The following is a 243,793-nucleotide window of genomic DNA, read 5'->3' on the forward strand; positions in this document are numbered from 1 at the left end:
AGCGTCCATAGGAATAATACTTGTTTCTGAGGTTGGCTGTAATGGCTGTAAAACAGATTCAGAAATGTTGTGTCTTTATAGGGTTCATGAGTGATAAACGGTAGTGTTCAATCTGCTTATATTTTTGCTTGATTTATAGATTTTTTGTACCACAAGGTAGGATGAAGATTGACTTAAGATTTGGCAAAAAATGTTTCAAAACCAATTTAGACTAGGGGCAGTATTCAGGGTGGGTTAGGGCAGTACTAAACAATGTAATTATTTAAAGAACACAGCCAGCATGCCTAGAAATTTTTATCTTGGCCTCTCCACAGGACTAGCTCAAGGTATCTTTCTGAGGCAGAGAGGCAAATGGTCTACATATATAGCACTCCTGGTACATAGTATATAAAGTCATCCAGGGTATTTTGGCACATGAGGTAGAAAATCCCACATGTTCCTCTTCTCTTTCCTGTGAGTTGCCGCACCCTGCGTAATGATAAGGCTGGCCCAGGGTCTCTGTATTTAATGTGTGTCAAGTATTTAGAATTTAACTAGCGTAGTTGTGCTTGTGTCATAGGTTCTACACATGTTGCTACCCCTTGTTTTGTGGTTGTAGTGCCTTGTATTACTTTGGATATGATAGAGTGATAGGTCTCATATGATTCTTGAGGTCAAGTTCTCTTTTTCAGTTGGAATTCTATCCCACCCGCCCCGAGGACAGAATTTTATTGGGAGTCTAAAGTAAGGCCATTGTCCCTCAATAAGAATTCTGCCACCGCAAAGAAAATTTTCCATCAGTTAGGTAATTTATATCATAGCAATAACTTAATTTAGGTAATTTCTATCACAGAGATAACTTCAACTGAGCAGAAACACAATTTAGGCATCCAAAGAAAAGAGGTCAGGCAAAGATATCAAAAGATGGAAAACAACAAAAATAAGAATGCAAATCGGCTTCAGGGTGGGATGTGGAGTTGAGGCTGCCTTGGTGACCTTAGTCGAGGATCTCTGTCTAGGCACCGACAGGGGAAGTATGACTCTGTTGGTGCTCTTGGACATCTCAGCAGCCTTCAATACCATTGACCATGGTATCCTTCTGGGATGCCTGAGGGAGTTAGGAATTGGAGGCACTGCTCTCCAGTGGCTCCTTATTCCTACCTCTCAGGCAGATTCCACATGGTGATGCTGGAGGACAGTTGCTCTTCTAAAAGAGAGTTGACATCTGGCATCCCTCAGGGCGCCATTCTGTCCCCCATGCTGTTCAACATTTACATGAAGCCGCTGGGAGAGATCATCCGGAGACACAGAGTGCAGTGTTATCAGTATGGTGATGACACCCAAATCTATTTCTCCATGTCTCTGAATGTTGCAGTGACTAAGGATGGCATCTCTCCTATGGATGCCTGCCTTGGGTCGGTAATGGGGGAAAACAAACTCAAACTGAATCCAGAGAAAACAGAGGTACTTGCGATAGGTACCCCAAGTCACACTTCCCTTAAAGGACGAAGTTCACAGTTTGAGAGTACTCCTGGATTCATCGCTACAATTGACATTATTATTATTATAGCTTATTTATATAGCGCTGTAAATTTGCTCAAGTAGATGCAGCGGCCAGGAGTGCTTGGTACCAACTTTGGTTGATATACCAACTGCGTCCCTACCTAGACCAAAAGGACCTGCAAGCAGTGGTACATGCACTGGTAATCTCTCATCTTGATTTCTGTAATGTTATGTACATGGGGCTACCCTTGTACCAAGTTCGGAAGCTTCAATTGGTTCAAAATGCAGCAGCAGATTGGTCAGCTGTTCGTCCAGGTTTGACCATATAACACCTGTTTTAAAGACTCTTCACTGGCTGCCAATTAACTTCCAGGTGCAAAATAAGGTGTTGGTTATCACCTTTAAAGCCTTACATGGCTTGGGCCCAAGTTACTTGAGGGAAGACCTCTCTCTACATAATGCGCCCCGCACTCTCAGAATAACTGGGAAGAGCATGTTAGAACACCAATCAACTAGGCATATATTGACTTCCCAAAGAGCCTTTACTGCAGCTGCTCCGAAACTATGGAATAGTCTCCCAGAAGAGATCCATTTTATTGCCTCCTTGGACGAATTTAAGAGGGCACTTAAGATGGATCTCTTTTGGTGACCTTACACACCTGACCTTGTATAAGAGATATTCCCCATCCTTTGATTGATGTATAACTCTGTTTTATTTCCACTTGATGATGAGCTAGTTTTAATATTAATTGTTATTCTATTTTATCACTGTGTTTTATGTGTATCTTAGTGAACTGTAAACCCACCTCAATCCATCTGGGAGAGGTGGGAAAATATAAATAAACTATATTATTATTATTATTATTATTATTATTATTATTATTAGGTGTGAATGATTTCTCAGTTTCTCACTATGTGCAATGCTAGAAATTTGGAGAGTGAAGGAAAATTTCATTTGAGAGAAGAATTCTATTTGGGGGGGAAAAATTATCCCTCATTTTGCCTTCTCCCGATAATTATACCACTGGGCAGGTCTAATATACAGTTTGTTGGGTCCTATTCTCATTTTTAGTTACAATTCTAAGCCTGAGTAGAATCCTATCTTTCTGAGTATAATTCCACCTCTTGGATGGAGTTCTTTCTTAACCCTCCTATCCAATAGCATTTTCACTGGAAATACCCAGAAGTGAAGTTCTCCACTTTGCCCAAAAAAACACCCACCCCACAAAATTCTAGAACCAGTGTTGCTTTTCCATCAAGGTTTGTTTTTTTTTAAGATGCAAGACTGTATCTGCATTTTGATTTGTGTGTTTAGACTATTTAAAAAAGAGCAGGCGTTGTTTTCTGCAAGAAAATTAATTGAGGATTGAGAACTCCATCCAAACACCATCTTAGACTAAATATGCTGTGTACTAAATTTGTTTCCACCCAGCTCTGGTTATTCCTATATAAATGAACAATGGTTTTGTTTCCTCTCAGATATACAAGGCATTAATTGTTTGGAATTCCATATGCTTTGCAGGTGTGAAAAGTCCCCGAGGCTTCACTTGTGCATGCAATATACATTTCACGATTAAAGCCATACTAATTACAAAGACATAAATTACATTTTTTCTTGATTCTTTTTTTAACTGCTTTGGTTTTATGTAACATTGTTACTGCTGACATTTTAGACACTTGGGTTTTGAGTTGTTGGAGTGAGGTTAATGAAAAATTTTACAAGACTTGCTGCCTTCTTCTATGATTGCTTCTTTAAGACACTCTTATTGTTCTGCTTCAGTTCCTCAAAAAGTAACAGAGTAAAGGGATATACTACAATAGCACTGTAAAAAAGACACTAGAAATCATAAAGAGATACCTTTAAATATTTTTTTCCAAAGCAGCACTTTAGTGAGAGTGCATTTGTTTGAGCCAAAAATAAAAGTGACAATTTCTCTTCTACTTTCTCTGTGTAAGGACATGAAATACAGGTTGAGCATCCCTTATCCAAAATACTTGGGACCAGAAATGTTTCAGATGTTGTTTGTTTATTTATTTATTTATTTATTTATTTATTATTGGATTTTTGAATGTCTGTGTTTGCACTTACATACATAATGAAATAGCTTGGAGATGAGACTCATGTTTAAACACAACGTTCATTTATGTTTCATATACAATTTATGCATATAGCCACAAGGTAATTTTATACTAAAGCTGTAATATTTTTGTGCATGAAACAAAGTTTGTGTGCATTGGATCATCAGAAATCAATGGTGTCATTGTCTTAGCCACTCATGAAAAAAGTTCTGTTTTTTGAAGTATTTCAGATCTTGGAATTCCGGATAAGGGAGACTCAGTTTGTACTTTGTCAGTTTTGTTGCACTGATCTTACTGCCACCTGTTTTCTTATCCCAATAGTTTATGAAATTATTTCATTAATTCCTGCATGCAAATTGATATGCATTTTCCTAATAATGCATTTTCCTATACATTTTCATTTGTATGCATTTTAGCCATGCATCTCTTCAAAAATGTACACCTGTTTTATGTGCATTTCTATTTCTCCAAAGTGTATTAGAAAACTAAGAAATGTGTGGATTTCCAAGGTAAAGTGCTCTGAATCTTTGAGCAAGGCTCTGTGGTATTAGTTTACCACTAAACTATTTCAGTATTCACAAATTCAGAATATTCTGTATTCATAGATTCGTTTAACCTGAATCACAATCTGGTTTAAACGGTAGTTCTCAGGCAGTAGCTCACAGCATCAACTTAACAGCCCAGTAAAAAGCAAATGACAGTTGATTGTGTTACACAGATTTTAGGCTCCAAGCTAAGTTTAGTTATTGAGTCAAGTTCAATAATATCATTTGGGCATGCTTGCCCAACTTTCCTACCTTCCTTATCCATGTTTTAGCCATACTAAAGAAATCATTTTCTGAGAGAGAAGTGAGCTGGCAATGCTCTACTCGAAATTAGGAATAGAAAGAATATCCACTGTTATTTGTTTCCTGAATGAAATATGGGTCGCCCATCATGGGGGGAAATCAGTCAGGAAAAATGACATAGTGCTGGAGATATTCTGCAGTTTTCATTCAGTATTCACAGGTCCTGAAGTATTTCAGGAAATTAGTTCATGCAGGAATATTTATATGTCTTGTGTCCAACTCCCACCACCACTACTACCGCTACGAAACATGTTTCTATGCATCATGTCAGACCAGGAAACGTCCCCATGAATTATTTGACTGTAAATGAGGTAGAATTTAGGAGGTGCCCTTCTCTATTAAAATGGGATGGGGGGGGGGCTGTACCTGAAAAATGCACCAAATAGTCAAAAATAGAGAATAGAGAAGTGTCTGGAACAATATTTCCAGTTTGATTTTAAAAATGACTTGGGATAGCCCAAGCAGGTCCAGATGATACTGAATTGCACCAGGGGTGGTCTTTGGGCATTTGTGGATGCCTGACCCCATGCCTTTCCTTTTCAAATAATCCCTACACATTCTTCAGGTCAACTCTTGAGAGCCCATCTCCACAAGAATGCCAAGGAAATACTTGGAGGAGATACCCCTGTGGCTGAGGATATTGTAATCCATGTTTGCTCCTTGTAAGGGCAGGGTAGGACAATATGCAGTTTGAAAGAAAGGCACAGGCACTGAACACTACATTTGGAAGCTGTGAGCACCTTGAAGTGATCTAATATGGGAGCAATGGATTTAGTCTGGTGGAGTGTTTCAGCTGTGTGCCTCCCCCTAGTGCTCAATCTGGATATAAATGAAAATAAACCTGAAAATAAATGCAAACATTCCAAAATAACAAGAAGTCCCCGATACCTCCTTACAGTGAAATCAGGATCTAAGAAAACCCGGTTCCCTTGCAATTTCTGACTGCTCACCAAAGTGAAGTGCACATGAATAATGCCTATGTGCAGTGCTGAGGCACTTTCCTTATCACATTTGCTACATTATGTGATAACTTGGCTGGGTGTGATAGCTAATGCAGATCAAGTATGGTTAAGTGTTGACTCAGACATGAACATTTTCATTTGAATCAGTGTACACATCAATTGCTTATTTACTGAGAGGTGAGCACTGAAGCCAGTCATGGAGGCATGTTAACAAATACAGTTAAAATGCAGTTCTGTACAAAAAGCACTGTGACAGTCCAGGAAACATAGAAACTCTCTCTCTTGCCTCCTTGGTGCTGAGAATGTTTGCCTATAGTTCCCAGGGTGACTTGCATCCTCTTTTTCCAGGACACACCCTCCATTTCCAGATTCTGGTCCAGGAGCGATGCTTAAAATGTTTTGAACATCCCTCAGAAGCCTTCTCCTTCTAATTCCTCCTCCTCTCCTCCTTTCCCCACCCCCCTCAGTCAGTGTGAATAACAAAAAGGAGTAAAAGGACATGGAAAGATTCATTCACCAAAATAACCCAGTTTCCACACTGGGCTATTTTGTTGTGTGAATGAGGCCACAGAGTATGAAGTTAAGCAATAGTAGTAAGGTCCCATATCTCAGGGACCTACATATGTATATGTGTATGTAATGGCATTCTGGGGTGGCAATCGGAGGGAAAGCAAAGAAAGAGGATGCAGAGATGACATTCTGAGGTGAGGTATTATTATTATTATTATTATTATTATTGTGACGGGAAAAGGCTGGCATCGAGGGGAGAGGCAAGGGTTTTGAAGGTGGCATTGGGCTTGAAGGGAAGGGAAGGGAAGAGGTTCCAAAGAGGAGGAAATGCTGGGCTGGAAGCAAAGGGGATGCTAGAGGCTGGCATTCAGAGGGAAGGCTGTGGAAACCCATGACTTTGGGGAAGTCATGCTCTCTCAGCCTCAGGGGAAAGGCAATGGCAAATCTCCTCAGAACCAATCTTGCCAAGAAAACCCCAGGATAGGGTCGTTTTGGGGTTGCCATAATCTGTAATGACCCAAATACCCACACCACACACCCACACCTGGAGGTTTTTAAATTTGACAAGTTGACAGAATATGCGCACACTGCCGCCAGTTTGTTTTTTTTAAAAGGAGGGGGGAAAGCACCCATTCGGTTGGCAAATCGCTGTAGAATATGTCACCTTTGATGAAAGCAGAAGTGAATTTGATTGACAACAAGGGAGGCTCCATTTTAAAGTGGTACTGCAGATGTGAACTTCAGAGGGGCAAATTGCATCAATCGAGGTAAAGGGTAGTACGAACTTCTTTCCGAGCAGATTTGGTATGGGGGCAACCGGATCTGCCCATTTCTATCCAGGGCAAATGAGCGAGTGGGAATGGGGCCTCAGAAACAGCAGTTCTCACAAAACTGGATTAATCTCAAATACAGCAAGGGAAAGCAGAGCACATCTACCACCCCTCTTGTAATTTCTCAGCAAGGTTTATCTTTCAATACAGAGCACTGCTAGGAGAGAAACGGGTGTCAGCTGCCCCCATTTCTTGAGACATCCAATCTGGTGATTGTGACACATGCCTTGATTACATTCCGTTTGGACTACTGTAACACACTCTACATGAGGCTGCCTTGGGAAACTGACAAATCACCAGTGTACATCAATACTATGGAATTCTGGGATTTGTAGTTTTATGAAATATGTAGCCTGCTCTGTCAAAGAGCTCTGAAGCAACAACAAACTACAAACCCCAGGATTTCATTGGATGGAACCATGACAGTTACAGCAAGCAGCAAACTGCATTAATTCTTCAGTGTAGTTGCAGTTTGGATATCCCTATCCCACCCCCAGAAGGTTTATTATTATTTCTTCAGCAGACATTTGCATGAAAATCTGAAGTTAGTGGATAAGGGCAGCCACTCCTTCACGTTCTAATTTCCTTTTATGCTTTTTGAGGTAGATGTGGGCTGGAATCCTATTGATGACAGACATGTGTGTAATGGGTTATGTATGCATATGTTTTCTAATGGATACTGTGCAAAGGGCTGTTCATTAACACCCTACACAGCATCTGACACCTCCAAAAAAGCCTCTGTTAACAGCAGGGTTTTAGTGGTGAGGAGGAGCAAATAAGAATTTAAAGGATGGATGGCTGGGATTCTCTGTACTATTGCCCTCCCCATGTGTAGACAATGCACAGTCGAACTAGGCTTTGGCCCTGCATCATCTAGACAGGGCAAGTGAGGGCAGGGAGAAACTGGGTTATTTGGTCGATGTAGACATGCCCTCAGGCCCAGTAAGTACATTGCAATAGCAATTACGTTTCTATACCACTTATCAGTGCATTTAAGCACTGCCTAAGTGGTTTACAATGTGTAAGGCAATTGCCTCCAACAAGTCAGGTACTCATTTTAGTGACCTTGGAATGATGCTAGGCTGAGTCAGTCCTGAGCCCCTGGCTGAAATTGAACTCACAACCTTGTGGTTTGTGAGTGAGTGGCTGCAGTACTGGCATTTAACCACTGCGCCACAAGGGCTCTTTTTGTCAGTAAGAACAAATAATATTGCCATTTTCCTCCCTGCAGTGAGACGCTGGCAAAAAACCTGGTTCCCCCAGGGTTATCAACATTCAGGTAACCCATTTTCCTTATATCCTTCAAATATTTCAAATATATTCCAATCCTAATGTATTACTTCCAGTATCAGAGTTAACATGGGAGATTATGTATTTAAATACACCAAAGCAACAAATAAGAGTGCTACTTTTAATATGTCACTTCCATCTACTGAAGGACCTAAATACCCTAAAAGTATCAGGTCCTGTCTGATCTTGGAAGCTAAGTAGGGTCAGCCCTTGTTAGTACTTGAATGGGAGATTGCCAACAAATAGCAAGTGCTGTACGCTTAGGGTTGCCATAATTGTCCACTATTACCAGGGACAAAATGTGGAACAAATTCTAGACCAAACTGTAAGAAAACTGCAGGACAAAACTCAGCCCAAAATGTAGGACATTTAAGAAAAATGGAGGACCTATACACACACACACACACACACACACACACACACACACACACACTATATTTCAGAGGAAAGAACTGGTAAAATCACCTAAGAAAGCCCTATGAATGAATGAATGTATGTATGTATGTATTTATTTATTTATTTATTTATTTATACCCTGCCCTTCAGTCCTAAAGGCTATCAGAGCGGCTTACAATTATCATTTTTAATTAGATGGTTCCCTGCCCTCAGGCTTACAATCTAAAAGACACGACACAAAAGGAGAAGGGAATAGCGGTGGGGAAGGGGATGAGGTCCAGTGGTTCTTCTCTCCCTCTGAGGCCTGGACCAAGGCAGATGGACTGGAGGGAGGGCTCTCTATCTTCAGGCTAGCCCTGGTGGAGCTGGGCCTGCCTGTTCACTCCCTCACAGGCTGAAGGATGACAGTTATCATGGAGGGAGGGCTCTCTATCTTCAGGCTAGCCCTGGTGGAGCTGGGCCTGCCTGTTCACTCCCTCACAGGCCGAAGGATGACAATTATCATGGAGGGAGGGCTCTCTATCTTCAGGCTAGCCCTAGTGGAGCTGGGCCTGCCTGTTCACTCCCTCACAGGTCGAAGCATGAGTTATCATGGAGGTAGGGCTCTCCTTCTTCAGGCTAGCCCTGGTGGAGCTGGGCCTGCCTGTTCACTCCCTCACAGGCCAAATGATGACAGTTATCATGGAAGGAGGGCTCTCTTTCTTCAGGCTAGCCCTGGTGGAGCTGTGCCTACCTGTTCACTTCCTCACAGGCCAAAGGATGACAGAATGAGATGGCCATAAGTTGACAGACAATTTGAAGGCACATACACACAAGCATCCATCTTCATATCTGCAGCAGAAACACAAAGGTTCTTGTGGTGCTTATAAGATTGGTCCATCTATTGGATTAGATAAAACTTTAGCTGATCCAGTGTGGCACTTCTTATGGATTTATGACCTGTATAACCAATTCACTGCTAGCACATGAACCTAGTATGATTCACTATTACAAATAAGTCATTAGAAAACCAGTTTTAATGCATACCTATCCTCAGGAATATTATTTTCGCCTTATCTAAAAATGAAACTTGAAGCAGACAGCATAAAGCACATGAGATGGGGCCACAATCTCAGCTAGTGGATAAATCAGGGATTTTTGTGGGTATTAAAGTATATGCTTACAAATTTAGATGAAATCTCAAGTAAAGTCCCTAACGGCACAGTCTAATGCATATTTAATTAGAATTAAATCCACCTGAATTCAGTAATACTTGTTCTCTAGTAAGTGTGTTTAGGATTAGGGTTCCACTCTTAGGAACACACGCAATCCCTTGATTCCTACATAAACTCTTTGAACGTGAATTTCCAACTAATTCTGTATCCAGGCTGCAATATCATGTACATTCGACTGGTTTCTGAGGTAGGAGCTTTCTACTCAGAAGCTACTATATTTTCTTTATGTTTTAAATGACACATTGTGATTTAAATTTGTGTTTGAATATTTGGACTTGCTTTACTTTTTGGTTTTATTTTAAATTCCAGCTTCTTATGAAATGCCAGGTGTCCCATGGGATGGGTGGGTAAAATGGGCTATAAATTCAGTAATACTTGTATTACAAACATTATTTTGGCTCATGTAGTTTAGAATAGATTCTGTATCTAGGACGGAACCTGAGAATGTATACCACTCTTTTGCTACCTTATGTGTTAGCTTCTAAAGTGTCCCTTATTTTGCCAGTCTTATAGTGGTTTTGTTCCTGGGCAACACGCATCACTACTCATGGGTAAAACTGATCAGGATGTGGGTGAGGGGTAAATACCAAGCTGCAAGCCATCAGCAACTGTCAACCATCTCAACAAATCAAGCAGACATCTGTGGCTTATCAAACAAGAAGCATTTTTCCTCCAAACAGTAATCTCTACTAGGCCTGCCCCAGCTTTCATTTCAAAAGGCTTGGCATTATATCTTCTGCAGAAAACGTTGCCTGATTTTTTGAGCTGCAGCTGGTTCTGAGGACAGTCTTTGAAATCTGAGTATGTCACAAAGATATTGCCATGCTTGCTGCAAGCAGTTTGCAAAGTGAGGGACAGCGCTAATTACTGGAGGAGGTGGGGGAAGGAAAAGGCTCTTTTTGGTTTCTCAGATTAGTTAATCGGGGAGGGGCACACCCCTCCCCCCATCATCTTCCTTTCCTTTTGTAAACCAAACTGAAGGAGGTTGCTTTAAGTGGCCATTAAAGGTTTTTGATCTGGAAGCAATGCACACGTGCCAAACACCCTTCACCCATCTACTTACTGTCAAGGTTGTCAAATGATGACATGATTGGGCACTAAGGAATCCTTCACTTTATCTCCAGGGGATGTTGTTTCTGTTGGAGAAACCATGTGCAGCAGAGAGAATGCTGACAGCCTGAGCCTTGGCATGTTTTACTCAGGAGTAATTTCCACTGAGTTTCATAGGTTTTCCTCCTCGGTAAACATGCTCAGAGCTTGGCCTTCATTTTGAAAGTCTAGAAGAGGTCAATGTTCTTTCCAGCATTAAAGGGCAAGAGTTATTAGCCATGTGGGAGGTCTTGTCCTGCTGTTACTATCCCTATGTTAGAGCTAGGACTAGGGTTAGGGTCAGGTTAATCAAGGGCTTCCTTCCTCATTGCTGGAAGAGGAAACGGTTGACATAATGGGAATGATAATCCTTATGTGGTCTCTAAGGGTTTCAGGCCTTTTATCCCACATGGATTTCTGATGAGCAAATAGGTTGTACACTCTACTACATCAGTTTTAAGTGGTGAATGTGGTTTAAGGTAATATGTACCCCTCTCCCTTCTTCAAATTCCCCAAAGTGATCAACATCATATTTAAGCAATCTAAAATGTTAATGATGCAGCTAACCATTCAAGAGATAACACTGCTATTTAAACCATTACCATTTAGTACTAAAACTTAACAAAGCTTTTTTTAAAAAAAGAAAAAAGAAAGAAAAGGGTTTTTTTTAGAATGCTAAAGGCTTTAGAAGGCTGGTTGCTTTCCCAAACTTGTCTTCTCATTTGCTTTATATGAACAGGTAAAGAAATTTCTTTTTCATATGTAAGAAAAACTCATTAGGCAAAATTTACTCTGATATGGCCAGTTCCATATTTCGCAATGTGAGGGTTCATTAGCAAGAAAGAAAAGTTTACATTGCTGCATTGGCTTGTGCAGACGGACTGCCTCAGAGGGTAGCAGACTCACCATTTTTGGAGGTCTTTAAACAGGGTGGATGGCTATCTTTCAGAAGTGCTTCAGTTGTATAGTTCAGCATGGCCCTTGCGGTTCCTTCCAACTCTATGATTCTATGGCGCGTGTCCATGGCAGATGGCTTCTATAAGTAGAACAAGGAGGGTGACAGTTCCCTGATCCCTCTTTCCACATACCCTTATCCCATATCCTTTATATCTGCTTCATAGACTTAGGTTACATGCATCACACAAATATTTCACCATCTTCACTGCCTTGTAGTCCATTTCTGGACCTAATGCAAAGTGCTGTTTTTGAGTCTTAGAGATCCATAATTTCAAATCTTGGTAACCCGCTTCCCAGATGGACCCACTTGAACCCTGAAATCATAATCTGAATTATGTGTCTTTTCATGTCAGGTGTCAATTTAAGGAGGGTACTTTTTAGTAGTGATCTCTCAATTGTAGAATGCCCTCCACAGAAGTTTTTTAATTTTTTTCTCAGACATTTACATTTAAATTACATTTTCATATAGTTTCAGTTGTGTAAATGAAACTGATCTGTTACTGCAAGGTTTTTTGTCCTCTTTTATGGATTTTAAGTGATTTGAGATTTTAATTGATATTTATTTTATTGTAATTATGTTTGTTTTAAGCCCTGTAACCCACTTAAAGAATTCTCAGGCCAACATACTGACGTATGTGGTATATATATATAATGCATCCAACACTCTTTTTCATTTTCTGGTACTACTTGAGTTATATTCCCCAAGCCAAGGCAAAGCATTACTTGATTGTCTCAACAAAAAGTGGAATAGAAATAAAAGTTTTACTATTTAGCTTTATTATTACTTTACTGAAAAATATACACAGTAGACAACTGCTAGCCTATTTCTTAAAGGATTCCTGCAATCCTCATTTGTTTTATTTGATTTGTTTATTTACTTGATTGGTTTTTTTTTCTAGCAGATTGTGATTTAACACCCCAGGCTTCAGATTTTAATGGTAAAGTGTTTTCCTACAAATCACCCAAACTATCAAAAGATTATGGCAGGAACAGATCAACCATTTAATCCTATGTTTAACAATTTCACATTTTAAAGATAATGAAATCATGACTCCCTTGAATTATGAGTAACTTTAATTTTAAAGATAGTACGTATAACTAACTGCTTGCAATTAATTACAGCTAATTAATTGAGGATGATACAGAAAGACCACTACAAATACTGCCATTGCTAGTTATAGCCTTTGTAAAGAAGAGGGTATTGTCCACTAAGAGTGAAAAAAGTGAATAGAGACAAGGAGGGAAATACTAATGGTGTTTATAGTTCTAACCCCTTCTTCTAACCCCATTCCAGCTGTCTCAAGGCAAAATGATATAAAACACATACGTCCGCTGGGTTTTGTAAGAGAGTCTCCATATGCTTTCATATCACATTTTAAATGTCACAATATATTTATGTCTACTGCACACATGCCATGAATGGGTTAGAAGGTATCTTCAAGCTCAGAATATATATGCAGTCCGTCACAGAACTAATTCCTTTTTGTCACACTCACAAATTATATCAGATGTTCAGCTACCAATGTCAGAGATAGTCATTTTCCTTACTTAGTTCGGTGATACACTGTGAGACCAGAGCAGACTGATTTTTACACAGAAACTAGTGCTTTTAATAAAGGACAATCTTAACTGCTAGTCAATAGTAATTTGGGAAAGACCTGCTGTGAGCAACAAGGATATCCATAAACAAATATGTATTTCTCGTATGTTCTGAATTCAGTACAAGACACTGCTTCATAAAAAGTTGGATTATATTGCATGTAACTCAGAATTGTCTGCTCTGACTGGTAGCTCTCCAGAGTTTCAGCAGTGAGCTCTTTCAGTCTATTACCTGATTCTTTTTAACTGGAAAAGCAAGAGAAACTGGGGTCTCTATGTGAAAAGATGTGCTGTGCTACTGAGCTTGTACGAGAGGCTAGGAGAGGAAAAACAACACACACTACAGTTAAAGTCCCTGCATTATCTCCACATTTGTTTTTATGCACCCACAGAATGATAGAACTATGATTCTATTTTAACTGCCATGGCTTCACCATTTAGAATCCTGGGTCTTGTAGTTTGGTGAGGCATTAAAAGAGCTCTCTGGCTGAGATTTCTAAATGCCTCTCCTTCAACAGCATTCCATAGGATGGAACCACAGCAGCTAAAGTAGAACCATTTTGCTATAGTTGTGTAATGTAGACGGGTCCTGGGTGGTTTAGAACTTTCTTCATGAGAAAGTGGGAGGTGTAGAAGCAGAGAAGCTAGGTATAAATTATTTTAGTAACTGGACCTGAATTCTAGAAGATGAGGAGTACACAATTAAGAGCTCAGAATTCACACCAGCAAAAGATAGTTTTGGCGGGGGGGGGGGGGGGGGCACTGGCATGGTTAGTGGTTTCAGTGTTGAACTAGGATTCTGAGAGACCAGGTCTAATTTCCTGCTCAGCCATGTAAATCTACTGGATGACCTCGGGCATGTCATACTCTCTTTGTCTAAGAGGAAGTCAACGGCAAACCACCTCTGCCAAGAAAATCCTGTGATAGGGTCACCATCAGTTTGAATTGACTCAAAGGAACATAAACTGGGGTCTCTCTGTGAAAAGATGTGCTCTACCATTAACCTACTCAGCTTGTACAGGAGGCTAGGAGAAACACAACACATACTACTGTTAAAGTTCTTGCACCTTACTTATGTCCACCATATGTATAGCCAGATTCTTTGAACTGTCTATCTGTCTATTTAGATTGTTTATTTACATATCTAGGTTATTTTTGTTGTGTACCTTCAAGTCATTTCCAACTTACAGTTACACTAAGGGTTTTCTTGGCAAAATTTGTTCAGTTTGCCTTTACCTGCCTCTGAGAGTATGTGACTTGCTAAAGGTCACCCAGTGGGTTTCCATGTCTTAGTGAGAATTCAAACGCCAGTCATAGTCCAGTGCTCAAACTACTATGCCACACATATTCTCCCTCCATCTCTCCATATTTATTTATACATGTACAACATACTTTTTATAGATTAGAATTTTGGGCTACACATATTGCCCTGAAGAATATAAAACAGCTGACATTATTTAGCCTATAGATTCAGCCACTGTTGCTATAGAAGTAAGTACCACTGATTTCAATGCATTTAACTTTATATAACTGTTCTGATTGTTCTGGGTGCACAGATTCCAATGGTTGCGCATTGTTTCATTGTGCATCATGGACTTTTTATTCATTTCAATAAAGGCACACAAATTTAGTCACACATTCTTTTGTATGTGTAAAGTGGATCTCTGCAGTGCAATGAATGGAAATGCAGGGCATAGAGCTTTGTGCACATCTGAGCACACAGCAATCTGTGTTGGGATGGTTATGTTTTAAAATCAGAATGTTCATTAGTTCCATTCCATCCAATGACACTTATTCTCCCTTACAACTGAAAACTTCCATTGAAATCCTATCCTCCATTTATCAGGGAGAGAAAACAGAATTTACCTCTCGGTAGCTATACATGGGATTGTTTTGTTAATCTCATAAATAAATATGATTTCTAAACTATTCAAAAAGTCAGTGCAATTATTCTCTTTTATTGTACTTGTTCCAACACTTAAAAAAATAACACATCACTGCTTCAACCAGACTTCATACCCTCTCCAATTGCTAGTAATTATGTGAGTTTAAAACATTTGACATAGACCAAAATTGAAGTTTCTTTAAAATTATATTTTGAACTTCTGAATCTTTCCACTATGGTACAGTTCCAGCAGAATAGGTATTTATATACTTAACAGTTTGAAGGGAGGAAGTGACACACATTGTGCTAAACACTCTTAATCCTAAACTTTAAATGGCAGGGTCTATTGCAGATTTAGCCTTAGATTTATGCACTTGGAAGTTCCAGTGTGTTACCAGGTTCCCACATTTGTGAGGCATTCCTGGTTCAGTGCAATGTCGGGAAACACAATCTCAGAAAGCATTGATGTCTGACTTGTATTTGCATGCTCTTAATATAACAATGGTAATTCTCTTTACAGCATCATCTTTTTTTTTAATGACCATCATTGTGATGCTTTAATACAGTCTGATTAGTACTCTGTTATACAAAATAGTGGGGAGCAAGACAAATCTATACAGTAGTTCCTCTTCAAAGTGTTATTCCCCAAGTTACTAGGGCCCAGTCCTGTAATCCAAAAGACTTGCATTGCTAAACACTGTACAGAACAGCCTGGGTGGACTTCAAAGAGGCTGACTATTGACATATGAATTCCATATCACCTCAGAGATTCTATGTGCCAATTTCTTCCATAATTAGGCTCGGCAAGGAGAGATGTGAAATTATTATTTTAATATTAGGCTCCCTTTTATCTTTGAGCAAGAGCATTTGTTTTGGCACCGGCAAGACAAACCTTAATAAACTGATTGGCAAACAGTATGTTTTAGCAATGAAAATGATACTCAAACAGGGATTAGAATATAAGGAATTGAGAGATTTAAGGAAGGATGTGATTTACAATGCCTTAAAGGAAGATAAGCTTCTACATCTGTGATTGCCTGATTGTCTAATATTTTTAATTGATTATCAGAGCTAATAGGTTTATTGTTTCATGTGAAGAAAAGCTGTTTTATTTTGGTTTGTCATTTCTGTTAATTGACAGACTACATAGACATGGATACTTTTTGTGGATTTTGGCTTTATTATAGTATATTCATTTTGTTAGGCTCAGACTCCTAAATTAGGTCCAGAGCAGAATATATCAGTTCATACACCTGTCATTTTGTGCAGTAAAATACAGTTCATGTAGTACAGTTCTTTTTATTTACACATTATTTTATTTTCTTTTGGATTTCAAGCTCCAGAGGCCACTGAGCACCAAAAGTGAATAGTTCACTGGAACAGCTTGGAAAATAGGTCTTATGAGTGGTGGCAGGTCAATCTGATGAAGGCGTAATATGCAGCTGCCTTAGCTCCTTAAAGAAGCCCAATGGATGAAGATGAAGCAAGGAGAAGCAAAAGGTAGTAAGGGGAGAAAAGCAAGGTCAGATTGTTGGAATTTGTCTTTCTTGATATTCATTAAAAACTCAGGAAAGCAGGAGAGATTGTGTAATCTCACCAACAGAGCAAGCACAGCAGAATATAGGTGAGCAGGAAAACTTTATCCACTTTATCTCCTAGCCCATGTGTCCCCAAAATAAGACAAAGGCCCATTACAAATGGGCCTATAGAAAGGGGCGTCCCTTCTGGACGCCCCTAACCCTAATACGGACCGAGTCCGTAGAAAATGGCGGCACCCATTCCACACGGGGCCGCCATCTTTATGTAGCGGATGCGCTGTGTCCGCATGTTGCGCAGCACATATGACGCTGCGAGTGCACCATTGGCGCCTCACGGCATCATATCTGCGCCGCAATGAGAAGTGCCATTTTGGCACTTCTTATTTGCAGTGTGGAGGAGCTTCGCGGTTTGGATGCTGGGGCTCCTCCTCGCTGCAAATGAAGGCAGCGGCAGACCGCCCCTTCTAGGTGATCTGTAACGCACCAAAGTGTCTTAGTTAGAGTGAAAATAATAAGTTTATTTACAAAATCATGAGTATGAAGAAATACATGTTACAAAGGAGGTAGAAAAGTATACTACATGCTTCTGGAGAAAGTTTCCTTTAGCATGCTAGGGAGCCATACTACTCAGGAGAAAAACAAAGGAGAGGGGGAAATGGCAGTTCTCTCAGGGACAAAAGGTGAGGGCCTGTTTAGTAATCAATAAAACTACCATAGATGTGCATTCACATTCCTAGAAGGTCCCAGCATGCGAAGTTGCTATATCCCAAGACAGATTGTGTTCTATGAAGACCTGCTCAAGCTAATGAGGTGATCAAATATGGCTTGGGACTTTTTACCAACGTTCGGGGCTAGCCAGAGACATCTTTGACTGATTGAGATGGAACAGCAACATTGAAGGATGACACAGGCTGAGATCTTACACTGACCAATATAACATAACATTCTGCAGGCAGAAATCTGCTATGGTTCCTTGCTCACCACTCCAGACTCCCAGTTTTGCTATGATAATCCCCCAAAATGGCCATTCCCCATAGCTAGACTCAGAAATGAAACAGATGGGCAAAATAAAGTAGCTTCCAGCTGCTTTGAAGGCAGGGTATTTATATGACACACACCTCAAAAGTTAATGGAAAGCAACCAACAAACAAGCTTCATTTATATACCGCTTCATACCACCTAAGCAATGTCTAAGCAGTTTACAACTGAAAGCTAATTTGCCCCAACAATCTGGGTACTCATTTTAGTGACCTCAGAAGGATGCAAGCCTGAGTCAAGCTTGAGCCCTTTTGCTGTTCTTGAACTCGCAACCTTGTGGTTTTGAAGGAGTGGCTGAAGTATAGGCATTTAACCACTGCGCAGAGCAAAATGATGCTCCAGGGCTAAAAAATGGAGCAAAAAGAAGCTGGGATCTTAGCCCCCCAAAATGTGTATCTTTGTGCCTGCACATAAATGCCCAATGCATGTGCAGGGCTTCAGCAAAGCAGAAAACTGAAAGTGTGACAACTCAAATGGATTTAATGCAACATACACAAACCAGACAGTCCAACAGGGGGAGCATGGGGTGAAGGAAGTTAAAGGAGGAATGTATGGGGGCCTTCATGATTGAGCTTTGCAATTGTATCATTTGCACACTGAAGCACTGATGCCCTGTAGTGTGGAGCATCACACAGGCAACTGTGTGGCCAATCAAAGGGGTGGCCATGCAATAGAATGGCATCTGGGTGGACATGGGAGGTACTTGGATGTTGCAGGTGGTGTGTTAAGTGATGGTGCACATACATGGTGGAGAGGCAACAAAAAAAATTATCCAGCGGCATAGCCTGATGCCATAGCTTGATGCCTTCTCGGTGGCTGTCCCTAGACTCTGGAACTCCCTGCCCAGGGAGATCAGAATGGCTCTCTTCTTGATTGCCTTCTGTTGGCAGGTGAAGACCTACCTGTTCACACAGGTGTTTAAGGAATTGCTATAAGGACAGGCTGGGATGTTGAACCATTTTATAAATTTGATACAGTTTTTTTCTTTATATATAGTTTTATCTTTTTAAAATATGATTTATTCTTTTAATATCTATCTGTTTTAATACTGTAATAATTTAATTCCTTTTTAATGTACATTTTTTAAAAAATGTTTTTAATTGCACTGTTTTTAATGCTGTGAAGCTGTTCTGAGTCCCAGTCCTGGGAAAAGAGCAGGATACAAATAAATATAATAATTATAATAATGATGCTGTGTGGTCTGCTTGTGGGTGTTCAGCCTGCTTTGGGAGTGGGCTGTGCAGACAGAGAGGTTTTAGCTTGCTTTTGAAAAAAGCAGGATTGAGCCACTTTTTCCTGGCCCTCAGACTCATGACATCTTCTAAAATCTGTTTCAATCTCAATAGATCATGTCATTGGGCTGCATCTAACTATGGAGCACAGCTAGCAGCTTCTCCAGGTCCTGTGCTCTCAACAGTTGCCACCAGATGTCCAGCATGCCCTGAATGGGGTGCCTTGGATGAAGGGGCTATCACATCAAAACCATGAATCCTCAGGTGGGCACAGTGTTGGTTATGGCAGAGACTGGAAGAAAATGCCATCTTTTTGAGCCAAGATGGCTTATTGGCCATTTTTTGAGCCAATGAGGAATTGATTTGCAGGCCCAAGGAAGACTTCTGTAAACTGGTACTCTACACAGGAGATTATCACATGGAGGATAAGGAAGTGAGCAAAGCGGATTGCTCCTGTCCTTATCCTGTCCTGTTCATGCTATCATGCCAAAGATTACCACAAACTGCACGCTTATTATTATTATTATTATTAACCTTTATTTATAAAGCGCTGTAAATTTACACAGCGCTGTACATACAATCTTTTTAATTGGACGGTTCCCTGCCCTCAGGCTTACAATCTAAAAAGACACAACACAAAAGGAGAAGGGAAAGGTGGTGGGGAAGGGGATGAGGGCCAGCAGTTCTTCTCTACCTCCGAGGCCTGGATCAGGGGAGATGGACTGGAGGGAGGGCTTGGCTTCTTAATGGATGGTTAATCTTCTTCCAGGGAGGCCTGTTATCCCGTTCTCCCATCAGTGAAGTGTAATGGCCCCGTCATTTGGTATTAATGGAAGTTAATTAATGGGATAAGTGTGCCATGTGTGGTAATCTTTGGTGCAATCACATGAACAGGCAAGATAAGGAAAGGAGCAATCCACTTTGCTCCCATCCTTATCCTCCATGTGATAATCTCCCATTTCTGTTTCAGTCCATTTTACTGGTAAAGGAGGGGGACATGGTTTCTTTGAAATGACAGGTTTGGAGGTGTTTTTGTAAACACATTGGAAGTATGAAGCATGCTGCACATCACTTTCCTGTGACAAAGCCAGTAGTAGTTCCAGGAGGGAGATTTGCATCAGTAATCAGACCCTGAATTGCCCCCTCTACAAATGTTTTTTCATAAATTGTAATGAGAGCCAGCATAATGAGAGTGGTTTGGGCATTGGACTGCAATTCTGGAAAGGCAAAAGCAAACCCACTCTGAACAAATCTTGCCAAGAAAAACCCATGATAGGGTTGCCATAAGTCAGAAATAACTTGGAGGCACACAAAAACAGTAGCAGCAAAAAGCCACAGCGTGAGGTGGAACTCCACAGTCTCAGTTGTCCCAGCCTGCTGCTTCAAAAAGCTAACCGGATCTTTCTGGGCATTATAGGGAACCTGAGAAGACTATGGAAATGCTACCTTTAAAAATTTATTTTTACTACAGGTCCAAGATTCCATCTGTCAGCATGGAACTGACTACTGGGGAATTGTGGGAGTTGTAGTCTACAAAAGGATGCTTCCCAAGATCTTGACCAAATAATATTTTCTCAGTAAAAACTTTCACAGTAAAAAGGAGGGGGAGTAGAAGCACAGGCTTGTGGAGGTTTGAAACTGACTACTGTTTCCAGGGCATATCAAAACTTGCAGCAGTCAGAACAACAGCTTTAGAAGGGATAATGCCTTCTCACCACTCCACAAAATCCCTTGTCACATTTAGCATTTTGATAAATTAAAGCAATGGTGGGCAACTATGCTGGGGACAGGGACCACTTCCTCTGCTGACCACCCAGCCAACAATAACCTCCTCATACACAGTAAGATGAACTATCTGTTTTCCTCTGCAGACCTTCTCAAAATGGTGACAGGAAGTGAATGCATGTCTCTTCTTTCTGCCATTTTGAAAGCAACTGCAGAAAAAATAAAGCATTTAGAGGCATCAGAACCTGTCTGAACTTGGAATCTAAACAGTGTTAGCCATGGTTAGCGCTTGGATGAGAGACTGCCAATGAATACCAGGTGCTGTAGGCTATATTTCAGAGAAACGAAATGGTAAAATCATTTCAAAACCATTTCAAAAATTGAGTATTCCTTGTTTAAGTAAACCCTATGAAATTCATGGGGTCATCATAAGTCACAGGGAACTTGAAGGCCCATACAGAGAGGGAGGGTTCTGGGGGTGTTTGCTGGGCTGGGCTTGAATATTTGTGCATGTTTCCATATGTTTTGGGAGCTTTTTGGATTATTTTAAGATCTAAAATCATGCCAAATGTATTTTAAAAAAACAAAAAAGAGGAGTTAGAGGGCTGAAATCTTGGTTGAGGGTGCCCATGGGCTACATACAGTCTGTGGGTTAAATCTTGCTAAATTAAAATATTCTATATGTAGATGATATGACTTTTGGATGTTCTCTGGTTTCATATTGCTTAATATATTCCCATCACTTCAGCAAATGCTTAATATAGTCACATCAGGACAACTCATCATTTCATCAGCACTGCTGGATTGTGATCTTACCTAGTTTGACTCTCAGGAGATTATTAGACAGGGGGGAAAGCTGGGAGTAAAAGGCATACTCCTGACAAAGAAGTTTATCACACACCTTTTTTCCCGTTATGGGCACTGGAAGGGGACACTCGGGGCCGCACACAACCTGGAAAAAACAGATTTTATTGCACAGCAAATCGTCCTCAAAAGGGCCCCGTTCTGTCCCCTGGCGCCAAGCCATCCCCATTCAGTGCTGAGGGATGCCATTTTCCTTGGTCAAAAGACTTCCAAAAAGAACATTTAACACTCCTCAGCACTGAATGGGGATGGCTTGGTGCCAGGAGACGGAATGGGGCCCTTTTGAGGACGATTTGCTGTGCAATAAAATCCGTTTTTTCCAGGTCACACGCGGCCCTGAGCATCCCCTTCCAGTGTTCATAACAGGGGGGGAAAGGTGTGCAATAAATTTGAAAGTTGAGCAAAGATCCAAGAATGCTCCAGCAACAAACCATTCACAAGGAAGTCCCAGGAATGGTTTGTTGCTGAAGCAGTCCTGGATCTTCATAGGTTAAGTCCTGGATAAGTGTGACGTCCTCTGAAAATCTTCAGCATGGTAGCATGACTTTGCTGTTAGTATGCCTTTTTCTTCCACGATTTCCCCCCATCTGATAATCTCCCAGTCTCTGGGACTGAAGTAAATAGATCTCTTTGGTAAACCTCAGAAGAAAATTACCTTGCTATGAATTGCTATGAATCACCTTTAAACTTATTCTAAAACAACATACAATCCAATGTCTCAGCCACCCCTTTTTTCACACAATTCCGATTCTATCACTCTACAGAACAGCCATCAAGATGACCCTCTTTTTCCATTTAAACCATCCTCAGCTCCGTGCTCACAAAACTAAATCCAAATTGAATTGCACTTCAGTTCTCTTCAAATAACAATTAACCTAAAGTCACTTTGATTCCTAAGAGAACTGAGTGTGGCTTGCTTAATCTGGATCCATCCCATCATAATTCATATACTCTGTAATTGATATTTTACATTGCTTTTATTTGGCAGACTGGTGCAAATTCACTTTGCTCTCAGATGCTCTTCAGTGCTAGGATATGCAATACATAGATTACTCAGCAAATGAAATCCAAAGCCTTGTTTTGATACTCCCTTTGCTTTTTTGCAACTGTCTTCCTGCATTTGAATACCCCAAATTGCTGTGGCTGATTATTCTACATGGAGTTGCACATGGTTTTTCTGTGCAAAAAAATAAATAAAAATATGTTTCTTTGCAGGAAACATATTTTTAGCACAGAAAACATTATTTTCACACAGAAAAAACACATGTAGTGCTGCCCAGAATAATCCCCTTGGAATACTTCAAATTGTTCAAGTCTGCCTAAAAATCTCACTGAATTTGCAGTTGGTTTTCTTAACTGTTGATAACCTTTGTCATCTGGACAATACATGAAATATTTTTCTCTTTCCCTATATGGCACCTGTGACAGCACCTTTAAACTTCAGACTAAAACCTAGAGTGCCCTCCTTACCAAATAACCACTATCTGCAATTAGTACAAAAAAGCAGGAAATGGAATTTTGAGGCACATCTTATTACCGTGATGAACTATTTTTTGTAGTTTGCAAATGAGGACCTTGTGACTGTGCATATGCCAGTCATTGTTCATTCTTTCCTGACTGGGCAACCCTTGTACTGGTGCATCTCACGGTCTCATCACAGGAAGAAATTGGGCCTCGACTGACCTTTGTTCTTCATCCCTCATGACTGTTTATGAGCATGAGCCTTTCTATTCTCCTCTGGCACAATACTTGCATTTCCTGGGTTGGAGATCACTTTGCATTTCCCTATCAAACCACCTTATCAAAGAAACTTGATAAATAATCAGAGAGAACACTTTATGAAACCTTTCACACTACACAATGCATATCCAGGGGTAGCCATGTTGGCCAAACAGCAAAGTACAATAATATTGTGATACCTTTATTGGTCAACCAGAATACACAAGACACATGATGCAAGCTGTTCAAAGCTGGATTGTTCATCAGACAAAGGTTAACATTGAAACAGGAGAAAGCAAAAAAAGATGATGCTGGAGTCATATGCATACATTCATCAAGATGTTGTTATAGTTGTTCTCAATTAAGATAGTACAGAGAGATATCCAAGTTGGCAGAGGCCATTACTCCTCCTTGGCCATGCAGGCTCTGGAAGACAAAGGAGCGAAACAGACAAGCAGGAAAGAGTGACCTGATCAGGCCAGGGCTGTGGTGAACACATGCCGTGTCACCAAGGTGCCTCCTGCCATGGTCCCAAATGGACTACGGAAAGGAGCAGAAAAGATCTGCTCCTTTTCAGCTGGTTTTAGGGTGGTTTCTGGATGCTCTGGTGGTGTGCATCGTCTAAATGCCACATCCCCAGAGTGGCTGGAAGCCCCCCCCCCATCTGCCAGTCTCTTTCAGGCCAAAGAATAACCTCTAGGAAGTAAAATTTAAAACTTGATTCAGCTTTACCTATTATGCCATGCCACCTTGGGTCCCTGTACTGGGAGGAAGGTGGAATATAAATAAACAGGAGGAGGAGGAGGAGGAGGAGGAGGAGGATGCCTGGATCCTATGAAATCCTGGTTTAGGGAATGCTGTATAGCTTTAATTGAACTGTTTTTAAGAGCATCTGTCTTTTTACCATATTATTTTAACATATTATATGAAAAGCAGGATTGAACACAGAAGAAGGAGGACTGAAAATAGGAGGAAGGAATATCAACAATCTAAGATATGCAGACAACACCATACTATTAGCTGAAAACATCACAGACTTGGAACAACTACTAAGGAAGATCAAGGAGGAAAGTGCAAAGGCAAGCTTATTGTTGAACCTAAAGAAAACAAAAATAATGACCACAAAAAATTTGCACAGATTCAGCCTAGACAATGAGGAAATAGAAGTAGTAAAAGAATTCCCATACCTGGGATCAAACATTGATAGAAAAGGGGACTGCAGTCAATAAATCATAAGAATACTACGAATGGGGAGAGCAACTATGAAAGAACTAAAAAATATCCTAAAATGTAAAGACATACGTCTGAGCACGAAAGTTAGAATCATACAAGCCATTCCCTATTACCAGGTATGGCTGTGAGAACTGGGCAGTTAAGAAAGCAGATAGGAGATGTGGTGCTGGAGAAGAGTGCTGAGGTTACCATGCACAGCCAAGAAGTCAAACAAATGGGTCCTAGAACAGATCAAACCAGAAATTTCTCTGGAAGCCAAGATGAATAGACTGAGGCAGTTGTACTTTAGCCACATCATGAGGAGGCATGACTCACTGGAAAAAAAACAATAATGTTAGGAAAGGTAGATGGAAGCATAAAGAGAAGAAGGCCACATGCTAGATGGATGGACTCTATTAAGGAGGTCATCGGGTATGAATTTGCAAGACCTGAGCAGAGCAGTGGAGCATAGGGAGTCTTGGAGATGTCTTATCTACAGGGTCGCCATGGGTCGAGATTGATTTGAGAGTGGATAAGAACAACAAAACAACAACAATCTTTTTAAATTGCACTTTATTATTTTATTGTGTGATTTTCTTTACTATTATAATAGTTTAATCTTACTTTAATGTGCATTTTGGGGGGAAAACAGGACATTATTATTAGTAGTAGTAGTAGTAGTAATTTGGTGAAATAATAAAGCTCTCTGGCTGATATTGTTAACATGGAGAGGCATAAGTTGTTCCCTCTTCCTAGAATGGGTGTGCAAACACAGCTACAATAGGCTCAGGAGCACCTTCATAGCTGATTGGTAGCTGAGAGGATGGCACTGTGCCTGCTAACCCTTTGGTTGTTGTTGCTCACCAGAGAAGAAAGTGCAAAAGAGGAAGCAGCCTGTTACAGTAGTGTAAATATGCTGTCAGAGACTTGTGCTCCACCAATGTGCTTAGTGGGTCTTTACCTTTGTTAAAAAGCATAGTGATTAAAACAACACCATTTTCCCTAATGAAATTGTTTAGGAAACAAAGGCCCCATACAGACAGGCCAAAAATAAAGCTGCTTCAAGTCACTTTGGAGGTATGCTATTTAAATGATGCTGGTGTCCTAAGAGTCCGGAAGCCATGCCAAAGCTACACTCCAGTCCTTAGGACTGGAGTGTGGCCTTGGCGCAGCTTCTGGACTCTTACGACGCATGAAGCATTTAAACAACATACCTCCAAAGTGACCCGAAGCAGCTTTATTTTGGCCTGTCTGTATGGAGCCTATAGTGGTCTTTTGCAAACCATGGCTGCAAACCATCATTGATTAATCTTAACTAGAGTAGACCCATTGAATCAATTGTTGAATGGTGATTCAGCAAATAGGTAAATCACACTATTTGAATGGCTCTACTTAAGTTGGAACTAACAATAGGATTTAGGCCATCATGTGTAATTTGGGGGCACATTGTCAGATTAAACTGAAATGTTTACAGATGTGTTTAAAAACAGTGTAACTGAAAATGAGAATTTAATAGTGAATTGACTGAGTTCAACATCAAGAATTGAGAACTGTTCTCTTCCTCTGACGGATGACACAATTTTATTTTTCAGAAACCAAGCTGCACATTACGGCGAGACGAAAGCAAATAATGACCCATTAAGCTCTTCAAGGAAGTGTTGTGCAGAACAACTCTCCTAGGAACCTGGCTCTGTGGAAAAGAATTTGTACTTGGTAACTTGATAATGTCAGCAATCCCAGCGGCAAACATTACTTGAAGAATTTATGGAAGCACATTCTGTGTTTAAACTGCTCAGCTACTCAGTAAAGAGTAGCTTGGCATTTGGCTCAACTATAATCAAGCACACTGTCTTTGAGAGAGAAAATGGCTAATCTGATCAGGATGTTCAAGTGCAGCATTTACCTTCCAGGAAAATTAAGGTGTAAATTGATTGTGTCCAGAAGGAACAATCACTTAATTAAATCTCCTTCTCATCCAGTTCAGCCATTACTATTTTGTTAATGTTCTCTGAACCACTAGAATAACATACTGGTACTAATTGTTGCACTTAAACTGCTATCAATTTAAGGACTAATCACTTTCAGTAAAGTGTTACTCATTCAAGAGTTATGAGCTAATTATAACAAGATCCTGTTTACAGGCACAAAGTGTAGAGGTATATGAGGGAAACAACATCATCTACTCCTAGTGGAAATTGCTAATGTTAACTCTTTATGGTGTAGTGGTTTGAGGGTTGGACTAAGACTTTGAAGACCAAAGTTTGAATCCCTGCTCCACCATGCAGACCTGCTGGATGACACTGGGCAAATCACATTTTCTCAGCCTCAGAGGAAGGCAATAACAAACTCCCTCTGAACAAACCATGCCAGGAAAATTGCCTTAGAGTCACCATAAGTCGGAATTGACTTGAAGGCACCCAACAACAAAAATCCTAAATAGGAGTTTGTTTTTCCAGGTCGCCAGATGCAAAAAGAAAGTAAAGGGTTTTCCCCCTTAAAAAAACATGTGAGACTGTAACAAATTTAAGCATTTTTAAGTGCCTGTCTCAGCCTTAGTCATCTGCTTATTCTCCAAACCTCCAGCAAAGGCCTATTTAACCATTTCTTGAAAAGCATTAAAAAAAGGTCACTCCACTACTTTTCCGGGCATCTTAACTCCAGTCCACAGCTGGGCTTTCTCAAACATTCAAACAGGGAGATCTCAACCTTTGATCCTCCAGCTGTTTTGTACTTTAGGTCCCAGAAGCTTCCATCAGGATGGCAAATAATGATGGATTCTGGTTGCTAAAGTCCAAAATATCTGGGGGACCAAAAATTGAGAACCACTGATTTAAATTAGCCCAATGCCAGTCAGGTGTTGTTGCCCTCTTAACCATTAGGAAATGCAAGCAATGCAGCAGCAACCTTGGTATAAGAACAGATTGTGAAGGATTTGTTAGATTAGAGATAGAAAAAATAGTAGCCAGTATAAATTTCTCAACCAAACTCTTGGGAAATCCAGTCATGGAGAATAATGCAGTGGTGAGAATTTTTCAAAAATTTCAGTCAGTATTTGTTAATGTTAGCCACAGATGCCTGTCTGATACTTTACTATGTGGTTGCCAGTCTCTTGAGTTAAGCCCCTGCACACCCACATACTCTGGATGTTTGTGTACCTGGGGTGGGGAGGGGAGGAAAGCCATTTTAGACCATGTAGCTCCTTTTTTTAAAAAAAATTGGTACTACTGGAGCAATCTTAGCTGTTCAGCTCATGAAAGAACTGTTGGTGTGTCTCTAGTGGAGTACTGGATCTATGTCACTCAGCACCATGCCCAGCACTCTGCCTTAGTCTTCACCATGCTGACATGACTTCCTATTGCTCTGCTCCTGCTCTACAAAATGTACAAAAAACTAGCTATATTCAGCAGGAGATGAAACTATTTAAGAAACAAATGGATGACACTAGGCTGGTAACAAGAGGTACATAGCCTCACTTGCTTCAGAAACCTACAAACTAGACGCTGAACTTTTATATTACTTAGAATCATAGAATCATAGAATCGTAGAGTTGGAAGAGACCACTAGGGCCATCCAGTCCAACCCCCTGCCATGCAGGAAATCCAAATCAAAGCATCCCTGACAGATGGCCATCCAGCCTCTGTTTAAAGACCTCCAAGGAAGGAGACTCTATCACCTTCCGAGGAAGTGCATTCCACTGTCGAACAGCCCTTACTGTCAGGAAGTTCCTCCTAATGTTCAGGTGGAATCTCTTTTCCGGTAGCTTGCATCCATTGTTCCGGGTCCTGTTCTCTGGAGCAGCAGAAAACAAGCTTGCTCCCTCCTCAATATGACATCCTTTCAAATATTTAAACAGGGCTATCATATCACCTCTTAACCTTCTTTTCTCCAGGTTAAACATCCCCAGCTCCCTAAGTCGTTCCTCATAGGGCATGGTCTCCAGACCCTTCACCATTTTTGTCGCCCTCCTTTGGACACGCTCCAGTTTCTCAATGTCCTTTTTGAATTGTGGCGCCCAGAACTGGAAATTTTATGAATTGCTTGAAATTTTATGAATACAGTAGAGTCTCGATTATCTGACTCTCAGTAATCCGACATTCCAGATTATCCAACGTCGGATAGGTCAGTGGGTGTGGCTTGGAGCCCTTGCCATGCCCCCAGCCAGAAAGGGCTCCAAGCAAAAAAAAATTGCAATGTGTATTTTTATAATGATTAGAAAGCTTTTCATAGTGATTGCTAGGCTTTTCCTATGACTCTCCGGATTATCCGACATTTTCGGCTATCCAACCTATGAGACCGCCAGTTTACGTCGGATAATCGAGACTCTACTGTATATATCAACAAGAGAAAGGGAGAAAACCAGTGACATTTTTTTCTTATCGTCTGATATAAAGGACTCAGATTTTAGCTGTGTTTTGTAAATTCACAAGTGCAAGCACTACTGTGTGGTATTTATTTATTTATATTCCCAGGAGGGGACCTGAGGCAGCATACAAAAACCCTAAAACAAAGCTAAATAATGATAATAAAAAAGTTAAAATCCAACTAAATAAGTTATCACAGTAAAACACCATTACATTTTAAAAAGCGTAAAATCATTTTAAAATAAAACAGCAACATTTTTTAAAAATGCAATACACACACCCCATAAAAACATTCCATCATCAGTTGATCATTAAATGCCTGTTTCAATTAAAAAAAAATTACCTGCCAGTAAAAGGAAAATGGAGAGGGTCTTCCCAACTCACAAAGCAAATACAGTAGCTTGAGCTTCCGTAAACAGATCGAGTAACTAAATAGTCTTGATATGAACCATCTAGAATGCAAATATAGCTTCTTGGAATGTGAAAACTAAGGCTTAAAGCTTCAGCCATCTACACCTAGCCTACTTCATTTCTAGAAGTTGTATCCAGTGGCTGTAGAAGTGGAAAGTACCTTGTGTAGCTAAACTTTTTCTTTCACTACCTTCCAGTTGTCTTCTCTGTCTCATCTGCAACTCAGTGGAAAAGAATGTCCCAAACCATTAAATCACTGAAATGTGTAGCTATACAGGAAAAAAGCTGTACACCCGGCAGAGCTCATTCCCTAGTCATACCACAAACAGCTTCAGCGACAGATTGTAAAACCATGGCATAAATCCTGTTGTTAGCCCTGATTAGAGTAGAGAATTAGAATCAAGTGGCTTTACCCACGTGTTTGCACAGCATTGAACAACTGCTTCAGTTTATTCTAATTGGGGGAAACAGCAAGATTTCGGCCAATGTGTGATAAAACCTCAGGATCCATTAGCAATCCCTGCCACACACACAATGGCCAGATCTGTCTCTGCTAGGCAACCCCAGGCCTGTCAACTGGAGTTTATCACACTGAGGTTTATGCAGCTCCGATCCAGGGTGACTCTTGGTTCAGCAATGTGAATTCATGTCGTAACGTGAATGTTTTATCACACCTGGTTGCCCTTCCAAATCAAGAGGGAATCAAATCCAAGGCAAGTCACGTGGTGCGGATTCACGCAAAGCGGAGTGAGTGCACATTGTATTACCACACCAGTACATACCATGTGGATTCAACTTGATTCGAATTGGGACACTTGCGCATGCTCAGTGGGGGGTCTGAACGCATCCTGAACCTTTGCACTTCCAGGGTGAAGAAGGGAGCCTGGTTCCACTTTCACGTGAATGACAGCCTCACGTGAATGACTCCCTTCTATTTTCCCATCCCTGGCAGCCAAATTCAAATGGGTCCTTCAGCCCCCATCCATTTCAGCCACATCTAGATCTATCCTCCTGTCATTCTCCTCATCTATTTCAGCTATATCTACATCTATTTTCCTGTCATTCTCCTCATCCATTTCAGACAAATCTACATCTATCATCCGTATCAGAGCCCCCATCCATTTATTATTATTATTAAGGAATTATCATCATCATCATCATCATCATCATCATCATCATTCAGTGCAAAATAATCAGTGTAGAAGCTGCAGGTTTACTTGGAAGTAAATCCTTTGGATCTGAAGGAGACCCATTTTGGAGGATTGCAGAAATGATCCAGTTTACCTTATTCTCCATGCTCCCTAAAGTACCACCTCCCTGAATCCAATCCACTCTCCTTCCCTTTGTAACAGTTGTCTTCTCTTTGGTTGCATCCACACTTGGGAAATAATCCAGTTTAACTCCACTTTCACTGTCCTGGCTCAGTGATATGGAATTCTGGGAACTGTAGTGGGGTCCTTGGCTTGAGACTATGCAATTCTAGGAATTGGAGCCTCCACCCCAGCCTCTGGTGCCCCCCCCTTTGCTCCCATCTCTCCCTCCAGCCTCCTGTTTCATTCCCTTCACACCTGTCATCTAGATGTAATTCTACCCTTCATTTCATTCCCTCCATCCCTTTCCAGTTTCACGTGAATGCTAGCCTCATGTGAATAATAGGGAGTGTCACCTATCCCTACATGCCTTCTGCTTCATCTGAATGTGTCACCTATCTCTAAATGCCCTCTGCTTCATCCAAATATGTCACCTATATCTAAATGCCCTCTGCTTCATCCAAATGTGTCACCAGCAAAATTATTATTATTATTATTATTATTATTATTATTATTATTTTGCAGTGAAATAAATTTATTATTATTATTATTAATAAATTTCTTTCACTGCAAAATAATCAGTGTAGAAGCTGCAGATCTACTTGGAAGTAAATCCTTTCAATCTGAAGGAGGCTGCATCTGCACTGGGAAATAATCCGGTTTGACTCCACTTTAACTGTTCTGGCTCAGTGCTATGGAATTCTGGGAATTGTAGTGTCCTGAGGCATTGAGCCTTCTCTGCCAGAGAGCTCTGGTGCCTCAGCAAACTTATTATTATTATTATTATTATTATTATTATTATTTATTATTATTATTATCATTATTATTTTAAAAACTTTTTAAAATTATAATTATTATAATTATTCTCCATGCTCCCTAAAATACCACCTCCCTGAATCCAATCCACTCTCCTTCCCTTTGTAACAGTTGCCTCTGGTTTAACTCCATTTTCACTGTCCTGGCTCAGTGCTATGGAATTCTGAGAGTTGGTTGTGGGGTCCTTGGCTTGAGGCTATGGAATTCTGGGAACTAGAGTTTGTTGTTCCCCCCAGCCTCCGATGGCCCATCTCTCCCCCCAGCCTCCTGTTTCATTCCCTCCATCCCTGTCATCTACCCTTCAGAGCAACGGAAGCAATTGGGGCAAAATTGCAGGGCAGCATCATGGGAAATTTGCCTCTTTGGAGGTTTGGGGTGTGTGTACTGGGATGGAAGCAAAATTGCATTCCACACCAGACCGATTCAGAGTGAAATCGAAGTGAGCTTGATTGTGAATTCTGTGAATTCACTTTTGTACCGAATTCACCAAAATAAGGAGTCACTTTGGATTCACTGTGGAAGCGCCACAGAAGGAGCTCCCATAGAAAAGAATCACATCTGATAACCCATTCACGTTATGATGTGAATCCGCATCGTTGGACCCTCAGCCACCCCGGATTTGAGCTGCAAAATCTCCAAAAGTGTCTCCTGGGTCCAGCAGACTCAGTCCTTCTCCCTCCCCCCCCCCCCGCAGGTGTAAAGGCGCTTCGGGCTCTCTGGGCGCCGGGGTGGCTTGAAGGCTAAGTCCTTCTAGCGCTTTGTGTTGGAGGGGAGGAGTCCGGTGAGCGGGCTTTTGAATGTGCCACTCTCACTGGCACACCCTTCCCTCCTCGCAGGTGTTCTAGTGTTCAGGGCTCCTCTGTTGTTCCCGCGCAGTAACTGCACAGCTGCGCAGCTCCCCTGCCGCTCCGCAGTGTCTCCTGGGTCCAGCAGACTGAGTCCTCTGCAGCGCTTGTGCTGAAGGGAAGGGGGCTGGCGAGCCGGCTTAAGAGTGCGTTGCTCTCACCAGTGCACCTTCTCCTCCCTGTGCAGATGTAAAGGCGCTTTGGGCTCTCTGGGCGCTGGGGTGGCTTGCAGGCTAAGTCCTTCTATCTCTTTGTGTTGGAGGGGAGGAGTCCGGTGAGCCGGCTTTTGAATGCGCCGCTCTCACCGGCACATAGTGATTTGAGAAACCCATGTTTTTCTTCTCGTTCATTGAGAACTTGATGAGGATTTTTTAAATAAATATTCATTCCACAAGTCCCCCTTTCAAAAAGTGATTTCTTCTCTCCCTTTCAGCAGCTAGAGAAATATTTTTCACAGATTTCTCAAATGACAATAAAAGTCAAGTCGAATAACTACGCTAATTACTTTGCATTTCAAACTCAATTACCATGTCAAAAGGAAGTTTGGCAGATGTTTAAAGAACATTCCCATGCTTAAAAAAACCTGAAGGCACACACACAAAAGGGGGGGGGGAAGCCCAGTCTCAACAAATAAACTGTGATTGAAGCCCCAACAAGAAATGGTAGAGTTGAGGGGACCCTCCAGGACCATCCAGTCCAACCCCCTTCTGCTATGAAGTAATATATAGGAAAACATGGTATCCTAGAGGATATGTAGTCTGACCCCTGTCAGACTACATCTCTGACAGGGGTCAGGGTGGGGTGCCTGGCAGGAATTCTGCCATGATGGATAAAACCTAGCATTTGAAAGGATTCCATGGGGTCATCCAACCACCCCCCTCTTCTACCATGAAGGAATACCTAGGAGTTGGAGTTGAAGCCGAGAGCATGTCAATTGCCCAAGGTCAGCCATTGAATTTCTATGGTGAACTAGGAGGCTAGAGTCCTGATCCCAGCTCAGCCATGTAAATCCACAGGGTGACATTGGGTAAGTCACACTCTCTCATTCATGGATATTCTGCACTCTCCTTGCCAATTACTATTATTATTATTAATTGAAGTATTCCCTGCTAAAGTCTTCTGCTAAATCTAAATTGGCTGGAATATTTACAGATTAAATTGAAATTTAAGGAAGACATCAAGACTAGGGGAATAGATACGATAATAAATGAGCTGGATGAAGTCTGGTGGAAACTGCAAAAAAAGAAAATAGCAAGATTTTATAAAATTTTGTTAAAAAGGGATTTGGAAAAAGAAATAATAAAAGAAAACATGATAAGGTGGGCACAAGACATAGGACATAATATAGCATATGAGGAATGGTTAAAAACGTGGGAGAGAACAAATAGCTTCACTGCCTCCCAAGGTATCTCACGCCAGCAAAAATCAAGAAAATTTATACACTACCAGAAATAAAATGTTGGAGATGTGGGAAATGTGGAGGAACATTACTACATATGTGGTGGACATGTGGAAAGGTTAAGAAATTTTGGCTTAAGGTGCATGAGATAATTCAGGAAACATTTTCACTGCAATTCAATTGCTCACCTGAGTTTTATTTGTTAATATGTTACCAGCGTTAGACAGAAAGATAGAGAAAAAATACTGGAGAGTATTTTTGTATTTGATCACAGCGGCAAGGCTCGTGGTCGCAAAAAATTGGAAAAACAACAACTTTATATTAATAGAAGACTGGATGATAAAAGTACAAGAACTAAAAGAAATGGACAGACTTACAAAAATTTTAGAAAGTAAATCGGATATGGACTTAAAAGAAGAATGGCTCCCTGTTACTCTTTTTTGGGGAAAGACATTTGACATAAAACAAGACTTATTTTTATAAAATGAAAATAGAAAGAGTTAAGAAAAAAATGTATAGGATTGGAGGATGCTGATTTAGGGTTCTTTTGGGGGGGTATCTTTTTTCTTTTTTCTTTTTTTTTTGTAGATTAGGAATCAATCTTTATTTATGTATGATATGTAAAATTTGTTTATTGTTGAAGATGTAATAAGTGTAAGAATAATAATAATAAAAAAAAAGGGATCTGGGAGCCCAAGTAGACCACAAGTTGAACATGAGTCAACAGTGCGATGCGGCAGCTAACAAGGTCAATGTGATTTTAGACTGCATCAATAGAAGTATAGTGTTTAGATCACGGGACGTAATAGTTCCACTCTATTCAGCTCTGGTAAGGCCCCACCTGGAATATTATGTCCAGTTCTGGGCACCACAATTTTAAAAGGATGTTGAAAAACTGGACCATGTCCAAAGGAGGGCAACTAAAATGGTGAAGGGTCTGGGGATGTTCAGCCTGGAGAAGTGAATGTTAAGAGGTGATATGATAGCCCTGTTTAAATACTTGAAGGGATATCATATTGAGGAGGGAGCAAGCTTGTTTTCTGCTGCTACAGAGACTAGGCCCCAGAGCAATGGATGCAAGCTCCAGGAAAAGAGATTCCATCTGAACATTAGGAGGAACTTCCTGACAGTAAGAGCTGTTCGACAGTGGAACAAACTCCCTCAGAGTGTGGTGGAGTCTCCTTCCTTGGGGGGGGGGGGTCTTTAAACAGAGGCTGGATGGACATCTGTTGGGAATGCTTTGATTTAAATTTCCTGCATGGCAGGGGATTGGACTGGATGGCCCTTGCAGTCTCTGCCAACTCTATGATTCTATGATTCTATGAGCCACCCCATCACTGAATCAGTTGCTTCACAACTGTATTGACCCAGGAGCAGTTTTATTGATGGTTTAAAATATTCATATGACCCATTATTACAAATGTCATAGAGGGAAAGATTCCCCAAGAGTTATGTCTGAGCTCCCTATATAATTTCCAGCTGGCACTATGTTTTATTTTTATTTTTTCTCTTTGCAGAGCTGGGAAAATTGACTGTGCTCTTTGCAAAGGCAGAGACAGAAGAGTGAATTATGAGATGAGATTAAAAAGTGATCTGAATAGGATTCTGTCATCTTTACAAAGAGTTAGGTTTCTTCATACCATCCTTTTACCCAAAGGTGTGAGTTGCAGAGTGAAATAGAGACAAATTTGTTTCCAAATTTAACCCATGACACAAAGCTTTAGTTATACTTTGAACATATTTCCATCTAACCTCGTCCTTAAGAGAGCCAGCATGGTGTGAAGATTTGAGCACTGGACTGGAGACATTGGATAACAGGGTTCAAATCACCACTCAACCATGGAACCCAGTTATATGACATTGGGCAAGTCACACATTCTCAGCCCCAAAAGAAGGCAAAGGCAAAGCTCCTCTGAACAAATCCTGCCCATAAATTCTCATACAATGTTCAGCCATAAGTCAGAAATGACTTGAAGACACACAACAGCAGCAACACTTAGGCCTTGCAAGCACATAGTCATCATCATGCAAAGTAGCTTTACAACAAAGACATAAAGGAATCCAATGGCATCTTTCAGATTCAAGGTTAGTCTCAAAAGTGCTGCTGGATTCATATATGCCTCTTTGTGCTAACATGGCTAATTTTTTAAAATAGCTTTACAACATTATTTAGATTGTAGTCTTATAACTATGGCCCAAGACATATGGGTGGGAAGTGGCTGTTGCGGGCTCCCTCGGGAGCAAAGCGAGGTGGCTTTTGGGACCTTTTGGGGTGATCTGTCGAGCCCCTTAGTCTCACTGAATCCATAATGCCTTACTTCTCAGCAGGCATGCATAGGATTCTGCTGTTATTTTGAAATGAATTGGTAGCATTGAATTATATCAGCCAAAGCACTGCTTTTTCATCACCCTTGAGCATCATGATGGTCCAGCTCTATACTTGCTTGGATGTGGACCCCAGTTACTTCAAAGTGAGTGTGCATAGGACCACAGGCAAAGTGTAACCATGCACAGCTGCTCCACTGGAGTGTGCAAAGGCTTTACAGAAGAAAACAGTAACTACATTAACATCTCACAATAGCCCAGGCAACCCCACATTGCTGTCGTAAATCTGTGGGAAATAAGAGAATGACCCCGGTATATCAAGGCATCATCACAACACTGTGTTTTATGCTATATAGTGCAGTTGGTCTAACATAATATCAGTGACACAGTGTTCCCAATGAAGGTACCTTTATGCATTCTTTTTTTTCCCCTGAGATAACGAGATTTGTCTGCCCTTTGAAGATAATCCAAAGGATATTGACTATCAAGTATTAAGTAAATATTAAGGAGGGATATTATATATTAGCAAAGAAAAGGATCTGAAGTATTAATTTTCTGACAATAAAATCTGTATTAGGCCTTAATTGAATTTACTAGAAGCAATAAAGACTGATGTACTTTGTTTTGGCAGCATGGCATATTATGGAATAATTCAATTAATTGAGTTTTAGAGAAAAAAATCAGAATCAAAGTACAGCTGTTAGATGATAATGATTCTTTACTCCTTTACATTGTATTGAATACCCTCTCTTCTATTTCTAGAAGAATGGCAGCATATATGGAAGCAAATTTTAAAGCTAGCAACATCAGAAAATCAAAATAATAAAATCCCACTAATGATTTCATTACCTTTATATAGTCTGATTGTGTTTCTGTTTACACTGAAGGAAGTCACACTGGTTTAATCCCAACTATATTTAATCCCAGCTAAATGCTCATAGGATTACATTTCAGATCTGATACTTCTTTAAACACTTATTCCAAGCCTTAGGTTATTCCTTTTATTTTCTCATTGTGATACTATAGGTATCTCTGTAGTTCTGATCATGGAATTTAAGAAATTAAATAGTTTAATCCTGTGCTCACTGGATGGAGTCTTGTACAATATGGGAGAAGAGCCTCTGTGCCAGCAGACTAACCATTTATACCATTGCTGGAAACCCATAACCAGCATGATGTGAGAGATGGGCAAGCACAACATGCTATGTCCAGAGAAGTGCTACTCAGATGGGCGGTCTACAAACAAGTCATTGGCTGCTGGTCTATGGTGACTTTTCAGTAAAGAAATAAAAAGATTTTCCAGGAAAGAAAGAATGGGCACAAATATGGTGCTGGTTCCTGCAACACTGAGAACATCAATTTCCCAGTCTGTCACATCAGATAGTTTAAGAAGCATTAGAGTATTGAGGACCTCTGTGTTACAGGCCAGGTATATTCAGGTATCAGCTTCTTGGCCTGCTCATATAACTTTAAAGGTTGGAATTTACCCTAGTCTAGTCTATATAGTATAAGATAAATAGCAGAAGAACTACTGTAATACAGGCAATTAGATTAGTGAAAATGTATATCAGCCAGGAACATTAAAGAATTGGCTACAGTCTGGGATAACTGACATAAGATAAGAAATGCCTCAACAACTGTAGGCAACAGAGGAAGAGAGTCACTAGCCTGACCTGGGAATGAAATTCTTCATAGGTGCTTTGATTGAGGCTTAGTAGGATAGCACAGAACAATCCACATGCAAATCACTCCTGCATTCCCAGGCTCACACAGTATATATACACCCAACTTTTTTCAGGCAAAGCATTCTCTGAAGATGCCAGCCACAGATGCTGGTGAAACATCAGGAAGAAACTGTTCTGGAACATGGCCACATAGCCCGAAAAACCCACAAAAAACTATGGATGCCGGCCATGAAAGCCTTCAACTTTGCATAGTAGGATAGTTACAACAACTTCCATCTGGGAATCAGTAGAAGTTGTAACTATTCTACTTTACCTCGGTCAAAGCACCTGTGAAGAGTTTCATTCCCAGGTCAGGCTAGTGAAGAGATGTGAAGCATGGGTAGTGAACCCTACTGGTATGGTTTATTTTCATGGGTCAGCTCTTATGAGAATGCTTTCAGCATGCCTCTGATGCAGATGACACTGCTGATAAACAGTAATAGTTTTTCCTGCTAGTTCTGACATGATGCCCAAAACAAATGTATACCTGAATGGATTACAGACATGGGCTCAAAACAGACAGGCTGAAAGTGCCATGCTGGCACCAAAATTAGGGTTCCAGAGCGCGCACCAACCACACACTCTGGAACCCTAATACGTATGGATGGCGCCATCTTTAACGTGGCACTGTCCATACATGGCATGCATGTGTGATGCAAGCACGGCTCCACATCCGCACCACTGGATGCCATGCTTGCGTATTGGACTGGTCACAGTGTGCCAATGGTGCACTGGTGACGTCCCAGCGGACCAAAAAGAACCTGGTTTTTACAGGTTCTTTTTGGTCCAGAGGGACGCTGCGCAGTTTGGTTGCTGCAACATCCCTCCGAAGGGAAACTGGGCACCTCCAGCCCATCCCTTTGGGGTGGTCTAGATTGCCCCTAAGTTATATTATTAAAATAGCTAAGGATGATACAAGGGACAGAAATCTGTTCTTGTAGAAAATGTCTGTATAATGCCTTATACACTATGAAATTATGAGAGAATCTGATGTTTATGATAGATAAAAGGCTATTTTAAATGGTTTAATGGTTAATAGTTACCAAGCTTGTTAAAGAGCTAAATGGAAAGATTATAGTCCCTATGAAATGTCTTGATGAAAGGTTAACATTTTGATGGCCATATGATATGACGTAGTGTAAAGTAATGATATCTTACATATAATGGAATAGAATTATGCTTAAGTGCCCAGACATTGCTATGTCTGTGTTTCTCCCTAAGCAGAATGTTATGTTAAATATCTATGGATGCTTACGATACATAGCCAAAAAAGTACCAAAAGAGCCTGCTCATTTGCCTCAGAGGGACGCCGCCACGGACACAATAAACCACAGCATGTTGGAGGTAAAGGCCACAACTTTATCAGCATAACAAAAGATCAAGCAATGCAAATGTAGGGTTGGCTCCAATGCATGAGGTCTGGATCTATCATCCATCAGCCCAGTACTGATTGGATGAACCGAAGTGCTTGGTCACGGCCAAGCTTCGGGATGGCAAGAGATTATGGGTTGCTGCACACGCCCCATCAACCGCCTATCTACCGCTGCCCTATCTCTTGCCAACGGAGGACGCTGTGCTGGTGATGCCCCCGCAATGGCAATACCGCATCGCTCGCAGCGCCCCCGTGTCCCAAGGGACTCCCGATCCAGCGCTACGCAGCCCTGGAAACCACGCCCACCAGATCCTAGACCTATGCAACCGCCAAAGTTGTGACAGCAACCCAATTCCACAGAGGGAGGGTGGGTGGGTGAGCCAGTCAACAATGGCGCCGTCCTCTGGCGCCTCGTGGCCTTTTGTAGGCCTGAGGACCAATGGGAGGCCGACACAGGGCACCAAGGCCCGCCTCCTGGCCCTCCTCCAATCCCAGGCGGTGCCCGGGAATGACGCCGCCCAATCGGCGTTTACCTCCTCCCACGGAGGCCCCTGGGACATGTAGTCCCAGCAGCGCGGGAGGAAGTACCGCCTTTTCCCCCTGGCTGAGCCAATCACGGCTCGAGCGTCCCCACGCCAGGGTTTGGAGGGCCGCTTGAGCTGGAGTCGGCCTCCAGCCATCTGCGGGGCTTATCCCCCCAGCGGCAACCGGGCCGTCCCGCCGAGGCGGGCAGCCCCATTTCCTATATAAATATGCAAGAATTCCCATACCCATATGCAAAAATGGTTGAGTGGAATGTTGGTATTAACTTGATTTATCTGGTTTAACCACTGTCATGAATTGCATACTCAGGTGATGGAGGTGACCCCAAACTGAATCCAGAATTAGCTGACAAGTGGCAAAGACCCTTAATCCCTCAGTCTAAGTGATGGGGTGGGGAAACCAAGCCTGTTTCTCTTCTTCAGGAAGTCATATCTTGGTTTATTTCCAACACATGAAAAACCTCTTTACCAGGGGGGCTTCAGCATTTCTGGAGAAGTTACATTGCTGTGTAACCCCTCACATCTCACCCTGCTTTTAATCTGTTAGAAAAGTTAGAAAGATATGTAGGATTTAAACAATCCTAAAGGTTTTGGCTAAGCAGTCCATCCTCTAGTTAGCATCTGTTAGCACTGTCTCCTACTTGGGAAAGATGGAGTGAGCATGTTTCTACTCTTCAAGAAGATAAACACCTCAATTTCAGTAACTCCAGATCAATCATTGTTGCTGCTGATGACCAGAAATTGCTTTTCCTGCTCAGGATCATAGCTTAGCTGCATGAGTAGAACCTACACCTAGAATCTCTTTTAATCCCCCCCAGTGCAAAAGTATTTTGTCTCGGTCACTATGTTTTATCTCATCAGAGGAGGCTGGCTAAGTGATGTCACTATGAGACCAGCTAAGTGGCTGCATTCTCTTTCATTCACTCACTGAGCAATATTTATGTATGTCCAGATCCAAATACTGTTTTGAAATTGCCAACCAATACTCTTACTTTCAGTCTCTCTTTGTCTCTCAGTTCTATATAGTAGGGGGAAGCAGACTTCAGGCTTTCAGAATCTGCTTTCATTTTTTAGTGATAGCATGTGACCCACCAAGCAAAGTCTGATGAAAAAGGAATTTACCATACTGCACCTAAGGATCTGTTTTGTGTACCAGTAGTGAATGGAAACCAAAGTTATTTCACATGAAAATCATATGCTGGTATCCCAAGCTTTCTTCATGTCAGTAGTGTAATTTAGGACAGGAGTCACTTGCGGGGAGTTATTGTTGGTGCTGTTGTTGTTATGGAAATAGTTGAGACTCAAAAATTCTTGCCTGTCAACTGGTAGCCATTACAATGTGCTGTAACAGATGGAACACAGCACAATTCCACAAGCCCTACTGAAAGATTCCTTGCTACCCATCCACCCCCATGCCACAACTTTTTCTTCTTTGTTTTGTATTGTTTTTCATTTTATTTGGTTTTTTACATTTTCCATTTAAGTCTGCAGGCAAGAACTATGTGCACTGCTCTGTTTGGCTGAGAAGTGAGATAGTTTTGTGAACAGTAACACTAATCATTCTTAAGATCTACCAGCAGATGCAACTCCAGCATCTGCTCCACATCTCTCTCAAAACATGCAAAGGTAACACAGCTCCCACTTCTCAGTTAGAGCTTGATAGGCTTGCTGTTAAGCCTGTGTTACTCATCAGTTTTTCACTCCTTTAAAAACAAAATATCAAAAAGTGAGAAAATGCCTTAAATTACCCATCTGGCAAGGACAAAAAGCACAAGACATACCAGGCATTGGTCAGGCATACAAAAGGAGAGCTTGAGTTTACTTCTGCTATTATCCTATTGCCTCACCTTTGTTCTAGTGCTTCCTAGCTGAAATCTATTACTGTAAGAGTGGAGTTGCAGTTTCCTTCATGCTTAGTCCTAGTGCCTCTTCCCTGCTCAGCAAAATGCTGCCTCAGGTGGGTTTTTGTTTCCTTGTGGGCATTAAGCCATTCCTTCTGCAAACCCTGCACATCTTTCATTTGCCACTTTCCCAAAAGTTTACCTTGGTGTTCTCCTATGTTGCCTATCCTTCCTTCCCTTTTTTGCTGTAGAGTCAAAAGGGTGGTTGTTATCCATCTGGATATGTAAGTGGTATTGAGGGATCAAAACCCACTTTTTGACAGGAATTTTGGGTGGTTTCAGCTACTGGGCACTTGTATTCTGCCCAACAATAGCTCCTGCTGTGCACTTTTGTTCATGGTGTGATAGGATGGCATCATAGTGGCATTTCCCATTGCCATGTGTTGTTTGACTCAGTCTATAGATGGCTAATGCACATTACCATGTTGCTCCATGATTAATTGATGTATGTCAGTGATGGGACCATGCTACTGAATGCCATGGATACTTCAAAAATGGCTGGTGAGTTCACTATGTCTTCAAGCACTTGCAATTAAGCTACAAGCTTACTGCCAACAAAGCCAGATCCTAGGACTGCTTTACCATCTGACTTATTTTTCCTTAAGATTTTTACAAATTTAACCTAACTGGACTTTTTCACATGGGGAAAATTGGAAGGTTAAACTGGTCCCAATGCAGGGTCATCCAGGGCATTAGGGACAATTTTGCAGTTGCTTTTCAGATGACACTGCACACAAACTGGTCAAAATCCAGACAGAAAGTGAGGTGAATCAGGGAATATGCATTTTTGCAAAAATACCATATTTTCATTTCCAGTTCATTTACAAATTTGGTTTCTTCATGTAATTGCAGCAGTCTGAAAATCATGTCCCTGATTCTCCCTGTTCCCAGATTTCCCATGGTTCCTTGCTGTGCCAAGGAGAGGGAGGCAGCCTTGTTCTTACAGGGAGATACACACACACACACACACACACACCTTTTTCTCTTGCACAGCTGGTCTCCTCCTCTAGTGGAGCCTCTAAGCAGCCTCCAATGGAATAGCTGGTGGGAGAAGGCAGAGAGAGAAGATGTTTTGGAATTCCTCCTGTACAGGAGGGAGACACGGTGGGTATGTCCTGGAAAAGGAGGGCATCTGGGAGTGTGGTGCACAGAACACCCTGCTGACCAATCAGAAGGCAGCTGAGGCCCAACCAATAGAAGGTGGGCTGGGACTTGTGAAAATTCCATGTTGATAGAGGAGAGTCAGTTGGGATTGGACCATTGAGGGAATGGTTAAATCCAAGAGAGGAATGAGTTCCAGAGGTTCCTGAGAGGAAAGACAGTTAGGGCTTGGAATCTTGAGAATGAGGTTTCCAGGGATAGAGAAGGACAGTTAAGGGTAGAGTCTGAGTGGAAAAGGGCTCCCTACCGTTATACTTCCAGGCCTCTAGAAAAGGGAGTGGCTGGAGTGTGATATCTTGCAAAATATTGTTATTATTATTATTATTAAACTTTATTTCTAAAGCGCTGTAATTATACACAGCGCTGTACATTGTTAGCTTTGATGGCTGCTAGGACTAAGTTTAAAAGAGGAACTTAATAGAAAGACTGAGTGAATCTTAGTTATAAGAAACTAGTGATTTAGTTAGAGAGTTATAAAATCAATGGTAAGTATAACAAAGTGAAAGTAATAATTACATAAGATATCATATAAAAAACAATACTGTTAAACTTTCTTGTAAATAAAGTTTGATTTGTTTGATTCAAGAAGGACACGCCTGGACTTGAGTTAATACCACACTACTCACATTACAAAACACGGGTGGCAGAGGTGGGAATAGAAAACCCCATGAGCTTGCCATCAAAGGAATAGAGTGTGGTGTGGAGTACATCACATAAATCAGGTAGAATAAAAAGGCCTAGGGTGCTGTCATCAATGAAACTGAGTTGTGTGCATCACAAGGAGTTTCAGCCCTTGCTGAAACCAGCCAGGTTTGTGGACCAGTCCTGTCCTCTTTCTCTAGTATTTGTGTTTGTGTGTGGTTTTATGGGAGTTTGCAAAGGGAAACTTCAGCCTTCCGTCCTCTGAAACAGCTTCTGGGACAAAGAGGATTTTCCTCCCCATTTCCCTTCCCTCTCAGGAGTATGTGTGTGTATGCACTTGTGCAAATGACAGTTTGGAGCATGCAGTTATTTCCAAGCTAGCAGCAGGATTTGTCCTCATCTGTTTGAAACCTAAATTTGCTTTCAACTCACTTTCTTCCCTAAATAATGTGCTTTTAACCCCTGGTTGTGCTCTGTGTGTGATAAGCATTAGCTAATTTGCTTGCTTTTCCGGGATGCCAACACTTCAACAATTTTTGGGATGGAAGCACATAGGTCCCCATTGGAAAAAGTCCCTAACTCCAAATAAGAAGTATTAATTGTGGGAGGGGGGAAATCCTAGAAATGTTCCCAGTATTCCCTACAATTAAACACATGCACTCTGTATACTTTTATTTCTTTTTTCACAGTCCCACATTACAACTGCATTGAGAAATGCATTTTCTTTATAGCAGCTTTGAAATAGTCTTCACAGTTTATCTTTATGCCTAATTCTTTGCAGCTGTTCTCAACTGCAGACTATACTCTCTGTGCCCAACTATAGAGGGGAACTTGACTGCAGCAGCAGAATGCTATAGAATCATTTTGCCATTTCTCTTTTTCTCAACTTAATCCCTCTTTGCTGGCCACGATCCGAGGAGCGCCTCCTAAAAACAGATGGCAGTAACTGATATGTTTCATAATTTTGGCCAGTTAATAGCTCAGGATAACAGTGAGATAAGAACTAGGCAAGCCAGACTCCTTGAGACCAGCTGCTGCTGCTGTTTTAACTCTTTTAAAGATGTAATAGGGACTTGTTAGATTTTTGCAGTTCTGGGATGCTTCCTTCAAATAGCAAAGTTATTTTTCGTTATAATAAATTATGCATTTACTATGTGGATCTGTGTAGCTTAAAGGTACAGAGTGCTTTCTTGTCATGAGTTTCAAATCATTCTGCTTTCATCCCTTCAGTCTTTCAAACTAGTCTACTTTCAAACACTCCCCCTCCCCAAACAATTCTGGTTGGTGAAAGGGTATCTGTTGCAATTGAAATGAAATTTAAAACAATTTATTTAGAAAATTAAAGTAAAATCCACCTTTCCTTTTCTTTGAGGAAACACATTCTCCTCCTAATAGACTTGTGGTTGTGGAAAAAAACCTAGTGTCATAATTGATATACAACTGAATCCCACAGATTTTTGAAAACCTCACTTCCAGGTATATGGAGTCAAGTTCTTAGCCCAAATATGAAAGGACAAAAGGAAAATGATAAATGAGACTGCATGGGTGGGGGTGGGGGTGGGGGTACAAAAACATATGATTCCAGATGCAAGTTGCTCCTTCTCCACCTCCTCACAGTTGACATTTTAGCAGATGATTTCAGGCACTACTTGAAGATTATTGTGATTGTCAGAAGACGCACACACCCGCAACTGTTTCTGCAACTGTTTTATTTAGGTCTGGTCTGGTCTTATATGTTCAGGTTCTGAGCAGGACCTAATCAGGCATTTTTCATGCAGATCTAGTTTTCTTTTTTCTGTAGATGCTGGATGCCTATAAAGCCATCTTTGTGTAATTCTTTCTTAATACATAGTAACTTTTACCACTATGATGTTATGTCATTGTGTCTTTGCATTTTGACCTATTCCATTCCCAGTGACGGTCATCACCGCCTTGGTCGATGATCTCTGTCTGGGCATGGACAGGAGAAGTGTGACCCTGCTCGTGCTTTTGGACATCTCAGCGGCCTTCGATACCATTGACCACAGTATCCTTCTGGAATGCCCGAGGGAGTTGGGTATCGGGGGCACTGCACTTCAGTGGCTCCGTTCCGACCTCTCGGGCAGATTCCAGATGGTGATGCTGGGAGACAGCTGCTCTCGTAAAAGAGAGCTGACATCTGGTGTCCCTCAGGGCGCCATTCTGTCTCCCATGCTGTTTAACATTTACATGAAGCTGCTGGGTGAGATCATCTGGAGACATGGGGCAAGGTGTTATCAGTAGGCTGATGACACACAAATTTATTTCTCTATATCTCAGTAGAGTTTGCCAGAGGTCAAGGGACCTGACCTCCAATAAATTTGTATTATATAAAGAGAGATAGAATCAAGGCAAATTCGAGAACAGTCCGACGGTGCTAGGGCATTCCTATCTAGGAATTTGTCACTACTCTAGTTTGGTGAAGTTTCTCTTTTCAAACTGTGTTAAGTTTCTTTCTCAGTGTCACAGTAAAAGTTCATGAGTTGTTAATTACCAGAGAGAGTATGCCTAGGAAAAAAAATAATCCCAAATCACAAAGAATGGATAGCCCGCTAAGCGATGAATCAGAGTCAACAGAGGCTCAAAACCAGATTAGTGCTACAATCCTACAAGAACTAAGAGAATTTAAACAATCTTTTAGTAAGGAAATAAAGGGAGAATTGAATGGTATAAGGGAGGAGCTACGGGAAACTAGAAAGGAAATCCAAAAGGATCTACATAAGGAAATTGAAGTGCTCAGTGGGAAAATTGAGAAAATTAATAGAGAGGTAGAAGGGGTTAAATCAGAGACGAGAGAAATATCTACAAAGGCTAAGGACCTGGAACCGTTGATTGTAACTCTAGAGACGAGGCTAAAACAAAGTGAACAAACAATTTTCGTGCAGGAAAACAGGTACAGAGAAAAATGTCTGAAATTGAGAAATGTGTCAGAAGACCCAGAAGAGAGACTTTTGGAAAAGGTGGTAGCGAGTCTAGCGAAATACATAGATGTGGCGGAAGAATATCTTGACTCACAGATAGAAAGAATCTTTAGAATAAACTCTAGGATAGCTAAAGAAAGGAACATGCCAAGAGATATCTTAATTTGATTCACGAACTCAAGGATTAGAGAAGAAATAATTCAACAGAACTTTAAAGAAAATTTTTTTATAAATGAAAGTATAATAGAGATTTACAAAGATTTGCAGACTCAGACTTTAAAGAAAAGACAAGGCTATAAATTTCTGACAAATCTACTTCAGGAAAAATATATCAACTATAAATGGGATAAACTAGAAGGTATAGTAGTTACATATAAACAGAAGAGATACATTATCAATACTGTAGACAAAGCAAAGGAATTTTTTAAGGAAATCTCAACAACAGAAGGAAAAGGCGAGCAGGCAACGTGATAAAAACAAGGAGATTTTAGTTTAAAGTTCTAGTTGAAGTCCGGTTTTTTCTACTTTTGTGGTATCTTTTTCCTCCGATCTCGATTTTTCATCAGTCAATATGGCTATAAAATTAGGTTCATGGAATGTGAAGGGGTTAAATCAAAGCAAAAAAGAAGGCAATTATTATATGTTTTGAGCAAAAATCACTTTGATATTGTGTGCATTCAGGAAACAAAAATTAGAGAGGAAGAAGACGGAATATTAAAGGATACAAGATTAGGGAACCTATACTGTTCATGTCATAAGAAATCTAAAAGAGGGGTAGCAACATTTGTAGATAAGACATATGAGTCAAAATTAATATGTAAGGATCTAGAGGGAAGACTGGTAATAACAGAAGTGTCAATTAAAGGGAAGAAACTGTTTATAGTGAACATCTATGTTCCCACGGATAGGAAATCAAATTTTTTTCAAATACTGAATAAGGAATTGTTCAAACTCAATAAAAGAAATGTTATCATTGCTGGTGATTTTAATGGTATCATCAAGCCAAGTAGAGACAGGAAGTCTGGGAAAACTATTGGGCTTAATCAAGGAAAGCTTCCTAAAAGTGCCAAAGAACTAATAGAGGACCAAGAATTGATTGATGTTTGGCCAAAGTTATACGGAGACAAAAAAGGTTTTACTTTCTTTTCTGACTGTCACTTATCATACTCTAGGATAGATATGTTTATGGTCTCTAGAGATCTGTTTACTAGGGTAGATAAGATGGAGATTGAACCTAGATCTCTATCAGATCACAATCTCATTGAACTTTATATACACAAAACACAATCACGGAGGCCCGAATGGAGATTAAATGAGAACATCTTAAACGATGAAACTTTTGTTCAAATATGAGACAGGAAATTACTTTTTTTTTTTTCTTTTTTTTTTTTGAGGAAAATGATAAGAATGACATGCCAATACAAATGATCTGGGACACCAGCAAGGCAGTATTCAGGGGCTTATTAATACAAAGAGCTAGTGAGATAAGGAAAGCTAAGCAGTCAAAAGCTAATAAGCTACAAGCTGAATTGAAAAACCCGAAGAGGAGCTAAGGGTGCATCCACAAAATAAAAAATTAAATAACAAAATGAAAATGTTACAGAAAGAGATGCAAACAGATATAGCAGAGGAAATAGCATTAGAGATGAGGAAATCAAAACAAATACAATTTGAATATGCAAATAAGATAAGTAAAATGTTAGCAAAGAAATTAAAGAGTGGCAAAAAAACAAGTACAATAGAAGAAATTAACTACAGAGGGACGGTAACAAACAAACAAGATGTTATAACTAAAGCTTTTGTGGAATATTACCGAGATCTTTATAAGGAGAAGGAACTGCCTGGGGAATTAGCAAAAGGTCTGGAATCTTTCTTAGATAAATGTGACATAGGGGAAATTTCCAAAGATCAAAGAGAACTATTATGCAACCTTATAAGTAAGAAAGAAATCATGCAGGCAATCAAGAAATTAAAAGAGGCAAAGGCTCCAGGACCCGATGGGTTCACAGCCAAATTTTATAAGTCTTTTAGGGAAGAATTAGCAAAACCACTGCAGAAATTGTTCAACATAATAGCAGTTCAAAAAACACCAACATCGTGGGAAGAAGCCACTATTATCATGATCCCAAAATAAGGTAAAGATAATCTTTCAGTCCAAAATTATAGACCAATATCTCTCTTAAACGTGGATTACAAAATCTTTTCATCTATAATAGCGGAGAGACTTAAACCTAACTTGAATCAAATAATAAAAAAAGAACAAAGCGGCTTTCTTCCAAAGCATCAGGCCAAAGATAACATAAGAACAATATTGAACACTTTAGAGTTTTATAACAAGAAGAGAAATAAGAAACTAGCGTTGATATTTATCAACGCCGAGAAGGCGTTCGATAAGATAAGATGGAAGTTCATGATTGGTGTCTTAAAAAGAATGAATATAGGAGCTAGATTTCTGGGATATATCGAACGAATTTATAGTTATCAAAGCGCCAGAGTAAGAATAAATGGCTTTAAATCGGAGAAATTTAGAATAAGCAAAGGGACTAGGCAGGGGTGCCCTCTCTCTCCATTGCTCTTTATCAACACAGTAGAGATTTTAATGAACAACATCAGGAATAATGATAAAATCAAAGGGGTTAGAACAAAAGGTAAAGAGAGGAAAATCCTAGCCTTCGCGGACGATATGGTGGCGATAGTGGAAAATCCTACAAAAGGAGTTGAACATCTAATGCATGATTTAAAGGAATTTGGTAAATTTGCAGGTTTAAAGATTAATAAAGATAAAACAAACATCCTATTTAAGAACCTAAGCAAGGAAGAGGAAGAAAAAATATCAAAAAAGATAGGATGTAAGATAGTAAGAAAAGTGAAATATTTGGGCATATGGTTAACAAATAACAATTTAAGATTATTTGAGAATAACTACAAAGCAAAATGGAAGGAAATACGGAACGATTTACTAAAGGGGAATAAGCTAAATTTATCCATCTTAGGCAGAATTGTGTTTATTAAAATGGCCATCCTTCCCAAGTTTTTGTTTCTTTTTAACAACCTTCCAATTATAACTAGGGCATGTGTAATAGAACAATGGGAAAAGGATTTGAGAAAGTTTGTTTGGAAGGGAGGGAAATCAAGGATAAAGTGGGAGGTGCTAAAGGATAGTAAGGAAAGAGGGGGATGTGCAATGCCCGATTTAAAATTATATATGTGGGCCAGCAAATTAATTTGGATAAAAGAATGGGTAAAACTAGAAAATACTGATCTACTGAGCCTAGAGGGGGCAGACTTGGAAAAGGGGTGGCATGCTCATCTCTCCTATAAAGACCAAGTAAAATCGGAAGCAAAAGTTTTTTTAAATCATCCTATAAGAAAAACACTCGTATCAACATGGGACAAGATGAATAAATGGTTCTATAATAATAAATTACCTCTGTGGACATCAGTCCAAGAAGCTTTTGGTATGAATTGGAATAAAGAACAGAAATGGCTGACATATAGAGATCTAATAAAAATAGAAAGGAAAGGGAAATTGTGTCTGAAAGAGTGGAAGGAAATAAATGAAGAGAACTACAAATTAAACTGGTTTGAATATACCCAGATTAAACTAAAATTTAAGGAGGCCATAAAAAAAAAAAGGTATCAAGACGGTAGTAAATGAACTAGATATAATTTGGTGGAATCAAGATAAAAAGGAAATGTCTAAGTTTTACAAGGTGCTGCTGAAAAGAGCTTTAGAAAAGGACATAATAAAAGAATATATGGTTCGCTGGGCCCAGGACATAGGACATTCAATTGACTATGAGGAATGGCAAAGTTCATGGAGAAGAACTAGCAAATTTACAGCTTCTCAAGCATTGAAAGAAAATCAGGTAAAAATACAGAATAGGTGGTATCTCACCCCTGTTAAAATCAAAAAGATCTATAAAACACAGAAAGTAAAATGTTGGAATTGCAAGAAGAGCGAGGGTTCACTATTCCACATGTGGCGGACATGTAAAAAGGTCAATAAATTTTGGTGCAAAATACATGTAGAAATACAAAAGATGTTTGAGTGTAAGTTTAAAATGCTACCAGAATTTTACCTATTAAACATGCTACCCAAATTAGATACAGGAATTGTAAAGAAACACTGGAAAGTCCTGTTATATTTAGTGACGGCGGCAAGATTAATCATTGCACAAAATTGGAAAAGCAAAAAACCTCTACTGTTGGAAGAATGGATTAGCAAATTGCAAGAAATGAAAGAAATGGACAGATTAACAAAGTTGCTAAACAATAGATCTGTAAATGAATGGAAAAATGAATGGTTTCCTGTATTATCTCTCTGGGAAAGAACGTTAGACATTGAGAAAGATATGTGGCTATGAAATATGAGGTATTATATATATACATTTTTTTGCCAGTTAGATTCAACTATGTTACATTGACTTGTGTAAATTCAAGCTATGGAAAACTAGAATAAAGTTTTGAAATGATAAAAAAAAGGGGGGGGGATTTAGGAGTCCTGGTAGACCACAAGTTGAACATGAGTCAACAGTGTGATGCAGCAGCTAAAAAGACTAATGCTATTTTAGGCTGGTTCAATAGAAGTATAGTGTCTAGATCAAAGAAAGTAATAGTGCCACTCTATTCTGCCTTGGTCAGGCCTCACCTGGAATGCCGTGTCCAGTTCTGGGCACCACAATTCAAAAAGGAAGTTGACAAGCTGGAGTGTGTCTAAAAGAGGGCAACTAAAATGGTGAAGGGTCTGGAAACCACACCCTTTGAGGAGAGACTTAGGGAGCTGGGTATGTTTAGTCTGGAGAAGAAACAGTTAAGAGGTGATATGATAGCCCTGTGTAATTATTTGAAGGGATGTCATATTAAGGATGGAGTAAGCTTGTTTTTTGCTGCTCCAGAGACTAGGATCTGGAGCAATGGATGCAAGCTCCAGGAAAAGAGATTCCACCTAAACATTAAGAGGAACTTCCTGACAGCAAGAGCTGTTCGACAGTGGAACATACTCCCTTGGAGTGTGGTGGAGTCTCCTCATTTGGAGGTCTTTAAACAAAGGTTGGATGGCCATTTGTCAGCGGTTCTTTGGCAGAATAGGGTTTGGACTGGATGGCCCTTGTGTGTTTTTCCTCATTCATAATCTTTTCCATCTTGACCACACTCTGAGGTTGCTTGGCCACATGTGTCCCAGGTTTCATCTGTGAAATGTTGGAAGGTGTGAGATAACAAAATTGGCAAGAAGTATAGAGCTTTCCGCAGGGAAACTCTACTATGTAAGGTGCTACACAAGACCTCTTGATCACAATCTCTGAATGTAGTGGAAGAGGTGCATGTGGTGATTAAGTGAAACAACAGCATCTTTTTCTGCACCAAAGTGTTAGCAGTTTGGCCCAACACTAGAGAAAGGCAAAAAGAATCCCAGTCATTGCGAGATTTTGGAGGCTGTGTCTTGCATTTTACACAATTTTTGCACAAATCGTGTTTTGAAAAATGTGACTTCAACAAGTGTACATAAGGCCTATATGAAGTTTCCTGAATTCTGAGATCCTCTGAGAAGGGCTTTCTTTTCACTCTCACATGCATGTTTGGTGAGGACATGAGAGAAGACCTTCTCAGAGGCTGCTCCAGGCAATGAGATTCTTTCAGACATCTGGCAAAGACCTTTTTGTTTAGACAGGTCTTCAGCTGGCCATTGTGGAATTATCTTACAATGCTTTGTGGGGCACTTTTATCTTCATAATTATGTTTAAAATACCCTTTAAACTGTTTTAAAATAGCATTTTTAATTTGATTGTCTATTTCATACACACACACACACACACACACAATACATGGTTTCATCATACTGTAATCACCTTGGTCTCATATTGGGAGAAAAGTGAGATAGAAATTAAATAAATAAACTAATGCTTTAATTTCATTAACAATGTTGTAGCTCTTTCTAGCAATAAAAACTCCAGTCAGCTAAATCTGACAGTGCTCTGTTGCTAACAGTGGCAATGCGACTTTTATATCTGAATCATCACAGTTCTCATGGGAGCTGTTCATTTGTTTTAAGGCATTTTCATTATGGTATATTACTGTAAGAAATAATATTTTACATCTGACAAGGCACTCCTTGAGTCTCGTTTGAAGGCTTACGGAGTGGCAATAAGTGCAGCAAAGCATTCGTTTTATGCTGAACGTATTGCGTCCACGGAGTCGCGCCCGGCAGAGCTGTTCAGGGTAGTGAGGGAGCTAACACAACTGCCCCCCTCCCTGAACCCCATTTTAGAACCATCAAAAGCCTGTTGTGACAAATTTAACAACTTCTTCGCGGATAAAATTTCTCGGACAAGGGCTGATCTTGACGCCAGTATTTCTTCAGACCCTATAAGAGAGGCATCCAGAGCTTCCGTGGACTCTATTAAACTGGATCACTTTGAGTTTGTGAATACCGAGGAAGTGGACAAGATTCTTGGAAGTGTTAGGAAGACGACATGCTCTCTCGATCCCTGCCCTTCATGATTGACGGCCCAGGGGGGAACTGCGGTAACATCTATGCTGTGCCGCATAATTAATTCATCCTTTAGCGAGGGGCGATTTGCATCTAGTTTGAAATTAGCAGTAGTTAGACCTCTGCTTAAAAAAGCCCTCCTTAGACCCCCTGATACGAAATAACTATCGACCTGTGTCGCTGCTGCCTTTTTTGGGGAAGGTGATCAAGAGAGCGGTTGCCTTCCAACTCCAAGCGATCTTGGATGAAACGGATTTTCTGGACCCATTTCAAACTGGCTTCAGGGCGGGCTATGGAGTTGAGACTGCCATGGTTGCCTTAGTCGATGATCTCCATCTGGGCATGGACAGGGGAAGCGTGTCCCTGTTAGTGCTTTTGGACATCTCAGCGGCTTTCGATACCATTGACCATGGTATCCTTCTGGAACGCCTGAGGGAGTTGGGTATCGGGGGCACTGCGCTCCAGTGGTTCCGTTCCTACCTCTCGGGTAGATTCCAGATGGTGCAGCTGGGGGATTTTGCTCCGATATGAGGGAACTTACATCTGGTGTCCCTCAAGGAGCTATTTTGTCCCCCATGCTATTTAACATATACATGAAACCGCTGGGCGAAATCATCCGGAGACACAGGGCGTGGTGTTATCAATACGCTGATGACACCCAGATATGCTTCTCTGTGTCTCCGACTGATGCAGTGACTAGGGATGGCATCTCTCCTCTAAATGCCTGCTTGGAGTCGGTAATGGGCTGGATGAGGGAAAACAAACTCAGTTTGAATCCAGAGAAAACGGAAGTACTAGTGATAGGCTCCCCGGGGCCCAGGTAGCAAAAATTTTCCACCTGTCCTAAATGGGGCCACACTCCCCCTGAAGGACTCTATTGGCAGCTTGGGGGTGCTTCTGGACTCGCCGCTCCAATTGACATCTCAAGTGGATGCGACGGTCAGAGGTGCCTGTTATCAGCTTCGGCTGATACAGCAGCTGCAACCCTACCTGGGCCGGGGGGACCTTGAAACTGTGGTACATGCTCTGGTAACCTCTCGCTTGGATTTCTGTAACGCGCTCTACATGGGGCAACCCTTGTACCAAACCCGGAAGCTTCAATTAGCGCAGAATATAGCTGTGAGATTGGTTGCTGGTTGCTCCAGGGCTGACCACATAACACCCATTTTACAAGATCTCCATTGGCTGCCTATTTGCTTCCGGGCGCAATACAAGGTGTTGGTAATTACCTATAAAGCCCTAAATGGCTTGGGCCCAGGTTACTTGGAGGACCGCCTCTCCCCATATAATCCGCCCTGCACACTCAGGTCAGCCGGGAAGAATCTGTTGAGGGTTCCGACTGCGAAATATGCGTCGACCTCGCAAAGGGCCTTTTCTATTTCGGCCCCAAAAATTTAGAACACCCTTCCTGATGAGCTCCGCTCCATCACCTCCCTGGATCTCTTTAAAAAGAAACTTAAGACCTTTTTCTTCCATCAAGCTTTCCCCCATGTGCTTTGATATCATGTGGCTCCCCCCCCCCCCCAATATGTATTTTGTATCATGGATCATCAGTTCAGCTGGCCTTGATTTGGTTTAATAGTCTTTTTAAATTGTATTTGTAATTTTTACACAGTTTTTATCGTTATGTATATATTGTAATTTTATTTTGTACTGTTGTATTGTTGTATTCTTTTGTTTTGTACACCGCTTTGATCAATGTGGAAAAGCGGTATAGAAATAAATTTTATTATTATTTATTATTATATTTCAAATTCCTAAATGGATAAAAACAGTATTTAATGACCTTTCATTCTAACAGTGAATGAAACTTTTGTTTATTTACAGTGTAAATTACTGTGTGCGTAAGAGAAACCATACTCTTCCTTTAGTTCTTCCACTGTCCAGTCCAGTGGCACCCCTGGGTTCTGTGTCACCCAGTGCAGGGAGGTGGCAGGGGCAAGTTGAGCAAGTGAGGGGAGGGAGATTTGCCTCCCCCCTTGCCTCCACATGGGTTCCTTATGAGCAGGGAGCTGCACAAAGGTGGGCCCAGGAGAGCCAGGCTCACCCCCTTCACCTCAGTGTGGCTTTCTCTTCAATAATAATAATAATAATAATAATAATAATAATAATAATAATAATAATAATAATTTATATCCCACCTCTCCCTATGGATCAAGGCAGGTTACAGTACATGAAGGAGCTACATAGAGGCAAGCTCGGTAGGGACAGGCTCACCCCCTCCCCCCCGCTTTCAACTCCACATGGCATTCTCATGAGGAGGCAGCCTTAAAGAGGCGAACCTAGGAGGGACCCACTCACTCCTCCTTCTTTTCAGTTGCCTTGGCTTCCTCCTCAGGGAGAAAGCCATGGCAATGAAGAAGAAGGGGTGGACAACAGCAGCAGCACTTTGCTGCCTCTTATTATTAAGAGTGTCACTCCTCTTCTGGGGTGTCACCTGATGTGGTCCATATCTCCTGACCCTCCTAGTGATGCCACTTCCTACAAATTAAAATAATTAAATTCTGAATCTATGCCTGAAATGTAGGAGTATTAAGAGTGTTTCCAAGTATAATGTTTCCAAAATAATATGGGAAGGAAATCATAAATTTGTACCCAGATCAAGGGAATTCCAAAATTTACTCCTTCATACATTACTTGAAAAGCATTAAAAAAATACACAACCCCAGATAATTGGTTCATCCTTTAGCACTTGCGGATAATATATAAAGGTTCTCATAGTAGCATATTAGTCTGTCTCTAAGAGCAGATTTATGAAAATTCCATTGAGTTCATATAAAGTGAAATCTGCTACTATTTACTAGTGAGTCAGTTGACTCAGTCTCTTCAGTTACCCAACTTGGAAGGTTATCGCTCAGCATTTTAAACCTGCTCCACCTCCCAGTCTGGAGCCCAGACACGAGATGGAGGCGGGGATTATTGCACACTAAATCATTGCCTAATCACTGGCTGCCATCAGCCCAGGTCCCAGCCACACTCCACCAGCACTTTTTAGAAGTCAGAAAGATTTCCGGCTTGTAAAAAGTGCTGGCGGAGCTCAGCTGGGACCCAGGATGATGGCGGCCAGCAGTTTAGTGGTGATTTAATGTGCAATAATCCCCGCCTTCATCCCACATTCTAGTTCCAGCCCAGGAGGCTGGATCTAGTTTAAAATGTTGAGAGATTAGCTCCTTGGACTTGGCTTGGCATTAAAAGACATACTGTCTTGATCTGATTCATGACTTGCATATTTTTAGCAACTGACTTGCTGTTGTCATTCACTTTGAGCAGCAGGCAAGACCTGCCCCCAGAATGAGGGGCATGTTTATCAAAGGGGAGCAGTAAGTGCATTAGGCTATGGGCTTGAGGTGGAAGGATCCTTCTAAAACTTTTGGAAAAGCTTTAAAGGACTCATCTGATGTACAGTGATGACAGGATAATGAGCAACCCTCAAGCCCATTGCCTAACACGTTTGATGTTCCCCAATGAGAAACACACCCCGCCTCCTTTTTTTTCTGCTAAAGTTGGCTCCCAGACTTGGGATTCAACTTGGGATTTGAAGGTAGAGAACTCAGATATGACTTGGAGTAAAAGACTTGAATACATCACTGCTCTTTACTTACATTAATGGCTGAAAATGTCGAGCTACCAGATATCTTTCACCATATGGATTCTTTCCCTGTACCTTCAAACTTCCAGATGGATAACTCCTCTGTGGAGAATGAAATAATTTCACCATAATCTCATGGAACTGAAGAAGATTCTGTTTCCCTGCTACAAAAAATAGTAATGCATGGCTACACAACTTCCCAGTGCCTGTTCTCTCTTCCTACCACCCCAGCACTGCCTGTTTTCTCTTCACACCACCCTTACTGCCTGATCTTTCTCGCTGCCTGATCTCTTCCCCCTGCTGGCTGATCTCCTTTCTCACTATCCCACTGCCTGATATCTCTTGGCATTGCCTCCACTGCCTGCTCTCTCTTCCCACCACTGCCTGCTCTCTCTTCCCCAAGACTGAGCTACATGTCCTATGTAGGGCAAGAATGAGGAGGAAACACAAGCAGAGCAGTGTGGGTACCAGTGCAGCACTATACTGGCATTGAAGTTGATGTGTGATAAAGATTGCTTCAATATGGATATATTTCTGTGTGCTTCAAAATACAGTTCCTGTGCTGTAGAAGTTTTCAACCTTTATTCCTCCAGGTGTTTCAGATTTCAACTCCCAGAAGCCCAAAACAACATATGGATAGGGATTCTGGAAAACAAAGTCCAAAACACCTGGAGGACCAAAGGTTGAGAACCACTGCCCTAGTGACCAGGGATGATGCCTGGTAGGTTTCATACCCATCAATGGTTTAGTGATGTGTTTGTGATCCTTGAATGTGCTGCTCACCAAAATATCACTTGTCCAATAAATGGTATGAGAGTTCACAGCTCAAAAGTTTATTCTAAACAGGTATGTATAGGCAATATACCAATTTAACTATTGTATATCACTCTGTCTTTTCAATATTTTATGGCCTCCTCAAAAATACCTTAGGAATATACACACCAAAATGCATCAAGTTAATACAACAACCATCTTTTCAGCATCTTAAGATGTGTTTCTGGTTTCTCCTGTGGATACCATGCATTCATGACAGTGAACTAAATCAGGATGGTTAGGCATTCAGTTTTCAGGTCTTGTTTTTACTGGATAAATGTGTTCTGAAGCTAAAGTATGTTGAAGACAATTTGGCTGTTGTTGTGTGGAACTTCTTTAATAATTATGATTCTGGAAAAGGGGGTTGGTGTTGGAAGGTGTACCATGAGCACTCAGAAAAAATATTCATTTGAACCAGGTATAGTCCATGTGAGCTTTGCCATAATATGGGTTGAAAGATTTGGATTGCAAAGAACACACACAGCATTGAAGTCAGCGACTGCCACTCTGGTGCTTTACAGTGCAGGAGCCATAATGATTAATCCCATTTCCTTCTAGTGGAACAATAGATAGACTGTGACTTTATAACATCTACATGTCAATCAGTTGGGTTTCCATCACCAGCATTCTTTTTTTTTTTTTACCACTGACCTGTTGCTTCTACTTGGGTCTAAGCTGTTACAGTAAGCTTTTTTGTGCTCTATAGTCTGATTCAGACAATGCCAACACTACCACTCCACACACTCATGTGCCCTTCCTGCTTGAGCTGAAGCCTGTGGTTGAACATCTTGTTTTTTCATTTGCTGTAGACATTTGTTCTTGCAGCTGACTGCAGGCAGAAAATTTTGCTTGTGTTCCAGAAAAGGACAGCTGCATCACAAATTACCCTAAAACTCCTTGCTTCAAGGATTAGTTGGTTACAGTGCAATGTGTGTATCTAAGAACGTGGGGCTTTTCTTACCATAAACACAGTTATTAACCTTTTATTTACCAGAAACATGGTTAAACTAAGAAGTTTAGCGCACGGCTTTAAAAAAGTGACTTACCGCTGTTGGATTCAATTCTAATTTGGGATGTATCCTGATATTATCACACTTCTCTCCTCCTGCTAATCTAGGAAGGCTTGCCCTGGAATCGCTCGGATCCTAGCAGGAACTTACTTGGGATTCACCCGGCCAGCAGCATCGGCAGCAAAACACGTGTGATAATATCAAGACACATCCTGAATTAGAATTGAATTTGGCAGAAGTAAGTCACTTTTTTTAGCTGTGCACTAAACTCCTCTAAGTCACACATGCATACACACATCAGGGATGTCATGAGCTACTTCTGGAGGATAATTTATTCTTCAAAGGAGGCTTTGCATGCATACTCTAGTGGCTTTCTGTCCTCCTCCTGTGTGTCTCATCTCCTTATGAATAAACCTTTTTCTGTTTCTCATTTAAGCCACCATGTTGTAGTATCTGCTGAAGGTTGCAAATAGGTTTGTTCCACTGTGTGAGACACTACACAGACAAGTAAATAATAACTATTCATTTACTCTCCTTTTCTTAAAAAAAGAGAGTCAATATGGTGTAGCGGTTTGAGTGCTGGATTATGACTCTGAAGACCAGGGTTTGATGCCTGCTCAACCACAAAACCCACTGGGTGGCCTTAGAAAAATTATAGACTCTCTCAGCCTCAGGGGAAGGCAATGACAAATCTCCTCTGAACAAGTCCTTCCAAGAAAGCCCCATAGTGGGTTCACCTTAAGGTTGCCATAGGTTAAAAACAACTTGAAGGCACAAAACAACAAAAATAGCAATTCTCCTTTATGAAAGTGAGAATGGCATATTTGCAGTCAATCACAACCTGAATAAAGCAAGTTTTCCACCAGTGTACCATTGTTCACTTATGCCAAATGAAAAACTGTACAAAAAAGAAGGTATGCACCAGCTTACCACAAGATAATTTGCTCCCTGAGGTGACTCTGTATTCTAAATGTTGATGTCTGTATAATCTCATATACAGGGAACCTAAATTTATTAATTTATTAAAATATTTCTAACTTGCCTTACCTCAAAAATATATCAGGATGGATTGAAAATAAAATTAAGACAAACAGGCTAAAAGAGATTTAAAACAATAAAAGTAATTTAAATAAAATTTTAACAATTTTTAATTGTTAATTTTAACAAATTAAAATTAAATAAAGATTTAAAAGTTTAAAACTATGTACATTAGTATTTGGAAGAAATCAGTGAAGACCAAAGACTTTGATAAACAGTCAAGTTCTTACTTGGCACCTAAATAAGGAGGGTCTTTTCAGATGTGGTGCCCTACTATGGAATGTCCTTCCCTTGGAGCTTCAACTGGCACCAATATTGGGGCCCATTCCCATTGGCTAATAAAGTGGATCAAGACTCGGATGTGTGTATTCGATCTTCATTACGCCGATTTCATTCCCATTGGAATCTGATCTCCATGTAATCGATTGTTCCAGGGAAAACCTGAATCGGGGGGGGGGGGGGGGGAGTGTTGCACCCGAGTTAATTTGACTGCACTTTTCTGGAGGTTTTTCTTGCACCTCCTGTGTCCGATCCAGGGCATATGATTTGGTTATCCGATTCGGGAACTTGGGGATGGGAGGAGCAGTGCTCAAGGGGCTGTCCTGTGGGTATCACCCACTTTGTTCTCTTTCCTGCATTCCCGGTGCCATTTTCCCCTTTTGTGTAGCCTTTCCCCAGTGGTGGGTGCGAGAAGCAGGGTAAGGTGATCGCGTGTGTAGACAATTTTTTTTTAATATCAAGCTTTCGATTGCCTAGGAGCTCTGCCAGATGTCGGAACATAGCAAATACCTACGTTGATCTCCAAACTGGGTAAGCACATTACTGCCCTCATGAAAAACCACGCTCCACATGGGCCAACGTGTGTGGAGGATCATTGAGCACCATTTTTAAACTATTTTATTTATTTGAAGGCTTTCATGGCTGGCATCCATGGTTTTTTTGTTGTTGGTTTTTTGGGCTATGTGGCCATGTTCTAGAAGAGTTTCCTCCTGACATTTCTTCCTGACGTTGGCTACCAGTCCTGAAAAATAGCAAGATAAAGACTCAAGAAAGGCAAATGAGAAATCTCCCAGCAGACAATGAACACTATCAAGCAGACACTAATCCCCTTTTGCAGACCCTCCCACCCTGAGGCCTTCCATTAGCAACAGAAGATAGCTGACAAAATGATACAGAATTCCTCCACCCAGCTGGACCGGCTGCTGGACCACATGAGGTCCAAGGATGCACGTAAGCAAGAGATCAATGATAGGGATCATCAGTTCAAGGAGAAGGTACAACAGTTTCAGGAATGGGAAAAGCATTTCAAGGAAAGATACCTTGAACGAACTAGGAGGGAATTTATGGAGCTTCTAAATATATTCAGAGAGCAGACCACCATAATGAGGGATCTTGCACAGTGAAATGCTGGAACTATAGTTAGAAAAAAGTTGTTGAAGCGGGCCAGAGCAGCATGCACTCCTAGCAGCAGCCCTGTCTCGCTTCAACTCCCAGGTATGGCTACTGGCCACTCTTCTAATGGCCTCATTGATGCCTCACAGTCCCAGTCCTGGGAAAAGAGTGGGATACAAATAAATAAATAAATAAATATTCTTGTTTGGGATTGATGGGGAGCGCTCCAAGTTATAATTCACATCCCACTGAACAAGCGTTGGGCACAGCTCCCATAGTGGCAAGCAAGAGTCGTCCACACAGAACAGTTAAAAAACCTATACCTCTGTCCCTGTGTGAACTGGCATTGCCTTTCAGCAAACCTAAAACACTCTGGTTGTGTAGTTCAATTTCTTCCTATCTAACAATGTACTAAAACTGAGCTGCTTGATTTGTTAAATAAAATGTTGTTCTCACAATACATGTTTCTTTTTCATATCCATCTTGTAGAACTCTCTTCTTTCATGAAATGTGTCTATGAAGAAGGGGTCCATTTTTTGCAGTGGAAATTCTAGGTTAAATATAATGCCATGTCTACATGCTATTATATTTTCTGCTGCTCCAAAATGCCTGCACTGTAGGTAAAACACCTTAAAATCTTCCCAAAAAACCATAGATGCAGGTGTTTGTGATCGAAATGTATAATTTTTATTTTGTACAAGTAGATATATATAAAAGTAATACATACATATATAAGTAATAAATATTAAATTCAGTATTAACAAATACCCATTTTATCTTGAACATGCAAAAGGAAATACGAAGGTAGGAAACACTGTCCCCCATAGTTGCAAGCAAGTGTCACCCACAGATTTTTGACAGTTATCCTAATCAAAGTCTGTGCAGTCTTAAAATGGAGAAATATATTACTAAAACCACTTTTTTTCTCATAGTGGTAGATTGGGCATTATTAATTTGTATAGAAAAGGAAAACACACAAAAAACAGGAAATCGAACCACTACTCTGATCGTAGTGGAAGATAGTGCAAAAGCAATACGCCAACTACTGTTTACATAGCAGATATATTTCAATAGTAAACATTAGAACATAGCAGATTAACCTTAGCAGTTATTTCAACAGATGTAGAATGACAACGTTTAGGGTATGCTTTGAAAGGGACTTCCTGCATGGCAGGACAGAGGACTGCATGACCCTAGGGATCTCTTTAAACTCTGTGATTCCACAATTCACAGAAACCCTGCATTTGTTACAGCTGGAGACAGTGCAATATAGAACCTTAACAATAAACAATATAACAAGAAAAATTATCATATCGTACTGTAAGACAGTCCAATTTTACATATGTATACAACTGTAGGAAAATATCATTTTTACTTACAAATCTGGCAGTATTGCAACATTTTTTTGTTAGTTAGCCCCAGTACACACAATATATTGTTATATTGTCAATGTAACAAAAATCGCATTCAGATAGAAATTTTAAAAAGGCCAATTCTTTGCATATTGGTGATGACAATGTGATGTCAGGAGCCCATGCGCTTGATTGATAGCTATTTTAAAAAAACAATGGATGGGTAATGGAAACAGGGAGCAAATTTCTCCAGTTTAAAATACAGCGGTGAAAAATCCAATGGGAACAAAAACATGCATCAAAACAAATTGAGTCATTTTGTGGCCATTCGTAATGGGAATGAAGGACCAGATTTGAATAGGACTCAGAAAAAAATTTGAGTCAGAATCGCGACAATATAAGTCACTTTTTGTGCCCAGTGGGAATGGCCCCTTGGTTTCTATTCAGCACCAGGTCAAAACAAAACAAAACAGCACCAAACTTTTGCAATTGTTTTGCAACATTTTGCAAAAACAAAAACAAAAAACCAAACAAACATGTTTTGTAACACTCATAAAACCGAGATGCAGACACATCAATCCAGGCTTCCTAGTAAATACCCTAGAACCAAACATTGCAGTTCATCAAGGAGAGACGTAACCAGTGGAGTGCCACAGGGTTCTGTCCTGGGCCCAGTGCTATTCAACATCTTAATTAATGACTTGGATGGCAGTATTGGGGGCATAGTTATCAAATTGGCAGATGACAGCAAATTAGGAGTAGCAGCTAATATCCCAGAGGACAGGATCAAAATTCAAAATGACCTGAATAGATTAGAAAACTGGGTCAAAACTAACAAAATGAAATTCAACATGGAGAAATGTAAGGTATTGTACTTATGGTGCAAAAATGAAATGCACAGATATAGGTTGGGAGACACTTGGCTGAATGAAACTACGTGAGTCAACAGTGCAATGTGGCAGCTAAAAAAGCAATTTTAGGCTGCATCAATAAAAGTATAGTGTCTAGATCAAGGGATGTACTATTCTGCTTTGGTCAGGCCCCACCTGGAATACTGTGTCCAGTCCTGGGAAGCACAATTCCAAAGGAGGGCAACTAAAATGTTCAAGGGTCTGGAAACCATGCCCTATGAGGAACAACTTAGGGAGCTGGGGATGTTTAGCCTGGAGAAGAGAAGTTTAAGAGGTGATATGATAACCCTATTTAAATATTTGAAGAGATGTCATATTGAGGAGGGAGCAAGCTTGTTTTCTGCTGCTTCAGAGAGAGACTAGGACCAGGAACAATGGATGCAAGGTCCAGGAAAAGAGATTCCACCTCAACATTAGGAGAAACTCCCTGACAGTAAGGGCTATTTGACAGTGGAACACTCTTCCTTGGAGTGTAGTGGAGTCTCCTTCCTTGGAGGTCTGGATGGCCACCTGTCAGGTATGCTTTGTTTAAGAGTTCCTGCATGGCAGGGGACCCTTGCGGTCTTTTCCAGCTCTATGATTCTATGATTGCCTGATTTGCTTGAAACATCTGGTAGAGTTTTGTAATTGTTTTGCAACCTGTTGTAGCAGCAGTAGCAACAACAACAACAAAGTTTTACAATGCCCTCAAATCTGAATAATGGGTGTCTCAAACTAGGGTTCCAACATTATGACATGATGGAGTTTGGGGTTTTATTAGGAAGCCCAAGTAGACATGTCTGTATCTCAGTCTACGGTGATTTCAAAATGCTGAGATTTTGTTGCACAACAATTACAAAACTGTGCAAAGGTTTGAAGGGGTTCCAAATTTCAGAGTCTAGAGTTTAAAAAGCTTAATTGTACCACAGTTAACAAAAATGTAGTATAAAAAGTTACCCTCAAGGGAATTCTTCAGTATAAAATTCATTCACACAGCAGAACCTGAACAGAACAAGAAATCCTACACTATAAATCTGTTGCTGTGTCACTGGACATTATATAGCAGGCCATGCCTGGTAAACCAGGAGAGATGGAACCTCAACATCTCTAGTGCCATTTGGAGACAATGGAATTTGGAGATAATAGAATCACCAGACTTTCAGGCACTTTTTGACAATATAAAATAAATGTAAAAGGAATAATAATGGTATGTGGCTCATGTTGGTATGATATGTTACAGAATGGTTCAGGATTCATGCCTTATCAAAATTATGTAGGAATTTTCTTTGTATTTGAACCATCTCACCTCACAAGCCTTCAGCAAGTTATCTGAAGTCTACATGTCTTAGAGATTTTCACAAAATATTTCTAGCACTGAACTGTTTGCTTTTAGAGTTGACCATTCATGTGTATGTTTGACCTAACATTTACAAATAAAACATTTTAGACTTTTGGAGTAGACATCTTCAAGGATATTTGAGCAATGCTGAAAGAGTTAAATCTTTATTGTGCTTTTACACACTTTAGGGGATCATCTTTCAACAATGGTAGTAAAATCAGCATGTCGCTTGAATTTTCTATGGTTGAACCTTGAACGTGAATCATTATATTACAATGTAGTTATTGATTTCAACAGGAAGAGGATTAAGCCTAGAAAATCAGGTTAGGAACTTGAAACTTGACTGAGGAAAATGGAATCTTTCTGGTGCTAAAAACCTCCTATGTTATGTAAAATGCATTAAGATTTTAGACAAGAGTTTCTGCCATTTGGAAAATATCATTGCTTGTCATCTGACGAAAAAACAGGGCTGTGGTAAGGTGATGAATAAAGTTTTCTGGGCAAATATTGCTTTTGTCTTTATTTAACACACACAGAGAGAATTGAATAATAAACTATATGGCCATCAAAAACACACATGTATCAAAAGTTGCATGGCAAAAGGTGATCATGTCTTTTGGTAAGATTTTATCTTTCCCTCCTTAATTTCTAGCATATAATGTGAATAAGGTTAGTTGAAAAACAGTAATTTCCAAACAATTTCTGTAAACCAACTATGCACTCAAGACACATTTCTTTGCTGATTTTTAACTCATATCAGGCCCAGTGTTATAAAATTTTAATGACAGAATTATGGACTCTTCTTTACACTGCTTTCTGAATAAGTTTTTTTAAATTATGTTTGTAATGTTTGTAAGTTTAATTGCATCAGCTACCAAAATAGCACCCTGTGCTCAGTGATTGGGGTTTGTGCATGGCCTTTATTACTCTGCTCTGCAAAATTTGTGGGCTAGCCCTGACCAAGCTGATTTTGTGACAGTCAGTTCACCAGGGATATCGCTTATAGCCTTCAGATGCCAGGGCAAGAAGTACAAATAAGAATAATAATAATAATTTTTATTTTTCTATTTCCCGCCTCTCCCTGCGGATCGAGGTGGGATCACATCAATGTCAGCAATACAATTTACAAAATACACAACAGATTAAAAACATCATTATATAACAACAATATACAGTAAAATACAATACAATACAAGTCAATACTAGTCAGCCAGCGGTGTTACAGTAGGGGAAACAAAGCATCTGATTCATCTGTTTTTCCGTATAATCAAATTGGGGTGGGAATCTTCACTATAGCAGATCGGGTGGATATGCCCGCTGGAAGAGCTCCATCTTTAAGGCTTCTAATGATGTAATAAGACGGATCTCTTCTGGCAAGTTGTTCCATAATTTTGGGACCGCGGCTGTAAATGCTTTTTGGGAAGTAGTGACCAATCTGGTTTTTTGTTTTTGTTTTTTTTTTATATTCCAGCAATTTCTTCCCTGAAGTTCTGAGTGTGCGGGGCAGATTGTGTAGGGAGAGGCATTCCCTTAAATAACTCAGGCCCGAGCCATGTAGGGCTTTAAAGGTGATGACCAACACTTTGTATTGCGCCCAGAAGCTAATTGGTAGCCAGTGTAATGATTTTAGTATTGGTGTAATATGATCCGATCTTGATGTTCCCATGACCCATCTGGCTGCAGCATTTTGGATTAACTGAAGCTTCCGAACTTGGTACAAAGGTAGCCCCATGTAGAGCGCATTGCAGAAATCTAAATGAGAGGTTACCAGTGCATGCACCACTGCTTCAAGATCTCTCCGAGCCAGGTAGGGGCGCAGCTGGTGTATCAACCGAAGTTGGTACCAAGCACTCCTGGCCACCGCCTCCACATGCGATGTTAACTGTAGAGATGAGTCCAGGAGCACTCCCAAACTGCGGACTTCGTCCATTAGGGGAAGTGTGACCCCGTCCAGGACAGGTTGACAAATCTCCCCACCCGGCCCAGGGGTTCCTATCGCAAGTACCTCCGTTTTCTCTGGATTCAACCTGAGCTTGTTTTCCCTCATCCAGCCCATTACCGACTCAAGACAGGCATTTAGAGGAGAGATGCCATCCTTGGTCACTACAGCAGTCGGGGACACGGAGAGATGGAGTTGGGTGTCATCAGCGTACTGATAACACCGCGCCCCGTGTCTCCGGATGATCTCTCCCAGCGGTTTCATGTAAATATTAAACAGCATGGGAGACAGAATGGCGCCATGAGGGATGCCCGATGTCAACTCCCACTTACGAGAGCAACTGTCTCCCAGCATCACCATCTGGAATCTGCCCGAGAGATAGGATCTGAAACACTGCAACACAGTGCCCCTGATACCTAAATCCCTCAGGCATTCCAGAAGGATACCATGGTCTATGGTATTGAAGGCCGCTGAGATGTCCAAGAGCACCAACAGGGTCACACTTCCTCTGTTGATGCCCAGACGGAGATCATCAACCAAGGCGACCATGGCAGTTTCAATTCCGTAACCTGCCCTGAAGCCAGTTTGAAATGCCCTCCTTTCTTGAGCATGGATTGTTCATCTTGTCTTTCAGGGCAGGGCTGGTAGAATCAGGAGGCTCTCATTGGCTAGAAGCCCAGGGCCAATGCTCTTCAAATCCAATAACAGTTACCCTCCTGGCTCCTCCATAGCAGATATTAGGCAAGTGTTGTGTTTCAAGGGAACACCAAAAGATTTTGGCTAAATACAACTTTCTGAGACTGATGAGAGCTACTTCAGATGTTTGGATCTGTGAAGCTTCCCTGTAGAACAAATTTTTGCATGGGTCTCAACAAAGTGTCTGATGATCGTGATAAAAGAAACTAGTACTCCAAGAGGCAAAGCCCAACATCTCCATTATCTTAGTGGTTTCGTAACCAACCCTCAGATGGCCTAAATACCCTAAAGGCACCAGATCTCATCTGATCTTAGAAGCTAAACAGGCTCAGCTCTGGTTATTACTTGGATGAGAGACCACCAATAAATACCAGGTGTGGTAGGCTATACTTCAGAGGAAGGAACTGGCAAAACCACCTCTGAGGATTCCTTGCTTTAGAAAACCTTATCAAATTAATGTGGTCACCATAAGTCAACAGACAGCTTGAAGATACATATACACACACAACCATTCCTGACATGTTGTGTCCATGTATTCATAAGAAGGGTGTTGGCTTTATACACCAACAATCAGTAAAGAGGGATATTAGAGAGCCTACAGTAATGGGAGACATGGCGTATTGGGAAGAAATCTGCTAGTGATGGCAGAATACAACTGTTCCCCTGATCTCTGCTGAGTTTTTCAGAAATGCTTGGCATTTCTTGACCTAAATGGAGAAAAGGTATGGGAAAGAAATAGTATTATATCTTTTAATTCACACTGTAGAATGCAAGTATCCACCAGATAGCAGATTTCTTGTGTTTTAAAAATGTGTGTGTAAAAATAACAGCAGGCTTGTTTACTTAACTCTCTACTTTGTTCTTTATAGATTGATTTGGCACATGATGATAAAAGACATGGTCTGTCAACTGATGTTTTAAAGCAAATACACTCTGAACTGGCTTTGGCAGTTGACATGCACCTGGCAACACTTCCAGTCTGTTCCCAGCCACCTCTTGCTGAAAAAATAATCTGGGCAGGATTTATGCTAACTCCTCATATTAAAAACACATCTTAAATGTTTTGGAGGAGGATTTGCTTAAACTGCATCTTGCACCAACCATTATCTTGTGAGACTTTAATTTGAACTTCAAATGACACATTAACCAAAATAGACTGGATGAGCAGTGAGCAAGCCTCAGACTTAACTTGGTAAACACGTAACTCAGCTAGGTTTTCAGTTTGCTGCAGCTATCTAGATCATAATTTAATAGTTTCATAGAACAGGAGAAGGAATTTGCAAAAGTGTAACAGTAGATGAGTCCTGAATGACACATTGATTAAAATAGCTCCTGCGAAAATGTTTTGGATTTTATCTAGATATTGGTAGGAAGATGACTTTGGCTTGGTGCATGAAGGTTAGTACAAATGGACAAACCTTACAATGGTAATTTCTCAACTCAATTAGGCTAATACACATTTCTACAAAGAGCAATTTTATAACAATCTATTTTCTTTAAAATATCTGCGTGAATATCCCATGCTGTTTTCAAGTCACAGATAGGGCACAGCCAGGATTTAAAAAGCTACGGATTGAATGATTAATAAACATTAATCTACAATTGGATGAAATGAACTGGGGTTTATATAGGGTTATGCTGTCATGAGATTACATTGAAGATATGTATTGGGTTGGAGCAAGGATTAGTTAAAGAGAGTTCTGGCTCCGGAAGAAAAAGCTGTGGAACCCCCCCCCCCCCGCCCAATTCTCCAGTTCCCCCTGAAAAAGCTGCTTCAGAACCTTCCAAAATATATACATAGTCTTGACTTCTAGAAACATAATATGCATGGATAGTCCATAAAATCCACCACCAGCACACACAAATGTTTTTAGCATGGACTCAAGCATGGACCCTAACCCCAACCTCCAATGAAGACATATTTTGATGGGTAGCCAAGATGACAGCTATTTACATGTATTTAATTTATTTTTGGTCTATGTTTGTGAATCATTCTGCATAACAGGATAGTATATAACTGATGGTGGGAGCCAGTGTGATGTAATTGGTGTTGGACTAGGGTTTGGGAAGACTGGGATTCAAAATCTGTTCTGCCATGGAAATCTACTGGGTAACCTTGGTCAAGTCACACACTCTCAGCTTGAGAAGGAGGCCCATCTGAACAAATCTCGCCAAGAAAACACAGTGATAGGCTTGTGTCAGGATAGACAAAAATTGGAAAAGACTTGAAGGCACAACAAATATATTGATTCAAGATCAGTCTTATTGAGAATATAATTTTCCAACTGCCTCAGGTGGTGTGTGTGTGTGTGTGTGTGTGTGTTCCATCACATCCTCCATATGTTCCTTTTTGTGCATTTTTTCTGAAAGTGCATTTTCATGTACCTTTATCAGTTGTTTGCATTTTTCACAGTGTGCACTGTTGACTGCAGTGTCTTATGTGCATGTTAGAAATGTTTGCATTTTGCATTATGCATATTTTAAACATATTGTTTGTTCTGCAGAACACACTACACTTCTGGAAATGTGCTCATCTGCATCCAGGTCCAAAATTATTTGTAGGATTCATGAACTGGAAAAATCTGTTTAAAAGCTCCAGTTAAGCAAAATGTTAATCTATTTTTCATTCATAATAATTCTCTAGCCCTGTTCCTCTCCTGACATTTTACATGCTTCTTATCTAGGGGCATTTATATTGCATAGAAAATTGAGTGGGAATGACCTACTGGAGAAGGGTGAGGGAAAATTACTCCTCACCCCAAATTAAACTGGTCCTTTCACAGAAACACGGCACCTTCCATTCCAATTTTTTTGAGGTCTTGTAGCTTGAACACTCTAATTAGCTTGTAAAATGTAATTAGCTAGTTACATTTCCAACACTTTCCAAAATTAGTTACTGTAACAGCTACAAATTTGAAAACCATTTCCCTATTTCTCAAAGGTAGCCAAAGTAATTTCTTTTTTGTTATTTTTGGGAAAATATCTGAGTGTTTTTCATTTAGTAGCATAAGAAACAGCATGAATCAGTACTTGAAACCCGTGATACTCTTTCTCCATGATTTTATTGTTGTTAACCACTGTCAGGTCAACTTTAGCTTATGGTGACACTATGAATGAGAGACCTCAAAGTCATATTATCATGCCCTGATAAGGTCTTCCAAACTCAGGGCCATGGCTTCCTTATTGAGTCCATCCATCTGTAATGCAGTTGTCCTCTTTTTGTACTTCATTTTGCCTTGACAAACATCATTGTCCTTTCTAAACAGTTATGTCTTTAAATGAAATAGTCAAAGTAGAACAGTATCAGTTTAGACATCTTGGTTTCTAAGGAGACTTCAGGCCTGATTTGCAAAAGGACCTATTTATTGGTCTTTTTGGCAGTCCGCAGTATCTGTTTAACTTTTCTCCCACATTGCATCTCAAATGTGTTGATTTTCTTCCTATCAGATTTCTTCAATGTCCAGATTTCACAACCATACACAGAAATTGGAAATCCTAACTTTAGTATTCAGTTATGTATATTGGCACATGAAGATCTTGTCTAGTTCCTTCATACCTGCCCTTCCAAGTCAAAGTCTTTTGATTCCTTGACTGCAGTCTCCATTCTCAGTAATGACTGAGCCAAGGTATGGAAAATCTTCAATTTCAATGTCTTGATTGTCTACTTTAAAGTTTTGTAAATGGCCTGTGCTCATTATTTCTCTTTTCTTAATGTTCAACTTTAAACCTGCCTTTGCACTTTCTTCCTTTACTTTTTTTCAGTAATTGTTCCAAGTCTTTGCTATTTTCTGCTACTAGTATGGTGTAACCTGCATATCTTCAATTGTTGATGTTTCTTCCTCCAGTTTTCACACCTCCTTCCTTTGAATCTAATCCTGCTTTACCTTTGTGTGGAGACAACAGGCAGATTAAAACAAACAAAAACAAAAACAAACAAAACTTGATTGTTTGTTGGCTCTAGTCTGTTGCACAACCAGGTCAAGAAAAGTACACCCCAATTGCCATGAAACTACCTAGGTTAAGAAAAACCTACCTAAATGATTGTTGTAGTGATGTGGCTGTTCAGCTTCCATTAAGCTGTTTGACACAAGCCATCATTAAGGGATCAGAAAGTATGTCAACTCATCAGAACTGTATGCCCTTACAGAACACGCCTGTTCTAGTATAATACTGCTTGATCATCTCTAATAAATTCAAATGATTGAATTGAAAGACATAAGCAAACGACACCATTTTGGATAAAAGACACTGCACTGTACAAAAATAAATGCACTTATTTGATATCACTATATAAGCTTCAAAATATGTTGTCTTAAAAGCCATGGCAAATTTATGAATGAAACTGTGCAAAGAGGATTTAAAAAGAGCTCGGCTGCAAGTGTTCAGGAGTCTGGATGTAGCCTGCCACCAGGGTAGCATGAAATTATTTGATAATTACACCATAGCCAAGGTGGATTAGCGTACCATAAAAATATAGGGCTGCATTATTTTTATTTATATAACAGATGGATCCTAGAAAGAGATTTTTTTAAAAGAAAAAACATGAGTGCAACACCATGCCACTGTTGACAGAGGATTTAGAAGTGTTAGAATACAGCCGGGCCAAAATTTGGAAATGTCACCATTCCTCCCCCCCAACACACACAGACACTTGTCAAGGAGAAGAAAGCTGAGAAACAAATGTTTTAATGAATGCCATGCTGAGATCACTTGTTGTCAAAAAGGACAGGTTAGTGTATCTAGGTGGTTTTCCCCCCAGCTCTTTAGAAAAAGAAATTTTATTGTAAAAAATACTGTAGTGTATCCTTGCATGCTGATGTCAGGAGCTCTGAAATATCTTGCTGTTTTTGATAGCTATATATGTATGTCACAAGAGAAGATATTTCAGAGTTCCTGATATCAAGGATATCAGAGCTCCTGATATCAAGCAAGGAGATATGTTTCAAGTGTGTGTGATATATTTGTAGAGAATGGCAACTTGTTTAGGGTCCTGAAAATAAGACCAATTGGTTAAGAATGCAAAGCAGGAAAACAATATTCCAATAATATTTTCTTAATCTTTTTCTACAGAGAGGGGTACCTATTATGCTGAGTAACAGAGAAACAAAGGTAATTATTTGTTAGCATTTTTTAAAAGCCTGTGTAAAAAAAAGGTGCTAATACAATATATCTCCTTGTGGAACTCTGTGTGGCATACATGTAGCTACTTTCATTCTGAAGGAGGGAGGAAAGGAAAGGAAACCGTGATACTTCAAGAAACAGACTTGATGCAAGCCTGTGAATTGATTCTTCATTAGGAAGAAAATTGCTGAAAATATTTGTTTCCTTTGAGAAGAAAATTAGTGAAGAATTACATCCCTACTTCAAGCATGTGTAAATATACTAATTAAACTGTGGTTTACACAGTACTCCATGTAGGGTCTGATCACAGCAAAACTATATTTTCCCCAATCCCACTGCTATTGTTGTGTGCCTTCAAATTGTTTTCAATTTATGGTGGCTCTAAGGCAAAGCCATCACAGGGTTGTCTTGGAAAGACTTGTTCAGAGGGAGTTTGTCCATGCCTTCCCCTGAGGCTGAGAGAGTATGACTTGCTGAAGGTCACCCAGTGAGTGTCCATACCCTAGCAGGGATTTGAATTCCATTCTCCAGAGTTGTAGTCCAATGCTCAAACCACTACACCACTCATCACTAGGACGCAAATCGTCTCCCTCCAGTTCTAAAGTTTCCTTCCTTTTCATCTAGTCTCATATTCTATAAATCTGATAAAATTGATTCTAATACAGGTGCTATATTATTGTTGCTATTTGGTTTTTCCCCCAATGGAATAAAATTACCGATTGCATCATTAGACAGTATTTCTTTTTAAACAAGTGATATGGATAATTAAATAGCAAGAACAATACAAGAGAGACTAGTTTCTTAAATAAACAAGTTACCATTTTTCTTTTAAAGAAAACCAGGAATTTAACCAGAACTCTGTAGATATGGGAGAAGATGCCATATGAACAAGTGGCACAAGCAACAAAACCTTTTGAGTTCTGACTCATGTGGAAGCATATGTTTCCAAGGAGATCCACCCGAACAATAGCAGGCTGGAGAGCAGACCTATTAGGGCCTGATTTTTTTTTTAAATGTCCTTTTCAAAATAGAACTTGTCTGTCTTCTGTCCTCTTTAGGAACTTAGGAAGCAAGAAGTCAACAGTACAGCTGCCAAGAGGGAATAGGGCTTAGATAACACAGCTGTGGGATTAGGAAGGAGAGATCAAGAGCAAGAGTGTTCTTTAAGCTTCTTTTGTAATTAAAACATGAAATGTGGAACAAATTGCATTTTGGAAGATCAAATTTGTAAAATATTAAATTTATTTGTATTTCGTCTCTCCTAACAGAAAGATAATGATGAAAACACAAAGGGACATTGGCCCTACATGTACACTTAACCATTCATCGCTTTCAACACAGAGCATGTTTATATCAGATCAAACAAACTTAAACATCTGCCATTGCCAGTGCTGACTAAAATCTACACTACCAACATTCAACATTACATTAGCCAAAAACAGGCCAAACCAGGGTGTTTTCTGGTTTATAGGAGTTTTCCAAATCATTAATGCTTAACTTGGTTACCATGCATTTATTTTTAACATTTCTGTGCTACTTTTCCAAGGTGATTAACAAAAAATACTTCAATATTGGTAGCTGCTGAATATTTTAAGAAAAACAAAACAAAGCCGTAATATTTCCCTGATATGTGTATGTGTTTAGGGAAGCATTCTGGAAATAGTCATAGGCATACATTGTCATAATGTCAGAATGGCCAGATGTGAGCAATTGACACATGAACGGCAATGAAGATTGTAAGTGTTTCATCGAAAATATGTCTTGTATTTATATCTTGGTAATTTGTGAAGACTTAGATTGCTATAAACACTATTGTCTAAAAGTAAAAGAATATATATAATTTTAAGATGTTTCATTCAGAGCTGAAAGAACTGTAGCAGCTACTAGAGAAAAAGTCTGAGAACTAGTGACTAGACACCAAACACTTCTTATGGTATGGATGCTGCCACGAACACCCATCTCCTTTACAAGTCACTGGGGAGACCCTTATTCTCTTCATTTTCTTTGTAAATTCTATATATTTTTAAAGTTATGCTTTTGATAAAGACCTAAACATGAATGCTGTCTTAAATAACCACTGTTTGAACTTTGGGGCAGGGGAAGACACAGTATCTTTGAAAGGGATATTTTAATTTTTTTATTATTCAGTACTGTGTTGCAAATTTTGGCAGGAATAATTCATAAAGATGACTTCAAACTGTTTTTAAAAAAGAAAACAAGAACATCATTTTACTTGATTTTTTAAAAATTCAGCAGTGAATAGCTGTATTGAAAGAGTACAGTCAAGAGTTGTGCAATGTAATATAAAAATTATGTTATATATTATAAATGAAGTTAACAGATATACAGAGGTATTGTTACAACTAACATAATTGTAAAGCACTAACAGAATGCTAATTGTATAAAAATAGGCTCCTCCCTGATTAGTATATGTGACTGACATGTGATGCATGTGAAAATTAGTAGCAAACGTTTTTTTTGTGACCACTGCCTTAGTTTTTGTTGTTTAAAAAATTAAGTACATAAAAGAAATCTTTTATTTAACATCAGGGATTCTCCAAAGAATACTCAAAATCCATCAGTCACTTATGGAACCTGGGTTCCATATCACTAGATTATAAACACTTAGAATTAGGGACTGGGAAGGCTCAATCTGGCATGTGAATATATAGGGGAGTTTTCCAACAGACAGAGGAAGCAGTCTAGAAAAAAGCAGCTATGTCTCAATAAGCTGAGGAAACAATTATGCTGCTATCCATCAAAGGTGAACCAGAAATATTAACTCTTGTTTATTTTGTAGAGTGGTTAAATTATGTTTTGCTTGGAAAAAAAATATTTCTTTCCTTCCAAAAACTGACAGGTCCCATTCACACTACAAATTAACCTGGTTTGGAAATTGGGTTATTTTCCTGTTGTTCAGGCTTGCACTAATTGTGCTCAGTATAGTTTGCGGGGGGAAGAGGGGATCAAAAAGCCCATTTAAACTGGTGCATTTGGCACTGGATCCCTTTGTGATTCTTTTTTAAGGACCACGACGGTCTGCATCTACGACAGTATGAGTAAGCTATCAGATTTTGATCTGGAACAGTGGCGAATGGGAATGTCAGACTGGATTAAAATGCCACTGTGAGATTTGCTGCCTTAAAACATAGTGGGAATGGTGAATCAATTTTTAATCAATTCACAGATGCAAATCTCTTCATGCAAAAAATGTAAATGTGACTGGTGTTACAGTCTATTCCAAAACCATGAAGTTTGCAGGGAGGCTGTTTTATAGAAAAGGTATAGGCCTTAGATATAGGAAGCTCTTGTATAAAATTTTATTTACTTATATTTCCTAAAACATGTTTGATCAAATAGTACCTTGGTGCCAAGAATATATTTGATCAAATAGAATCTTGTCTCTCTTGTTATTACACAAATCACACATCACATCTCTTTGATTTTTAAATGCTCAGTAGTCCCAAACCAGAGCTAATATAATGCATTCAGGAGTTTGGTCATGCCAGCAGCAATTTTAAATTTAGACTGCCTACTTTGAAAAGCAGAGTTCTATAAAATATCATGAAATATTACTGAAATTCTCTTTAGTTTCAGAAATAGCTTGAAATGTAGCAATGGGACGTTACTGTTTGTGGGAAAATGATCAAGTTCTGTCCTTCACCTCACTCAATAATGCATACTGTGAGCTAGTCTCATAAAAAATATGTGCAGGGGTCCAACTTTCAATATGATGTGCTTTAAAAGGTAAAATGTTTATTTCCCAATAAAGTGCAGGAAAGGGAAATGATTTGTTTTCATTTAATAAACCAGTGTTTTCATTTAGTGTGTCATAACTCTTTTAAAGTAAAATGCATCTATTGCTAATACTTCATAGAAAATACATTTTCATGTAACACCATAATTTTTTTTAAAAAAAATGTATTTCATACCAGGGAACATGTTTATATATACAATTATCAGTATTGAAAATGTTTCCATGATAAACATGCCCATAAATGTATTATTTGTTTCCAGTTGCATTATCAGTGTAATTTATACTGAACAGTCTTGGATACCTTTCCTAGTATTTACTTTCAGAAGCATCCAAAGTAGATACATAAACACTATAGTATAGTCAAGCTAGTACACCACTTAAAAATGTGTTTCTTTAAAAAGTGGTTGACACAGAAGTCAGTAGATTTCTGCATAAATCAATATTATTCTGTCTGAAAGTCTCTTTGAAAGGCAATCCCCTTTCTTTTGGAAGTTGGCACATACCATATGAATTTAACTTTACAAAATTAACAACAAGGCTCCACCCATGCAAAACTCCATAGGTGGGCATACAATTAATTATGAAGGACTAGTAATAATGTCTAGTTTTTAAAACATTAAGGATTCAAAATGTGTCTAGCTTGTTCCAATCTATTAGTAGGCCCTTCTTATACATGGATTTTTCACACACAGATTCAAGCATACACGGTTTGAAAATGTTCAAAGAAAGTATAAATTTCAAATATCAAACCTTGATTTTCCATTTTTATAAGGGACACCATTTTGTTATGTCATTATATTTAATGGGACTTGAGCATACACGGATTTTGTTATCCACGGGGGATCTTGGAACCAAACCCCAGTGTATAACAAGGGTCCACTGTAATAGGACAGCAGTATCAATCACCATTTGATATGCACAGATGACAGAGGTGTATTTGGATGTACAGGCCAGTCTGTCTAAACTGGCTGGATAAATATTTTGATTGATGGAGGGATTCACATCCCTGTCCAGGATCATTAATAGTTAACTACTTGCTTGCAAATACTTCTGGACCAGAGCCATTGTAGACAATAATTCTAAAGGAAAGGTGTGCAAAATCCAGTAGTTCAAGGTTGCAAACTTTCAACAGACTTTGAAACAACCTCCCCCATGTCATCCCAACCTATCCCAATTTTTTAAACTCAAAAGCATATCAAGTTCCATTCAAACTACAAGAAAAGAGACTCCACCTAATCAATAGGAAGAACATCTGGATAGTAAGAGCTGTTAGACAGTGGAACACATTCCCTTAGAGTGTGGTGGAGTCTCTTCCTTTGGAGGTTTTTAAACAGAGGCTGGATGGCGATCTGTCGGGAGTGCTTTGATGGTGTATTCCTGTATGACAAGGGGTTGCTCTGGATGTCCCTTGTGGTCTCTTCCAACTCTATGATTCAGGGAAGCAATAGGGAAAATTTTGCAACCCCCCTCCCCCTAAGTGTTTTAGGTCTAAATGCCAGTTTTGAAGAGGGGGGAGTCTTCCTCAGGGTAATACAGATAATAATACAGATTCAGGCTTCATGGGCATGGCATTCTGATTCACCCCCCACCCCCTGTGGGGTATATTTTGCCCTTCTCTGTTCAAAGAGATGGGTCATATTTGTACATTAAACAGCTCACAGGCTATTCATATAAACACTTCAGATGAATCAGGAATTCACACAATATTATGGCAACAACCTTAGTAAACAAGTGGAATGTATTTAGTTACCTGTCCACAGCCACTGCTGCCATGGTACTGTGGGTCCTTATGTATTACATTCTTCATGTGGACAGATTACTGACAGATGATCTGTTAAATCAGTGGCCAACTGTATCATACTAACCACTCCCTAGAATATTCCAAGTATTCCATTGGAAAGCTGACTTTGTTTGTTTGTTTAAAAAAAGACATAGCTTCACTCATGAAAATACCTAGCAGTCCAAAACACATTGGCATTCAGTCTAATTTAAATGGTCATTTAGACAACTTCATTGTCAAAAGGTGAGAGATCAGTTCTCTGTTATAATTCTGAGAATCATATTCGGTTCCTTCAATGATGTTGAACACACTGACTTCTTTTAGGATTGTTTCATGACCACTGGCAGGAACAGTCTGTGGGTTCTTGAACTGTATAGCTGACCCAGGTTGAGTTGCCACTGCAATACAGTTGCACATTTCGCCTATGCAGCCCAAGTTCCCTGCAGCACTTACAGAATCTTGCATATGTATTGATATTATAGTTATAGATGCTTGCAGAAGGACATTTTCCATCACAGGAAACAATGTTTACCTGGAAATAAACATCAAAATAATTATGAGTAAATAAATATTGCTAAACATAATGCATGACTCACAACAAACAATAATGCTAAACCTTGATGGCAATAAGGTGAGAACAGCAATGAGGCACTGCTGGTCATGTACTTACTGGTGTATTACTTCGACAGTCATTCTTGCGTATTGTCATCCTAACAGTCACCTTTTTACAAAATTTCCCATCTTCTTTGCCTAAAAACAATGAATTGATTGGAAAACATCAACTCAAATTTTAGGCAGTTCAGTAAACAAATTTGCCCCTGTAAACATACCTCAAAAAAATCTAAAAACTAAGTATTAACTCTTGAGGTTTTTCAGACTTTTAAAATGTTCTGTTACTTAGACTATAAATAGGCAAAAGACAGAAGCTAATGTTCCAGTATAACTGTCACGTAAATGAATGTAGCTTGTATCAGTGACATGGTTAGAGGACAACAGCCTGAAATCCACCTTCCAAAATGACAGAAATTTAATCCCCAATATATTTATCCCAGTAATGTTCCAATAATTTCAACTATTATTTTAAAGGTATTATTTTTATGTCCAAGACTACAACTGTCATCCCTCCACATTTGTGGGGATTAAGGACACCAGACCCTAGTGAAGGTACAAAAACCGTAAATATATGTAGCCCTCCCCCCCCCAAACATGCATGCTACAGAATACAGTCGCTGTCATCATCCTTCTCAAGAAGAAGGAAGAGGAAGAGGATGGAATTGAAGGATATTGTTGAAACAGCTGCAGCAAGGTTAGGCCAGCAGCAGCAACCTCTCATCTTCCTCACCCCCATTCTCCTCTCCATCTCCTTTCTTGCCTACAGCCATGATCCATTACTCCCTTGACCACTAGCAGCTTAATGCCTCTACCTCATTCCAAGGCCATCTCCATCAGATCTCTGTCAATTCTGTTTGTATCCTCCACCTCCTAGGATAGTGACATTGAAGGAAATTTTTTTGCAACAGAGGCAGCCAAGGCATCTGCCTCTCTGCAGTCTGGGAGGTGGAGAGGAAGCAAAGGGAAGGAAGACTTTGGAGACCAGTAGAAGTGATGTAGGTCTGGTGAAGGCACCCTCAGGGGGAGGACGAGGAGGAGGCATTGTGGTGCCAAAGTAGCAAAGGGAGCAATAGGCCATGGCTGCTGACAGGAAATGAGACAGAGCATAAGAGGAGGATAAGGATGAGCCACTTACACCAGCCTGGCCATGTGAGGTCACTTAGACCTAGGGCAAGCTCTAGCTCCTCCTCCCCTTCATCTTGTGGATGGGCCAGACCTGGACTGCCTCACTGCTTTCTTTGCTCACCACTTGCAGAACTCTGGAGATCTCAGCCAAAGAGAGTCTCGTAAAGTGAGTGGGGGAACAGCAGTAGCAGCAGATGGAGAAGGAGGGAGAGAGGCAGAACCAGCAACCCTCAAGAGAAACCCCTGCTGCCACTCCCAATTATTGCTACCACCACCACCACCAGTATCACCCAGGACATAGGAAACAGGAGAATATGGTCAGCATGTATGGCATAAACTACTTGTCATGGAAGGGACAGGGCTAAGTGCAATATAGCTGCTGCTTGGAGTAATTATGCAGCAGTTACATTGCAGCAGTTACACTGCTAGTTAAGCAGCAGCTACAAACTTGTGAACAAACAAATCTGCAGAAGTTAAATCCAAAAAAGTTGATGTCTGACTCCAATTTTATCATGCTGCTTTAGTATCCACATAGATGTGAATGCGTCTGCCCCAAAGATCCAAGGCAAGTTCTCTTAGTGAAAATCAGTAGCATTTATATATCCTATCTTTACATCCTATCTTACCCGACTCCAACACTGAAACAGCAGAATGAAAGTAGCTTAAATGTAGCTGAACTCACTGTAACTAAGCTATTGTTGAACATCAAAGTCAATATGATGTATACAGCAACACTCACAGTGCCAAATCTGCGTGAATTATACAAGAATAATCTCCATTGCAAACGATTTGATGTTTGAGCTCTAATCATTCCATACTAAGAGCATAACATATTATGACTTGGTGTCCCAAGTCAACACAATACAACAGATGCTATACTATTTTCCAACCATGTACACAGAACTAGACAGGAAATGTAGCAACAGTAGAACTGAATCCTAAATAAAATGTCTACATCTGACTCTCTTTCCATGCCTCTGAACAATAAAAGCAGCTTGCTTAGCTGTTAACTGTGGTTCTTTTAGAGGCATCTGTGAATTCACACAAATGGGTTCTGCACCTGTGTAGAACCTCTCCTAGAACATTCAGCTAGGAGCTCAGCAATTTCAGTAGGAACCCCACCTCTATTATTTCATTCCACATGCTCAAATGTGCCACAGCTCTCTCTTCTCAGTTCCATGTCCATCACATTCTAAGTCAATATGGAAAAGGGGGATGAGGGAAGGTTGTGTGAATTCATAGACAACTGTGCAAAGAACCTCAATTTTAGATAAGCAACCTGATCTTCATTTTCATAGTCTTTGTTACTCAAATGACTAGCACACTGACTCAGTCTAGGAGGATCCCATGACAGGACTGTAAGGATGATAGGATTACATGATCAAAGACATTTGCTCGCACGTTCAAACAAGAAGGTTGTAATTTGCAACACTTCAAAATTCTGGCAGCAGAATCCTCTTTTGAAAGGCTGTCAAAGACATGGACCTTAAGACCTTCTGGAGCTGGAAGGTGGAAAAGTTCATAGTGTATATAAACGTTTTCATTACTCACTTTAACATTCTTTGGGGGAAGATTAATAGACCCTTATTTGGCTCAGAATATTTTCCAAAGAGTCACAAGGTTTTACAAAAGGCCAGACATAGAAGGCCAGATGTGAAAAGGTCCTTCTCACTTCTAAGGAATGTAATGCTTTGCGTAATGGTGGTGAAAGGTTCAGTGCTGGCTGTAACAAGTTCTATTGCCTTTGGGCAAAAAGGAAATATCAGCGAACAACACAACTTTATTTTGGGGGGGAGGGGACAGGTAAGGATCATCAGAACAGACAGCCATCAAGTTTGCCTGTTGTGACTTTAACCTATCTGACTAAAGTCACAATTAAGAAGGCCTATTCAATGTGAATAAATATAAATCAGCCATGGCAAAAGGCTTGGAGAGGGATTTTGTCAGTTGAGCCAAGGAAACCAACAGTCATTATGGAAGAGTTTTCATTGGAATTAGTAAAGAATCTGAGGAGAGGGATACCTTAGCAGGAGCAAGTCTAGTATTTAGATCTGCTAGATTTCCTCCCTTTTTCTAGGAGGAAAAGGATAGTACAGAGAGATAGAGACCTCCAGAATGGTCAGAGCAGTCTCAAACAAAATACAGGAACTGATTCCACTTTGAGAGTATGAGAACAATTGAAAGCTCCCTTGATGTCTGTAAAATGATCAGTAGTCATCGAGGGAAGGAGCAACCCTCCATGCTGTCAGGTGCATAGTTGCCAAGTCTGGATGGAGAATGGACTCTGATGCCTGGAAGGTGTGCTCCACTTCCAATGGCAGATGAAAGGTACCACCAATGTGGCTACAAGTACTCAGTTTGATCTGTCATCCTGTATATTCACTATAAACCTAGTCAACAAGGGGAAAGGAGAAAAGATATAAAACAGGAGCATTCCACTCATCAAAGAACACAGGAAACTTTGTCAGGATCAGCCCAATGCAAACCATTGGAGACACAGACAAAAAAGATGACAGACTGTGGCTGAAGGAGAGCAGGACAAGTGATGACAGTTTCAAAATGGTGGACAGGGACCTCACATCATGAATTAGAGTAATCCCTTATGCCCCATCTTGAGTATCAATGTAGAGGGTAACCTGTATAATAAAGGGATCTGTCATTGATCTTAATGACAGGAAGAAGACCTAGAAAAATAGTTTCTACCAGTGTATCTTCAAATCCTAGGCACAATCTTAATTCTCAGTGGTGCTCAGAACAAACAAACTAAGGTGAACCTTTCCTCAAGTACCTACCTTGATCACTATAATGCAAAAAACAGCAATGATAATCCTAATACTGAGGAGATTATGGCCTTAGGGATGAGGCATCATTATCCCATCCCTGTCCCATCCTTTCTGCCTGATTGTGGGAATGACTTTCACAAATGACACAGCAAGGAAGTGCGTGTGAAAGTGATCATGTGAATCACTTTCACTCACAAGCATGCTGAACATCATTCAGCCACCTGGGAAGCATGAGTGAAAGTGATTGCAAAAATCACTTTCACATGAAAGCAGGCTGAAAAGTGCTTTCAGCCATTAGCTGAAAATGCTTTTTCCTGTCATTTACAGTCTTTTGTAATAACAGAAGAACCCATTATTATCATGATAGCTGAAAGCTCTTTCAGCTGATGACTGAAAGTGTTTTTCAGCCTGCTTTCGTGTGAAAGTGATTTGTGCTATCACTTTCACTCAGGTCATGGATGGGATAAGGACAGGGGGGGGGAGCAATCCTGTCCCTATCCTGTCCCCATGTGAAAATCTCCTAAATGTAGGAGGGATGTGTAGAATGTGATACCAACATCTGTCAGGTTCAGAATATGATTTGCACACTTGTGACACCTTTTGAATCTGTCCTTCTCAGCAGGAGGATCCTATACTGAGGATATTAGGTGGCATCTCATGAGTATCTATCTCATCAATTCCAACCAATGGAGTAAGATCTGCACCAACAGATCGTACAGGAATTTCTGGAACTCATGGTAGCAAAGACATTGATAGCAACATGGCAGCCTGAGACTGTTGCAATGTCTGAACAGAGGTAATTACTGAGGTAGATGATGTTCAGAAGACAGGTATCAAAGGAGTGGGTCAGTATACATGTGGAGGTGACTGCATTTTCTGAATAGAGGATCTGACTTTTGATTTCTCAGCCTTCTTTGCTTTTGTTTGCTTAGTAGCCTTTTCTGTCTTATTTTGAGAAAGATTATGTTTACATGTTGATTTATCAAAATTCCTGCCTGATTAGAGGGAGGTGATTTGCCCAAGAGGCAAGACTAATGTTGTTGCAGTAGCCAGCACTGAAATTATCACAGAGGCAGAAGATGCCATCAGACCCAAGTCTGATACTGAGATAATAACCTTATAATAATAACTTTATTACGGCCATTTGGCCAGCACATACTGAGATTTGAATCCATAGCTCTATGTGAGAAGGACATCATCAAGGGTGGTGGCATGGTATTGAGCACCAAATCATTAACCACCAAATCGGTGGACATCAAAGTGTCTTCTCAGGTGGCCAGTTGTAGTTTAATCTGCCAGTTTTTCAAGACTTGTTTGGCAAAGCTTCTATATATCAGAAAAGATTGGTTTTGGTTTTGTGACCAATCTTGGTTTTGTGACCGAGATGTATGAGTGTCTAAGTGTCCATCTGAGTATCCAGAAGAGCGTGAACAAAATGGTGAAAGTTCTGGAAGCCATACCTTATTAGGAGTGGTCTAGAGAGGTTACATGATAGCCATATTTAAATAGCTGAAAGGATGTTCAAGAAGGAGCTAGCTTGTTTTTTCTGCTCCAGAGTCTAAGGCACAGAGCAATGGATTCAAGCTACAGGAAAAGAGATTCCACCTAAACATTAGGAAGAACTTGCTGATGGTAAGAGCTGTTTGACAGTGGGACACACTACCTCAGAATGTTGTACAGTATCTTTCTTAGAAAGTTTTTAAATGGGCTGGAAGGCCATCTGTTGGGGATGCTTTGATGGTGTATTCCTGCATGGCAAGGGGTTGGTCTATGATTCTATCTGAGCACGCCAATTTATCCATATACAGAGCAGACAACTTAAACAAATCTGGAGAGTCCATTCACTAAAGAACTGGTTGTGGGAGCCTCAATAATTCACTCAAAGTAGTCTATAAATAATGAAGAAGGAAATGTGAGGGGAAACCTCAAACAGATTAAATGATGTTAAATTAAATATAAGAAAATCACTCAGCATATCTGGGTGAGAAATCACAGCAGGAGAACTCTCCATTTAATGCTGCTCATATGGTAGAGAAAAAGGAAAGAAGAGACTTAGCTGAAGTGTACTTAAGTATGTAAGGTGAGGAAGTGGGGGCAAAGTTCCTAAGTTTTAGAATATTCTGGAAGAAGTTCTGTGTAGGCATAAAGCACATTTTTGTGATTCAGGGAGACCACAACAAAGGTAAATCTATTTTACACATTACCAATGAAGAACAAGCAATCAGCAAAATAAGACAGACTTGCTTCACTAGACATGATAGGACTACAGTATTGTTACACTTGCACAAATTACTCTGTCATGTTGCAGCTATGAATATCTCTAGTAATATCATGCAAATAATTTACCAATAACCATCATTGTAGAGCACAATCTACAAACAAATTTAAATTGGAATTGAAAGGATTTTGTTGCTCGTCTTAATGCCATGTACATAGAAATTGAACTTTCATTGCTTTTATAGAGGTTGCTACTCCTCTCAGTTAACATTTTTGCCTCAGAAGCTTGCTCAAAAAACCACAGGAGACCAAATTGGAAGAAAGGCCACAACTTTATTAAGCAAACCATTGGAAGGGTTGGCATAAAGCATAAGGTCAGGATCTGAAAATATCAGACGACCCCATGTTTGTCTGATAGCAAAACCTGGTACCCACCAGGCATTGAGATGACCTAGGGGCTAATGAACACCGCTTGACCGCACCACTGTCGTGTGTTCACATATTCTCTAAGCCCCTGGTCACTGGGAGGCGTCCTTGCGTTATGGCCCCCACAATGGCCATACGCTTGCCCAATTTGCCCCCGGGTCCCTACTGACTCCCAAACCAGAGCTCCGTAGCCCTGGTACCACACCGTGCAGATCCTGGCCTATGCTGCCGCCCCACAGTTGTGACAGCAAACCCACAAAGAAAGCGGTGGGTGGGAGGGAGAAGCACACAGCCGTCTGCTCCCTTTCAGCTTGGCTCCTTCCCAGCTGGAGCCAAGCGCTGACTGAGGGCCAGAGCCAGCCGCGCGGCCTTATATAGGCCCCGGCTCCGCCCCCAGATCACCCGATCTGGGAGACTCCTCCTCCAGGGCAGCTAGCCAATGAGCTGCCCTGGAGGACCGGAACTCCCAGACCATAGAGCCCGGCCCCCAGAGCGTTGCGGGGTGGGAGCAGCATACATCCGCCCCACACACCAATCAGGGGCCGGGGCAAGCCCCAGAGGCATCTGGGGCTTGTAGTTCGCGCCGCATCTAGCGGCAAAGCGGCCTGCCTGCCGAGCCAGGCGGCCGCTTTTTCTTACTGAACAAACCAGTAAGGTCCAGTTAAAGCCACACTGACTTCTGTGAGAATTTGTGTGTTAGATATCTACCTCAGTCAGAAGTCAAAAGGCATGACTAGTTGTTAAGAATGTAAGAAGACTCTTACTGGTTGAGGCTAAAGACCCATCTAATCTGTTCCCACACTTATTGCATTCAGAAACAAGGAGAAGCCCTGAACAAAAGAGGAAATCCTTTATTGTATTTTTACTTTTTAATGAATAAAGCACATTTAAAATGTAAAAAAAATCTATATACTTTTACTTGAACTGGTTGCATACATTTCATTGTTCATACATCTGCAGTATGCCTCCTCATATACCAATATCATATTATGATTTTAGTAATGTTTTATAACAGATGACACTATTTAGATATTCATTCAGCCTATACCATTTCATTGACCATGGCTATCTTTAGATCAGCAAGCTTTAACAAGCAATTAGTTTCTATGTTCTACAGTACTACGGTAATTAGTGGAGTATGCAAAAAGAATAGTCATGCAAGAAACTAAATACAGGTTGAGTATGTCTCATCCAGAATTCCAAAATCTGAAATACTCCAAAATCCAAAACTGCCCAAAAGGGTGGCTGAGATAGTGACACCATTACTTTCTGATGCACAAAACTGTGCACAAAACTATTACAAATATACTATTATAAATGTATAAAATTACCTTCAGGCTATGTATATAAAGTATATATGAAACATAAATTAATTTTATGTTTAGACTTGGGTCCCAATCTCCAAGGTATCTCATTATATACAAATATCCAAAAATCCACAAATAAATAAATAATATAAAAATAAAAAACACTTCTGATCCTTGGTATTTCAGATAAAGGAGACTCAACCTGAAAAGTTCGCTACCAACAGTACATTGCTGGCTAACAACAATGCACTGCCCATACAGTGCAAATTATAAAGGTATGTGGCAAATCTGAATAGTGATAGTTAATACTATAATGCAGCTTCTTTCAGCCAGAGTTTTGGAATCTTAACACTTTATGCTCCTATGAGGGAGTACATTGTTGGAAATCAACAATGGTTCTGGCTTCTTTGTTCCAATGATTTCCAATAAAATGTACCTGTGTTACAGTAAGCACTAGGTGTAGGACTGACTGGGCTAACAGGGAATGGGAGCAACAATGATATTCCAAAACCTAATAAGAATATTACAAATTGAACACATTACAAAAGAAATATCTGCCCCCAAATTAGTATTCAACATTTGATGACTGATTAATGTTCAAAAAGGGACCCAGTCCCCTGAAATTCTTCTAGTCTATGGTTTCACACAAGTTCCATTTGTATGTGGCAAAAGAAATTCCAATGGCTGCCCAAAATTTTACTGTGCCATTCAGGGACACCATCATCTACAATATAAAATTGTAGGGGAATAAAGGATAATGGCAGTGGCCAAAATCTTGTCCTGCTAACACACCACTCAAGCTGCCAGCAGAGATGATGTTATTTATGTGACACAGAAGGAGAGAAACAGCACTGTTGCCATGCCAAGTCTTCCACTGTCTTTCTCTCAACCAAAATCTTGCAAATTGCTTTATGCCACATATATTTAAGCAGTCTGCATCTGAGTCTGCTAATGAGATAGCTGTTTGACATACATTGTTTCAGGTTGTATTTACCTCAGTTCAGGCAACTTGATATTAACATTTCTACATGAATTTTATGAAGTTGTGTTCAGCATGATTTCTAGATCCCTGTTTCACATTTAAAATATATATAGCAAATACATCCATATTTTTCACTTAAATCAAGTTGTAGCTATAATTTTCTTTTATATGTAGTAGCTGTTGAGTATGTTCCTTCTCCATAAGTTACACAAAATAGTAACTTATTTTTCATGCTCATATCCCAATTTTCTTCTATGGCACTCATTTTTCATTATACATACACATGTACAAAGTAATACATGAGATTATTCTATTCTTTTCCTTGTAGCAATGCTGTATGATAGGTTAGTCTGAAAGTGTGCCTCATACTTGAGCAAAGATCTGAACCGTGTGCTAAATCCAACTTCCACTTGTGGTTGCAAAAGAACTTTACTTCTCATTCCCTTTCAATTATCCATGTCTCCACATCCAGAGGATTTCCTAATTCTACAGATCTGGTTTTGGGAATTCACAGGGAAATGAAGTGAGAGAGGAACTCTGCTTTCAAATTCTGCTGGATGGCACTATTCTGCCAATAGAATATTATTGGTGGATACTGTCCCAGCTCCCTCATGAAAAGTTCCACACTCTAATCACTTCACATTGGGCACAGTCCATCAGAGACATGTTGATCTGTGCCAGATTTTAGTGCAGATATGGAGCTGCACCATCTATAGCTTAATTTCATTGGCTTGGAAGTAAATCCAGCCAAATTCAATGGGACTTCCTCTCTGGTTAAGTGTGATCATGTGATTTATGTACTTTACAGGGAAACTAATGCCTTCAGGAGAATTCTAATATATTAGAGTAATAATTTTCATTTTAACAGCTCTTCCTTTCCTGTAAACATTACCGTACCTTTATATTTTGAGGAAATGATATTGGAAATGAAAACAGAAAAGAGATGTCATTTTATTTTATGAACTTCAACTTTGTACCATCTTCAAAAAGGGGGAAAAAGAAGATCTTAGCAATTATTGCCCAGTTAGTCTGACATCGATACCAGGAAAGATTCTAGAGCAGATTATTAAACAGAGAGTCTGTGAATATTTACAAGGGAATGCCATAAACACAAAAAGTCAACATGGATTTCTCAAAAACAAGTCTTGCCGACTAATTTGATCTCTCTTTTTTGATACAATTACCAGCTTGGTAGATGAAAGGAATGCTGTAGGCATAGCACATCTTGATTTCAGTAAGGCCTTTGACAAAGTTCCCCATGACATTCTAGCAAACAAGCTTGTAAAATGTGGGCTAGACAATGCAACTGTTAAATGGATTTATAATTTGGCTGACTGGCCAAACCCAAAGGGTGCTCAGCAATGGCTCCTCTTCAGCTTGGAGAGAGGTGACCAGTGAGATGCCACAGGGTTCTGTCCTGGTCCCAGTGCTATTCAACATCTTTATCAATGACTTGGATGAAAGAAAAGAGGGCATGCTTATCAAATTTGCATATTAAATTAGGAGGATAGCTAATATCCCAGAGAAGAGGATCAAAATTTCCAATGACCTTAATAGATTAAAAAGCTGGGCCAAAACTAATAAAATGAACTTCAGCAGGGAGAAATGTAAGATACTGCACTTAAGACAAAAAATGAAATGCATAGATATAAGATGGGGGATACCTGAATTAACAACAACATGTGCGAAAGGGATGTAGACCACAAGCTGAACATGAGTCAACAGTGTGATGTGGCAGCTAAAAAGGCCAATGCAATTCTAGGCTAGAATTTCAATAGCAATTTCAGTAGCAATTTCAATAGAATATATTTCAATAGAAATATAGTGTCTAGAGCAAGGGAGTTAATAGGGCCACTCTATCCTGCTTTGGTCAGACTTAACCAGGAATACTCTGTCCAATTCTGGGCACCACAATTCAAAAAAGATGCTGACTAGCTGGAGCGTGTCTCCAGAACATGGCGACCCAAATGGTGAAATCATGCCCTATGGGGAGAGACATAGGGAGCTGGGAATGTTTAGCCAGGAGAAGAGAAGGTTAAAAAGTGATACGATAGCTCTGTTTAAGTATTTGAAGGGGTGTCAAATTGGGGATGAAGCAAGCTTGTTTTCTGCTGCTATTCAGAGAATAAAACCTGGAACAATGGATGCAAGCTACAGGAAAAGAGATTTCACCTAAACATTAGGAAGAACTTCCTGGCAGTAAGAGCTGAATAAATCAAATGGCTACAAAAAGCATTTAAAAGAAAAGAAAATGAATAGATTTGTAATTTTCCAGCTCTTGCCCCCTACTCTCAACCGAATCAGAAGCTTGTTACATTTTGCCTGATAATACCTGACTGAACTGCTACTAAAGGCAGAAATGTAGCAGTACATTCAGTCCGTCAGCAGGACAACAGGTTGGTATCATTTTGGCCTCAGTAATCATTCATCTACCATAGTTTTAATAAAAATTCAGCAGTGTCTCAACTAGACAATTCTATCACCTTTGCAATTATTGCAGTCTTTCATAAACATATAGACAGAGATTCCAAATAAACTTGAAATGAAAGTCTATTGATTTTGGAATAAATAAAATCACTTTGGTTCTAACCAACTGATACACATATTTTATTACTGTCATTATTGTTACTTTCATTATATTAATAATAATTATTAGATTTACAACCATTGTCATCATCATCATTGTGCATCACTGCTTATTACAGTATAAATTAGATATTTTTAACAACCAGTGCCCAAAAACCTATTTCACAATAATGATGCTTTACTTACAAGTTTTGCAGCACCCTTCTAGAAATGGCACAATATATCCTCCAACCTGAATTAGAACAAAATACGAATATTCAGTCCCACTAAGAAATCTTTCTTTATCAGTAAGTCAATATTCCTCATATTATAAAAAATGACATATTGGAAATGACATAACCAAGCCTTTGTTGATGTTGTTGTGTATCTTCAAATCATTCCCACCATATGGCAATCCTAAGGCAGGGTTTTCTTGACAAGATCTGTTAAGAGGAGGTTCGCCGTCCTCTGAGGCTGAGAGAGTGTGACTTGCCCAAGGTCACCCAGTCGGTTGCCATGGCACAGCTGGGATTCAAACCCTGGTCTCCAGAGTCACAGTCCAACACTCAAACCACTATGTCATACTAGCTGCTCTTTTAAGGATTCTAAATGGTAAGCCGACTAAAATCTAGGGCACTGGTTTTTAACCATTTGGGGAAGTCATGGGCACCTTTGAGAAGAAAAGCTATGGATCCTTTCCTCAGAAAAATGAATTTATATACAATTTTCAGTAACAAGAAGGAAACTGCCAAAAAGCATTTGCACCTGATTCATTGACCCCATGAAGCCCATCCACAGACCTTTTAGGTATCAATGGATCACAGGTTAAGAATCTCTGAACTAAAGTGTAACAATGTAAATGAATTAAATTAAATTAAAAGTAAATTTTAAAAATGGACTTGTGGTATTTCCAGAAGTGAATCCTCTTTTGTATTATGTTAATGTTTTTTTTTGGGGGGGGGGTGGGGGAGGGTGCTTGCAGAACTACAATGTAGTGCCATACAATCATTGTTGTTATGTGTTATATTGGAAAGGGACCCACATAAATCATGACAGGATGTACATGGACTTCCATATACTTTTCCTGCCCATGTCAACCTCTCTTACACATCAAGAATAAATATTCCAGAATTCTAAAGTCCTCCACGGTGGTGGGTCCTAGTCTCTTTTTTCTGAGGATGATACACCTGCTAATAACATTTCCTGCCTCTCCCAATGGATTGAAGAGGGATTACAAACATAAAACCACAATATCATCACTTAAAAATACAAAAAATACAATTCAGGACGATAAAAACATCATCTAACATTCAGTATTAGAGCCAAAAGTAGGATTTTCCTTAGGTTTGTCATAGAAACCTGGATGAATATAGAATCAAAAATCATAAATGTACTCTGGAGCTGTCTATGCATTCTGAGAAAGAAAGCATCACACTGTGTAACCACAATACATAACAGAATAATAGTAGAAAAGATAAGTTTAAAACAATTTAGCAAGAGACATTATTTTTAAATTAAAAGACTATTAAAACAATGAAAAGATGGACAAAGCACTGACCTTTACACACTCTGTTTCATTAAAGGGTGGGCAGCTGATGGCTGAAGAAACTAGAACGGGTCCAATTGGTGTGTTTGTGCACTCATATCTGATACAATTCGAAATCCAGGTGCTGCCAGGCTATTTAATTATTTAAAATCACCATCAGAAATACAAGCATATCAAAATGTCATTAATATTTTCAGGAAATAAAAAACCTGGGTCAAAATAAGCTTAAATAATATGGGCCTTGATTGTCCACATTATTTCCCATCCATTTGGGGGGATGGAATCAAAACCCCTGTGAATGGGAAGCATCCACTGTACTGTCCATCTTAAGAAAGAAAATTTCCATATATAGCCTTTAAGTGATCACTGGTGCAGCTAGGTACTTTTAGATCCCAGACATAATGATCTTGGGGGCACTTTAAATTACCATGTTGAATTATGCCAGTTATGAAATACTAGTCTAGAATTCTGTTTGCGTTTTGGCCATATTTGCCCATGAGATGTCCAAAGACAGGGGACAAGTGCAATACCAAACTTGTGTTGAAAATATGTGCTGAAAATATTATTTGTCCTCTTTCCCTCTCCCATCCCTTATGCAAAGATACCAAGCCTGTCTACAGTAAAACAGCTGTATCCCATAGCATTCATTATACTTGGATATTTGTGGCCTTCCTTTCCAATTTTACCATGTTCTATATCTATATAATATTGCCACCTCAGTATTTTTAATAGAAGCAAATCATGGAAAGAAGACTGCTCAGAGTCAACACTTTCCCCGCTAAATTTGTCTATTCAACTTCCAAATCCAAATACTCCTTTACAATCTATAAACTTTCAATGAATTAATTTTGTACTTCTTTAGCTGCCTTGTACATAGCAAATGTATACAAGAAGTGTCCTGGCAATGGATTTACTACAGCTATAGTGAGCTCCAAGTATGTCACATCCTACCCAGCAGAGGCATCACTGAAAATGAAATATCCAAATTCTTATTTCCTGATCTGTCTTAATTCATGCTGTTATTTATATTTGAACAGAAATTCACTGCCAATCAAAGAATAAACTCTTCCAATATGAGTACTTTTGTTTGGAAATACAAATCCACCACTTGTATTTAGTTAAACAGTTACACTCCCTATACCTCCACCAGGAAGAAATGCAGGCACTAATTACCTTAAAATGTGAAAGTGTTCCATTGCTGAAAGTATGGATACAAGATACATTCTTACATATTCCACAGCATGTTGTTAAATCCTTTGGAGATTCATACATCTGGTGCTGAAAATGTCAAGGGAGTAACTTCAATTAAGATGTGACAAAGAATAAAAAACACAACAGTGTATTTTTATATCATGAAACTATATAGGATTAGAAAATCTTTAAAACTCTGAATTGTACCCAACATAATTCTAGTGAGAAAAGTGCAAGCGTATCCTGCTAGCAAAGGGCTAGGCAACTTGTGGCCCTACAGATATTACAGGACTGCAACTCCCATTAAGCCTAGCTAGCAAAATCAGTCATGGGGATTACTGTTTAGAATGCCACAACTTGTCCATCCTTGCACTAGCAGAACAACTAGTGCAAGCAAATACCTAGTACTGTGATGCTGTCAACACATTTGAGCAGTGTGTTGTGCAGTGACATCACTGGATACAACCCATGGATACAACTTTCTTAAAATATACTACTGTATTACTAGAAGAAAAGTTTATTTCAGAGGCTGTTTTGCTTGAACTTAGGATAATTGATCTCAAACTGATGCTCAAACTGCTGCTCAGGCATGAAATACTTTTCCACACTATCGGTATTTAGGGCAATACCTCTGCAGTTTGACAAGAAGTGACAAGGACCAATGACTTGCTGGTAGGAGGAAGCTGGTGGGGTCATTATTCAGCATCCCACTTTCCAGTACTTCAAACTGTCTTTGCTTGGTGAGGTTGCTGGGCTTCTGTGATTGTTTTGGGATTACCTGGGATCACTGTAATGTTGCCACACTCATAAATGTGAACTGCAATATTTACAATGTTATTAAGTCTTATTTATGGTATTCTAAATAAGTAAAAAGGATGCCAGCCATATGCCCCAAATATTATTTGAAATTAATCATGTTATCCACTGATAATGCATTTTTATTTATAATCAACAGATTTATTTAATATGTTATACATATCTACTGCTTCTGACAACTCTTGAAACTATTACATATACAGGGTTCTAACCTTGAGTATATACTTCTGTAGATGTCATTACATTGCAATAGTTCTTGTAAGAAAACACTATAAGCATCACGTTAAGCAGTGTTTGCAAAGTGTCCTTACATTAGTGATATATAGGTGGTAAAAACTGTGTAAATATATATCGCCTGTAGTATTTAAAAAAATAATCTACTGCTTTTTATTCCTATCTTTTTTATTTTCATTTACCAATGAAAACTCATAGTTTAATGCTTAACTTCTTACAGATTTGCACCTTGCTGCACAATTTACAGTGGAGGTATTTATCTGATAGTACTTGGTAACAGGATCAATTATGCTTGTGCAGTAGGAAGTGTGACAAAGCCCATCAGGTGAATGTTCAACAATGGACTGTCCAGGAAGCAGAACACCTCTTTCATTGTTCAGGCACACTTTGTCTCTTGCTGGAACAAATTTCCAAAAGTAGAAAATACATTGTGTAAGTTTACTTCAGATGATCAAAAGTGATATCAGTTGCTGTTTCAAATAAAAGAAAGTGAGAAGGTACATTTTTATTGTTGCTTCACAAGAACCATGGGGCAGGTAATGCATGAAAATTAATATACTAATATCCATCAATGGCTTTATATTGATTCATTTTATTGCTGCTTGTAACAGCATAACTTTGACAGATTCATTCATTAAACATTTGAATGTTCAACTTTTCTTGAAAGCTTGAGAAAACTGCTCATACAGTGAAATATTTTCTTAGAGATGGTTCTCTTATTTATATTTTCTGCCTCTCCCAATGGATCGAGTGGGATTACAACCATAAAACAGCAGTAACATCTAGATTGCATGCAATAAAACAATACATAACTCAAATAAAACAATAAAAACATCATCTACAATGCACAATTACAGCCAGAAGTGGGATCTTTCTTAGGTTCTTTATAAAAGATCGGTTGGGTAGGCCCACTTGAAGAGATCCATCTTAAGTGCCTTCTTGAAGGCATCTAAAGTGGTAATAAGACAGATCTCTTCTGGTAGGTTGTTCCATAACTTGGGGATTATGGCTGTATACGCTCTATGGGAAGTTGATGTTAACCTGGTCTTTGAATATTCTAATAGATTCTTCCCAGATGTTCTGAGAGTGGGGGGTGGATTATGTAGGGAGAAGCTTTCCTGCAAGTAGCTCAGGCTCAAGCCATGTAGGGCTTTAAAGTAAATGACCAACACTTTGTATTGCACCCAGAAACTAATTGGCAGCCAATGAAGAGATTTTAGCACTGATGTTATATGGTCTGACCTAGATGTTCCAGTGACCATTTTGAACCAACTGAAGCTTCCGAACTTGATACAAAGAGCATGTTACAGAAATCTAAATGAGAGATTACCAGTGCATGTACCACTGTTTCAAGATCCTTTTGGTTCAGGTAGGGACACAGTTGGCATATCAGCCAAAGCTGGTACCAAGCACTTCTGGCTATCATATCCATTTTAGATGATAACTGTAGAGATGAGTCCAGGAGTACTCCCAAACTGTGAACTTTGTCCTTTAGGGGAAGTGTGATCCCGTCCAGGACTGGTTAACAAATCTCCATCCCCGGACTTGGAGTACCTATCATGAGTACCTCCGTTTTCTCTGGATTCAGCTTGAGTTTGTTTTCCCTCATCCAGCCCATTACTGACCCTAGGCAGGCATCCAGAGGAGAGATGCCATCCTTAGTCACTGTAACAGTCGGAGACATAGAGAGATAGATCTGGGTGTCATCAGCGTACTGATAACACCACACTCCATGTCCCTGAATGATCTCTCCCAGCAGCTTCATGTAAATGTTGAACAGCATGGGGGATAGAATGGTGCCCTGGGGGACGCCAGATGTCAGCTCTCTCTTAGAGGAGCAGCTATCCCCCAGCTTCACCATGTGGAATCTGCCCAAACGGTAAGAACGGAGCCACTGGAGCGCAGTGCCCCAAATAACCTAATTCCCTCAGGCATTCCAGAAGAATACCATGGTCAAGGCCGCTGAGATGTCCAAGAGCACCAACAGGGTCACACTTCCCCTGTCAATACTCAGACGGAGATCATCGACTAAGGCGACCATGGCTGTCTCAACTCTTTATCCCGCCATGAAGTCAGTTTGAAATGGGTCCAGATAATAAGTTTCATCCAAGACAGTTTGGAATTGGAAGGCAACTGCCCTCTTGATCACTTTGCTCAAGAATGGTAAAAGGGAGTCCGGTCTGTAGTTGTTTCTCATCAGGGGGTCCAGGAAGGGTGTTTTCAGAAGCGGTTTCACTATTGCTTGTTTTAATTTTGATGGAAATATTCCCTCCTGAAAGGATGCATTTATTATAAGTTGTAATAATGTTTTTATTGCATCCCCTCCCTGAGCTGTCAGCCATGATGGGCAAGGATCAAGAGGGCACATTGTCTTCCTTACACTTCCAAGGAGCTTGTCCACTTCATCAGTATTTACAAGCTCAAAATGATCTAGTTTAATATAGTCCACGGAGTCACTGGATATCTCTCTTATTGTTTCTGTTATAATGATAGCATTGAGAGATTTTATCTGTGAAAAAGTTGTTAAAAGTATCACAGCAGGCCTTAGTTGGTTCCAATAAAGGGTTCAGGGTGGGAGGCAGCTGGATTAACTCTTTAACCACCCTGAACAGCTCTGGTGGACGAGATTCTGCAGACGCAATATGTGCAGCATATAGAAAGTGTTCTTTGCTGAATCTACTGCCACTCTGTAAGAATCCAATAGTGTCTTATGACCTGTAAGATCGTTATTCCAGGTATCAACCAGGGCTTCGACAGAATCACCAACGTTCCCAACCATAAAACCCTCTAGGGCTTCCTGGAACCTTTTGGGTTCCATCAGCCTTCGAGGGTGGACCATTTTAATAGGTCCTCTACCCCCGAGGGGGATCTGGGTAGTGGCCTTCAGTCCCACCCTGTCCAGAAAATGATCCGTCCATGACAGAGCAGAGATATTATTTACCTCTGCGCACGGATGTTCCGAGTCTGTACTAAAGACCACATTGAGTGTATTACCAGCACAATGTGTAGGACCCAAGACTAAGTGGGACAGGCCCATGGTAGTCATGGAATCCATGAACTCCCGAGCTGCACCTGTCAGATCTAATGAGCCAGCCTCAAAGGGGATATTGAGGTCCCCCAGGACCAGAATAACATTTTTCCCCCACAGGTAGAACCTCTTATTTACTTACAACATTTGTACTTAGTGCAGTGACAAACATTTTCTGTGCTGTTCTGGAATTGTTCATCCAGAATCACCTTCTCTCCCTGTCACAAGAAGCAAAGTATCAATGTTATGTTATACATAGGACATTTCAATGTCAATTTCATTTTCCTCCACTGTACTTTCTTATTAGCAGCAAAGTGCACATTTTAAAAGCTCAAAGCTATCAAAATTTATTCTACTTACAGTTCTTTATTTTACTGTACAGAAAAAAGTCATTCACAGTGCAATCTTATATGGTTAATGAAAAGTAGATTTAATTGCACTTGGTGGGGTTTACTACCAGACAAATGAGTACAGGGTTGTGGTACATGCTTCCATGGGACTTAGTCAATCTCAGTAAGATTTACTTCTTAGTAAACTTCAATAAGATTGCCTTGCTCAAACATTCACACTAAGCAGCATTTGATGGCATCTCAGATGTAATAGTATTAGATGATTCAGTATTAGACATTTGTAAATAAGGAGATCTGGTGGCACAGTGGTTAAATGCCAGTACTGCAGCCACTCATTCACTCACAAACCATAAGGTTGAAAGTTCAAAACCAGCGAAAGAGCTCAAGCTCGTCTCAGGCTTGTATCCTTCCGAGGTCGCTAAAATGAGTACCCAGATTGTTGGGGGCAATTAGTTTACACTTTTAAACCGCTTAGGTAGTGCTTAAGTGCACTGATAAGCAGTATAGAAATGTACTTGCTATTGCTACTGCTATAATGGAAGGGGCAATTTATTTCCAGATCAGGTCACTGCAAGGGATCTAAATCTTGGCTTATTTTCTTCTTATACACACAAACCAAATAATCTGATAAGTCTTAACAATCCTGGTTGAGATTAAAAGAACTTGTATAAATTTTTTATGATTTTTAAAAATATATTTTGAGTCTTGTCTATGAAATATTCATTTGTGGAAAGTACAAAAAAAAAAAAAAACTTCTGACATTTACATATTATTTTCCATGCAAAACCTTGCATTTTATATTTCACACAAAAGAATCCTAAAATGCTAAAACTCTGTTAGTTGACTATTTTTCTAAATGTCAGCTTTAAAGTTGAACACCTAGCTTTAAATCCAGACTGTTCCTCATCTATAATTTAGTTTTCCTCCATTCAGGTACCATGTTTACCACTTTTTAGGTAGCATTCATAAACTTTCCTAATAAATGAGAGAAGACTAACAGTACAATAATAGCTCATTTGGGCCCGAAACAGACAGGCCAAAAGGGCCGTCATCAAACCGCTTTGGGGGCATGGCATTTAGATGATGCATGCCCGAAATGCAACCGGAAGCCACCTCAATGCTGCTCCAAGGCAAAAGAACCAGTCCAAAAAGGAGCAAGCAAAAACAAAAGAGCTCCTTTTTGGTGGCCTAGTTCAGGACCATGGCAGCAGCCACATACAGACACCATGGTCCTGCAACAATTGGGGTAGAAGCAGCCTCTGGCCACTCCTTTTGCTGTTCCGGCTGCTTGAGGTCTTGGTCACCTTACTTGAAAACAGGCATTAAAATTGCTTTATTTCGAGCATCAGGAACTTTATCAACATTTTTAATAAAAGAAAAGAGAGCTGGAAGTGGTTTGCACCTTAAATTTTAATAAATTAGGTGGTATGGAATCTGGCCCAGGGACTTTACTAGGTGTGTGTATGGATATTCAGTCAAGAATTTATCCAGGAGTTACAGTCTCCCACTCTGGAACATCAGGAGGGATTTAAATAATAAATAAATAAAACTTTTATTTATATCCTGCTTTTCTGTGACAAGACAATCAAAGCGGCTATAATGTGAATTGAAGACTTATTAAGATCATGAAGAACATCAGAAAGCTATCTTCTTACTCATACATAGCGATACAATAAAAAAGGAAATGTATAACCATTAGGCCGTTACAATAGACCCTAATATTTTACTATTCCTTCCTTTGAGTGTCAAAATTCAATAAATTTCATTTTTCACCCCAGTGCAGCTCTTTCCTTTTGATTGATAAGTGTTTAACATTTCTGCTTAAAATCATAAGCTTCAGGTAAGCACTTGTCTCAGTCTCTATCACAGTTAAGGTATATCTGCTTTATTTGTATTGTGATCAAACCATTTTTTGTTCCTAAGATTACTATAACTTTCTGGTGAACTGGTACTTATTTAAGTACCTTTAGGCTTCAGAAATGAATACAATGTAATAATATAATTAATATAATCATTTAGTACAATTATAATTTTCTCAATGCAGTATCTCAGGGGTGAAACAGAAAGGCAAAATAAAGCAGCTTCCAGCTGATTTGAAGACAAGGTGCTTATATGACCCATGCCTCCAAAACACGTGAAAGCACAATGAAGACATGCTCTGGGGCTAAAAACTGGAGCAAAAAGAAGCTAATATACTCCAGCTTAGCAGGGAAAATGGATATTTTTGCATCTGCATATAAACAGCTTGACTTTTCTTCACAAAGGCAAGAAAATTTACCATATTTTTAAAGTAATGGTTACAGAGTGAAATGTACCCCAAATCTATGAAGGAAAGAAAATACACAGCTTGTAGATAGTTCATTTATGATATATTTTAGAAAGATATATCCTTACCAGTTTACACTGAGGCTTAGGAATTGTGTCACATGCACACTCTAAAATAATAATATAAAAATGGACATGATCAGTCTTCAAAAATCTATCCATGCAATGAATGCAATGAAACACCAGGAAAATTTATTTCCTCAAATGATATATTCCAACAATCATCAGGCATTCCAAAAAACAAAAATAAAGTATTTTGGCATTGTAAAACAAACAGATTAATTGTGATTAGGAGCCCTGGTGGCACAGTGGTTAAATGCCTGTACTGCAGCCACTCACTCAAAACCACAAAGTTGCGAGCTGAAGACCAGCAAAAGGGCTCAAGCTTGACTCAGGCTTGCATCCTTCCGAGGTCGCTAAAATGAGTACCCAGATTGTTGGGCAACTAGCTTACAGTTGTTAACCACTTAGACACTGCTATGTCAGTATGAAGCAGTATATAAATGAAGCTGGGTTTTTTTATATATAAAGTTTCAAGCAGCCCATGTGATTAAATGGCAGAGGTATCTTCCATTGGATGATCATAGACAAGATATTGTCCAGCATTCTATACCTACTTTCAATCAAATCCGACTTCTTTCTTAGGATTTTTAGCACATTAGATCACTTTCTCCCTACAACATTGAAAATAATTACCTTCACTGGACTCTGTACTATATACACACTCTGTACCAGAGGGCATGTGTACATATACAAAATATGTTTTTGGCCTACAGCTCCCATCAACCCTAGTAAGTATAACCAGTGGTGAAGGGTTATGGCAGTCAAAAAATGTAGAGGCCAAACTGCCTGCCCATTTTTTATATCTAGTAGAACTGGAAGTAGGGTTCCATTCAATCAATAAAACTTTTCAGTTCTCCCTTCTTACTTCTGTCCCTTGTACCTGCCAAGAAGACACTCCTCAGGTTCTGACATCCTCTAAAACTCCATCAAAAGGGAAATAATGTTAACTTTAGACCTAAACCATTCAGATTTTACCAGAAATAAAACCATTTAAATTTTATTAATTTTAAGTACTAATAAAATTAAATGATCAAAATAGAGATGGAGACAAACTTTTTGTCAGTTGAGAAAATACTTTGAAAATATTCATTGTTATCTTATGATACATATCTCTGCAGAAGACAACTCTACTCTGCTCTCCACACTATAGCTAGATTACTGATAATTTTGCATATTACTAGAAATGTCCATATTTTCCAGTAATCCAGGAATGCTGTTTACAATCCAGGTTTGCTGTTTGCATTATCACACACACACTGGTCTAAGTTAATTAAATAGCAATGAAAAGAAATGCAATTACCACATGTACGATATGGACAGCACTTTTCTGGACTCCACACTTCTACCAAAGACATCCCTAAGACACACTTAAATTCAGGACAACGAAAGGTTTCACAAACTGCAAATTAAAATGCAAGAAGAGATAGAAATTGGGTTAAATATCTCAGAAGGAAATGAATTACTGAAACTGATAACCAAAAGTTGAAAATAATGTTGGAGTAATTGTGCATGAAACAATAGAAAATATTTTGATTGACAGGTGATATATATTCCATGGGACAACCACAGACTGCTGAGTCAGGAGCACATGGCATGAGGCAAAGCTGCTGCAAGTTTACACCATGCTATGTGGCACAGAACAATGACTCAAAGTCAACCTTCTATGTAAGTGGACCAAGAGACTAGTCACATGTGGGTTAGTTGGATTGTTTGGAGAGTTGGAAAGTTGTTTGGAGCAGACATTGGAGTAGTTTGTTTGAAAGTGACAATGAGGAGTGTGTGTGTGTGTGTGTGTGTGTATATATATATACATATATACATACACACATACAGTTGTCCCTCCATATTTGCTAGGGTTAGGGGAACAAGACCCCCGTGAATATGGAAAAACCGCAAATAACAAAAACACTGTTTTTACCTGAGAGGACACCTCTCTAGGAACCTCTAGGTCCTCCAGTGCAACTGTGTGGTCAATGTCCAACATACACTGACCATAGAATGGCACTGGAGTAGCTATAAATGGTCTTTCAGTGCAACTTTTAGTTAAAGTTGACCACAGAGTTGCACTGGAGGACCTAGACAGTCCTAGAGAGAACGTATTAATGAAATCCGTGAATAATCAAATCTGCAAATATCAAATCTGCAAATATGGAGGGATGACTGTATATTGTATTATATTGTACACACTGTGACTGACGATAAAGTCTCCAGAACTTTGGATGAATCAACTACGTCTATAAATTTGTAGATTGTAAAAGATTAGATTGTAATCTTTTATTGTAGTTTCTTAACTGTAATGTTGTAACTTGTGCTGTATTACCTTCATTATTTCATTGTTTATTGGCATCTGCTTTGTTATTTTTTTGGAATGAGGGGTTGGAAATGGGGGTTTCTTTTTTATTATTACTGATTTGATCATATTGATAATCTTCTGTGTTAGGCTTTTGTCATTATTGAATTGTTACAATATTATTATTATGTTTTTTGCCATGTATTGCTATGTTACATTTGTTTATTATTTTATCTTTATTGTTATTGTATATTGCTACTGTTTTGTATTATCCCTACTGTTGTAAGCTGCCCAGATTCCCAGTGATTGGGCGGGATATAAATAAATCCTATTATTATTATTATTATTATTATTATCATTATTATTATTTTGAGTGTCAAAAGTGATCAGTGCATTGGCAAAACCAATAGCTGGGTGTTTTTGTTTTTGAACTCTGTTTTGATATTGTTTTGGCAGCATCTGGGTAGACTTGTCCCCAAACTGTGCTGGTAGTTGGCTTTCCCCTCACCAACAAAAAATTATCATGTTTAACAGCTGAACGATTAATTATATGCTTAACAGCTATAGAACTCAACTAGTAAATATTACATCAAGATATGGAATCTCTTGCCATATAGTAGTCACACATACGATTTTACTACTGTTATCCATGATTAAACACAACAGATATATGATTATTTAAAGCCTGGGTAGTTGCAGCATGAAACTATGCCCTGGTTTGCAACCCAGAAATCCTTTGCATAAAATTAAGCTGTGATCTGCAGCCTTGGAAGCTATGCTATTAGGCTTTACATTTGAACCGACATGTTCAGTTGTGTTTTGCATGTGAAAAGGCTTTTTATACTTAGGCATACCCCTGAATAAACATACAGAGAACTGAACTACTCATTGTATACTTGGGAAAATGTCTACAATAATAAGAATTTCATCAAGGTGCTTTGCTTTGGGCATGCTCTGTGGCCTAAAATCCATCCACTGGTGGAATTTGGCTGCAAGAGTTCAACAGTTATATTGGGGAGGGGGGGGGGATCCTGGCAGAATAACAATACAACCACAGAGAAATGGTAACTCACTACACTGGTAAGCAGGACAACATCTGTCTGTAGTATTGCCATCCACAGTAAGGACTTCTCCTTCTTGACACACTGGAATTTGATCAGAGCAAATGCCACATGCTGATAAAAAAGAGAGAAATGTATAGTTTATTAGAAAGTGCACATGCATTCCATTTTTGTCTTTCTATGCAGTGAAACAGACTGACAAGAAGGGGCAACTTGAAGCTTCCCTTTCTGAAGATGGATTGCGGCCACAGCAACAACACACCATGACCCCAATGTACCTTGAAGCCAGCCCAAAAAGGAGCAGTAAAGATTTGCTCCTTTTTGGGCCATGGAAAAGCCACCTTTAGCAGCTGTGCTGTGGTCCCATGGTAGCTTCAAGATGCTCCAGTGACATGTGGCATCTAAACGCCGCACCACCAGAGTGTCTTGAAGCCACTCACATCAGCTTCAAAGCATCATCAGAGCATACAATATGTAAATGTTGCATTCTGATGACACCCTGAAGGCATATTTTAAGGGCTGTTTGTTCTGGCCCTATGTTTCCTATACTCATACCAATTATTTGTACAAAGTATAATGAAACTATACTTCAGAAGGGAAGATGCTAACCAATGTCATTCCAGAAAGGAGATGGTTCAGTGTTATGTTAGAGCTTTTACTGTGCTCTTTGTTCCCACCTTTTAACAATACAGTGTAAAAGTACTTGCTATGGATTTTCTGTCAAAAGAGCTTTTCCGATTAACTCTCAGCTATATTTCTCTATATTTCTTGCATATTGCCTCCTGATATTAGTGGAACGCTTTCTAGTGTTTCATTCATAACCTTTAATCAGCAATGCAGCAGAACCAGGGTTTGATTGTAAAAGATACAATAAACAAATCACCCCCAAGCTTTAGAATGGTAAGTAAACAGCTCCCCTCTCTATTGTTGTTTTGCTCTTCCATTAAATGATCCCCATCAAGATACAAGATAATGGCCTGTTACAGACAGCCAAAATAAAGCTGCTTCGAGTCACAGTGGAGGTATGGTGTTTCAATGATGCATGCATCCTAAGAGTCCAGAAGCCACACCAAAGCCACACTCCAGTCCTGAAGGGCTGGAGCATGGCTTTGGCGCGACTTCTGGACTCTTAGGACGCATGCATCATTGAAACACCATACCTCCACTGTGACTCGAAGCAGCTTTATTTTGGCTGTCTGTAACAGGCCAATGAGTATAATTAAGATACAAGATAATGATAATGATCAATATAGTATAGCAGCTCTTAAAACAGTATCCTGTATCCTCTAGCCAGTCTTCTTTTCTTACATATTAATTTGCAAGCTGTCAATAAGAAATAATTGGGCATACCACAGATATAGGATACACAGCAAGTGCCTTCCACATGAGCAGCAATCAGAGTTTGATCTGCTCGGCAGTTTGGAATCTCTTCCACAGTCTCGCATTTTGCTGGATCACATTCTGAAACAAATATCATGAGTTCAAGAAATAAATCAGACCTTAGTCAAAGAGTATATAATAATAAGAATAAGAATAAGAAGGATCTAGAAGGATCTCCAAGGCAATTTCCACAAAGAAACAAAACATATTTATTTGGGGCTAGGATGTTATTTTTTTCTTGCAAAGAGACTAGAAATACTACCACAGGCTGGAGATATATGAATCTAACAGTAGAGTAGGCCCCTAATGCACCTCAAGGTAGCTTTGCTGGTGCCAATAAGGTATCCTTCTTCCTCTCCCAACTTTATTTTAAAAAATACATTTGCTTCAAAGGAAAATTATGATCTCCAGCTGCTGCCATTATCATTTCCATGAATGCATCTGAAATGCAAGTGATACACAGTCTGCCACTTTTTCTCTGCAACATCTCCAGCCACCAAGAAAAAAGATGGCATGTGGGGAAGGGAAGAAAGCTCTATGGCTCCTTCCTGGTAAGATGAGAGGGGAAATAAAGAGAGTAATACACTGGTGCCTCGGGATACGAAATACCCAGGTTACGAAATTTTCGGGATACGAAAAACGTGGATTGGAAAAAACTGTTTCGGGTTACGAAATGTTTTTCGGGTTACGAAATTCATTTCGGCGCGAAATTCAAATGATGCAAAGTGCAGCTACAGGCTTTCCAGGGATTTCCAGGGCTAACGGAAACCTAAGGGGGCTGGGTTAGGGGTTAGCTTTGGCGCGAATTTTGAATTTCGTTAGCAGCAGTGATTGGCTTGCGAAATCAAGCTGATCAACTGTATTGGCTAACGAAATTGGGGGGGTGGCTTGCCTTGAGATACAAAAGCCGGCTTCCATTGATCTGCTCCTTTGTCTGGCCCTGTGGACTGTGTGAGGAAGAGTTGATATTCTGAGCTCTGACTCTTTGGTTCCACTTGAGGTTCGGACTTTTCCTGGCCTTTGGACTTTTTCTGCCTTTGCCAGGTGTATCTTCGGATCAAGACCGGCCATCAGGAATTTCTCTACAGGTAGGTTGATGGATTTTTACCTTCTTCTTGTGGGGTGGGGTGGGGTGAGACAGTGTGACCATGCTTTTGCTGTGGGGTGCTGGGTTTTTTTTTTTTTCAAAGTGTGGATTGTGGGTTTTGCTACTGGCATGTTCAGATTTGTGGATTATGGGCTTGAGGTGCTGGGTTGCTTTTTTGGGGTTTTTTTGCTGTTTGGGTGGCATGTTCAGATTTGTGGATTATGGGCTTGAGGTGCTGGGTTGCTTTTTTTGGGTTTTTTTCCTTTTAGGGTGGCATGTTCAGATGTGTGGATTATGGGCTTGACATGCTGGCTTGCCTTTTTTGGCTTTTTTTCCTTTTAGGGTGGCATGTTCAGATGTGTGGATTATGGGCTTGGGGTGCTAGCTTGCCTTTTTTGGCTTTTTTTCCTTTTAGGGTGGCATGTTCAGATGTGTGGATTATGGGCTTGACATGCTGGCTTGCCTTTTTTGGCTTTTTTTCCTTTTAGGGTGGCATGTTCAGATGTGTGGATTATGGGCTTGACATGCTGGCTTGCCTTTTTTGGCTTTTTTTCCTTTTAGGGTGGCATGTTCAGATGTGTGGATTATGGGCTTGACGTGCTGGCTTGCCTTTTTTGGCTTTTTTTCCTTTTAGGGTGGCATGTTCAGATGTGTGGATTATGGGCTTGGGGTGCTAGCTTGCCTTTTTTGGCTTTTTTTCCTTTTAGGGTGGCATGTTCAGATGTGTGGATTATGGGCTTGACATGCTGGCTTGCCTTTTTTGGCTTTTTTTCCTTTTAGGGTGGCATGTTCAGATGTGTGGATTATGGGCTTGACATGCTGGCTTGCCTTTTTTGGCTTTTTTTCCTTTTAGGGTGGCATGTTCAGATGTGTGGATTATGGGCTTGACATGCTGGCTTGCCTTTTTTGGCTTTTTTTCCTTTTAGGGTGGCATGTTCAGATGTGTGGATTATGGGCTTGGGGTGCTAGCTTGCCTTTTTTGGCTTTTTTTCCTTTTAGGGTGGCATGTTCAGATGTGTGGATTATGGGCTTGACATGCTGGCTTGCCTTTTTTGGCTTTTTTTCCTTTTAGGGTGGCATGTTCAGATGTGTGGATTATGGGCTTGACATGCTGGCTTGCCTTTTTTGGCTTTTTTTCCTTTTAGGGTGGCATGTTCAGATGTGTGGATTATGGGCTTGACATGCTGGCTTGCCTTTTTTGGCTTTTTTTCCTTTTAGGGTGGCATGTTCAGATGTGTGGATTATGGGCTTGGGGTGCTAGCTTGCCTTTTTTGGCTTTTTTTCCTTTTAGGGTGGCATGTTCAGATGTGTGGATTATGGGCTTGGGGTGCTAGCTTGCCTTTTTTGGCTTTTTTTCCTTTTAGGGTGGCATGTTCAGATGTGTGGATTATGGGCTTGACATGCTGGCTTGCCTTTTTTGGCTTTTTTTCCTTTTAGGGTGGCATGTTCAGATGTGTGGATTATGGGCTTGACATGCTGGCTTGCCTTTTTTGGCTTTTTTTCCTTTTAGGGTGGCATGTTCAGATGTGTGGATTATGGGCTTGACATGCTGGCTTGCCTTTTTTGGCTTTTTTTCCTTTTAGGGTGGCATGTTCAGATGTGTGGATTATGGGCTTGGGGTGCTAGCTTGCCTTTTTTGGCTTTTTTTCCTTTTAGGGTGGCATGTTCAGATGTGTGGATTATGGGCTTGACATGCTGGCTTGCCTTTTTTGGCTTTTTTTCCTTTTAGGGTGGCATGTTCAGATGTGTGGATTATGGGCTTGACATGCTGGCTTGCCTTTTTTGGCTTTTTTTCCTTTTAGGGTGGCATGTTCAGATGTGTGGATTATGGGCTTGACATGCTGGCTTGCCTTTTTTGGCTTTTTTTCCTTTTAGGGTGGCATGTTCAGATGTGTGGATTATGGGCTTGACATGCTGGCTTGCCTTTTTTGGCTTTTTTTCCTTTTAGGGTGGCATGTTCAGATGTGTGGATTATGGGCTTGGGGTGCTAGCTTGCCTTTTTTGGCTTTTTTTCCTTTTAGGGTGGCATGTTCAGATGTGTGGATTATGGGCTTGGGGTGCTGGCTTGCCTTTTTTGGCTTTTTTTCCTTTTAGGGTGGCATGTTCAGATGTGTGGATTATGGGCTTGACATGCTGGGTTTTTTTTTCTGTTTTCAAAGTGTGGAGTGTGGGTTTTGAAACTTTGGCCATGGTCCCATGTGGGCCAGAGAGTCCCACCATAGGGTGGCATTTTCAGATTTTGGGTTTCTGGCCTATGGGCTTGTGTTCTTGTGTGCTTTGGCCATGGCTGTGATGATTTGAGAGTGTGGGGTGGGACTTTTGCAAGTTTGGGCCAGAGAGTGTGACCATGGGGGTGGGGGTGGTTTCCAATTGTGGCTTTTGCTCAGTGCCTGTGCCTTTTGTCCTTTTTAGGCTTGATCTATGGCTCCCAAGCCAAGCGGTGAGAAAAAGAAGAGGGCTCCCTTGTCCTTGGAGGACAAGAAGGACATCATCGCCAAGCACGAGAGGGGCGTGCGCTTGGTGGACATTGCCAAGGAGTATGGACGAAACCCTTCGACAATTGGCACTGTCCTCAAGCAGAAGGAGGCCATCAGAGCTGTTGTGGCTCCAGCGAAAGGCGTGACGACGATTGCCAAGCAGAGGACACCGAAGCACGAGGAGATGGAGCGCCTGCTTCTCCTCTGGATCAAGGAAAAGGAGCGAGTCGGGGACACTGTGACCACCTCGGTCATCTGCGAGAAGGCCATCACCATTTTCGAAGACCTGGCCAGCAGGGAGGCAGATGAAGGAACTTCTTCGCAGGAGGAGCCAGCCACCCCGGACTTCAAAGCATCACGTGGCTGGTTCGAGAAGTTCAAGAGGAGGACCGGGATCCACTCTGTCGTCCGTCACGGCGAGGCGTCCAGCGCAGACCACCAGGCCGCCGAAGCATTCGTCGTCGAGTTCAAGGCCATGGTGGAGGAGGAAGGCTACGTCCCGCAGCAAGTCTTCAACTGCGACGAGACGGGCCTCTTCTGGAAGAAGATGCCTCGCCGCACCTACATCACCCAGGAGGAGAGGAGACAGCCAGGCCACAAGCCTATGAAGGACCGCTTCACACTTGCGTTGTGTGCCAATGCCAGCGGGGACTGTAAGGTCAAGCCCCTGTTGGTGTACCACTCCGAAAATCCAAGGGCCTTCAAGGCACACAACATCCAGAAGGACAGGTTGCCAGTGATGTGGCGCTCCAATGGCCGCGCATGGGTCACACGCCTCCTTTTCGTCGAGTGGATCAACAGTGTCTTCGCCCCGACAGTGAAGCGGTACCTGGAGGAAGAAGATTTGCCCTTGAAGTGCCTCCTCCTCTTGGACAATGCTCCTGCGCACCCGCATGGCCTGGAGAAGGACATCCTTGATGAGTTCTCCTTCATCAAGGTCCAGTTTCTGCCACCCAACACGACCTCCCTCTTGCAACCCATGGACCAGCAGGTGATCGCCAACTTCAAGAAGATCTACACCAAGCACATGTTCAAGCGTTGCTTCGATGTGACGGAGAGCACACAGCTGACCCTTCGAGAGTTCTGGAAGCAGCATTTTGATATCGTGGTGTGCTTGAAGATGGTGGACTTGGCCTGGCAGGAGATCACCAGGCGCAACCTGATTGCTGCGTGGAGGAAGCTGTGGCCTGATGCTTCTTCCTTGGAAGGGTCACAGTCCGAGGGTGCTGAGCCAGGTGAAGAGGAAGAGGTGCACGAGATCGTCTCCATCGCAAGGTCCCTGGGACTCGACGTGGACAACGAGGACGTGGAGGAACTCATCGAGGAGCACAACGAGGACCTGACAACAGAGGACCTGAAGGCCTTGGCGGCGATGCAACACTCGGCCGTGGATGAGGACGTGCTCCATTTCGACAGGGGCCAGGAGGAGGAGGCTGCGGGGGCATCTTTGCCAACGGCAGAAATTAAAGACATTTTGCGGCAATTCCACAATGTGTCTTCATATGTGGAGAAGCACCACCCTGAGAAGGTGCTCACCAGCCATGCCATTGCCCATTTTGATAATGTCTGCCTTAGCCATTTTAAGAACCTGCTTAAGGGCCAGCAAAAGCAGACATCCTTGGACCAGTTCTTCACTAGAGAGGGAGAACCGTCATCCAAGAAGGCAAAAGGTGACCCTTAAAAAAAAGGTGACCCTTAAAAAAAACACCAAATTCTTTTTAAAAAAATGGTTAACTTTGTTAAATTGGTGGCATTGGCTAAATTGGCTGAATTGGTTAAATTGCTTGAATTGGATAAATTGGCTGAATTGGTTAAATTGCTTGAATTGGATAAATTGGCTGAATTGGTTAAATTGCTTGAATTGGATAAATTGGCTGAAGTGGTTAAATTGCTTGAATTGGCTGAAGTGGTTAAATTGCTTGAATTGGTTTAAATTTGGCTTTTTGGGCTGCCCCTCTCCTCCTCCTCCTCCTCCTGCCTCACTCCGAGATGCCAGGACCAGATGCCAAGACCAGCAAAGATAAGAAAAACACTTTTGTATGGTCATGGGTGTGATGATTTGAGAGTGTGGGGTGTGGGCTGTGAGTTTTGCAAGTCTGGCCTTGATTTGATGCGGGCCAGAGAGTGTGACCATGGGGTTGCTTTTTTAGATTTGGGGTTTCTGGCCTTTGGGTTTGGGTTCTGGGGTGGTTTGGCCATGGCTGTGATGATTTGAGAGTGTGGGGTGTGAGTTTTGCATGTTTGGCCTTGATTTGATGTGGGCCAGAGAGTGTGACCATGGGGTTGCTTTTTTAGATTTGGGGTTTCTGGCCTTTGGGTTTGGGTTCTGGGGTGGTTTGGCCATGGCTGTGATGATTTGAGAGTGTGGGATGTGAGTTTTGCATGTTTGGCCTTGATTTGATGTGGGCCAGAGAGTGTGACCATGGGGTTGCTTTTTTAGATTTGGGGTTGCTTTGGTCATGGCTATGATGATTTGAGAGCTCCTCCTCCTCCTTCTCCTGCCTCACTCTGATGCCAAGACCAGCAAAGATAAGAAAAACACTGTTTTTCTTTATCCTTTAGAATGGGCCTGACCATGGGGTTGCATGTTCAGAGTTGGGGTTTCTGGCCTTTGGGTTTGAGTTCTGGGGTGGTATGGCCATGGCTGTGATGATTTGAGAGTGTGGGATGTGAGTTTTGCATGTTTGGCCTTGATTTGATGTGGGCCAGAGAGTGTGACCATGGGGTTGCTTTTTTAGATTTGGGGTTTCTGGCCTTTGGGTTTGGGTTCTGGGGTGGTTTGGCCATGGCTGTGATGATTTGAGAGTGTGGGATGTGAGTTTTGCATGTTTGGCCTTGATTTGATGTGGGCCATAGAGTGTGACCATGGGGTTGCTTTTTTAGATTTGGGGTTTCTGGCCTTTGGGTTTGGGTTCTGGGGTGGTTTGGCCATGGCTGTGATGATTTGAGAGTGTGGGATGTGAGTTTTGCATGTTTGGCCTTGATTTGATGTGGGCCAGAGAGTGTGACCATGGGGTTGCTTTTTTAGATTTGGGGTTTCTGGACTTTGAGTTTGGGTTCTGGGGTGGTTTGGCCATGGCTGTGATGATTTGAGAGTGTGGGATGTGAGTTTTGCATGTTTGGCCTTGATTTGATGTGGGCCAGAGAGTGTGACCATGGGGTTGCTTTGGTCATGGGTGTGATGATTTGAGAGCTCCTCCTCCTCCTCCTGCCTCACTCTGAGATGCCAGAACCATCAAAGATAAGAAAAAAACTTTTTTTCTTTATCCTTTAGAAAGTTTAGAATGGACCTGCCAGTCATTGTTAAGATCATTAGAAAGTTTAGAATGGACCTGCCAGTCATTGTTAAGATCATTAGAAAGTTTAGAATGGACCTGCCAGTCATTGTTAAGCTCTTTAGTGCCTCAGGCAACTTGTATTGTAGGGTACTTAGCTTAATAGGCCTCTATTGTGCCTTTGTTTTGACTTGCAGGTTCAGTCTGAGGTCATAGAACACATTAGTTATTTTCAATGGAAAATGTGTTTCGGGTTACGAAATTTTCGGCTTACGAAAGGAATTGCGGAACGAATTAATTTCGTAACCCGAGGTAGCAGTGTATTTAGGAGTGATCCTGAGTGATGTGATCATAGAGAGATCTTGAAAAAGTCTGTGGGAGCTCAGGGGCTTGCCATGAGGAGGAAAGGAGTAGGATGTGCATATATGCGTGTATGGGGTAATTGGTAGTGCATGTAGACAAGCTTGCATATGACTATGCATGCATGTAAGAAAGAGTAGGAGTATGACAGAAAGACTGAAAGAACACGCATGGACAAGTTATAATCATGCACCTATTTGTATGGACAGAGACAGAGTAAAAGAGTGCACAAGTGATGATATGAAGTGAGAAAGAGAGAGAGATGCAGGGAATAACTGAAGGGGAGATCATCTTCTGGGAGAAAACTTTCTCTTTGTGTTGAAAATTGTGTGACCAAATGAGCTCAATCCCTCATTACCTTCATATGAGTTATTTGTCTTTGTTAGTGAACAAGAGTTTTTCAAATTCCCAAACTGCTCAAAGATACCAAAAGGTTGGAGATCCCTAGTTGAGCACTTGCTCTCTTATATGCTAGGTCAAAGACCTATCACATCTGTACAGTTTATTGAATCTTGTCTTTTAAAACTTGGTGGATAATATGATCAATCTAATATTGGTCCATGTAAAAATGCCTACAGTGCAAGGGAACATTGTCAACATCTTCTATGAGAAAAGACTCAGAGATTTCCTGGACTTTTCCTCTACAACCACATGTTGTACAGAATAAATATACCTCTCATTCTGACGAATGTTGTGAAAAATGAGCATAAAGATGGCCATAAATGGGCCGTGCCAAATATTGTTTGCTCAGCAGCTGCCACAAAGTATAATCCTAGTCCTTTCTCTGTACAGTTAATGGATGTTCCAAGTGTCTATACAGAGGATGGATGCTTCAAGTGTCCATGCTATTACACTGTCCAGTTTTCCAGTATAAGATCCATAAGCGACTGGATAGACAAGAGAAGGGGGCTGCAATGGCAGCAAGTGCTTTGAGCACCAATTATTTGTATGTGTTTGAACAATGAACAAAACTTTGATCCTCTATGTGCATGTGCTTGGAGTGTTCACAATGCATTGGGTCCCTTGTAGAGAAACTAAGGGCATCCTCATGAATGTTTACGCAGTTTTAAAATTTTAACTGTCATGAAATTTTTATCTGCAAATGGCAAACCAATTTGAACTTTCCTGAGAATTTTGGTCTAGTGGGATCTACAAGCTTAATCTCAACCCACATGAAAACAATGGTAAGGATCAAACATTCAGCTGGTAGAAGCTGTTTCATCAGATAACTGCATTTCTTTACTCAGTACTTACCACAATTGTAAACAGGACAGCAAGAATCATCCTGGTAATAGGTTGCCAGTTTCTCCAGACCTTTGCATTCAGGAATAAATGTTTCACATAGGCTCCGATTACAAGCTTTTTAGGCAGTGAGAGGAAAACATAACCAAAAAATAAAAAATAAAATGTTGAATATAATAATAAATTGATTACATTTGTTGTATATCACTGAAGATTCCAAGAACACATCTTCATGTTCATGTTTTAATATTCAACAAGGCTTCCATCTTTGAGCTACTAGTGCTAAGTTAAACTTGTCACCACTACCTGTGAAAGTCTGGCTCACCAGTCCTATCTCGTAAGATATATAATATATTTATCTTCTCTACCTAGTCATGATCTCACAAATGAATACCACACCAAAAAATAAATAAAAATATCATTAATATAATAGGAACAATTACAAGTAGCTACAGTGTCAATAGTTAAATACATACTAAAATTTCAGTATGTACAACAATGTATCTTATTTATTTATTCCTTAAATTTTCACTGCCGCTATCACACTTCTAATTAAAAATTGTTCCTTTAACTTAACTATAAATCAAGCAGAAGAGGAGAGGTTTGTGGACAAAATGTCTTGTTAGTTTACCATAACCTCCTGCACAATTTGTTTTCATTTTCCTTACTACTGCTGATATTTATCCATTCTGCATTTTTCTATTCTTCTTAGCCTTTTATGTCATTAATTTATTTACTGAATTTATACCCCGCCCTTCAGCCCTAAAGGCTCTCAGAGCGGCTTCTTGCCAAAATCTTCTAACTTGTAAAAACCAGCATATTGTATTCAAATGCAGTCAGCCCTCCACATTTGCTAATTTAACACCTGCAGATTTGGTTATTTGTGTGTTTGGCTTCATCTTACCCTGACTGCTTTCCTCTTGTTTCCAGGACAGAAATGATGCTTAACTCAGGTTCCTGAGCCCATAGAGATAGGAGTGTAGACTGAGTTAAGCCCCCTCCCCCAAACCTTGGCTCTTTCTGTGTTACTATCTCTATGGGCTATGAAACACAAGGAGTTTGCACCTGGCCGCCAGATGCCAGCATTGCCATTCCCCCCTAAGACTTGAGGCTGTTGTGTGCACATTTACATGATGGCCTCAGGCTTTAAGAGAAGGGAGTTTGGCAGCAGCTCCCTCCCCCCTGAAGCGTAAGACTGATCTGTGAATGTGTGTGTGGCAGCTTTGCGCTTAGGGGTGATGGCAGCAGCACCTGGCCATAACGTGCACATTCTGCATGTTCCTTCCCTAGGGAGCCTATCAGCCACCTGCTTCACAAGCCCAAGGATTATGTACCAGGCAGCAGGCCCCTTGCAGCCACCACTGTTGCCTGCTGTATTTGTGTTTTTTTCCTCTTTTCCAGAGGCATTGCATCTCCTTACCCACCAAAATGTGGAGGACCACCTGTATATGAAAACTGGATCATTTTGTATTAATTAACACATTTTTAAAAACTAAAGAAATCCTTGCATGGCTATAGCTTCCAAAATAATGAAACAAGCATAGTAGTAAGGAGAGATATATATTAAGTATACTTACTACAAATTTTCTGATGACAACAAGACTGACTATCTGGAACAATTAAGGCCATTTCCCCAAACCGCTGGCATTCTAAGTCATATCTAGCTGAACAGTTGTGCTCCACAGGGGCGATAGTCTCATTTTCCACACAGGTGTGCATGCAACATCCACTATGAGAAGTTTTCCAAGTCTCGCCCAGTGCACGGGGCACTCCAAAACTGTCAGTACAGGCTGAAATTGTTGCCAAAGTGCATTTAAAAGTAATTTTAAAATATTTGTCTGAATATTATAAGAATGTTATATTTTAATTAAAAAATAGAAAAAATGGGGGGGGGGGAGGAGATGGAAAAGACGTGTAACTCAAACCAAACTTTTGAGGCATACTGCCTTTCACTCTGTATTTTTCAACACCCACAAATACCATCTAGATAGATCTCTGAACTGCAGCACTCTGGAAGGTGAACATTTCTCAGGTCTGTCAAGGGCCAGTTATAGTCATATAATACATCTGCATACCTAAAGAAATATTTATATGTGGGATTTATTCCAAGTTGTAAGAAGTAATTGAACAATCAGAATGCTAACTCACTATCCATTTACAATTTTCTATTTACAATTCACTATTTACAATTCACAAGAATATTAATTGGAGAACTAATATAGAACTAGGATCAGCTAACATGCAAAATTTTCACAATGCCCAATCATTCATAAAAAAAACAAACCACTGGACACCAAGTTACAGACACATACAAGAGGAGCATCAAGTTGTAGGTAGAATACTATGGTTGAAAATCTTCCTTATTATTTATACGTACAGCCTTGTCATGCTTGACACTGCTTATCACTTACTGGTGATTTGTTTTGCCTTCCTGCAACAGGAGGTAGCTCTGACTTTTGTTTGCCTCCCTGCAACAGGAGGTAGCTCTGACTATTTGTTCAATTATGTATATGGACTGCAGACATACTGCATGTTTTCTCAGCTTCTGGGCACACAAACCTAAATCCTGTTGTTACTACTAACTAGAATGGTCCCACTGGATCATGGAATTTGCCTATGTGTTGACATACAGTTTAACAATTGATTGAATGCATCTACTCTATTATGGTCTAACCAATAGGATACCAGGCAGGATTTTCTCCCTAATATAGCATGGGAAGAAAGCGTCCTTCTCCTGTGCTTAATTCGCTTAATTATTAGCTTGATCAGGAACTCATACCCAATGATGGGTCCATTACTGTTTGCAAATGGCAGAAGAATGGGATAAGCGCACAGGATGTGTGATAATTTCCCCCCTCCCCGATTGCGCTAATAACACAAGCACAGGAGGAGGACGCTTTCCTCTCAGGTGTGATAATCTCCAATGTCCCCTTAAGTGTATATTAGATCACACAGTAAGGATGAGCTGCACACTAAAGTTTGCCTGTACTGGACAGGATGAGAATAACTGATCAATAACAGTCAAGCCAGGGGCTCGATGGCAGATAATTACAAATGAGTGCACAGGCCTGCAGAAAAAAATGTAGCAGCAAATCCATACCTACCACACTTCTCCTCTGGGATGCAGAGAGCAGAGTGAACACGATGAAGGATAGTTCCTTCTGTGCAGACACAGCCCTCTGTCAGTATTAAGTAAGAGTCTGTATCCTGAGGCTCTGGCTCCATATTCTGACAAGTGTTTGGTGTATCACAAGCAGATATGCATGGCTTATAGGAGAAACCATCTGGACAGGGAAAGGCTACAAAAACAATGAAGTATTTAATATAGGGATGCTTATTCAAGTGCTGATCACTAGTTCATGTTACATGTGAACTCATGTAAAAACACATTCTGACAACAACTTTCTTTACTAGAAAACAGAAATTGGTATTTGGAAAAGAAGAACAACAGGAGATGGTCTTTTCTCCTCCACCACTCTTTCCATAAATCTTGTCTCTAAAGCCATGCCTTCTACATGACAGTCCTTCCTGTATCTGATGAGAGCTGTCATGTCTTCCCTTAGTCTTCTCTCCTCCAGCCTATCCATGCTCATTCATTCATCCTTTCCTCATAGGAATTATTTCCCTTCCTCCTTGCCCTATCTTGAATATGTCTCTATTTGTCTACTGCTTTCTTAAAGTGCAGGGCACAGAATGGGTCACAATATCCCAGATAGTCAGACACAGGAGATTACCGCATTACCTTTGTTCCCAGCATAGATGTGGGATGTAATTTTGAGAAAACAGATCTTACCATATTCACCCTTTGCCAGGCAGCTGGTAGCCCATATGCAAGCCTGGCTTCTGTGGGCTTATCCCACATTGTTTCACAAACAGGATTTTCCCATTCTTGAAAAGTTGTGGCAGAAGCCTGGCTTGCAAATGGGCTGCCTGTTACCTGGCGATGAGTGAATGCGATAAGATCCATCTTCTTAAAGAGACATCCCACATCTATGCAGGGAGCAAAGGTAATGCGATAATCTCCGTAGACCAGTATAGAATAGAGTGGAACTATTTCTTTTTTGGCTTTGGACACAAGTGACTTCATACTATTATAATATTGTCACTGGAAAAAAACTAGTTGAATATATAAAACACACTGTACATAAATATCAAACAACATTTACTTTTCATAGCTACACAACATGTCTATGAATGATCTTAGATTTGAACCCTGCTATTGGGCATAAGTTCAATCCTCCTCATATACAGAGCTGCCTTTGCTACTTGCAGTAACATATTTATTGGGTCCAATAAAATTGGTTCAGTATATTTGCACAAAATACTTACAGCAATAACTGGAACTCCTCCATTCTATGCAGACATTAAATTTGTTACACATGGCAACATAAGCAGCTAGTGCTATACATGGATTCTGAATATATTCTGTGTCCTGGACCCACAAATCACAGAAGGAATCTGGAGAAATCTTAATATGCAAATACACAAGAGTATTATTTGGACTATTGGTTAAATAATATAGAAGAACATTACAAAAAGATCATAATAACAAATCTGTTGCAAAATGTAATTTATTTAGTAACAATGAACTGAAAGAAACCCCTTTGTCCAATATATACTGACTAGTCTCATTTTTAAGCAACCACTTTTCTTTTAGCCTCTCTTTTCATCTGCATCTGGAATGATGGCCTCAATGGTATATTATCACATAACAGATGTGTGGGACAAGCAAAATTGTTTTGGGGTAAAATACAGCCTATATGCCAAAAATGGTTCAATCCTAAAATATTAGTAAGAACAAAAGCAACAATTCATATATTCAGGTAGAGCATCAAGTTGGTAACATACATGAGGATGGCAGCTGCTGAAGGTCTCATTCAACAACATATTTAAACAAGGTGAACAATCTCTGACTGAACAGTTAGTTTCATGAGTTCTCTGGCTTCCAATATACTTTAATGTATTTGGCACCTGCCAGCTATCCATAAAGATAACTGATGCATCCAAAGTACTTGGAACAGTACCATTGGGTAGCATGAGGTCATTTGTTGAGCTTCCATCACAGAAACCTGCAAAAAAAAAAAAAAAAGTACATAACTTAACATATCTATGCAAAACCTTGTTGCTATAGTTTATCAAGACTGGTATTATTGTGCTTATCACAAAAAAATAATGCTTGAAAGAGCCTCTTTATGATGTTATCAATCCACTCTTGCTATACTGTTGAGACTGCACTTCCAATTAGTGTGAATGAACTCCACTCCAGTTGTACCAGCCACTAACAGAAATCTCAATTTAGCATATGTTGCTGTGAGGGTTGTCCATCTACTGTCAGAGTACATGGCACATGCATGAAATTATGAACATATATATAAATGTACACGAAATATCTTATTCCGAATCATGTTACTTACACAAGTGAATTCAATTAATTTAAATGAAATAATTTGTTACATATTTATTACATATATTTATTATATGGTCCCAAAAAATGTGTGTATGGCTGCAGCCTAAGTACAGTTAGAACTACATCATAAATATAATTCAGAATCTACTGTAAAACCACACTGACTTCCCTTATATTTTAAAAGCTACAACCAACATTAAAATAATTTCAACATCTGTCAAAAACAACAATTCAGAACATTTATTTCAAACACCTCTTCTTAGTGTGAACATCACTCTTTGCAAGGTTTGAAACTTGAATAAGTATCACTGATATGTCATACTGTGGCTACACATATTTGCCCTTTCTGGAACTTAGCAAGCTGCTAATCACTGTAATGATGGACTTTGCATCCAAGCCTTATAGCAACAATAATTCTAATGTTAAAGTAAAGATTTATATCAATAGACATTATGAACCCAACAGCCATGTACCTAACTTCTCATTCAGGAATGCAAAGTACAAAAAGAATGAAGTTATGCGTACATATCACACAAACATAAAAGGAAACCATCTTAACCTTATTTTTTTTAATAACTGATGCTAAATTCATAATGATCGGTCTAATGAAAAGTATGAATAAATATAATGAAAACTGAAGTTATGAGCATTGTGTGAATTTTAATGCTCTGGCTTGTTCCAAAAATGGTAGCAAGGAAAGGCAAATTGCTGTATCTCTGGTGGAGGAGTATTGTTTCATTCATGAAATGCTTGTTTCATTTTAATAAGAATCCAGGATGGATCACATGCATCTGTTGTAAAGGGTTTTAGGTGACAGGGTTGAAGAAAATGTCTGCAAATCTTCTGTTTAATAGGTTGACACTCAATATCAGCCCACACTGACCACAGGTTCTATCATGTCTGGAATTGTCTGCACACTGCCCCACATCATCTAGTTTAGATAATGGAGGCCAAAAACCACATGGCAGGATTGGGCCCGATCCTGATTGTGCACAAACTGATCCAAAAGATCCAGTCTGACCTTGGAGTAAAGAGCCTTTAAAAGCAAATTACCCTGATTTTTTGCAGAGTTTCTAAGAACCTCTGTGGCAAAACTGGGCTTTTCAGACAGTATCCTCCCCTGCACTGCTTACATTTCTGGCAGTCAATCCATCTGAGAAGCCACCCCCCGCCCCAGTTGCCCTGTCTGATGTGGAAATGGGGTGCCTGGCTGCTTGTGGATACCCATTCATCCCTGTGCAGACCCAGGGACTAACCCAAGTGAGCACTGGGACCAGGATACCATGGACTCAGCCTGTGGTATCCTTGCAAGTCTGCTCTGGCCAATAACATAATAACCTGTCCCTTCAACTGAGATGGAAAATGGGTAGCTTTTTTTCTGAGCTTTTCCCCCCTGTTCATTTGTTTTAAAAATACAAATAACTGGCTTGATTCAGTCACTTTTTATTAGCAAGCAAATAAGGTAATGGCAGGTAAGAAGGTGTTATGAACCATTTCCTATTTCTCATCTTTTAGATTTCACAGCTATGAGTTCTGCCTTCCATGTCTGGAAAGGCCAAATAGGAACTGAGAAGGCTGGTTGACACCAGATGATCCACCTAAGGATAACTTGACATTCAGCCCAGTTTTAACACCACAATGGGAAACAACTTTCTGTTGAGGGGAAGGCTGGTATTAATTGAACAATATTGCCGAGTGAATTTCATATGGGTGGCTGTGAGGTATAGCAGTCCAAACTAACATTAATGCTACATCTGTGCACAGATCATCATACAACAAACCATTTAAGAGCTGCATATAGAACAGCCTTTGAAACCATAAAATATCACAGCAATTCATGGATGGCACCTAAGAGCAACACTTTAGACCTGTTGCCTATCACCCTTTGTCACTGGTTGCTTGTTTGGTTGGCAAGTGACGGAGGTAATTTTTCTTGATTATAAAAGATCTCACTTGTAAAACAGAAGTTGAATTGCCAGCAGATGTCATTTAAAACACCTTCAAGTAGCTTATAAGTATTAATAAATTATGTATAATATATCTTGTGATATTAAAAATCTTAGGAATTTTGAGAATAATATAATATATATAAGGCTACCAACACTTCTCCAGGAAAAAGCTCTAGCAATGAGCAAAATGGAACATTCTGGGCTTCCACAACTGATTAGTTCTGCTCTAGTAATTCTAGTTCAAAATCTAGATTTTTAAATGAAAATGGAAGAATTCTATGCTACTGCGCAGAAAGTTTTCTCACAGTTGTACTGTTATGAGGATAGCACAATTAAAACTATCAGGAAGATCAAACAAGGCTGTAGCCTGAATATGATGGGAGAAAAAGGAGCAGGGGGCAACAATTTGCCACTTGTTGAAACCCTTGGAGCAATGGTATGTTTTTTTCCCCCACTCACAAAACAATTTGAAGACTTCAGCCTCTTTGATCACCACAAAAATAACTGCTGGGGTGGGATGTCAGTATGAAGTTCAGCTATTCAAAGATATAGGGTCAAAACAGATGGTCATACAGGGGTGGCTTGACACCTCTCCTTTGAGCACCAGATCGGGGCCGCAGCAACCACACACCACAACCTTAATTCAGCGTGTTGTTGGTTTTTTTGCACTGGGAAAAAGGTGCCTTTGCTGCTGCAGCTTTTTGGCATTTCTTGTAAACGCCGTACCGCAGAAATGCTGTGATGCTGCCCACTGTGTGGTCAATGGGGTGGCATGATGCTGGCTTGAGGAAGGCATCGGGGCATGTGCTGTGCATATGCCATGCCCCCACGCCATCCCAAAGCTGGCATTTTTTGCCAGTCTGTTTTGGTTCATAGTCGTGTTCCTCTTGTAAATCAATATACAATGAGATCTTGTAGCACCTTTGAGATTAACTGAAAGACGTTGGTAGCATGAGCTTTCATAGACTTGAGCCTACTTCTAAACTTCTTTATTCCTCAGCACACACAAAGCAGGGCACGGAGAAACTGCACATTTCTGCCACAGACAAATGTGCACATTCAAAATATGCATCTAGCACATAAGTCTCACAGTCCCTAAGTCACTACTTCAAAAATGCAGGTGGAAAATAACATAAATTTGAAAGCACAGAGAATTACCATTTGAGTTTTCTGGTGTAGGAGTTTTGGCACGTCACAGTTTATCAATGACTAATAGAGACAACTGAAAATCAAAATCAGAAATGTCCCCAGATTTAAATCAAATAACCTGTAGCTACATTTTTTTTCCTGTTCTCAGTATCAGACAACAGTGCTGCTGATTCCCATTATGTTTTTTCCACCCAGTGCATTGGGGAATGGAGAGATGGGAGGAAGTGTGAAATCTAATCGAAAGTCCTCCCATAATTCAAAATTAGATTTTTATACTATATTCTTTTTACTGGACCCCATATTAGCATAGAGCAAACCACCATTTTTAAATGATGACCTTGCTTGACTTCATGGAAAGCTAAATGTAAAGTATATTTTCTGCTTATTCCTGTCCTATTTATTTTTACATTACTTCAGCATTCATGCCTCTCTTTCAGATGCTCTAAATCTGGAAGCAAATCTTCACTCATCCATGGCTATCTGCAATATGATCTCAGAGAGATTAAATCTAGACTGTAGATCAATTGGCTGACAAATGTAGCATTTTTCTTCTGTACCTCAATCAGCTGCATCATATAAATGAACTGCAGACACAGATTTTATAAATGGGAAATTGTGATTAAGAAAGTGGAAGGTAAAATGTGGTATGAAAAAGTAAAAATATAATTAATGATATTTTCCACTTCTCCAATAATGATTGTTAAAATAGACCTAAGCCTTCAAGTGAAGTTATGGTCATATTGAGACATATGACACTATGAGTTACTGCAGTGGCTGACACCAACCCTAGTGGCTTCTAAACAGAATCAACTGTAAATCTATGCACTGGTTTGGAAAATTACCAAGTGACTGAAGTTGGTACTGCAAGCTTCATAGACAGTGACTTATTTAAATTAACTAAGATTAATTAATGCGTTTAACAGACTAAATATTCAAAAGTGCACTATTCTAGGCTCCCTGTAGAATGCATGTTAAATTTCAGGCTGCTAGGTTTCATGGTCTTGGAACCACATCTGTAGTAGAAAGAAACACAGACACCTTTTTTTTTTACTATGTCCTATTATTATAGAATTTCATAACAACCAGTTAGCATATTGTGCATGCTCTATGATTATTTATCAGTGAACAAATGGGGAAGATTTTCTTCCTCTGATCTCTATGAAACATTTTTTCCTTCTGCTAAATACAACATTCACAATCTTAATAAATTTTTCTTACCACAAAGTCCCAATGCTCTTGGAACACTTGTTGCATTAAATTCTATTACCATCACCCCAGTGGTGTGAAACCATTGAATTCTGATATTTGTTGGGGTTTCAATAAAGTACATGAAACCAGTATCTTCAATTTTAAATCCATATTTTCTAACAGTAGGCCATGCATATCTTGAATTGACAACTATCTGAAAAATATACAGACATGTACTGAAGCAAATGCACAACACTCTGTGAAAAAGTAAAGCAAACAAATATTTAATCTAAGACAATCTAATACAATCGTCCCTTCATAACCACATTGTGCATCCATGAATTCAACCATCCACAGATTGAATTTTTTTTAATTCCAAAAAGCAAACCTTGATTTTGCCCTTTTCTATAGAGAACACCATTTTACTATGTCACTGTGTATAGTTTGTTGTGGCACAAGAGCTCCCTGGCAGAAATTCCCAAAATTTCATAGCATTAAACCATGACAGTTAAAATGGTGTCAAACTGGATTATTTCTGCAGTGTGGATGCAGCCTAAGAATATTATTTATTTCCAATACAGTCCTTTATCTATTCTTAATGTACTTTAAAGTCTAATTCTAATTGCCAATCGAACTCAGAGTAGACCCACTGAATAGTATGTCAACTGGTGTAAATCCCACTGATTTAAAAAATTTATTCTAGCTGGGACTAGCAACTGGTTTTAGGTCTAAAAACATGTGGACATTAAAAAAACTATGGGGATGTCACTTCACTAAACCTTTGTTTGCTTAACTGAACATATTAGTTCAATTTTCACAGTGTGCACGGAATGTAAATAATAAAAGGTTGTAAGGATGCATAATATTGCTTAAATTTACCAATCTTAACCATTGGAAACTTTAGTGACTGGGGTCACAATCCCAGCTAGTAACTTTAGTTACTAGAATAACAATCAGCAACACTGTTACATGCATATAAATCCTAAGGATCTAGTATATGAATCAGGAATTACCGTTATAATAGAAGAAACAAAATATTACCTTTCTGTTTAAGCGGTCAATGATAATCTGATTAGATAAATATGTCAAATTCAGCATTGTCATACACAGATTAGTAGAGGATAAAATGCCCTGAATAACAAACAAGACAAAACAATAGTTTATTCTAAACAAACACTGTGCTAAAAATAGCACAGAATTATTACATAAATGTTGTGTTCTGACTGCAAAATATTATGTTCAACAGAAAATGAGCAAAAATGTCTGAAGTTGAAGGCTTTCATGGCCGGCATCCATAGTTTTTTGTGGGTTTTTCGGGCTATGTGGTCATGTTCTAGAAGAGTTTATTCCTGATATTTCGCCAGCATCTGTGGCGGGCATCTTCAGAGAATGCTTGCCTGGAAAGGATTGGGGTAAATATATACTGTGTGAACCTTGGAAGGCAGGAGTGATTTGCATGTGTATTGTTCTGATGCCAATGGCAGGCCTCAGGGTGGGAGGGTATGCAAAAGAGGATTAATGTCTGCTAGTGCTCATTGTCCTTGTAAACCTTCAAATGGTTTACAAACCAACGAAGAAAATCCAGCAAATGCTTTGCTCAGCCAAGGACCAGAGAGACCCTCTCACAGCCGCAGGAGTTCACCGCATACCATGCAGCTGCGGAAAAGTCTACATAGGGACCACCAAACGCAGTGTGCAAACAAGAATCAAGGAACATGAGAGATACCGCAGACTGGGCCAGCCAGAAAAATCATCATCAGCAGAACATGGCACAAACCATCCTGGGAATAAAATACTGTTTGAAAACACTGAAATTCTGAACCATGCCAACCACTACCATGTCAGGATGCACAGGGAAGCCATTGAAATCCAGAAACATCTGGATAATTTCAACCAGAAAGAAGAAACCCTTAAAGTGAACAAAATTTGGCTACCAGTCCTGAATAGTAGGAAAATGAGGACTCAGCAAATGCAAATGGGAAACCACTCAGAGTCAGGGGCTTTCCCAGCAGATAATGATCACCAATTAACAGACACTAATCCTCTTTTGCATACTCAAAAAACCATAGCAAAAATGTCTGTTGTTTGAGAATATCAAAACAATTATTTAAATGTCATCAAACTAGGAAATTCCCAGCTTCTATATTCTGTGGCCTTGGGTAGGATTACAGGTCTCTATAGTGAACTCCATTAACAATTTATTAATGTATAACAGAAGAGTAAAAGACAACAGTGCTTTCAGCCCTTCAAAGTGTAAAATGTAGTAAGATACAGCAGGTGATGCATAAGAAAATTGGATAGCATGAAGACATATTCTATGAACTACAACAAAATTTCAAATGATTTACCATATGAGTGTTTCTGCAGTCAGCAATATGGATGCTTATAGTCTCATCCTGAGTTTGGCTGACAATATAGGATGCTTCCTTAAATAAAGCCAGATAGTCCCCATCAAAGGTGATAAAACTCAAATCAGAGAAGAGTGTGCATCGACCTGATCAAACAGAATTATCAGTGTGCATTGACTTTTGCTGAGTTAATTCATTTATAAAATGAGGGGGGAAATCCAGTAAGAATAATTTACATTCCATGCTAAAATATCTTGCCTAGCTGACATAAGTTAGAAGGAAAATACTTAACATCTAACTCTAATACAAATAAATGCTTTTAAAACAGATTCCATATCAACATGTCAACACAAAGCTTCACAGTTCATGTAATTTATAAGTTTCTGTAATTTATTTACTTAGGGGAGAGACAGATAAATGCTTGTTCTTCAATACTGTGGTGTTATATTGTTTTTAATCACTTGTTGAATCTTTAAGAGGTATTTTCTTGGTAGCAATACCTGTGCCACAAACTCTATAAAAATGATGCTACTAGCAGAGTGCTATACAAATGTCTTATTTTAAATGTCTTCATTCTGCTGTTTTCTTTTTATTATAAATTTGATGGTTTCCAAATATATTTGGTTCTTCACCATTATGAGTTGGTTCCAGAATTACCTCTCCAAGAACAGAATAGGGATGGGAAGAATAGATAGATGAATAGTCTGACCCAGTATTAGTAAAAGTCATTTTCCTCTCTTTCCATGAGAAACAATTTGGATTTATCCTTCTGCTTCCTACAGTACTATGGCCCACTCTGGTCTAGTACTTCACAGAGTATTATAACCCATTTCTGGCCCTCCAGCAATCAAGCTCTCCAGAGCAGATTTTCAGGGTATACAAGGAACCACAGGGGAAATATTAAATCAGCAAGAATTTCATTGGCCTTCCTCTACTGCGAGTATCCCACACTCTAGGAACTCTGGATCCAACCCATTATGTTTATTGAATGAAGCCTCTACCTAACAGATACATAGGCACTCATTCTACTGAAAAAGGATGCTTCTAGCATTTTAGGGGAGAGAGAGAAAGAAAGAGAGGCACTCCCTCAAGTATTAAGATCCCAGACCATTTAGGGATTTAAATAACATTGCCAGCACTTTGGATTCAGGATGGAAACATCCTGGCAGCCAGTATGATTCCTTCGGAACAGATATTATGATATCTCCATGGAATTTCAGTGAGTAGTCTAGCTTCTACATTTTGTACTAGCTGCACTTTCTGAGTCATCTTCAAGGATAGCCCCACATAGAGTGTTGTTTTTTCTGATTTCATCATCCCACATCGCTGGATTGTTCCATTTGTTTAGTTCACTTCATTATTACATGTACAATCCCATTAGATGATGTTGATGTTAATTTCATTTTCTGAAACTGTTACTTAAAATACCTTAGGTCTATGGCAAGTAAGCTACTAACAACCCATAAATAAATCCCACCATCTGTTTCTATTACACAGATTCTTAGCCTGCTCACATATCCACATTTTTATTGGCTTAATGCTTTTTTAAAATAAATACTACAAGACTTACATGCACATTCCCATTTTGGACAGCATTTATCTCCATTAATCTGAACAGCAAATCCAAGAAATCCACAACTGGGTTGTGTTGCATTGTATGGACAGTTCTGTGATTTGTTAACTTGGATCAGTTGCCCATCTAAGCAAATGTGTTTTATGCATTCATTCTCCGTGATTGGCTAAGACATATTTAGAAAACACAGGTTACTATTCTTATCAAAATAACACTCAATAAAAGAATAAAAAGAATATTGAGAACCAGAGTTCGAATTCCTGCTCAGTCATAAAAACCCACTGGGTGACCTTGGGCAAATCACAGTCTCTCATCCTGAGACAATGGCGGGATACAGACGGGCAGGGGAAGACGTCTTGGAGGTGTATTCTGCTGAATACGGAGCCTCCAGACCACCCGCCCCGGGGGCGTGGCTCGGGTGATGGGGCTTCCACATGGGGGGTAGTGAAGACGCCTCACCTGGGGCCGTTTCTGACCCGCAGTTTCCAAACCGCCACCTCGGAGGACGCTGCAAAGAGAGAGGCAGCTTCTGCACGGGCGGCCAAAAACGGGGCTTTTTTTTTCTTTTGCCGGCTGGCGGATGCGCAGCTGCGCAGCTGCGGCGCTCAGCAGCGGCGGCAGAAAGCTTATGTGCACATTTAAAGCGCCCAAGCCCCTTTAAAACTTTTCCCTCGCCCTGCCCAAGAACAATAGTGGTCTCCTGCCAGCTGGTGATCAGCTGGTGTTGGCATCCTTGTCTGCTTGCACATTGCCAATGTCACCAGCATCATGGATGCCTCCTCTCCTTTGGTCCCCGCGCTCTTGCTGAATCTGCAATGCACAGCCACAGCTGTCGCCGCTGCCACCGCTGTCCCCCTGCCATCCCCCATCACCTCCCTTGTACATATGTAAATATTTAAAGTTTTAGGGGGGTTTATTGTTAGGTGAAAATGGCACAGGAATGTGTGTAGGGGTTCACTTTAAATTCCAAACTTTCCCCGATTCTAGCAGCGCATGCGTACATGTTGCTCTAGGGTTAGGGTTAGGGTTAGGGTTAGGGTTACGAGTCTTAAAATGCGCTGCAGCTGTGCTGCAGCTTCCACACCTGCATGGCAGCTGACGCTGCAATTAAAGCCTGACTGCAAACTGCACATGTTCCAGGACCCCGACTCATTATGTGACGCAGCAGACACGGAGCTTTTAAATGGGCAACTTAAATTAGCAGCGTAACAATTCTGGCGTACCGGTGCAGCAGCTTACAGACGGAGCTGTGCAGCTGCGCATCATACAGAAAAGAAGCGTGGAAAAGCAGCACCTTTTTAATGCCGCTTCTTCCCGCTTGGGGCGTGCGGGCGACGTGTTCATGGCGGCATTCAGGTAAGGGTCGTCTGAAGGCTCTACCTTCATGACGTCATGAACACACCCCTTTTTGCCCGTCTGTATCCCGCCATAGGCAAAGGCAAACCTCCTTTGAACAAATCTTGCCAAGAAAATTCTATGATAGAGTCACCTTAGGGTAGCCATAAATCAGAAACTATTTGAAGGCACACATCAACAACAAGAACAACAACAACAGGAACAGACCAGAAAAAAAACCAAAATAAAAAACCCTGGAATTTGTTCAGTGTCCCAAGCCAAAAAATGAAAAAGAAAAGAAAAGAGGACAAGAATGGGTGTAGTACTCATGAAAAGCACCCAGCATCCTACATTTTCAGCACACTATGTCAACAGAATTTAAAAGTAAAAGCTGGGAATTGCAGGTTTTCTTTCATACCATCCTGAACACATCTGATCTCATCCAAGTTCAGAAGCTAAAAAGGGACAGGACAGCTTAGTATTTGGATAGAAAACTATCCAATACCAGGGATCTAAGGTAGGACTAGCAATGAGTTCTGCTTGGAAGCCAGGCTAGCCATTTATGCCTGTCAGAATTAACAATACTGACCTAGATGATCTGACTAAATACTGGTCTAAATGGAACGATGGTCTGATTCAGATCTTGTTCCTATCATAGTCATTAAAATACCTATCCTGTTTCCATGGAGTGGGGATGGGGGTGGTGATGCCCCAGAGCAAGAGACAACCATATAACTCTGCTGTTTGGACTACTCCCCTATAGATTCAAACAGAATTAACTGTAAATCTATACACTGTTTTGGGAAGTCACTTAGTGACTGAAGTTGGTACTGCAAGTTTCACACAAATTGACATATTTAAATTAATTAAGAACAATTTTACAGAGTAAATATCATACTAACCATCACAATGTGTGTGGGGGACGGAGCAAGTTGGGCAAAAAAACAAAAAAACAAAACCCAGTTCCACTGTTCCTTCCACTTCTTTTGTTGTTGGTCAAATGAGGAGGAAGAAGTAGACTGGGAAAGAGCAGAATTTCAGAATGTGTGCTCCCAAGGCAGCCATGTTCTAATTAGGACTTGGTGTTCAAAGGCAGAGAAACTTAGGAAATGGACAGATATTGATAAGTGTCCATGCACAGAGGCTGAACTCTGTAAAGATTTTGAGAGTTTATGCTGCTTTCACAGGATTGTGAATAGGAAGTACAATGGACCCTTGTTATACGCTGGGGTTTGGTTCCAAGATCCCCCGTGTTTAACAAAATCCGTGTATGCTCGTCCCATTACATATAATGACATAGCAAAATTGTGTCCCTTATAAAAAATGGAAAATCAAGGTAAATTTATACTTTTTTGTAACATTTTCAAACCGTGTATGCTTAAATCCGTGTATAAGAAGGGCCGACTGTACCCTGTATCAGATCAAATAATTATAATGCAAGACACTGTCCACACAGTAACCAAACACTGGCAAAACCTTTCTTTATCTGTTATGTGTTAAATGGTTTAAAACTGTTTATTTGGGTCTTTAAAACTTTTAAAAATGTTTTCATTATCATGAATCAGTTTACTACATTATATATTAATCTGTTTTATAAACTGCTTTAGGCCAGTGAAATGTAGTGGTCTGAACATTGGACTACTACTCGGAAGATCAAGGTTCAATTCCCCACTCAGCCATAGAAACCCACTGGGTGACCTTAGGCAAGTCATGCACATTCAGCCCCAGAAAATCCTCTGACAGGTTCCCCTTAGAGTCACCATAAATTAGAAACAACTTGAAAAACAACAGCAACATCTTAGGTCCTAGGGGAAAGGGCAGGATATAAAACAAATAAATGTCAAGAAGCAAAACATGAAATTAATAGCATCTTCCCATTCACTCAACAACTAAATTAACTAAACAGTACAGTTACCCAATAAAATTGAAGGTATCTTTCCATTAAGTTGCATTCATAACTAATGTACTTTTATCTTTGTTCCTAGGGAAATGAATTAATTATGAGTAACTGGTCATTAACTACTTTCATATTCTGGTCTAATCTCTTTTAAAGTTTTCCATGTTGGTGTCCATTGCTACATCCTGTAGTATCAAATTCCACCGACTCTGTCTCACACTGACTCACACTGTCATATGAAGAACTCCCTTTAATCTGTTCTGAATGTCCCACATCCACATATAAAATATCTGAAGTAAGAAAGACATTAGCTATGTTACTCACTACACAAGTTGGCAGTGTTGCTGTTTCTCTAGATGGCATAAAAACTGATGCTTTAACTGCTGAGACAGTTTCTCCTGTGGTTAATCCTGAGGAATATTCTGTAGCACTATCAGAGATTTGTTTGGTAGATAAATACGAAAGAACAGGTGCAGTCACTGTAGCATTTTGATGTACTGGTGATATCAGTAAAGAGCTTGCCAAAGTAGTAGGCATTTTAATCACTGATGGCATCTTGGGTATTGTAGCTGGGACAGCAGAGGCAGGTGAAAGGTGTTTGGTGGTCAAAGGTGATACAGGAAGCTTTGTAACCAGTATTTGTCTGTCAGTTTCTGGTATTTCTGATGTGATACTCTTTGCTTCCAAAGCAACAGAAGACACTGAAAATAGGGATGCTGCAATGGATTCTCTTATTCCTGCTGTTTTCTCTGCTAATGATTTTGTAACACTTTGTGTTGTCAGACCACTTATTCCTAGGGGTGCTGATTCAGTTGTAGTTGTAAAATATGGGGTAGCTGGTGACACTCTAAGTGCAGGCAACATTGAACTATAAGAAATAGTAGACAGTGGCACTTGCTTAGATAAAATTGAAGTTTTATCTGTAACATTTTTGCTTCTTGATGTGACAGCTGTTGATACTACTGGGGTTAAAAGTACCCCCTCTTGTGATTCTGTTTGATTCACAACTGATGTTGCTGGTACTTCTAATATAAACAATGAAGGAGATGTTGCTTCTGATACATGGAAGAAAGTGCTAGATGGTGTGATTGCTGGAGAAGAAGTCATTACTTGCTTTGTGGTAGTTATGTCAGTTTTTAATTTTTCAACAACAGAGAACTCCTCTACTTTTTCCTTCATGGTAGATAATGGCAACAGACGTGTAATACCTTCAGAGGGAAAAAACACAGGTTTTTGGCTGAAAGTAAAGTCAGTAGCTTTTTCAGTTGATGTTAAAAATGTTGTCTGAAGAAACCCTGTATCATTTTTGGATGTTTGGCTTGCCTCTTTTTCACTTGTTAAAGGAGCTTCTGTTGGAAATAGAGAAGTCAGTGAAACAGATGAAGAAGCAACTGCTGGTGGCAAAGTACTTTTGAAGAGGGAAGACACAGTAAGCTTGACTGCTGATTCTGTTGTACTGAAAGCACTTTTGGGATGAATAATAGTCCTTGCCACTTCAGCTGGAAACTGATAAGCTCCTGTAGATCCCTTTGTTGTTAAGTACATTTTCAAAGTTGTTGAGGAATCATGCTTCTCTGTTGTTTGGGGTGCAAAATATGGAACAGTGGATTCCTCCTTCAAATCAGAAGAAGCCCCTGGAAATGTATGAGCAGAAAAAGTAGCCTTGGGACTAATATAGGATTTTGTTTTCTCAGCTGGCTGTTCTGCAGTGGCTGCTATTTCTTCTGTTAAAGTGTGTGGGAGAACTGTTGTCTCTGTCTTGTAGAAAGTGGTATGAAGTGTTGTTGGAGGAACAGGGATAGAAGAAGAAAAAGTTGACATTTCTGTGGTTGGTACTAATTCTTTGACAGTTGATGGCTGGCTGCTAAATTTAGTGTATGGGGATAAAGCAACACTGGTATCTCCTAAACCCTGCTTTACTGTCAGTTCTGAAGTTGGCCTTGAGGTTACTGTGGTCAGAAACTCCATTGTAAGGGGCACAGAAAACATAGCTGTACTCTTTGTTGTTACTGAATGAAGTGCAGCAGGTGTGGTAACTTTATCTTCAGGTGATGAAGACACAAGACTAGTGACTTTCTTTGACATTCCTGCTGTAGAAATGGGCATTAACAGAAAAGTAGTAGAAGGCTTTCTTGCATATGCACTAGTGGTTTTTTCTGACTCAGTTGTGCCAAGATATATCAGTTTTTTGGTATCAGCCATAGCATGCAGAGTAAATGGATAGCCAGTTGGTTCAGCTGGTTCAGTTATTTTAGTTACTAGTGGAACTGAAACAGTCATAGCCATGGCTTCTTTTGTAAAATCAGATGTCATTGTCACAGCATCAGAATCATGAGCAACACTCATCTCTGTTGTTTTCAGAGACAAAGGTGCTTTGTATTCTGTAGATGCCTTGTGGAAGACTGGAGTGTGTGTTGGTAATGCTGAAGGAGTGGTCATTTCAGAGCTTTCTTTTGTAGACAAAGGAGCATCTCTTATGGTATGAGATGAAACAGGGTAGTAAGTGTATAAAGCAGACACAGCCTCAGTCACATTTAGTTGTTTAAATTGTGAATATTCACTTGTCAATCCAGTTTGTAAAATTTCTTTCAACTTTGTTGGGAAAAGAGTATCAGATAACTGAGGAAGTTTGGAAGAATAGATAGCAGATTTTGAGGTAGTAGGTGAATACAGAGAAAAATATGAACTTGGTGGATATGTAATACTTGATGTTGTTTGTGCCATTTCTTTTTTAATGGTAGGAAACTGCAAACTACTTGGATGTGTAGGGATTGCAGTGGTAGTTAGTGGAAGTACTTGAAGTACTGGAATAAATATAGTCTTAATTCCTTCTTTGACTAAAGAAACAGTTGTTTTTGAGGTTTCTGAAGGAACTGGTTTAACAACTGTCTTTAGTGATGAAGTAGTAAATAAAGGAGAAAATGATGTTACAGTGACATTGGCAAGCATTACAAATGGCTGACTTGCATCCAGTTTTGTTCTACCTGAAGCTGTTGTTCTAGTGATTGTGGGAAAATAGGAAGAAGTTTCCAAAGATGGCAGTGTGGCTTTGGTTAAAAAATGACTTGTTCTTGATGTGACTGGGGAAGATAGTTTGCCTTCTGTAATACTTTCAAGTTTTCTTTCTGTTTCTTCTGTAGGGAAACTCTTAGCAACTACATCTTTTGTTTCTGATACTATATCAACTGTGGCTGGCAATTTACCATGTGTAACAATGGATGGAATTACAGTAACAGTTGGAATCTTACTTACTGCTTTGCTGATCATGGGAGTTGATGGGATCGACAAGATTGTTGTAATACCTGCCTGTTTACTAGGCAAAACACCTGTAACTAAATCAGCTGTTGGTGGTGAAGGAGTATCAACTAAAGAAGGGAGGCCAATATCTGATACTGAGTGTGAAAACACTGGCATTACACTTTTACCAAAGGTTGCCTCTGTTGAAACATTTGATGTTGGAGATGTGGCAAAACCTGTAATATTTGTCAACTGAAGAGTAGATAATTTAGTTTTCTCTGTTGTTGAAGTGAGTTGCCACTTGAATGCATGTGTTGTTTCTCTGTCTTTTAAGGATGGCCTTGGAGAAGAAGTTATTCCTTCACTTGGGATCACTGCAGAAGTTTCAAGAGCCCCAGGAGCTGCATGTGTCTTTAAAGTAGATAGCAGCATTTGAACTTCAGCCATAGGTTCAATGCCTGAAATAAGAGAGAGAGAGAGAAAATCTTATGTTTTGAACTAGTAATAATTTAGATTCAGAAATACAGTGGACCTTGGTATCCACTGGGGTCTGGTTCCAGGAACCCCTGTGGATAACAAAATCTGTGGATGCTCATTCCATTAAATACAATGACATAGTAAAACAATATCCCTTATACCATGGTATCCCATGGCAAAATGAAGGTTTGTTTTTTGGAACTTATATATTTTAAAAATATTTTCAAACTGTGGCTGCTTGAATCCATGGATACAGAGGGTTGGCTGCATTCACTGTGACAAGCAGATATGAACAAGTTATCTGCAGTGTGATTCTAAAATTTCTATTAGGAAGAAATGTCCACTACATTAAATGGAACTGTTAGCTTTGCAGAATTAGTGAACATTTTTTTAGTCTTAAAGTATGTCTTTCTTTTTTTAAAAAAATGCTTTGAAAAACAAAACAAGCTTAAATGTAAGTATGTCAAAGCACAGTTGAACATCAAGCTACAGGAAAAGAGATTTCACCTAAACTTTAGGAGGAATTTCCTAAAAATGAGAGCTGTTCGACAGTGAAACACACTTCCTCAGAGTGTGGTGGAGTCTCCTTCTTTGAAGGTTTTTAAACAGAGGCTGGATGGCCATCTGTTGGGGATGCTTTGATTGTGAGTTCATGGATGACCCTTGTGGTCTCTTCCAACTCTATGGTTTTATGGTTCTATCACAAAAACATATGTTTCAAAATGATTGTAATGACTGATTACATCTATAAAGTTTAAGTCTCCCATACCAAAAATGCTTGATACCAGAAGTGTTTTGGATTTCAGAATTTCGTTGTTTTATTTTGGAATATTTGCATATATTTAATAATAATAATAATAATAATAATAATCTCTACACAACACACCTCCAGGCTGCACCATTCAACACAGTACAACACACAAACTAACTCCACTATTAACATGTTTTTTTTTTAAAAAAACCACTTCCTCCCAAACAAAGGTCCCACAAGTATATATACTGTACTCCACACACTTCTGTGCCACCACCCTCTGAAGATGTCAGCCAGTTACCAGTGAAATGTTAGGAATAAATGCTTCCAGAACACAGCCGCACAGCCTGAAAAACTCACAGAAAACTATGGATGCCAGCCGTGAAAGCCTTCGACTTCACATTATGCTGGATATGTTTGGAAAAACCTAAGTCAAGCCCTGGTCAGCCATTAAGTTTACCAGGTGGTTTTTCTTAGCCTAACCTAATTTACAGTTTAGTTGTTGTGATGTGAAAATGGTATAACCTTATATAAATAGTTATAGTTACTTATAGTTATATATAACTTTCTTTGCTAGAAGGTAGGATGTAACTACAAATGAATTATTATTGTTATTATTATTATTATTATTATTATTACTATTATTTCATCACAGGGATCATCATACAGTTTTTTTTTTATCCCAGACCCTTTAGAAAGCCACTGTTTGACCCAAACTAGAATGGAGCAAAATTAGATGAGTTGAGATGGCCAGGAAGATGTAAGAACAGGGCCTAATTAGGCTCATGTGCAAATGTACAAAATATTAGGAAGGATTACAATCCTGGGGAACATGCTATTAGACTTCATTCCCATGTATAAATTTGAAATGACACCTTGAGACACAAGGTAATAAACAAAATGTGCTTAACATACAGTCTAGGAAGTAGACACATCTTTGCGTGACTTCATCCAGAACCATATTCAAAGGACACATGGGAACACAGCCTTCCACTCTAAAAGGAAAAAAAATTACTGATTATTCACACAACAACATACATTGAAACAAAATAGGACCAATATGAGCAACATTAAACACCTGGGTAACCATACTTGCATTGTACATAACCTGGCTTGAACTCCTTTGAGGTTAAGCTACTTTAAAATGGGTTTTGAACCACAGCCCTAATTTCTAAATCATTTAAGGTACAGGAACCTCTGGTTACTGTTCCCATTTTCCTAATTAGCTCACATATTGTGACTGATCTAATTTGCCATCCTGCTGAACTGAGCTAATTCATGAACGATGTGACATAACCTTTGGAACAAATGCATATGCTTGTCCAATGATGAATACTTCCATTTAGAACTGGCAGGAAGCCTTTACATACCTGTATAAAACTGTGTCACTTGTTTGTTTATACCAACACTAATGGCCCATCAGACTGCTAAAATTTTGCCTTGCATGGGAAAGCAAAAAGCAAGAACAGAAGTGATTAGTGAGCATGGAAAGGATAGGATCAAGGGCTGGATATTAGGGGTAAGATTCAATATCTCAGAAATTGATACTAGTTGTTAAAAATATTTTATAGCAGATCAGTCCTATATGCTGTTTATGTGTACCATCAAGTTGTTTCCAAATTATGGAAACCCTAAAGTGAACTTATCAGAGGGTTTTCTTGACAAGTTTCTTTAGAGAGAGTTTGCCATTTTCATCCCCTGAGGCTGAGAGCATGTGACTTGCCCAAGGTCAGGGTTTACATGGCCAAGCTGGAACCTGAACCCTGGTCTTCAAAGTCATAGTGCAGTGCTCAAACCACTACACCTTCTAATCTCTATAGCTCCTTCTTTCTGCCCTCGCTTCTCCATATCTTCAATCTCTCTCTCTCTCTACAGGCTCCTTCCCTTCGGACTTCAAACATGCTCTCATTTCCCCTATTCTGAAAAAAACTTCTCTTGACCCCTCCTCTTTGTCTAGCTATCGTCCGATTTCTCTTCTTCCCTTTCTTTCTAAGGTTTTGGAACAGGTTGTTTATTCTCGCTGTCTTGAATTTCTTGAAGCCAACTCCATTCTCGATCCCTTTCAGTCTGGCTTCTGCCCACGGCATTCTACAGAGCCAGCCCTCACCAAGATCTCAAACGATCTTTTACTGGCCAAGGCAAATGGCCTTTACTCTGTTGTCATCCTTCTTGATCTGTCTGCAGCCTTTGACACTGTTGATCACTCTCTTCCAGTTGATATACTTTCTGACCTTGGGTTCTCAGACTCTGTTCTCGACTGGTTTCGATCTTATTTGTCTGGCAGATCTTTTGCAGTGGTTGCTGGCAGTCAGACTTCTTCTCCTGTTCTCTTATCTGTTGGAGTTCCCCAGGGCTCTGTTCCATGTCCCCTTCTGTTTTCTCTCTCCACACTGTCCTTAGGTAAACTCATTAGCTCTTTTGGTTTTTCCTACCATCTGTATGCCGATGACACCCAGTTGTATTTTTCCACCCCCGACCTTTCTCCAAGGCTTGAACAGCAAGTTTCATCATGTCTCACAGCTGTCTCACAGTGGATGCGCCATCGGTGTTTGAAGCTCAACATGTCCAAGACGGAGCTTCTTTTCTTTCCTCCTAAGCCCACCCTTCAACACTCCTTTTCTGTCTCTGTGGACAACATTTCTATTCAACCAGTCCAGCAAGCCCGCAGTCTTGGTTTCATCTTTGATTCTTCTCTGTCGTGTATCCCTCAGATCCAGACCACAGCCAAGGCTTGTAGATTCTTTTTGTACAATATTGCTAAAATACAACCTTCTCTCTCCACCTCTACTGCCAAGATCCTGGTCCATGCCCTAGTGGTCTCACGACTTGATTACTGTAACGTCCTCCTGGCTGGCCTTCCTCTTTCTCACCTCCGTCCTTTAATCTCTGTTCAGCATTCAACTGCACACATTATCACATCCACCCACCGCTCTGACCACATCTCTCCTGCGTTGGCATCCCTTCACTGGCTCCCTCTCCCTTTCTGCATTCAGTATAAGCTCTTGCTGTCGACATTTAAAGCCCTCCATGGGCTGGCCCCTCCTTATTTATCAGACCTTCTTTCTCCTCACCTTCCCACTAGGGCCCTCCGTTCTGGTAGTCAAGGTCTGCTGTCCCAGCCCAGGATTTCCTCTCGGATTCGCCCCTTTTCACTCGCTGCCCCTCACTCCTGGAACCTTCTTCCCCCACGAGCAAGGGCCATCACTTCTTTAACCAGCTTCAAAACAGAGTTGAAGACCATCCTGTTCAGAGAAGCGTTCCCAGGCATTGCATAATTGTCGCTTGCTATTTGATGTTCTTTTGGTGCCTGTTTTATCGAACCATTTCCTGTATTGCTATGTACTTTATATGTATTAGCCTACTAGCCCCACCACTTTTCCCTTCTCCTTTTATGCCATGTCTTTTTAGATTGTAAGCCTGAGGGCAGGGAACCGTCTAATTAAAAAGATTGTATGTACAGCGCTGTGTACATTTACAGCGCTTTATAAATAAAGGTTAATAATAATAATAATAATAATAATAATAATAATAATACACCATGCTGGCTAACCAGTCCTATATATGTTTATCCATTGACTAAGTGAAGCTTTCTCCAGGTAAGCATATATAGGATTGAAGCCTTACTTAGGGACCATACATCATTCTTCAAAAACCCGAAAAATTACTGCAATTACTTCTAGGGAACTCTGGGGCACTAAAATCCAAAGAAACCACTTACATTTTTGTTATGGTGTACCTTCACGAGTTTTCTGATATATGGTGATGCTAAGGCAAACCTATCTTAACATTTTCTTGGCAAGATTTGTACAGAGAGGGTTTGCCATTGTGGCTGAAAGAGTGTGACTGGTCCAAGGTCACCTAGTGGGTTTCCATGGCCATGCAAGGATTTCAACCTGGTTCCCCACAGTCCTAGCCCAACACTCTAACTGCTACACCACACTGGCTCCTACTTGCATACTGCTACTTGTATACTGCTATAATTATGATAAATCTGTCTTCTTCCTGTATGAAAATATAATTGTTTTCAATATGATTGCGGAAATCTGTTTGCTTTCTTTCCTCTTTACACAACAGGGGGAAAAAATAACACAATAAAACGTTCTTGTTTGACTAGCCTCAGTATGGGCAAGGGAGAAAGGTCATGAGAACTAACCTAAACTAAGGCCTTTTTCCTAGATTATATGAACCACTGGAATGGAAAGATGTATTAAAATGAGATGAGGGAGCCTTTGGAGAAATAATTTAAGTAACAGACATTATTATTACTATTACTATTATTATTATTATTATCATCATCATCATTATTAAATGGAATCCACTAATCTGTTACAAATGAGTGACCTAGAGATATGCATTCTTGACTGCTTCATATTGATAATCTCTACACTGAAAGTCCACCACTCCCCACTTAACTGGGGGCAGCCTCTGTGATCCATGATGGTCTACTCCCCTGTTGATAAGCTGACATTTTCCCACTTTCCCCTGTGAGCTATCTCCAGCAGGTACCCTGCTTCTCCCCGTCGCATTGGAGATCACTCACAGGTAGGTGTGGGAATGTCCAAATTGATAGGAGAACAGAACTCCAATGATCACAGTGGCTGCTGGCTGGTAAATGGAGATTGGGGAAATCAGGTTAGGATTCACTTTGTAGCTACATAACTATAGAAAACACACATTCTTAATTTCCCAAGAGGATTCTGGCTATACATTTTCTCCTCATTTCTTGAATGTATTTTTCTAAGCATCCTGAACTATTGAAATATGAAAGTTATGTTCTCTTGCCATCAAGGACATAGCCAGGATTTTGGGAAGGAGGGAGTCCAGACTAAGTGCCACCATTATAATGGGGCTTGGGTGTGGCGGTGCAGCAGCACACACCATTCATTTTATCTAACGGAAGGGGGGGTCCGGACCCCAAGAAACCCCCCCCCCCTTGGCTACGTCCCTGTTGCCATTAAGCTCTCTTTTTCCTTCACATACAGATGAGGAAAGTTCGCCATATATACAGGCAATGCATACTTGTAGTGTTATTGCAATAAGGAGAAATACTTCCCCCTGCAATAACATTAGACAAGGTGATTTTAAAAAATGGTGCAAAAGTAAAGCTGTTCCTATTCAGTTTTGCATCATTCTTTTTGAATCACCTGTTATATGTCTGGGCAATTAATCTGGTCCCATAGGAATATGGTGATATATTAACATACTAATAAACAAACATAGTTTAACAACAAAAAACTAAACAGGCATAACTGCAAATATGAATTCATAGACATAGCAAAAGTCTGGAAAATCAGTATGCAAAAGAATCCTGAAACCAACTGAACGGCAGAAGTTACTTCCTCAGATACAAATATGAAAACGCACATTGGATCACTAATTAAAAGTTGCAGTATATCCCTTCACATAGTGAGTGGAGTGCTGCTGTTCAGAGTGCCTAGCAGCCTGGAACAGGAAGGGTATAAAGCTGCTCAGGTCTCTTGGGGCTGGAGTTCAGGACTGGAGATATTTTATAGATTCAAAGACTGAATGTGTGGGCTCAGGACTTTCCAGAAGCGGAAATGCTGGTGAATAAAACAAAACATATTCCCAGAACTTGGGAGTAGTGGGTCCCACACCTGTCTTCCCTTTGTTCCTCTTCTGAAACATTCATATTTAGTGTATGTGCAAGAGAGAAGGGGATTAATTGCATGGAATACGATATTTAAGATATAAAAATGGTCAGTACTTACTTTGGGACACTCTGACAGCGTTCTGCCAAGGGATCTCTGCATGTTTTGAAACAAGGGCTTGTGCAAACATCATAGCGCCACTCACAGGTAGAGTGAGTTAAAAATTTAAACTTGGTATCTAAAATAGAATTGTGAGAGTTTTATTTTTTGAATAAACATACATATACCAACAAATTCTAGCTTCTCAGATTCTTTAATTCCCAGAATGAGTAGGCATACTTATATCTCAAACTCCATGTAATAGCAGTATGTTTGCTATTTATCCTTCTGTCCTTTAAGTAATTTAAAAAATGACATAGTCCCCAAATAACATAAGCAATAAGGCACTCTCTTAATCTTAGGCTGGTATCATCTATTAGATGGCAGCATGTTTACCAGTAAATAATACTTCCTTGTGGTCTGAAGAAATGTAATTTATACTGTGGATATGTTTCATTGTTTAAAATAAACAAACCAATCTCCCTATCAGTTGTTCCAGGAAAGTCATCACTAGTGGCTACTTACAGTATGATCTATATTGATCACAAATATTATAGCACACAGAGCACCCTTGAAGCAATCAGCAAAGACGACACAGCTTAAGATGTTTAAATATTTGAAGGAAAGTCATACTGAGGAGGGAACGAGTTTGTTTTCTGCTGCTCCAGAGAACAAGACCCGGAACTATGGATGCAAACTACAGGAAAAGAGATTCCACCTAAACATTAGGAGGACCTTCGTGACAGTAAGGGCTGTTCGACAATGGAACACACTCCCTCGGAGTGTAGTGGAGTCCCCTTCCTTGGAGGTCTTTAAACAGAGGCTGGATGGCCATCTGTCGGGGATGCATGGCAGGGGGTTGCACTGGATGGCCCTTGCGGTCTCTTCCAACTCCACAATTCTATGATTCTATGATGAAAAGTCTGGGAGAATGTAAAGGTCTTTGCCTGGCACTAAAATGGCACCAAAATAGGTACCATGTGAACTCTCTTGAAGAAAGGATTCCACCACCATAGGACCACTACTGAGAAGACCCTTTTTGCTGGTAGCAGCACACATTCAATAGAAGTAGTAAGTTAGAGAAGGGCCCTGGGAAAAGATTCTGGTGCACAGTTATGCACACTCCATGTAGTTTACACTACTTCTGATAAATACTTCAGGTAGCTTTAAATTTCTGCAGAGCTTTTTAGCTTAGAATTGCTTTAAACTGAATCTAGAAATGAAGGTAGAGGATGATCATAAACTGTCTTAGTTTACAGTATTGTGTCATTATTTTAGCAGTGTCTTTAAAACTAGATAACAGAAGTTATTAAAATACTGTTTGCACTTATGTATAATACAGACTCAGAGCTAAACTTAATAAATCTCTTCAAAATGTAGAAAATACCAACCAACTTTAGATGCTGTTAAGTGGATGTATGAAAAATATAACAAAAAAAGGAAAATCTTTTGTTATGTCTTTGGATTTATTGTATTTTGCATATAAAGAGTCCACCCAATAAAGTTGGGTTGAGAAACAAAACTCCACATTCAACATTTCAAATGTTGTTGTCTTTTTCTCCAGATTTTATCATGAAAACACTTAAGGTTTATTTTTAGAATGTATTTTGCTAGTTTCTAAAGGAAAAGTAACATACAACTTCAATTTACTAAAACAACTAGAAGAAAGGCTAGCATGGGTAATACACACACACACATATATACTTCTCCACATCCCAGTGCTTACATTTATATTTGATGTTTTCACTACGAGTATTTGTCTCATTAACAAGATTATTACCTGAAAGTTCTGTTTATCTGATATTGTGCAGTCTACCTGCCTCCCTTGTGTATGAGGATGATCATGCCAACTGTTGAATGTAACCTAAACACTGACAATCAGACACTGTTTTCCATTGCATCTGGTGACAGCTGGCTAGCTTAAGGGGGACAGAGTTGTATGTATGGCAGAAGTGGCTCTGTCCTATAAGACCTTGTAACTTCTTCGCATCCAGCATATAGTACTGAGCAAAGCCTGGATCATTCAGGTCATATAACACTGTTGTAGATCTAAAACTGGAAGAAGCAACCACCATTTGTAATGACTGCAGAAAACATCGGAAAATGGTGGGAAATCTTGGGACTTCTCAACACCTCATAAGACAGATGCACAACTGACCATGAGTTTCCATGGATGCCCTCAAATTGCACTTTACTGAACAAGGTTATGGTTATGTCTCTGAGTGATCCAACACAGAGTTCTTTTATGTTTGTCTCAGTTGGAAGGAATGTTTTCATGTTACAAACACAGCAACTTAGGTGGCTGCTACTATTTATTTATAGTATACAGCAATCCCAGCTGAGTTTCAAGTGCCTATGAAAGAATTCACTTTCTTCACATATGAAAGTACAACAGTTTAACTTGACTCCCTGTCTGATGGTAGCCTGTTTAGAGGGTGACACAGAGAATTCTATACACAATGCAATATACATGGGACCTAGAAGGATACAGAGATCCCTAAGAATTACAGAATAAATATTTTGTGGTCTCTTATGAAAAGCCACTTTAAAAACATGCAAAAATCAAATTTATGGTATCACATTATACCATAACAAGCAAGAAAGCATAGCTTTCAAAACATACCATTTCAGAATGCTAGCACCTGTACAGGTCAGCTCCCCATGAATATTAAATACAGGAAAGAGCCTCTTTCAAACCCCATCTCACCAGCCCAAACTCACTGATCCCATCTCATAATTTAGCCGATTGCAACAACTGTTCAGTAAATGCTGTGGCAAGTTTCCAGTCTAAAGTGGCAGGCATCTCTTCCATTCTCATACACAAAAGGGTACCAACTCATGGGTACCAGGCTTACTTGTTCTTTATACATGATTCAAAGGGCTTGTTTGGGGTTTGTTTTGATTACACACTTAACCATAAATCTGGCATGATGCCATCAGACTTCCCTTTCTCAAAATTTTTCTTGAAATGGGAGGGAAAAAATGATGTTGTGGAGGCTATGTGACAGTGGAGGATTCAACATTAAAATCTCCTTTCAGTTTGGGATGCACAAGATCATTGCCATTTCTAATGTGAACTACAATTTGCAAGTGAAAGTTTGGGGAATTTGAGACAGCATAGTTGAAGTAGAACTATTCTTTGCTCATCAGTGAGGAAATGGCATTTGGCATATTCTCCATGGTACACCCTCTTTCTATTATTAGTTTGCATGTCACCTGGGGCAATGAATTGGAAGCCAGTTCCACAACTGAGTCACACCTCAAATGTATCCCAGGCAAAAAACAAGTTTTGTCACTATAAGTGGAATCCCCTAACTAGAACATTTAAAATTGATGGGCAAACAATAATGAAATTCCTATATAGATGAAAGTCATTTGGAATAAAATAAATGCAATCTTTTACAGCTGTCTCTTCCTCTTGATCATGGCATTAATTTGCATCAATTTTCTTATAATCAGTATAATTTCAACTTATGCGAAAAAAATTAAAGTATCATATTTTACTCAGAACAGCTATCTACTGATGGGATGTGGCTCAGTGGTAGCCCTATGATCTACCTGCAAAAAGTCTCAGATTGAATGCCTGGCATCTTGAAATACCTTAGGAAGCATAACTAGGTAAGTTCCTTTGTAATGGTATAACAATGCCATTATTAGCATACACATACCTCTGTTTAAAAAGCCTGATAAAGATGCTCCTTTCTGCAAACTCAGCCCCTGCCCAATTTTCCCTCTCATCCTCTGACTATCTGGAATTTTTTAGCAGCTTCAGCATTAGGATGGTGTTTGTTGGAAAATTTCAGTATTCTCTCTTCCGTCATTCTTTGCTATTTAGAATAAGTGGGATTTAATAATAATAATAATAATAACAACAACAACAACTTTATTACAGCCATTTGGCCAGCACAAATAAGTGGGATTTTAGAACCAGTGAGAATGTCCTGCATGTAAAATCCTGCTATCTCTCCTCATTTAAAACCTCCCATTTGCTCAGTACAAGGATTGAATTACATGGTAATAAATACCTTTTGTCACCTACTAAACAAATCATGTGAATCAGGTAACTTCCTTTTACATAAATAGGTTTTTCTCTCCCTGTTTGGTCGCTATTTCCCTCCTCCCAAATAGGAAAGATGGTGAAATCAAAAGCTTTTTTCTTTTCCTAATCTATTCCTTAGCTAACATATTCAAGGGTAGCCATGTTGTACAAATAGCAAAATACAATAACATCCAAAATCCACAAAACAGTGATAATTTATTTGGCCAAATAAAGCTATCACTGTTTTATTCATTAACCAGTTATGATGCTTCCTCATGCGTATGTAGATTCAGCCATCAGTAAACTTTTCATTAATTGTTTGGTTTTTGATTCAGTTTCAGTTCTCAGAGAAGCAGTGGCAGATTGAGACACTTTGCAATTTTTCATTACTCTGAAAATGGAGGCTAATCTCTAGCAAGATTAGCTATGATTTTTAAAATACATTTAATTTTTTGGGGAGAAAATGTAATTCTAATTTAGCAATCTACTGTAGTCTACCATATTCCTGAAATTGTCATGGTAGTAGCAACTGCTCTGAAAATCCATGCCTGAGCATCAAAACAGAGAGAAAATGGGGAAGAAGATAAACCTAAATGTATTTACATGTGCCTAGTTTCATGGATTAAAATAAAAATTTGGTGTGATTTGATGGTTTTAATAAAGTTTAAGAAAAATGTTAAAAGAATTTTAACATTTAAATTTTAAAATTTGTTTTGTTAAAAAAAAAAACTTTCTCCTCCCATTGAGCCTTACCCCGCTCACACCTTCTCTTCAGTGTTTTAAAGGAATGCAGGCAAACACTACAGCCCGTTTCTGCCAAAAAACAGATGTTTCGGGAGCAGTGGTGTCACCCCTCCTGAAGGTGTCACCTGGTGCGACCCACACTTCACACATCCTCCTGATAATGCACTTGCACTATAAGACATTGTGATGTAAATTATTAAAATTGGAGGTTTTCAGGTCAGAAATAATATGACTTGGTTTCTATACATGGAAACTCCACAGCAGGCCTATCTGTATATAAGGGCATTTAAGAAATGCTCAAGAAATGGTATCTAGGAATATGCAGGACACCAAGAAAGAGGTCACAGTCTCATTTCTTACAGCGTGCGTCAGTCACTCATGTGCCTTATGGCATTTACACAGTCCGTTACGAACAGTGTGAGCACAACTAACAACTTACAAGTCTAGGCTCCCTGTTTACTGGGGACCCTATTTTTGCTCCTATGTCATTGATAAAGAGGGAAGATGATGCCCAGCTCATCTAGGCCTCATGGTAGACCAGTGTAGTGGCTACTACAGCATGCTGAGAACTTCCTATTCGTGAGAATCAACTGACATTGCCAGCTTGCTCACCAGGGGGCAACAGGGTATATGTAGGCTGGGTGGACCTTGGAAGGCTGTTGCCACTTATGGTCCATCCAGCTTGCATATAAAGATGGCTTGCCACATTCTCTGGATTCTTTCTCAACATGGAGATTCCCAGCAGCATTTATGTGAAATCAGATGCTGCAAACTAGGAATGACATGTACCTAGCTATGATGGATTCTAATGTAAGTTAACAAGCCATAGTTATGAAATATTAATTAGTGTTATATAGCCTTCTAGGAGCCAGTGTGGTATAGTGGTTTGAATGCTGGGCTACGACTTTGGAGACGAGGGTTCAGTTCCCCACTCAGCCACGAAACTCACTGGGTAACCTTGAGCAAGTCACATGCTCTCGGCCTCAGGAGAAGGCAATGGTAAACCTCCTCTGAACAAATCTTGGTAGGGTCACCTTAGGGTCACCATAAATAAAAAATGACTTTAAAGCACACAGCAACAACAAAAATAGCTTTCTATCTCTAATATCAGAAGAAGCTATTCTAAAATTAAAGGCATATTATAGAAAGCAAACACTCTAGGGCACAGGTTCTGATTGAGTCAGTCTTCCCCAATGGCTCAAAATACCCTGAGCAACTTCCTGATAAACTCTATTGAGTCTCTAAATATTGGCAAATTGCTGGTGCAGTGTCCACGTGTAATCTAAGAGTATGTAAATGGCAGAGATGCAGTTTCCAGAAATTTTAAAATTATGCAAGTCTGAAATTTATCAGAGGACAATAATGCAGCGAATTGATTTACACTGAGGTTAGGGGAACATTCTGACATGATATCACCATTCACAAGGAAGTGTGACACCCACTCATATGACATTTGGATGGTTGCTATTGCTGATGACCTTTAATGGCATAGCAATGCCAAAAGGCCCTTATAACACCACCTACTGGCATCTAAGAGGACTAACTGAAAGAAAGAAGTTGGCAACAAATAGTTTATGAAAGCTCATACTGCCAACTTTTCTTTCAGTTAGTCTCCTATTCTCCTATTCTCTTATCTCTGTAATGGACACAGTCCCAGACTATATGGTCTATATGGGCTACAGTATTCAGAACTCCACATACTTCCCAAAATCCATTCCTGCCCATCCAATAATGAAAAGATTACTACATGCTGCATGGTTCCCTATGGACACCCAGTTAGAAAACTGCTGTGGTTAAAAATGGTAAACTTAATTTAGCGGCAGCTGAGCAGCAGCAAGCATATACTCCACAGGTATATAGCAGAAGACTGAGCTTCTGGTAAATAAACAGGATATATAGGAAGGTAAACAGAAACTTACTTTCTTGTTACATCTAGGTTCTACAAAAAATAACTAATCAGTATAGAAAAACCTATACCTGGTAGAAGAGTCCCTAGAGCTGACTCTCATGAGTGTAAGTAAGAAAAACCATCTTAGAAGAGACAGCCTTGTGGCTAGCCCATGCTGGCAAAAGCAGATAGAGAAGAAACCAAACAAAGAGCAATAAACTTTCTTAATCCCCTGGAAGAAGAGAGGAATGAGAAGTGACCTCTTACAGTGTCACACTGACCAAATGACCATAGATGTCATCAGTGCATCCTTTGAGAAAAACAGACATCTTCTCCAAAAAGAACATAGAGCTACAATCAAGCTTTGATGTCAATACTCCAACACACTCAAAAGAGACAAACTTCCTGGATGGCTTGCTGCTCCCATAACTGTCCTGGTTTCTAACACTTCTAGCTTTGGGTAAGTCTAGTATTGTTATTGTCAGACCTGGCAACCATTCCACCTTAATGGGTTTTAACTGCTGCAATATTCCAGTGCTCAGGTAACCAAAAATTGAAACCAGGGTCCTTTTAAAATAAATCAAGAAAATTTGAATATGTGTATGTGCCTTCAAATTGATTGTCAATTTATGGCAAACCCATGAATTTCATTGTGTTTTCTAAGACAAGGAATATTTAGAGGTGGTTTTACCAGCTCCTTTGAAATATACCACATTACCACACTACACTACACTACACTCTTATAGTGCTGCTATTCCACTTTTACTACTCTAGCTGCCTCCTGTTGCATTTTGTAGTTCAGTGAGGCCTAAAAGCTCTCTGGCTGAGAATTCCAAATGCTCCTCTTTAAACTGCAAATCCCAGAATGCAATAGGAGGCAGCCAGAGCAATTAAAGTGGAATAGCAGCACTATAAGAGTGTAGTGCAGTGATCTAGATAGTCTGTGGCACCTGATATTCACTGACAGTCTCTCATCTAAGTATTAACCAGGGCTGACTCTGTTTAGCTTCCAAGATAGGTCGGGATCTAGTGCCTTTATAGTGTTAATATGGTTGGCTCTGGTTGTTTGTATTCACATTGTGATATACTTCATAGTGGTCAATCTGGAGAGAAAGCAAAACTTCAACTGATGGAAGTTTGCCGATGGAAAGCAAGCTGGTGGCATCCAGTCAAATTGAAGGCTGGGAATGAAAAATAGTTTTGGTGGCTGTTAGAATCAGATAGGGTTGAGCTGAGTGCTGAGAGGGATAGTTATAGTGAGGGTTCCAGAGAAGGACATTTACTGTGAGGTTTCTAGATAGAAACTGAGTGTTGAAGTCCAGGAGTGGGGGACTTAACACTTGTAAAGAACTCCAAGTGAGGGAGTAATAGTGAAGAGATATCCTGAAGGATACAGATAGCCATAGTGGCAGATTTAATCATTAGGGTCAAGGAAAGTAAGCCAGAAGAAGGACTGTGGGAGGGTCCTTGGTAACAGTAACTCTTATTCTCTGAGAAGAGTGGTGTAAAGGAAACTGTCATTATAACAAAGTTGAAACTAAGAAAGTAAAACTCTCAGGTGAAACAAATAACACAAATACATGTAGAAACAAATGTCTTATTCACAGACGGGGAGAAAGGGGCGGTGAGATGCCCCCCTTTCTGCCTCTGAAGGAGGCCATAGCAACCAAACAGCGCGGCCTCCGTGAGGCATAAAAAGAACCCGCTCCTGACAGGTTCTTTTTAGGGCACGTGCAGGATGCCACTGGAGCCCTCACGTACACCAACAGATGATGTATGCATGGTGCAGCACTGTTTGGACGCTGTGCCACACATACATCGTCATGGCGGCCCCCGTGTGGATGAGGATGAGTCATGATGGTGCCTGGACAGCACAGTAGGGCTCAGGAGCATGCGGATGCTCCGTTCTCTCAAACCCTAAAAGCGGCCCCAGACTGGTGCATAGCACCAGTCTGTACTGAGGCTCTGTATCATTGTTTGAAACATCTGCTAAATAAAGTTATGTTATTATTTTAGTAAAAGCTTGTCTGCAGCTTGATTGAATATCCACGCTACTAACAGTCAGTATATTTTCCAGCATAGTTAAATTACATTTATGCAAGAGTGATGAAGTTTCACAAACAGATTTGAAGTTACAAGTAAAGTAAAGTGACTTAAGTAAGGTCAACGATAAGAAATAGTGTCACATTATAACTGCCTGTTAATATTTCTTACATCTGAAGAAGCTGTTGACAAGTATAGAAGTACAAGTATAGAAGAGTGGCCAAATTAAAGGATTCAAGAGTGGGAAATGAAACAGAGAGAAATTGTTATGATAGAAGAAAAAAGAGCGCTCTTCTCTCTCAGAACAAATAGTACTTGTTCAATTATTTGGTTCTCTTATACAGGAATAGATATTGGTCCCAATTCTTCTGAGTTTAAACAGCAATACAGGAGGCCCTTCATATCTAAGGTTTTCACCATCTGCAGATTCTACCATCCTCAGCCTGAAAATCCATAAAACAAACCTTAATTTTGCCATTTTATATAAGGGACATTGTTTTACTATACCATTATACATAATGGGATTTGAGCATCCACAGACTTTGGTATCTGTGGAGGGTCCTGGACTCAAATCCCAGAGAATACCAAGGTCCCACTATATACAGTTCCAATCACAAATTTCTGGTCAGGTGGTTGCCATGAAAAATACTACTGGCATAGAAGCTTTTAAGAAGCATGAGAAAATCAGGTATTTTAAAATTATAGAATACGTACTGGTATACATACTAACAAACTGGGCAACTTCATATGAAGTTCGGCAAACAATAATCTACTATAGAGGTCCTTGATCCTTAAAATCTGTTTAGATATGTCCACAGAACATCAGAAGATTCAACAAGACATTTTTGGCCAAGTGAGTTTAAAGGATCTATTATACTACACCCAATATTTATATTCAGGAATAGCAGTTCCCAGTTGGAAAAGTTCTGATCTAATATGCAAAGCATTCATGATAGTCAGCAGGAAACACAATCTGCCTTTCCCTCTGCACTCTAGAACTGGTGTAACTTTTCCATTAACTTAAACAAATGCTGCTATATTTTTAGACCGTGTAATTACCCTGCATCAGCAAGCCAGGCCTTGTGAAAGAACACTGGAGAAAGATTCAAGCCCTATGCTTCTTTGCTTATAAAACTCTGAAACCCAAATCCTCGGATGTGGTGATTAATGAAATGCCTCATGACCATTTGATATGATCCCACTTGCTGAGGTAAATTGTTTTAGTTTTCCACTGGCATAGATAGGATTCTTTGGCATGACTGGAAGGCGAGGACTTCACACTTTAAAAAAGATACATCATTCTCTGCTAATGTATGCCTATTACAGTTATTAACCTCTTCTTTCCCCCTTAAAGTTGAAAGAGAATGACATTTGTGTTTTAGTTCAAACCTTGGACCATATCTGCAAACTTTTATATCATGTGAACTGTACTGACAACAGCATTAACTCCATGTGTTCTGCTATTCAATAGCAGTTTGATTAAAGACACTGTTAAGCAAAAAACAAGCATTTGGCAATGACAAAGTGAGATGTTATTTACCTTGATGGTCCATTCTGGACCCCACAGAAAGATACAGTTGGCCCTTCTTATACATTGATTTTTTTATACACAAATTCAAGCATCCACAGTTTGAAAATATTCAAAAAAAAGTATAAATTTCCAATAGCAAACCTTTATTTTCCATTTTTTATAAGAGACACAATTTTGCTATGTCATTATATTTAATGGGACTTGAGCATACACGGATTTTGTTATACACGGGGGATCTTGGAACCAAACCCCAGTGTATAACAAGGGTCCACTGTACTTTCTTCTAAGAGCAGGTTAACTCTAATTAGTGCCAATGCCAGGTAAGGAGTCATATCGGATCTTCAAGGCAAGATCACATTAACACCGGTACTAAAATCTCTCCACTGGCTGCCAATTAGCTTCCGGGCCCAATACAAAGTGTTGGTCATTACCTTTAAAGCCCTACATGGCTTGGGCCCATGTTACCTGAAGGAACGCCTCTCCCTCCACAATCCGCCCCGCACTCTTAGAACTACAGGGAAGCTTTTACTAGAGCTCCCCAGACTAAGATTAAAATCAACCCACCAAAGATCCTTTTCAGTTATAGCCCCTTCATATTGGAATAATCTCCCAGAGGAGATACGGTGTATCCCTACATTAGAAATTTTTAAGAAGATGCTAAAAACCTACCTTTTTCAATTGGCATACCCTTCCAATTCATTATAAAGTATATACTATAGAAATTAAATCAAGCCCAAATTATGTTATGACTGATATTGTATGTTGCTAGATCGATAATATTTTTATAGATTGTTTTAACAAATTATTTTATATTATGGTGATTATATCTTAAATTGTAAATTGTAAATGTTTATACTGTTCTCTGTTTTATATTTTGTTGAAATCCCACTTCGATCTTGGGAGAAGCGGGAAATAAAAATAAAACGTATTATTTATTATTATTATTATATCACCTTAAAGTCTACTTTAACCTACTGAACGCTAGACCTTCCGTTCTTTCTGTAGCCAAGGACATAGAAGAATACAGGCCATATGCAGGAAAGGAAGGGGCAGGAAAAAAGAACGAGCTATTAAATTAATGAAGGCTAAACAGATAGACACATAGCGATAGCAACAAAACTGAGAAGTAAACCAAAGCAATGTTCAGTCATCAGCCTCATGCAGTGTATCTCTGAATGTCTTCTTGTCTGAGATCTAGCATGGACCTCCACAGTAGGTCAGCAGAAATGTGACATTCATAAATGGGAAGCTCAGTACTCATTTACAGGGAATGCAAACAAGATCCTCATGGCTGAATCTATTAGGAAGCCATTTGCTGCATCACACACTTGCCAAAAAGCACATGAGCAGAAGCAGTGTTTAGTGAAGGTGGGTGTTTTAACCCAGGTGGTTTCTCTACAAATATCAACTAAAAGGAGTGTTAGTGGAAAGAGATGTAATTAATGGTGAAAGATAAAGTTTCCCAAATATGCCCAAGTGTTTGATGACAGAATCATAGAATCATAGATTTGGAAGAGACCACAAGGACCACTCAGTCCAGCCCCGTCATGCAGGAAATCTCAGTTAAAGCATTCCTGACAAATGGCCATCCAACTCTGTTTAAAGGCCTCCAAAGAAGGAGACTCCATCACACTCCTTACTGTCAGAAAGTTCCTCTTAATGTTGGGGTGGAATCTCTTTTCCTCGAGCTTGCATCCATTGTTCCGGGTCCTTGTTTTTGGAGCAGCAGAAAACAAGCTTGCTCCCTCCTCAATATGACATCCCTTCAAATATTAAACAGGCCTATCATATCACCTCTTAACCTTCTCTTCTCCAGGCTAAACATCCCCAGCTCATAGGGCATGGTTTCCAGACCCTTCACCATTTTAGTCGCCCTCCTTTGGACAAGCTCCAGTTTCTTCACATCCTTTTTAAATTGTGATGCCCAGAACCGGACACAATATTCCAGGTGGGGCCTGACCAAAGTAGAATAGAGTGTCACTATTACTTCCCTTGATCTAGACACTATATTTCTATTGATGCAGCCTAAAATCGCATTGGCCTTTTTAGCTGCCACATCACACTGTTGACTCATGTTCAACTTATGGTCTACTTGGACTCCTAGATCCCTTTCACATGTAGTCTTGTTCAGCCAGGTGTCACCCATCCTATATCTGTGCATTTCATTTTTCTGGCCTAAGTGCAGTACCTTACATTTCTCCGTGTTGAAATTCATTTTGTTAGCTTTGGCCCAGCTTTCTAATCTATTAAGGTCATTTTGAATTTTGATCCTGTCCTCTGGGCTATTAGCTACTACTCCTAGTTTGGTGTCATCTGCAAATTTGATAAGTATGCCCCCAATTCTGACATCCAAGTCAATGATAAAGATGTTCCCAGGTTGATGCAACAGCTAGGAGTGCCTGTTATCAGCTTCAGCTGATATGCCAGCTGTTAATGTTGAATAGCACTGGGCCCAGGACAGAACCTTGTGGGACCCCACTGGTCACTATTCTCCAGGATGAAAAGGAGCCATTGTTAAGCACCCTTTGGCTTCGGTCAGTCAACCAATTACAGTTACCTTGTCTAACCCACATTTTACAAGCTTGTTTACAAAAATGTCATGGGGAACCTTGTCAAAAGCCTTACTGAAATCAAAATACACTATATCCACAGCATTCCCTTCATCTACCAAGCTGGTAATTTTATAAAAAAAAAGAGAGAGATTAGATTTGTCTGGCATGACTTGTTTCTCTTCTTTTGTGATTATAGAATTGCCTTCTAGATGTTCACAGACTCTCTGTTTAATGATCTGCTCTAGAATCTTTCCTGGTATGGAAGTAAGACTAACTGGACAATAATTGTTGGGATCCTCTTTCCCTCCCTTTTTGAAGATGGGAACGTTTGCCCTTCTCCAGTGTGCTGGCACTTCTCCTGTTCTCCAGGAATTTTCAAAGATTATTGCCAATGGCTCTGATATTACATTTGCCAGTTCTTTTAATACCCTTGAATGTAGTTCATCTGGTCCTGGAGACTTATATTCATTTAGGTTAACCAGATATTCCTGTACTATCTCTTTACTTATTGTGTGTTGAAATTTCCCTGTTCTGTCCTCTGCTATATTATCTTCAGGTTGAGCACCCTTTGCCTTTTCTGAGAAAACTGAGGCAAAGAAGGAATTGAGTAATTCTGCCTTTTCTCTATCCCGTTAGCATTTTGCCATCTTCTCCATGCTGCGGACATATCCAAAAAAGCCCTTTTTATTGTTCTTAATCTCTCTAGCAAGCCTGAGTTCATTCTGAGCTTTAGCATATCTGACTTTACTCCTACATATGCTCGCTATTTGTTTGAATTCCTCTTTGGTGATTTCCCCATTTTTCCATTTCTTATACATGTTCTGTTTAAAACTTAGCTCAGTTGAAAGTTCCTTAGTCATCCATCCTGGTTTCTTGTGACACCTCCCATTTTTCTTCCTCATTGGAACTATTTCAAATTGTGCCTTCAGTATCTCCCTTTTGAGCAGCTCCCTTTTGTCTTGAACTCCCTTCTCTTACAGTAATTTTGACCACGGTATCACCCCCAGTATTTCCCTACGTTTACTGAAATCAGCTTTCCTAAAGTCTAGAATGAGTGTCTGACTATGTCTGGCTTCTCCTTTCCACTGTATAACAAACTCCAGGAGAACATTATCACTCCCACCTAAGGATCCCACCACTTGCACCCCATTAACCAAGTCATCCCGGTTGATCAGATCTAAAATAGCTGATACCCTTGTTGCCTCTTCCACATTTTGTACAATTTCACTGGGAAGAATCTATTGGAAATACAAATGACTAGATTGGCTACGACTTCCAAAATAATTTTTACTGCCGCTGCCCCTAAAATGTGGAATGGCCTGCCAGAAGAGATCTGTCTTATCACCACCTTAGATTCCTTTAAGAAGTCAGTCAAGATGGAGCTCTTCTGGTGGTCTTGTCCACCCGATCTTGTTTAGGATATCTATCCATTAATCTCTGACGATGATTCTGTGTAATTCTACTGCTATAGAACTGTGTGAAATGATAAATCAGCTTTTAACTGATATTACTATTGTTGACATAAACTATTGGGAGAAATCATCCAGAGACATGGAGCACGGTGTTATCAGTATGCTCATGACACCCAAATCCATTTTTCTATGTCTCTGACTGTTGCAGTGACCAAGGATGGCGTCTCTTCTCTAAATGCCTGTCTTGAGTTGGTAATGGGCTGGATGAGGGTAAACAAACTCAAGCTGAATCCAGAGAAAACAGAGGTGCTCACAATAGGTACTCCTGGTCCAGGTACGGAGATTTACCAACCAGTCCTGGACGGGGTCACACTTCCCCTAAAGGACAAAGTTCACAATTTGGGAGTACTCCTGGACTCATCTCTACAGCTGTCATCTCAGGTGGAGGCAATGGCCAGGAGTGCTTAGTAACAACTTCAGTTGATACGCCAACTGCATCCCTACCTGGCCCAGAGGGATCTTGAAGCAGTAGTAAACATACTGGTAATCTCTCGTCTTGATTTCTGTAATGCGCTCTACATGGGGCTACCTTTGTACCAAGTTCGACAGCCAGATTGGTCACAGGAACATCAAGATCTGACCATATTACTCCAATATGAAGATCTCTTCATTGGCTGCCAATCAGCTTCCGGGCACAATACAAAGTGTTGGTTATTACCTTTAAAGTCCTACATGGCTTGGGCCCGAGTTACTTAAGGGAACGCCTCTCCCTACACAATCCGCCCCGCACTCTTAGGGTTCAAGGAAGAAACTATTGGAACAGATGAAAACTAGACTAACTACAACTTCCCATAAAGCGTTTACAGCCATGGCTCCTAAATTAAGGAACAACTTACTGGAAGAGATCCATCTCATTACCATTTTAGAAGTCTTTAAAAAGGCACTTAAGACGGATCTCTTCCCACGGGCCTATCCACCAGACCTTTTATAGCTGATTTTATGGAACATTCCCACTCTGACTTGATAGCACAGAAAATTGACGACAATTTGGCCTTTTTAGTGATTGGTAATAATATCGCTGTTGTTTTACTGACTGTATTTTTAGATAATATTGTATTTTGCATTGTATTGTGGTTTTTAGTCATTGCTGTAATCCCACCTCGATCCGCAGGGAGAAGTGGAAAATATAAATAAAAATTATTGTTGTTGTTGTTGTTGTATTGGATATTATTTTTATTGATTGTATTTGTATGTTTTTTTCAGGTTGTACCTCCACCTCAATCCACAGGGAGAGGCAGGGAAATATAAATATTATTGTTATTATTATTGTTATTATTATCAACCCCTCACTGAGCTTCAAACAACACACTTTGATTTTGGGGGGGGGGGTCTGCAGAAAGGGGCTGAGGGCCCACATGCAGCTAACCTTTTCCCATCTCTCATTCATCTTGTTTAGAGTATAGACAATGACCATTTCTGTTTGTTTGCTTGCTTTGTTTTGTTTTCTAAACACAAATAACTTCCAAGAAGAGAGGGGAACAATCAACCCAGGCCTTAAAAAATATACTCTCTGTATTATAACTGAACTTTTAGATTGATCATATTTGCTTCTGAGATACAGGCAGATAGTATATCAAATAAATTTGTAACTGCAAAAATGGTCAGAAGGCTCCACTTGGTCAAAAACGTAGAGAACCAAGTTCTGAGATGCATATAGCAGAGTTTTTAGACTAAAGACATGCAACTCTGGTAATAGGCAGGATGATCATACCATCATAATGACTAATGCTCATCCTGAGTGTTATTACCGAGTACTCTGAGATCAGAATGTCAAGAACCTGACATCCACTAGGAAATCCTACACTCAGAGTCATGAAGCAATTATTATTTATTTGCTTCAGAACCGTAACCATCTACAGGAGCTAACAGTTTTTTCTAATGCTGCCTTTGGAAACATGAGGCCTCTGATGGCATGTAGGGACAGATCCCTAAAAATAACAAATTGTTCCTCCTGTTATAAATCTCTATATTTTACAAAACTAAACCAGTTTGTTTTAATGTTGCCACAATTCGCCTCCCTGCTTTTTATTATGTTATGAAAAAAGAGTAACACTGCTACATCTTTGATCATTCCTACTATTTAGTGGTTTCACCAAGAGCTCTGATAGTGGAGTGGTGAAATGCCAGTACTGCAGCCGAAACATTGTGAGTTTGATTCCGCAGGGCTCTGGGTTGACTCAGCCTTTCATCCTTTTGTAGGTCGGTAAAATGAGTACCTAGCTTGTTGGGGACAATTGGCTAACACACAGTAAATTGCTTAGACAGAGTGCTTAGCACTATAAATCAGTATAGAAATGCAAGTGCTATTGCTAAGTGCTATTTTAAAGAAATAAGATGGGGAAATTCTCAGCTTGCAGAAAATTTATACATGTCTCTATCCAGACAGAACACTATTCATTCTGTTTCTGAGGATAAAACTGTATAAAATTCAAGAGGTCCAGGGATGTGTATTTCATCACCTGGAGGGCGGGTTCCAACATTTTCCTCAGTCAAATAATACTGGAACTTCCTGGATTCCTTAGTGGAGTTTACTAGTTTTAGTGTTTCTTTGAGAAAGAGTTCTGGTGCAATTATTTTCTGATCTACTGAGAAATAGCCACCTCAAAATGTTAAAACATGAGGATCTCAGATTAACAAGTCTGGAAAGGATTTCCATACAACTTTCCCAAACTTTGTGGGAATGTAGTTTACCAATAGCAGGGGCATCGCTAGGGAGGTATCAGGAATACGGACTGCACCAGGTGACACTCTAAGGGAGGGCGACACCACTGATGCACAAACATCTGCTTTTTGGCAGAAATAGGCTGTGGCTTTCACCTGCGTCCCTTTAAAATGTTGAAAAGATGGTGTAAGTGGAGCAAGACTCCGTGGAAGGCAAAGGAGAGGCCCCAGGTTGCTGTTTTTTTTAAAAAAATTAAAAATTAAATTTTAAAATTTAAAATATTTTTAACCAAATGAAACTATGTACATGTAAATACATTTAGACTATGTGTATGATAGTGCAATTTAAAGGTATAATTTTAATTTTGCTAGTTGTTTATGTCACAACTATTGATACTACTTTCAGTGATATACTGGAATTATGATTTATGAGTCACATTAGTACAAAAAAAATTCTAAGGATTTTGTATGGTGTGGTATGGGAGGAGATCAATGGGGGGTGCTGATACCATGAGTTACCACACCAAGTGATGCCAACCAACAAGTTAGAAAGAGAAGAAAATAAGAGATGAAAGTAATTTCTTGCTTCTTCCCTTCCCTTCCTTCCTTACTGCAAGTGTGGGCTAGAGTGAGAGTGCTAGCCCCCGAAAAGAAAATATACTGAAAGCAGGAGATTGGGTTGGCTCCCCAGCATTGCAGATGTTTTAAAACAGTCTCCAGCAGCAAAGAAAGGGAAACCTTTCACTGCCCTGCAGTCTCTGTCACAATGTAAAATGGCCAAAGCACCACTTCTTGTTTTTTAAAATTTGTATTTTTATGTTAAACAGAGCCCTGTTGTCTATTTACCATTCCCTCAGGAGAAGGAATTATCATATCCAGAAGGGTTTTGGATCTGCCATAATAAAGGATATAAGGGAAGGGGAATAAAATGCTGTGGTGATTTATCGATATAGAGAAGTAGAGAGGAATCGTTAGGGAACTGTTGTCAGATGACAGCAAATTAGGAGGAGTAGCTAATACCCCAGAGGACAGGATCATAATTCAAAATGACCTGAATAGACCAGAAAGCTGGACCAGAGCTAACAAAATAAAATTCAACATGGAGAAATGTAAGGTATTGCACTTAGGGCAAAAAAATGAAATGCATAGATATAGGATGGGGGACACCTGGCTTAAAGAGACTACATGTGAAAGGAATCTAGGAGTCCTAGTAGACCACAAGTTGAACAAGAGTCAACAGTGTGACTCGGCGGCTAAAAACTCCAGTGCAATTCTAGGCTGCATCAATAGAAGTATAATGTCTAGTTCAAGGGAAGTAATAGTGCCACTCTATTCGGTCTTGGCCAAACCTCATTTAGAAAACTGTGTCCAGTTCTGGGCACCACAATTCAAAAAGGATGTTGAGAAATATGTGTCCAGAAGAGGGCCACCAAAACAGTGAAGGGTCAAGAAGCCATACCTTATGAAGAAAGACTTAAGGAGCTGGGTACGTTTAGCCTGGGGAAGAGCCAGTTAAGAGGTGATATGATAGCCTTGTTTAAATATTTGAAGGGATGTCATATTGAGGATGGAGCAAGCTTGTTTTCTACTGCTCCAGAGAATAGGACCCAGAACAATGGATGCAAGCTACAGGAAAAGAGATTCCACCTCAACATTAGGAGGAACTTCCTGACATTAAGGGCTGTTCAACAATAGAACACACTCCCTCAGAGAGTGATGGAGTCTCCTTCTTTGGAGGTCTTTAAACAGAGGTTGGATGGCCATTTGTCAGGGATGCTTTGACTGTGAGTTCCTGCATGGCAGGGTGTTGGACTGGATTACTCTTGTTGTGTCTCCCAACTCTATGATTCTATGATTCTATGAAACAGAAGAAGAGATGAGCTATAGAAATGTTATATACCTTGTTTACTTCCTAGGATCAAACTTTGATAGCCAGCAAGGTAACACTTTTTCTTCCTGGGGCAGATGCGGGCAATAGCAGGGTGAAGGGGGGAGTGGGCACTTGAAATAACATTTTGATGTATCCCAAGGTGCTTGCATTGCCAGTAGGGAAAAGGGGGCTAGAAGAGAAAGGGTTTTAAGGAGTGTATCATGCTGGGGAAACTCAGATTGGACACTAGCATGTCTGTAGCAACCTCTGTCTTGAAGTCCAAAATAAATTGTCAATTAACCTCACTGCAATATTTTCTTGGTTCTTCAAATCTTGGTCAGCTAAACATGACAGGAATTCATCCAGTTTTAGACAGAAAAAGGGGTGGTTAGTGGTTGTGGCCACATGACACTTTGCTCTTCCCTGCTCTAGGATTTGTATTTGGCTCTTTTGGTGCTCTGATAACTGTGTAATTTAAGTGAAACTTAATTTCTTGTAATGTTCATGTTTCTCTTTGTTTGTAAACATACTTTACTTAGAGAAATTTCTGAACCACTAATTTTATTTAATAAAATATTGTACCAGAATGGATCTGAGTTGGGCCCGAGTTACTTGAGGGACCGCATCTCCCCATATGATCCGCCCCGCACACTCAGAACAGCCGGGAAGAATCTGTTGGAAACGCCATCTTCCAAATATGTTTCCACATCCCAGATGGCCTTTTCAATAGCAGCCCCGCGGATCTGGAATAGTCTTCCTGAGGAGCTCCGTCTTATGACCCCTCCCCCCCCCGGATACATTTAAAAAGAGACTCAAAGCCGTTCTCTTTTGTCAAGCTTTTCCCCCTGAAGAATAAAGATATTCATGCTGGTTGTTATCAGTTCTCTGCCTTACCCTGGATATGTATGTTATATGATTGTGTATTGATAGAGATTGTATTCTTGAATTGTTTTATATTTTTATAACAGTTTTTGTAATGGTTTTTATAGTCTGTAACCCCACTTCGATCCAATGGGAGAGGTGGGGAAACATAAATAAAATTTATTATTATTATTATGATTATTATTATTATTATTACATGCTGATTTGAATCACAGATTACTTGTACTGGGTACTGACATATCTGTTTGATCTACCTGTGATGGAATATTTCAACTTGCACTGCCTGACAGGTACTTGTAGTTAGTTCCCTTCAGTACCACCAATCATGGTCTCTGGGCTACCTATCAAAGTTTGGCCTAGCTGAAATTGTTTGATGTTGGTTTGGTCCTACCTGAAAGATTTATCTTGATGGTGGAGCAAGAGAGGGGACTGTTATTTGACTCCTCTATTGGCCAGTGTGGATCCTCATCCACATAGTTCCCATGCTATGTAACATCTTTTTCCTATACTATGTAACATCTATGGAGTTTATCACATTGTCTTTGCTCCTGCGAGAGATGCAGGATGTAACTTTAAGAAACCAGGTCTTTTTGTATTTCCCCATTGTCAGGCAGTACACAGCCCATATGCAACCCGTATGCTGCAGCTTTTCAAGAACGGGAAAATAATCTTCTTGAAATGATGTGGGAGAAGCCCGGGCTGCATATGGACTGCTTACTACCTGGTGACAGGAAAATGCCTTCATAAAGTTACATCCTGTGTCTATCGCAGAAGCAAAGGCAATGCAATAATCTCCTGTACTCTAGTAATATCCTGGCAATCAGCCAAAACAATGCTGTTTCACGTGGCTTTTAATGTTTAAAGTCACTGTTTTAACTGTTTTATAAGTGTATTTTAGGGTTGTTTTTAGACTGCTTTTTAAAAGTTTTGAAAGAGTATTTTATTGTTTTTTTAAAATGTTTTATCTTTGTCCTGTTGTAATTGTTTTTATTGTTCATCGTCTCAGAAGCCCGCGTGGGATGGGACACACTATAGAACTAGCAGGAAGGAAGTGAAACTACCTTTTGAATACTGTCTTTTGAAGATGACATTCAGGTACCTCTCTTTTCCATCAGATTTACTGGAAGTATGAGCTATATCAGTTGTTACTGAAGGGTGTTATATTTCTATATGGGTAACAACCTGAGACTTAGGGACTAATTTAAAGATTGACAAGTTACACATGCAGCTGCCCCTTTCCTGGCCGGATCAGGGCCACAGCAACCTCATGCCATGGCCCTGATCCAGCCTCTGGAGAACAGAAAAAGGAGCCGCTCCTTTTTGTGCCCTCCTTTTTGTGCCGCTCCTTTTTGTGCCCTCCAAAGGGTGTCAGAGCTGCGGCAGCACTGCTCTATGGCACCCCTTTGGCGCTGTGTCATTTGGACACAGTGCTGGAGGTGCATCATGATGGCACACACCATGTGGACCAGAGCATCCAAAATGGCGCCATAGGGGCGGAGTTAGGACAAGCATCATCAGGATGCTGTGCCCTGACTCCACCCACAGGTCAGCACTTTCTGCTGGTCTGTATAGGGCCTCAGTCTAGAAAAGATTGATGGGTCTGATTCTGTTGTTTGAAAATGAAGACTTTAAACTGATGTTTAAGAAATAAAAGTGGAAGAAAGAAAGACTAATTTAAAGATGGACAAGTTCAGCATATATGATGGGCATATGTTGATTTTCTCTATGGAATAAATTATTCAGTCTAGACACAAAATTATCCTATGGGTCATCTAGAGGTGCGCATGCATGCACACACACTCATACATACACAGGACACAAGACAGACTGAGGAACTTCATCTAATTTTGAAAAAAAAACTTTCTGGATCTAAAACAGGCTATGGGGAATAAAAATCTGGTAAAATTATTCCTCATAGCTCTAAAGGATCTTTCTCATCAATTCAATTTTTAAACCTGGGATTGGGATAGGAATACACATGGTCTGTTGGTGGCACTTTGCCCGTTTATGTTTCAAAAGAAAAGTTTCTCAAGTTTTTCTTTTTTTTTAGTTCACACAATGATCTCCATGGCATGCAGATTCCAGGGCAATTATGTGGGAGACCTGTTAATGCATGAGGGGACACAATGAAATTCCAAAAGGAAATACACTGAACCAGTGATGACAACGTAATAATGCAACTCTGTAATTATTGAGCAGTAAGCATATGATTACCTTTTCACAGCCCCAGAGAGTAGAAGCCTACCCAAAGGAGCAATTCCCCAGAATGATCAGAATTTAAGCGCATGCTGAATAATACCATCAGAGCATAGGTAGCATTTTTTAAAAATCCAATACTAGACAGAAGGCATAGTGATCATGAATCCCTTACTGATAAGGACTGGTCAGAGAACACAGGTCTATAAGTCTATAGAATGAATCATTGCCTGCCCACAACTATGGATAAGATTAGTTCTTGAACTACTAGTTACCATATCTGTATTGTTCTGATTCTGTTAAACATCATAATCAAATCTGAACACTTTACCACTATGATAATACTTCCCTGGTACAAATGAAAATATCTGAAATTCCTGAATATGTTGTCGAAGGCTTTCATGGCTGGCATCCATAGTTGTTTTTTTTAATATAATCTTTATTGAAATTATACACCCAAATAAAATCTTAAATATTTACATCTTATTAACATGATATTTAATCTGTCTCTTCATTACTAATTTCCCCCCACCCCCCACCCCTTACATAGCTGCTTTGTGATGACTGATATCTTATTAATAGCACTACCTACTCACGAACCTCTATTAGTTATAGTAGCCTAAACGTAACTTACTCCGTTTAGTTATATAGTTTCTGCTTATAAACAAAGACCATGATTTATCTTTTCATAACTCTTAACGATATATAATAAAAGAAGAGAGAGTTATCCTTGAGACCTTACAACCCATTGTTCGTATAGGAGGCCTATTCCCTCTTAAATGAGTCCCCATCTCTTTTTACAATATTTCAGAAATGGTTCCCATGTTTGCTTCTCCAGATTAACATTGTCTCGTAAGTCCATGGTAATTTTATCCGTTTCGAGTATAACAAAGTTTTTTTGTAACCACATGTCAATTGTTGGAGTTTCCTCCGTACGCCAATACTGAGGTATTGACATTCTAGCTGTGGTGAACAGGTACAATACTTGTTTGAGTTGTTTTCTAACTTCCTGGCTGACAACCATATTGAGAAGAAAAAGTTTGGGTTCTAAGTTCATTTTTATATTAAAAAATATCTTGAATACTCTTGTGTACTGCATTCCAGAATTTTTTCACTTTAGGACATGACCACCACATGTGGAAGAAACTACCGACCCCCTCCTTACACTTCCAACATTTGGCCTTGTTATTCTTATAAAATTTTTCCCAGTCTAGACGGAGTCAAATACCAACGATGTATCATTTTCATTAAGTTTTCTTTTATATCTGTACAGGTTGAGAATTTAGCATCTTTACCCCAGGCATTTTCCCATTTTTCCAATTCTATCACGTGCCCTATGTCTCTTGCCCATCTTATCATGCATTGTTTAATTTGTTCGGATTCCAGTTCCAATTTTAAACAAATTTTGTATAATCTAGATATTCTCCCTTTCTTATCTTTTTTCTTAATTATTTGCCCAAATTCTGTTTTATCTGACCCGATTTCATATTGTTTTTTATCTGTTCTAAATCTTGCTGAAAACTGATAACATGAAAACCATTGTATTTTGATCCCATCATTCATTTTCGGCATCCATAGTTTTTTGTGGGTTTTTCGGGCTATGTGGCCATGTGACTCTGCTAGAACATGGCCACATGGCCCGAAAAACCCACAAAAAAACCCTGAATATGTTGATGCTGACTTCCTATCAAAATTCCATGGCAACCAGGTATTGACAGGATTATAGAGATGTAAGAAACACTTGTTTGAATATTAACCACCAATAATAGACAACTTCCTTTGTTTCAGAGCAGAATCAGCTGCTCTGAAAGTGTAAGATTTCTCACAAACAATTCAGATTTTTTTTCCTGAGAATCTTGTCCTAGCTCATAATCCTGGTATTTCACATTGGTTATGCCAAGTACTTGTGCCTTACATAATCTTAACTTCCAGTATCAGCTATGACAGAAAGCTGCTTGAAAAACTCAACCATCCCTTCCTAAATGAAACATACAGAAACAAGAATGTTTTTAACACTGGTGGATGAAAGTAGTCTCATGATCAGAAGAAGACAATAACGAGAAAGATTCAAATAAAGAATATATTCAGCAAACCCAAAACACTATATGATTTAGTCACACAGTTCGTAATATGTAATCAGTGCCTCATGAGAGTAACAGTTTGGCATTATTATTATTTTTACTACACATGTCTACAAAACATTTGTAGCTGCAACAGGGAAACCAGTGTACTGGGACCTTCAACCAAGGTGAATTTTTTCTTCTCAGATTTGGACTGGATTGGCATGTTTTACCTCTACACCTACCAAAATGTTCCTGATGCAAAAACATGGAGACTTCTTGAGGAATCCACTGTCCTCTGCCTACAAAGTGGCCTGTGGTCTCACAGGAATGGAGACATATTGGATTTCAAAAAAGGAGTCCTTGCTGATATGCAAACAGACTTTAAATTTCCTGGGCTTTGAAAATCTCCCTATTGCCACATGGCCAGAGAGGAGGGGCCAGCCTGCTAAAGATATCCTCCTCATACCATCTTAACTAAGGACAGAAACAACAAAATGCAGGCATCTTACTAACATCTCCATTTTTTCTCCTGTTTCGTATGTAACATGTGTTTGATGAAGAAGCCAGTAGAGCTTCGAAAGCTTGCAACAAGTATATTGGAGAAGTGAGAGCCACCACATGTGTACTGGACCCTTGCCCTTCTTGGCTCTTGAAATCAGCTAGAGGGGGACTGACCGAGTGGGTAAAGGAAGTGGTGAATGCTTCACTGCAGCAAGGCAAATTTCCATCCTGCCTAAAGGAAGCTGTGGTGAAGCCATTACTGAAAAAGACCTCCCTGGATCCCACCATTCTTGACAACTATCGGCCAGTGTCTAATATTCCATTCCTGGGCAAGGTTCCTGAATGAGTGGTGGCCTCACAGCTCCAGGAATTTCTAGATGAAACAGATTATCTAGATCCATTTCAATCTGGCTTCAGGCGTGGCTATGGCACAGAGACAGCTTTGGTCTCCTTGGTGGATGACATTTGCAGGGAATTGGACAGGGGAAGTGTGTCCCTGTTAGTTCTCTCAGAGACTTTTGATACCATCGACCATGGTATCCTTCTGAGCCGCCTCTCTGGGATGGGGCTTGGGGGCACTGTTATGCAGTGGCTTTGGTCTTTCTTGGAGGGGCGGACCCAGAAGGTGGTGTTGGGGGACTCCTGTTCAACTCCTTGGCCACTGGCCTGTGGAGTCCCTCAGGGTTCTGTTTTGTCCCCCATGTTGTTTAACGTCTACATGAAACCACTGGGAGAGGTCATCCGGAGTTTTGGGGCGCGGTGTCATCAGTATGCAGATGACACCCAGCTCTATCTCTCCTTTCCATCTGATTCCAAGGAAGCTGTCCCTGTGCTGAACCAGTGTCTAATGTCAGTAATGGACTGGATGAGGGCAAACAAATTGAAGCTTAATCCAGACAAGACAGAGGTGCTCCTGGTCAGTTGTAAGGCAGATCAGGGAATTGAGGCTATGCCTGAACTGGATGGGGTTACACTCCCCTTGAAATCTCAGGCTCACAGCTTGGGTGTGCTCCTGGACTCCAGTCTGAATTGGGATGCCCAGGTCTCAGCAGTGGCCAGAAGTGCATTTGCACAATTAAAACTTGTGTGCCAGCTGCGCCTGTTCCTTGAGACGTCAGATCTGGCTACAGTCACACATGCTTTGGTTACATCCCGTTTGGACTACTGTAATGCGCTCTACGTGGGGCTGCCTTTGGAAACTGTTCGGAAACTTCTGCGAGTCCAAAATGCTGTGGCCAGAATGCTGACAGGAGCCAGTTACAGGGAGCATATAACTCCTGTATTGAAACAGCTTCACTGGCTACCGGTTCGTTTCCAAGCACAATTCAACGTGCTGGTTATGACCTATAAAGCCCTACACAGCTTAGGTCCAGACTATTTGAAAGACCGTATCTTCCCAATATGAACCACCTAGAGCCCTAAGATCTTCAAGAGAAAGCTTTCTCTTGGTTCCACCACCATCCCAGGCTCGCCTGGTGGGAACCTGAGAGAGAGCCTTCTCAGTGGCTGCTCCTTCCCTGTGAAACTCCCTTCCACGGGAGACTAGGCTGGCCCCCTCACTGCTGGCCTTTCGTAGGCAGGCAAAGACATTTTTATTTAAACAGGTCTTTTGAGATCTGGTAGGCTTGGTTTATTGGGAAATGAGAGGGTTGGACTTGGAGTTTTTAATTTTAACTCTGTATGTTTTAAAAATTTTATATTTGTAATTTTTATATTTTTATGATTTTAACTGTACAATTTTAACTTATGTTTATATATGTTTGCCGCCGTGGGTCCCATTTTGGGAGAAAGGCGGGATAAAAATAAATAAATAAATAAATAAATAAATAAATAAATAAATATTGTGCATTTCGGTTGGCCAATAAAGTTATCACTATTTGGTGAATTTTTGTTTGAATTTACAAAACATTTGGTTTGGTACTCCTAGATTCTACATGAACAGGATGTAGAGAGGAGAAGGGGGTTGAAGGTGCTCGATGCATAGCACAGATGGCAATTACATTACAAAATGGACAGATGTGTATTCTGAATTATAATCTAAGGGAACATCACATTAATAAGCATTTCAGCACAGAGATGATAATAAGGAAATACCTGTTATGTTTCTTTCAATCACATATTTAACATTTGTAACATATGAATCTCATGTAAAGTGTGGCAAAGACTTTTTTTTTCAAATGTAACCACCACAATTCACATTCAAGCACTTACCTATAAGTTTGAAAAGGGTAGAAAGTCTGAATGCCTCAGAGTGATGATATTTAACTACATTCACAGATGACACTGAAATGTGGAGGAAGGCTCCTGGCACTGCAAATGATTCAAAGGAACTGTATCCTGAGAGCCATGTGTTTTCGTGGATGGCAAATGTTGATCTATTCTGAAACATTTCATTTTTTTCCCATTTGGAAAGAACCAGGGTATTATTAGAAGCTAAACAAAGAAAATAATTTGGTCTCTCTGCCACTTCAAATGAAACCAGATTTAGATCTGAAAAACAAATAGCAAGAACAAAGTGTCATGATTTTAGCCAAACCAGTTATATAGAAATTAGTCTCTAGTGAAATACAAAGGGTAATTTTTATATTTATTAAAACATAAACAGATCCTGCCATACTCAACAAACCCCAAAACTATCTATTATGTGAAATATTTCACTATCATTATTTTAGAAAGAATCTCTTATACAGAGCATTCACAATACACCAGGTTTTGCAAAACCAATTTTAGCTTCATAAGGACCCTGGTGGCGCAGTGGTTAAATGCCTGTACTGCAGCCATTCACTCGAAACCACAAGGTTGCGAGTTCAAGACCAGCAAAAGGGCCCAAGCTCGACTCAGGCTTGCGTCCTTCTGAGGTCGCTCAAATGAGTACCCAGACTGTTGGGGGGCAAATTAGCTTACTTGCTAATTAGCTTACTTGCTGTTCACCGCTATGATCTTTGGAATAGCGGTATATAAATAAAACAAATTATTATTATTATTAATTATAAGAAAAAAGAGGTTTTGCTTTTCATGATGGAAAGGAGGTTTAAATTGCATGTGCTCCAATACTCAGCCAAGGCCCACCCCCAACAATTATTCAAACACAGACACACAATTTTAATTTTACATTATAGGATGTTTGTTTTCTTCCTCATCAATTGGCTGACTTGTCCCAGAAAATATAATGTTAAGTCTCAAACACTGATAATACTATGTGTTGATACATGTTTTTTTTCTACAATTGTTGAAAGTTTTCTAGAAGTAGCTACACTGATTTTTTTTTTTTTAGTAGATGCAATTGCAGGATAATGTAATACTCAATCGAAGAATAACAGAACTAAAACCCAAATAAGTATCTGTTCTTCCAAATATTATTTTATTGTATATTGTGTTATTCTGCTTAAAATAACCATAAAACTACTGTAAAATTAACTGTCCCCCTCAGGGCTTGATAATGTTTCTTTAAAAATCCTGCAGAAAGAACAAATAATCTCCATTAAACAGATGTTGTATGATGCACTGTTCATTACTCAGGAATATCATCTAATTTTCCAAGATGACAACATTTATTTACTCGATGAATCACAACTGCAGGAGCTTTTGGACACATACTTGCTTGTGTACTATTTGGAAAGCTAGCATTACCAGCAACTTGCATCTCACTCCCACATGAAGGATTGGGAATGCTCCAGAGAACAGGACCCCGAACAATGGATGCAAGGTCCAGGAAAAGAGATTCCACCTCAACATTAGGAAGAACTTCTTGACAGTAAGGGTTGTTTGACAGTGAAACACTGTTCCTCAGAGTGTAGTGGAGTCTCCTTCCTTGGAGGTATTTAAACAGAGGCTAGATTGCCATCTGTCGGGGATGCTTTGATTGTGATTTCCTGCATGGCAGGTGTTTGGACTGGATGACCCTTGTGGTCTCTTCCAACTCTATGATTCTATGTTTCTAATTGCAATCATGCAAATGGGAGTAAGCATGTGCCTGCCCTTCTGAGATATTCTGGGACATCTGGCCCAGGGCCAGAGTATTTAAACATGCAAAATCTATCATGCACCGTCTAATTACACATACATTAGGGTTAAAATATAAAAATTTAAAAAAATACAATAACTGATCATTTGGTCTAGCCAATGTGTGTTGTATCTTACATCCATAGGAAGTATTTCAACACTTTGTCCAGGATGTTTGTCTTAAGCATCTGAGATATGCCTAGATGGGGGAAAGGTGCAAGTGATTCCCTTCACATATACAGGCTGGTTCAAAAAGATATATAATTAAATTCTGGTTTTCTATAAGAAAAACATGTTTTTCATCAGTCCCTCAACAAAGTAGTGCAGACTGGGATGGGGTGTGTGTGTTGTGTACAGGGTAATGTTATTTCAGCAGAATGCATTAGTTTAAGTTAAAATGGTCACCTTGCAGAATTTTTCAAACAATTTATTTTCAGCAATGCATATTACAACCCCATTGCTGTATTGGCCATTTCTTATTCTTATATTTAAAGAATGGTTTTATATTATATTAAAATTCCTTTTAAACTATCTCTTAGGGACTTCTTAAATTATTTTTTTCTTTGCTTAAAGTGCATGCAAGGGAAAATGGATGACAGCACATATTTTTTGTATTGTGCAAAAACCACACATGAATAAAGTGTATTTCTGGAGATTAACCAAGGGGTGAAGCACACTGGCCAAATAAAGTAGTTTCAAACAGCTTTGGAGGTGGGATGTTTAGATGATGCATACCTCCAAAGTGGGCGAAAACCGGTTGAAGCCAAGCTCTATGGCTAATCTGTATCTAAGACTCTCTCCCTTCATTCACACATTACAAAAAAAATGGTTTTATTGGCCCGTTACAGATGGGCAAAATGTGGCGTGGTGGCGGTGATACTAGGGTTAGGGAGTGCACACCATGCAGACGCTCCCTAACCCTAGTACGTATTCCGTACGTCAAAATGGCAGCACCCTGTACAGACGGCGCTGCCATTTTGATGCAACAGATGCTTAGCGTCTGCACATCATGGCGCAATTGTGATGCTACGAGTGCACCAGAAAAAGAACCCACTTTTTTTTGCTGGCAGGAAACATTGTCACTTAGCTGCTCAACTACACACAATGTATGAACACATATCCAAAGAAGTGATGGAGCAGGTGATCCTAAAAAGTTCTTTATACTTGTGCTTTCTCACTTAACCACAGTCTTATTACACAAGTATAACATGGACTCAGCTGACCTAGCCACTTATACTTCATTAATTCCACAGCTGATAAGCCACTGCCAGTTTCCAGATTTCTTCTAAGTTTTGTCTACCTCTGTTCTTGCCACAGTAAATGTTAAAGACATCTGAGTATACATAGTTGTTGATCTGAAAGCTAAAGTGTCAGACTATTTATAAACCAGCAATTGCCTTGTAAAAAACCACTCACTGAATAGAGACCTTGGCACAAGGCCTTCTTTCTGAGAAGCTACTGAAAGCTGCAAAGGATTCTCCCGCTTAGCCAATCTTTTTATGTTCTAATCCAGCCAGAAACCACCTCTGCATGGTTAGTACATGACAAGGTTAAAAAAAAAGTGCTGGTGAGAATGAGACTAAACTTGTCTGTGCATTCAATTGCAAATAGTAGACAGCCAAGATACATCTGAATGCTCACAAGTAGGGTACGAAAATAACATTTTTTCTGTTGTTTGTGTCCAGCATCTGGTACTGACAGGCATAATGCTTCTGATTTAAACACTTACTTTGCTAGGATTCTACAAACTTTACAGTAACATTGAGTTTACCATGTGCTTTAGGCTTATACAGTCCTGATGTCAGCATGAAGGTCACTGCATCTCCAGGAGCGAAGCCATCTCCTCTTGCTGGAAAAACAGAACCATCCAGCAGGTTGGCTGCAACTGCAACTTCTCTGTCCAAGTAGCTGACCAGCTTGTAGGGACCCTTTCCCAGAACTATCAAGAGAAGGCAAGGTTACATTTCCTGTAGAGTTCCACAAATGCTTCTGACTCACATGTTTATTAAGTCAGTCATATACCAGTAAAGAAAACAGCTCCATTATTTGACATTCTTCAGAAAACTCTGTGTGAATTATGATACACATAAAAGCAATTCAGTCAGAGATATGATATCTTTGTAAGCTTATCTACAAACAATTTGTTTGAACTATATCCTTATATATCAAAGTGAAAGGTATATGTGTTATAGTTTAGCATAGGCAGCAGTCCTAAACAGTACACAGACACAATTTTTGGGCGATTAGGATGATGGGAATAAAGCTTCTTAGACTTAAAGACAAAAGTAACCGTGGAGAATTTAATCCTTCCCAATTTTACCCTAGGATCATTTGAAAGAGGCAGTGACAACAATATGTGACCCTACAGACAATGATGAACCATCATCCTCCATGCTGTGCTGACTATGGTTGTTTTAGTCCAACAACATCTGATGAACCACCTGTTATCCATCTTCTTTTAAACTATGTTGGGGAAATCTATTCACAGCTAATAGAACTGAGGAGGTAAAAAATAATTTGTTTCAAAGAACATCCATCTTCTTGGATTGTTTCCCATTTCAATCATGAAATATTTTCACAGATCCCCAAATTTTCAACATAACAACAAGCCCAGACTCAGCATATAAAACTCACAGAATATGAATCAGCAAATTAAAATTCAGAATACTTGTATTTTCTGAAAACAGTAGATTTGCCCAAGTAACTCCCTCCTTCACATAAAATCAGAAGGAGAAACCTAAAGTAAATGAACCCATGAAAACTAAATAACGTCTAAGCTTTCTGACTTAAACGTGTCTTCCCCTTGCTATTCTTCTGTGGGAAAAGAAGAAGGTAAAAGTTTGCTATTCTTCTGTGGGCAAGCATTCTGTGAGCAACATGAAGGTTGCCACCTCTCACAACTTCCTTGTCTTTCAAAGGAAAAAGGGGAAGCTGGTATTTATCCTGTCATACCAAAATGAGATCTCAGATCTTTTCCTTAAAGCAGTTTTTACTGCAAGTATTACTATATATGTTGAGAATAAGCCCTAAATTACGAGAAGAAAATTATTTAAGTCTCAATTTTAAAGGAATGGAAAACTATGATAGTTTCAGCCTGGGTTTACATTATTTGTCCATTTTACCATGACCTTTTAAACATAGCCATGTATACCTATAAAAATAAAGGAACTAATATAGATATATAAATAAAAGTACATGCTAAACATGAGCACTTTTCAGGTAATTTCTTATTCATATAGGAAACAATCATATGGGCTTTACTATATAAGAAAAAGTGCAAACCACATGGCAATATAAAGCAATCTTTTTCATTTCATATAGTAACACCAAATCAAAATGTTAGCAAAAGCCATGAAAAGAACTGTAAGAATTATTATAGCTTGCAAATGAGCTCCCTCCTGAGGCTGTTCAGAAAAACACAAATACTAGAGCATTTCCCTACCAATCCCATGTTTTAACATTATTTTTCCTCTGCAGGATAGGAAAGGCAAATAGCAGTAACTTGTAATTTTGACATACAAGATCATGACATTATTTGTTTGTTTGTATCCCGCTCTTTTCCCAGAACTGGGACTCAGAGCTGCTTCACAATATTAAAATAAATGATGTTAAATATAGTTCCAAAAATTGTTAATAAATAAGAGGTATATTCTAGTAGGGCTAGGAGGTGGGCAATTGCTGATGTAGGTTGTTGCTGTTGCCTTATGACACAGCAAGAATGGTACATCTGTGTTAAATCATGAAGACACACTATCATGACAGTACTATAAATTCTCAGGTGTTGAAGAAGGCAGCAACAGAGGGTAAAACAACCAGGGGACAGGCCAGGATGGTAATTCAGCTATATTATTTTTCTTACTTTCACACTGTCCCTTGCCTCGACAGCCACAACTGAAATCCTGTTGATAATGTGAGTTACCAGACAGAGAGAGCAGGAATGTTATGTTGTTCTGAGAGGCACAAAATAATTCTGATCATCAGACTGCCCAGAAAGTCTTAGGGGTTTCAGTATCACACTAAGGGCCCAAAGTGACAGGTCAAAATAAAGCTGTTTCAGGTCACTTTGGAGGAATGCTGTTTAAGTGATGCATGTGTCCTAAGAGGCTGGAAAGCGTGCCAAAGCCACGCTCCAGTCCTAAGGACTGGAGCACCGCTTTGGTGCAGCTTCTGGTCTCTTAAGATGCGTGTGTGTTAGACCTCTCTGTTCAGGCCCTAACCTAAGTACCACATTAACTGAAGCTTAAGAGAACCACATCTCTATCTATGGGGGGGGGGGAGGAAAGCCAGAGGGGAAAATGTGGTTGTTTATTACCAGTTTACATCAATGCTTACCTTTATTAATATATTCACAATCATAGGCTAAAGAAGGGGAAAAAAACAGTTAGCAACAGGGATTTGGAATGCAACAAGTCAGCATCATATTTGATATGTACCTGCAGATTTACACAACCAGATTTCATTTTCATTCAAACTGAAAAGTGAAATTAAAAGTAGAAAAAAGTTCTGTTCTTTGGCATTTATGATTCACCAGAAATAGCATACTGTAGACTAATACATCAGATATCAATATAAGAATAATCTGTTTTAAGCAGATAATTATCCTTTTATGACCTCTAGTGGATAGGAATTAATTTACCTGTCCTTCACATAACACAAGAGTTACCAGAAGCTTCAAATGTGCAAATAATAATAATAATAATAATAATAATAATAATAATAATGTATTTTCTGGCATATAAGACTACTTTTTAACCCAAGAAAATCTTCTAAAAAATCAGGGGTCGTCTTATACGCCAGGTATCGTCTTATAGGGCAGGTGCTGAAACCTCCGAGCTGGACTGGAGAATCTGCAGTGGCCGTATATGGTGGGGGGAGCTAAAAAATGGCTATGGGGTATGGAAAAAAGAGCCATGTTTGCACTACTGCTCTGATAGTCTTGGAGACAGGGAGGGCTGGGCAGGCAGGGAGAGCTGACCAATCCAAACAGGCTTTGTATACAAGTTTTCCTGCTAAGTAAGTGCATGTCATAAGCATTTGAATTAAAATTACCATATTGAAATCAAATCATATGTTTTTAAAAATTTTATTTGGTGCGCGTTGAAAGAGGAGTAGTCTTATACGGCAAGTATATCCCAAACTCTGTATTTTAACTGGAAAAGTTGGGGGTTGTCTTATATGCCCAGTCGTCTTATATGTCGGAAAATACGGTAATAATAATCACATTTCTAACAGAACAATACTCCGAATTTAAAGCCACATAAATTCTTTAAATGAAGGATCGTACAAAAATCCAAAAACTAAACCATGCAATCTGTATTTAAAACCTGGTATGCTTTACCTATAAAAAGAGTTGTGGCTAAACAAATTAGTGTTTGTCATTCTCTCTTGCATGGATCTCCCTCCTCCTAACTATAGATGTTAACGGTGTATTTGCGATTTCTTGGAAATCACAGAAAAATAAGCCTCTTTTTAACATAAAAAGATATACAGGAATCCAGTAGCACCTTTGAGACTAACTAGTTTATTCTAATATAAGCTTTCATGGACTCTAGTCCATTTCATCAGATACAATGTGCATCTGTCTGATGAAATGGAGTCTGCAAAAGCTTATGCTATAATAAAGGTATTGCTGAGTTCCTAAATGATTTTTATGCTAAAACAGACTAGCATGAGTATCTCTTTGGAAACATCCTCTTTTCTATATTCCTTCACCTCACAGGAACAGAGAACAGATTACTAGAAACAAATAAACATTATCAGTAGTTCTCTTTATGTTTACATAAATGATTATATATTTTCATGTAGTGTGCATCATATAACATATGGGTCTCATCACTTATAAATGTAACATACAAAAGAAAGAAAACTTATTATTAATTTTATGTATATGTTCCAGTTCTTGTCACCCTTGTCACCCTTTGTCTTGGCTTATGCTGCCTCCTTGGACCAACTGCGAATCTTAATGAGGAGAGGAAAAGATTCTTGTCTTTATATAAAAATAATCAAACAAATGGCAGCCAACATGATACACAATACAAAGACAGTATCCAAGTGCAAGCACTAAAATAACAGCAGCTTCAAACTCCAGCTGCAGCCACAATGCAGAAATAATGCAGTTTCACCACTTTAACTGCTATGGATAAATGCTATGAAAGTCTGGGATTTGTAGTTTTGTGAGATATTTAGCCTTCTCTGTCAGAGAGCTCTGGTGCACAACAAACTACAAATCTCAGGATTCTACAGCAGTGAGTTTTGGCAATTAAGGGCCCATACAGACAGGCCAAAATAAAGCTGCTTCAGATCACGTTGGAGGAATAATAATAATAATAATAATAATAATAATAATAATTTTATTTATATCCCGCCTCTCTACAAAAAGCAATCGGGGCAGCTTACAAAGTTAAAATATACAGTCCAAACCCTATACCCACCCCCCTTAAAATACAATTAAACAGTGTGGAATTAAAAACATAAAACATACTTAAAAAAACAATACAATAACTGTGGTGAAGTCCTACCACAAATTATGAAGTCGAGTTTCCCACATTTGGGGAAATCGCAGGGGTCAGCACACCCGGAGTGCAATGAATGAGCCTTACCCTGGGAAAACCACCTTCATGATCATGGTGTCTCCCCTGGCAGGTATGTTGTTTAAATGATGCATGCGTCCTAAGAGTCTGGAAGCCACACCAAAGCCAAGTTATTTTGGCCTGTCTGTATGGGCCTACATTGGTGTCAAATTGGATTATTTCTGGAGTGTAGATGCAGTCTCCATCACATTCTTCCTTTTTATGAATCAATAACTGATCTGATTCATGAGGGGCCAATATAAAGATGAATACAGACAAGCTCAATCAGAAGTTAAATATTCAGGAGATCCAATTCCTTCACATTCCTCTAAGCTCTGTTCTCATCACTCCAAGCCCTGATCTCATAGTGATACCATTAGAAATAGCAATTATTTTGCTGATTCCTAGAAGGGCCCTACAGAAATGTTAGCTTAAAGGTATAAGTTGTCAAACTGCTGAACCTCTTATTCTGATTATCATACTTACGACACAGTCTAGGAGATCTCCAATCTACCATAATGCCCTGTTGACAACACTGATGTGCATATGCTGCAACACTTGTACAGAAACATTCACAGTCTCCTCCCTGGTTGCAACCACACGTGTCTGTCAAACAGTTTGAATAAAACCAGGTGACATCAACCTAATGAAGATAATGCAGTATTATTGTAGCATAATTATCTGCACAATGGCAGAAGTGTTTTCAATACATGCTCACAATTATTTGAAGAGCAAGCTTTAGAACATTTTAGCTAAATTTTACATTTTATTTTAACAGGATATGACAAGCATCACTTATTATTTATTTATACAAAGCATTATGAACATCATTTTAAGTTAGCTCCTGCTGGTGGAAAAGTCTCCTGAGAAGAGCTCTGGTAATATAGGAGACAGAGTCATGTGGTCTGTCCATTGCTTGCATGTGGGGTGTGGAGGGTGCTATTACATCTTATGCCCCACAGCTCACACCTGTCCCCCTAAACCACTCAAGAAAGTGTTCTAAAAGTTTTTTTCGATAAAAACACTTCCTTGGCCAAATTCAGTTTAAAAGCATTGTCTTGTCCCCCACATCCAGCAAAAAAAAAAAAAAAAGTCCAAAATGCCTTTTTGATGGAAATAAGTGACTACTTATGGTATGTCACTTCTAGTCTCACAAAATGGCAGCCATGGCAGTGTGCTGTGGCCCTACCAACTGCCAAAAGGAACTGAAAATGGCCTTCTAAGTCCCAGAGCATGCAGTTATTGACTCCAGTTATTGGCAGGGTAAAGGTTACTCTTCTTTATTTTTCCATCTTGATGCAGCATGTTACATCTCTCTCTGCAGAAAACCCTCTGCAAACAGCTGAGAGACTTTCTAGAAATGGTAAGGGGGAAAGGCAATTAGGAAAAACATGGCATTCTCCTTTTCCATCAAGAGGATATTCTGTTGAATACCAATCCTAGCCATGAATAAAAGAACTTTGTCAAGCATCACAGATTACTGTATCTTGGCATTCACCACCTGTATGCAAATGGGAATTCACACAACCAGTTTTTCCCCCAAATCAGGGTAGTTTCATATTCAACATCAGCCCTGTGCACAAGAGATCACCTGGAAGCCAATACATCACTCATCTTATATGTTTCTTTGCTATTGTAATAGATTATAAGTGCAACATCAGGAGTTCTGTATTATTCTAAAATGTGGTACATAATAAGCTTGTGATGCTGATTCTTTTAAATATTTCATTTACTAATAACTCACCACAGGATGGCAAGACTCAAATATTTCACTTAATAATATTCCACATTCTTTCTTGGCAAATGGTTCTCTCAGTGGATTTAAAATGCATGGATGCCGAATGTCAGAGCTGTCAACACACTGAGTCCAAGAAGAAGAAGAAAAAACATAAATCAGAAATGATTCTTACAATCAATATGGTTTTCTATCTGTTAAAATAATAATGAGATATAGCTTGGACTGAGAGCCATTGTGGTGCAGGGTTTTTGAGTGTTAGCCAAGGATTCCAAATTTGAGTATGGATTCCTGCTTAATCATAAAACCCAAATGGGTGACCCTGGGAAAATCACATACTTTCAGCCTCAGAGGAAGGCAGTGACAAACCACCTCTGAATAAATCTTGCCAAGAAAAGCCTATGATAGGGTTGCCATAAATCAGGATTGACTTCAAGGCACTTAACAACAATCAAACAGCTTGCACTAGATTGGTCAAGAATCCATAAGGGGCATGCATTTATCTCATAGTCTTGTTAATAACGCTGTACTTCAATACATTAATTGGGGCTAAATAGGTTTTGAAACTTAACTAGATCCTCCCCAAATAAGCAGCTAGATGCACAGAAGAACAGACCACAACTCACTTTAACATGTGAAGAATATTTCCTTACCAGCCCTGGAAAGGCCCCTATATGGAGGAAGTGTACACTTTACCAGGCCCATAGGAACATGGCATAGGCTGCAATTCACAATACACTGAGGAAAAATCAAGGATAAACTGCAGCTGACATCTGAGGACATTTACATAAACTTACATATGTATCACTGCATCTTGTGTCCAAATCATGTGCTGGTGTCAATCAGAAGCACAGAGCAATTTCAAGTAACATTCTGAATTGCTGGGCCTTCTGGCCTGCCCCCAGCCTAAGATTTTTCTCTAAGAAGAGAGAGTTCTTATTCAGTTAGACTAGGACTGTGAGACTGAAAGCCAGATTTATTCCCCTCTAATACAGTCTATCACATCACAAAGTCCAAGTCCTAGATTTCCTTGTACGTAAGTGGGAGGAAGAAACAACTGGTGGGAGAGTCAAAACAACATATCCTAAGACAAGAAACCCTCCAGCACATCACCAATAAAAACTGGGACACATGTGGCCAAGCAACCTCTGAGAGTGATTAAGAAGACAAAAGTTATAAACGCGGAAGAACACACAAACTAGGAGAAACCACAGCAGTTTCCTTTTCTATGAGTCTGCTGGGAAAGTTAAGATTTTTCCCTCCTCCTGAATTAATTGAGTGCAAACTACTTTTGCACTTTGAACCCAGTTTACACCAAGTGAAATATGTTTCAGGGGAAAGTGGCAATGGAGAGAAAGGGGGACATTTTAAAAGCAGCTGAAAAAGTGTGATCTCTGATCATTCATTGGGACTGTCCCTGCCAAATCAGGATAGTTAGAGGGTATGAGACAGTGGGAACAAGTGTTGTTGCTGCTACTGCTTCCTATAGGCTCTGCAGAGCTCCAGGGGAGTATCTAATTCACTCACAGCCACAGTTTCATTGCAACTGTGCTCAGATTCAAAGCAACTAATAACATTTCTTTTGTGTTCCATTCAGTCTCAAAATATATCACTCTACAATCTGGAGAATGGGGAAAAGCTATAGATATAAAGTAATAGGCTTTTATACATATCTCTAGACCAGCGTTGCCAATTTCCGGGGAATTCCCCAGAATCCGGGGAATTTAATTAATTTCTTTCTGTGGATTTTGACTGAATAATCCGGTACATATTGGGGAATTCCATGGATTTTGGTAAAACATCCCAGAGAATATCTTCAAGGCTTATTGGCAACACTATTCTAGACACAAGACATAGTTTATCTTCAATTTTTCCTTATGCTATTGGAAACCGTAGCCTGGGTCAGGTCCCTCTGGACCCCTCTGGACTTCAGAGCTCTGGTAAAATGCACCTCTCACAAACACATATGGGGTTCTTGCCTACTTCAGAAGCTATTCCTCCAATATGTACATAAGAATGGAAGGAGCTAGCATGCATTTCCTATTTATAGCTCTTTGTATGTTGATTATTAAAAATAATTAGAACTACAGAATGATAAATATTGTTGTTATTTATCTTTAACAATTTGTAATGAAATTGGATGAATGATTATTCAATTTTTATTTACCTCTCCAGCTGCCCAGCTACTCCCAAATTCCTGTGCATTTGTTAATTCAAAATTTTCTGGAGTCCTCATTTCATTTATTGTCTTTGAGTCAAAATTTCCACATAAGCCAGTCAGCTCACCCTAGAAAGGAAATAAAATTAACAAACAAAACTATGGCATTTCAAACCCCACTGGTTTTAGTGAGGGAATTAAGCACAACCTATTTCCCACTGAAATCAACAAGGACTTCAAAGAGATTCACTGTCAATACTTTGTGCCCACAAGAGGAGTCAATTTTTACTTACCTGCCATTGAGGCCCTGTCTCCACATGAACAGTTGTTCTTTGGTCCCACATTACTGTGATGTGTTCATTAGGAAAATTAACAAATGTGAAAAATCCAGCTTTCCATATATGTATTTGCTGTAGTTTGTCTATGTAACTCAATGGACTCTAGCAATAAATAAATAAATAAATAATCAGACTATTTATAAGCAGACCACAAAAAATCCAACAATACTGAAGGTAACTTTAAAACACCTTTTAAAATGATGTTTAAACTTAGAAACCCTTTTATGTTTCTGATTTAGGTAAATGTTATTTATTACACAGTTCTGACTTTTTTTAGACTGTATGTAAATAATGGGTACAATCTAATACAATCCAAGAAACAGTACATGTGCTTAAATGTGGTTTTCGACAGATCTTAAACATGCAGAAACAAACATTGGCCTACCTTGTGATATGTTTGTTTTCAGCGATAAAGGCGGAGGAATCCTTGAGTCTGGTTCTTGCCTATTGGAGTGAATGAAGGGAACCAACTCGCTCAAGGATCCCTCCCCTTCATCGCTGGAAAAAAGCCTACCTACACAGGAGCCTGTGGCTTCACAAAGGAAGGAGATATGCTGGATTCCAAGGCATCTTCTTTGAGTTGCAAATGGACATTAAATTTCCTTGACTTTGAAAATCTCCCAGTGACCACATGGCAAAAGGAGGAGGTGCCAGCCTGCAGATAGCCCTCCCTGCCATCTGAACTAAGACCAGAAACAGAAAATACAGGCCTATGACTAACATAAAGAATTGCAGGAAAATCTCCAAAGTTCAGAGCCAAGGGATTTAGAATTAAGAAAGGTCTGGCTTCTCTAACCTTTCCACACCAGTACCTGCTTATCCCATTTGCAGCTGCACTGTTTGTTAATAAAGTTTATCCTAACACTGTTGACCTGTGTCATCATTCCTAGAGGAAGGACAATAACCAGCCAGTTATTTCTGCAAAACCCACAAGCATGGAAGATAGGCAGAGACCTTCCTCTGATATTTGGCACCCAATTGACTGATATTCAGAAACATATCTCTAACTCAGGTGTGATCAGGTGATACAGGTAGACAACAGAACCACAAATTGTTGGCCCTACCCTGGCTCCACACTCTGTATAGTTGAGCACTATTATTCTAGATGATTTATTTGGTGACTCATCAAACTGGTGGTTTTATCTTTACCAACCACTCAGCACTCCCTTAGTGCTCTCAACCAAGTATCCAATTTTCTTTCTGATTCTACCTAATTCAAAAAATATTGCCACCTTTTTGGTTTGTGTTTTATGACTACTGATTTGTTTTACCTGTGTCTTAATTGTTTTTGTTTTTTCCTTCAGATTAAACTCCCCAGGGAATTTCTATTGAAGGACAATGTATTAATGTCTTTTAAAAAATAAATAAGAAAAAAAGATTGGCTTTGAGCCTCTCTGATGAACTGCCTGCCTCCTCTAGGCTGCCAGCACTTCCAAGCAATCAAATTCTTAGATTCTCTGCATATAATAAACGCTATGATCTGGATTTTTGTATCTGATTGTTCTGAGATTGCAAGGATAGCTACATTTCATGCATGCCTTTGTAGCTTAATTAGTATGCATTTATTTTTAGTGCTTGCCATACAAACAAATCCATAGTCATACCAATATGTTTTCTTCTACATTGTTAGAGCTTACCGGATCTCCAGTGTCATCATCAAATATTATGAATGATTTTCCAATGTTAATGAAAATATACTTTCTGCAAATTATTCCAGTGTTAAAGCAGTTAACATTTTCTATAATGATGGAGAAACTAGTAACTGAGGAGCTCTATAGAAGACAGAGAAAAAGCAGCTCATTAAACTGACAAATAAACAGTGAAAACAAATTTATTATATTCACTTGATCATCTGACCTGCTAAATCCCAACCATTTCCTCTATCCCTTTCTATCTCTGAAAATAGGAAAGATGCAGAGATAGTTGGTGAAATGATGTAGGTAGGAATTTGCAATGTCATTGATCAGCATCCAAGGCAGCACTCACATTCTTGCACGGAGAAAGATCTTGTAGCACCTTTGAGATTAACTGAACAAAGAAGTTGGTAGCATGAGCTTTCACAGACTTAAGTCTACTTTCTCAGATGCATTTGGTGGAGTGGTAAGCCAGGGCCAGACTTATATATGCCCTAAGTATGTGAGAATGTCAATTTGAAGTCAAAATTCCATACATAAAAGATTTTGAATTCATATTGACATTCTGACACACTAAGGGCATATATAAATCAGTCCCTGGCTTATCACTCCACTGAATGCATCTTAGAAAGTAGACTTAAGTCTACAAAAGCTCATGCTATCAACTTCTTTCTTCAATTAGTCGCAAAGGTGCTCCAAGATCTTTTACATACTGATTCTATAGACTAACATCAGGCATTCATCTAAATATGGGGAAACAGACTCCTTTGGCTCTTACCCAAGCTGCTATCACAACTAGACCAAAGAGAAGGACGCCAAATTGAAAATACTCCAATCCAACACAGAAGCAGAAGTGTTTGCTGGAAGGGTAGATAGTGATAAAGAAACATGCATCTTATAAATATATTTACATACTTCCTTTGTGGGAGAGGGGAGAATATTCAATAGAGTGACTATCCTGAACTTCTTTCAGGGAAGGAAGGAATTGATTTCTTTGAGATTCAAGATCAGGTGCATGCCTCCAACACATTTGGGGATGGTAAAGTATATTGAATAAAAACTGAGTGCACCAAGGATTAATCAACTCGCTATATCGCTCCCTTCTGTGATCACCTGGTGGAGAAGGTTCTGCAGAAGGCAGTTTACAGAACTCTATGAAATGCCTTTGTAGAATTATATGGAGGACCTACATATCTGTAGTTATAACATCCCATCTGTGGGGAAAGGGCACTAGTCCTTGGTGAAACAAAGGAGTGGGGTTGTAGCTGCTTGTTGAAGTAAAGAGACAAAAACATTACTTAGAGTTGTGTGAAGGTTTCTTGTTGGAGGAGCAGTGCTTTGACTGATATTAAGAATATAAGGAAGAGGAATAGCTCTGAGAAGGCATTTTGCAATGTTGAAGAAGTGAAGAAAGAGAGACATGTTTAGGCGGGAACAGAATGAACCAGTATGACTTCGACTTGAATTGTTGGGAAGATTATGATTGGAGACCACAATTTATAGCCATCAACCTCATATTCTGGTTGTGATCCAACTTCTCATCTGTGGAGGATTGGAACAATCTTGGTTCATCAAATGGGAGCTCCTCAATCATGGACCTCACATCCAGGATCAGTCCAGCAGAATGGAGCCAGGCACGTCTATGGAAAATTGTGGCTTTGCCATGGTCTTCACACAACAGTCTTCAGCATGGTAATCTGCTGAGCCACCAAATTATGTGCTTCAGACTGGAAAACCACAAGTGCTTTTTTATCATTGTCCAACAGGTGATCAATGGGGGTGGGGGGGAGCAATCTCTTCCCAGAAGAATAGCTGGTAGGCAGCCATGCATTTGCTATTCTAAGGGAGAGTGCTGTCATGGAGTACATCTTATAGGAGACAGCATTGACCTTACATCCCTCCTTACTGGCCTGTAAATCATGGATCTTTTTGGAGGGCCTGAATTGTTCTGCTTCAACAATAATTAAATTTGATTATGGGTGCTTGAAAACCACAGCACAGTCCTATTCTTGCACTCAGTAGAGGTTTTTAAATAATAAATAAATAAAACTTATTTGTACCCCGCTTTTCTGTAAGAGAACAATCAAAGCGGCTAACATAGTTAAAACATCCACATACAATACTTACTGCATATAATAGCACAAAATCCCCCCTTGAAACAGAATTAAACACATTAGATTAAAATTAATTTTTAAAATAAGCTATTAGCAGCAATATAAACAATGGGCAGAATGGTAACGTGATATAAGAGCTGATCCTACTTGAAGTGGAGGGAACTGAGGTCAGAGTCTGTCTGCCAAGAATAGTGTGCCACTTTCCACAATACCAGCAGCATAGGAAACACTGTCAACTTATGTTTTGATGTTTGATCACTTTAAAGACTGGGTCTTGGACAGGTGGCTCAGGTTCTTTCATTTGAAGGCCTGGTAACTTAACCATTCTAGAAACCTGCTCCAAAAATGTGCCCAGGTCATCTGAGAGCAAACAAGGTTTTGATCTCTCATATGTGGGTCTAGGAAGAAAATGGGAGTATCTTCCACTGTTGAACGACTTGACTCTTTCTCTGATGATGACTCTGCACCTATTGATTATTTTAGGAGGCTGAAGTGATGGAGGAGTAGAGGTGGTGTCACATCTGTGTCAAGTTGAGGAAGACTGCACAGCAGTGGGGAAAATCATGATCAGTTGGATTGGAGGCTGAGTAGCTAGTTCCCTAACTGGGTGAGCAGAAAGAACTGGAACTCATGGAGGAAGTGGCAGTAACTTAGTGGCAGGCTAGAGATCGTCGCTGTAGAACATCTGGATTTGGAGGTATGGAAATGAGCAACCAATTGAAATGGAGTGGGGGTGCTCTCTGTAGTGGTCACCACAAACTGTATAATAGTTGTAATAAGGGTCCTATTTAGAATGGGAAGTTCACACAAATAAGATGGGTAACTGTCCCAGCAATAGAAATTTAGAATGCAAACCATCTCCCCAATAACAGTGATGTCTTGAACCCATGTAATAGCAGAGTGAGGAAGGGAAATGTTAAAATAGAGACTGAGAGTCTTCTTGGGACCAAGACCTACTTTGGGATCAAGTGAGAATGTAAGGCTGTGACACCCAATCAAGTTTGATGCATTCAACCACTCCAGCACCAGTCACCCTCAGGGTCGAATCTGGGGCCTTCTGAAGGTGACTGAGAGAATGATTTATCCAAAATCTCCTTTTCTGATAGGAACCAACAATTTGGACCTTGTCAGAATAAGAATCCATCTCCTTACCAATTATCATCAGAATAGGGTTAGGGGAATAATGTAGAGACAGGGTATGAGACAAAGATGGGTCATGGCTCTTGGGTGGAAGATCTTGATGTAGCTGAGACTTGGATGGTGAGGTTCAGTGGCCAGTCCTTATCTTCTCCTCCTATTCCTTCAGCTCCACTGTAGCTGGGGTTTTTTTTTCTGCACTTGATTCTCAAGGGACTTCCCTTGAGTGGATGGAACATCTCTTGATTTCTGCACCCTGTAAGCAAGGGGCTTCCTTGTGTATGGTGTGCTGCTGCTCAGTTGAGGAAGCCTGAACAATAGCCACAAGAGACTAACGTAACAAGTGATTCATCTGGTGCTCTATAGTTGAAGACGAACAGGAACAGGTAGCCACTGATGCCATATGAAATTATTTATTATAGGCTGCAAGGGCTTTCCACTGAAGAGTTTTAAGATGGGAAGCTCTATTTGCTTTGTAAAGATCTTGCAATGCAGCCATGACACAACCACATAATCCTCACTCAGGCAGAGGAGACAACAAATATGACAATCAGAATGTGGGATCTTCACCCCACAAGCTAGATAGTTCTTGAAAAAACCCTTCAAGGACATAAGTCGCCTGAGAAAAAAGAAGTGATGATGCAGGGAAAGCCAAAACTCTGAGACTTCTTCACGGTCCTAGCATAATGGTAGACAAAAAAAGGGGGAGGAGGGAGAGAGAAAGAGAAAAGAAAAGAAACCCTTTGTTTTATGGCTTATACAGTTGCAAATGAGGGGGTGGTGCTTTTGAAGCTTCCAAAGAGCTGGATGCAAAATGATACATGCATGTGAAATCACAGAGACCACAAAGAGGAATACAAACATATTTTGATTATATTCTGATTAATTAGTAAATACCCTAAAGGCACAATATTCCATCTGATCTTGTCAGCTCTGGTTATTACTTGGGTGGGAGACCACCAATGAATACCAAATACTGTAAGCTATATTTCTGAGGAAGGAATTGTCAAAACCACCTGAGTATTCCTTGTCTAACAAAACTCTATGAAATTAAAGGAGTCGCCATAAGTCCAAAGGCAACTTGAAGACATATACATACACATTACGTGTACACTCAACTGAAGAGTGTTTGATATATCTATGAGATGAAGTTTTATCTTCCAGTAGTGCTAGTTATTAAAGTTCATACAAAAGACTTTACTTTGTAATGCTTAATAAGCTAAATGCTTTTCTCTCACATGTTTTTAACTGCAGACCTTCTATCCAAGTCAAAATTCACAATCAATAAGTTATCCACTTAAAAAGTATTACCTTAACCAGGTAAACTTTACAATTTCCGATGTAATCAAATGAAAGCCCATCAAAAGTTCTGTAATGTCGATCTCCATATGTAGTACACATTGATGGGCAAGGGTGAAAAATGCACTCAAATGATCCATGACTGCAAATGCTGAAAAACAGGGAAACCAATAGTATCAACAGTAGCCACAATCTGGCATATATTAATAATGCCGAGAAACTCCAGTGAAAACAAAATATTAAAACTATCTGTCTCCAAGATACTGACATTCCTTCTGATTTATAGACCCTGCATAAACGCAAACCTCTTATACATGCAGTCTGGCTGTACATTTCAGTCATTAGAAAAGGATCTATCAGCATAAAGCAATGCACTCACAAACAGGCAACTCCTTAGAAATGGGTATGGGAAGTTACACTAGAGAGGTGTATTCTGTTTATTTACTTCCATTTCCAAGGCAGGTTGCTGGACATAACTGGATTCTGCAATGGCAGATAGTAGTGGTATAATGGCAATTCAGTTTAGAAATAATGATTGAATTTATGCTGAATTTATGTCATCTAAGAAATAAGGCAATCATGTAGCACTGTTTGTTGCTAGAAGCTTATTTTATTGTATTGTACATGTATTTTATTTATTAGAAGATCAGGTTAGCCTTATCTAATTCATGCTGAAACTATTTTACTCAGCATTATATACTCCAATCAACAATTTTAGCTTGTTCAAATCCTCATTTTAAATCAGTGGTTAGGAAACAAGAGGTCAAACAATAAATACTGAGACATGAAACTGCAAATATTCTTCCCTCACAAAACACACATTTATATCGTTTGAGTGTGTGTACATGTATGTATTTATTACTATAACAGTGACCAAAACATTTGAGATAAATATTTTACTTCAGACAAATACTGTATAGGTTTACAGAAGAAAAGTTGGTAACTTCCAAAAATACTGCAAGCATTTCTGAAATGAATGATGCACTCTTCACTGAACATACAACCTGCTGTAGGAAAGACAGATTACACCCCCAGGGGATGGCTCCTTTTTAAAAAAAAAAAAAAGAGTTAAAGTACAGTACTTACACTGACCCATGGACAAGTCAACCCAGTTTTTGGGGTCAATTTTTAACCTGAATTTCTAGAGTTATACATGAGTATACACATAAATAAGACACCAAATTCAGATGCTATACTGAATTTCCCTTTTATAGCTGGTGTTGTTTAAAATAATGAGGCCTTATTTTGGAAAGAGGTCCATAAAGAAATAAAAAAGGTTTTACCAATTAAAGGAAAATTAAGTCCGACAATGTATCTTCTAAACATTACTGAGAATTTTAAGGATGACTTAAATAAAGAAAGACTTTTATTTTATATGATAGTGGCGGCAAGATCTTCTGTCGCAAAAAAATGGAAGACGGAAGAACTACCTGCGATTGAAGAGTGGAGATTAAAGATGATGAGCTTTCTCGAGATGGATAAATTAACAACATTATTGGGAAAAGGAACACTAGATGATTTCTATCAGGTGTGGGATCCATGGTTAAAATATGTTCAATAAGGATTAATATAATAATATAATAAGACTCCAGGTGAAATAGTGGATAGAATAGTATGATTATGAGATTATTGGGGTGAGTGAATATTAGAATAGTAATAAGGAACTAGACTAGAAAATGGAAATATAGTTATAGAAGATTTAAAGATACATTTTAAGGTTTAAAAATTATTTATTTAAAGGGGGATATAAGAGTTTGTTGAAATTTGTAGCCACCAGAGAAAGGAGTGAATCCAAGACAAAGGAAGTAATAGGACAAGATAAGAAAGAGAAGAAGGAAATTTTATTATTTTTTTTCTTTATTCTTCTATCTGTCTGTATTATCTTTTATTTTTTATTGTATGATATGACTGATTTTTTATATTTTGTAATTGTAGCAATCAATAAAGTTTATTAAAAAAAAATAATGAGGCCTTTCCTTCATACACAAAGACTATTTCAAAGGCAATATCTTAATAACCACTTTTTGCTCTGACAATGTGATTCTGGTCTAGTATCTAGTTCAGCATTAGCCTGAGTCACAAACCTTATATAACAGAGATCCATAACAACATATATTTACATTTTACCAAACTCACATTGAGTATACAGGTACTGTAAAACATACTGGACATTTAACTAGAAATAAGGCCTGGTAGACATGTTGGCGGACAATGACTGGAAATGTATACTTTCACATATAATTTCTACTTGAGAGCTAGAAGAAAGAAAATACTAACAATCTAGTTATTTTCTTCCACTGTGTGTAGTTAAGAATCATGTTTTTAGTCTTCTCAGCTAATTTTTCTTCCTTTTGAGGGGGAAGAGGGAAAAACAGTTGCCTCATATCTTCATTATTCCTCTTACACTTAATAAAAGGGAAGATAATGTGTGCAAACAATCACTGAATGCTACAAATGCACAGGCCTTGGGGATCAAGGGTAGTAACCCGGGTCACATTACCTTCCTGCCAAGGAGAGATGGCTTGTAAGTTGCTTCATCAGATGGCCAAAAGGCTACAATGTCTTCTAGAGCAGATATTGAGAACCTGACAAGAGGCAGAGGCAGTCCGTCAGCACAAGGCTGGATTGGGCAAAAACATCCAGACAAGGCATTGACTAGTGCTGACTGCAACAGCCTGGATTACTGAAGGCTCTGTAGAGCTTTGTAGACTCAGTGGAAACAAGATGGCACAACAGACTAAACTGAGTTTAGGGGACTGGATGAAAAAAGTGACATACAGTATGGTAAAGATAGTGCTATGCAACTCCCTGATGCATGACATTTCATGATGGTTGCAACACCGTACAATACTACTGCTGTCAGGTTTGAAGATGGGAAGAAGCAGCATATGGAAACAACCATTTGTCCTCTTTGGGTTTCTAAATTAAGTATAAAGTGGTTCATAAAAATGATGATATAACCAAGATCTTTCTTATGAAAGTCTGCAGAAGCAGAAACTGCTGAGAAGCAGAGACCAGTTTGGTCATTTTTTTATTTTACAACTAGTGTTATAATTTGTTCATGGTTTCAGAAAACCTTGGTTTCAGTTTAAAATATGAAACAGATAGACAGGAATATATATGAAAAAGTGCTAAATTAAGAAAAGTAGTTTGAATTACATTGGAATCTTTGAAGTAAACAACATTTTATATGTTTCTGCATATATAAAGAGTGCCCCATGATTCTTTTCTGAAAAAAGTACAGCAGCTTTGACAGAAAGGAATTTGAAGTGGAGAACACAGGAGAAAGACTGGTGACTGGCCTTTCATCTGCACTCAGTTGTTCCTCTAGCTTTTCTCCCATGAGGTTTAAAATGTATGTTTCCAGATAGGGAGGAGATGTTTGCTCCTAAATCATTACACCTACAGATATTTTTTGGTCATTGCTATTTATTATTTCCCCAGTCCACTATTAGTAACTAGTTCATTAAAAGTATTTTCAGGAATTTATTTCAGTAAAAATAAATGCTACTTAAATACCAGAATATAATTATTAATATTTAAACAGGAAAAAACAGCAATGCAGAACCATTGTTATTTCAGGTGGAACATGAAGTTTGAAAAACAGGTTGACACTCACCAGGTATGGCAGGAAGAAATCACTTTGTCCCCAGGAAAATACTCTTTCCCTTTCCAAGAACATGGACATTCATCTGGTTTGAAGCATGCATCCCCATGTTTAACAAGGCTGTAAAAATATATAATTGTGGCTCATTGTCAATTTTATTTCATTTCTTCCTGCTCTAATTATATTCCTGGCTGTCACTGAAAAAAGGTTCTACCCCAAATAATGAAAGGTGATCTTGTTACCAGAAAATATCTATCCATAATCTAGTTTTCAGGAATAATCCTACCCCTGTAGCAACTCCCATAAGAGAATGTGTTTGTGTGTGGTTTTTGTTTTTTGAGAGGGGTGGAATCCTCTAGAATAGAAAACAAAATCAGAAATCAGTCAATGAGCATTTAGGTTTTGGTGCAAGATAATCAGTGCCAGCGTAATAAATGCAGCTTTTGAGACAGTGGTTCACACGATTACTGTTTTGTTCAATGCCTAGACTTAAATGGCACCAATGGTTTCACAGCAGCATTTTTATTAAAAGATGAATTAGCCCTCTGTAAAGTGAGCTGAGCAAAAGCAGCCATGTTTTCATCATCATGTCTGCTATTTCTAAATCATTTACCAAGGTCTTTGGTTATTTCATCAAGAAAACAATTTCAGAAAATACACATTTTATCTTAAATCTTATAATTTTCTTTAAAGGATATTAAGCATTTTTGTAGAAAGTACTGTTCAAAATGTTCTGTCAGCTTCTTGGATGGATAATGTATTACAAGTCTGAAAATTCCCACTGGTTTGAGCTCCCAACTAAATAGGCCACATTCAGAGAGAAAGAGCATCACTTTGACAAGACAAGACCAAAGTGCTAGTTTCATCTCTGTAATATTATCCTGCATAAAACAAGTGCTAACAGCTTTCTCTGTTGAAAAGCCAAGCAGCCAGATTAATTTCAATGAGCTAAGAATTCATAAAAACAAAATGTCATCTAGATGGCAAATGAATTTTTTTACATGACTGCCATTATGTCTAAATGTCAAATTTTCAATATGCAGCCTACAGACAAACTGAAATGACACACCTGGTCACTGAGACTATAATTCAGCCAATATGATTCAGTTTCATTGGCATTTCAATGATGTGCCATACTGGCATCTTCAAATAACAGCCACTACTATCAGTAACTAATATCCCTATGCATGGACATCCACACAGTGATGAAACTGAGATGCATAAAATTCCACACAAAAAACCCAAAACATTTTTACTAAGGAGAGCTTTGAAGAAACAATCACTCCATGAATCGTTATGAAAGCATTAGTAGTCAATTGCAGAACAAGGCATTAATACTGCCTCTGCTGCATGTGCTTTAGAACATCTGGCATCTTTCCACCCCACCTTAGAGGTTTGTGGTAAGAAAGTGGAGGGAGGAATCCAACTACTAACAGAGCATAGATTATTTTTGAGCTATTCTCTTGTCCTTGCACAGAGTGCATTCTCAAATGAAGCATGCCCTCATCTTCCTTACCCCAGGAACTCTCAGATCAACATGGTCTGAATCACCATGTAAGAAGGAACAGCAACAGCCCCTCCTGATGGCTGCTGAGTCTGGGAGTTTTTTGGACACTGTGCAAGTCAAGAGATTAGCCCTCTGTGCTGCATCCAAAAGGTGACTTACACACCTATAAGTAGCATATATAGGTGCATAAATCACTAACAGAACATTGGCCAAAATATACATTTTTGTCTCTTTAACACTCCAAGTTTCCAAAAGATAACATTATAGTTATTGTCAAAAGTTCATATCCCACTACAGCAGTAGAGAACATGTGAGTCTCCAGGTGCCCCTAGATTGTAACTCCTATCAACTCTAGCCCACGGTCAATGATGAGGAAGTTCTAGTCTAACACAACCTGTTGGCCCATTCATCCCCCATCCCTGTCCTGTTATTTCTTAGCATTGTTCAGGCAGTGGTACTCTAAACCAATATGCTTAGCTAAAAGAAAGCTAAGTGACATTTAGCTTGAGCTAAATTTCTGTTAGGTTAACACAAAAATCAAAATATCTTTCTATCAGACTAGTAACAAATTTTTAATTTCTAGTTTGTTTTAAAGGGTTTGAGTAGATTTGTTTAGTTTTTTTTAACAAATCAGTTAAAGTAAATATTTTGGATTATAAAAGTATCTGAAATTGCCTAGAATATCAGCATGCATGGCTTGTTAATATTTAGATATATGAATTTAAATATATTATGTATATATGCAAGGAGGGGAACGAAAGGAAGAGCTACATTTACTTACAATCTACACAGTACGTATTTCTTAAAATACAGTTATTTAAATAGTGCACACATGCATATCGAGATATATTTGCACTAAAGAAAGCAAAGATTTTGAGATAATAATTTCTGAACTCTATGCTTAGGTACAGCATAGTAGAAGTTCCTTTAAAAAATGTTTTTGCTTGTTTCTAGTCTGTTTGCATTTGCTTTTTAAAATGTTCACAAACAATGATAGCATTATTTAGCCCAGTATCTGAAGCAACACAATAATTTCTTAACTATCAAGAAGCTGCTGGCAAATGAAGTACAATGGGACCTTGGTATCCACTAAGGTTTGGTTCCAGAACTCCCTGTACATAACAAATCCATGGAAGCGGAAGTCCCATTAAATACAATGGTGTAGTAAAATGGTGTCCCTTATATAAAATGGCAAAAACAAGATTTGCTTTTTGAAATTTATATATATATATATATATATATATATATTCAAGTTGTGAGTGGCTGAATCCATGGATGAAGAATCCTTGGATATGGAAGGCTGACCATATCTATTGTTTTCTCATTATCCAATGAACAACATATAAGGAGATCTCCTCATAAATGCAGTGTCTAAGCTGCACCATTAATTATAGAAGTGATGTAAATTAGCCTCTACAGTATGTACTAAATGAAATATTAATAAGACCAGTGTCTTTAGACTGAGAGATGCACTAAACTGGAAGTCATTTTACAGCAGACTATCTATGAAAGTCACACATTCATAATACTAGCGTGTCTGGATATTGTAGCTCAAAGTCCAGGTAGATGAGGCTATTTGCTAGATCAGTATTATTGCAAAATACATACTTTAATTAGCTTCTGAAAGTCAAAATTAACACTTGCCGTATTGCAACATCATTATCCCATGATCTGGCTTTTCCAAGAGCATTTTAAAAGTGACATTTATGTTCACAATGCACAAAAAACGGGGTTAAATCTTAATCCAGTAGAAACCACACAGCTTGGATGGATTTAAGACTTTTCTTAAAATAAAAAAAAATGTATTTTAAGGCTAAGAACAAAAATCTCCTAGGAAGTTCTCCTGCATCACTTCAATCAATATGAACTGGGATTGACCCAGAAGTACTCCCTAGTAGATAGTTCTGCAAACTCTTAACTATATGGATTTATTTTGCAAATTATCCTTTTAACTCTATGGCAGTATTACCATTTAACATAAAGTAAAATACTGTGAGCTATTAGGGGAAAGGTTTTTAAGTTTATGTGTTTTTAAGTTTAACATTACCCACCTGAAACATGAGACTTTTGATCAATCTTGTATTTATTTTATATTGTGTAATGAGAAAACCTTATATCAATGAAAAAAGCAAAATTGGTAAATTATAATAACCATTTGAGTTATAACAACCAATTCATGATTGTGGATTTTTGTTTAGGAAAAAGAATTAAACATCAAATAAATAATATGAAGTTGCTATTAACCAATGGATGGCTTAGTGATTGTGGGAATATATAACTGTAATACACATTATTCAAACATCTAAATTAGAAATTTTATAGGGTTGTATAATATTTCAGTGGCATCACTCCAGGAGGTATCATCCAGTGTGAGTGCCCAGAAGGACTGGGGGGCAGCAGTGGACTGCCTCATTTGTCTGCCACGCAGCCTTTTTTGTAAAAGAGAGATTACTTGAATTTATAAAATATAGAATTTCAGTGTTCATATTTGGTACAATGAGCTTTCTGAAGTTTATGTATTTGTATGTATCACTTTCAACTATACATGTTTTTTTCTTTTGTATATTTGAAATGGGAAAAAATAAAAATTGAAATACTTTGCAGATAAGCTGCTGTGCATTTCACTCAGAGATAACAGAAGGGTACTGCTGTCACAAAAGGTGGCTTCAAAATTACATTCCTTTTGAGGTATAAATTCTGTAATTCTTTTGACTATTGAAAAGAAACCTTCTTGAACTCCATTAAAATCATTATTTTTTGTGTGTAAATTAGAAAGTGATGATTTTTTTCCCCTATTCTTTTTTAAACAAACATTTCAGGAATTCATGTAAGCTTCTTATAAGTTATTTGATCCAGTACACCAGCTGTTAATACAATGAGAAGCCGTTTTAATTTTGGAGTGAGGAAAAAAGTTCACAAAATATTCATTCCTCTTCTAACTTCACTTTCAGATAAATACTAGTGATGATAGCAAGATTTACTTCTCTGTACCATATCTTATGAACTGAACTTAACATCCCTGGAAGGTTGTTCCTTAATTTCTATCACTACAGATGCCCACTCAGCTAACAAGGCTTATGCTACACCCAGCCTGGCATCTCAAAAACTGAAAGAATAATTATTCCAGAACAAGAGTTCCTAAAAAAATGTAGTTTAACACAGTTCCTGACCCCTTAATATATATTTAGTAAAGGCTTAGAGAACCAGTGTAGTGCAGTGGTTTGGGTGTCACACTAGGATTCCAAGAGACTGGAGGTTGACTTCCTTTTCGGCTATGGAAACCCGTTGGGTGATCATAGGCAAGTTACACGTGCTCTTACACATACAGTAAGGCAACTGCAAATCTCCCCTGAATAAATCTTGCTAATAAAACCTTATAATAGTGTCTCCATATGCCATAGTCAACTTGAACACACATAATAACAACAAGACATAGGCTGCATCTGCAATGCAGAAATAATGCAGTTTGACACCACTTTAGCTGGTGCCACAACAAACTATGGTTTCCAGAATTCCATAGCATTGAGCCACGGCAGTTAAGTGGTGTAAAACTGGATTATTTCTGCAGTGTGGATGCATCCTTAGCCAATCATCCCTGAAATTCCTTAAGCCTAACATTGGAAAGCACAGTTCAAGAATAATGGGAACCAAATGTCCGAATTAACTTTAGGAAAACTGGATTCTTTCTCAATAGGTGAAGAACGTATTGGGATTGGGCTCAGAGGCACCAGGTGTAGAACGTTTGTTTGCCTGCTGTGATAAATTTGCTGGGTTGTTCAAGAAGAAAACTCCTCATATTTGCTCAGCACTTGATGCCACAATTATTACATAGTTTGGAGAACTGTCCAGTGTTTTGTCTGCTTAAATTTCTAGAGATCAGTTTCATTTGCTGTAGCCTGATGATTTAGTCAAGATTCTTGAATCAGTTCAGACCACAACATGTAAATTTGATATTTGCACATCTTGGCTAATAAAATCTTGGTAAGGTGGATTGAGGGGGGCAGAGGATGATAAATGCCATATAGAGAGGTGCCTTCAGGCTTGAAGGGGGGTGTAATGCATCCTTTTCTATAGAGGACCTCTATGGATCCAGAACTATGTGACAGAAACTGCCCCATTGCTAATATGCCCTTTGTCAGTAAGGTATTTATGTGTATGGCTGCTGAGTAATGTCACATATTCCTGGACTCTTTGCTTTCAGGTGTTTGTTTACCTCACCGAAAACCTGCTCTGGATGAACAACAGGGGAATGCTGCACTGTTGATTTTCCTGGATCTTTTGGCAGATTTCAATACTATTTACTGTGGTATCTTATGGGACTTGTAGTAGTTCTGCTACTGTGTACCTGTAGTGCAATGGTTCCACTACTATCTACAGGAACAGTTCCAGACAGTGGAATTCAGAAACTCATATTCAGCCCCATGGGCATTAAGCTGTGCGGTACCAAACGGTTACACTTTTTCTCCCATGCTATTCAATACCTATATGATGCTCCTGGGTGAGCAGAGTTTTGGGGCTGGGTGCCATCAATATACTAATAACATTTCCCTCTACTAACACAAGAGTCAGATGAGACTTTGCAGATGCTGGACTAAGTACCTGGAGGCTGTATTGTGCTTGATGATGGTGAACAAACTGGAATTGAATCCCAGTAAGACACAGGCTCTGTGGATGATAGTTCTTGACTCTGGAAACTGGGTAAGTGACCTGACTTATATTTCTTCTGAGGGAGTGTGTACATAGCTGGGAGTATTTTGTTTGTCAGTAGAAGTCCAGCTGGACTCTCTGGCTTGGAGTCATGGGCCCAGCTTCAAGTATTCCTTCAGCTGCAGCCTTTCTTAGATAATTGGAAAACTGCAATACTACATGAACAGATAACTTCCTGACCAGGCTACTGCTATGTGTTCTATGCTGGACTGCCTTTAAAGATAACTCTGATATTGCAGCTAATAAAAAATAAAACAGCTGGACTACTGACGAACACTGTATGGAAACTATATAACACTCTCTTACAGCACCCCACTTGTGGTATACTCTCCAGTTCCAAACCCCACTGACACAGCACTATTGTCATTCTAGGGACAAGTAAAAACATGGCTTTTTACTAATGCCTTTGGGCCTAGTTGATTTTGTACATGTGCATACAATAGTTTGTAATTGTCTTAAACTATTTTAACTATTTTTAAACTGTCTTGCTTTACACTGTTAAATTTTTTAATGTGTTTTCAGTATGCTTACATTTTCTCATTGTTTTAAATTGTTCTGCTTAAATTGATTATATGCCACCCTGGGATCCTTAGATACAGGACAGCATATAATAGTTCAATAAATAAATAAAATGAATAAATTTTTATAGCATAACTCACATGGGCTCAGCCCATTCCAAATCACGCTGAGGGGAATCCACTCATTCCTTTTCATGAGCCTCAGGATTATATGTACCTATGCAGAAAATGCACACACTGAAATACTGATGATGTTAAGCTTTATTAAAAAGAAGTTATCGCCAAGACATATAAAATGGCTTGACCTGTACATGCTACAATCAAGCCTCCTATCATACAATATCTATGAAACTATGAAACTACTCAAGAAAAACCCTTCAGTATTATTCAACATACAGATGGGGGGGGAGTGATTTTGAAATGGTATATATCTTTCTCTTAGCTAGATATCATAATCTTTAGGCCTACAAAAGCAAAAACTCTCCATTCATTTCTATACAGGGAAATACTCTAACGTATACGGAAACCATTACATAAATCCAACCATCCCATTATAAAAAAAGAAAGCAAAAGTAGTCTTATAGCACCTTTAAGACTAATGAAATTATTTTTTTACTTACCCATATGGGCATGTGCACCCTGAAAAACAGGGAAGATGGGCAGACACGGTGAGGTTTAATAGCTGGTTTTCACATGTTCTCTCCCTGCCAAGTTCCATGGTTTGAGGTTCACTGCAATTTATATAGATTTGGCCATCTGGACAGTCATGGACTTAGAAAGAAAAAAACAAAGTCACAAATCACATTCAGTTTGCTACTTAAAATATGGAGCCTACTGCTTGGGCATATAAGCTGGCTTCAATTCTGGATCCGGGATGCCCGGGATGTTATCATAATTGCCACTGATCTAACCAGGATGCTGCTGCCCTGATACATCCCAGGTCAAAGCCTCGCTCAGCTGGCCAATTTTTGAAATTGGAAAGTCCCTGACTTCAAAAATGAATGAATGAATGAATGAATCTTTATTTATATACCGCTATTCCAATGATCACAGCGGTTTGCAATCAGTTAAAATACAACAACAACAAATCCAATAAAAGAAATCCCCCCACATTAAGCAATAAAATACAAGCGATAAAAATATCCATCATTCAATCACCTTTTAAAACCAATAATACCAATAACACCAAGGACATCCATTACAGTACAAAAAAGTGCAGGCTGAGTGAGGCTTCAACCCAGGATGCATCCGGATGGCGGCATCCCAGCTAGATCGGTGGCAGTTTAGGTATGAAAACATCCAGGGGTATCCCAGATCCAGAACTGAAGCCAGAAGAGGTAAGGAAGAGTCAATCCCTCCATTTTGAATTAATAATACTAGAACTACAGTGTATCTGACCGTATGACAGGAGACTTGGGACAAACAACAGTAAATATATTTTTCTCACAATGCATAATGAATTTAGTGCTCAAAGATATGGGTGCATCTGCACTGCAGAAATAATGAAGTCTCTCTCTCTGCTTTAATTGCCATGGCTTAATGCTATGGAATTCTGGAAATTGCAGTTTTGTGAGATATTTAACTCTGGTGCCATAAGAAACTACAAATCCAACATCTAATTTTGTGACCGTCATTACCAGGTGCATCTGCACTGCAAAATTAATGTGGTTTGACACTGCTTTAATTGCCATGGCTCAGTGCTGAGGAATCTTAGGATTTGTAGTTTCTTGTGGCACCAGAGCTAAATATCTCACAAAACTGCAAATTCCAGAATTCTACAGCATTGAGCCATGGCAGTTAAAGCAGTGTCAAACCACATTACTTTTGCAGTGCAGATGCATCTGGTAGTGACGGCCACAAAATTAGATGGCTGTAAAAGGAGATTAGAGAAATGCATTAAGGATGAGGTGATCAGCAGCTAACAGGATCTGAGACAGGATCAGAAACCATTCCCAAGGGATCAACAGTAGAAAAGGGCTCCTGCCTTTGTCCCATGGTTGTGAGATTTCTGGAGACATCTGGCTGGCCACTGTAGGAGGCAGGATCTATACTAGGTAGAACTTTTGGTGTGATTAAACAGAGTGTTTGTTAGATACAGCTGTATACGGCCCTCCATATCTTCATATCCATGGATTCCTCATCCACAGATTCAACCATCCACAGCTTGAAATCATTCTTAAAATACCAAAAGTCAAAACTTGAATTTGTCATTTTATATAAGGGACACCCTTTTACTACACCATTGTATATAATGGGACTTGAGCATCCACAAATTTTGGTATCCACAGAGGGTCCTGGAGTCAAACCCTGGGAGGTACCAAGAGCCCACTTTATGTCTATTATTCCCACTGAAGTCAATAGACTCAAGAACATGCAGCACATTAAGACTCCAGCCTTTGTTTTCCTTCTCCAGGTCATCAACTTGTTCAAGGTTACTAACAGCCTGCTGGTCACTTGAATTTAACAACTGCAGTTGCTTTAACAGTCATAAGGGATCTTCAATAATGTTAACTGCTGTCACTGGTAGCATTGAAATAACTCAAAAACATATTTAAGGTTGGTAGAGCAGAAGGTTTCTTAGAGAAAGAAGGAACTGTAGCCCTCTCAAAATCCTATAACGATGGTTAAGATGATGGAACTGTTATGTCTCTACTGGGTCTATGCCTGATCTTTTACCACACTGAAGTCACCAACATACACTGAGTTAATTTTTTAAAAAAGTGTCATTGCAGAAACCACTGTTCTGGCTCCACTATTTTCATGTTCCCACTACCTCCATTATATTGCAGGTCCCATGACTTTGCCACACTTCAAGCAAGAACAGACCTAGCAGCAACTGCAGTTGTTTAACCTGCCCCTTCTTTAGACTTTCACACATATACACACATGCTTGGGGCTTTGGGTGGGGATTTCTGGTGAAATAGAAGGTTAATTTCACATACCAACTTTGTTTTCTTCACAGTTCATTATTCCATCTCTGCAATGGCTGAAAAAAATATAAATTGGGACAGTCAGAACTTTTTGTAAAGTTCTCCAACAAAAATATCCTGAAACTCATACATGCTATTTTCTTGGAGTCACATTTTTGAGAAGTGGGCCCAGGATCTCACTGCCCCCAAAGCATAGGTTGCCTAGTCCCAACTTCTATAAATATGTGATAGGCACAGACATCAGAGCGGGATAAGTTTACAAGTACAGATTTCAACAGTAGCTCAACCCCTTAAGATTTCCCGATTAATTACTTATGGACAGACACTGAAAGTGGAAAAAACCAGAAGAATGGCCTTCATGACCCTTTTCAATATATGAACCTCCTTGATTCATCTAATGCATGAAGGATAGTTCGTTGTGTTTTTATTTGTCTGATATCTAAAGGGATAAATATTTCCCATCTTCATGTGTGACACAGGTCTTCTGAAACTATTATCCTTTCTACAGTTCCTCCATGAAACCACATTTCAAGTTTTCCCCAAATTTCAAAATAAATTTGAAGGTGTTCAATGAGAACTGCTAAAGGTGGGGAAGGGGTTACTTGGCAACATCCACTCTTGCATATGTTCAATCTTTTTTTAAAAAAAAAAATAACTTTTTATTCTATAAAATAGAAAGAGGAACATATCAACATTGCCATCAGGTTTGATTTCCATTTTTATCTCAAATAGCCTATCAGTTTTTTTAATTGTATTTCCTGTTTTAGTGTTGTTATTGTTGTTGTGTGCCTTCAAGTCATTTCTGACTTATGGAGACCAGAAGGCAAATGTATCATGATACATTTGCCTTCTGGTCTCATAAGTCAGAAATGACTTGAAGGCACACAACAACAACAATTTTTGTTCAGAACCAACAAGATTTGTTCAGAGGAGGTTGGCCATGGCCTTCTTCCCCTGAGGCTGAATGCATATGAATTGCCCTAGTTGTTTTTAAATCATCATACCTGTAGATTCCAGGTGATATAGTGCTTTCATTAATGTACACAAAATATATTAGGTTGTGATAAGTATGCATAGATATATGCCCTTATGAGGCAGCATGGTGTAGTGGTTTGAGCATTCGACTATGACTATGACTCTGGAGTTTGAATCCCTGCTCGGCCATGGAAACACACCATGTGACCTGGGGCAAGTCATACACACTCTGATCCTCAGAAGATCCTGTGAGAGGGTCAGCTCAAGGTCACCTTAAGTCAGAAACAACAATTATGCCCTTGAATGGGACATTAGATATATTAATTGATAGTGGTTAAGCAGAAACATATGTGACTGGTAGCACACAACTATGCAAAAAAACCAAACAAAAAATACCCGTCATCCAGGCAAATGAATAGCAAAGCTGGGGAGGACTTCTGGTAGAAGACAATGGGGAGCAACTGCCAGATACAGTACAAAATACAGCCCTACATAGATTGGTTAAATAATCGCACTCAGTGTAAGATCTATATTCACACATCTGACAAGCACCAAAAATATCATGCATTAGTTCAGATCCTAACAAACCTGCTGTAACAAGGACTGTCTCCTCACTGGAATTTCACTCACAGGATGTTCTCACCGACAGAAGAGGGGGCCCACCATTTTTGATTGCTCATCTCTCATGCAGTCCTTTCTACCTCCCCAAAGAACTGCTCCAGAAGGCTGAGGAACCTTCTGGACCATTGTAGTGGTATGGGGACTGCAAAGGGAAGGAGAAATTAGTGGCGAGTGACTGCCTTTTCTCCCTCCAGGGGACTGGAGGAGGTTCCCTGGACTGAAGGAATTCTTCCATTCAGGGAAGAGAATTCAGGTTCCATTCCTATGTAGACAATGAAACACTAAGAAGCAAGATGAATTCAGTGGCTACATCTATCGTGTGTGTATGTGACTTCAAGTCGTCTGTCAAATTATGGTGACCTCATGAATTTCATGAGGTTTTCTTAGGCAAGGGATGCTCAGAGGTGGTTTTGCCAATTCTCTCCTCTGAAATATAGCCTGCAGCAACTGGTATTTATTGGATGTCTCCATCCAAGCACTAACCAGTCCTGACCCTGCCTAGTTTCCAAGATCAGACAGGATCTGGTACCTTTAGGGTACTTAGGCTGCTATATCTATTACTAAACACTTATTTTGCCAGACTGCAAACTTCATAGAATCCTGAGAAGCAGATAACATTACAATAGAAATTACCAAAAGTTTGGAAATAACCTACCATTTTCCTAAAGATGTGATTATATTTTCTCCAGGTGGGTAGTCAATACCCTGAAAATAGCATGGGCATTCATATCTGTTAAGGGAGGAAAAAAGAAATTTTGTTTCTATTGAATCACACTTGTTGTATTAGTATTAGTAGTAGTAGTAGTATCCTGCTGTTTTCCCAAAACTGGGACCCACAGCGCCTCACACTATTAAAAGAACAATACAACTTAAAACATACGAACATATTTTAAAGTGACTACTAACTAAGGATGTAAATCTTTGTTTGTTTTGTCCATATTTTAAAATATTTTGAAATACTGTCAAAGGTTGTTTCCTAAGGGCATGAGAGATACTCTTCCTTGTCAAAAACAAGAAAATCTGCTAACATTTCTGACATCTCAAGAATTGACATATGTGTTATTCAAAAGCATTCATGCACAACACCATATATTAGAATGCATTCCCATCAAGATCAAGTCAAGGGAAGCAAAGTGCTTTATGCAAATATAAATGACAATACATATAGGTAATGCTTATTTTCCTTCCAACAGTAACAACAGAAAAAATCACAAAATAGTTTGCTTTAAACATCAATAGCTATACACACAGAACAAATATTATGACAAACTGTAATGGGTTGTCCTTTATCTCATTCTCAATTAATTGAAAATAATGGTCATAACAAGTAAACATATCCAGTAAACATAAATCTATTTCTCCAGCAATGGATTTTAGGGCTCTATTCAAATTAGCTGTAATTAACCAATTCAATATTACAATATTACAAGATAAATTACCTTGTAACAATACTTAATCAGAATTTACTCTTTGGAAAAGCACCCTAGGTTTTGGAACATGAGGTATCACTGGCTACTCATCATACATCTCTTTTATCAAAGGCTATATGTCACTGAATGAGAGCCAGCAAGGTATAGTTATCTGAGCACTGGACAATAACTTTGGAGACCAGGCTCAAATCCCCACTCAGCCATTGAAATCACTGGCCAAGTCACACTTTCTCAGCCTCCAAGGGAGGCACTGGCAATGGCACCTGAACAAATCTTGCTAGGAAAACCCCATGATAGGGTTTGCTTTAGGGTTGCTATAAGTCAGAAATTACTTGAAGGCACACAATAACAAACATGTGACTGTATAACAAAGGAGAGCATCAATAGGAAGTTGCTCTTGTGCTTATGCTGTATACTGCTTGTGAACTTCCCTGAACCATCTAGTAAGAACAGTACTTCTAGCTGGGTTTGTAGTCAACCCAGCAGGGCTCTTCTTGTGTTCACTGGCTTCTCAAGTGGTTGCACAAGATGATGGCTCAATTGTCTGGGTTTGACACATAATTTTGTAGAGATCCCTGTCTGCTATCTAGTATTGTTGCATATGACACATTCATTAAATGAGGAGCAAAAGCACAGGGAGACTTGGAAAGAGCATGATAGTATGCTGCAGTGACATTTTCTTACACATTGAACTTGTGACAAAACAGCAACAACAACAAAATCCTGATCCCCTCATGCGCATTAATAATCTCCATATTTTCAACACTGCTCAGATGTTTATATGTTCAGGTCACTGGGTGATTTACTTGGAAAAAATTAAATTCCTGCTATTTCCCCCAGCTTATTCCCATTTATCCTTCTTTCAATTCAGGCAGTTTGTGTGTGTGAATACACAGCCAGCTTCTGCAAGATCAGACATATACATTTACAAAGTGACAATGTCAGTACCACAAAGTATACCTACTGTTGCACACATCTGTCAGTTTTGATGTTCAGATACATTCCAGGTGGACAGGTGCAGCCTTCAACACAATCATCACTGCATGTCTCTGGCACAGAGAATGCTTGGCAAGTTCTACCGCAGGTAGATACGCAGGTACTGTACTCCTTTGTATCTTCACATGAAAGAGCTAACCAAATGAAACAGACTTCTCATATTACATGCCAAGTGCGTTTTAAAAAAAACTGTTTTCAAAAGCCTGTTAACACATTTTATCCCACACACTGTGGTAAGATTCACTGAACAGGGATAGCTAGTAAGTCCCTTTGTATTCTGAGAAATTCATCCTCTAAAAAGTGTGCACAAGACTACAGTGTAAGAAATGCTTTAATTAGCATTAAATCACACTTTTTGCATCCAACAATATAGGAATAGTTACACTTCCAGCTATAAAAAAGTTCAAAATTATTCATTGTATCTACATACAATGTAAACCTGAACTCTTTGTCTACTAACACTCCTGCCTGAGTTTATTCTCACACTACCAACATCCTACAATTGATAACTTCAGTTTACATCCCCTTTGGTAATAATTTTGACATTGTGACAATGGAGAAAAAAAATGAGCAAAAGAATTTTGAATAGGACTAGCTTGAATCCATTGCTATCCTTTTAGTAGCAGAAAGTCTTTTTCACTGTTGGAAAGGTTTTTTTCCAACCTAGTAGACAAGCAATGCATAATAACAGTGACCTCAAATTCTTCCATCTGTGTAAAACTTTCAACAAGTTCCTTCTAAGATCTTTTTCACAGTCCACTAAAAGCTGAGTAGTAAGCTACCCATACATTTTTATCCGCCATGCTTCTCATATACTGATATATTAATACCACTGTACCCCTGATATACAGTAGCACTACAAGATATCTATAGCTAGGTTCTGCAAGAATTCATAGAAGAGCATTAATACTTTTTTTCTTCTGCTCTTGGTTCTTTGGATCCAAGTGAATGAATTCAGTTCAGATAACCAACAGGATCCAACAAATTCAGATTTTAAACAAGATGCCAAAGAAAATTTGACTTACCACATTCTGGGACATTGCTCCGAAAGTCTATCAGCACTCCAAATCTGTGGCACAGGTGGGCATAATGGGATAGAGCTGAGCACATACAGAGCAGCCCACATTTACAGGTGTCTCTTCTACACTGTTCAAAATAGGGGAGAGGACTCAGATAGTAATAGCATGGAGCAAAGAGTTCTTTCGTAATGATGCTGCAAGCTTCTGTTGCAAAAATGGCTGTTAAAGTAATAGAAATAACCATGTTTTAGTTTTAAAAATTCTTTAAATTAACAGCATTGTAAAATCTTTCCTCTCAGGAATAAAAATAAAATTCTGTGTGTCTGGTTTGATAATGGAGACATGTTTTTGCACAGCAGTGTGCAGCTATTTGCTCATCGTCTTGTCTGACCACAGAGATCAATTTGTACAGTTTAGAACAATAAATTTGGTTCACATTTTTTCTAAGTAATTGTCATTTATCAATCACCATAAAAATTTATCTTCCTGTCTTCACACAGATCATTAATATTAATACATTTACAACAGGTAGTGCCTGTACCTATAATAGGTACTGTTCACATGATTTCTAATGAATTTCTCATTTTCTCTAGAAAAGGTTCCTTAGAGAACTCAAAAGAACTTTAAAGCTTTGTCAGTAATGAAATACCAAGTACATTTTGACCTCTTTTGCACCAATGAATGTGAAATTATTATTAGCTGAACAGAAGAACTTTAATACAATTAATATTTTTGAATAAATATATTACAGTAAATTCTTGCAAAAGACTCTTAGGATTTCAACAGACATACTGGAGTACTAAAAACATGGTGCCACTTTGTTGTGACAAATATAGTATGCCAAAACATGTACAGTATTTCAGGTCAGAATGGCAGTTACATTAATAGCATGTTTAATTCTATAACATTCAAGATGTTGTTCTCAAGTTTCAACTATGTGTTTTTAAACGCACACCCCACCCCAAAAAATCAGAAATATGTATCTGTTCAGTCTTCAAACTCACCTGCTTGTAGGTGGACATCACATGGATCCATAGGTGAACTATCATGCTCAGGACTGCAGGCTGATGAAGTTTTCCAGGAATTTCCAAAAAGCTGAGGTGTACTTTCTGTCACTCCAACTGGAGATCTTCCTCACCCCCATCCAAAAAACAACAACCAATAAATAACATTGTAGAATAAGTGGAAGGCAATTTTGATTGGGAAAATAGAGGAGGCAACCTGTTTTGCTATTTAAATGAGCCCATGTGAGCAAACATCCAAATCCATTCAGTTATGGGTCTCTTGCATAATAAGTAATTAATTAAACATTAATTTGAAGAGCTTTTTAACTATGGCCTACTTAAAAAGAGATAGGAATAATCATATGGTCTTTGCTGCACAGCTTAATTCAGCTAGAAATGAAAAGGGAAAGGATCCAGAGCATAAGTCATTGGTTGGCTTAGCTAGATCATTTCAAGAACTTAGTCCATATTTCAAAGCTGCCACAAATAAAATTAATCAAAACAAAAGCAATTAAACAGGGCAAAGACAACTCAAACATGTCTAAGGTTAATTTACTTCTTGTTAATTACTACATCTGGTTCTTAATTTAGCAGAAATAATGGAGGTATGCAGATTTTATATTCTCCATTTCTCCACACCATGATCTGAGTTGTTTGATTATTTGAGTGTTGGACCAGGACTCTGGAAGACCACCAGTCAGCCATGGAAACCACATAGGCCACTTTGGACTAGTCATATTCTCTCTCAGCTTAAGAGTAAGGCAGTGGCAAATATCTTCTGCATAACTATGCCATGGAAACAATATGATATGGTCACCATATGTTGGAGTCAGTTTAAGGGCCCATGACAAGAAAACAAACAACAGCATATACAGATATGCTTCTTCCTTCCACTCTCTTTTTTGTTTCCCCATGTGCAACCTTCTTAATCACATTTTGCTGTTGTGCAAGCTGGTTCACTCCAGAGTGAACACCGCAAAATCAAGATTGCAAACCATGATTGGGAAACTTAGATAATATTGGAGTGTCTCTTCAGCATGCAAATGATTAGCAACGGTTTCACAAGGATTATCACAACCTGAAGAAATTGGACTATGCACTACTCAGAATATACTGTTAGATAATCTATAACTTTTGCAGGATTGCTTTCCAAATATATGCTCTTTTTTAAACACAACTTTGAGTTCTTGTTCATCTTTCGCAATCTTTTCAGTGTCCTTTTTATTATGACAACAAAATTAAAACAAAATTTCAAACTGGAGTATTTCCAAGCCTCTGAAAATCCATTAAACTGAAAAATATCTAAACCAAAAATTAAGAGCTTTGCAAGGCGGCAAATAGCTTATGCAATACATCCATTCTGGACTGAGAATTTTGATTATTTTTTTGACATCAGATCTTTTGTCAAGCACATTAGAAATGTTATCCTTCTAATAAAGAATTACTCTTTTCTACCCAATAAAGGTATCACTGTTTTGTGGGTTTTGGATGTTATTGTACTTTGCTGTACTCTTGAATAGCTTTTCTACCATGATAGAAATGTTTTACTTATCAGTAGTTATGGGTGGGTTGCAATGATACATACAAAAAGTCATCTTGAGTGTTTCCATTGAAGGTTCCACACAATCCTATAGTATTATCTTTCCATCTAGCATCAGCTTCAAGATAGAGTCTCAAACCATCTTGGTCATAAAGTATTTTTAGTCCAATAATTGATTTTACTTGCAAAAACACAGAGGAAAGTTTCCTTATTTCAAAAGAATCTGGAAAAGAAATATTAGAGGAAATGTATTAATAGTAATATAAATATGACTATGACAGCCAGCATGGCAAAGTGGCTTGAGTATTGGATCATGACTCTGACGACTGCCCTCTTAACCACAGAAACCCATTGGATGATCTTGGGCAAGTCAGCCCCAGAAAAATCCATGACCTTACGGTCACCATAAGTCAGAAATGACTTGAAGACAAACAACCACAACAACAAACATGACTACAAGATCATGAGTTTGGTTCTACTCTTACTGTTTGTAACACTTGTGCAGATTCCACCCTGCCAGCCATCTTTAAATTGTGCCTGAATAGCACCTGATAAAAAAAATCAGTTCAATTTTAGTCAAACAATGAGCCCTTGCACAATACTTTCTAAGGATTTTTTTAAAGGCAGGTTCCACACTTATAGATTGGATGCTGCCATATTCACTCACCACCACCTCAAGTACCTCACCCAGGTGAGCCTGGGAAAAGAGGCTAGCCATACTGCGATTTGGCAGCCATTGGGCCTTGCCTGACTCAGTGATGTGGAATACTATCACAAGTTTCTAGAGAGTTTGTGAACATAATTACATATTCTTATTTACTGAAAGGTGTTTGTTCAGCACTAGAATCCTGCCCCCATGTATGATTCTTAGTCCATCTAGATCTATGATGAGATAAAAGAAAATAATTGTTATTTTGATTGAAAAATTATTATTTCTTACCATCTACATATGGTAGATTAACCTTGTATTGATCATATACCAAAACATCTCCTGAGCGAGTCAAAGTCACTTGCCTCTTGGGATCTTGATTGAGAATAAGACTAATAGACTGAATACATGCTCCATCTTGATTCTGTAAGTAAGATGAAGAGTATCGTCTTAAAATAATTTGGCAAACTTCATAACATATCAATGCACAGAGTCTGTAATATTCATTTATGGTTACTCATTTAAAACCAGATGGCAGGTATATGAAATATAAATAATTGCTGCTACTTCCACAGAACAATAAGGAATAAATGTGACAGCCAGTAAATTGGAATGTAACAGCAGAATTAAGGAAACTTTCCCCCATCAAGGAAGTAATGTGTTCCCTCAGAGAAATTCTATTAGGAAGAATGAACACACCAGTGAAAAGGCACAGTCAGAGATAACAATAAGCTACTAGACTACCTGCTGTTACACATGGGAAAGCCACATTCAATTCCACTGCATAGATTTTCAACACATATTATCCTGTTCATATGTTCTTACAACCAGCTGCCAGGTCAAGTAATATTTTACAGCCTAGATTCTATCCAGGGTTAGAGTGACCATATAATCTGCTTTACATATGAGAATCTGAAGGTGCCCTCTGCCTAAAGGCCAGGTCAAGCCAAGTCTGGTTTAAAGATGAACAACCATAAGAAAGTACAGAGCAGGAGACCTGAACTTGCTCATCAGTCATTGCACCCAGACCACAGATTGAAGAAGCCCAAGAGTCACCTGATCACAATCTCTGCCATTATGATACAATTTTATTTTAAATCATAGTATTTTTCCGATCCACTGACAACAAACACACAAGACACCTTAGTGGAAAAAATAAAGCCATAACATTACAGCTAAACAAAAGTTTGGCATTGGGCTGGATATAGGCATCAGCCCACTCAGGTCCTGGTTGATGAGCCCATTCCCAGAATCTACTGGGTCATCCCAGGGAGCAGATGTCACTTCATGGTTTCCCCTGTCACTGTGGGTGTTGTAAAGTGAACACCCTCCCAGGAGGGCATTATTCCTGCTATCTACACCCCCATAATCTTGCAAGGGAACCCTCTACATTGTTGGAGCTACCAACTTCCCAAATACCATCTTCCTGAATCTAGATCTCATGCCAAACCACCTAAAACAAAAGCACGACGAGTACAAACAACTCGGGAAGGGTGAGTCAGATGAAGCTCTTGAATAGACTGAGTGTCCGGGAAAGCAGCCAAAGGCTGATAAAGCAGCTAGTTCCCAAACAAACAACCCTCTCCCAGCACAGCAAAGTCAGTCCTAGAGAGATGCAGTAGCTTTACCAAAAGGGATTACCAAGAGAATTGTCAGACAGTCCGAGGTTCAGGGCAACAGATAGGCAGGTCGATGAAGCAGTCCAAGGTCAAGGTTTCCGGGTATTCAAGACAAGAAGCCAAGGAGCCAGAGACAGAGTCTTTCCTCTAAAAGAGTCAGATATCCACTGGCAAAGAACCACACATGCTCCATGTGTTTATAAAGGCAAGGAGCTGGCCTTCAGCTGTGCCTGATTGCGAAGACGCTTCTGATAAAGCCTCCGAGATCTTCGAAGGCCCTCTCTTTCTGCTCGACGCTCATTGAAGGTAGGCACACTGCCCAGATCCTCCTCCATGTCCACAGCCTCGGCACCAGGCAAACTTGACTGCTGAACCTCTGGAGGGGCCACAGACTCTGCTCCAGCAGAACTAGGGCCAGCCTCTGGCTCCTCCATTACAGGTTCAAGCCCCTGGGGCTCTGGCTCCTCCGTTATAGGTTCAGATCCCAGAGGCTCTAGCTCATCCTCTGAGTCCTCCAAGCCATCTTCCAGGCTGGGCATGACACTGAGGCCTGGCACTGGGAAGCTAATTTAAATGCCAGGTGCCTACCAGCCAAATAATCTGACAGGGTATGGTACTTCTTTTGCCATTTTCAAATATGAGAAGTACATGTTGGCTAAAGACCTTTGTACACAGGCATGCCTGTTGCCATGAATAGGCCTCAACTCCCACACCAAAAAAATATATCCTAACAGTAATTCTCTGTTTTAGTGAATTGCTTCTTTCATAACATTGACTATCAGCAGCTGCCTTCTCATGAAATGACTCACTCACTAGACACTTAACAGAAATTTGTATATTAAAATTTCTTCTCATCATAACCAACTAGAAAGCATACTGATATTGTCACTTGAAACTCAGATAAGGTTAAACTCTAGTAATCACTAACTGAATTGTACACCTTTTCAAGTTCTCCTGCTGTGCAATGACTGTTTTTATCACCAAGGCTAAGTCTCTAGATGACTGGACTCTTTGTGATTCTAAGATCCAAAATCTATCCAGATATATTACCTTCTTTTTTTTCCATTCCCCTGCCCCCACCAGTTAAAAAACTTGGACAATCTCACAAAGTGGCAATATGCATATTTTACCGGAGGAATAATAGTGCTTTATTATGTGACCTCTGTTCAAAGTGCACAATCAAGCTTTTAAAGCAGTATATAAATAACTGGAGACTCCACTGATGAGATTTGGTTTGAGTGTTGGACTACGATTCTTGAGACCATGGAAATGCACATGGTGACCTTGGGTGAGTCAAATTCTCAGACTCAGATGGAGGCAAAGGCAAATCTCCCTCTGAACAAATATTGCCAAAAATCCAGTGATAGGTTCACTTTAGGATTATCATAAGCCAGAGACAACTTGAAGGCATGCAGCAACTACAACAAAATACTGGGATCTGACTCACAAGGGCAGAAAAACAGGTAACCAATAGGCAGCACATGCTATATTAATATAAGGATTAATCTCAAGCAATCAGCACTTGCTTTGTTACTATCTTACCTGTCCACATGGAGCATTTTGCAGAATCACAGCAAATTTTCCAGAGGTGAGGCTTTTTGCCAGAATATATTGACAAGTAGCTTGAAAAGTATATTTGCGCCCATCAAATGTTACAAAGTGCATATCTCCAGAGACTGAACATTCAGCTAATAACAAAAAGAGATGGAGTTTTTCTTTATACTACAAAAATATGGTATGCTTATTAATAGTGAATTATAAAAGCCACAATATCTGGACGCCTAAATGAATGATTGGCAATATCAATTGCCTATCTAAAAACAGACATAGATTTTAAACATTTATGTATTGCTTTTCAGATGTAGATCTAATGAAAATGACTTACAAAGCGAAAACAATATAATTTCAAAGTTTATGAATAAAATACAACAATAATTTATTACTACAGTTGGCCCTCCATATCAGTAAGTGTTTGGTTCCAGACTCCAACACTGTTCCCCCAAAAAACATGAGACCGCTCAAGTTCCTTTAGCGTCAATTGGATGCCAAAGTGCACATGGCCACGTCAGCATGGCTGTGTGCACATGCCGCCATTGATAATAATAGGGTGGCACCATCCACAGATCTTCCAATTCGTGGCTGTCTAGTCTGCTGATACAGAGAGCCCAACTGTAGGAGAAAGCTCTGCGTAAATATGTGTCAAAAGTGCTCATGGATTGCTAAAAAGACTGCCTTAATATTTATTTTTATTTCATTTTCTTACAGTCCTATGCTAATGTATTTTTATAATTAACCTCTAGAAAGTATTTTTAATCTCAGTTAAACACATCAAAGAGTTAATGTTACAATAGTGTGATTATAGATACTTGGAAACACTTCTTAAAATATCCAGAGATTAACCGTAATATCATGACTTATGTGTATAGAGAGAAAACAAGACTTTGAATATAGCCAACATACCTGGACAAGTAAGATTTGTGCAAATCCATTTTCCTCCAACACATGTACTGCAAAATAAATAATTATTTCTGTCTTAATTATGTTAACACAAATCTGAAGGAAAAGTTAACAGATAGAAAACAGCAAAGGAAATCAGTTAGCAAAAGCTTCAACTGAGATTAAACTATGAAGAGTAAGAGGCCAAGAGAGGAGCCTAAATTTCTGTCTGACCTTTGTTGTTATGACATTGGCCCGGTACAGACGGGCCATTAGCGGTGATATTAGGGCTCAATGGTGCTCAGCCCTAGTATCGCCGTGCTTACATCACAAGGCTGAAGTCCTGTCCACACGGAGCACAGCCTCATGAAGTAAGGGCGCCCAAGTGTCCTCATGCTTCTGGATGGAAGAGTCATCATAGGGCTGCATTGCAGCCCTTATGACGCCGCAAAAAAGGAGCCGCCTAGAGTGGCTGCGGATGCTGCAGCACAGACACAGGGCTTACAGGGACGGTTTCTAGCCGCCCATCTGTACTGCCCCATTTTCTCAGAAATTATGGTAGGTACAACAAGGGAATGGAAACCAGCATGGTGTAATGGTTTGAACTTTGGAGATCAGAGTTCAATTCCCTGTTCAGCCATGGAAACACATTAGTGACTTCGGGCAAGGCCCACGCTCTCAGCCCTCAGAATTTCCTGTGATAGGTTTGTCTTAGGGTTGCGATAAGTCAGAAATGACTTGAAGGCACTCAACAACAACAAAAACAAACAGTAGAAAGATAAGAAAAATGAGTAGATCTTTCCTTGTTTATGTAGTACCATATAAGTTCTATATAAGATGTAAACAGTCAGGAAATTTTGAAGCCTAGGTTTGTGGGGGGAATCAGATTTCCCCTGCCTGAGCCAAGGTAGAAATCAGTATCTGGGCCTAAACCCATTCTAACTGCTATGAATATGCATTACCATCCCTCTCCTGGCTAAGGAAAAATGGAAATTTGGGCTGTAAGAGAGACTGGAATGAGAACTAGTGGTGGAGACTTGAGTGAATAATTCAGTTTACAAGCATCCAGTTCTTGAAAGGTTCAAGTATTATGAAAACAAAGGTTAGAGCTTACATCTTTTACATTATTCAGGGAACCCACACGGTATAAAAAGGAACACATATTCAGAATATTACTAACCAGTTGTTGCATTCTTCATAGACCACATCTCCAGTTCTGTGGACAGTTCCATGGTAATCACAGGGACAATCAGTAGGTCTGACACATGATGTGTTTTCATAAATAAGTCCTAGAACAAAATTATGCCATTTGACAATAATCTTTGAAAAATATCTTAACTGCCAAGCATATATATATAATTAAGATACTTTATGAAACAACTAATAGTTGCTCTAATTTTAAATAACATTGCTAAGTTATTAGTTGTTAAGAACTACAGTCATCCCTTCGTATCTGCAGAGAACCCATTCCCTACCCATCCCACCCCGCAATAGGGCTTGCCATCTGCGGAAGCTCAGATCCATGGATGGTAAGCCCACGGATAAGAAGAGACCACTGTACAGAGCAATACCAGTTGTATTTATTCAGAAGCAAGTCTCTTCAATTCCAGTGAAACTTACTGTTAAATATCCAAAGGAATCTTGTAGGACCTTTGAGACTAACTGAAAGAAAGGAGCTGGTAGCATAAGCTTTCATACACTACTTCAGATGAAACAGATTTAGGGCCAGAGCAGACAGGCAAGGATAAACAGGCTTGATCCTGCTTTTCCCAAGTGGGTTGAAACCCACTCCCAAGGCAGGCTGAATACCCACAAGTAGACCATATTGCATGGCGTCAAGCTACACTGCTGGGTAATTTTTTTGGTTGCCTCCCCACCATGCATGTGCACCATTGCACAAACACAACATTTGTGACCTCCAAGTACCTCCCACATCTGCCCAGATGCCATCCCATTGCATGGCCACCCCTTTGATTGGCCACACAGTCACATGTGTGATGCTCTTACATCAGGGTATCAGGGTATCGGTACATTGGTGTGCGAGTGATACACTGTCAAACCACAAACATGGAGGGGCCCCCCATACATGCCCCTTTCACACACACCCTTCACTCTATGCTCCCTGCTGGACTGTCTGGTTTGTGTATGTTGTAATTGCATCCATTGGAATTGTTGCCTTTCATATTTTTGTTTTTCTGCAGCCCCGCACTGATGCCAGGCTGTTTATATGCAGGTGCAAAGATGCACATTTTGTGAGCTAGACTGGAATATCCCAGCTTCTTTTTGTTTCAGTTTTTCACCTCAGAGTGTGGCTTCATTTTGTTTTCCACCCACTTTGGAGATGTAAACGCTCTGCCTTCAAAGCAGCTGGAAGTCACTTTATTTTGCCTGTCTGTTTCTCCCTGCTAGTCTTCAAAATCTTATGCTACCAACATCTTTCAGTTAGTCTTAAAGGTGCCACAATATCCCTCTGCATACTGATCCAGACTAACATGACTATGTTTTTGAATTCTGATTGTTAAACATGTATACTTAGGACTGTAATGTACCTCTTCCCTGCCATGTGAGTTATAATTCCACCCAATGGTTTTAGTGATCATGCCTGGAAGGTAACTCTGTAAACAGCAATTATAATGTCATCATAACATTTTAACTGTCACCCAAACTTGCATTACCATCAGGACAATGACATCCATCAACACAGGGAAGTTCACTACCAATACAATGTGTTTTTTGTTGACATGAAACTGGACAACAGTGAATGCATTCATTGTAAACAAGATGTTCCTCACATTGAACAGCTGAAAAACAAGGGAGAGAAACGAGTGTTAAAATTATTACCAAAATAATTGTATGTACATTCATTTTAATTTAAGGAACTGATGTAGTGAGCTTCGTGAAGAAGATTATAGTTAGCCTGTTTAAGCTGACAAATCATTTCTTGATGTTTAACAGCACAATCTCCTATATGTCTACACACAAGTAAATCACACTGAGTTCAGCTTGTCTTATTCTCAGCTAAGTGGGGACAGGGCTACATCTTAGCCTTAGCCTAATTTAAAGATGAATTACTTCTCTATTGTGCTTTCTCTCTCTCTCTCTCTCTCTCTCTCTTTTCTTCCCAGGAACAAATAACAGAAATATAATTAATGTTAACTTTACCAATATGTTTCTCAAAGCTACAAAACAGAAGGTCAATTGAGAAAATATCCTGTAATGTAGGCAAGAGATTGTAGATTCCTTCCTACAGTACCTTTATATACTATAGGCACAATCCTTACTATATTACCTGTAACTTATTTTAAAGCGATTGATGCTGGTTTAATTTGCACTGCAGAAATAATGCAGTTTCTTTCTGATTTAACTGCTATGGTTAAATGCTACAGAATTCTAGGATTTGTAAATCTGTGAGATATTTAGCCTTCTTTGTCAGAGCACTCTGGTGCCAGAACAAACTCCAAATCCCAGAATTCCATAGCACTGATCCATGGCAGCTAAAACGATGTCAAACTGCATTATTTCTGCAGTGCAGATTTGATGGCTGAAAGTGGTCCTGTTTCAGTAACAAGTTACAATTTAGCTCTTCCCCAGTGACCATGGCTTAACTCTGGCCTACAAGGATGTGAACTTACATTCATTGTTTCTTTTTCATGGTGTATAGTTTCAAATTTCACATTATTACTGTTAATGTGGTGTTACTGTTTGTAAACTGCCCTGAGATTACTGGATAAAAGGTGGAATATAAAAACTTTAATATAAAATAAGTAAATAAGTACTGTAGGACAAAAGCTTGTATGGCTCAAAGAACTGTTTTCCTCTTACTCCCACATCCAACATGGTACACAGTCCACATAGAAGTGATGTGCCAAAATGTACATCACCCTGTACATATTCCCACTGATTGAAGTCTGGAACTTGAACAAAGAGATGGACTGAGACAGGCAAAGCATATACAAATTTCCCACAAGTGTTGGAATAGTAACAAGCTCTACACTTGAGCCATTATAGGGTTAATAACCATTACAGGGTTAATGGAGAGCTACTGAGAACACAGATGACCTACAGCTGTATATGCATAGCTCTAATCAACTTCTGAGCCTTAATAAGACTAGCTTTGAAGTGAGCATTTCTCTCTCTCTCCCTCTTTTGCTCACTCTATTCTCAGCCTTCTTTTGTGTTGCATTATACTTGTGTTATTTGCTTATATTATGTAGTTTGTATTATTATTTGCTATTTGTTATTATTATGTTTGCCATTACTATTATGCTTTATTTTGTATCCTTTGTATATATGGATTTTGTATGATTCTGTTGCATATATTGTTTGTTACCCTTTTAAGTATTTATAGATAAAGCCTTATTTATACTATCAAGTCTCAATTAGTTTCTTTTCAAATCCTTTGTTCCAACAGCAAGGTCCAACTGTGCTTCTTCCATCAAGGTCCTTGTAGCAGTAGCAATAGCATTTACATTTCTATACTGCTTCAAGGTGAACTCAGCACTCTAAGCAGTTTACAATCTGTAAGCCAATTGTTCCCATCAAGCTGGGTACTCATTTTACCAACTGATGAAAGGATGGAAGGCTGAATCAACCTTCAAGCTCTGGGATCGCACTCACAACTCACAATGCTGTGGCTGCAGCGCCAGTATTTAACCACTGCACCACCAGGGCTCCTATGTAAGTACCTAAGGAAATGGTGGTGAGTCTCCAGAAACCCTACCCTACATAGTCAATGGTGAGGAAGACTTGAAGCTGCAGTTCAACAATATCTGGAGGGCCACATGACGTCCATCACTACCTTAGGGTGATGGGAAGAAAGAAACAGTGCTTATGTGATTCACATCCACATATTTGTACTGCACCTTTCCATGGAGAAGGAATATTCTTCTCCAATCTTCCATAGTAACACTAAGATGGACTTTACAGTTCTTTGAACTTACTTTTATACACTGCATACTTCAGCAGAAAGACATTAAATAAAATATGTGCCTATTGTGTATTACACTCTCTTAATCTGCTGTACATTCTTCCTTTGATTTAAACAAAAATTGCTCCAGGAAGAAATGTGGTTCTCTCTATTCTTTAACAATAATTTATTATTTCATCACTGCTCCCCCCCCCCCCCCCCCCAATTTCAGGGCTAGTAACAGTCATTTTAAAGCTTGAACTTTCGTACAATTGGTGAATCTGAGAAAGCAAAGGCATGTACAGAAGAAAGACAAACATATGCACAATATTTGACAGTAATTAGTATTTCTTAATTGCATACCACACTGCTCAAACTGTGCCCGCCAATTATGGAGAGGTTTTCCTGCTTGTGCACAAGATCTTGCATATTCAGTTAATGCTCGACACCAAGTTGCATTATCAGCTCCTGACCTTAAACATATTAAAATTGACATAAGCTTATTCCCCCTCTTACTATAAAAATATGCAAGTAAAGCATCATATACATTTCAGCAAGGTGTTCCCCATTCAGTGTCCCAGCAAATTCTTGGACCTGAAGTATTTATATTGGCCTTTTTGTACCAGAATTCCATTCTTTTACCAGCAACTGCTCCCTGATGAACCAAATGAAGAGCAACACAGCTATACTCTATGTAATCCCTCTAAATCATTCATGGTCTGCATACTGTATCAAGAATTTCCAGAGGCATTATATGGGATATGGAGTTGTTGACAGAAATATTTACAAACAGAAAATAATACATTATATTTTTAAAGGGTGTATGTCTGTGTAGAATCCAGACAATCCAATTGCTTTTACAGCTTTGCCCATGGTTAGACAGACTAATGCTGAACCTTTTCTTCCACCTGAAATCACAATCTTTTCCCCTCTCCTTTCTCCTTCTCCTTCTCTTTCTCTCTTCCAGAACTGCTAGAAGTCCAACTCTGCCTAGCCCTGACCCCAGTTGCATCATGTAGCTGTATTTCAGCCTGGGCAGCCCTCTGCCTATTCCATGCACCCACAGTCTAAGTCAAACCAAAGACCACACTTCAAACAGCAAATTCATGATCAATGGATTTGCTAGGTGCCTACAATGTTTAATGTACCTGGGAATATCTGTTAGATAGAAACTAATTAACTCCCTACCATAATTCATCTAATAATATTTGCTTATTCCCAAAAAAGAATTACTGTGTTTATTTTTATTCCTGTATTTCAGTTTTTAAAAACCTTGAGAAATATGTATGACTATGTGTTCTTGGGATAAATCTGCTAAGACAGACTAAAGCCAACACTAAAAGATCCCTTATATTTCTGTATTTCAGAACACATGTGTGCTGATACATGTGTCTGGAAAGTACTCTCATTAACTGTCTACTAACACTACAGTGGAAATCCATCATCTTCCTCAACAAGTGCAAGAGTTAGTCTCAAATATTCTACAAGATCCTTTAGCATACTAATATTCCAGACTAATACATCTTTGTCTCTGAATAATAACTCTAGAGTTCTCAAAACTGCATACTTACATGCATAGATCATTTGTACAACTGGCCATGAAAGGAAAGGGGCTCACAAACTCATTACATTCTTTGAAAGGAGGCCAGAGTAGCATGCTGCACAGTGTGTATGCCCTCTGAAAATATAGACAGAATTAAGGTTAAGAAAGGATTCTTTTTTTAAAAAAAAAAAAAGCCCAAAGAGCACGTGTAGTTTAGAAGCTAGATCATCTCATATGGTTAAATACTTCTTAGTTTGTCAACAGTGACCTTGAAAGCATTCACTTAGATCCTAATTGTTGCTGATTGAGATAAAGGCATTTTTACCCATTTATGGGGACGAGAATTTTTACCAGTTTCCACGTTCAGCTGCAGTCTATACCAATGAAAAATGAATTGAGGGGTACAGAGTGGTACAGAGGGAAAGGGGAGGCAAAAACGTCATATTCCCTCGATGAGTTTTATCTGTAGAGTAGACATTAGGGTCCAAGCCATGCATTTTCATGATTCATGTGTTTATTTGAAGAGTCTGCATTCTGAATTGGAGCATCATTAGAGGGTGCAGGTGGAACCAGGTGACACTCTAAGGGAGGGATACCACTGCTCCCCAAACATCTGCCCTGCCATTTGCCTATGTCCCTTTAAAACATAGAAGGGATGGTGTGAGTGGGACAAGGCTCAACAGGGGGATGAAAGAAGAGACCCCAGATTTTTGTTTGATTTTTTTAAAAAAATTAAAAATTCAGTTTAAATCTTTTGTCCTAAAAATCACATCTTACCAAATTTTCACTTAAACCACATAAAACACTATACATGCAAAGATATTTAGGCCCTGTGTATGATGGTGTAATTTAAAGGTACAGTGGTCCCCCGGGTTACGAAATTAATTCGTTCCGCTGCCCTTTTCGTAACCCGGAAGGCTTTCGCAAGCCGAATTGCCATAGGCGCTAATGGGGAAAAGCCGCGATTTGGTGCGAAATAGCGCCGAAAAGCACCAAAAGTTTTTTCGTAACCCGAAAAAACTTTCGTAACGCGGAACAGTTTTTTTAAATAATTTTTTTTCGTAACCCGGGAATTTCGTAAGGCGGCGCATTCGTATCCCGGGGTACCACTGTATAATTTTAATTTTGCTAGTTGTTTATATCACAACTATTGCTACTACATTTCAGTGATATATGGAAATTATGATTGATGAGTAAGATTAGTAAAAAAAATATTACTAAGGATTCCATATGGTATAGGATGAATGGGGTGAGGTGACATCACACCATGAGTTGCTGCACCAGGTGATGCCAACTGTAGTGAAGCTACTGTTCTGAATTCACATGTTATCTTATGTCTGCATTATTTACATTCCAGATTTTAAACATATTAACTATAAGAGAAATATGTTACTTTTATCAAATTCATATGCAAGTTCACATTTTAAATTTCATTTCTATTAGCAGAGGTATATTGTCCGTCCGCCTCCCCCCCCCCCCCCTTTAGATAATATACTTCTTTTTCTTGCCCTTCTTTATATGTCTAGTCCTATGCAGAAATATAAACAGAACTTTGTAAGGGCACAATTTCAGGAAATGTTGTTTTCTGATAGAAAACTGAAACATAGAAGTCAAAATTATTATGAGATTTTTCTTTGATATTGCAGACAGTTTCCAATGAAGACAAAAGCTCTTTCACAGATTTTAATACAAGTGAGAAAAAATTATCTGATCTAATTCTGGCACCAGCTATCACAAAAATCCACTGGCTGCAAACTCCAGACAACATTAAAGCATGAAACATGAGTAGGTATTAGAAATATTAAAAAGAAAGTATTAAAAATAACCCAAGCATGGTAAGAAATATACTTCATCAGCTAACATTAAGCCCCCTTCTTTGAAAAGAACAGCTCACTTATTTTGTGGCAAAGAATGACATCTTGAAATTGGGAGGCAGGACAGAACCTGAAACTCTTTTTTAATACATACAGCCAATATGATTGCAAGCTCCTCTGTTATTGCTCTTATGACAATTTCAGCCTAATGGCAAACCCCCTCTGAAGAAACTTGTCAAGAAAAGCTGATGGTAGGCGAATGCCTTTGGGTCAGCATAAGTCGGAAACAACTTGAAGACACACAACAACAACAATTTAAATATGGAGGTAAAACACACAGTCAAAATCAAGCTGCTTCTCGGAAAGAACAGGAACAAAATCTGGAACTTTCTGGCCTTTTGAATCAGTCTGGATGTGCCATGAATGGAAAAATACCAAGTCAGACCCTTGATTCATATACCCTGGTACTGCCCACTCTGACTAACAGAAGTATCTCTACAGGGTTTTAGCCAGGACTTCACATGGGCATTTGCAGGGCCATGCTCCATAAAGGTGAAGAATTTAGTCTACGTAATTGCTTAAATTATATTGCCTACCTGTAAAAATGAATGACCATGAGTCAAGCAGGGTGGCTCATAGTTAAATGAGGCATCACTGGAGAGTATATTCTCTTGGGGAGGGTTCTCTCTCCAGCTTTCTACAAACTCTTCAATATCTTCTGTGAGCTTCCCTGAGGAAAAGTGCACAATTATATCAATGCAAGAGATCCTCTTTTAAAATCATTGTCTATTCCCTGGGGATCTCTGTCCATCTGCCAATCAGTTTTCGAGTCTCTTTCATTGTGGGACACTGAGTCCCTCTAATTCTAAACCAGGGTAGGGAAATTATGAACTGCAGACCACATGCAGCCCCTCAGAGCTATTTCTGTGGGTGCCACAGGTCCCCCCCCCCCGCACACACAAACAAATCTTCTGGGGAAAGATGCCCCTCCCCACCCTAAAAAATAAAGGGTCTGCTAGTATCTCTCTGTTACCTCCACAAGGCTGTTTTAGGATTAGGAGAGGCCTTTTTTCCAATGGGAGGGGACCAGGAAATTGATTAATGGGTTGGAATATTTAAATCCAAGGTCAATGTTTCCTGATACCCTTGTAGCATGCCAAGAGGAAAAGCAAACTTTTTCCATGTCTTAATATGCAACCTGGGAAAAGTTGATGCATTATTAATGTGTTATCTCTGCATCTTTGGAATATATGTATGATGAGAAAAATCTGGTATTATAAATATATTTATTTTCCATGTTAAATCCTATATTGTAATATCTTAAATTGGCACTGTAAAATAGAACAGAAAATGCATTTGGATTCTTTTATTTAAACTTTTATTAAATCTTTAGCTACCTTACCATTTCCTTTATAACTTTTTCATATCTAAGTGCTACAGAAACATCCACTACCTGTTGTTGCTAAGGATGACAATGAACTTAACCATAGAATGAACATATCTTGTTAAATTAGGTTAAATACTTACCATAACTAGTGGCAAGCTCATCTTGCAATATAGCATTGTTGTTACCACATAATCCATGAGTTTTGCCCAAGTAGTCAGGAGCCATCTTAATATAAACAGCAGATGTACCATCCCAAGCCAGAGAAAATGCATATTGGTGTCTAACGATAACATATCCAGCCAGTTTTTGGATGTACAAGTTTCCTATGGTATATGGCAACTGTACTCTAGGAAGAAAGAAAAATTAAAAATCTTACCATAAACAAAGACACAGTTCACAGTACTTCTTTTTAAATTTCAATAAAGTACCATACTTATAAGTCTAAAAATGTATGCCCAAAAATTGGCCTCAAAATCCTAGGTCGACTTATTTAAGAGTCAGTATGGTAATGTGATAGCAGTTCTTTCAGATTTCCACATGCAGTTTCTTTTTGTCCTCAGCCAAACAGATAGAGCCCTTGGTGATTGATTGATTGATTGATTGATTGATATTATATTAACAGTCCCTCTCCCATCCTCATGCTTCACTGTCTCAGGAACAAAGTCTGAAACACTGAAGCCTTATATTGATTGCTGCTTCCCTCTTGCTGCTCGCATACACACACTGAAAGAGCCTCCAAGTTTTACACTCGACCTATCCACAGGTCATGTCAAAATCCAGAATTCTGGCCCCAAAACTTGCCCTTGACATATACATGGGGTCAATTTATCATCAAGTATATATGGTACTTACTGTACCCATCTACCTAAGAATTACATTATCAGTGGCTAGAGCGATTTGGCACCAGTTTTTACCATAGTGTAAAAGAGCTCCACTCATGGGCAGGGGGCACACCAGTTCTAGAAATCCTTGTTATAACTGAGGAAAAAAATATGTTGAGATCTACCACCTGTAGTAGTTCAAGAACTGTGCTTGTGGATCTGCAGACACAGCATGGTGTTCTGGGTGGCCTGCCAAGCCAAGAGGTGCCATTTTGGAAGCCAGCTGGGTCTATCAGATGAAGCCATCATTGAATGGAAAGGAAAACATGGCCTGCAGTGGCACGGGCTCTTGTCTCTGTGATTTGGCGAAGGCCAGTTTCTGCCCCCTCTTGTTTTGGAGATACATTTGGGAGGAATTATTTGGTTTTGGTGAAGGTCAGAGCCCTTGTTTGTCAGGCCATTCACGACATGCAGTACATTCGTGAGAGATGGCCTTTTGTTATGCTGTTAGGATTGGCGATGTTGCCACGCCCAGTTTGGGGCGGTGGAGGTGATCCACGCCTTTTCAATAGGGGCTGTAGAAGGGCCAACAATGAGATCTGCAAGGCGATGAATAGAGGACTGGGTTTCTACCTGGCTCACGATGATATCGTGTTGCTTAAACCTGAGCTCTACCGAGCAGATGGCATCCACCTTTCTGAAATGGGGAACCAGCTCTTACTTTGAGATCTGCAAGCTGGGGTGGTAGCCTGCTTGGCAAGCCTTGTGAGGGAGAGGGGCTAAATTATACTTGCCCCTTATCTGTGGCATAGGCAGGGGGAGATAGACATTTCGGTGAACACCTCGGCACCCTCTTAAAGGTGGGTCTCTGGAAGTGAGGTTTATGTCTTGAGACTAAACATGAAGGGATAGAGATTTGCCTTGGGGATGGCCTGAGATTTAAACCCTCACTTAAGTCTTGAGAGTTAAGTGGGGGAGTCTTGCGTTGGCCTTCCGGATGAGGGCTGGCTGGGGAGCAACCCAAATTATGGATTGCCCTTTGGAAGCTGGAGAATTGGTCTTGGAGCAGACCGCCAGCTGTTTCTACACAAGGTGCTCTCCCCTGGGCTTGCAGTTCTCAAAGAAATAAAATTAAATAGGCTGAGTTTTAATAAAGTTGCCCATTTTACAACCCAATTCTCTGTGTCTGGTCTCGTTATTCAATGAATTGGTCAGCAAATCCCTGTTATAACTGAGGAAAAAAATATGTTGAGATCTACCACATATTCAGGAATGGTGCTTACATATGCATATACTAGAACAATATAGCAAGTAAAAGCACTGCAGACCAGATAAGTACATATTTCATTTACCTAATTCCTTTGTAAGTGACCTCTTTACTTAATCTGATTTCTCCATCTCCAGAAAAGTATAGACTAATTGATCGTTTACAAAAATAGGGAAAAGACTTGCAATGTGGATCATTATGGACCTGCCAAAAAAAGGGAGAAGTTGATATTTTAACAATATTTTCAGCATGTCACATAATGCTTTAGAAACTGAATTCAAAAATTATTTTAAAATTGTAGTCTCCATGAGTGAAGGCCTAGGACTGCATCTACACAGCAAAAATAATGCAGCTTGACACCACTTTAATGGTCATGGCTCAAAAATATGGAATTCTGGGATTTGTAGTTTTGTGAGGTATTCAGCCTTCTCTGTCAGAGAGCTCTGGGCCATAACAAACAGCAAATCCCAGGATTCCATAGGATGTAACCATGACAGTTAAAGCAGTGTCAAACTGCATTAATTTTTCAGTGTGGCAGGGTCAAGCTCCATATCTTGATTAGTAAGTAAAACTGATTGTCATCTTGTGCAGAATAAAATTTGGAAGCACAAACATAGACATGAAGCATAATGTATGGATGAAGCTTGGAATGTTTTGGTTCAGTCAAGAAACTCACCCACTTCTCTGCAACTACTGTTAGCATACCAGCAATCCATTCTGTAAACTGGGATTCAAAAAGCTACATGTACAGTGGGACCTTGTTATCCGCTGGGGTTTGGTTCCAGGATCCCCCATGGATAACAAAATCCATGGATGCTCAAGTCTCATTAAATATAAAGCAGAGTAAAATGGAAAATATAAAATGGAAAACCAAGGTTTGCTATTTGGAATTTATGCTTTTTTAAAAAAATATTTTCAAGCCACAGATGCTTGAATCCATGGATAAGAAGGGCCGACTGTACTCTTCAATCTGTATATACAGGGTTTTATGCAACTTCTTACAAAAACACACTCCCCACAGGTACAAAGTAAAAAACAATGCCTAAGACCTAGAAGTTGGGGCTGCTAGCGGTAAGAAAATTCAGCACCATTTGTGCACATGGAAGAGTTTTACTTCCATGTATGCATGCCACAGACAACGGCGCGTTACAGACCGCCCACAAGCACCCGTTCTCCCGCTGCCGCCATTAGCTGCGGCGGGAAGCCCCAGTGGCCAGACCGCGAGGTTTATGGCCGCAGCGAAAAAGGAGCACCGAAACGGCGCTCCTTTTTGGCCCCCAGAAGTGGCACCATGAGGCGCGAGGCGCGCACTCGCGGCGTCACTTCCACCGCGCCACGTCTGGGCGCACAGCGTCCACAACGTAAAAATGGCAGCGCCCATGTGGATGGGTGCTGCCATTTAGGATGCGCTCTGTGAGTGTTGGGAATGGGGCCAGTTAGGAAGGGCAACCCTTCCTAACCCTAGCACGCCCCTTCCTAACCCTAGGACGCGCGGAGCATGTCCTAAATGGCGGTCTGTAACCCGCCAGAATTTGAAAGCACTGAGATAGTCAGCTATACTGCCTTGGCTTCCTCCTATATCCTTTGAGACACGTGCTGAGCCGTTGTCTAGAGTTCTAACTAAACAAGCAGCCTAAATAACTGGAATGACGAATTTGCAGTATTTCTTCACTCAGAATTGAACCATTTCTGTAACTACGTTTGGAACAGAAGTTCTGGAAAGACAAGAGTCACACCATAATTTAATAACTTTAAACAAAAAAAATCCTAAAATTTTTGCATTTATTGTGAACTAAATAAGTTTTATTTGAAACAAATTTTAATCTCTTACTTGTATAGAGAAGCTTTGCTCATCCACTTCATTCTGTCTGACAAGACAGTATGTAGATTTCCCAGAGAAAAAGTAGTAGAGGCCATCAAAGGTTTCATAGTGGTATTGTCCCCATGTTCTACATATACTGTCTCGTTCCGCTCCTGTGTTATGCACTATGGAAAGAAGGGGGGGGATATTTATTTATTTAGGTAGCAACACTTTTTAATGATGTTTATCCTATTTCTAGAGTGAGTGACGATGGCAGCAATTTATCCCAAAAGGAGAGAAGCATGAATTTAAGAAGTGTCTAGCTACAGAAAGATACTGTCTTCATCAACTTCTATCTCTGAGTAAAATAAAGAGCCCTAAATTACATTTTAGTACCGATTAGAGAATTGCACCTAGCCCTGAAATAACAAACCTAGGCATGTTACAGACCGTCTAAAAGTGGCGGTCTGCCGGCGGCGCCAGTTGCTGCGTCCGGGAACCACAGCAGCCAAACTGCACAATTCCTGGGCGCAGCCGAAAAGAAGCGCCAAAATGGCACTTCTTTTTGCACCCTGGAAGTGGGGCTGCAAGGTGCTAGTCACGCACTCACGGCGTCACTTCTGGGTTGCAATGTGCGGACGCTACGCGTCCACTACATCAAGATGGTGGGCCCCATGTTGACGGGTGCCGCCATTTTGTACGGACCCAGTCCGTACTAGGATTGAGGGGCGTCAGGAAGTGACGCCCCTTCCTAACCCTAGTACGTCCTGGGGACGTACTATAGGCGCGTCTGTAACACACCCTAGTTCTGAGTCTTAAGTCACACAAGAAACACTAAAATATTTTCATAGAATCATAGAATCATAGAGTTGGAAGAGACCTCACGGGCCATCCAGTCCAACCCCCTGCCATGCAGGAAATCCAAATCAACGCATCCCCAACAGATGGCCATCCAGCCTCTGCTTAAAGACATCCAAGGAAGGAGACTCCACTACTTACCTATCTGACATCTTGATCCAGTTGCATTATATCGACTACAGTCACACAGCTGCCAATGCACGCATTCACCTCCATTAAAGCATGTAAATGAATCTAAGAGAGAATGTAATAATTTACTTCTGAGTCACATACATTTTTAATTGGCTGAACGTGTGAAAGCAGATAAAATGATACATCGTTCAAATTGATGGACTGTTCAAATTCTTTGCAGAAAATAACTATACTGGTAAATATTCATTTTAGACTAGACTACCATCTGTGAATATTAATCACATAGACGTTTATCATTCTGGCTGCAACAAATAAAATGCATGCAAAGCGATAAGGCAGTTTATACCCTCACTAGACAACTCTTTCAATGCACATTTCAGTAGCAACCCATTCATCAGAGGAAAAAAAATTCCACTGCTGCCAATACACAACTGAGAAGGAGAGACAGTTAAGCAAGCATTTTTTACTATAAAAAAATTGAAAAAGTCTATTTGTTTGTCTCAGTACTGGAAATCACACATCAACTACTTGAGGGCAAAATTTGCATTCCTATATGTAGATTTCTGTATGTGCCCCTTTAACAGAAAACATGTTGCTAAATCACTACGGTTTAACCAAAATGCCTACTTAGGGCCAGTTCATACATTCCATATATTGGGTGTATCCTTTCCTGGACCCTCGGCCCAACATATGGAAGCCACACTGTTCATTTGGATCCAGAGCTTGATACAATGCCCTGAAGTATGTGCATAGAATTCACTGTATCGAGAAGCTCCCTTACTACAGAAGGACAATGCCTTTGTATGCAAGCCTACATATGCAATCAAAAATAAATGAGTACGGCTCTCATATGTTACAGGGAACACCATAGGCACATGTGCTACAACAGCATGTAGAGTCTACATCTACTACTTCTGCGAGGGGAATTAAATATGTTTAAAACACCAACAGAATACTGGTCAGTGACATGATTCGTTTTTTGTGGTTTGGGGGGGGGGGGCTATGAGGCAGTGTTCTAGAAGAGTATATTCCTGATGTTTCGCCAGCAGCTGTGGCTGGCATCTTCAGAGAATGCTGGAATGGAAGAGAATGCGTATATACACTGTTGGTTGAAAGGAGATTATTTGCACGTTAATCTATGTATTGGTTTGTTGCTGAATGGGAAGGCCTACAGGGTGTCCATTTACTTAAAGATCCATTGTCTGCTTACCGCATATAGTGCAGCTGTGGACAAGTCTACATAGGGACCACCAAACGCAGTGTTCAGATACAAATCAAGGAACACAAGAGACAGTGCAGACTGGGTCAGCCAGAAAAATCAGCAGTAGCAGAACATGTTATAAACCATCCTACATGGCTTGGGTCCAGAATACTTAAGGGAACACCTTCTTTCATACTGTCCGTCCTACACTCTAAGGTCCTTGGGGAAGAATCTACTTCAGCCAATAAAATCTAGGCTAACTTCAGTCACCCAGAGGGCCTTTTCCTTCGCAGCTCCGAAGCTATGGAATGACCTGCCGAAGGAGATCTGTGACATTTCTACTCTTACAGCCTTTAAGAAGGCTCTTAAGATGGACCTCTTCTGGCAGACCTTCCCTACCTAGTTCCTCTCCCCCTTTACTGTGACTTACGTCACTCTGTCCACAAATTCTTCTCTTAAATTAATGAGAAGAATTAAATTAAAATTAATACAAATTATATTCTTGCCTCAAGAAGAAGAGCCCTCCCTCCACCCCAACTGTCATCATCAGACCTGGGAGGGAGTGGAAAAGACAGGCCCAATTTCCATCGGGCCTAACTGTGAATTACTGTAACTAATGTCGCTCTCTTTTATTTTATTGTATTTTATTTATTTTTTGTATTTTATTTTATTGTATTCTCTATATTTTTATTGTTGTAAACCATCCGGGTTCCTTGTGATTGGGTGGGCTATAAATAAATCATTATTATTATCCTGGACATAAAATGCTGTTTGAAAAAATAGGATCATTTCAAGCAGTACCCATTCTTTATCTGCAAACATAATGAGGAAAATTTGTTTCTCCAGCCATCTTTCACCATTCTCCTAATGCTGATGCTGCTTTTTTAAAAAACAAAACAAAGCGTTTCCAGCTAGACAGAGGGCAAGCAGAAAAAAATTGGAGGCTGGGCGGGTGTAAAAAATCTTGGTAAAAAAGAGCTCTTTGTCAGAGCCTGGATAACTGAGGTATGCTTTTATTTGAAATCAAACTGTATCCAAAACACTTCCTGGTGTATTTTTCAAATAACCCAACTTCATTAGGCAGATTAAGATGGACCACAGTTCTTTGATCATTTATTGCCAGGGATGATGTTAATAAGATCTGTGTTCCTCTTCCATACTCCTGAGAAGGGTCAGTCCCCATTAATTAGTTTTCAGCTAAATAACATAAGCTGCCACTTAAGTACTGTATAAGGTTTTTTGTTTGTTTTTGTCTCTTGCCTTGACATTTATAAGCAAGCCAAAAACAAGAACATCCTCAGGTGTATTCTTTGATTATCTTTTATCACTGTTACCCATCATTAACCAGCTGGCAAAAAAGAAGGCAAACTTTGAAAATAGCAATTCAATTGCCAATTAAATTTCAAAGGCTGTTTTCAAGGTAATTTCTTGTTCTAAAAATACATTTTATTAAAAGTTTCATTGTCAGTTTTGTCCCAACAGCTGCTTCTTCAGCTGCCCAGTATTTAATTTCCATTTCTGAAGTATTATATTTTGGAACCCGCCTCAATCCGAAAGGGAGAGGTGGGCTAAAAATTATTATTATTATTATTACTATTATTATTATTAAGTATTTAAGCAGAAATACTATTATTGGACTAACCAAACCATAGGATTCATCCAGTCTTTACCCATTTCCCTTTTATATCAGGAGCCATCATACTCAACATGTTCTACTCACTTTGACTTTACTCCTTAGGTTTCCATTCTCTTGCCTTTGTCTTATGTCTCATGCCTCTGGTTGTAAACCAGGGGCAGGCAAAGGTGATATAAAGCCCCCCTCAATTCCGTACCCCCACCCTTAGAATAGTATGTCTCTGCATAGCCCACAGGGAAGTAAATATCAGAGAGTGGAGGCACAACAAGATCACACAGGGGCCAATATGGCCCCACAAACCCCGGCAACTGCCCACCAATTTATTTGCATAAAGAACTAGAAAGAAACTCTTTCTTTACAAGATTGTGGCATTAGATATCATCCATTATCAGTAGCTTGATATCAGCTTGGCACTTTAACATCTGAGAAAGTATCCCTCCTTGATATATATCTGCCTGAATATTAAGATGAGATGGGTAGACAATTCCTGCATATCTCTTGTTGGGAATACACTCAAGTCCCGTTTGTTTCAATGGCACAGTGGCACAGCCGCCACAGGTGTGCACACCATTGTAACAAATAGGGCTTGCTGTCTGCATAAGCTTAAAGCTGTGGATGGCAAGCCTACGGATAGGGTGAGTGTGCTGTATATGGAGATGTGGATGATGGGCTTCTCAGCTTTAACGCCCTAGATGTAGAATGCCCCTCACTTGGAAGCCAAAACTGGCACTAATAATGGCCTCACTTTGACTTTAAATTAAAACCTACTTGTTCATTCAGATGTTTGAGGCCTGGTTTTGTTTCAACTGGATTGTGGGTTGTGAGATGTTTTGATTTGTGTCTCACCTTGAGATCTTCAGTTACAAGGTAGGCCAGATATATTTCAAGTAAAAAATAAATAACTACAAATGTCAAAGATGCCCTTCAAGATCCTGGGACCCTTTCACACCATACCGTTTTAGCTCTATGATTCCACTTTAATTGCCATGACAACATCTTATGGAATCCTGGGATTTCCATCTTAGGAACTGGCACAAAGAATTCTCTGCCAGAGACCAAATTACTGTACAAATCCCAGAATGCTAAACAATGTTCTATGGCACTTTAAGTGGAATCATAGTGCTATAACTCTGTAATGTAAAGAGGACCCTGGGGAAGAACCCCTGGAGCTTTAACAGTTTTTCATTCCTGAATCTAAGGGAATTGAAAAAATCTAGACTGATATACTTGTGACTTTTGATTTGATATGCTTTGGATATAAACCAGCATTCAGACTAACAAAAGACGTCAAAACAACTACATAAGCTTCAGTCCTTATTGCTAGAGCTCATGTTTTCATTTTGTTTTTGGCAGCAGCAGGAGTACTAAAAACCACAATAAAGAGTTTTGGACACAAGTAAGTAATTTTTGTTTACATAATCCTAGCCTATTTAAAAACACAGCATGTTTATTGTGAGTGTAACTTTATGACAAGGTGTGCAATTGCTATTTCAAAAAACTAGAATCCAACATCTGTAAAATTCAGTTAATATATGCAAACAATCAGGATAGATTTAAAAGTATTTTTCCCATCATGGCAGAATCATTTAAATTTACCTCATAGAAAATCTGAAGAGATAAAAGTGCAAAAATCTGATAAGCACAATTTCTGAATCTGTGTCGTTATTCACTAATTCTATTGCGATAAAGAACTTAGGTAGGTATTGGTGATACTCTACCATTTCAGTTTCTTCTTAGGATAAGAAGTTACTTTTAGAACAGGACAAAGAGAAACAGAATGGTCCCAACTAGTAAAGAGGCCAGGCAAGACTGCACCCTTTCACCCTATCTGTTCAATGTATATGCAGAAAATATTATACAAAAAGCAGAATTGGACACAAAAGAAAAAAGAGTAAAAATAGAAGAAAGGAATATCAACAATCTAAGATATGCAAATGCCACCATACAACTAGCAGAAAATATTGTAGTCCTAGAACAACTACTAAGAAAGATCAAAGAAGAAAGTCCAAAGGTAGGCTTATTGCTGAACATAAAGGCCCGGTACAAACGGGCCTCGTGGCACGTCTTGTTGACATGCTAGGGTTGCCTCTGGGTGTCACTTACAGACGTCCCGCAACCCTAGCACATATTCTGTACATCAAAATGGCAGTACCCTGTACGGGTTCTTTTTGCTCCCCGAGGAAGCCGCGCGGTTTGTCCGCTGCAGCTTGCTCACAGAGCAAAACAAGGAGCCGGCAGACCGCCCTTTTTGGGCGGACTGTACCGGGCCAAAGAAAACAAAACTAATGACCATGGAAGATCTATACAAATTCAAACTAGACAGTGAGGAAATTGAAATAGTAAAAGAGGACCAGTACATACCTCCAAAAAAGGCCAGACTGTACGCGGCCTGTTTCCTTCCGCAGCAGCCAAACTCACAATAGCACAGTTGTGATGTAAGCAACTCGCAATAACATCTATATACTGCGCATCGCTTATGTCAAGATGGTGGCGCCCATGTGCACGGGACACCGCCATTAGGCTGCTGCCATGACATGTTAGGGTTGCGGAGTGTGCGATTGCCGCGCACTCCGGATCCCTAATATCGGCGGCAGCACGCCCCTTTCGGCCAATCTGTCTCGGGCCAGAGTTCCCGTACCTTTGGTCAAACAGTGATGAGAATGGGGACTGCAGTTAAAAAAATCAGAAGAAGGCTAAGATTGGAGTGGACACCTATAAAAGAACTAGAAAAGATCCTAAAGAGCAAAAATATACAACTAACCATGAAGCGAGAAACATACAAGCAGTTGTATTCACAATTGCCATATATGGATGTGAGAGCTGGACAATTAGTTTTGGACCCAAAAGTTGATGTATATACCGTGTCTGAGAATTTTAGGTTTTTAACTAAAAAAAACCTCGCTCAACGTATACACAAGTCAATACAGTAAACAGTACGAGCCTCTCCCTAGCCAGCCCAGCTGGGGAGGGAGAGGTTAGGAAGGGCGGCTGATTGCCCTGCAGCCTCTCCCCAGTCAGGCTCCTCCCCGGGAGAAATCCCAGCTGCAGAGAGGCTGGAAAGGGCGATTGATGGCCCCGTAGCCTCTCCCAAGCTAGGCTCCCTCCCCAAGAAAAAGCCTAGCTGGGGAGACACTGGGGAGGATGATCAATCGCCCTGGAGCCTGTCCACAGCTGGGCTCCTCTCAGAGAAAGCCCAGCTGCAGAGAGGCTGGAAAGAGTGACCGATCACATTTCAGCCTCTCCACAGCCAGGCTGCCTCCTAAAGTCTAACATTTGACTTATCCATGGGTCATACCAAAATCCATAATTTTGGCTCAAAAAGTTGACATCGACTTATACATGAGGTCGACTTATAGTCAAGTATACAGTAAGAAAACAGATTAAAAGAAAATAAATTAATTTGAGATGTGGTGCTGCGGATTCTGTGGACAGCCACAAAAGACAAACACATGTGTCCTACAACAGAAAAAGCCAGAAATCTGCCTGGAAGCCAAGATGACAAAACTGAGGCTGTCATACTTTGGTCACATCATGAGAAGGCACGACACATTGGAAAAAACAATAATGCTAGGAAAGGTGGAGAGAAGTATAAAGGAAGGCCTCATGCTAGGTGGAAAGATTCTGCAGTGTGCCCATGTCATACACAGGTGCCATTTACACGGCTTTCAGCTTATGCTGAAAGCCACACAATGGAAGTTGAATGGCGCGCACACTGCACCACACGTCATTCATGAGCCCCATTATTTTCAATGGCGCTTGAGCATACGTGCTATTTGCTTTACGCGGAGGGGTCCAGAACTGATCCCCACGTAAGGCAAGGGTGTACTGTATTAAGTAAGTCATGGGTATGAGTTTGCAGGAACTAAGCAAAGTAGTGGAGGGTATGGAGTCTTGGAGTTGTCTCATCCACAGGATTGCCATGAGTTGAGATTGACATAAGGGAGGTTAACAACAACAAAGTATCTTCTCATTCTAAGGCAAGCACTGAAATGCTACAACTCATTTGAAAACATGTTAGCTAGTGACTGTGCAGTACTTCCAAGAAGTTCTTTTCATTAGCTACCAGCAGAAATACCTAGCTCTGTATGGGTTAAAAACCATCTAGTCTCCACCATTGTGCTCTTTCCCTCTCACTCCCTTAAATACTCTTTCTTCCCATTCTTCATCATCCATATCAGTGCTCTTTCTCTCCAATGAAACTAAATGCTTCTTCTGTCCGCCACATGTTCATTCTTCTTCCCCAACCCAATGTTGTTTCTCTTTCGTTTGCTTTTTCTCTAGTCTCCCTTGCCTTCACTCTGTCTCACTAGTTTTTCCTTCCTACCCCACTGCTCATTCAGCCTTTGATACTCACCACGCTCTACCCTCCTTACCAAGCAACTTTGGTTCTTTCTTTTGCTCTCAACATTTTGAAACTGCAATTGTGCCTCTGACTCATATGCATCTACCTAGAGACCTCTGGACTGTCAGGCTTGACTTAAACTTTTTCTCTGCTCATTAAAGAAGTATGCCATCTGGAGACTACAGAAAGTACTCCAAGCTAGAGATAAATTAGATAAACTAAAATTAATTCATTTAAAACACCAGATACACATTCAAGAACCATTAATATGATAAGTCAGCTTTCACAAGTATGTTTTACAATCTCAGACCTATAGTGGTGAAAGAAACAATACCTTAAATAGATATGCTAACTCTCACATTGGCACGGGACAGACCATCCAAAAAGGACAGACTCCTGGTGCCTAGTTTTGCTCCGCAGAGAAGCCGCAGCCACCAAACCGCAGGACTTTCCTGCGTAGCAAAAAGAACCCATAAAAAGCAGGTTCTTCTTGCACCGCCAATGGCGCACTCGCGACGTCATAAAGGCGCTATGTGTCCGGCACATAACAATGGCAGTGCCCGTCTGTACAGGGCGCCGCCATTTTGACGCCCTTGTCACGTGCGAGGAGTGAGGGGTGTCTAGAAGTGCCGCCCCAAGGCACCCCTCACACGTGACAAGGGCGTCCTTTTCGGCCCATCTGGACTGGGCCTAACCTAGGCATAATAATCCTTTGGACAGTTTGTTTGGTACAATAGGACTAGAGCTATTTTTTAAAAAGCTCTTGCTAAGGTTGTCACTAATATTCTTTAAAAAACATTAAAATGTTAAGGAACTTACTGGAAGACTGACAGATTGTGCTGCGAAATTGTTTTTCCTTCGGAGAAAACACTGTGGGAGATGAAGAGTTATACACTGATGTTCCAAATACCTGTACAGAAAGAACAACTATTAATTCAAAATAAATATATCAATTCCCACAATTTTAATGCTAACAAGGAATGTATGCTTGCACATACCTAATTTGCCATCAAACATAAATAATTTCAGAGAGCATTCAGGCTCAATGCATAAGACAACCCATAGTTAGTAATGCCACTAAAACTCAACATTAGTCAGCTTCTAAGTCAAATCTGACAAATTCTGGATTCCTAGGTGTGAATGAGCCTTTACATATAACAAATCTTAAAGTTTTTCATAACTTAATCTGAGTTAATTTGTTTTTTCTGTACCTGCTTTGCATGGTCTACACGATGGTTGGTTTTGCTTGTTTCAAATTAAGATATTTTCCAGCTAAGAGAATTAGGGAGCTGTGTGTGTTTAGCCTGGAGAAGAGACAGATAAGGGGTGATACAATAGCCCTGTTTAAGTATTTGAAGGGGTGTCACATTGAGAATGGACCAAGCTTGTTTTCTGCTGCTCCAGAGGCTAGAACACGGAACAATGGATGCAAGCTACAGGAAAAGAGATTCCACTTCAACATTATGAGGAACTTCCTGACAGTAAAACCTGTTTGACAGTGGAACACACTCCCTTGGAGTATGGTGGAGTCTTCTTCCTTGGAGGTCTTTAAAGAGAGGCTGGATGGCCATCTGTCAGGGATGCTTTGAGTGTGATTTCGTGCATGGCAGGGGGTTGGGCTGGATGGCTCTTGGGGTCTCTTCCAATGTATGATTCTATGATTCTACTGTATATTTCTCTCTGTTTTATTTTACATCTATTCCACCTTTTGTCCAGGAACTAAAAAGGCTGTCTATAACCCCTCTTCACCACTTTTTGTCTTTACACTAGTCCTTGAAGAGAGGTTAGTCTGAGCAGTTGTAATTGTTTCAAGGTGAGCTTTAATATCTATATCAAATTTTATTATATTAAACAGCAGATGTTACTATGCGTGTTGGGAGGGGATGTTAGAGCTCATGCAGTGGTCCTTATAAAGATGTATAGCACACATATCCTCATCTTCATCTGTGAAATGTTAAAGGCTATGTTTTGGTAATCCAGATGAATGAAGAAATATTACATTGATACCCCTCAAGCTTGGAAATAAGAGTTTTTCCAGAGTCCAAGAGTTCAGTAATGTAAGATCCTAAGTTTACTGCATTACATTTTGCATTAGCTGACTCTTCAGGAGACACAAATACCTCACCTTAACTTTTGTTGTGCCTCATTGTTGAAAGCAGTGGTCCCCAAACTTTTTTAGCCTACCGCCCCCTTTTCTTTTGGGTGTTAACCCTAGCAGCCCCCATTGCGTATTTTTTTTATATTAGGTCTACTGTTCTTCATATAGTCATGTTGGCCACATGACCAAGGAATCATCTCTACTTTCTCCCTTGGCTTTGTAATAGAGTTGAGCACCATACCCTGCATTCAGAAATAACTAGACAACTTGTCAAGGGAAAACCTTTACCTTTATTTTTTCTACTGCAAATTCAAAACTAATCTTGATTGCTGCACCCTTTGCACCCATTCACCTTGGGAGCAGCAAACCAACCAAGCAGCTGGCTGAGAAGTAACCAAGCTTCCTGCTTATGAGAGCCTTGCAGCTAAGGCCCACACAGGTAAGAAGCTTCTTGGTTATTGTTGACTGGCTGCTCAGTCATTGCTCCCTTTGTATCCTGTCATCCTGGGAGCAGCAGTTGAGCAGCTGGCCAAGCAGCAACTGAGAACCTCTCACCTGTGCCAGCCATATAGCAAAGGCCAGTGAGAGACTCTCAATCATTTATCAGGACAGAGAAAGGCACAGCTGGTGTGTGGGTAAGGGGTTTGCAGAGGCCACATGCTCTGAACTGGAGACTGGTGGGGGCTGGAAAGGGAGAGATTTAACTATAGGAGCTGCTCCAAGACAAAGCACTTTCCAAGATTTGAGCACAGATACTCCTTCCCCAGAGATATGTCTTCCCCACACAGCTTCAAGTGTCCACTCTTCCACAAAAAAATATTTCTTCTGCTACCTCTGTACAATCAAAGAAAGCAGGAGCAGCAGTGCAACTCCAACCTGCTAACCAAGTGCCAGCAAATCTCACAAAGCTTCAGCAGGGTCCCAAATCTGAAAGTTCTTTTTTGTCACTACTTCACCACCACCATGTGCTCTGACTCTTTGCTCCAGTCTGTCCCAAAATGGCCCTGCTTTGAGCCACAGAAGCAATGCCCTGACCTGAAGCCTTGCATAATTTACCCAGTTGCCCGTACTAGTGAAAGGCACAATAAGGTAGTGAGCTGTCAGGCAAAATTACAGGAAGTGCATTAATCACATAGGTTGCCCAGGGGATGTGGAATTATTAGGTTATGCTGAAGCCAAACTGTCATATACAACTGGCTTCTCAAAGGGAAGGGGGACAGAATGGTCTCCAATTGGCAAGGGGATCAGGCAAGGCTGCATCTTGTCATCTTATTTGTTTAAGTCAGTGATGTCCAAACTCTGGCCCTCCAGTTGTTTTGGACTTCAGTTCCCAGAATCCCAAACCACTGGCCAAGGTGGCCGAGGCTTCTGGGAGCTGAAATCCAAAACAACTGGAGGGCCAGAGTTTGGACATTGCTGATTTAAGTAGTATGCTGAAAATATCATACATAAGTAGGATTAGACTCAGAGGAAGGAGTTGTGAAAACTGGAGGAAGGAACATAAATAATTTAAGATATGCAGATAACACCATACTAACAGGAGAAAATAGCAAAGATTTGGAACAATTCTTGAAGAAAGTCAAGGAAAACTGTGCAAAGGCAGGTTTAGAGTTGAACATTAAGAAAACAAAAGTAACAGTCACAGATGACATACAGAACTTTAAAGTAGATGAAGAAGATATTGAAATACAGTAGTTCAGGATTTTCCATACCTTGGCTCAGTCTATTAATGAGCATGGAGACTGCAGTCAAGAAATCTGTAGACTGGGACTTGGAAGGGAAGCTATGAAGGTACTAGACAAGATCTTGAAGTGTCAAGATATATAATTGAATGCTAAAGTTAGGATGGTTCATGCCATCATACTTCCAATTTCTATGTATGGTTCTGAAAGACGGACAGTGAAAAAAGCTGATAGGAAGAGAATAAATTAATTTTAGATGTGGTATGGAGAATTGTTCAGCAGATAGCATGGACTGCTAAAAAGGGAAATAAATAGGTCCTAGAACAAATCAAGACTGAGCTCTCCCTAGAAGCCAAGATGATGAAACTGAAGCTGTCATACTTCAGCCATATGATGAGAAGACATGTCTCACTAGAAGAGACAATAATGCTTAGTAAGACAAAAAGCAGAAAGAAAAGAGGAAGACCACACTCAAGATGGATAGACTCAACTGCTGAGTTTGTGAGGCCTGAGCAGTGATATTGATGATAGGGGGACATTGAGGTCTCTCATTCATACGGTCACTATAACTCAAAGTCAATTTGGCAACAGTTAACAACAAATATAAGGCATATACTGTGTCAGCTATGGCAGCTACTGTATATCACAGTTGTTGCTCATTCACATTGCATAATTGTAATGCTATGATTTCACTTTAACCTCTATGGCTCCATCCTATGGAATCCTGGGATTGGCAGTTTAGGGAGGGGCACTTAGCATTCCCAGCCAGAAAGAGCCTTTAAGTGCCTCTAACCCAACTGCAGACCCCAGATTCCATAGGAGGCAGCTATTTCAGTTGAAGTGGAGTCATAGCTCTATAACCATGTACGTAGTATAAATGGGCATCTGGTTTATAGTTCTGCTCTAGTATACAGGGCTAATCTGGCACCTACGTATTACTAGTGTTACTTTTTCCTTATTGATATGGTTTTAACTAATAGCATTCAAAGTGCTCCATTTATAGCTTTTGAATACATATTTTCAATCTAACAGTATTGCAGATGTGCAGTTTAGAATTAGCAGTGAAGGAAAAAGGCATCAAGAGAGTCTGTTAGCATTCCCTAGGTGCCTTTCATAAAACCAAGTCTTCAGCCTTATCAGCAATTGATTCAATTACCAGTTTGTAGTTACGCAGAATATGTCTTTCTCTACTGAACTTCTTAAGAAACAAAGAATGGGAAAGACAGAATCTGATTTAACTTAGAGGAAACTAATGAAACTGTACCTATGTAAAATCTATAAAACAAAAATCTTTAAAAAAATAAAAAGCCCACTATTCAGTAAATAAAAAAATTATATAAAGCAGGACGGGAATAATGTGATTTTTTGTTGAATTACAACTTCCAGCATTCCTCACCATTTGCTTTGCTAGCTAAGACTGCTGGGAGTTATAGTGCAACAATATCTGGAGGGCTGCATGATTCCTACCGCTGGCAGAAAAAGGACCAAAAAAAAAAAAGAAGAAGGAGGGAGGGAGGGAGGGAGGGAATATATAGTTTTACAACACAGATTTATTTTGCTCTGATATAATTTAGTTGTAAAAACAATCAATCAAATGAAAATGAAAAACCATCCATAGGTTTTATACCACCTAAACACTTGAATGTATGTAATCAATATTTTAAAAAAAAACCCTGGGAAGTTTAGTTGCATATAAATTCAACTTTCAGAGAGTGAAAGCAACTTGCACTTTATAATTAGTGAAAAGAATGTCAGCATTAATGGGAAGCTTACTAATAGACCTCAAGCCTTTATCAATTATTTTTCCTAGTGAAGAAAATGATTATTTAAATGAATTTATTTAATTTCAGTTACAGTATCTTAACAGAACTTATTTATAAATTGTTGTGTTAACAGAATATGTTTTCAGTCATTTAGATTCTGCATTCTTTTTGGGTTCCATTTACCAAAATAAATCTTTCACTATAATTTTTTTATAATCCAGGTACATCACAGATAGATTTCATTAACATTTCTAAAAAGCAAGCTAGAGTATACTTTTTACAAACAACGGAATTATACCTGATTGACTCAAGCAGTTATAATAATGCTATCTGCCATATACACTAACCTAATCAAGTAATGTCACAGAACATTGTAAATTTGCATGAAAAGTACTCTTTTAACATATGTGTTTTATATCATTCAAGTATGATATAGCTCCATTCATTCTAAAACTTTCATGCAAGTTAAATTTCCAAATTAAAAAAAACATCCAGATTTGCAAAGTTCAGGGGATTTTTCCCATGATTATTGCTCCCTGCATTTCACTACTCAACAAAAACAAAGGAATTAGAACAGACAAACTTCTATAACAATTGGACACTTTCAGATCAACAGTCTGTTCTGACTTTTATTACAATCAGTCATGAATCCACTAACCTAAGTCATTAATATGAGACATTCATAGAAAAAAAAATGGCATGCCACTTCTGTTATAGTCATTTCAGAGATAAAATGTTTTACTTAAAGCTAAGAATTTTAAAACTATGAGTTTTAATTACTTAATTATTACTGTATTACATATTATTCCATTGAAAGAACAAAAGAAAAGTGTTGCCACAGCAAACATGTCTGTCAATGAAAGTCAAGCGCTTTACTACTCAGAAGCCATCCGTATGCATTTTTTTAGCACGACTGGATAATGCAGAGAGATAAGGAGAGAGTTTCATTTCAGTAGAAGGGCAACAGTGTGCCAACAGGCTGAAAGAAAATAATCAAGGTAACTGGCATGCACATACACATGTACACACGTACACATACGTAAAAGCATGGCTGAGGTAGCAGATGGAATGCTTCAACTAGGGCTCTTGTTCTTAACACAGAAAAAAAATGATCCCACTAGGTGAGTGGATGCCGTGGCCTTACCTGCTTTCCCAGGGCACTAGGATCTTCTTTCTGAGGTACTGCACTGCTGCTGTTCCTAGGGAGGAAAAGAACAAGGCTGGGATTGTTTAGCAAAGGTAATCTGCACCTTTTCTACTCATGCAGAACTCAGGGACGCTGCACCTCTACTCAGACTGAGGCCCCCCCAGTCTCAGTTGGGAATTTCCTTATGTGTACATGGGATAAAAAGTGGGATGGGGGGGAGGGTCTTCCAGCTCTTGATGCTGAAGCACAGTGAATCTCACTCTGTCTTTAGTTTCTTAATTACTACTCCTTGATCAACAACATTGCAGCCCTTTTTGCATTAGCATATCTCCTGTTACTAATTCTGCATTCCTCCTCTGTAAACTAAGAAATCCAAATTCATAGCTTCCTCCACCCCCCATCCTGATATATTCATCCATCTCACAAGAAACTTTAAGAATAAGCAGATGCTGAGCACTTGGTACACTTTAAATTATATTGGTAGAGATGCTGAACTGAATGTATACCTGTAAGGAAACATAACCTGGTATTTTTACTGCTGTGGATATGAAGGGCAACTGCATTATTATTACTATATTTATTTCTATACTACCTTTTCCCCAGATTTGGGCTCAAAGTGTCTTACAACAGTTTTTTTAAAAATCTTGTTAAAAATCCACAAAATACTAAAGTTACAAGATACACAGTACACAATTTAACAATCAGAAAAATATATAGAGAGAAAAGAAAAATAGGGGGAAATTGATTTTAAAAAAGGATTACTGGTACATTTCATTTAACATAGCCATTTGTTTCTCTGTGTGAATTGAATATATTTACCACATATTTCTCTTTATGGAGGGACCACATCCAAAAAATACAATTTTATTTAACATCTTGTTCCATCTATATAAAAGGAAAAGGTTTCCAATCCTCACATAGCTAACATCCCTTTTCCTAAGGGACTCCTGGCAACCCTAAAAGAAGTCTTCATCACCTAGCTGAGGTAACACTCAGATAGGCTTCTCTAAGGTGCTGTTGCTGTGTGCCTCCAAGTCATTTCGGTCTTATGGCGACCTAAGGTAAACCTATCATGGGGGGTTTCTTCAGAGGGGAGTTGCCATTGCCATCCTTTCAGGCTGAGAAAGCACTCAGTTGGTTTTTCTGCTTGAGTAGGGAATTGAATGAACTTTGGTCTCCAGAGCTGTAGTCCAACACTCAAACCACTACACCAGTGATTCTCAAACTTTGGTCCTCCAGATGTTTTGAAGTTCACCTCCCTGAATTCCTGATGGTTGGGTAAGGTGGCTACATTTTTGTAGGTTTTGGGGCTATGTGGCCATCTGTGGCTGTCATCTTCAAAGGATGCTGGCATGGGAGTGAGTGGGATATATATACTGTGTGACCCTTGGTTGAGATGAAGTGATTTGCATCTTTTGTTGAATAGCAAGGCCTCAGGGTGTCTATTTAATTAGTGATCCATTAGTGGGATTAGGTTTCCCAGCAGACAATGGATCACTAATTAAATGGACACCCTGAGGCTTTGCCATTCAACAACAGACCAACACAAAGATTAACATGTAAATCACGTCCTCTCAACCAAGGGTCACACAATGTGTGTGTACACTCACTTCCGTGCCAGCATTCTCTGAAGATGCCAGCAAAACATCAGGAATAAATTTCCAGAACATGGCCACATAGCCTGTAAAATCCACAAAAAAGTATGGATGTTGGTCATGAAAGCCTTCGACTTCACAAGGTGGCTATGGCTTCTGGGATGATAACGATGATAATGACGACAATATTTATTACTATCCTGCTTTCCTCCCAAGACTGGGCCCCAAAGAGTAGAAGTCCCAGAAGCACCATGACCTGGACGACCAAAGTTTGGGAAGGACTACACTACACCACGCTGACTCCCTTGTAATTTGTCCTCTGAAGCAAAGTGTCCCTGGTCATGGCAGGAATATGGTCCTCAAGACCAATGGCCATTGTTAGCCTCATCCTCCATGAAATTGCTCTAATTCCCTTCTAAGCCAGGCATAAACGGCACTTTTTTTGCAAGTGGGACGGTATGGCCATGCTTTTCAGGGGATGCTCTTGGAGGCTCAGCAGTAGTAGGAGCACCATGACAAAAAGCGACTCAGACCTACACCTGTGAGCCCCCCACCTTTCTCCTTCTTCCCTTCCACATTCCTCACCTTTCCTGGCTTGGGGCCGCGTTTGGGGAGGCCTCTGCTGCCACGCTCCAGGAGGAGAAGATGGAGGAAAAGAAGAACAGCGCTGAAAAAGAGGAGTCCAGCTTAGCAAGGGGAATAAAACCACACACAGACATACACACTCTCCATGGCTAGCTCTTTCCTTAGCAGCCCCTTTGGGCCCCACATGGTCCCCAAAACTGGCTTGGGCTCGCCTTTGTTGCTCTCCCCAGATGAGGCAAAGAGGCAGGCACACAACTCCCTCAACTGGCCCACCAGAGGTGTCCTCAGCACAAAAAGGAGGGCATTCGTGGTTCCCACACTTGGGTCTTCCAGGTCTTTTGGACATCAGCTCCCATAACTCCTGAATGTTGGCCACCTTGGCTGGAGCTTCTAAGAGCTGAAGGCCAAAACACCCAGAGGGCCAAAGTTTGGGAACCACTGAAGTCCAAATAAAAAATGAAAGCACTCCTATAACTATTAAGTGCATGCTTCTGTGTCCTGCTCCAAATGGAGGGCATTTTGGAATGCCTGCTGGACAGAAAGTTGAAATGGAGGACATGTCCTGGAAAAGGAGGAGGACCTCTGGGCACCCTGCCTGCCCCCTCACAGACATATATCTATCTCCTTTGCTTAAGGAAGCCCTATGAAATTCATATGGACTGGCTACCTGAAGGCGTGTGTGTGTGTAAAATCATATATATATCAGAGGAAACCCCATCTACAAAATGCAGGACATTTAAGAAAAATGAAGGGCATATATATATATATACACACACACACACACACCCCTTCATGGCCCACTCATGAATTTCATAGAGTTTTCTGAGGCAAGAGAGATGCATTAAAATTCCCCCCCCCCCCCGTGACCACAAGTGTCCTCACCGCAAAGGAGGATGAGTCACCGCAAAATGTAGGACATTCGAGTAAAATGGAGGGCATGACCCAATAAAAAGCTAAAAACACTCATATAGAAATGTCAATTCATGCTTCTTAGCCCTGCTCAAAATGGAGGACATTTCAAAATTCCTCCTGGGCAGAAGGTTGAAATGTAGGGTGGGTCCGGGAAAAGGAGGACCTCTGGCCACCCTGGACAGTTTGAAATTCCTCCTGGACATTAAGTTGAAATATAGATCCTGGAGGGGGGAAAAGGAGGACGTCTGGTCACCCTGATGCTTCTTAGCCCTGCCCAAAAGGGAGGACATGTTGGAATCTTCGTCCTGGACAGAAGGTGGACATGGAGGACAGGTCCTGGGGAGGGGGAGGTCTCCTGGGGCCCCTGCCCCCCTTTTGCCTGCATCCAGTCCCCTTCCTTCAGATCCAAGCCAACCTGCTGTGAACAGGTTTCCCTGGTGGGACTCACCGTGAAGGATGCAGAGGAGCAGGAGCAGCCCCTGGCTGCGCCCAGAGCCAGGCTCCATCTGTGCTGAGCCACTGCCTGGGAGCCCAGGAGGAGAAAGAGGAGGAGGAGGAGGCGGCGGCCCCTGGGTCCTCCGCTGGCGCCTCGGGAAGGTCCCTGTTCGCCTGGCTCGCCTCCCAAAGCCCAGCTCCCTGCCTCCGCCTCGCCTTTAGACCTCCCCCAGAGCAGGGACACCTGCTGGGGACGCCTCCTGGAATGAGCATCATTTAGGCGCCCTCCTCCTCCTCCTCCTCCTCCTCCTCTGCCCTTCCCTTCCTGCCTCCTTTTCCAACTGATGGGGACCCTAAGGCCATCCTTACCGTGGTTTGTTTCTTTCTCTTTTGGCAAGTGTTTTGAGAGAGCTTTTGGCCCCTGCCATCCCCTCAAGCTGAGAGAGGGGGGCTTGTCCAGGGGCTTTCAGGGACCTGGTGGTGGTGGGTGCTGCTAGTCCTTTCTGACTAATGGCAACCCTGAGGCCAACCTTGGCAAGGTTTTCTTGGCAAGGTTTGTTCAGAGTGTGAGGGAAAATGACTTATTGTTGTGGTCAAAATTTGTAAGCCTGGGCTGCATTCACACAGGAGAAATAACTCGGTTTGGCACCGCTTTAACTCTTTTCTGGCTCAAGGCTATGGAATTCTGGGATTCTGCTCTGGGCCCCACAACAAGCTCCAACTCCCAGAATTCCATAGCCTTGAGCCAGAAAGAGTTAAAGCGGTGCCAAATCGGGTAATTTCTCCACTGTGGATGCAGCCTTAGTTCAGCAGCAGTAGCAGCAATTGTAATCCACACATATACAGTAAAAGGCAAGGTTTGAGCATCTGGTAAATAAAGGGGATACATGGGCAGATAAAAGAAACTTACTTTATTGTTTTTTGTGGGTTTTTCAGGCTGTGTGGCCATGTTCTCGAAGCGTTTATTCCTGATGTTTCGCCTGCATCTGTGACTGGCATCTTCTGAAGTGCAAAGGGATCTTGTAGCACCCCTGAGACTGAATGAAAGAGAAAAATTGGGAGCATGAGCTGAAGCAGTAGGCTCAAGTATAAACAAGCTCACATAACCTAAGAAGCCAGCCACAGATGTTGGTGAAATGTCAAGAATAAACTCTTCAAGAACATGGCCACAGAGCCTTAAAACCCTACAAAAAGCTATAGATGCTGGCCATGAAAGCCTTCGACTTCACAACTTACTTTATTGTTACATCTAGATTCTACAAAAATAACTCATCAGTAGAGAAAGCTGTACTTGGTAAGAAGAGTCCCTGCAGTTGACTCTCATGAGTGTAAGTAAGAAGAAAAACATCTCAGAAGCACAACCTGGTTTGTGCATCCATGATGTCTGAAGAGCAGAGAGAGAATAAAGGGGAAATGATTCCATTTTTCTGGGGGATACATCAATATACCAGTACTGCAGAGGAAAGAACTGGCAAAAACATCTCTCGTGTATTCCGCACCCAAGAAAATCCTATGAAATCCATGGTGGCAGGATTCAAAGACATAGCCCTGATAGACTGGAAAATCAGGATGCAAAGGGGTCTTGCAGCACCGTTGAGACTGACTGAAAGAGAAAATTTGGTTATGTGAGCTTTTGTAGACTTGAGCCTACTTCCTCAGCTCATGCTACTGATTTTTCTCTTTCAGTTGGTCTCAAAG

The 243,793-nt window shown here is 39.7% G+C and overlaps 1 protein-coding gene and 1 non-coding gene across 2 annotated transcripts; both read right to left on the minus strand.

Moving 5' to 3' along the window:
• Nucleotides 1-77,754: 77,754 nt before the first annotated feature.
• On the minus strand, nt 77,755-242,371 carry LOC149314412 (otogelin-like). Its single transcript, XM_089523100.1, has 55 exons — nt 242,109-242,371; nt 238,566-238,620; nt 232,698-232,788; nt 224,709-224,801; nt 223,740-223,894; nt 221,994-222,112; nt 219,961-220,166; nt 219,030-219,163; nt 216,648-216,754; nt 215,440-215,549; nt 212,846-212,971; nt 211,351-211,459; nt 210,195-210,241; nt 209,277-209,422; nt 206,407-206,539; nt 205,512-205,689; nt 203,927-204,051; nt 202,929-203,141; nt 201,872-202,037; nt 200,133-200,207; nt 197,894-197,937; nt 195,572-195,722; nt 188,232-188,339; nt 184,625-184,763; nt 180,066-180,200; nt 178,384-178,530; nt 178,100-178,219; nt 175,942-176,058; nt 174,684-174,840; nt 171,961-171,987; nt 169,400-169,567; nt 165,838-166,116; nt 139,206-139,323; nt 134,392-134,471; nt 129,240-132,706; nt 125,777-125,945; nt 124,207-124,352; nt 122,900-122,989; nt 121,889-122,072; nt 117,014-117,234; nt 116,495-116,633; nt 115,270-115,464; nt 113,743-113,955; nt 112,178-112,282; nt 103,695-103,805; nt 102,357-102,458; nt 100,294-100,392; nt 99,000-99,040; nt 96,394-96,473; nt 93,446-93,620; nt 92,160-92,264; nt 90,999-91,118; nt 89,648-89,693; nt 78,094-78,173; nt 77,755-77,955 (listed from the first exon to the last, which is right to left on the minus strand). The coding sequence occupies exons 1-55, from the start codon at nt 242,369-242,371 to the stop codon at nt 77,755-77,757; spliced, it is 10,530 nt and encodes a 3,509-aa protein (XP_089379226.1).
• On the minus strand, nt 174,114-174,278 carry LOC149314413 (U1 spliceosomal RNA). The gene has a single exon (XR_016281190.1). It is a non-coding gene; the product is annotated as a U1 spliceosomal RNA (small nuclear RNA).
• Nucleotides 242,372-243,793: the final 1,422 nt, after the last annotated feature.

The sequence above is a fragment of the Sceloporus occidentalis genome, unplaced genomic scaffold (genome assembly GCF_023333645.1).
Source record: "Sceloporus occidentalis isolate IW3139 unplaced genomic scaffold, rSceOcc1.0.p SCAF_4, whole genome shotgun sequence".
NCBI lineage: Eukaryota > Metazoa > Chordata > Lepidosauria > Squamata > Phrynosomatidae > Sceloporus > Sceloporus occidentalis.

Bases quoted from the DNA above. Each gene is read 5' to 3' on its own strand.
- LOC149314412 (XM_089523100.1), bottom strand. From the start codon at position 242,371: ATGATGCTCATTCCAGGAGGCGTCCCCAGCAGGTGTCCCTGCTCTGGG. The intron at 200,208-201,871 runs GTAGGTATACTT...CTCCCTTAACAG, and splicing joins ACTGACAGATGTGTGCAACA to ATATGAATGCCCATGCTATT. The intron at 113,956-115,269 runs GTAGGTATGGAT...CAACAATTTCAG, and splicing joins CATCCCAGAGGAGAAGTGTG to CCTGTACTGACAGTTTTGGA.